At 42.8% G+C, this 243,793-nt stretch overlaps 2 protein-coding genes and 1 pseudogene across 4 annotated transcripts; 1 reads left to right on the top strand and 2 right to left on the bottom strand.

Moving 5' to 3' along the window:
- The first annotated feature begins 256 nt into the window (after window positions 1-256).
- wdr45b (WD repeat domain 45B) lies at window positions 257-53,825 on the top strand. 2 transcript variants are annotated; one of them, XM_078225428.1, is made up of 10 exons: window positions 257-488; window positions 18,953-19,048; window positions 20,160-20,261; window positions 22,735-22,822; window positions 25,891-25,985; window positions 33,976-34,166; window positions 36,346-36,431; window positions 45,044-45,145; window positions 46,890-47,011; window positions 51,585-53,825. In XM_078225428.1, exons 1-10 carry the CDS (start codon window positions 422-424, stop codon window positions 51,689-51,691), a joined length of 1,056 nt encoding a protein of 351 aa, XP_078081554.1. In that variant the 5' UTR covers window positions 257-421; the 3' UTR covers window positions 51,692-53,825. The 2 variants fall into 2 exon arrangements, with proteins under 2 accessions (XP_078081554.1, XP_078081555.1); XM_078225429.1 differs by having other exon boundaries at window positions 336-488; window positions 18,953-19,027.
- Window positions 53,826-54,556: 731 nt separating this feature from the next.
- On the bottom strand, window positions 54,557-160,780 carry foxk2b (forkhead box K2b). 2 transcript variants are annotated; one of them, XR_013499154.1, is made up of 10 exons: window positions 159,037-160,780; window positions 105,014-105,208; window positions 103,070-103,223; window positions 99,944-100,090; window positions 99,610-99,803; window positions 87,428-87,603; window positions 77,094-77,378; window positions 76,271-76,480; window positions 71,916-72,530; window positions 54,557-54,752 (listed from the first exon to the last, which is right to left on the bottom strand). XR_013499154.1 is itself a non-coding variant. In XM_078225423.1 (9 exons), the coding sequence occupies exons 1-9, from the start codon at window positions 159,504-159,506 to the stop codon at window positions 72,334-72,336; spliced, it is 2,028 nt and encodes a 675-aa protein (XP_078081549.1). In that variant the 5' UTR covers window positions 159,507-160,780; the 3' UTR covers window positions 71,130-72,333. The 2 variants fall into 2 exon arrangements, 1 of the variants encoding a protein (XP_078081549.1); XM_078225423.1 differs by lacking the exon at window positions 54,557-54,752 and having other exon boundaries at window positions 71,130-72,530.
- LOC144502193 (U2 spliceosomal RNA) lies at window positions 90,789-90,990 on the bottom strand (annotated as a pseudogene).
- Window positions 160,781-243,793: the final 83,013 nt, after the last annotated feature.

Raw genomic sequence — 243,793 nt, 5'->3', positions numbered from 1 at the left:
TTCCTCCGGGTGCTCTGGTTTCCTCCCACAGTTCGAAAAACATGCTGGTTAGGTGCATTGGCCAGTCTAAATTCTCCCTCAGTGTTACCCGAACAGGCGCCAGAGTGCGGCGACTAGGGGATTTTCACAGTAACTTCATCGCAGTGTCAATGTAAGCCTTACTTGTGACATTAATAAGTAAACTTTAACCATTCTGTTGAACCAAATCCAATTAGGCTACACCTTTAAAGTCAGATGAGTGTGAGTTCCAAGCTGCAGTTACTAGTGAGTGAGAGAGTGTCCTTTAAAGAGAGCGAGTAGCTCGGTGCTCTATTAGGTGTCCTGGAGGGTCGGTGTGTGGCTTGTTGTCCTGGATGAGTGGCTGGCACCGGAAGTGAGCGGCAGCTCGCTCGCTTGGAGGGAGGGAGAGGCGGGGACGGCGATGGATCTGCTGCCGGCCAACCCGCACGGCAATGGCCTGCTGTACGCCGGCTTCAACCAGGATCACGGTGAGTGCCCGGCCCGGGACCGCGGGCAGGCCGAGGCCCAGTGCCATGGCGGCTCTTGCTGAAGTTGGGGCGAGGGGGAGGATGTTTATGTTGTTTTGTTAGGGGGAGGGGGGGGGGGGGAGGAGAGTGACGGTTGTTGTTGGGGGAAGATGAGGGTTGTTGGTGGGGGGGAGAGGGAGGGTTGATGTTGGTGGGGGGGAGAGGGAGGGTTGTTGTTGTTGGTGGAGGGAGGGTGGTTGTTGTTGGTGGGGGGGGATGGAGGGTTGTTGTTGGTGGGGGGGTGGAGGGAGGGTGGTTGTTGTTGGTGGGGGGGGGTGGAGGGAGGGTGGTTGTTGTTGGGGGGGGGGGTGGAGGGAGGGTGGTTGTTGTTGGTGGGGGGGGTGGAGGGAGGGTTGTTGTTGTTGGTGGGGGGGGGTGGAGGGAGGGTTGTTGTTGTTGGTGGGGGGGGGTGGAGGGAGGGTTGTTGTTGTTGGTGGGGGGGGGTGGAGGGAGGGTTGTTGTTGTTGGTGGGGGGGGGTGGAGGGAGGGTTGTTGTTGGTGGGGGGGGGTGGAGGGAGGGTTGTTGTTGGTGGGGGGGGGTGGAGGGAGGGTTGTTGTTGTTGGTGGGGGGGTGGAGGGAGGGTTGTTGTTGTTGGTGGGGGGGGGTGGAGGGAGGGTTGTTGTTGTTGGTGGGGGGGGTGGAGGGAGGGTTGGTGGGGGGGGGTGGAGGGAGGGTTGTTGTTGTTGGGGGGGGGGTGGAGGGAGGGAGGGTGGTTGTTGTTGGGGGGGGGGGTGGAGGGAGGGAGGGTGGTTGTTGGTGGGGGGGGGTGGAGGGAGGGAGGGTGGTTGTTGGTGGGGGGGGGGTGGAGGGAGGGAGGGTGGTTGTTGGTGGGGGGGGTGGAGGGAGGGTGGTTGTTGGTGGGGGGGGGTGGAGGGAGGGTGGTTGTTGGTGGGGGTGGGGTGGAGGGAGGGAGGGTGGTTGTTGGTGGGGGGGGTGGAGGGAGGGTGGTTGTTGTTGGGGGGGGTGGGGGGGGTGGAGGGAGGGTGGTTGTTGTTGTTGGTGGGGGGGGGGGGTGGAGGGAGTGAGGTTGTTGTTGTTGTTGTTGGGGGGGGGGGGGGGTGGAGGGAGTGAGGGTTGGGGTTGGCACCAGTGTGGCTAACTGGGCAGTCGGGGGCTGATGTTTGAGTTGAGTGGGAGTAGAGACCAAATGCTCGGCTCAGTCCGAGACCCCAAGGCTCCTGTTGTGCGAAGGGGAGGTGACTTATCCAGTGACTCTGTCCTGTCTCCCAACAGCAGGTATGACTAAGGCCCATGTCCAAGACGCACACTGCTTTCTCGGAGTGCTGCTGACCATGAGGAAGCATTGATGTTTGGCAGGCTGGCACAGTGGTTCGCACTGCTGCCTTGTAGTGCTAGGGACCTGAGTTCAATTCTGGCCTCGGGTCACTGTTTGTGTGGATGTTTGCGTGTTCTCCCTGTGTCTGTGTGGGTTTTCTCCGGGTGCTCCGGTTTTCTCCCACAGTCCAAAGATGTGTGGTTTAAGTTGATTAGCCATGCTAAATTGACCCCAGTGTCAGGGGATTAGCAGGGTAAAGATATTGGGTTACGGGAATAGGGCTTGGGTGGGATTGTGGTTGGTGCAGATTCAATAGGCTTAATAGCCTCCTTCTGCACTGTAGGGATTCTATGACATACTGTCCTGTTTTTAAGGGTTGTCCTTGCCTTTGACTGTTCCATGTCCCTTGTTTTTGGTGTGGAGATGCCGGTGTTGGACTGGGGTCAGCACGGTAAGAAGTCTCACTTTAACCTGGTGTTGTGAGACTTCTTACCTTGTTTTTGGGACAGTCTGGGAGAGACTGACTCTGGGAGTCTTTAGGGTGTGCTTGAGTGATCAGAGTGCATGAGTTGGCCAGCAGAGAGATAATGATGTTGCGATTCAATACGATTAATTGTTGGTTGTTGTTGTTGAATTAAACAACCGCCAGCCCCTACTCTTGCGGTAATCAGCACTCCCAAAAAACCAGTCCCATGGTCAAAGTATCCCTCATTTTATTTCCAATGAATTGGTCACCCTGGTGGTTTGGTAAGCTTGAGCGAGGTGAGGAGAGTTTCAACATGAAGGGTGACAAGGGTTCTAAAATCAACTGGGACTTGCAACTTTATCTGGCGATGAAGAATTTCTTGCAGGAGTGGTCTTTGGAATTCTCTGCCTCCAAAAGCATTGGATACTTGGTCATTGGATATGCACGGTGGCACAGTGGTTAGCACTGCTGCCTCATGGCTCCAGGGGCCTGGGTTTGATTCCTGGCTTGGTTCACTGTCTCTGTGGAGTCTGCACGTTCTCCCCGTGTCTGCGTGGGTTTCTTCCGGGTGCTTCGGTTTCCTCCCACAGTCTGAAAAAAGACATGCTGGTTAGGTGCATTGGCCATGCTAAATTCTCCCTCAGTGTACCCAAACAGGCACCGGAGTGTGGTGACTAGGGGATTTTCACAGTAACTTCATTGCAGTGTTAATGTCAGCCTACTTGTGACACTAATACATTTTTTATATTCAAGGCTGAGCTAGACAGGTTTTCGATCTACAAATGAGCCAAGGGTTATGAGCAGCTGGCAGGAAAGTGGAGTTGAAGTCACAGTTGTCTCTCAAGCTGCCAAATGGTCTACTCTTGTCCTTATTTCTTATCCACGGTCATGACATTATCATCTCTGCTGGCCAATTCACTGTTCTGCAGTCCAACTAGAGTCACTCAGACTCTGCCTGGAGACTCCCAGGGTCAGCCTCCCAGCGTCAGCCTCCCACAGGCTATCCTAGAATGAATGGTCAAAATGTGTTCCTTAAGGGACAGGGGACAATAGTCAAAATGAGGAACAGTTCCCTGAAATACATGACAGCTGGTTACCGTGCTGACTTTGCCCCCCCATTCCCTGCATATTGATGGATGTGGCTTTAAAAAGCAATGTGATATCTAGTATCAGGTAGGGTGGCCTTCCTTGTGCGAATACCACCCCTCCATGAATGCAATGCTTGTCTTCTGTGCTCAGCAAGAAGTACTTAACATCTTGATGGTCAGTTGGGTTTCTCCAGAGGTTGTGTGGCCGGAGACGGCTTGCTGCAATTCACGAAATGCTGAAAGTAAAGTTTATGATCGATAAGTAAGGATTGGAAGTGCCTTTGTAAAACTGAGATAAATCAAATGGGTAATGTTTAAAATCAGAAATAAGTAAGGTGCAAGCTTGGTGGGCCGAAGGGGCTGTTCCTGAGCTATTTTTTAAAAAAAAAATCACACTCCTGTCAAATATATTTCCATCGACTCTTTTACCCCATCCTCCACCCCTGTTCTGTGTAATTATTTGGATTGTAGAATTACAAATATAAATAAATAAGAATAGTAGTAAACATGAACCATTTTTGGAATTGGAAAAATAATTAAAACTAATGCAGTACTTGCAGAACCAGCTGACCATGTATTATTTGAAATATCCATATTAGAGGCTGAACAGCCGAGCAACAGAAATTAAATTTTTTGACCAGGTATAATGACTTTGCTTTAATTCAGTCAGTGCTTTTACCAGTGTGAGTGACCTAGGCTTCCCGCATGTTACCAGCCAGTCGTAGCAGAACTTGGCACAAATATTTCCTTTGGCTCACAGTTGCTTTTTATTAGATTAGGCTTCTGTGCGGTATCTTAGATTTTTTTCAATGTGCAATATAAATACAGGTTGTTTGAAAATCTGTTTACCTTTCCCTCCTACATTACAACAGTGACTACACTTGTAGGAACCTTGGAATATTCTGAGGTTTGAAAAGGGACTGTAATAAATATAGCTCTGACTTTTCTTTAACTGCTGTGTGGCCTCTTAGTTGGAATGCAAATTCACTGGTCAGTCTTGTCACCTTTTATCACAGTAGTTTAGCTTTTTTCTTTAGTGTTTTATGCGATGTGTAGAAGCCAGCAATTGAAAAAAAATTCACTCATGGGATGTGAATGTCGCTGGCAAGACGAGCATTTATTGCCCATCCGTAATTACCCTCGAGAAGGTGGTGGTGAGGTGCTTTCTTGGACTGCCGCAGTCCACGTGCTGTAGGAACACCCAGTGTTGAAAGAGGGAATTCCAGGATTTTGAACCAGTGACAGTGAAGGAACTGCAATATTTTTTCAAGTCAGGATATCATAGAATCCCTACAGTACAGTAAGATGCCATTCAACCCATTAAGTCCACACTGACTTGCCGCTAGAGAATCTTACCCAGGCCTTATCCCTGTATTTGCCACAATCCTCCTAACCTACAAATCTTGGGACACTAAGGGCCAATCCACCTAACCTGCACATCTTTGGACTGTGGGAGGAAACTGGAGCACCCAAAGAAAACCCACATAGGCACGGGAAGAATGTGCGAACTCCACACTGTCGCCCAAGGCTGGAATTCAACTGGGGTCCCTGGCATTGTGAGTCAGCAGTGCTAACCACTGTGCCACCGTGCCATGAGTGAATTGGAGGGGAATTTTAAGGTTCCCATGTGTCTGCTGCCGTTGTCCTCTAGAATGGTCATAGGTTTGGAAGGTGCTGCCGAAAGAGACTTGATGAGTTTCTGTACATCTTGTAGATAATATAAACTGCTGCCACTGTGCATCGGTGGTGGAGAGAGTGGATGGGATACAAATCAAAGGATTCCTTTGTCCAGGTTGGTGATCAGTTTCTTGTGGTGTTAGAGCTGCATCCATCCAGGCAAGTGGAGAATATTCCATTAGATTCCTGACTTGTAGATTGTGGACAGGTTTTGGAGAGGCAGGAGGTGAATTATTAGCCTCAGGATTCCAAACCTCTGACCTGTGCTTATAGCCACTGTGTTTATGTGGCAAGTCCAGTTCACTTTCTGGTCAGTGTAACCCTCAGGATGTTAATGGGGGATTCAGTGATGGTAATGCCATTGAATTTCAATGGACAATGGTTCGATTCTCCCTTGTTGCATATTGACAGTGCCTGGCACTTGTCATATGTTTGCCCAAGCCTGGATGTTGTCCAGGTCTTGCTGCATTTGGACATGGACTGTTTTCAGTATTTGAGGAGTCTTGAATGATGCTGAACATTGCGAAACCAATAGCGAACATTGTGAAATCAATTGCGAACATACCCACATCTGTCCTTACTGAAGGAATGTTATTGATGAATCAGCTGAAGATGGTGGGCCGAGGGCACTCCCTGAGGAACTCCTGCAGTAATGTCCTGGAACTGAGATGATTGACCTTCCACAACCATCTTACTTTGTGCTAGGTATGATTCCAACCAATGGAGAAATGTGGTTGAGTACAATTCTGCATGGTGGCCAAGATGCTTCACGGTTGCCCAGTCTTGATCAGTTCATAGCCAACCCTATTAAGCTTGGTGGTAGTACCACACAATATAATGGAGGCTATCATAAATGTGCAGACTGGCTACCTCTCCCCAAAGACTCTGTGGTGGTCACGCCTACCGATACTGTCATGCACAAGTGCATCTGCAGCAAGCAGGTTGGTGAGGATGAGGTCAAATATGTTGTTCCCTCACCACTTGCTGCAGACCCAGTTTGGCAACTATGTTCTTTTGGACTCGGCCAGTTTGGCCTGTACTGGTACATCTGAGCCACTCTTGGACATTCAAGTGCTCCAATCCAGAGTACATTGTTCGCCCTTACCACCCTTTGCTTCTTTCAAGTGGTGTTCAATTTGGAAAAGTGCTGATTCATCAGGAGGTGGTTCCTTGCCCATGTTTGACCTAATGCATGAGACTTCATCAGGTACAGTCTCGATGTTGAGAACTCAGGACAACTCCCTTCTGACTGTGTAAGGAAGCTATGATATGGAGATGCCGGCGTTGGACTGGGGTAAGCACAGTAAGGAGTCTCTCAACACCAGGTTAAAGTCCAACAGGTTTATTTGGCAGCACAAGCTTTTGGAGTGCTGCTCCTTCATCAGGTGAGTGAGGACTTGTGTTCACAGGGCATATACAGACGCAAACTCAATTTACAAGATAATGACCCTCTCTCCACCCACATTGTACCTTTAAGACTTGATTACCTGGAAAGACTTGCATTCCAACCATTATTTTGTAAATTGAGTTTGTGTCTGTATATGCCCTGTTTGTGAACAGAACTCTCACTCACCTGATGGAGTGAGACTCCGAAAGCTTGTACTGCCAAATAAACCTGTTGGACTTTAACCTGGTGTTGTAAGACTTCTTGCTGTATAAGGAAGGGCAAGTGACAGAAGTGTTAGTGAGGGATCACTTTGGGACCAGTGACCAAAATCCTATTAGTTTTAAGGTGACTATGGAGAATGATAGGTCTGGCCCAAAAGTTGAAATTCTAACTTGGGGCAAGGCTAATTTTGATGGTATCAGGCAGGAACTTTCAACAGTTAATTGGGAGTCTGTGGGAAGGCAAAGGGATGTCTGGTAAGTGGGAGGCTTTCAAAAGTGTTAACCAGGGTAAACACATTCCTCTTAGAGTGAAGGGCAAGGCTGGTAGAAGTAGAGAACCCTGGATGACTCAGGATATTGAGGCCCTGGTCAAGAAGAAGGAGGCACATGACATGCATAAGCAGCTGGCATCGAGTGAATCCCTTGAAGAGTGTAGAGGGTATAGGAGTAGAGTTGAGAGAAATTAGGAGGGCAGAAAGGGACACGAGATTGCATTCTCCTTTGCCTTATCTGCCAAAACAAAGAGCTTCTACAAATACATAAAGGGCAAAAGAGTATCTAGGGAGCGAGTAGGGCCCCTTAAGGATCAACAAGATCATCTATGTGCGGATCCACAAAAGATGGGCGAGATCCTAAAATACTTCTCATCAGAATTTACTGTTGAGAAAAGCATGGATGTTAGGGAACTTGGGGAAATAAATAGTGATGTCTTGAGGAGTGTACATATTACAGAGAAGGTGGTGCATCAAGGTAGATAAATCCCCGGGACTTGATGAAGTGTATCCCAGGACATTGTGGGAGGCTAGGGAGGAAATTGTGGGTCCCCCAGCAGAAATATTTGAATCATTGATAGTCACAGGTGAGGTGCCTGAAGATTGGAAGGTGGCAAATGTTGTGCCTTTGTTTAAAAAGGGCTGCAGGGAAAAGCCTGGGAACTACAGGCCAGTGATTCTCACATCTGTGGTGGGTAAGTTGTTGGAAGATATTTTGAGAGAGGATCTGCAGGCATTTAGAGATGCAAGGACTGATTAGGGACAGTCAGCATGGCTTTGTGAGTGGAAAATCATGTCTCACAAATTTGATTGAGTTTTTTAAAGGGGTAACCAAGAGGGTAGATGAGGGCAGTGCAGTTGATGTTGTCTACATGGACTTTAGCAAGGCCTTTGACAAGGTACCGCATGGTAGGTTGTTGCATAAGGTTAAATCTCACGGGATCCAAGGTGAGGTATCTAAATGGACACAAAATTGGCTTGATGACAGAAGCCAGAGGGTGTTGTAGAGGGTTGTTTTTCAAACTGGAGGCCTGTGACCAGCGGTGTGCCTCGGGGATCAGTGCTGGGTCCACTGTTTATTTGTCATTTCTGTTGATGATTTGGATGAGAATATAGGAGGCATGGTCAGTAAGTTTGCAGATGACACCAAGATTGGTGGCATAGTGGACAGTGAAGATGGTTATCTTGGATTGCAATGGGATTTTGATCAATTGGGCCAGTGGGCTGACGAATGGTAGATGGCGTTTGATTTGGATAAATGCAACGTAATGCATTTTGGTAGATTGAACCAGGGCAGGACTTACTCAGTTAATGATAGGGCGTTGGGGAGAGTTACAGAGCAAAGAGATCTCAGGGTACAGGTTCATAGCTCCTTGAAAGTGGAGTCACAGGTAGACAGAATGGTGAAGAAGGCATTCAACATGCTTGGTTTCATTGGCCAGAACATTGAATACAGGAGTTTGGGATGTCTTGTTGAAGTTGTACAAGACATTGGTAAGGCCACACTTGGAATACTGTGTGCAGTTCTGGTCACCCTATTATAAAAGGATATTATTAAACTAGAAAGAGTGCAGAAAAGATTTACTAGGATGCTACTGGGACTTGATGGTTTGAGTTATAAGGAGAGGCTGGATAGACTAGGACTTTTTTCTCTGGAGCGTAGAAGGCTGAGGGATGATCTTATAGAAGTCTATGAAATAATGAGGGGCATAGACCAACTAAAAAGTCAATATTTTTTCCCAAAGATAGGGGAGTCTAAAACTAGAGGGCATAGGTTTAAGGAGAGAGGGGAGAGATATAAAAGTATCCAGAGGGGCAATTTTTTTCAGAAGCTTGACAAATCTGAGAGTTAGCTCTCCCAAATCTGGCGCAAGCTACCAGATGTTAGTAAGAATAACTTTTGCAGGGTTGGCGGTGCTGAATTTCCCATTGACATTTCTGGTGCCTTTGATGCCAGGTGGTCTGTCCAGTTTCATTCTTTTTAGGCTTTTAAGCGGTGAGATACAACTGAGACCATTGTTGCCCATCAAGAATTGAACAGAGTGGTTTGCTCAACTATTTCAGAGGATAATTGAGGATCAGTGGTATTGCTGTGGGTCTGAAGTTAGGCTAGACCAGGTAAGGATGACAGATTTCTTTACCTAAAGAACATTAATGAACCAGTTTGGTTTTTACAACAATTGATAGTTTTCATGATCATTATTATTGAGACCACCTTGATCTATTAATTGAATCTAACTTCCACCAGCTTTGTGGTTGGATTTGAACCCATGCCCACAGCACATTACCTTGGACCTACTGGATTACTAGTCCATAGTCCAGTGACAATACCACTGCGTTACTGTCTCCCTATTTTGAATGATTAAACCTAAGTAATCTAAGACAGCTGGTTTCAAATCAAATTCATGTCCCATTCACTCTTTCAAAGGAAATGGCATGACACCAATTCAAACTGAGCATCAGGAAGAGAACTTCCTTTAAGTAATTTAAAAGTGCTGTTTGGATCTTGGATTTGCTATCATAGTTTATAGTCTCCACTCCCTGAAGGTATCCATTGTAATCTTTGTATAGAAATTTCTTGTGTTCATCTGCTTGTCTTTAAGGCACCACCATGTTTTCCAATTTATTGTTAATTCAGCTAATTTATTCTATTATCACAGGAGATATTTGTATGCAAAATGTCGTTTTAAGTTGCTTGCTTTTTTGACTTGCAGACTGCTCCATCCCAGCATTGTGTGTCATTGCCACATTCCAATGATATCACAAATGAGCAATGCTGTTTGAGTGTTCCTATTCTCAGTGCCACGTGTTAAGTGAGATGTGTACAAAAAAAACAAGTTGTGGGGCTGTTTTTAAACAACAACAGTTCAGAAATATCGTGTTTTGTAGCAACAGGCAATTAATACACCAGTAACAATGTTCTGACAAGATTTTGGATTGACATAGATTCAATTTCCACTTGCAATGCATGCCAATATTTTTTATTACCATTAATGATGTCAGTACCTGTACAGAAAGCAGCTCACAGGTAGTTGAAGTCTGTCCTTAAAAAAGAAAAATTGGTGGGTTGTAGACCAGTGTTTTTTTTTGCTGCAGAGTTGAATCCAGTACAAATGTAAAACAAAACTACTTAATCTGACCATTTTATTATTATTTGCTTCCAATAAAGTGGGAGGAGCAACAACTTGACATTGCTAAAGACTTGCACCATTGTCATATGTTATGATGCATACAACTGTTTACATGTGAAGGTTCTAAGAAATAACAGAGTTATGCCACTCATTGCTGTACCTTAATTTGCACCAGCTCTCCGATGGGCTTACCGAAACTAATTTTAAAACAATTGTACTTGGATCATTAGTTTGCTGATTTTATTCTCTGTTCCCAAACCAATGTCACATGGATGAAAAATAGTGGTCTACGTGATCTTGTAACAGTGTAATGAAAGGACACCTTCTCACACTGCATTTAAATAAATTACTAAAACCTGTTTACTGAGTGAAGCAGTCGTTAATAAGGGAAATCAATTTATTGTTTGCAAAGAAAGCAGTTTATCCATCGCTGAGATTCTTGTAGATGATTGATCTGCTTAAATTGCTGCAATTATCATCCATGCCATGTCTCCGAAATAAAATCTACATTGTTCAACTCATTTTGAACATTTTACAATAAATTACCAATCAATTTGTCATTTTAAAATTAAACTACACTTGACTTAATTGTAACTGACTGACTGGCATCTATAAACAGGTTTTAAGTTAAAGATGAGGGTCGGGTAAGCAAGAAGGAGAGGTGGAAATAAAGAGGCAACATGATGGAAATGTAGATTTTTTTTTAACATGTGCAACAATGACCACTCAAAAGGAAATAAACCAATCTAAAACTTTTACAGTTGGTAAATCCTAAAACTAAGACTCTGTACTGAGGATATTGATGCATGCAATTTACAACAAAAAAACTTGTATATGAAATCCATTGTTTTTGAGAGAGCGAGTACCATTTTACCAACTTGAACAGCGTGCAGTCCAAGGAAACCAAAGGTTGAGAAAATTAAAATTCTAATCATGTAAGCAGCCCTGTAAAAGGAATGCAAGTGTGGAAAGACAACAGGCAACCCATCTAAAGGAATCTTTGAATCACTATTCCAGTGAGCAACAATATTCAGTATCTGGGGAGGTTCTCCATATTGGCCACTTGCGTGTGTCTGTCAGAGGTGACAGATTGGTAACTGAATATCACAACCAGAGAAACAAATACATTACTTGCAAGAGTTTATCATGGTTGGAAAATGCCAGGGATTTATGACCAATCACTCCCTGCAAAGATTCTGACACAATAACTGAGAACAATTGATAACTAATTACTGGGTTATGCAGTATATTTTTTTCAGAAGTTTTGGTGTTATATTTAAAAATTTTTTTTATTAACTTGTAAATTTTTCAAAAACACTTCTTTTGATCAATCGGAATTGTAAAGTATTATTTGTTGATGGAGGAATGAAAAGTACAATGGTCTGATCTGTTCATTGTGCAGTCCAGTCCTCTGCTATGCTCACCAATGCATATTTTGACTAATTTTTCCTCAGTGTAGATTTTCCATGGGAAATTCATGTTTTCACACCTCTTCGTTGCCTTGCCTCTCCCTATCTCTGGAACACCCTGCACTTTTACAACCCTCCTAAATGTCTGTATGTTCCTCCAATTCTGGACTCTTGCACATCCTAAATTTTCACTGCTCCCCTGTAGGCAGCTGTGTCTTTTGTTGCTTGGGCTAGAGGCTCTGAAATTTCTTCCTTAAACCTTTCCACCTCTCTCCTTGAAGACATTCCTTTAAACCTACCTTTGACAAAACGTTTAGTCACCTGTCCTGATATCTCATGATGCGGCTCATTAATTTCTTTACCCTCTTTTGAAAGGCCTTGAGAAACTTTGCTACGTTAAAGGTGCTTTATAAAATGAAGTTAATTTGAAGCGCTTCAGTAGCATTAATACAGCATACATATTTTCTCTGGTTGGGAAATTTATTATAACCAGAGGTAGACCACTTTGTAGTCAAATCAGGAGGCACTTTTTCACCCGGGTGAATTCTTGCCCAAATCCTTGTAGATGTAACAATTGAAATTTTTTGGACTGATCGTTTTTATTAGATAAATATATAAAAGGGTAAGAATCAAACGTGAATAAGAGTTGAGAAGATGATCTGGAACTTTCTGCCCGTAAGGGTGGTAGAGACAGTATCCCTCATCATATTTAAAACATGGAAGTGTTGTAACCTACAGGGCTACAGACCAAGAGCTGTAAATTGGAATTAGACTCGTGATGGGCAACCGAGGCTAGTGAGTGGGCTGCATTAGTGGCCCTGCTTCATCTCAGTGGGTCACAAGATTTAGCTGGATATATTGCGGTCGGAGACAGTTCATTGGGAAGTGAAACACTCTCAACTTTGCTCAGAGAAACTGGACAGAGCAAGGTAGTTGCAAAGACACAGGCTTCCGAAGAAACAAGATACAATCCAGATAACCAGTAAATTAGGACAGAAAGAATGAGTTATGAGAACAGAGACCAAGGTATTGTTTAGAAGAATTCAAGAAAGAGTAAACAAAGGGTTCTGAGTTTAAAAAGACAACTGCAGTAATCAGATTTAATGTGGGACTCCGGACTTCAGAGAATCATCAAGAGTTTGATGCCATTTTAATCAGAGTCTGCGAGTTAAAGCAATTGTGAACAGTTTGTACAGCAGTCTTTCGAGCCCAGGGTTCCATTTTAGGATCTTCCCGTCCAATTATAACATCAACTGGGATCGTAATACCGATAGCAAAAAAACTACTCGGACGGAAATCAGCAGAATGTGACAACCCTGTGAATGGCCAAGTCAGTCAAATATCTCATGGGTCACACTCCGAACTCTGGGTTGCTTTTGGCCCAGGGCTGCAGGTTGCCCATCACTGGATGAGACTACTGATCTTTCCTGCCCTGGTACGTTGGACCAAATGGCTGCCTCCTTCAAATTTTCTGTTTTGGAGATCAGCAATAATCTGAACAGTAGAACTCATGGGACCTACTATTTCTATATTCCCAAGTGACGGGAACCGTGTCATGCCTGAACAATAGAGTCTTGAGTGATTTCCACAGGTGGTCCTCACAAATAAGCATCCAGCAACAACCTCATGTATTAATCTCTTTACATAATGTAAGTGCCAATTTCATGATTATTTAAAACTGTATATTTAGTGGTATTGTATTTGCTTCCATCTTCCAATTGCATTCTGTAATATATATTCTTGAACTATTACATTGTTAGTTGTTCGAGTACTTTTATGGAATACTAAGATGGAGAGCTCGATCATGTATTAAACACAAATTGATGCAGTTCCCTATGGCACTCACTTTTGTGAGGTTATTTGAGGTTTTTTTGTTTCAACTGTATGACTAATTGGGCTGATTTACTAAGTACAGGAAGTATTCTGTGATTGCTAGCCACATAAGCTAAATTAAAATCCCTAGCATACATTAAGCTAGTCAGCAAAATAGCTGTGAAATGATTGTGCATGACAGATACTGCCTGGGGAAAATGATAAACTGCAAGCAATGTGGTAACTGTTTTTGGAAATTCCTGCTTATTAAAGGAAGATGATTCAGACACTTGTAGTCGGAAGGTCTTTTCACAGTTGAGCTTTCTTTCAAAGCTTCGCAAGAGATTAGCATACAAAATTTAAAACCCTAACCTTTGTCGAAGATCTTGCTGTTTCCTTTGCAGAGCCCTCGAGTTTGTTGAATTAGCAAGGGACTATTTGGACAACTTGACTGTAGGAACCCATTATGCAGTGTTGCTTGGCATCTTTGAGAGTTGGTAGTCAGTTTACTAGCTTGGAAATGGCTCATGCAGACCTAAAGCAGCAGGTTACTTGTATCCTTCCATTCATGTTCACTAGAGCTGGAAAGAATAGCATTTTTTAATTTGAAAAAACATGGGAGAGAAAGGGAAGAATTACTTATCCTTTAGCAAACTTGTTAAGATTTAACTGAAGAATTTTTTTAAGATCCGCAGTATAATGATATTCTGATGGAGTGTTGATGCTGGTTTCAGAGTGGCCCAGTTTCATTTCATGAGTTTGTCTTAATCTATGTGAGTCACTGACTTGTCATACTACACTAAACAAACAAGACAACACTGTTTTGAGTGCTGGCATTGATCTAATATATTCATAGAATCCCTGCAGTACAGAAAGAGGCCATTTGGCCCATCGATCTGCACTGACCACAATCCCATCCAGGCCCTATCCCCATAACCCCATACATTTACCCTAGCTAGCCACCCCCGACACTAAGGGACAATTTAGCACGGGCAATTTAGCACGGCCAATCCACCTAACCCGCACATCTTTTGGACTGTGGGAGGAAACCGGAACACCCGGAGGAAACCCATGCAGACACGGGAAGAATGTGTAAACTCCACACAGACAGTGATCCAAGCTGGGAATCGAACTTGGGTCCCTGGCGCTGTGAGGCAGCAGTGCTGCCGTGCCACCCTATTCTTGGGGTGTAGGTCTTGTTGCCAAGACCAGCATGTCAATTTGTGCATGGTGATTGTGGGCTGCCTTCTGCACTTGTTCCTACAATGCTGTTGGGTAGGAGTTTCAGGATTTTGACCCACTGGGAAGAAATAGCCATATACTTCCGAGTTAGGATCATATATTACTTAGAAAGGAACTTGGAGGTGACAGTGGATAAAGGCAAATTACTGCGGATGCTGGGATCTGAAACCAAAAGAGAAAACACTGGAAAGTCTCAGCAGGTCTGGCAGCATCTGTAAGGAGAGAAAAGAGCTGATGTTTTGAGTCTAGATGACCCTTTGTCAAAGCTTTGACAAAGGGTCATCTGGACTCCATGTCAGCTCTTTTCTTTCCTTAGCGATGCTGCCAGACCTGCTGAGATTTTCCAGCGTTTTCTCTTTTGGTTTTGGAGGTGACAGTGCTCCAATGCACCTGCTACCCTTTTTCTAGGTGGTGGAGACTGTGGATTTAGGGCATACTGCCAAGGAAATCGTGGTGAATTGCTGTAATGCATCTGTAGCAAGTGCACACTGGAGGCATCATGCATAGATGGTGAAGGGGTTAGATTTCCCATTGCATTTCATTTACTGAAAAGAGTTGAAGTACACAAGCATGAACCGTGCAAATAGTACGATTCATGCACAACAGTATATCTTTTTTCAGTTTATTAATCCATCCACATCTAGATTCCCAATTAGTCATGTCTGGCTAATTTTCATTTTGCTCTGTTAAAGATACCATATATCATCATCATCATAGAAACCCTACAGTACAGAAAGAGGCCATTCGGCCCATCGAGTGTGCACCGACCATAATCCCACCCAGGCCCTACTCTCATATCCCTACATATTTGCCCACTAATCCCTCTAACCTACGCATCTCAGGACACTAAGGGCAATTTTCAGCATGGCCAATCAACCTAACCCGCACATCTTTGGACTGTGGGAGGAAACCGGAGCACCCGGAGGAAACCCACGCAAACTCCACACAGACAGTGACCCAAGCCGGGAATCGAACCCAGGTCCCTGGAGCTGTGAAGCAGCAGTGCTAACCACTGTGCTACCGTACAAGTTGCTGGTTATCAGCTTGTGACTAACATATTGAACACCACTAATACATCATCCATTACCAAGTCCCACCATTTGTTCAAATTAAATTCACATTGTGCCATATGGTGATTGCTGTTTTCTGACTTGTATATTGGCAAAACTTTAGATATATTCCACATTTTTGCCTACTTATGTGGAGCTGTATCAGTTCCTTGATTGCAGTGGAAAATAATTTTGTGAAATATTTAACATTTGGTATATTTTGGTAGATTCTGTATTTTGTTGAACAAATTATATTTAAGAGAACTGGCTGTGTGATCGGGCTGTTAACTTAATTGCATGCAACTTGAGGGGTGAGCAGTGTATTTCACTATTTGATTCACTGATGAAACAAATCTGCGGTCTGTGCATTGGGTATAGGTAGAAAGTGAACACGTCAACCAGATGTTCATATGTTGGTGCTATAGGAATCAGTGTCTCAAGCATGCCTAAGTCCTGTTGATTTTGCCGAAGTAAAGTATCTGTAGTTAGTTCCATTAATAGGACTGGAGTAAGCCATTCAGCCCCTAGGTGCCGGATGATTGGAGGGTGGCTCATGTTGTTCCGTTGTTTAAAAAAGGTTCCAAAAGAAATCCGGGAAATTATCGGCCAGTAAGTTTGACGTCGGTGGTGGGCAAGTTATTGGAAGGTGTGATAAGGGATAGGATCTACAAATATTTGGATAGACAGGGACTTATTAGGGAGAGTCAACATGGCTTTGTGCGTGGTAGGTCATGTTTGACCAATCTATTAGAGTTTTTCGAGGAGGTTACCAGGAAAGTGGATGAAGGGAAGGCGGTGGATGTTGTCTACCTGGATTTCAGCAAGGCCTTTGACAAGGTCCCTCATGGGAGGTTAGTTAGGAAGGTTCAGTCGCTAGGTGTACATGGGGAGGTAGTAAATTGGATAAGACACTGGCTCAATGGAAGAAGCCAGAGAGTGGTTGTGGAGGATTGCTTCTCTGAGTGGAGGCCTGTGACTAGTGGTGTGCCGCAGGGATCGGTGTTGGGTCCATTGTTGTTTGTCATCTATATCAATGATCTGGATGATAATGTGGTAAATTGGATCAGCAAGTTCGCTGATGATACAAAGATTGGAGGTGTAGTGGACAGTGAGGAAGGTTTTCAAAGCTTGCAGAGGGATTTGGACCAACTAGAAAAATGGGCTGAAAAATGGCAAATGGAATTTAACGCAGACAAGTGTGAGATATTGCACTTTGGAAGGACAAACCAAAGAAGAACGTACAGGGTAAATGGTAGGACTCTGAAGAGTGCAGTTGAACAGAGGGATCTGGGAATACAGGTACAGAATTCCCTAAAAGTGACGTCACAGGTGGATAGGGTCGTAAAGAGTGCCTTTGGTACATTGGCCTTTATAAATCGGAGTATCGAGTATAAAAGTTGGAGTGTTATGGTAAGGTTATATAAGGCATTGGTGAGGCCGAATTTGGAGTATTGTGTACAGTTTTGGTCACCTAGTTACAGGAAGGATGTAAATAAGATTGAAAGAGTGCAGAGAAGGTTCACAAGGATGTTGCCGGGACTTGAGAAGCTGAGTTACAGAGAGAGATTGAATAGGTTGGGACTTTATTCCCTGGAGCGTAGAAGATTGAGGGGAGATTTGATAGAGGTGTATAAGATTTTGATGGGGAGAGATAGAGTGAATGCAAGCAGGCTTTTTCCGCTGAGGCTAGGGGAGAAAAAAACCAGAGGGCATGGGTTAAGGGTGAAAGGAGAAAAGTTTAAAGGGAATATTAGGGGGGGGGGCTTCTTCACGCAGAGAGTGGTGGGAGTGTGGAATGAGCTTCCGGATAAAGTGGTAAATGCAGGGTCACTTTGCCACCCTCGGTGCTTCCTCCAACTGGTCTTCAACTTGGAGTATTGATTCATCAGCTGAGTGGGGGGCAGGGGTGGTGGTATTTGGTAATTGGCAGGAGATTTCTGTGCCCATGCTTGACCTGGTGCCATGAGACTTCATCGAGTCTGGAGTTGATGTTGAGGTCTCCGAGGGGAATTTTCATCCTGATTGTACACCACTGTGTCACCACCCCTGCTAGACGCACCCGAGAATGGCGATGTTGGTGTCTGCTACATTGTAAGGTATTAATCTGAGTATGACTGTGTTGGGCTGTTGCTTGACTAGTTGTGAGAGAGCGCTCTTTAAATTTGGCACAGGATTTTGTAAGGAGGACTTTGCAGTGTTAAGAGAGCTGGGTTTGCCATTTCATTTCTGGTGCCTAGGTCAATGCTAGGTGGTCCACCTGGTTTCATTTTGCGGACTTCATAGCAGTTGGATACAACTGAGTGGCTTGCTAGGCCGACATTGCTTTGTGTCTGAACTCGCATGTAGGTCAGACTGTGTACGGTCAGCAGATTTCCTTCCCTGAAGGACATTAGTGAAGAGAAGATGGATTTTTATGGCAATCAACAATGATCATCGCTAGATTTTGAATTCCAGATTTTTTTATTGAATTCAAATTCTGCCATCTGCTAGTCCAGCGACAATACCGTTGCATCATTGCCTCCCCTATCTCAATTAGATCCACTTAATCTTGTATATTCAAGTGAGCAAATGTTGATGCAACATGACCCATAAGTTCACCTTACCTCCACACAAGGTGAGTGCCTTTGGTTGAGTGGTCGGATTCTTGCCTTTGAGTTAAACGTGTGATTTAAATCCCGCTACAAATGATCTGACTCTGAAATCTAGGTTGCTGTCCAGTGGGACTCCCTTGTTTGGTGGGCTGAGATCTCCGGTTTACGTTGTATGAACGTAATGCTGCTGGTTGTGGTCATTGAGGAAGTCTCAGAATGCTAATTAGCTTGAGAATTAAAGATGTAAAAAAAAATTAAGATAGCTCAGTACCAGTTTTGAAGGTTAATGATGCAATCTCCTAACAAGCATAACCTACCTCAGATTAATATTCTGAGACCAGTGCTAATCTAAGTCTAGTGTCTGAAGAGACGTGGAGGTTGTACCAACTTGTTGCCCTGGATATTCTTATCTTCACTGGCAACTTTGTGGAGAGTTCTGTGGCTACTGTATGCTAAGATGAGAGAACATTTCAGTTGTACAAGAATGCTACCCTTAAAACATCTTCAGCGTTTTACCTTTAATTCTAGATTCCTCCTGTAGGTTGTCATAAGTGATTAAGGTCTCTATTTTGTGATGTGTGCAAGGCTGTAGGTTATTTAGTGATGATTTCAGGAAGGCTGTTTAACCCATCTCTCTAACTCTTTCCAAAGTGCGTGTTGACCATTTTGTTTTCACCAATGAGGTGAAACATCACCCTTGTGGCTTGGCTTCAAAATTGAGCAAGGTTTTTAAATGAAAAAAAAATCATTCTCCACGTTGGGGGTTGCATGAAGATTCTCAATACTTTGTTTCTTGACTTCAGGTTGTTTTGCATGTGGAATGGAAAATGGATTCCGTGTCTATAACACTGATCCACTGAAGGAGAAGGAAAAACAAGGTGAGGCGTATCGCCAGTCAGGTAATGCAGATTTGTGATTACTATTGCTTTTACATCAATTGCAATAAGATAATTCTGTTTTAAATATGAATTTGACTATTGATTTCTGTTTCCAGGGTCTAAATTATAAGTGTTCAACGTTAGGTTTTTAAAAATACTGAGCTGATAAATTTTGTGGAACATTTTAGCAAGAGGAGCATTTGGAAAATACATTTTCAAGCTGAGGGACAATCTTGTCTCAGGTGTTTTGAGAGGCTTCTTTGAACAACAGCACTGGCAAATGTATTTGTCTCAGCCAGTTCCACTTTTTTTTTTGTCCCCTCCTTGGTCAAGTTTTCAACAACCTTGTGTAGGCCAACTATGAAATTTTCTTGCTGGTGGAGCAGTGATGCAGTAGTACATTACTCCATTGTTAGGTACCTTGTTTTCAAGACCTATTAAACCAAGCTCTGCCAACAGTCATAAATCATGCTCTGGTACAATTTGAAGAGAAGCACAATGATGCTCTCTTGTCTGTCCGCATGCACCCTTTTTTACTAATTGACATGTCAGCTTGGTGGATTAAAAGAACAATGGTATTTGCCTTTTCGTTTTATGTGAAGCATTTGAGTATTATCAAAGGTTCTTTGGAACTTGTATATAGATACATTTTGAGTTCCTTCTGGTGTAAAATGATGGTGGTGTGCTATAGTTCACTAAGCCCGAGTTGCTATGGCGACCTATTATAGTTTTGGACTGTCTATAGTGCTGGTCGAGGCTTCAATCACATGGCTGACCAGGAAACACTCCCACTCTTGCCACCGGTCACTTGGTGTGTGTTGAAAGTGGGGGAAAAAAATCCTGGGGTGGGACTCCAATCCAGAGCTTCTGGTTTAGAGGCAGTGACACTACCCAGTACATCACATGACCTCCATTTAGTACAGGATAAGTAGGTGTAAACATTATAGTTCCAAGGCCAGAGATTTCTGTTCCAAGTGCAATAAACCAGTGAGCAAAAACATGGTAGATCTTTGGCATAGCAAGGTTGCATTGTATTTCTTGATTTATCTTGTGCTGTACCCACTTGTCACTGTTTCAGTAAGTCTGAGCATCATCCTACATTGAACAATTATGAATTTGTTTTCTTTTACAGAATTTATGGAAGGCGGAGTTGGTCATGTTGAAATGCTTTTTCGATGTAATTACTTAGCTTTGGTTGGAGGTGGTAAAAAACCCAAGTATCCTCCCAATAAAGGTATAGCCTGGTCAGTGGAAATGTGATATTATTGGGATTAACCCTTTTGAGGACAATGTCATTTACCATCTGTGACATGTTGAAAAAATATTAGAAGGGTGGTTCGTAACTTCAATTAAAATGCAACTCCATATGAGTATAATAATGTAGTGGTTATCCACCTGGACTGGGTGCAACCATGGCAAGATGTAAAACTAACATTCTGTAACCAGAAAGAATTACCTTAAAAGCTGCTAGATTTACATTAAAACCTAAGTTTCATTATTTCCCTCCTTCGAGGACTAATCCCTTTTGCCTTTTGTTCTGGAATACTTATGCAATTTGCCAATCTGCTGGGACCTTCACAAAATTTAGGAATTTTGGAAAATTACAATTATATTCACTGTCTCTGCAGACACACCTTTTAATTTGCTGGCATTCAGGCCATTAGTCCTGATGACTTGCCAGCTTTTAGTCCCATTAATGATGATGCATTCTTGTAGAGTCTTTTTTTTGGCAGTGAGTGCAATATATCTTTTTAAAAATTATTAAATATCTCTTTAAATGCCTGTCACAGTTTCTCTACTGTCTTAGCCTTTAACCTACCTTCCCTATCCACTTTCGCTAACTCTGTCTTTATATGCTCTTGTGATTTCCATTACTTAATTTAGTGTCTCTAGTTTCAGAACCACACTTCTCACCCTCAAACTGAATGTGAAGTTCTACCATGTCATGGTCACTCTTAACTAGAGTAATCTTTGCCATGAGGTTATTAATCCTGTCTCATTACGTATTACCAGGGGTAAAGTAGCCTGTTCCCTAGTTGCCCTTGATTTTTTTAAAATAGTGAGTGAGGGGCAACATTTTCCAATCTTAAGAAGTGTAGTTCCTGAATTGAAAGAACTTTATAATGAGGACATCAGCAGTGTCTTAACCTATTTAAGTCTAGGTGTGGAAATTTTCTTCTTCTGGAGATTTGTCACTCCAGTGCCAATCTTTTTATTTATGATTGTCATTTTGCCTTATGATTGTCATTTTGCCTATGTTAATTTGGTTGAGACTCTGCCCATGATTCAGTATTCGTCTCTTTGGGATTTCCTGTTTGTTGACATCTTAAATGCAACCATTTAAATTATTCACATTGCTGCCTTTACTTACTCCGCTTACTACTCCAAGAATTTTCTTAGTGTAATGTTGCAAAGCTTTGGAGAAGGGCATGTGCGGAAAACCCAAGTCAGAACCTATAATGTTGAAATCTTTTGTCGTCAAATACTTGTCGCATCTCTAAATTTAAAAAAAATACTGCGTCCACTTACAGGTGTGACTTGTGCCACTTTATGGCAAAGAATATCAATGACTCTAAATTTTTAATTAATGGGAACTATCTGAGATTCTAACTGTGAACTTGAGGTGTTGCTTCGTTGATGAAATTGGTAATTGCTTTTGGTCTTTGGGGAAACAACTGGAATTATCTCCTGATAAAATGGTAAATAAGAAAGATTGCAGTGTTTTTTCTCTTTTTTAAAAAAGATTTTTGGTTTGTAAACTTCAGAAATTGCCAGCTAACTTGTGCTAGTCTCACCAAAAGCCGCACAAGTGACAAACACAAATTAACCTCCCAGAATCTGTGTTAGCATTGAATGGCTACCTAGCTTGGTTGCATCTGTCCTAATCTGCCATCTAATATTTTATACCCTTGGTTAGATTTATCATTGCCAGTTTAATATTTACTATTTCATGTTGTAAATTAGGATAAGCTGAGAAATTCTGAAGGAAAATGAGCATGAAGCAAACAGAGCAAGCAACCAAGTATTTCCTTAATTTATCTGATTGACGGATTGTGAATAAACAGAACAAGGACTGAAAAAATAATGTAAATTGTTTCTCATTCCAACGAAGAGGGGAAGAAAATTGAATTTCGGGAAAAGTTTTTTAGAAAATTCACATTTTAAAAACATCCAACAATCAAAACTCGGAATGACATTCCCATACCTGTAAAGATTATTTTTTCATATCAAGTGTTCCTTTGCAATAATGTACAATTAGCATGTTAAAATAATCTCATGGCTAGTCCAGGTTTAATTAAAGCAAAATGCTGCTGATAGTGAAAATCTGAAGTTAAGATAAAAGCAGGAAATGCTGGGAACACTCAGCAGATTTGGCAATAGCCGTGGAGAGAAAAACCACGTTAATATTTCAGGAAGTTGCATCTCTCATTTCAAGTACAATGGCAGGCAAAGGGAAAGAACAAACTTGAGGGAAGGCCTGTGATAAGGTGAATGGTTGTGTGAGTAAATAACAAAAAGGATAATGTTGCAAGAGAAAATGGGACAAGTAAAGAAATAAGATCAATCTAGAGTTTATTGATGGTCTGCAATTACATTTCTTCTGTGGCCCTGAAGAAAGGAAGGATAATTATTTTATGAACTCATATTTTGGAACTGACTTGATTTCATATTGAGAAGGAATGATGAAATGCTGTGATATTTTACAGTAATGATATGGGATGATTTAAAGAAGAAGACTGTTATTGAAATTGAATTTTCTACTGAAGTCAAAGCGGTTAAACTACGGAGAGACAGGTAACCTTTGGAAGTTTAATTACCTCCTTGAAATTTAACTTTTCTACTTTATTTTCCCATACCTACTGCAAATTTAAATTTCATTGATTAGTTGAATATTAAAGACACTGATTCATTTCCAGTCAGCATTTTGCATTTTTCTTAACTAGATCACAAGATAATTGCGGTCAGGAAAGCCATTAATCTTCATCTCATTTCATGGTCTTAGACGCTGACGTTTTTCATTATGGTTTATGCATTCCCAATATTTAGAATGGCGCAGTAGTTAGCAATGCTGCCTCACGGTGCCAGGAACCCGGGTTCAATTCTGGACTCTGGTCACTGTCTGTATGGAGTTTGCACATTCTCACTGTCTGCGTGGGTTTCCTCCCATACTCCAAAGATGTGTGGGTTAGGTTGATTGACCAAGCTAAAATTGCTCCTTGGTTTCAGGGAGACTAGCAGTGTAAATACATGGGGTTAAGGGGATAGGGCCTGGGTGGGATTGCTGTTGGTGCAGGCTTGATGGTCCAATTGGCTGCCGCCTCCACTGTAGGGATTCTGTATTTACCCTAAATCTTAACTAGACTTGCTTCTAGAACTTGGTGAAATGCCTTTCGGAAATTTGGATATATTACTCCATGGGATTTCCGTAGTAATCCTGAGCTATCACTATTTGAGAAACCAAAAGAGTGATAGTCATACAGTGCAGAAAAGGCCCTTTGGTTCATTTGTCTGCCCCAACAATATCTACCACTGAAGGCATGCTAATCCTATTTTCCTGCCCTTGTCCCATGTCCTGGAATATTCTGATATTTCAAAGGTTGGTAACACACAATCTTTCAATTTTCTACATTCTGTTCACTTGTTACATAGGTTATTATTGTACAAACAAAATAACTTAATTGAAAACCTTTTTTATGTATAGAATTACATGGAATGTGCAGGACAGGAATGGACCATTTGGCCCAATTGGTCGGTGTTGTTGTTTATAGTCAACATAAGTCTTCTCCCACTCCTCCTCTTCAAACTCTATTGGAATATCCCAATTCCTTTCCTCCTTGTCCTTTCCAGCTTCCCCTTAAATAATTTAGGCTATTTGCCTCAACTGTTCCTTATATTAGCAGGTTCCACACTCTGGGGAATGGTGTTTTCCCAAATTCCTTAAATCCATCATGGCCCTTCACTTTGGCACCCCTACAAATGGAAACAACTCTACAGCTACCCCCTCAAACTCACTCATAGTTTTAGACCCAGTCACTCTTGAGTCTTCTTGAGTGTAGAGCAAGGAGCACCAGCTTGTTTAATCTTTACTGTTGGGTATAGCATCTCCGTTCTGGCACCATGCTTTTCAGTTTTGTTTTGTATCTCCTCTGGTACCTCTACATTCCCTTCCTAATAAGATGACCAGAATTTATGCTTCCAATTGTAACCTAACCAAGGTTTTCTACAAACTTCACATTATTTCTCTGCTTTTCAACCCTATCTTAATATGCAAAATAACCATAATGTTTTGTTTTTGTAGCTTTATTAACATTGGTAACTGCTTTTAGTAATTTGTGTATCTGTAACCCTAGAACCCATTGTTCCTATAGACTTTAAGGAGCCACTTGCTGTTTGGAAAATGTATTTCCCATCAAAAATGCTGTTGCCTATACTGAGATTCATTTACTAATTGTGCACCCATTCTTGAAATTTATCAATGTCTCTTCAATTTTGTGGCCATCTTTTTTGCAGCTATAACCTCTAATCTTTTTTAGCTATATCAGGAGTTAACTGGTCAATAAATATCAGAAAGGGCCATCTGTCACAGCTTACCCTCTGGTTTCAGCTTTTATGCCGTTTGGCCATTCACACCTTTTATTCTCTCCATGGACTGCCATTTTCCCTTGTTTTTGTGGCTGTGACTCATCTTTCATTCCCTCACTCCGCAGTATAACTATCTCCCACTTTCTATGCCTTTTAGCTTTGACAAAGGGTCATCTGGGTTTGAAACGTCAGCTCTTTTCTCTCCTTAGAGATGCCGCCAGACCTGCTGGGATTTTCCAGCATTTTCTCTCTTGGTTTCAGATTCCAGCATCTGCAGTAATTTGCTTTTATCCACTGCAAGTATAGTTGAAAGTTTTGAAGTTCATTTATTAGTGTCACAAATAAGCATACATTAACACTGCAATGAAGTTACTGTGAAAATCCCCTAGTCACCACACTTTGGCACCTGTTCAGGTACACTGAGGAAGAATTTAGCATGGCCAATGCACCTGACCAGCACGTCTTTTGGACTGTGGGAGGAAACCGGAGCACTCGGAGGAAACCCACGCAGACACCGGGAGAACGTACAGACTCCATATAGACAGTGACCCAAGCCGGGAGTCAAAACCATCTGAGGCAGCAGTGCTAACCACTGTGCCACCCCTATAGGGCTAATTCTCGGATTATGACAGCAGTTAAATATTTTGCATCAGTCATGCCTCCTGTGGATCATGTTAATGTTTCAACTGCAGTGTACTTGGGTTGAATAAGATTTTTTGAAGTAAGTGTGTTAAGAAAAATGGAGTTAAGGCAGAATAATGGAGTGAGAAGATCAACTGTGATCATAATTGAATGGTAGAGAAGGTTTAACACTATTCAAATAGAGGAAATCTCACAATAGGTGGGAATTTGAGTTTGAATGATATGCATCCAAGGGGACCAAAATGGAAAGGTGTTGAGTCTTTTTCCATAATTTCAATAGCTCAGTGCAGTATGGGATAATCTCTTAGATGGAGGTTGATTTGAACTTCCAATTTTCAAAAAGGGGACAAATCAGTGTCCGAAGACCACAGGCACATCAACCTGACATCCATCATTGGGAAGATGCTGGAAGTGGTCCTAAGAGAAATTAATTGTAAGAGACATTGTAAGCCGATCACTGGGAAACAGAAGGATCCATAGGAGATCCTCAACACACGAAAGGGTGTTTTTTATGTACCTGTGGAAGAAGTTAATTAATCAATTGAATGTAATAGAATTGACATTGTTTACCTGGACTTTAAAGAAGCCTTTAAGTACGATTGAATGTTTTTCCTGTCCTGCTATTTTTTTTGTTACAGAATTGTAGTAGTTCTGGATTCCATGATTAAAGTCTTCACATTCACTCACAATCCTCATCAGCTGCATGTATTTGAGACCTGCTACAACCCCAAAGGCAAGTTAGTTTTTATCAGAGAATTCGGAGCCAGAGTATTTTCATAGTATTCACATCTTTCATCATTGTGCTCTAAATTTAGTTTATTTCTATGGGTAACCATAGTAGTGAAAAATTAAACACCTGTCCTTGTTTGGTTAGATAGATATTCCTATGGTGGGTTTGCAGGTGACATCAAATTGGATGTGGTGGTCAGTGATATTAGTCACTGAAAATTCCAAGGGATCGAAAAAGATTATCGCAGTAGCAAAATTGAATCAAAGATCAATATAAAGTTATGAGAAAGGATAGAAAATAAAAATGTGGAGTAAATATTTAATACACTTTGGACAATAGCACCTTAGAGAACTGGGTTTCCTGGTATATAGGTGAAATCAGTTTAATGTTTGAAAACAGTTAAAGCAAATAAAACGGCACAATAAACTGACTTGTGAATTTGAAGCTGTTTACAGCCTTGGTGAAATCTGCAATACTTCCGTTTTGTTTCTCCTTTTTATTATATATGGAATCCTTAGAAATTTTGAGGGACCCTAATGTTTAAAAATGAGAGGGCTGATTTATAAAAGATTATTGATCCTGGACTTTACACTCAAATAAGTAAAGAACAACTCGATGGAGGCCGTGTTACAATTTCCAGGATTCAAGGATGAGGGCATGCAAAATAAAAACTTTTTTAGTCAAGATTTTTATACTATAAAATTGTTGTTGGTAAATAGGATTCCAGTTTGAAAACCACAATATGGAACTTGACGTGATCTTTGGAAGGGTAGGCTAGATTACAGCTCAGGGCATTACTTATGTGAGTTTCTAAGTCTGGCTTTGATGCATGAGGTGAAGGGCCATTGGACCAAAAAATGGAGCTAGACTGTTGCTTTGGACCTCAAAAGGTACAGAAAACTGGACATGGAGTACTGATTCAAGGAAACCTAAATGGAGAGAGGAATTGAAGACAAAAATATCAGTTAGTTTCAGCAAGTATTTTTTCTCTTTATTTTTATGCAACTCATTTATTATATGTTGTCATTTGCCGCTTTGATAGTGTAAAAGTTCTGAGGGTCGTAAGTCTCTGGAACTCTTCCTGAAAAGGCACCTCCTTGTTAAAAATTTTATCAGGGGCAGGTAAGAATGTGAGGGTGAGGTTGAAGTTGTAAGCAGATCAGCCATGACCATGTTGAATGGTGGAGGAGGCTCAAGAGTGAGTGGCCTCCTCCTGTTCCTAATTCATGTGTTTGTAACACTTGCATTTTTAATTGTATCGTGAACAATGATTTTAATGTGTTTAGGGGAGCTAATAGATCGATAAGTGTAACTTCTTTTCACCACTTGCTTAGCATTGTAAAAAGATAATACGTACAGTGATTTTATCCTGTACACCCTCCATGCATAAGACATTGTATGGGTGGTTTACAGGGGCGAGCAGCTGCATGCACAGAGGCCACAGAGGTGCTATAGCGTATGTGTGTACGTATATAGACACACCACAAACCACTTGATAGTCTTAAATTATCCAAATGCGGCCACAATATTGGTTTGTGGGAGTTTGATAGCTTCCACCTAATAGGAAATTTGCTGTGTATTTTCATTTTAATTCCCACAGTCTTTCAACAATACAGACTTCAGTAATTTGGATTTTTAACCAGATTAAAATCATCTGCAAAGGGAGTGATTCTATGAAATTAGTGCTAATATATGGAAAAACTCTGAACTAATTAAAATACTGTACTCTGAAATTCGTGTTAATTGGCTCTTGGCAATACACTTGATGATGATTATTGTGAAATGTGTAAAGATAGAGCATTTCACAAGGATGTTACTAGTTAATGATTGACTGTAGTCCTCGATGCACAGACTATTTTTCTATTTCCGTATTTACAATGTGAGGCTGTTGTAAAACAGGTGCCACCTGATGACTGTTGTCATCAAATTAACTGTCCACCAATTGCAGCACTTGAACCTGCTATTATATGCTTTTTAAAAAAACTCGCCACAGCATTTATCCTAATTACAAAAATCATAAGAATCCTACCATGCAGGAGGAGTCTGCACTGACCACAATCCCACCCAGATCCTATCCCCGTAACCCCACATATTTACCCTAGCTCGTCTCCCTGATACTAAGGGGCAATTTAGCATGGTCAATCCACCTAACCAGCACATCTTTGGACTGTGGGAAGAAGCCAGAGCACCTGGAGGAAACCCACGCAGACACGGGGAGAATGTGCAAACTTCATGCAGACAGTGACCCAAGCTGGGAATCAAACCCGGATCTGTGAGGCACAGTGCTAACCACTGTGCTACCGTGCTGCCCCTGCTTTTTACCCGATTGTGGTTGGCAATGATTTTGGTCCTGGTACTAGCATGTGTACTGTATCCCAGCTGAGCCAGATCGTGATATCCTTTGCAATTATTCCATCATTGCATAGGTAAGGCAGGCTTGGCATGTTTTTGGACTGTAACCCCAGCTGTTTTCCCTCCAGACATTCAATTCTTTTTAATCTTGCTTGTTCTGTTATGCGAAGGTGGGACGTTGTATTCACAGCATCCTCAGGCTATGTTTGGCCCATTGACTCTGCATCAACTCTGAGCATTTCACTCAGGCCTTCTCCCCATAACCCCACATTTTACTGTCATTGCGCTAGTAATCCAGGGGTCCAGGTTGATGCTCTGGGGAAACTCTGGTCCAAATTCCATTGTGGCAACTGGTGGAATTTAAGTCAAATTAGGAATTATGAAGCTAGTGTCAGTAAATCATCAATGTCTGCTGTCCTTGCCTGGTCTGGCCTACGTGTGACTCCTGTTTCTCTCGCTCCCCCCCCCCCCCACCACCAAGGCAGTTGACTCGTATTTGCCCCTCTGGAATGGCCAAGTGAGACACTCAGCTTAAGGGGCAATTGGGGATGGGAATAAATGCCACCCACATTCAATGGAAGAAAAATATAACAAAATAGCATTATTTTTGTTGCATTTTTGATTTCTGATTAAGAACAAAAAAGTACAGCACATGTCAGGCATTTTGGCCCTCCAGGCCTGTGCGGACCGTAATGCCCTAACTAATCTTAAATAAAAACCATCTGCCCTTATTCGTTCCGTAACAGGCTATTCTCTCCCTATTCATGTACCCACCTACATGCCTCTTAAATGCCTGCTTCCACCATTTCCTCTGGCAGCGTGTTCCAGGCACCCACCACACTCTGCGTGAAAAACTTCCCCTGCACATTTCCCTTAAACTTTCCCCCTCTCATCTTGAACCGATGCCCCTTGTAATTGACACTTCCAACCTTGGAAAAGGCCTCTGACTATTCACCCTGCCTATGCCTTGCATACTGTTGTAGACCTCTATCAGGTCTCACCTCGGCCTCCGTCTTTCCAGTGAAAACAATCCTACTTTATTCAACCTCTCCTCATAGTCAACACCTTCGAAACCAGGCAACATCCTGAACAACCTTCTTTGCACTCTCTCCAAAGCTTCCACGTCCTTCTGGGAGTGTGGTGACCAGAACTGCACGCAGTACTCCAAATGCGGCCTAACCAAGGTTTTATTTGGCTGCAGCATTATTTCCCAACTCTAGTACTGTGTCCCAGCTGATGAAGGCAAGCATGCCATATGCCACCTTAATCACCTTGGCCACCTGTGTTGCCACTTTTGGGGAACTGTGGACCTGAACACCCAGATGCCTCTATGTTAATGTTCCTAAGGGTTCTGCCATTTACAGTATAATTCACACCTAAATTTGATCCTCCAAAATGCATCACCTTGCATTTGTCCGGATTAAACTCCATCTTCCACTTCTGTGCCCAAGACTATAATCTATCTATATCCTGTTGTATCCTCTGACAATCCCCGCATTATCAGCAACTTCAACATCTTTGTCATTCACAAACTTAGTTCACTAATCAGACCACCCACATTTTCCTACATATCCATCTATCTATCTATATATATTAATCTTACAAATAAGAGGTCCCATCACTGATCCCTGCAGAACACCGCTAGCTCCAGATCTCCATTCTGAAAACACCCTTCCACCGCTACTCTTTCTTGTATAACCAAGCCAGTTCTGAATCTATCTATCTAGCTAGCCCACCCCGAATCCCATATAGTTTTTGTACCAGTCTGCCATGTGGGACCTTGTCAAACGCCTTACTAAATTCCTTATAAACTACATCCACAGCCCAATCCTCATCAGTTATTGTCGTCACCTCTTCAAAAAGTTCAATCAAGTCGGTGAAACATGTCCTTCCCTGTACAAAACCATGCTGCCTGTCACTAACCAGTCCATTTTCTTCCAAATTTGAATATATCCTGTCCCTCTAAAAGCTTCCCCACCACTGATGTCAGGCTTGCCAGCCTATAATTTCCTGTATTATCCCTGCTTCCTTTCTTAAACAAGGGAACATCATTGGCTATTCTCCAATCCTCTGGAACGTTGCCTGTGGTCAAAGAGGACATGAAGATATCTGTTAAGGCCCCAGCTATTTCTCCCCTTGTCTCCTGCAGTAACCTGGGATAGATTCCATCTGGCCCTGGGGACTTGTCTACCTTAATTACAGGAAAATAAATTGTTTTTAAACATCATTTAAACTGGAGCATAATAAAAATGTATTTAGAGTCTCTTTAGATATTTAATACACTTAAGAATTTGACTAGAGTTTAACTATTTGCACAAAAGGAAAGGTCACTTCCTGTGCAAACTGATGCGCCAAAAGTGTCATGTCATTCATGTGCCTGACAGAAAGTTTAAAATGAAGATTTAATTACTTTACCTGTAGCTTGAATCTTGTGACTTTTTCAAATGAAGTTAATGGAACTTCTAGAAGCATTAGATTAAAAAAGACTCTATTGTGCATTAATATATGACCCCTGAGATTAGAGGTCTGCTAGTGATTTAAAACACTTCGACCAATTTTAGTGGAATTCTTTCAAAAGATTATTGAAGTGTTGCATAAGATTGAGGGAATTAATGTTATCCATTTGGATTTTGGGAAGCATATGTCTATGGTGTGGAGTATTGACCACATGAATGTTCTGCTGGAAGCTAGATAGCAAGGTGGTAGTATCTGGGGGGATGCAAGAGCAGTAGTTGCATGTTAGTAGAACTCCATAAAGGTTGGAGCCAATGTTGCTTGAGATTTTAAAAAATGATTTGAGGATGGAATATAGTTCCGCACGTTTATAGATAGAACCACTTGTAGGTGACACAGTGGCTAGCACTGCAGTCTCACAATGTCAGGGACACGGGTTCAATTCAGGCCTTGGGTCACTGCCTGTGTGGAATTTGCACATTCTCCCTGTGTCTGCGTGGGTTTCCTCCGGGTGCTGCAGTTTCCTCCCACTCTCCAAAGATGTGCGGGATAGGTTGATTGACCATGCTAAATTGCCCCTTAGTATCAGGGAGATTAGCAGGGTAACTATGTGGGGCTATAAGCATAGGGCCTGGATGGGATGGCTGTCGCTGCAGGCTCGATGGGCTGAATGGCCTCCTTCTGCACTGTAGGGATTCTATGAAAATGAATACTGAGGCCATTGATGAGCATGCCTTAATCCAAATGGATCTTTAAAGACTATGTAAATAAATAGAGGCACGACCCAAGAAAATTCAATATGGGTAAATGCTCTTTTCAGCATGTATTCTATTTCCTAATGTCTTGATGTGTGTGTACTGTGTTTATAGTTCAAGCTAAATTTATTCTACCCAGGGGAAACCAGGTTTCTTTTAAAGATCTTGGCAAAAATAAATAACACACAGTAACCTTATTTAACTCTGAACAGAAAGTTCTGGAAGATCTCAGCAGGTCTAACAGTACCGTGGGGGGAGAATTGAGTCTAGATGTCCCTTTGTCAGAGCTTTCCTCGGACAGGGGTCCGCTACCCACCACCCCCCCCCCCCCCCCCCCCCGGCGCCTAATCAGTAGATCCTTTCACCTACCTTCAGTATTCCCCCTCCACCTGGACCCCCCCCCCCCACACCTGCTTTTGATCTTTTCATCGAGAACTCAGTGACATTGGCCATCTCAATTTCTACGTTCCTCTTAACCACTATAATTTGTCTCCTTCCTAACTTGATGCACTTTATTCTCTTGGATCCAACCCTTCATCAAACCTGCCGACAAGGACGGTGCTGTTATTGTCTGGCTTTCAGACCTCTACCTTGCAGAAGCTGAGCACCAACCCTCAGACGCTTCCTCCTACCTCCCCTTGGACCACGACCCGACCACCGAGCATCAAGCCACCATTTCCGGGACTGTCAATAACCTCACTCCTCCGGAGATCTCCCTTCCACAGCCTCCAACCTCATAGTCCCCCAACCCCAGACAGCCCACTTCTACTTCCTTTTCCAAAATCCACAGACAGGATTGCCCTGGTAGGTCCATCGTGTCAGCCTGTTCCTGCCCCACAACTCATTTCCTCCCCTCTTGAGTCCATTCTCTCTCCTCTTGTCCAGTCCCTTCCCACCGACATCCATGATTCCTCTGATGCCCTACGCCATATCAACGACTCCCAGTTTCCGGGCCCAAACTGCCTCCTCTTCAACATGGATGTCCAATTCTTCTACACTGCCATTCCCCACCAGGATAGCCTCACAGCTCTTTGATTCTTCCTCAAACAGAGGTCTGAGCAATCCCCATCCACCACCACTCCTTCGTCTGGCTGAACTAGTTCTCTCGCTCAATAATTTGTCCTTTAACCCATTTCACTTCCTCCAAATAAAAGGAGTGGCTATGGGCACGTGCATGGGTCCCAGTTATGCCTGTTTCATTATGGGTTATGTGGAGATTCCCTGTTCCAGTCCTCCTCTGGACCCCTCCCACAACTCCTTTATCAGTACATCGACGACTATTTCGGTGCTGTTTCATGCTCTTGTCTGGACCTGGAAAAATATATCAATTTTGCTTCCAATTTCCACCCTTCTATCACCTTCACATGGTCCATCTCTGACACGTCTCTTCCCTTCCTTGACTTCTGTCTCTATTTCTGGTGATGAACTATCCACTAGTATCCATTGCAAGCCCACTGACTCCCTTAACTACCTTGACCACAGTTCTTCACGCCTCACATCCTGTAAGGACTCCATCCCATTCTTTCAGTTCCTTCACCTCCGCCGCATCTGTTCTGATGATGCCACTTTCCAAAGTAGTGCTGCCAATATGTCTTCCGTCTTCCTCAATCGTGGTTGACGGGACTCTCTACTGCGTTCAACCCATCCCCTAGGCCACTGCTCTCACCCCCTCCCCTTCCTCTCAGAACCAGGGTAATGTCCCCTTTGTCCTCACTTTTCACCCCACCAGTCTCCGCATTCAAAGGATCATCCTTCGCCATTTCCGCCAACGCCAGCAAGATGCCATGACTCAACTCATCTTCCCCTCACCCCTGTCGGCAATCCACAGGGACCGTTCTCTCCGGGACATCCTGGTCCACTCCTCCGTCACACCCAACACCTCACCCCTGCCCATGGCACCTTCCGATGCAATCATAGAAGGTGCAACACCTGCCCCTTTACCACCTTTCTGCTCACTATCCCAGGTCCTAAACACCCCTTTCAGGTGGAGCAGTGCTTCACATGCACCTCCTTTAATCTGGTCTGTTGCATTCACTGCTCCCAATGTGGTCGACTCTACACCGGAGAGGCCAAATGCAGACTGGGTGACCGCTTTGCTGAGCACCTTCGGTCTGTCCGCAAGCAAGACCCAGACCTTCCTGTCACTTGCCACTTCAACACACCATCCTGTTGTCCTGTCCACATGCTGGTCCTTGGCCTTTTGCAATGTTGTAACGAACCCCAACACAAATTGGAGGAACAGGACATACCGCTCTGACAAAGGGTCATCTAAACCCGAAACATTGGCTCTATTCTCTCCTCACGGATGCTGTCAGACCTGCTGAGATTTTCCAGCCTTTTCTGGTTTTTGTTTCAGATTCCAGCATCTGCAATATTTTGCTTCAAACTTATTTAACTATTGTTTTGCCTTATCTCCTCTGCCTTTCTTCCAGGATTGTGTGTTCTTTGTCCAAACAGCAACAATTCCCTTCTAGCATTTCCAGGAACACATACTGGACGTGTGCAAATAGTGGACCTTGCCAGCACAGAAAAGCCTCCAGTAGACATACCTGCACATGAAGGAGTTCTGAGCTGTATTGCTTTAAACCTTCAGGGGACACGTATCGCCACTGCTTCAGAAAAGGTAAGTTTTTATAAAAATGGATTCAAAAACTGAAAATGCTGGAAAATCTCAGCAGGTCTGTCAGCATTTGTGGACCAAGTCTGATTGACCCTTTGTCAGAGCTAAGGAAAACTAGAAATAGGATGAGATGATACTGTTATTTGGGGGTCGGGGAGGGGGGGGGTAGGTGGGTGGAGTGAAGCAATATGGGGCTGGATAGAAGGCCAGTGATAAGTGGAGGCTTGGGCGAGATCTCCCCCCTAGCCGCCTCCTATTGCTGGTCCTCTATCCAGCCCCTACTGCTTCAGCTCTTTCCACCCCCTCTTCAACGGTATGAATCTCATCCTATTTCCAGTTCTCTTTAGCTTTGAAGTCCTTCAGACTTGAAACAGTTCTCTCCACAGATGCGATCAGACCTGCTGAGATTTTCCAGCATTTTTATAGAATCATAGAATCCCTACTGTGCAGAAGGAGGCCATTCAGCCCATCAAGCCTGCACTGACAATCCCATCTAGGCTCTATCCCCATAACTCCATGTATTTACCCTGTTAATCCGCCTGACACCAAGGGTCAATTTAGCATGGTCAATCCAATTAACCCACACACCTTTGGACTGTGGGAGGAAACCGAGGGAAACCCATGCAGATGAGGAGAACATGTAAACTCCACACAGTCACCTGAGGCTGGAATTGAACGTGGGGCTCTGGTGCTGTGAGGCAGTGCTAACCACTGTGCTGCCCATTTTCTGCTTTTGTTTCAGATTCCAGCATCCGTTGTAATTTGCTTTTACCTTAAAAATGCTTCATGTGGACAATAATGAATGTAATGTCTTGAAAGTGAAGCTCTTTTTATCTGCACCAAACCCCATTGTTCTGTTCTCCAGGCAACTAAGCAAAAGGTTATTGATCAGTAGCGTGACATTTCAATTTAATCCTCCTTGTACTGGGGCTAAAGTAATGGTTCCAAAGATCTTATCATTTAGCAGTTTAATGAAGTTCAGAAACAGAGTCATTATTTTACAGATTGAAAGTATTTCAAATTGACTTTTTAAACCTAGTACTTAGGATTGATTTTTCAAAATTTGATCTGTCTTCTCTGTGCGCCCCCACCTGAAACGCTAGATATTAAAACTATTGAAATACTCTGCCAGTTAAACATGGGGTCAAGCATGATTGACCTGATGTAAATCGACTCTCTCATCTCTGTACTCTCCCCCCACTCCCCTCACTAATTTGCTGATTTGTGGACCGTTGCTTGGTTTTCTACAGCATTCTTCCTTTTTCTTTCTCTTTTTCTCCTCATGCCAGAAAGGATGGTTTCACATTTTTGAGAAAACACAAAGCTACACCCCAGTATTGATCCAAACAGATAATAGCATATTGTGTTGGTACACCAGTTTGCTGTATCTTCCTGGGAAGGATAATGAAATGCCTGGATTTTAGGCACATTCTATATTTGGGAAGCTGAGTGTTCCCACCAGGAACAAAGTGTGCTTTCATTCAGAGTGGAAGAAACCAGGAGAAAAATGTGTTGATGCTGGAAATCTGAAACAAAATAAAGTGCTAGAAATGCCCAGCAGGTCAGATGCTTGGTAAAGAACTCATTATGGGTACAGAAAGTGGAAAATATTACCAATCAGCGGTATTTCAAAAGGAAGGGACATTGACATCACACCTCCCCAAATATAATTAACTCAACAGTCCTTAATTGGATTGCAGGAGATAGATATATAGAAAATGTGATATTACCATGAAAAGTAAGTAGCAAGCAACCAAGGAAATGAATCAGTGAAATATGAATAGCTGAAAATGAGGAAATTAAGTGGGTGGACAGGGAAGCTTGAAATTGATGGTAGAAAAAAAGTATGTTCATACCCAAGAGTGCAAATTGCCAATACGGTTATGTGTTAGCCATCTTGTGAAAGTTTAGAATATAATTATACAGATTTGCTTATCTGCACTATTGTAATTCAACAATGAAATGAAACGTCCCTTACTTTAAAATCTTGGTTAAAAACTTGCCCCCATTGTTATCTAAGTATACATAATGTCAAGATAATTTATAGAAGAATCTGCATCAATTGACAGACGGCCATGACTGGGTTTGTCAGAAGCTGTAAATTTAATATTAAACCTGCATTCGAGACATTTTAAAAATAATAAATTGAATATATCTAGAGAAATTCTGCTATTTTGTACAGGGAACTTTGATCCGAGTTTTTGACACTACCACCGGACAGCTCATCCAAGAGTTGCGAAGAGGATCGCAAGCAGCAAACATTTATTGGTATGTTTAAAACTCTACGTCTTGTCTCAGCATCAGTTAACTTGAATTGATTTGATTTATTATTGTCACATGCATTAGTATACAGTGAAAAGTATTGTTTCTTGCGTGCTATATAGACAAAGCATACCATTCATAGAGAAGGAAAGGAGAGGGTGCAGAATGTAATGTTACAGTCATAGCTAGAGTGTAGAGAAAGATCAACTTAATGTGAGGTAGATCCGTTCAAAAGTCTGATGGCAGCAGGGAAGAAGCTGTTGTTCAGTCGATTGGTACGTCATCTCAGACTTTTGTATCTTTTTCCCGAAGGAAGAAGGTGGAAGAGAGAATGTCCGGAGTGCGTGGGGTCCTTAATTATGCTGGCTGCTTTTCCGAGGCAGCGGGAAGTGTAGACAGAGTCAGTGGATTGGAGGCTGGTTTGCGTGATGGATTGGGCTACATTCACAACCTGTTGTAGTTCCTTGCAGTCTTGGGCAGAGCAGGAGCCATACCAAGCTGTGATACAACCAGAAAGAATGCTTTCTATGGTGCATCTTTGACGGGTTGAAGCATAATTTTTGTCCTTTGAAAACACTGTTTTTGAATTTCAAAATTAGTGCCTCAGTTTGTATTTAAATAGATGTTGTGCCATTGTTCAGATTGATCATAAGAAAATGTTTCCGTAAGATTCTTTCCGAATTGCTTTCACTTGAAGTGACTCAAAACCAGATGCATCATTGATTGAAGTGTACCAGGAAAGTCGCAGAAACAGTCAAACGTTTATTCTATATTTATAAACTGATACAGAAAATAAAGTTTAATCTGATTTATTTGTGGAGCAGATTGTTAGTCCTAAAAAATGTTGTTTTCATTCATTTAGAGCGTGCACTTTCCGTACATTTTTCTAAATCTGGCCAGTTGAATGCACACTCTCAGACTGGGCCCATTTGAATTTTGAAAGGGCAGGTTAGAGTGGTCAATTAGTCATATAATCCCTACAGTGCAGAAGGAGTCGATTTGAGTCTGCACTGACCATAATTCCTTCTTGAAAACATATAATGTTTTGGCCTCAAGTGCTTTGTGTCAGTCCTATAAGGTTTACCCCATATCCTTAGACTATGACCCCTGGTTTTGGACACCCTCACTGTTGGGAGCTTCCTTTCTGCATCTACCCTGTCTAGTCCTGTTAGAATTTTATGGGTCTCAATGAGATCTCTTCCCTGCCCTCCCCACCCCCCCCGTTCATTCTTCTAAACTCCTGCAAATATAATCCTAACCGACTCGATCTCACCTCGTATGTCAGTCCCGCCAACCCAGAAATCAGTCTGGTAAACCTTCGCTGCTCTCCCTATAGCAAGGTCATCCTTTCTCGGATAAGGAGACTAAAACTGCTCACAACATTCCAGGTGTGACCTTGCCAACGCCCTGTATAACTGCAGCAAAACATCTCTGCTCCGGTACTCGAATCCTCTCGTTATGAAGGCCAGCATAAAAACATGTAAAGCATACAAGGCTAGTGGTGAGGCAGACAATTTAACTGAAGTCATTATTTATAAAGCCACTAGAATTGGCTCCTATAAAGCTGCCTGAAGCAATGGGAAAAATTATTTATTGATTTTGTTGGGCCACTTCTCCCATCTTTGGGATATAAACATGTCATGTTTGTGTTGTTGGACCTGTTTAGTCCCCACAAAAAACTGTTTTTGAAAATGCATTGTCAGTGCTATTACTGAGATCATTATTGTAGCTGGTGCACCCAAGATCCTGCGCTCTGATCAAGGTGGAGCCTCTGTCTTCATTTGAATGAGCATGCGGCTTTGTAATCCCCGTTGCAATTTACCCTTTCTAACATACACTGGCAAATTGATTCAGTTTTCAGAGAGGAGTCCAGTGCTTTGCAGAATGGCATTTCTGATTCCTTCATTTGGTGCGCGAGCTCCCATGGTGAAATAGGGTACAACCATCTTTGAAAACCTCTTTGACATAGATTGCTCTGAATTTGAAAATGACATCTAATCACAATATTGAACAACCTTGTTTTAAGCCAACACATACAAAGAACAATACAGCACAGGAACAGGCCCTTCGGCCCTCCAAGCCCGTGCCGCTCCCTGGTCCAAACTAGACCATTCTTTTGTGTCCCTCCATTCCCACTCCGTTCATATGGCTATCTAGATAAGTCTTAAACGTTCCCAGTGTGTCCGCCTCCACCACCTTGCCCGGCAGCACATTCCAGGCCCCCACCACCCTCTGTGTAAAATATGTCCGCCTGATATCTGTGTTTAAACCCCCCCCCCCCACCTTGAACCTATGACCCCTCGTGAACGTCACCACCGACCTGGGGAAAAGCTTCCCACCGTTCACCCTATCTATGCTGTTCATAATTTTATACACCTCCTATTAAGTCTCCCCTCATCCTCCGTCTTTCCAGGGAGAACAACCCCAGTTTACCCAATCTCTCCTCATAACTAAGCCCCTCCATACCAGGCAACATCCTGGTAAACCTCCTCTGTACTCTCTCCAAAGCCTCCACGTCCTTCTGGTAGTGTGGCGACCAGAACTGGACGCAGTATTCCAAATGTGGCCGAACCAACGTTCTATACATCTGCAACATCAGACCCCAACTTTTATACTCTATGCCCCGTCCTATAAAGGCAAGCATGCCATATGCCTTCTTCACCACCTTCTCCACCTGTGACGTCACCTTCAAGGATCTGTGGACTTGCACACCCAGGTCCCTCTGCGTATCTACACCCTTTATGGTTCTGCCATTTATCGTATAGCTCCTCCCTACATTATTTCTACCAAAATGCATCACTTCGCATTTATCAGGATTGAACTCCATCTGCCATTTCTTTGCCCAAATTTCCAGCCTATCTATATCCTTCTGTAGCTTCTGACAATGCTCCTCACTGTCTGCAAGTCCTGCCAATTTTGTGTCGTCCGCAAACTTACTGATCACCCCAGTTACACCTTCTTCCAGATCGTTTATATAAATCACAAACAGCAGAGGTCCCAATACAGAGCCCTGCGGAACACCACTAGTCACAGGCCTCCAGCTGGAAAAAGACCCTTCCACTACCACCCTCTGTCTTCTGTGACCAAGCCAGTTCTCCACCCATCGAGCCACTTCCCCCTTGATCCCATGAGATCCAACCTTTTTCACCAGCCTACCATGAGGGACTTTGTCAAACGCTTTACTAAAGTCCATATAGACGACATCCACGGCCCTTCCCTCGTCAACCATTCTGGTCACTTCTTCAAAAAACTCCACCAGGTTAGTGAGGCATGACCTCCCTCACAAAACCATGCTGACTATCGTTAATGAGTTTATTCCTTTCTAAATGCACATGCATCCTATCTCTAAGAATCTTCTCCAACAACTTCCCCACCACGGATGTCAAGCTCACCGGCCTATAATTTCCCGGCTTATCCTTCCTACCCTTCTTAAATAACGGGACCACATTAGCTATCCTCCAATCCTCTGGGACCTCACCTGTGTCCAGTGACGAGACAAAGATTTGCATCAGAGGCCCAGCGATTTCATCTCTCGTCTCCCTGAGCAGCCTGGGATAGATTCCATCAGGCCCTGGGGATTTGTTAGCCTTTGTATTCTCTAACAAACCTAACACTTCCTCCCTTGTAATGGAGATTTTCTCCAACGGTTCAACACTCCCCTCCAAGACACTCCCAGTCAACACATCCTTCTCCTTTGTGAATACCGACGCAAAGTATTCATTTAGGATCTCCCCTACTTCTTTGAGCTCCAAGCATAATTCCCCACTTTTGTCCCTGAGAGGTCCGATTGTTTTTTCCCTGACAACCCTTTTGTTCCTAACGTATGAATAAAATGCCTTGGGATTCTCCTTAATCCTGTCTGCCAAGGACATTTCGTGACCCCTTTTTGCCCTTCTAATTCCCCGTTTGAGTTCTTTCCTACTTTCTTTGTACTCCTCCACTGCTCCCTCCGTTTTTAGCTGCCTGGACCTAACGTACGCCTCTCTTTTCTTTTTGACCAGTCCCTCAATTTCCCTGGCTATCCACGGTTCTCGAATCCTACTCTTCCTATCCTTTTTACAGGCACATGCCTGTCCTGTAGCCCTAACAACTGTTCCTTAAAAGACTCCCACATGGCAGATGTGGATTTACCCTCAAACAGCCTCTCCCAATCAAGAGCTGCCAATTTCTGCCTAATCCCACTAAAATTAGCCTTCCCCCAATCCAACACCTTGCCCTTGGGACACCACTCATCCTTTTCCACCACTATCCTAAAGCTAACAGAATTGTGGTCACTATTTGCCACATGTTCCCCTACTGAAACTTTGAAGACCTGACCGGGCTCGTTCCCCAGTACTAGGTCCAGTATAGCCCCCTCTCTAGTCGGGCTATCTACATATTGTTCCAAAGAACCCTCCTGTACGCATTTTACAAATTCCTCCCCATTCAGAGTCCCAGCTCTCAGCGATTTCCAGTCTATACCAGGGAAATTGAAGTCTCCCACTACAACAACCCTATTTTTCCTGCACCTATCCAGTATCTCCTGACATATCCATTCTTCCACTTCCCTTGGGCTGTTGGGGGGCCTGTAGTATACCCCCAACATAGTGACTGCGCCCTTCCTGTTTCTAAGCTCCACCCAGAGTGACTCGTTACACGACCCCTCTGAATTGTCCTCCCTCTGCACCGCTGTAATATGCTCTCCAACTAATACTGCTACTCCCCCACCTCTTTTGGCCCCTCCTCTGTCTCGCCTAAAACACTTGTACCCTGAAATATTCAGCTGCCAGTCCTGTCCCTCTTTCAACCAAGTCTCTGTCACTGCAACCACATCCAAATTCCTCGTGAGCATTAAGGCCCTAAGTTCGTCTGTCTTACCTGCTACGCTCCTTGCATTGAAGTATAAGCACTCCAGACCTCCAGGCCCAGTGAGGTCATCCTCCCCCAGAGTGCTCCTCTTCTTCGCCAGCCTTGTCCCAGCCCCAAGCTCGTCCCCAGCCTCTACACTTGTAGACCTAATATTTTGATCCCCACCCACCCGAACTGCACTCGCATAACTCCCAGCCAGGATATTCGTGCCCTTCCAACTTAGTTGTGACGCGTCCTCCTTGTACAGGTGCCATCCTCTCCTGAAAACTTCCCATTGATCCAGGAATATGAAGCCCTCCCTCCTGGACCAGTCCTTTAGCCAAGCATTCAATTGTACTAACTCCCTATTCTTAGCCTCACTGGCACGAGGCATTGGGAGCAGCCCAGAGATGGCCACCCTGGAGGCCCTACTTTTTAGTCTATTTCCCAACTCCCTGAATTGCTCTCGTAGGATCCCCCTGCTCTTCCTATCTACGTCATTTGCACCAATGTGTACAATGACATCCATTTCTTTATCTTCCCCTTTTTAAGATGCCTCCTATCTGCTTGGAGACATCCATTACCCCAGCACAAGGTAGGCAGACTACCATCCTGGAGTCCCGTTTGCACCCACAGAATCGCCTGTTCATCTTCTGCCACTGCACCTCATCCAAATCCTCCGCCTTATTGTCCAGGTCCAACTATCAATTGCTAATCTGCCTAACAAGCTTCATTGTGCCCTTGAAACCTTTTACACGCTACCTTTCTAAATTGTGGGTGGCACAGTGGTTACCACTGCTGCCCTCGTATGAGGGGAGAACTAGCAAAGTTTGATTGGATAAATAGATTAAAAGGTATGGTGGTAAATAAGTGTGGGAACCATTCAACAAAAATACATTCCACTGTCGGACAAAAGCGAATGAGATAGAGCCATCCATGGCTTACCAAGGAAGGTAAGAGTAGTATTAGATTAAAATAAGAGCCTTCTAATGTTGCAAAGAATAGCCTCCAGTCTAAAGATTGGGATGTTTTAAATTGGGAAACCAGCAGAGGGCCACAAAATGTTGGTAGGAGGACAAGATAAGCCATGGAATCTAGGCATGTGGGATCAGGTGGAAAAGTGGAGGCGAAGCTGGAGATCAGCCAAGATCATAATGAATGGCAGAGTAGGCATGATGGGCTGAGTGGCCTCCTCCGATCTCTTGGGGCCATAAGGATGGGCAGAGCCCAGAGCTTAATGACTTCCGAGTCAGTGTGATACCTATTGCAGAAGTGAAGGGTAATCATTTGATAACCTTTTACATTTAGATGTTTGTTGAAACAGCAGTCAGCAGAATTATAACATTTAATCCATGTGTTTTCAGCTAATTAAGGTAGAGCCACAAATAAATATATACTGAGAGCTCTGATTAGCTATGGACGGCACAGTGGTTAGCACTGCTGCCTCACAGCGCCAGGGGCCCGGGTTTGATTCCCGGCTTGGGTCACTGTCTGTGTGGAGTTTGCACATTCTCCCCGTGTCTGCGTGGGTTTCCACCCACAGTCTGAAAGACGTGCTGGTTAGGTGCATTGGCCATGCTGAATTCTCCCTCTGTGTACCTGAACAAGCACCAGAATATGGCGACTAGGGGATTTTCACAATAACTTCATTGCAGTGTTAATGTAAGCCTACTTGTGACTAATAAACTTTAGCTTTTTAGATTTGCTTAAGAGACTTTTGGCTGTCAGAGCAAGGTTATTTTGATTCTCCCCTGAAGTGGGACAGGGACACCTCACGAGTATCATCATCTGCTACTCGATTTAAGACATCCTACCTTAATAATTGGATTTCCTGCTTATCTAATTACAAGATTCTACTGTAACTATTTAAATTTAAAAGTTAGATTGTCTACTAGAAATAAGATTATATTGTGTTGACTGTCAATGTTACTGTTGTCAGTCTTGCTAGCTTTAAATTGCATGTTGATTCTTTTCTAAACAACATGGAGATGTATTATTTGTCTCATGGTCTTTTGTATGACTAACCCGTGAACCATATCTCCATACAGTCTGAAAAAGAACATTATAGAGCTAGAAAAGCCTCTGATCTCTCCACTTCTGCAGGAAACTACATAGTGCAAGATGTTTATGTACAAGACGTTTAGCACCCTTGGACCATTCTTGAGAATCTTTTCTGCACCCTCTCTGATGCCTTCACATCCTTCCCAGAATGTAGTGGCCAGAATTACACCATTCCAGTTGAGGCCAAACCAGGGTTTTATAGATGTTCAATATAATCTACTAACTTTTGTTCTTTCAGCCCTTATTTATGAGCCGGTCTCTCTGCTTGCCATCTACAGTGCTTCATGCACATATAATTCCAGGTTCCTGCGCTCCGAATCTTTAGTTTATAATGCTTGTCTTCATTTTTCCAGCAGAAAATGTGTCACTTCACAATTGTCTGCATTAAATTTAGTCTGCCATTTGTCCACTCATTCCACCAGACTCTGTCCTCTTCATATCTATGCATCAAAGTTATGAAAAGATAAGTTTGACCTTCCAGTTTCTATCATTAATTTGCACAATTATAAAATCTGTACAGCTGTAAGACTTGGTCAGCTATCTTGTATAGCAACTTGATCATTGGTGTCCCCTGTAATACAGCTCACAACAATCCACCATTGAAATGTCTGTCAGCTGTCACTGACTCGTTTGGCCTAATTCAAAACCGGTGATTGCCTGCTTCCTTTACTGGGTAATGTATTTAGTGGTGGATTTCCGACAACAGTCCAAAAAAGTTCCTCGTGACCAAAGGTCAAGTTCATTCACGTTGAAGCAGTGCTCAATCAAGGGCCACGAATGTGATTTTCTGCTGTGTATCTTCTGGGGCAGGCTACCTCATTGTGGTTGGGAAAGTTTGATACTGCATCAACCACATAGCTTCAATGTAACTGGGCAGAGCATGCTGATGACATTTTGGGACATTCATCCCTAATGTTGTCACATTGCATTTGATCAGAACTGCAGCATAATATTGCAGAACATCTTAGCGAATGATCACTTAGTTTAAAAAAAAATAAAAGCAGTTGAATAACGTTTTGACACTCCATGTACTCTGAGACAGAGACTAGTCAGATACTTGTGTGGCTCAGTTTACAGGAGAACTGAACAATATTTAATCAGTAGTCTGATTTATTATGGATGTAACGTTGAAAATTAGTGGATGTTCAGAAACTCTGGCGGGGATAACAAAGCACAGTTGCCACCTTAGTGGAAAGCTGAAGCAACCTATGAGAAATGAGTCTCTCAATTGGCTTGAGCTTCAGATTTCATAGACCAGCGAGCAGTGTATTGAATAAATTGTTTGTCATGTTGTATGACTTATTTTTCTGTCATCTAAACAGTTGCAGAGCTTATTTGTTTAGTCTTTGACCTAAATAGCTTACACTAGAAAACTGAATCTAGATCGCAAGAAAAACACTAGAAATGATACCAACTAACTCTGCTTGAGTTTGCATCCTGCCATCTACTGGCATGACCTGAAAAGGCAGCATTTTTTTTGTTGTTGTTCCATTCCTGCTCTTATTGTTTTTACATTCAGTGCAAGTTGTTTTATAGCAACTGAAACAGAATAGTTAGGGTAGACTGGTTTTTCCCCCAGAGGCAGATTAGTTGGAGGAATTAAATCGCCTTTCTCCTTTTGGAATTGTGGAACTAGATAGTTCTAGATAAAACTAAAAATAATTTAAAAATATTATCTGTTGAGATTCCCTTCTCTTGCAACTAATGGATTTTTATTTTTTGCCTTGCAGCATTAATTTTAATCAAGATGCATCTTTAATCTGTGTGTCGAGTGATCATGGGACGGTTCACATTTTTGCTGCTGAGGACCCTAAAAGGAATAAACAATCCAGGTGATTGACGTGTGGAGGTTTAAACTGGTTGCAGAATGTCTTAACTTGAATTACTAATCAACATTAATTTTAGCAGTTATTACAAACTGCCTCTGGTGCTGTTTTGGTTAGACTGAACTACCAGACAATTCAGTTCATTTTGAGCAAAAACAAACATTGAGTTTACAAACTGATGTGAGGAGAAGTTTATTCTGAAATGCAAACAAATGAAAACTTTGTACTTGATAACCTTGGTGCTGTAATTTAAGATTCTGAGGATGAAAGGGGGACGTATCAGGAGAGATTAAACACTTTGGGCTTGTACTCGCTGGAAACGAGAAGGATGAGGGGAGATCTGAAGGGATTGATAAAGTAAATGTAGACCAAATGTTTCCTCTTGTGGGGCAATCTAGAACAAGAGGTCACAGGTATAGGTTGAGAGGTGATAGATTTAAAACTGAGATGAGGAGGAACATCTACCCGCAGAGGGTGGTAAATTTGTGGAACTCGCTGCCCCATATCGCGGTGGAGTCTGAATCATTGGTTTCAAGAAGACGATAGACATATTTCTAATAAGGAAAAGACAGACATGGGGAACAGGTGGGGAGGTGGATTTGAGATCAGGGAGAAATCAGCCATGATCTGATTGAATGGCGGAGCAGGCTCAAAGGGCTGAATTTGCTGAATTCTGCGCCTAATTCCTAGGAACATTAAAATTTTTCAGAAAATTCTGAATTTGTGCTCTTGGGAGTAGGCCATACAACCTTTTTCTCCCATGCAATAGATATTTGATCTGTATTTAAGGCAAGTGCATTGGCCATGCAAAATACTTCTCCCTCAGTGCACCCGAACAGGCATCGGAGTGTGGCAATGAGGGGATTTTCACAGTAACTTCATAGCAGTGTTAATCTTAGCCTACTTGTGACACTAATAAACTAGGAACTTAAACCTTCAGCTGAATTTACCAATTTTTTTTCATATTCGTTGAGATCCTTTCCTAAATCAAAATCTATTGCTCTCCATCTCAAATTTCAATTCACTAAGGATCGTAAAACCCAGTTATCTGAAATGACCAGATTATTACTGCCTTTTGTGTGACAAAAGTGCTTCCTGATTTCACCCATAAAGTGGCCGAGCTTTAGATTTTTTCTGTTATTCTGGACACTCCCACCAAACAAAAGACTTTTTGGTGAAATATTGCTGTCCCACCTGCCACTGGAATTGTAGTGGGTGGGACACTGACCATGCAAAGGTCCGTTGACAGGTGGGATTTTCCAGTCCGACCGTGCTCACCCCAAGACTGGAAAATCCCGCCCTTTGAGTCCACCCTATTTTACCTCCTTGATTACATCCATTCCATTACCTTCTAACTCCAGGCAAATACAAGCCAGCTTTATGCAACATGTCCATTTGATTCTTAAGCACTGGCATAATTTGAGTCTGCACTACACTGCTCCTTAGCCAATATACCTTTACTAAAGTTTGATGCTTAAAGTGGGGCAGTACTCCAGATGAGGACTGACAACTGAAACCTTGCTTCCTCACTTTTGAATTGCAATCCCTTTGAGATGAGGCCTTTTTGAGTAACTTTTTATACCTGTGTAGGAGTGCTACACAGGTACCAAAATTGCAGATTACTAGCCCAGTGTTGCATGCGTGTTTACAAGCTCTAGATCTGAAGTACTTTTCTAAAGAGATGCTGCTTTAGTTTCTCATGGGTGAATTTATAGATGATGAGCTAATTTTTCTTCAATTCTAATTGCAGTTTAGCATCCGCGAGCTTCCTTCCAAAATACTTCAGCTCTAAGTGGAGTTTCTCCAAGTTTCAGGTTCCTTCTGGTTCGCCTTGTATCTGTGCCTTCGGAACTGAACCAAACGCTGTTGTGGGTAAGCCCTGCTCTTTTGCATCCGAGTGACAATTATGTAAATACTAACAGAGGCCCACAAAACACTTGTGGTGTTAGTATCTTCATTGCACAGTACTTTAAATATGTGATTTCTGGTTATTAGTTCACTAAAAACTTTAGCAGAATCAAAACTACTCACTCTGGGAGGGGGAAGGAAGCAAAATGAAGTTCTGTTCCTATGTTTAAAAACTGGTCTGGGATTTCAAATACAAATTTTGCCAAATGCTAGAATGTGAAGTCTAATTGGAGACTGTTTTCTCTTGAGTTGCAAAGGCAGATTTAAACTGATGGGCTCAATATTATTCTAGGAATAAATACCCTCTTTTCTTGAAATCTGCCTGTTATAATTTCAATATCTATCATCAAAGTAAGCAGCTTCATAACTACCCAACTTGTTCCATGACAGTCCGTGTTTACAATTCCCAATTCATAGCAAGACTATAACTGCTTCTTCCTTGAGTCTAAGCCTGTGCAGCGGGATATCCATTGGGAGTTAGACTATAGAAATACCAGAGGGCATGAGACGCCGGAGTGTGGCGACTAGAGCATTTTCACAGTAACTTCATTGCAGTGTTAATGTAAACCTACTTATGACACTAATAAACTTAAACAAACTTATCTATAAAGTCAGGCTGATGTATTTTTTAAATTCACCTAGCCAGTTTTTCTAAAACCTTTTTATTCAGATGTAGGGAATCTTCATTTTTAGCATAAAGAATAACTTTTGAATGAGCGAATAGGAAATCGACACAGTTGGACTCTTCAGAAAAACCTATTTTCCGGTATCTCTATCGAATCTCCCAATTTACCATCCCCTGGTTTGAGAAACTAATCTGCAAACACGTTTTTTCTTGTGATTCTTTCATGTTTTCTTTAAGTTTGAATTTTTGAAATTGTTTGATATTTAAACCAGGCAGCTTGACCCTGATTGGTTTGAGCATGGGCTGGTTGGGTTACCTTGTCCATTGCAAACAGTAGCTGAGACATGCTGATACCGATTGCCAGTTTTTGGGACATATAGCCCACATGCCGAGCAGCACATTGGCAGTGTCCAACAATAGATGTGATTCTGCGATTGGGCAACATGTGTTAAATATTCCTCAGTGTGCTAAGAATTATACTGACAGCCATTTTAAGATTTTGATTTGATTTTATTATTTTCATTGTATTAGTTTACAGTGAAAAGTATTGTTTCTTGTGCACTATACAGACAAAGCATACCGTTCATAGAGAAGGAAAGGAGAGTGGAGAATGTAGTGTTACAGTCATTAAGAGATTGAATTAAAGCATTGTTAGAGTTAGAATGAAGTTTTAGAAGCATAGAGCGAGAATAAAAGATAGAATTAGAGGGTATGCTGGGCACAGCTTGCAAGAAGTAGTCACGCTCCGGCGCCATCTTGGATCAGTTGGGTCCGTGATGTGGTGCATTTATGTGTACTGGAAGCTGTATACACATATTTAAAAAAAATACACAAGGTTCTGTTCTTCGCAGACAAAATAAGCGGACAGCCATTTGCTGGTTCATCCCCCAGGGCAATGCCTTGACCAATCAGGGTCAAGCTGTTGGGTTTAAATAGGAAACCATGCTTGGCAGTTATCTGTCAGTCACCAACAGCTGATGTATTCTTCATGGCAATGCCTCTATCAATCAGGGTCCACTTGTCTTCTCATACTGTATAAAAAGTTGTTTGCCCCTTGTACTGTTTGTTCATGGGATGTGGGCTGGTACCCATTTGATACACATCCCTAATTGCCCTTCAGCTGAGGGCATTTGAGAATCAACCACATTGTTGTGCGTCTGGAGTCGCATGTACTCCAGACCAGATAAGAGCAGCAGACTTCCTTCCATAAAGGACATTAGTGAACCAGGTGGGTTTTTACGACGATCGACAATGGTTCCACGGTCACTTAGACTTAATTCCAGATTTTTAATGAATTCAAATTTCGTATCAAGCAGCATGCAAAGTGTCCTGTTGACTACAAACGAAAACCTTCAATATGTTTTTTTCCTGAAATATTCTTTCACCAGAGTTCAATGGAATTAAAACAATCAGACAAATGAAGCAGGCAGAATGTGCTTCCTCACTGTGTTAACTCAACATTATTATAATTACGTAGCTCTTGTGGTTTTTTCCGACCTGGTTAATGCTCTGTAACTACAAAGCTGAGTAGAAAAATCTTTATTAAGAGCTTCCATTTGACTAGGAAGGCTTCAGGTCAATCCACATCCAACAACCTGCTTTGAAAACCCTGCTCACATTTTAACAACTGACAAATTCCACGTCAGTTGAGGGAATCCACAATTTAAAAACAAAATGTCATTCCCCCTATCTCTCGATGGTACCAGAACCTTTTTAAAAAAAAAAGTCTAGGATCAAGAGCTGTATCACTGCCAACAGCTCTAACTTGGACCATACCCTATTTACTTCATTGAAATCATCCATTAACTTTTGAGCTGTATTGTTTACAGAGTAATTGACAAAAACATTATCTTTGCCCAACTTCAGTGGCAAAGGTTTCAAAAAAAGAGACCCAAAAAAGGGAAAATTATCCCTCAGTCTGAATTGCAATCATTTACCACACTTGTTTTCAGTCCTGTAGCCACTTTTTAAAAATCTAAGCTTATGCTGATCCTCTTACTGCAGGCCTCAATTCTGTTAACCAGCCTTTCATGTGATTTAATCTGTGATCCTTGCTCTGTGGGAATACTTTGGTGTTTGATGAGAATGTTGACCCAGTGACATTTTTCAGTGCTGGGCTAACAGTTGGCTGAATGGATGATAAAACGTTTCATTGCAACATTAAGATACCATTTGTACTGAGTGGAACAATGTTTGCCAGGCACTGCTCACTAAACAAACTGACAGATGTACTACTTAAACTGACCCATTGAGACAGTCTGGACAGATTGAAAACTGTTAGAGATTGAAATATGTATGCATGTGGATAATACGCATTTTGTTACAATTCCTGTGTCTTGCTCTGCCTCATGCTTCCTATTACTACAAAAACGTAGGAATTCAACTAAGAAATTACACTTAATCAAGAAACTGAATCAAATCACTCTGCTTAAATACAAATCTCTTAGCTGTCATTTTATTGCAGTAACTGAATTTTTTAAAGTTGAAAATAGTAGCATCGTTTTAAAGTGGTTAGCACTGCTGCCTCACAGCACCAGGGAGCCAGGTTCAATTCCAGCCTCTGATCACTGTCTGTGTGGAGTTTGTTTGCTCATTCTCCCTGTGTCTGCATGAGTTTCCTCTGGGTACTCCAGTTTCCTCCCACAGCCCAAAGATGTGCGGGTTAGGTTGATTGGCAATGCTAAATTGACCCTAGTGTCGGGGACTAGCAGGGTAAATATGTGGGGTTATGGGAATAGGGCCTGGGTGGGATTGTGGTTGGTGCAGAATCGATGGGCCAAATGGCCTCCTCCTGCACTAGGAATTCTATGATTTTGGAATCTATTTCAATGAATGTTCATGATTTTCAGTAGTTTAAAAAAAAACTGCCCGAGGGAAAACGGATGAATGGATTAGAGCACCTCTATTTTACTTGTTTATGCTGAAGACCAGTTTGCATAGAGGTGTTTTCTAAGTGTGAAGCACGCGTTCCTTTGCACTGCAATATTGGAATTTGTTTTTGATTTTTTAAAACCAGCTGGTGAATGTATTTTAGTATTTGTCTTTTTATAACAAGAGACCTATATTGATATAGCACTTTTCCCAACCAGCTCAAAGCACTTTACAGCCAATGAAATACATTTTTGTAGTGTAGACAACATAGCAGACAACTTTAGCACATCAATCTCCCACAAATCAGTAATGTGTTAATGAAATATTGAAGAATAAATACTGGCCAGGGCACCAGGGATAATGCCCCTGTCTCACTGAAATAGTGCCATGATATGTTCACCTGAATGGACAGATGGGGCTTCAATTTATATGTTGTGCGGGAGACAGCATCTCCAACAGTGCAGCACTATCACAGTACTGCACTGGAGTGCAACTTTGATTTTTGTGCTCATGTCCTGGCATGGTACTTGAACCCACAGTTTTGAAACAGACATTTTCTACCATCTGAGTCACGGCTGATGCTCTTAAGGTAGTTTCACATTTTAAACATTATCAAGCAATACACAAATTCTACAACAAGTGCATGGAAAACACATTTACTTTATCATTATTCATATCTACACATTGTTTCTATCCTGTGTCTAGCATGATTTTTCTTTTGAAGTTTGAAGCTGAGTTTATTGCTTTTAACACTTGGAAAATGTGTTGCATTGATCACCATGAGGCACTTCAACTATTCAAGGTTTGCATACTAGAAAAGTTACAATTTCACGTCAGAAGTGTCTTTGAAAGTCATGCATCTATTGTTTAATTCTAACTAAACATGTAATGTAGCAGTATTAACCAACCAAATGATTTCCTATTTCATTATTGTTCTTTGAGATTATTTTAACCTTTAACAGTTTTGTGACATGAAATTAATTAAACAAACTAATTGTCTTTCGGAATAACGTTCAGTAATCTGGGTCTGTTTTGTTGCAGCGATTTGTGCAGATGGCAGCTACTACAAATTTTTATTCAACACCAAAGGTGAATGCACCCGGGATGTCTATGCCCAGTTCCTGGAAATGACAGATGATAAGATATGACTGTAAAGGATACGAATGCAAATAATTATTTTTCAAACAGATCTGCCTGTTGCTGGGGTTTAGTCTGCCAGCCTAAAAGAGGAAAAAGTGTTACGTGACTAAACAGTGATAAAATGAGGAGCATAATGAACCTCTAGCGATGGACCATTGGACGGACAACATACAGATGTCTCCGTTTATTATTTTTGCCATTTTCCAATTCTGTTCTGGAATGTTTTGGGTTTGGGGGAAGAATCTACTTTTTATTAAAATGAATTGCAACATTTAACCTTTGTGACCACAAGGAAGTAACCAATCCTTCAAACCGCTCCTCTTTCGTAAAAGAACTCTTGAACTAATTGTGCCTGTTTAAACTTGTTTCTGTGTGAATGGATGTTTACAGTAGACATTTTGAAGCGGCAGGTTTTTTCCTTAACGTTTGGTTTGCTTGCTGGCAAAGCAAATTATCATTGCCTAATGTGAGCAATTACTTGTCAAATACGCAAGCCCAAAGGATGGTACGGTCACCACATCTAGGTTTCATTCTAACTATATATTGTGGCCTGTGAATGTGAAAAGCTTAAATGGACATCAGATTGCACAAGGCTGTTAACTTCAGGTCAGCTCATGGAGTTAAGTGCACAGTAAATTCTTTTTCCACTTTGGGATTCACGAGTACAGAAAGTTATAAACTGGTGTTTGCTTAAAACAAGATGCCCAATTTGTTAGCATAGGCTTTGTGCTAAATGTATGTACAGTACAAAACTCATTTCTAGTTACAAAATACTGTTTTTAATGTAGTCTGCACATTAAGTCTAACTTGTATATTGGTGATCCTTCTTTCAAAGGAAAGGTGAGATTTATTGGCGTCTGATGGTGATTCTGACATTTGTACTTTTCTGTATCTGGTGTGCATAAGTGAATAAATTGGCATCCAGGTTGAGAACTTTGCGTAAATTAAATTTAAAAAAAACTGCGAAGGGAACAAATCATTGTGTTTTTGCAGAATAAACTAACTCCAACCTCTACATAAAATCTAGTGGCTTAAAACAAAGTTTGTATTGGTTGTATTCAATCTTCACTTTCAAAGGGTAAGCAATCTTAATATATTTGTTCCCTTAATTTTGGTAAATTGGACAACTTCAGGTTAAAAATTAAACTTGTGTAATAGTGTAACATCATCACACCAGAAGTGCAAACTCTTTTGTAAAAAAAAAATCCTCCCAGTGACCTGGTTTAACATCCAGTTTGGGTTTTGATTAAAGTCTAGCCAGTAAGCCAAAACTTCCTTTGCAAATATTTTCTTAAGCAGACCGAGTGTCTGACTAGAAACTAGCTCATTAAATGCATACCATTTTATTAAATACTTCTGCCTTTTTTTTATTAATGGTATCTTGTAGGAATGGATCACTTTGAATGGTTACTACCCCACAGGGTTTGCCCTGGAGATTGTCAGAGCAGACTTAAGTGAAAACTGATTTTCTTTCAAGTGTTAATACTCTATTTATTTATCCAGACTAATGTAGATTTATTAAGAATTTTCTGTTGGCATGTACAGAGATACAGTATGTGGGAGTGGTCCAATAACGTGTGCTATATTTTTGACAGAAAAGGCACACAAATGTAACTGACATTAATCAGCAAAGTTACACTCCTTTCCTGCTTTTATTGGAATTTAAAATCTGTGCAGCACTGTACCTCAAACGTAATACAGTTTGAAATTGTAATTAATAGGACAACTGCATGCAGGCATATTGAAAAACTCAGCTCGAGGTTTCCACAGGAAAACTTCCAATAAGCTTCAGGAAATTTACAGTTGAAACAGCATTGGGTTAAGCTGTCACATATAGTTAACAGTTTTACACTGTAGCTTTTATTATAGAAATGTTAAACAGGGCACTTCCCAGCTCCTGTAATTGTACAGTTATTGAACAATCTAATGAGTTAAGATAACTTTCATAATGCACCTTCCTTTACTAATAACCAGTGTTTTGAGCACTCAATGTTCATTCACTTCTGGGTTCTGCAGTGTAAATTAAAATCAAGTAAAAAATGGTGTACATACAAGTGTGCCTGTGTAAATTGTTAATTAGAAAAACTCAGTTGTGTCCACTTTTTACTAAAAATGTTTGATTGTATTAAATTTTTTCACTAACTTGTTTGACCCATGTCATTTTTTTTTGTATTTTATCTGTTTCCCTGCACTAATAAAAAGTCGTAAATAGTAACTTTGAACAGTTGTTAATTTGTACTATTGGGGAAAATGCAACATTAATTCTCAAGTACAATTGGTGAAAAGTATAATCCAGTTGCACTTAATGTCACCGTAGTAAATGATTTAGTAGTTTAGCAATTTCATTTATTATTTTAATTTGGTGATCATGCAAGCCAGGCTGTAAAAAGGAGAGGAGCCAAGCTGATGCTAAAAACAATTGATGGGGGGGATGGATATGGTGATGATGGGAGGGAAGGGGAGGCTTTGAGCAGAGGGAGGGGGAATACTATGGCTTTATTCTTAGTAAATAACTGGAATTTCACATTCCATCTAATTTAAAGTAAGAATTACTGATCTGTACTGAGATTGTAACACTGGTGAATCTATACTTTGGTGTCCAAGACTGAATAACTTCAGATCGGTGCACCTGGAAGACATGTAGCCGAAAGATGGACCACTAACAGTCTATCTTCACACTACTGCTGTGGATCACTTTGATAAATGAGTGACGCAAGTTTGGCTTATAATGGTAAGCCGAACTTGCATCACTCATTTATCAATGTTTGAAGCCTCAAGAAATCTTTCCAAAAATGGGGTGTCTTGTTTGCAGAGTATAAAATGTGAACTGCTGATGGTGAAACGTGACAAAAAAACATCACCGATAATTCAAATTAAATCAATGACCATTTTATTGAATGAATCAATTCTACAAGCATACTGTACCTTTAAACAGCATCAATGTTCTAGAATAATCATTCGTTGTCTTCAAATTCCAATGTAAAGAGTTCATCAAGTTCATTCTCATTTGCTTTGGCTATTGGCATCGTTGTGGTTATGATCCTGTTCCAGACAGGGACCAATAACTTCCTGTTTAAAGACAAAGTTTGAGATTCAAGGCACTTGCGAAGAGAAACTCAAAAATAAACTACGAGAAATATAAAACAATTTACAATATTTTATGCTCCAACATGCAGGAATAAAATGGAGGTACATGTGAATTAACAGGCAAACCCTAGTCAAAGTCACTGCACATTCTACACTAAATGGTAGATGCAACCAACAGATTCCACGGATTCCTTTGTGGAATTATCTACCACTGTCAGTAGTGCCGAGTCAACCAATCTTGTTGGAACTGTTTCCCTCATGAGGAGTTCCAATCTTCACTTAAGATCTTACCTGGAATTCTCTGTCAATGCAGTTCAGATGCCCTCAGTGCCACACTCCCAGTGTTTCGATCTCATTTCCCAGTACTAAAGTGCAACTTAAGCTTTTCAGCTGTGCTGAGCAGAAAGCTACTGTTCCAAAAGGTGCCTTTGCCCCTATGGTGTGCAGCATGAAGTCAATGTTCTGCTGCCTCCTTAGATTTTCAGGGTTCTCCGGTTACTTAAAGGATGCCAATCACAGCTCTTTTCTTGCTTGAATCCTTTCTCTGCTCTCTTCTGGAGCAACTTATGTACAGAATTCCAACACATGATCCTCAAAGATGAATATTGGAAACCCTTGAGAGATGGAGCTTCAGTGAGATTGGTTGATTTGAGCATTACCAATGCCTGGCTGGTTTGTTCAGTAATCCATGGACTCTACCTTGGTCACATCTGTTATTTGTGTAATGTGTGTTCAACAACAATTGGCTTGTTAATTCGCATACACCTCATACTTACCCTAAAGGTTAAAGTATAAGGTATGTATTGTGAATTGTTTTCTTCTGACCTTGCACAGTAAAGCTTATTTTTATTTGTTTGAAACCCATGGAATCTTGTGTGCCCCCACCCTCTCTCTGGAACCCTTCTCAATTGTGATGATCTGGTCCTTGTGCCATTTTCTTTTTGTGCAGGCACACTGGATCCATTCTCAGCCCGGAGAACTTCAAAATGTCAGATTGCACATGTTCCGTCCAGCTTTGCTATACGTTCTCAACAAGGAACGTCAAATCTCATAGCAGCATAAAACAGATTGATATTTTGCTTTCAGAATCATCACTCCACTACATCCATACCATTGGATATTCTGCATTGTTTCGATGATCAATGACAGTGTATTGTTATGATCCTGTGCCAGATCTTCAAGTTTCTGGTTAGATCCTGCTGAGGACTAATAAACTTTGTCTGCTTTAAACAAAACATTGAGACACAAGATTCCATGGGTGTCAAACAAATAAAAGTAAGCTTTACTATGCAAGGTCAGAAAGATAAAACAATTCACAATACCTACCTTATACTTTAACCTTTCAGGTAAGTATGAGATGTATGCCAATAAGCCAATTGTGGTTGAACACACCTCATTACACAAATAACAGATGTGACCAAGGCAGAGTCAATGGATTTCTGAACAAACCAGCCAGGCATTGGTAATGCTCAAGTCAACCAATCTCACTGAAGCTCCATCTCTCAAGGGTTTTCAATTTTCATCTTTGAGGATCGTATGTTGGAATTCTGTCCAAAAGGTCACTCCAACTGGGATGGTTTCAATGACAGCCCACTTTGCAGTATTTAAATCTCATCTCCAGGCTTTCCCTTCTCTTGGATTCCCAAGTATACATTCAAACCCCAACTCAAGCACAACTTCAGAGCTATGGCTGCGCCAAACAAATCCTGCAGCTCCAGTTGGGTGCATTTTCTCAACGGCAAGCAGCACTGATTCAACCTTCAGCTCTTTCTCTAATTGGAGCCTGTTTCTTGGCTCTTTCTTTTCCCCTTCACTGGACCTGTCCTTGTCTCTTACCTGGAAATTCCTTTTGAGACCGCTCTACTCTCTTAGGGGTTGCTTGGGATACTTGCTGGCTAAGGCATTCTGCTTCCGCTCACCTGGGTTTTCAAGCTGTTTTTATCATCTACCCTGCATAATGGACCTATTCTTGGCCCGTTCTCTACAGCCCAGCTATGACTGTAACACTACATTCTGCACCCTCTCCTTTCCTTCTTTATGTACAGTATGCTTTGTCTGTATAGCGCGCAAGAAACAATACTTTTCATTGTAAATCAATACATGTGACAATAAGTCAAATGAAAGAGCTTACACTGCCAAACTGAGCATGGACAGAATGTCTGAGGTTGGAAGTTGAAGTTCCTGACCTCCATGCTCAACCAGTATAGCTTTCATAATAATAGCATCCCAGATTTGATGACAAACTACACAAATCAAGTGGTGAAAGTTCTTTCTTCACCAACCATCTACCTTTTGCATTTGGATGAACATGATCCTTGAATGGCTTGTCGAGGCACACATCCAAAGGTTGAATTACAGACGTTAGACCTCCTGGTATAACTGCATGTTTTTTTTTAATTCACAGGGACCTCTTGATTTCATTGGTTATGTAGGATCTGAACATGTCTCACACTAATAATCAGCATTGTTTATGTAGGCCACAAGTTATCGACTCATAACTTCACTCCATCCTCATCCATCCAATGGTTGCCATAAACAAAATCTTCTGCAGGAAGCTTAATTTTTTTGATATACATTTGAAAAATGACCAAGACTTCATTTGGTTCCATTGTCTATGCAAGTTAGTACCATCATGAATCTTACCCTCATGTCCTGTGGTTTTCACTAGAAATGGTATTGAACCTTTCCACTCCAGTTTGGTTGCTGGACACAAAGTGAATGGGCATATTATCTACACTGACGTGATGTAATGGGTACTTGTGTTTTTGCTGCTGTCCAATCCACTAGAAACTGTATATTTAGGCATCAAGATCTTCTGGCTGTTGGAGCGATCTTGGTTTTCTGCCACACAACCAGACATTTTTGTTCCACAAAACAGCTACACCAATTAGCTGTTGCTCTGAATTCTTTCCTGGACTTGGGGGTTTCATTTGGCCTATTAACTGCATGTACTCATTGCATTTCGGGTGATAATGTAATCATTCTGACAGTTGAGGACCCATTCCCATACGTTTCTCAAGCTCACACACCAGTTCCCATTTTGATGAGGCATTTGGTCTTGGGCATCTTCAGGGTGAATTCCTTGAAACCAAGCTTATATTTCATCCTTTTTGCTGGAGGGTCCATTTATGTTCATTTGCCATGTGTGGTTCGCTGTGTGGCCATGACTTAAACTCCTATGCATTTCCTTGGCAACACTGCCAAGGAAATGTATTGCTTGCATGATGCCGAGTACCAACTTGTAGGTAGTAAAACATGCATCTGTGAGGTGGAAAATTGAGGCTGACTCGTAATGCACATGTGGTATTTCCTAGTGGAAAAGTTGCAGGGATGGGGGGGGGGCTCAACTTATACACTAAGTACAGACTTAAACATGAATTTTGGCATGGCGAAATTGTGTCTGATACACCTCGATCCACACTATCTTAATGACGGAGATTCAAAAGTGAGCAGTGGAAACAACGAAAACCAACATTCACAAATTCTTCCGGATCTCTACATGCTGAGTTTACCAGTAGGTTGTAGTTTAACACAAGTTTGCAAAAAAGAATAAGTATTCAGTCTACAACTAAGTTTTGGTGTAAATCGCAGAGGAACGCAATGTCTTAACTTACATGCCTTTGTCAATATCAATTTAACTATGGATCATTATTTGGAATGGGCCTGGTCTGTACATGATGGTTTAGATGGACTCCAGGTAATTTTTTCTGTATGTTTAAGGTATTGTATCCAAAGGGATTATGTTGCATCAAGTCAAACAAATATAAGCCTTACCACAAAGAGAATTGTTGTGGTGCAGAAAGAGGCCATTTGGCCCATCATGTCTGCACCAGATTGCTAAACGACCATCACGACTTAGTGCTATTCCCATGATTATTCCCTGTACCCCTGCACATAATGTCTTCTTGAATGTCTCGATTGAACCTACCTCCACCACACTTCCCGGCTGAGCATTCCAGACCCGAACCACTCACTGGGAGAGAAAGGTTTTTCTCGCATCACATTAGCTTCTTTTGCAAATGACTAAATCTGTGCCCTCTTGTTCTTAATGTTTTTATGAGTGGGAACACTTTCTCCCTATCTACTCTTTCCAGTTCCCTCATGATTTTGAACATCTAACCTCCTTAGTCTTCTTCTTCTTTACTAGCAGAACAGTCCCAACCTCTCCAATCTATCTTCATAACTGAAGTTTCTCATTCCTGGAACGATTCTTGTAATTCTTGGGCGGCACGGTGGCACAGTGGCTAGCACTGCTGCCTCACAGCGCCAGGGACCCGAGTTCAATTCCCGGCTTGGGTCACTGTCTATGTGGAGTTTGCACGTTCTCCCAGTGTCTGTGTGGGTTTCCTCCGGGTGCTCTAGTTTCCTCCCACAGTCTGAAAGATGTGCTGGTTAGGTGTATTGACCCGAACAGGCACCAGAGTGTGGCGACTAGGGGAATTTCACAGTAACTTCATTGCAGTGTTGTGACTAATAAATAAACTTTTTACTTTGTAAACCTCTTCTGCACTCTTTCCAATGTGTTCACTTCCTCCCTATAGTGTGGTGCCCAGAACTGTGCACAATATTTCAGCTGAGGTCTAGTGTCTTGCTGTGTTCTATACAATATGCTTTATGAACTGCTCTCTCCACCTGCCATCTTCAATGATCTATGCACGTATACAACCAGCTCACACTGCTCCTGCACCCCTTCAAGAATTTTATCCCTTATTTTATATTGCCTCTTCATATTCTTCATACCAAAATGCATCATTACTCAACTTGGAATGGCAGCCTAGATTAAGAACCCTCGCCATATTCAAAAGGTGCACTTACGCACATTTAATACAGAAATGAAGCAACTTCTAGTTTAATAAAAGACTAAACTTTTACTGCATGAGTAGTTAACAGAGTTGTATGCCATTTCATTCTGTGCCCCAAATTTGCATCAACTATTAACATTATCACAGCAAGAAAAATTACTTTGCACAAATCACAAAGCTGATATAAATTAGCATGCAAAACTTACTAAAATGGTAACAAAAAACTTCCTTGCTGTCTATAATCAAAATCTTGCAATATCAGTGGGTGAAAAAAGTACAATATCATCAAAACTGCTTGCAAAGTGGGAGTATTTCAATTCCTCTTTCCTGCTCCAACAGGGCAGTGTTCCCCTTCTACATTCCCGCCAAAGTTATGACAACCAACTTACTTAAAGTTAACCATATGAATAATGGGGGGAGCTCTTATGTTAACAACTAGGATACCTTTACATTTTTGTCAAAGACTTTATGTTGCAATGCACAAGCAGTTAGTCATTGGTTGTCTGAAAGGTGGATGCGCCAGAGGTTCAAAAGCAAGAGAGTTTGTGCCTACTTTTGAGATGACAGTAGTCATCATTGTTGACAGTGAATACACGAGATGAAATGAGAAAAAAAAATGCCTTGATTGTATCTATTTTCATTTTGTAGATGCTCCTGAATTGTAACTGTACAAGCTGTGTCATTTCTGAGACCTGTTTAAGATACTAAACCAGCAAATGCTGGCTCAACTTGACAATGTAAGCTGGGTGGACAAACTTTTGGCACTGCATTAACGCATTGTGAAAGTGCTGTTCTTCAAAGTGAAGCAGAACCCTGTGTGCCTCTTTATTTAAGGATTAAGAACTCATCACAATTTGAAGAGCAGGAAATTCACCCATAGCCAATTAAACTTCAAAATACAAATTAATTCCTGTTTTTGATTTAATATTTAATGACTTAAATATCTGAAGTACACAGTCCAAAAGATGTGCTGGTTAGATGCATTAACCGTGCTAAGTTCTCCCTTGTGTACCTAAGCAGGCGCCGGAGTGTGGCGACTAGGGGATTTTCACAGTAACTTCGTTGCAGTGTTAATATAAGCCTACTTGTGACACTAATAAATAAAAATAAAAATGTTTTAATGCAGTCAGTACATGTAGAACTACAAAGGTTAGTGATTTGGACAACGTGTCTACAAATGCTGACTCACCTTTGAGAATGATTGACAGACCATCCATCCTCTGTCCAACTCAATGCTTGTTTTAAAAAAAGCAAATCATATTTTAAAAACTTGGCAATGTAAAAATGTCTAAAACGCAACAATAACTCATGCATTTTAACTATCAGAGTTTAGATTTACCTGGAAAAGTTTATAATTTGTTTGGGAAACCAATGCTAATATACAATCAATAAAAACATCCAGTCCCTTGAAACTCCTCCACCATCTAATAAGAGCATGTTTGATCCTCAACCTCAATCCCGCTTTCTGGCCCAATCTGCCATATCCCTCAATTCCCTTAGTCTGTTGATCTCTGCCTTGAACATGTACAGCAACTGAACATCCACAGACCTCTGGGGTAGAGAATTGCAAAGATTCACAGCCAGGAGAGAAAAAGCTCATCTGTCTGAAATGGACATCTCCTTATCCTGAGATTAAGATTCTGACTATTGGGCTCTCCAGCCAGGTAAAACAACCTCTATCCCTGTTGAGGTCTCACAGAATATTTTATGTTCCAATTAGATTGCCTCTCACTTTTTTAAAACCCAGAGACTATAGGCATTCTACTCAATCTCTCTTTGTAGCAACAACCCTCAACACAGGAATTGACTTACTCAATTTTGTTGCACATTTTACCTTAAGCACAGGGGCCAAAATTGTGCTCGAGGGTTGATCTCTGAAAAGCCTTATATAATTGCAGCAAGACTTCATTACTCTCATACTCTAAACCCCTTGCAATAAAACTAACATACTATTTGCCTTCCTAGTTGCTTGCTGTAGTTGCATGTTCACTTAGCAGTCCGGAACTTCTGGTCTCCAGGTTGTAAGAAACTGGACAAACAACCCAAGGTGTGCTTATGGTTCCCACGGAAGCCTGGAAACAATGACTCTGGGAATTTCCCAGGATGCTTGAACTTTCAACGGGCAATTTCCCTGCTCCCTTTGACACTTGGCTCAAGAGGCCTTTTCAGAGGGTCTGAGACTTTGGACAATTCTGACTTACTTACTTGAAGTTAACCAGGAAATCCTTGTCTAGGGCTACTATAGAACTGATAATCCCCCTGCACATATCCTCCCATCCACTAACACACAAACCATTCACTTATGTACTGACACCCAAAGAAACTTGGGGACCTTTAAGCACTCACCAGAATATGGCAGCTGGTACCATAAAAAGGGGATACTGCTTCTATGCATTCTCTTCACTGCTCTCAGGATTTCTGCACTAAGGGAGTTCCTCTGCATTATGTATGGGAAGTAGTAGCCTTTTCAACATTTTCAGTTAAGTGGGTAGATTTCCATTTGATCAGCGTTGGACACATGGGTTGACTGGTTGGAAATTTTGGGCCTGTGTTTTTGTACAAAGACACCGAAATCCCTCTGAAAACCAACACGCAAGTTTCTCACCATTAAAAAGGAAGTCCTATTTTTCTATTCTTACCAATATGCCCTCCAATTTTTTGTTTGCTGGGGAGGGGGAGGGGGGGGAATATGCAGGGGATTTCTTTAAGTCCATGGTCCCTTTGAATATATTTTGGGTTGTTTCCACAGAAAACATTGCTTTCCAAAAAAGGGAACTCCTTCACATTATACTCCATCTGCCAACTTTTTGCTTCAATTAACCTGTCTATATCTCTCTCCTCTTTATAGTAGTACTTCCTTTAAGTCGTCATTAATATAAATATAATATAAATAGTTGAAGCTCCTGAACTAATTCAACAGCCTCATCAGTAAATGACCATTTTATTCCTATTGTTTTCTTCTCTTTAACCAATTCTCTAATATATTATCCCAACCCTACAAACCCCCTTTTTTGCAACAACCATTTGTGTAGTATAGTAAGTCTCACAACACCAGGTTAAAGTCCAACAGGTTTATTTGGAAATCTGTTGGACTTTAACCTGGTGTTGAGACTTTTCACTGTGCCAGTCCAACGCCGGCATCTCCACATCATTTGTGTGGTATGTTATTGAATACTTTTTGAAAGTCCAAATGAGATTACATCCACTGGTTCCCCAATATCTACTCTTCTTTAATATCTCCAAAAAAATTCCAATTGATATCAAATACTATTTCCCTTTCATTTAATCAAACTGACTCTTGTCTATGATTTTCTAAGTGCCCTGTTTTCACCCTTTACTAACGGATTGATCATTTTTCCAATGAGAAATGTCAGGCTAACTGACTTGTGGTTTCTCACTTTCTCTCCTATTTTGAATCAATCCCTTTGCTCTGATTCACAAGAACCTGACCCCATATCAACATGCCAGACAAGGCTCGGTTTTTCTAATTAATGCAAACAAACTATAACCACAGAGTTTGGGAGATAGCTTTATGTAAAGGATAACACTTGAATTATTTCACCACATACAGGAACATGTCCTCTGCAAGTAGTTAATTTTGCTTTCATCCCTTGCCGCTCACCCCAAGCCTGGAAGTAGAGTTGAAGAAAGCTGGTAATAATTGTTCAGTTACTTGAACTGAACCAACAAGAGCCTAATCTTGAGTAAGCAAGAACGCAGGTTATTTCTGCCAATGTTCTTCTGTCTAGGATTGCTTGTAGTTATCGGGGGAACTTCCTGGGAGTGTTCTAGTGTCTGTGGTGGGTTACTTGCGGTCATTCATTCTGTCCTCAAAGCATACTCTTTACTTCTAGTTTCTGCTTTTGGACTTGCGGAAATGGGACAGTCACAAAAACAACCATCATGCTGTCTGCAAAACCTAACAGTACTTGATATAAAATCTATGCTAGAGATTCCACAAGTCTTTGATTGAAAAACCACACACAAGAGTTTGTTCTATGAATTGATCACCTCATCTCAATACCCTCATCAAAATGTTTAAACCTAAATTGAGAGATTTCCTTTAAACATTATAAAACTGCTGAGAAGGCAAGTGCAAGTAATACAAGTGAAAATAACGACTAATTACCCTGGAGGTAATCCAGTGTCTTCACACTCCAAGTTAAGGCTCAAAACTATTACAGAGAGTTTTGCCTATTATTCTATTCCTTATGCTCACACCATGAAGATTGATGCAATTATGTTCACATATGCCTCACTCAGCAGGGTAGTGAATCTTGGAATTCTCTACTCAAGGGGGGCTGTGGAGGCTCAGTTATCGAGTAGAGATCAACAATCTTTAGATATTAAAGATATCAAGGGACACAGAGATAGTACATGAAAATGGCATTGCGGTAGATGAGCAGCCATGATTTAATTGAATGGCGCAGCAGGTTCAAGGGACCAAATGACTGACTCTGATTTCCGATGTTAGTCTTTGCAATTTGATGTAAACCTGGTGAATGTTTACAAGGTTTCAAACTTGTGCTTTAGCAATTCAAATTATGAGGGAAGGAATCACTCATGCCAGGGTAGTTATTACAAACAGCAACAATGGGAGAACAAGAGTTTTTTTATTTTGCAGTGATTATCTGTCATTTAATTGTGACAGCCCTGGGAAATATTTGGATCAGCATTTTACAAGTACGTTGCAGATGTTTTACTCTTTATGGGATTAGATCTAAATTCATACACATCAGAAAGTTCACTAACTTGTGGTGCTCAGTTAAAGTTCCCTTTGAAGGTTATTATTAGTCATTAGTCAACTTATTTCAAATGAATTCATGACCAAGTTAAAATAAAATGCAAATACGTTAACCAATGGGTTTCCAGATAAACACCCAAGTGTGAAATATATTTAACCACCTGCAAGTATCCATAACCTCGAGCAAGATTCGGTTTTGTAACCCTCTGAAACAAGATTAAGTTCAATTGCTCATATTGGTGTTTTATTTCAAACAAAGACACCTACAATTATTTTAAAAGTGAATATACCAGTTACCTTGTTCTTCATTTGACTGGAGTCAAATTATTGTAAATGTACATTGTACAACACTGGTCTCCTGTCACAACAAAATAAATAAATCATGGTGGTTTAAAATGCCTGTTCTGTCCCACTGCTAAAGTGGCAAAGAGCACAAATTTGGCATCTTCTGTATACATTTATACCATTCAAAAATATTTTTCCTACATTTACTTTTGAGCTAAAATTATAACTTTCCAAAAACAATTGAAGTGAAACTACTTTTGGCTTTGCAAGAGGAAGTGGGCTAATCAGAACTACTTCTTCTTTGGATGGAACCCAATGGGAGTTATAATGGATAATTAAAATTTATGTTCAGTTGAAAATGGAAGAACATTCTACTGAATGGCCACATAATCCCAAAGTTAAAAACCTGCATCTGGTTAGTAATCTGCATTTGAGATTGCTTTGTTCCAGTGTTCAGAAAAGAAGACAGTGAATCAGTATTTCTTGCAGGAATCTCCTTCAATTAATAGCACAAACTTAAATGTTGGACTGACTATTCCCATTGACACGAATGTTGTGTATAAAATATCTATTTCTAGGTGGAAACTCACCAGTATTAATAAGTCCACAATACTGAGCTCTCACTAGTGAATGTAGTTTTCTTCCTTTACATTCAGTAAAATGCAAACATTACATTTTTGGTGAGACCATGTTCAAGAATGTCTGTGCTGAGCAATTAATATCCACAACAAGCAATCAACAGGTCAGGAACAATTTGGGTTATATGTAAAGTAAAATTTCCTCCACCTCCCTCCCCAAGTGTCTTTAACATCAACATGGAATTACATTCCTCTATTTCAAAATTAATATTTTCTATTTTCCTATGCAAACTTTTTGTGGCAAATTATAAGTCACCCTGAGCTTGTATCCTCCATGAGTGGCATTAAAATGGCACTGTTGGGCCTTTACAACAATCTGTGCCTGCTGCAAATCCAGACAGATGAAAGGTATCCATGAAAGGAAATGTGTAATCTGCAGCCACTGCTGAGTAGTAGCTGTAATGAGAATTGTTCAAGGTTACTCATCCCTTCCTGGAGGAAAAAGAGCATGGCTTAGCATCTTGCTTCTCAGATGAAATCTAAACATTCATTTATCTTTAATTTCCTACAAAAATATTAAGACAGTGTGCCTAGCTGCCCCACTCCACACACTACTCCCCTTTGATTTACCTCAATAACCAGCACAATGCTTTGACAGTCACCATTTCTGTCATGTTCAAAGGTCTGGTCAGCAGTTGCTTAGACACAGTAAAACATCAGAAGCATTTTCACTGTCTGGGTTCCAGATACAACCAAAGCATTATTTGCGTGAGTCAAACAGATGCTCAAAAAACATTCAAGGCATTAAAATGCTTTAATCTTGGAGACATGGGTTAAAGTCCTGCCAGATGGGATAAAGGCTTACTTTGTTGGCTTTGAGGGTCATTTATGAAGTGCCCACATGAAACACACACTTCTGTAAAGTACAATTGTGCAGAAGTAGTTCCAGTGAACTTCTTTCCAGTTCTTCAAAGCTTTTTGGAAATCCATATTGGTAGTAAGAAGGCCGGAGAATTAAGCATTTTAAGTCTTTGAAAATTTAAAAACCCATATCAATAACTGCTACTGCAGATTTAACAAAGATTAAATAAACTTACCTTATTCAGATTTAGTGATGCACCTTCTCCATAACTTCAAAACAGCATTTGCCACCGCAGCATGAACATCAACTCCCCTACCCCCTCCTTACCATTTCCCATACAAGTGATCCCTATAACCTCCAGAAATACGAGTAGCACAGTATATTACACCATGAGCATGTAATGGAGCACTGGGTTGAAAACTTAAAACTTGAGAACTTAACCAAAATGCATTTACTTCCCAACTTCTGCAGTGTTAAGGGATGCAATAAGCAGAATGTTAGGCACCTTACCACAAAAGAAAAATCTAGGCCATTGCTGGCCTATTCCTACTCATCTGTTGACTAGGTGGCACAGTGGTTAGCACTGCTGCCTCACAGCTCCAGGGCCCTGGGTTTGATTCCCGGCTTGGGTCATTTTGTGGAGTTTGCACGTTCCCCTCTGTATCTGCGTGGGTTTCCTCCCACAGTCCAAAGATGTGCGGGTTAGGTTGATTGGCCATGCTAAATTGCCCCTTAGTGTCCTGGGGTGTGTAGGTTAGAGGATTAGCGGGGTAAACATGTGGAGTTACGGGGATAGGGCTTGAGTGAGATTGTTGTCGGTGCAGACTCGATGGCCAAATGGCTTCCTTCTTCACTATAGGGTTTCGATGATTGAAGAATAGGACTGCAGATGTCTGAAAAAGGTTTGCGCAAACTCCCTCTTACCTTCCTGCATCACCAAAATATATAACTTGTTATGGCATAGTACATTAATTTACAGGGGGAGAAATGAAGGAAGAGACTAAAGGATAACATTCCAATCCCAAGGAAAGTGAATTGAACTTTGGAAATATACAAGGTGCTAACCATAATATCCTATCTCCACCTGCAGAAGGCCAAACTTCAGATCTATATTCACACAGCTACAAAGTTCTTTTAATTTAACTTTATAATCTGGCAGATGTGGCTGTCAATTTTTAAAAATCTGTACCCTGCAGTAAAAGGGAAACAAGCTTCGAGTGCAACAGAAAAGTCCAGCTCAGCCACCTGCCCGCTAAAATATTAAACTACTCGCTAATACGTATTAAACATTTTCCCCATGCTTCCCATAAAGCTATGTGGAATTCGAAACATTATTAATTTCAGCTAATATTTTGCTGTCCAATCAAATTGTTGTTCCTATTAGTGACAACCCTTAAACAAGCCTGCAGCAGCGGACGCCTTCCCCACAGATTCTGATATTGCAGAGAGAATAGAGCCGAAGCTTCAAGTCTAGATGACCCGGCAGAGCTAAGAGCAAAGAGAATCAGCAGAGATTTGTACTATTGGGATGGTGGTGGTGGAGGGGGTGTGGAATTGGACAAAGGGAATGTAAATGAGGATACAGAAGGCTGGGAAGATACTAGGAGTGTCCATAAAGTGATCAGAATGTGAGAATGTGGAGGAGGTGGGGGGGGAGGGACAGGTACAGATTGTTAAAGGATTGCTTGGGGGGCGGAAGGAAGGAGAGCTGGAATGGAGAAGTGGAAAAAAGTGAAAAAAAGGATAATAACATGGCTAAGTGAGATGAAATGAAATGGAATAAGTGGAAATGGGGTGAAGGTGGAGGAGAGAGTTCATCCTCTGAAGTTGTTGAACTCAATGTTCAATCCGGAAGGCTGTGAAGTGTCCAATCGGAAGAGGAGGTGCCGTTCCTCCAGTTTGCGTTGGGGTTCGCTAGAACGTTGCAAAAGGCCAAGGACGGACATGTGGACAGGAGATGTGTATGGACATTCCACACCCCCTCCTCCTCTTCCCCCAACCCAATAGTCGGTAAATCCCTGCTGGTTCCCTTTGCGCTTAGCTCTGATGAAGGGTCATCTAGAAATGTTGGCTCTATCCTCCCCCACAGATGCTGTCAGACCCGCCGAGATTTCCCAGCATTTTCTGTTTTTCAGATTCCAGCATCTGCAGTATTGTGTTATTTTACAAAAAGAAACATTGCCGTCCTCCTATAGTACAGAATGCATCTGCACACAGTCGCCTGCAGGTAAGAAACTTGATTATGCTCCCCAACATATAAAAGATTAAACTGAAAATTGATGACTGCCCCTTCCACCAGAATATCGCAAGCCACACCGATCATCCCAATACGTTGTAGCTTCCTTGCTTCTTGGACAACTTTTAAAGGTCCAGTTGCAGTGCAAAGAGAGCAAACTTTTCATTTTGTTCTAAAAAGTAAAGCAGGTTACAAGGTCATACTCAACATTAACACACACAGTAAAGGTTGTGATGTTAAGACAAACAAATGAAGTTCAGGTCTAGCTGATCAATGGTATTCAGCCAAGCTTGATGCAGCTTTAAAAGTGAGCTTGGATACAACATTAAATCCAGTTGTATTAATCTTCCAAATTTACCAGAAGGAAACAAAGATATTAGTGGTCAAACTCGCTGCTTTCACATCCTGCTGTTCAGCTCAGATTTTCTGAATTCCTTCAGCTTCAATCCTCACCTGGAGAAATACATCACTTCAGCAAAGGAACAGCACATGGGAATTATGCCAATTTGAATGCTAGCAAAGTTATCTATTGCTGTACCCTTTTTCAATAGTCAGCCTCCTGCTGGCTGTCCTATTGAGATTCACAAAGAGTTAAAATATCCTCAAAATCCAGTCATGGACAGCTGCTGCTTTAGACTAGTATAGTGAGGGGTGGTGGTGGGGAGAGAGGGAGGGGAAGGTCCTTCTTCAGATGAAAGGTTGACATTCCTAGAGCACCTTTCCACATCCTTCTCAAGCAAACATCGCCAACGCGCTTCATACATAAATAATTACTTAATAGTGCAGTGACTTGTACAAAGAAACATCGAACAATGTAATGGCTGCTGAAGAGCTGTACTATCTTTCGAGATTAAGTGATTTGGCATATTCAATATTGTGAATACCAATGGGATGATCTATAAAGCTTATCTAAGTAATTTGGTGTTAGACATTTTCAACAAATTCAAAAGTTAAAGCATCTTCATTCGGACACAATTATCTTGAATTTAATAAGATTCACTATTTCACATATAGTTTAAAATATGAAAAAATTATTAGCCAGTAAATACATGGGTTAAATCTTCACCTCTTGAACAATCCTTTTACTTTATATACATCTACCTATCTTTCCAGTTTTGCTTCTTCCAAGATTCATGGGCCCTTGCACTCCCCAACAGTTGGCAGACCAACCATTCTTGATCTTGTTTCTGATGCTACATGGACAACAAGCAGAATGGTGGCTTAATGACTTACTTTTCTCACCCATTTTTTACAGCAAAGGATTCAGATCTTGCCTGAACTAGCAATTCAAGTGATCGTGATTATGGCAGCAAACTCCAATTATCCCACCAGCATCAGATTGTTCTATTTTAACTTTGGTTACATTTCAATCTTCGTTTGTTCCTATTTACGGCCTTAATACCACAAATGTGATTTTGAAATAGCTTCCATGTCTGCAGCCTTTGACAGGGTTAGCTACATCATCCTCCTCCAGTGCCTCCCCACTTTTGTCCAGTTGGGCAGGACTCCACTCATCCATTCTAATCTGTCTATAGGCAGAGTATCACTTGCAATGACAACTCTTCCTGCACCCACGCCATTATATGTGGTGTCCTACAAGGATCTATCCTCAGTTCCTTCCTATTCCTCATCTATACACTGCCCCAAGGTGACGCCATCTGAAAACACAGCATTAGTTCTCACTTGTACACTGATGATGCCCGGCTCTACCTCACCACCAGCTCTGGTAACTCTTGCATGCTGATTAATTATTTGACTGCCTGTCTGACATCCAGTACAGAAATCTCCTCCAATTAAATACTGGGAAGACCAAAGCTGTTGCTTTGGTGCCCACTACAAACTCAGTTCCCAAATAATTTCATCTCTCTTCCTAGCAACTCAGACACTATTTTCAGCCCTAGTGTCATATTGGACTCCAAAATGGGCTTCCAACTGCATATTCATGCCATCACTAAATCAGTTCACTTCCACGAAAATAACAATGCTTGACTCTGCTCCCGCCTCAACTCATTTGCTGAAACCTCATCCCTGCCCTTTTCCCCTCCAGATTTGACTATTCCAATATCCTTCTAGCTGGTCTCCCCCATTCTACTGAACTTGAAATCATCCAAGACTTTGCTGTCCATGTCCTTACTTTCACGAAATCCAGTTCAGCCACCTGCCTGGTAAGCTGCATTGGGTTGGTTCCTGGTCAAGCAACGCCTCAATTTTAAAATTCCATCCTTGTTTCCAAATCCCTCCAGAATCACATCCCTTTCTCTATAATCTCCTTCAGTTCTACAATCCTGAGATATTTGCACTCATCTAATTCAGGCTACTTCAGTATTTGACATTGCTTCATAATTTCAGCTCCCCAGGCCCTTATTTCTTGATTTTCCTCTCTAAAATGCTCAGCCCCTCTTTCCCCCTTGATCCTCCTTAAAATCCATCACTTTGACTAAGCTTTTGGCCATCTGCTCCAATATCACCACAGGTAGCTCATTTTGCTTTCCAATGTACCTGTGAAGCATCTTAGTTTGTTTTATTACACTAAAGACATAAATACAAGTTAATGTGTAAACCGCTGAGGATTATAACAAACATATTATGCCACTTCATTGGTATCAAACAGAAAAGGTTTTTCTTTGGTTATCCATGTGAGCCATGAATCTAGACAGGCTATTCAACCCTGGGACGTCACAGGTAAGTCCATTGGATAACAATATTGATTGGGGAAACTGGTTGATGAAATCACCTAATTCAGCTGACCTAGAACTGAGCATGGGACCCGACTTGTCTATGCAGCTCAGCTACCCTGTGAATAAAAGCCACTAAACTGTTGGAAGTGGAGAAAAATGGACTTCGTAGATACGTAAATACCATGAAATATATTTTGTGTCCATTCATATTTTGAATATTCGTAACCCCGACTACATAGACATCATAATTAAACAAGGTTTTTATTCCGCAGTTTGATTTTTAGCAACAGTTACCAGGTCCCAATAGCCCAGAACAGATATGCACTTTTTTTTTCTCCTCCTCTTAAATAAACAGTTTGCAGCAATGTGTTTTTCTTCTTTTCATTTGAAATATAGCCTGCAAAACCAAGCCAGGAATAGCCAATGTCAACACAAAGTAACAAATAAGCAAAGAAAGCAAATAAGCAGTAGGTAAGTGCAGCGCTGGTCAAATTAATAGCTGTTCATTTAGGTCAGGTAACGGCTCAGTTACATTGGCTTCTTGCCCAAAACATGCAAACCCGAAGCATTTGATCACTACACATTAATAAAAATTGATTAAATTCATCAGGAATCTGTTAAAATATGAAAATCTGCAGGTGTAAAGTAGATTTATCTGGATTTAAACAGACTGAAGTAAACTTTTAACCACTCCATTGGTTATTTAAAAAAACATAACTACATTCATTTTCACTGAACATAAAATTAAATTTACGTACGAAAACAGTTGTGATTCCAAAGCTTCTGAAATATAAAATGGAGTGATCTGAAATGATAGTAACCCCATTTTCATCTGCAGAAATGAAATACACCCAGAAATATCCTAATTCCACATATGAACAAAATACTGCATATTTACTAACAACTGCATTAGGTAGGTCATTAAAGGCTAGCTGCCAGATGTAGGAAATGGGTCCACACCTTTGTTTCCTTTATGTAATATACAATCTTTTGTAACTGGTGTACAGTAAGCACTTGCCATGCTGCCGTCACACTGGTCTGCTCAAGTCTGTAAGTATCTGATGGAGAACGTCAGATGTGCGTGGCTAGCTGTGGCCCTTCCCGTCTCTCCCTTTCCCAGTGAGCACTGAGGTAGTTGAGCAGGAGGAACAGCCTCTTGTGAGGGGAGTCACTTATTAAATTTGTTCAGTTTCTTTTAATTTATTCCTGTGTTTTAAGGCTTCCTGTTTCTCAGTGCTACAATTTACAGTCACTCTTACAGGTCCCCTAAACCCATAACGAGTCAACACATTCTGAAGTTCTAGATGTTAAGTTAGACTTGTCCATTTGGCACCTTGCATTTGATAGAAATTAAGCATCTTTTCCCATTCCCCAGTCTTTAGTTTTGGCTGTTGTGCACACTTGCAGCCACAGCTGGGGTTTCCACTTTGACAGCAACAAGTATACTTTCTCCATCTTCCGTTTTGATACGTTTAATCTCTGGCTGCTCTCCTTGGTCTCCATTTTGGCGTTTTGTGGGAAGGGATGCTGATGCGGAGGCATGGGTTGCCAACATGTGTAATGGGCTTGCAGCAGCTGCAGGAAACAGAACAGAATGTTTATAGGCCTCTTTAACGAGTCAATTCCTCTTAGGTTTGCCTTGATAGTTCCCCACAATTATTAAAAGGGTCCTTTTAAATACTTGAGTGGAAAAGTTCTAATTTAATTTGATGCCCATATTCAGTTAAATACATTTTCATTGGAGGACAATTTACAATAGTAATGTTCTTCAATGATTCACACACTGTTAGGCAATCAAGAGACAGATGTCGCCACTATTTACCAATTTCAGAAGAAATACCTTTTACCTAAAAAAAAGGGACTGGATTTTGGAGTTATAACAATAAAAGGACTAACCAAGTTTTGGAGTTTGTCAACTTCATTGTCAAACTTACGAAATATTTTACAATAACAGAAAAGAGCAGATAAAATTCTGCAACCACTTTGATAACTGCAGTCACTAAGTCATGATAGCTTCAGATGCAAGACATCATGAAATCTCTTCAACTGAACCAGGTAGTCGTCTTGTACCTTTGACTGCCACGGGTGATTAGATTGGCAGTATGTAGATGAGAAACAGCTGGCTCGAAGGATAGATGCTTGGTCATGCGAGGGGAAATGGTGCCAAGTCGAGACGACAAGCCATTTGTCGGTGATTTCTGCCATCTGATATTAAGAAATGTCTGAGCATATTGGATGCAGCAAAAGCTATGGGTCTCAACAACATCCCAGTTTTAGTGCTAAGGATGTTCTTGAGAAGTATCCATGCCTCTAGCCAAAGTATTTCAGTGCACTGGCACCTACCTGACAAGGTGGAAAATTGCTCAGCTGTCTCCTCACCACAAAAGGAAAAACAAATGAGGAGTCTATCAACTGCAAAGCGATGAAGGTATTACAAATATGCTGCATTTGGCTTGTCATCAAAATCCTGAATGTAGGTAAGTAATTGTAACTTTAGTTGGAGAAAGTCAAAAAGTATGGGAGAGAAACCTCAGAAGAAATATTTTTTTCAAATGCCTTGACACTTGAGACAAAAGTAAAAGAGAAGGTTGAGGAATGCTTACACATGTCTTTGCCCAACATCCAAAAAAGTAGTCAAAATGGGATAGAACAAAATGTGGGAGGCAATATTACCCAGTGCCAACTGGCACCTCATCTACACAGTAAGAAGTCTCACAACACCAGGTTAAAGTCCAACAGGTTTATTTGGTAGCAAATACCATAAGCTTTCGGAGCACTGCTCCTTCGTCAGATGGAGTGGAAATGTGCTCTCAAACAGTGCAAACAGACAAAATCAAGTTGCAGAATACTGATTAGAAGGCGAATCCTACAGCCAGCCAGGTCTTAAAGGTACAGACAATGTGGGTGGAGGGAACATTAAACACAGGTTAAAGAGATGTGTATTGTCTCCAGACAGAACAGCTAGTGAGATTCTGCAAGCCCAGGAGGCAAGCTGTGGGGGTTACTGATAATGTGACATAAATCCAACATCCCGGTTTAGGCCGTCCTCATGTGTGCGGAACTTGGCTATCAGTTTCTGCTCAGCGACTCTGCGCTGTCGTGTGTCGCGAAGGCCGCCTTGGAGAACGCTTACCTGAAGATTCAAGGCTGAATGCCCGTGACTGCTGAAGTGCTCCCCCACAGGAAGAGAACAGTCTTGCCTGGTGATTGTCGAGCGGTGTTCATTCATCCGTTGTCGTAGCGTCTGCATGGTTTCCCCAATGTACCATGCCTCGGGACATCCTTTCCTTTCAGGTAAGTGTTCTCCAAGGCGGCCTTCACGACACACGACAGCTCAGAGTCGCTGAGCAGAAACTGATAGCCAAGTTCCACACACATGAGGACGGCCTAAACCGGGATGTTGGATCTATGTCACATTATCAGTAACCCCCACAGCTTGCCTCCTGGGCTTGCAGAATCTCACTAGCTGTTCTGTCTGGAGACAATACACATCTCTTTAACCTGTGTTTGTAATGTTCCCTCCACCCACATTGTCTGTACCTTTAAGACCTGGCTGGCTGTAGGATTCACATTCTAATCAGTATTCTGCAACTTGATTTTGTCTGTTTGCACTGTTTGAGAGCACATTTCCACTCCATCTGACGAAGGAGCAGTGCTCCGAAAGCTTATGGTATTTGCTACCAAATAAACCTGTTGGACTTTAACCTGGTGTTGTGAGACTTCTTACTGTGTTCACCCCAGTCCAACGGCGGCATCTCCACATCATGACCTCATCTACACACAGGTAAACTGAATGTATCAATACAAAAATCTGCAATTGTTCATTCTTAGTCGACAGTCTTTGAACAACAAATAATGGAGATAAGTGATATGTTTGTTGTATTGTCATTGACATGTCAGTGCATTCTGCCACAAGATCTTTAAGTCATCATTAATATCTAGCCTTTTATGAATTCACAAAGTGAGGTGTTTTTAAAAAATATCTACTGCTCTACAAATATTTTGATGAAGTGTGCACAATTATGACATTTTATTGGTTTATATTTTGTGACAGAACACCTCTCCCTATAATTAACCCAAGGTGAAGTGGTTAAACCAAACCTCTTCAGTCTGATACATGCATGGCTTTTGTCCAGCAAATCTAATCACCAGGTTACTTTGCTTTGTTATGCTACATTAAACTCGGATTTTTTTATGTACTAAGTGAGCTCTATTTAATTTTTTTCATTTCCATAAAAAAATCCCCCTACAAGAGATTTAACGCTGCAGTCCTGTTCATCTGATTGAAGACAAATCATTCACATCTGTCTCATCATCTGGTGGAAGTTAAATAGTAGATAATGCAAGCATACTGTAACTATTAGGCCAGTACTCAGTGGACAAAGCTCAGAGTTGAACAAAATAATTTAGTGTCAATGGTGATCAACACATGCAACTAATATCTGTTGATGTCTTTTAACCGGGTATTCAATTCCCCTGGGAGATGTTTTCAAAACAGGTTTGTCTTGGGTCAGGGACAGCACGTATCTCTGAATCAAAAGCTATTGCATATACCTAGGCTTCAGTGTTGTACAGAGGAAGTACTGCGCCATTCCACCGTGCCAGTTTTCAGAGGAGATGTTAAACCAAGGCCCCATCTCACCTCTCAGATAGATGTAAAAGATCCTATGGCAATGTTTGAAAAGGGAGTTCATTCTGAGCCCATTTCTCTCTCAACCAACAAGAGATTATCTGGTAAATTATCCCATTACTGTTTGTGGGCGCATGCTGTGTGTTTTATAACTAACTATGCCTGAAAAACAATAAAGGGAAACAGATAGGGATAAATATTTCCGCCACTTCAGGACTCTAGAAAGAGGGGACATGGTCTTGCCAACGCCGGCATCTCCACATCATGACTAAAAATTAGAGCCAGACCTTTCAGGAATTACATTAAGAAACATTTCTACACATAAAGAGTGGTAGAAGTTTGGAGCTCTCTTCTGTAAATGGCAATTGATGGAAGAACAATTGTAGATTTTAATTCCAGGATTGATAGATTTTTATCATCCAAAGCACTTAAGGGCTTTGCAACAAGGATGGGTTAACGGAGTTATAAGTTGCAGATCAGCCATGATTTAATTGAATGGTAGATCAGATTCAAGAGACGAAATGTCATGCTACTATTCCTAAGTTATTACATCAGCTGGTGAATACCTTGGGACATCCTAAGGTGTGAAATGCCCTAAAACCTCAACTGTTGGTCTGTACTTATATTCAATATTTAAAGAAACATGGTTAATAGTCAAACTTACAAAAGCACAAAAATATATTACCAGTGTTAGCTTGTCCTTGTGTTGCTGAAGAGATGGGCACCACATGCGTTCCATTCTGTGCAACTGGTTTAAGGGGTAACTGGTGCTGGCCCAAAGGAGCCTGTTGTAGTATAGTAACTGTCTGTATGGGTGTACCCTGTGAAGTCTGAATGAAGCGACTAGCAGTGCCTATTGAAGCTGGTGCAATTGCAGGAATAGGCTCCACTTTGACTGTCAAACAGAAGAGAAGAAAAAGTGTCACACATCAAACTGCATCACTTAGTTCAAAATTGCACTTAACATCTCATTGATTATAAAACGGTCTCCTCATTTCTTTTCCAATAGAATATTAGAAACTAATTGCATTCCTTGATATGTTTTGCTTTTTGTCCTCTTCTTTCTTGAAAAAATATTTAAGAAACATGCAAACATTTTTGTAATAAACCACAGAAATGCAAATGTTAATCTACGCAGGTTCCAGTTTTATTATTATTTGGGCGGGAACATCCAGAATGCAAATATAAGAAAACGTTTTACTACAACTCAAATATTTTCACTACGGGGATTATTGCACGAGATGAAATGTTACACATTTAAGTTTTGAAATGTGCAGCTTTCAAAATTTAATGTAACCTTCTACCCTGCATTCAATACCAATTTTATCCTTCTTCGATATCTTGTCCCAAATCCAACTGATAGTACTTTTGCATGTAGGTTTGATTAGTTTGACCAGCAGAATGAGGGGATGAAACATCATATTTGGCAATGATCTTGCCTGAATACACAGCAATAATTTGGCACATTAGATCAAGGTGCAGCGTTTGAAAATCCTAACTCCTGTTACCTTTCACTTCTTTATGTTCTCCATTTTCTGGCCGTTCCATTTTAGCCTGGCTGACCATAGCCTGTGTCACAACCGCCTGGTTTGCTACAGTGTAGCTGTTTGCTGCCAGATTAGCCATAGTAACAGCTACAGTGGGTATCTGATGAACCACATGAACAGTTTGCAACATGGATTGCTGGGACGTTGGTGTAACAGGTGTGGCCACAGTATACGCGACAGGTTTGATGGACTGTGAAATTTGCCGTTGGACGGCAATTAAAACTGGCTGAGTGGACAGAGGTGATCCTGAGAATAAGAAAGAAAATTGGAAAGCAATTAACCTTCCTGTACGTGTCTACTACTAAAGTTGTAAACATGACAAAAATATATTCATGGATGACACTCCACCTCCCCATTACTACAAAAAGAATTCAAAGTTTTCAACAATTACATGACAAGTTTGAAAATGAACCATCTAGAAGAAATCATATCCTCACTCTATAAAACATTAGATTTGGCTAAAAGTACTCGCAAATAGACTTATGCTAATTTTCTTATAGAAGCCACTTTTGAAGTGGTCCTCAATTACATTGGCTTAAGCTCACTTGTTAGACTACTCAACACTTATTTAATGATCAAAGCTGCATTATTGACATTATCCTCAAACCAGTTCATAACGGAACCTTATTCAGTGTCTTTATAATATTCACGTGGAGCCTGCATGTTGAAAGCTCTGTTATTGCTTAGACAGAGGGGAGACATGTTTAGTCAAATGTGCTTATTTATAATAGGCTCTTTTAAAAAACTCAAATACACTGAGGAAATACCTGAATTATATCACTGTCAAGAATGCATTGAGAAACTTCGATGTGGAATAGAAAAAAGACAAAGTAAATCCTCATCAGATTTCATTTTCCCCAACTGTACCAATGTGAACCATGGCACAGAGCACATTGCAAACAGAGTGGGAAGTTGAGAAACTTGAGTGGAATTGGAATTATCTAGCAAGTTTGTGATTAGTTCACACAGAAATTTAATCTTAATATTTAAAATTTAACTGTCAACTGATTCATAATTTTTAAAGTTAAAAGCCAACCAGATGTAAGCAGCTGCCTGAATGAGGGCAATTACTGAGAACTGAAGAGTTGACTGAACAGTTGTAACCTGCGTATGGCTCAATCGACATATAAAAGTAGAGGGTCTAAGGCACAAGAGTGCAACATTAACTGAATGCATTGTGTAGTGGGGAAGCTAGCATGCACTTTCAGCAGGTAATTACGAAGGGAAATTGAATTCCCTTTATTTCAAAGGGAATTAAGTATATAAATAGGAAAGTCATGCTATAACTAGACAAGACACTAGTTAGAGCACACCTGTAATACCGTGAACAGTTTTGGTCCCCTTATCTAAGAAAAGATGTAGACATTGGGGGTAGTCCAGAAAGGGTTCACTAGGTTGACCTGGATAAGGAGGGATTTTCTTATGTGGTGAGGTTAGGAAGATTGAGCCTGTACACATTGGAGTTTAGAAGGAGAGGTGGCCTTATTGAGACATACAGGATTCTCAGGGAGCTTGACAGGGCAAATGCTGAGAGGTTGTTTCCCCTTGCAGGAGAGTCTAGGACCAGAGGGCATAATCTCAGAGATGAGGAAGAATTTCTTCTCTCAGAGGATACTGAATCTGTGGAATTCTTTACTGCAGAGGCTGTTGTTAAGTATATTCAAAGCTGAGACAGACAGATTTTTAATCAGTAACGGAATGAAGGGTTATGGGGATAAGGCGAGAAAATGGAGCTGAAGATTATATCAGATCAGTCATGATCTTATTGAATGGGGGAGCAGACTCAATGGGCCAATTGGCCTATTTCTGCTCATCATTATGGAGGTATGAGGAGTGACTTGGCTGAAGTAGATTGGAAAACTAGATTAAAAGATAAGAAGGCTGATAAACACTTAAAAGAAACAATAGTGAATGTACATTCTCAAGGATTAAATTTCACCACAAAAAAATTGGTATAGTGATGGCTAACAGGTAGTTTTAGTTTAAAAGCAGTCGACAATGTTGCCAAAAAAGTTAGTAAACCTGAGGATTGCAAAGGTTTTAAAAATTAGCAAAGGGTGACCAAGAAATTGATAAACAAGGAGGAAAGAGTAAACTAGCAAGAAATATGAAAACAAATTGCAAGAACTTTTACAAATTTACACAAAAAGAGATTAGCAAAAATGAATGTGGCCCCCTTAAGAGGCAGAAACAGGAGAAATAAAGGAAATGGCAGGGACACTGAACAAATATTTTGCGCAGATCTTCACATTGGAGGACACAAGGAATATACCAGAAATTCTGGTGAACCGAGGGGCTAACAAGAATTTTAAAGTAATTAATATTAAAGGAAAAGTACGGAGGAAAAAAAGCATCAAATCCGGTGGACCCAATAGTTTACATCGTTGGCTACAGAGATGATGGATGCACAGCTTTTGAACTTCCAGCATTCCCTAGAACAGCTGTGAATGGAAGGTAGCAAATATAACCCTGCCATTCAAGAAAAGGAATGAGAAAATATGAGAGGCTAGTTAGCCTGACTCATTAGTAGTAAGGAAAGTGCTAGAAACTTTTCCTAAGGATATGGTAACAGAGCACTCGTTGATAAGTGTGTTAGTTTATTGAGGATGCAAACGAGTAGAGCAATTAAGAAGAATCAAGTGAATGTATTATATTTGGATTTAAACACAATAATTAGACAGAGTCATTCAACACAGTTTTATGAAAGGAAATACCGGTTGATAAATGTATTAGTTTCTTGATGATGCAACTAGTAGGGCAGTTAAGAAGGATAGAGTGAATGTAATATATTTGGATTTTTATAAGATATTCGATAAGATGCTACACGAGGTTCTTACACAAGGTTAGGGCTCATGAGACTGAAAGTATATTAGCACAGATTGGGAATCAATTACAGAACAGAAAACAGTATAGGAATAAATGGATCATTTTCAGAACAGGAAAAAAACCCAGATCAGGCAATATATTAGCGCAGATTGGGAATTGATTATAGAACAGAAAACAAAGACCTAATGGATCATTTTTAGGATGGCAGGGTGAAGTGCCACAAGGATCAGCTATTTACAATCTATATCAATGACATAGATGAGGGGACTGAGTGTAATATATACAAAAGCAAAATATTGTGGATGCTGGAAATCTAAAATAAAAACAGGAGAGGCTGTAAATATCCAGCAGGTAAAACAGGGTTTTATTTTGGGTTGATAATCTTTTGCGTTTTTCTAGCATTTTCTGTGTTTCTAATATATACAAGTTTGCTGATGATTCAAAGCGAGCTGGGAAAGTAAGCTGCGAGGGGAATACAAAGGTGTTGTCAAGGGACATTGACTGTTTGTGATCAGACAATAATGTGGGAAGTGTGAAATTATCCATTTTGAGGGGAAGGGAAAAGGCAGATTTTTTTTTTTAAAAGTGAGGGACTTGCAAAAGATGGTATTCAAAGGGATTTGGGGGGGGTTCTTGTACATCAACCACAGAAAATTAACAAGCAGGAACTAAAAAAAGTTAAGGTGATAGTATAGTAGGCTTTATAGGAAATAGAAAGAGTAGGCCATTCAGTCCCTCAATCCTGTTCAGCCATTCAACTAGATCATTGCTGATCTTCTACCTCAATACGATTTTCCCATACTATCCCCATATCCAAATACTTATTGCAAGGTAATTGGAATATAATAATGTTATTGCAATTATATAGGTGTATAACTATTATAAAATTATGATTATGTAATTAAAAAAAGTTTGGTCTTCTTACCCAAGGAAGAATATACTTGTGAGGCTGTGCAATGAGCATTTATTATGTTGGTTTCTGGGATGAGAGGACTATCCTATGAGGAAAGACTGAATAGAGTTTGCCCATCTGCTCTGGAGTTTAGAATAATGAAATGTGACTATGAGAGCTCGACAAGATAAGATCCTGAAAGACTGCTTTCTCTAATTGGACAGTCTAGCACTAGGAGTCATAGTCTCAGAATAAGGTCATTTAAGAGAGATGAAATCTCTTAACTCAGAGGGGGAGGTGTGGCTGTGGAATCTTTAAAGTTCTCCACCACAGAGTACTATTGATGCTCAGTGAATTAATAAGTTCAAGAGTGACATTGACAAACTTTTGAGTACTAAAGGAATTTGGGGTGCAAGATGGTGGTGGAATGCCATTGTCACTGCACTAGTGATCCAGAGGCCCTAGTTAATGCTCTGGGTACATGGGTTCAAATCCCAAAGGTGGAATTTAAATTCAATGAACAAAATCCGAAATTGAAAACTAGTCTCAGTAATAGCAATCATAAAAGCCAATCAGGTTCATTAATGCCCTTTGGCCTACACGTGTGACTCCAGAACCACAATATATGGTTGACCCTTAAAGGCCCTCAGAGATGGCCTAGCAAGCCAATGGCAATTAGGCATGGGTAATAATGGCAACATCGCATGAAAGGATAAAAGAAAAAGGAATGCGAGGGTGGAAAAGTGCAGTTGATGTAGAAGTTCAGCCATGATCTTACTAAATGATGGAGCAGATTTGATAGGACACAAGGCCCACTCCTGCACCTATTTCTTATATCTCACCAATCAATGAATCAATTTGATCATACTTAGTTCCACCAAATTGAGTATCTCCCAGAATTGAACATATTGGCCAGAATGTAAGATGAGCTATCTTTTTCCATTACAGTTTGATCAGGCTTTGATGGCTTTTAAGTTAACTGCATCTCTCCAACTTTATCATAGAATCCCTACAGTGCAAAAGGGGGCAATTCGGCCCATTGAGTCTGCACCGACCACAATCCCACCCAGGCCCTACTCCCGTAACCCCATATGTTTACCCTGCTAATCCCCTTACACTATGGTCAATTTAGCAATGGCCAATCCACCTAACCCGCACATCTTTGGAAGTCCAAAGAGGAAACCGGAGCACCCGGAGGAAACCCACGCTTAGGAAGATGATCATGCTAAAATCAAAGGTGAACGTGAGATCCGCCCAAAGTAAAAGGGACAACAACATCTGTCCGAGTGAATTTAATTCTGCAAACCATTATCAAATAATCAACTATATTTCAAGGCATTTTAGACTGTACATTAGCTCAATAATAGTATGGAAATGTAGCAGCATTGTGCAGTGCTGACTTGCCCATCTATTATCAACAAAGTATTTATATAAAATGTAATAATTTTTCATCAATAGCCCCCCAAAAGTGATTATTTATGGAGTACGATAGCAACTTCAGAAAAAGTATGACAAAGAGTGTGATAAAGAGTACCCCTAACTAACCCCTCTATGCCATCCTCAAAATGGCAGAAGAAGCTATAGACCCATAGGCTTCTGGAGCCAGGTTTCCTCAAAAGCTACAGAACAGGGAGGTGTGGACAATCACTTATCAAGGAGAGGGGTATAGTAGATTAGGAGTGATGAAAGGATATCTTGACTCAATCTTTCCTCAATACCTCAATACCTAAATTTGCTGTGGTGTCATTTTGAACACTTTTTTCTCTTATGTTCATGACATTTAGACCAGAGGTTTTCAAACTGGGGTTCATGGTAGGATCCCACAGTAACTGTGAATATCATTTACCATAAATATAGTGTCTAGAAAATGCTGCACTCTCTTTTTTGGTAAGTAAACTTATCGCCATTTTGTTTATGCTGCTGTTTAGCTAATAGAACTCAAGTTCTGGAATGGCAGGATTCTTTCCCTTTGGGCAGCTTAACCCACAGAGAAGTATGAAAACCACGGATCTGAATCACTTGTGGCCACGCTCCACTTTTGAAATAGTGGAGTGGTCAGTTAGTACTATTTCCGCAACTTGCACACTGTGAATACTGACAATTATTGCAGGTTAAGCTTTGTTGAAATATTTTCTAACTGATCTAACTTAGCCTTGCTCACCTTTTTCTGCGTGGGTGATTAATATATTATCCTTCCTCTAACAAAGGCCTTGTATGCTTTCCACTCTGTACCAAGAGAGGAGGTGCATTTTTCATTAATTGTGAAATACTTTTTCATAAACTCTATATATTTGGTGTTTTATATAACGGCACACTGATGTGTCATTAATAAATTCCAGGGTTTGCCAAGATTACTGAAAATTTGACCACTTTTAAAGATTGCTTACCAAGTAAGGTACAGTCATCATTCATTCAATAAATTTCCCAACTAACTACTGGCATTTAAAACATTCTAAATATCTAATGATTTACAATCAAACATCTGTTCCTATGAGAGTATGCTATCCTTATTCAATTCCCCATTCTTACACATTATCTATAATTATCCATAAAGACTCAAAGTATTTAGCCCCATCAGAAAAATAAATATCTACATACTCAATGCATCAGTTAGGATGGGTTCTGGCCCAAGCCAGATACCCCTCACACCAACAAAAACGTAAACATACAGAACACCCCATACTATTTACTAATATTTAACCATGTACTGGAATCTACGGTGATCAAATGTTGCAAGTTGGAGAAATGTCCAGAGATCCACCAAGGACCAATTAAACACTAGTCTCCACAAATGACTAATGGCAGCAACGCCACATAAATTAAGCCCCCTATTAAGCCTCATATTTACCTACAGATCAAGTAAAACCCAAGTGATGTTCAAGGTGATCCCACTTTTAAAAAATTAATTCAGGGAATGTGGGTGTTGTTAGTTAGGCAGGCCAGCATTTATTGCCCATCCCAGTTGTTCTCGAGGTGCTGCTTAGCTGCCTTCTTGTAGGTGCACCCAGAGTACTGTTTGGGAGGGAGTTCCAGGATTTTGACTCGGCGACAGTGAAGGAACAGTGACATATTTCCTAGTCAGGGTGATGAGTGACTTGCAGGGGAATTTCCAGGAGGCGGTGTTCTCATGTGTCTGCTGCCCTTGTCCTTCTATATGGTAACAATCATGAGTGTAGAAGTTGCTGCCTAAGGAGCTTTGATGGTGAGTTCCTGCAGCGCATTTGTGGATGGTACACATTGCTGCCACTGTGCGTCAGTAGAGGAGGGAGTAAATGTTGGTGGATGGGGCGCCAATCAAGCAGACTTTGTCCTGGATGTTGTTGAGCTTCTTGAGTGCTGTTAGAGATGCACTCATCCAAGCAAGTGGAGAGTATTCCACTGCACTCTTGACTTATGTCTTGTAAATAGTGGACAAGCTTTGGGGAGCCAGGTTACTTGCCACAGGATTCCTAACATCTGACCTGCACGATGGCTAGTCCAATTCAGTGTAGTGGGGGATTCAGCAATGATAATGTCATCAAATGTCAAGTGGCGATGGTTAAATTCTCTCTTATTTGTGATGTTGTTTGTGATTGCCTGGCACTTGTGTGGCGCGAATGTTGCTTGCCACTTGTCAGCTCAAGCCTGGATATTGTCTGGGTCTCACTGAATTTGGACATGGGCTACTTCAGTTTGAGGATTGTGCAATCATCAGTGATGAACAGCCCCACTTCTGACCTTATGATAGAAGGAAGATCACTGATGAAGCAGCTGAAGGCAATTGTGCTTGGACAAATATAAAGTCCAAATGCAAAGTTGTGCTGGTAGAAAACCAGGGAGCATTCAATAAAGCCATTCACCATTTAACATGTGCCTCAAAAGCAAGTCCAATTAATTATTTCTTCAGTAACAGTGAATAAACATGTAGGAATACTGATCAGATGACAACATAATGACTACCCCAACAAATTAAATGTCCACAGGAAGAGAAAGTAGCCATTGCAAAGAACTTTATGATAGGGGAGCCCTCCTACCTGTTAAGCATAAAGACTCAATTACCTGAATTGCATTCAGAATAAGACAAGTAAAAGTCACCCCATATTATGTCAGCCATTATCTCATTGAATGGCAGAACTCTCGAGGGCTGAATGCTCCTGTTCCTGATTCCAAATGCCAAGAATTATTTCATCTGACTCCCTGCCTTGCGTCTCTCGAGTCGTCTTCATAAGTGCATACGGACACAAAAAATAGTTGTCCATACAACCCTCAAAAGCCTGCTCCAACAAAACCAGGGTTGATCGTCAACATCAACTCCACCAATCCACCTTATGCCCAAATCCCTCAATTCCTTTACTGCACTGCTCCTTAAGACGTTTCTCCCAGTGTAACCTCAAAGTGAAAACTTGGGTGTCCAAGAAGGGAGTAAGGTCAAGCGTAATTGTAAGTGTTAAATTTTTGTAGCCAATTTTGCAGCAGGTATCAGGCCTCAGGGATCTGTCCAATAGACCATCCCACCATTGGAAAAATTTTAACGGGACCTCACAGCTTAGACAGCACTCTATCTAAGCTCCACATCTGCCAATCGTGCCTCGGAGCTGGACCTCAAAATCTTGGCTGACAACCACACTGGGGACACAACCCACAGCTTGGGAAGCCCTGCCTTGGTGCCCAGAAATCTATCAATCTCAGTCTTCAATATATGCTCATCAATTGAGCAGGTACAGCCCCCCAGGATAGAAAATTCCCAAGATTCAAACTCTCAGTGAAGAAATTCCTTATCTCCATCTTACATGGCTAACCCCTTATCCTGAGACTGTGACCCCAAGTTATAGACTCTCCAGTCAGGGAGAAAGAGCCTTTCAGCATCTACCTTGTCAAGGTTCCCGATGAATTTTATATTTTTTTAAAACAAGATTGCCTCTGCTAAACTTGAGCATATAGGCCCTTTCTACTCAGTCTTAGCTCACATGTCCTCTCATCTTATGAGATAGTTCTGACTTAAATAACTTGTTTGGAATGATATGACCACTTGAGACTTAGCATTTCACAAGCCTGAAGCTTGTGGCTGAATGATCTGTCAACTGGAGTAGACTTCTAGCATGACAGTTATGAATGACAACTTCCTCTACTAAGGGCTTCGTGCTTTGTTGATTTCAACAGACTTCAGTGACTGCAGAAGAGCACATACTTCCAACACTAATTGTGGAACAGTGGCCTATTTTTCTTCGGAATTATGCTATAAGATTCAGGGTACGATTATGTACCCAATTTTACGTACTTGATTAATATATATTTTTAGAATTTTTTTTCTGCAGATCCTTAAAATGAACATAATTTCATCTCAAAATAGATCTCCCTCATGAAATATTGATTTCTTATTGATTGATTTTGTAAGCACACCAAAAAGAGAATTATTTCAAGTGGAAGGGATGGGAACATTTAGGTTCTAAATTTTTTTAAGTTTCTGGATTGTTTTACAGTTACAGGATAAAGATGTACTGAATTTCCCACCATTATTCCTGGGGGTTAGAATACAAACTGTGCAGTCTCTCCCTCAGTTATTGTAAGATATCCTGGATATGACAGATGTGATATATCTTCCTTAAAACTTTGAATTTAAAGTTGTCCGGACTCAAAGGGTAACAGAACTTAAGCATATATGCGCCGCCGCGGCCGGGGCGGGGGGGGGGGGTGTTTGGTCGTGGTGGTAGGAGAGAGGGGGAAGATTTGGTACACAAGTTTTAGATACTGGAATCAAATTTCAATGCAACTGTATCATTGAAATGCAGATTTGACACTTTCTGATAATGAAAGAACTAGCTGTTCTGTCTGGAGACAATACACATCTCTTTAACATGTTTTTAATGTTCCCTCCACCCACATTATCTGTACCTTTAAGACCTGGCTGGCTGTAGAGATTTGCATTCTAATTAGTATTCTGTAACTTGATTTCTGTGTTTCTGTGCACTGTTGGAGAACAGATATCCACTCCATCTGACGAAGGGGCAGCGCTCCGAAAGCTTATGGTATTTGCTACCAAATAAACCTGTTGGACTTTAACCTGGTGTTGTGAGACTTCTTACAATGAAAGAATTGACAGTGTTGAAGGAGGAGGTTAATTCCATCTTTCCTGTCGAATACTGGATTTGAAGCGAGTAACAAACATTTAGTTTTCATCTGTAGGGCATTTGTTTAGCATAATGAATGTGGAACCATGATTTAACAAGATTAATATACCTCTGTTACAACATTGTTAACCCGCTATCAAAATAAGCAAGCTTTTTTGTAATCAGAAATGCAGATTTGAACACTTGTTTTTAATTTATTCTATGAAAAAAGTTTAGTTATTTTCGATTGCAGCTTGTGTCAGTCAGTTTGAATGTCTAGGAGTTAAATAAATGCAACAAGTCAGATGCAAGTTACAACCAAAACCAGAATTAAAGGCTGATTCACGTCCACTTTGGAAACAGGAAAATTCAGTTTCGTAACTGGGTTAAGAATTGAAAGATTTCTACTACGTAAAAGTAATATCCCCTCCTTACTAAAGGCTTAATTACTAATGCATCGGCTTACAAATTTGGATATGCATAGCACTCACCTGGTGCACTCTGAGCATATCTTGCCTCTTGTATTACTGCTAACTTAGGTTGCACAGTGCTAGATTCGTGATCTGTGGGGACTGGAGAACCTTCCCTGGACAGGCTCTCTGGAGTTTGTACACCGCTGGAGTGGGAGGAAAACACACCAGGATGGCTTGGAGAGGCTGGTGCACTTCTGTGGCAGAAGGTGAAAATAGCAATATGAGCATCACTTCAGTAAATACTAAGAAGGCCTTACAACAGGCTGGCAGGTTAAATAGTGACCAGTAAATTTAACTTCATGACAACATAAAGCTGAAAGATCCTGAAAATACTAACACACACATTAATCAATTAGAACTCCAAATCAAATATTATCTCAAACATTTGCTGTGTTCAAAAGGCAGTCAAAAGTCACACCCTTAACAAACTCAATCTACTTCAAACTTGGCACAACGATAACACGTTGATTTTCAACACGAGGGCATGCAAGTCATTTATAAGTGTATGTAATCTGGATACGTGCTACATACAGAATGCATCCAAGTCACATTTCGATGAATCGTCTTGATGTAAACAGCAGTACATGTTTACTACTGCAAGCTGTACATTACTATAGTTCAAAGAAAAACAAGACAGACTTGCATTTATTTACATAGCGTTACTCACAACCACCAGCTGTCTCAAAGCACAATGCAGTTTATTAAATACTTTCTGAAGCGTAGTCACTGTTTTAAAGCAGAAAAGTGGCAGTCAATTAGTGCACAGCAAGCTCTTACAAACAGCGATGCAATAATGACCAATTAATTTTTCCTTATGATGTTATTCGAGGGATAGATATTGGACAGGACACTGGGCTAACTCCCCTACTCTTTGTAACAATACCACAAAATCTTTTGCATCCAGAGGGGGTAGATGGGGCCTTGGTTCAATATCAGTAGATCCACTGGTGGTTGTATTCCAAAATTCTTTGGACTCTGGACTGGTTCCCACAGATTGGAAGATAGCTTAAAGTAAGCCTGCTATTCAAAAAGGAAGATAGAGAGAAAACAGGGAGCCACAGACTAGTGAGCCTATCGTCAGTACTGGGGAAATTGTTAAGAGTCCATTATCAAGGATTTCATTTGGAAAGCAGTGGTATAATCAGACAAAGTCAGCATGGATTTACAAAAGGGAAATCATGCTTGATGAATCTATTGGAATTCTTTGAGAATGTAACTAGTAGAGTTGACCAAGGAGAACCGGTGGATGTGGTTTAGTTAGACTTTCAGAAGGCTTTTGAGAAGGTCTCTCATACCAGATTACTATGTAAAGTTAAAGCACATGGGATTGCAGGTAGTGTCTTGAGATACATAGAAAGCTGGTTAGCAGACAGGAAGCAAAGAATTGGCATAAATGGTTCATTTTTTTTGATTGGCAGTACTATTGCCGGAGCGTTATCAGGGCCCAGTGCCTCCAACCGTTTCTTGATATCATGTGGAGTGAACTGAATTGGCTGGAGACTGGCATCTGAGATGCTGGAGACCACTAGAGGAGGCAGAGATGGATCATCCACTCCGCACCTCTGGCTGAAGATTGCTACGAATGCTCAACTGCCTTATCTGTTTTACTGCAATTGTATAGGGCATTGGTGATGCCACACCTGGAGTATTGCGTGCAATTTTGGTGTCCTTGCTATAGAGGGAGTGTAGTGAAGGTTTACCAGGCTGATTCCTGGGATGGCAGGTCTGTCATATGAGAAGAGACTAAGTGGGTCAGGATTATATTCACTGGAGTTTAGAAGAGTCAGAGGGGATCGCATAGAAACTTTACAAAATTCTAACAGGATTAGACACAGTAGATTCAAAATGAATGTTCCCGATGGTGTGTCCAGAACTAGGGGTCATAGTTTAAGGGGTAAACCTTAAAGGGGTAAGCCAAAACGTTGTGTGATTTCAAAAAGAAATTGGATATAGCTCTTTGGGCTAAAGGGATGAGAGTGGGGCAGGGGGAGGGGGAGGCGGGATCTGGATACTGAATTCAATGATCAGCCATGGTCAAAATGAATGATGGAGCAGGTTCGAAGGTCTGAGCGGCCTACTCCTACTCCTCTATTTTCTATGTTTCTATCTCATCCGAAAGATCTTCCGATAGTGCAGCACTCCCTCAAAACTGCACTTTGCCAGCCTTGATTTTTGTGCTTAGATCCAGCAGTGGGTCTTCACCTCCGAACCTTGTGAGTCACAGGCAGTCATGGTGGAACAGTTAGAACCTTTTCTTTACTCTATACATGATTTTCAGGAGTGTTTTTCATTAATTTTTGACATGGAGAAGAAGTGAATACAAAAAAATTGCTCTCGAAAAGTTTCAGCAGCTATTAACTATGCACTTATGCATATTGCCTGTGAACCCGCAAGTTGAGCTTCACTGCGAACTATTTGAGAAATAAAATATATTATTCATTAAATGATTCTGCTTAATTCATTTGGTACCACTTGTGTATCAAATGGAGTTCCACATCCACTCCAATAGTCGAGTCTAATCTAAGCTAACAATTCCAATGTAGCAGCAAGATAGCTGCAATTCTTCAGATGAGATGTTAAACTGAGCCCTCACATGCCTGCTTTAAGTGACCTTACATATTTTACAGAATTATTCCTGTGCAACATGAAAAGCCAGTTTGTGCTGTTAATTAAATGTAACAACTCAAAAGAATAGAAGGTTTTCTTGGTTTCATCACCAATATTTCTCTCGCAAACATCTTACCAAAAACTGTCTTTATAAAGAGACATTGGGATCTTGTGCAGTCACTGGATTTTCAATTAATTGAACGTGAAGGTCTTTGCCATGAGGCACAAGATTTCCTTGGGCCGTTTATATTTAAACCTTCTGGCAAGGGGCATGGCAAATTCTAGAGCTCAACCCTCCAGTACTGTTGCCAGAATATTGCCAGGGTCCCATAGCCTTTGCCTTCAGCTTTTTCTTGATATCATGAGAAAAGTGAATCGAACTGGCTGAAGACTGGCATTTATGATGCTGGGGTCCTACTTAAGGGGCAGAGATGGATCAGCCATTCGGCACTGGGGACAGAAAATTGTTGCAAATGCATCAGCCTCATCTTTTGCACAGATATCCTAGGTTTCTCCATAGTCAAAGACGGGGATATTTGTGGAGCCTCTTCCTCCAGTGAGTTGTTTAATTGTCCACCACCATTCATGACTGGATGTGGCAGGACTGCTGAGCTTAGGTCTGATTCATTGGTTGTGTAAATTTTTTTAAAAATACTTTCCCAATTCAATCAAATCAAGTCCAATTCAGAGTCTCAACAAGTTGAGACATTTCCGATCCAGGCTGGCAAGACAGGGCAAGCGACCATTTACCCTGTCCTGGGCCTGATCTACATGAGCCAAGCTGATTGGAGGAGGGAAAGCAATTCCTCCTCCAAGACTTGAGCTCATTTGCATCTTAGCCAAAAGGCCGAGATACTGCTTTTAAAAATTGCTTCATATGAAACATATGAAGCTTCAATGTAACCTAACGACCTCAACCAAGTGCAGCATCCGCATAACTACACTTGATCTTAGCCAAAAGGCCGAGAAGCGATACACATTGGTTGTGTAAATTTTTTTTTTAAAATTTCAAAAATATACTTTATTCACAAAAAAAAACCTTTCAAATAAGACATTTCAAATGACAGATCCAATAGTTACAAACAGTCCAATTAATGAATCATTTTTACCCTACAGTACAGTGCTTATTTACAAAAAAACATTACATTCATTACATTTCATTACTTAAAACTATGTACATGCATCTTCCGAGTTTACTGTGTGCCGTTATTTTTCAGATTGGCACACAGTTTCGCAGGCCGAGGGTATTCTGCAGTTACCCAGCCCTCGGTCTGCCTCGGTTGAGACGCTTTACACGGTGGCCTTTCCCCATTGTGCCTTTGCGGCGGCTGCCCCAAGCTTGAGCGCGTCCCTGAGCACGTAGTCCTAGACCTTGGAATGTGCCAGTCTGCAACACTCGGCCGAGGACAATTCTTTCAGCTGGAAGATCAGCAAGTTTCGGGCGGACCAAAGCGTGTCCTTCACCGAGTTGATGACCCTCCAGCAGCAGTTGATATTTGTCTCGGTGTGCGTCCCCGGAAACAGCCCGTAGAGCACAGAGTCCTGCGTCACCGAGCTGCTCGGGACGAACCGCGACAAATACCACTGCATCTCACTCCAGACCTTCTTTGCAAAGGCACATTCCACAAGGAGGTGTGCGACCGTCTCATCAGCCCCGCAGCCGCTTCGAGGGCAGCGTGCGGTGAGGTTGAGCCCTCGGGCGTGCATACCGGGTCAAGTCTGCTCTGGGGTCAGTGATCCATCCTGATCAAACCTGTGCTGTACCCGGCAGGAAGATCTCTGATAGCCTCGCGCTACTCAGGGATACGATCGCCTACGTGCAGGACAGGCAGGTGGACACCTGCCTCATCAGTCTAGACCAGGAGAAGGCATTTGACAGAATATCGCACAGCTACATACATGATGGATGTGCTCTCCAAAATGGGCTTTGGGGAGGGAATCCGCAATTGGATCCAACTGCTCTACACAGACATCAGTAGCGCAGTTTCAATCAATGGGTGGGAATCAGATGTGTTTCAAATCAGGTCTGGAGTCAGGCAGGGCTGCCCTCTCTCCTCCGTCCTTTTTGTGTGTTGCATTGGACCCTTTGCCGAGGCCCTCAGAAGCGACCCAGGTATCAAAGGGGTTACAATCCCAGGCAGCGGAGGGACGCAAGTCAAAGCCTCCCTCTACATGGATGACGTGGCTGCCTTCTGCTCGGACCCCTCGTCTGTACGCAGGCTTCTTCGAGTCTGTGAGCAGTTCGAGCTGGCCTCGGGGGCCAAAGTCAACCAGGGTAAGAGTGAGGCCATGTTCTTTGGGAACTGGCCTGACACATCCTTTGTCCCCTTCACCATCAAGGCAGACTACCTCAAGGTGCTAGGGATATGGTTTGGAGTGGCAGGGGCATGCACCAAAAACTGGGAGGAGCGCATCACCAAAGCCAGACAAAAATTGGGATTGTGGGAGCAACGCTCCCTCTCCATCACTGGGAAGAACCTTGTGATCCGATGCGAGGTTCTGTACGTGTTGTTGTACGTGACGCAGGTGTGGCCTCTCCCCAAGTCCTGCGCAGCAGCAGTGACCCGGGCCATCTTCAAGTTCATCTGGAGATCAAAGATGGATCGTGTCTGGAGGGAGGCGATGCACAAATCTCCAGAGAACGGAGGGAAAAACGTTCCCAACGTCACCCTCATCCTGATGGCCACCTTTGTGTGTGGCTGCATCAAGCTGTGTGTAGATCCTCGGTACAGTAACAGCAAGTGCCACTATTTTTTGAGGTTCTACCTGTCCCAAGTGTTGCGGAGGATGGGTCTGGCCACATTGCCGCGGAAAGCTCCAAGCAGTTGGACCATACCGCAGCACCTGTCCTTCGTGGAGAAATTCTTCCGGAAACACACCTTTGACCACATGGCTATCAAGCAGTGGTCAGCACGTAATGTCCTTGAGGCCCTGAGAGAAAAGGAGACGGCAGATCCTGTCGGATGGTTCCCTGAGCGGACGGTCAATGTCATTTGGCAGAATGCCTCATCACCAGAACTCACAAACAAGCACCAAGACCTGTCTTGGCTGGAGGTGAGAAGGGCACTCCCCGTCAGATCCTTTATGCACATTGGTTGTGTAAATTTTTTTTAAAAAATACTTTTCCAATTCAATCAAATCAAATCCAATTCAGAGTCTCAACAAGTTGAGACATTTCCGATCCAGGCTGACAAGACAGGGCAAGCGACCAAACCACCCTGTCCTGGGCCCGATCTACATGAGCCAAGCTGATTGGAGAAGGGGGAGGTTCCTCCTCCAAGACTTGGGCTCATTTGCATCTTAGCCAAAAGGCCGAGATGCCGCTTTTAAAAATTGCTTCATATGAACTTAAATTTATTACTTGCTGTTTGGCATGTAAGTAGCCGTATGTTGTTGCTTCACCTGTTTGAGGCTTCATTTTTATGTATGCCTGGTGTTGCTTCTGACATGCCCTCCTGCACTCTTCAATGAAGCAGGGTTGATCCCCTGGCTTGATGGTAATGGTAAAGGAGGGATATGCTGGGCCATGAGGTCATAGATTGAGGTCGAGTACAATTCTGCTGCTGTTAATGGCCCACAGTGCCTCATGGATGCCCAGTCTGGAGTTGCTAGATCTGTTTGAAATCTATCCTATTTAGCATGGTGATAGCACCACACAACACAGTGGAGGGTATCCTCAACGTGAAGACGGGAAACTTTGTCTCCACAAGGACTGTGCTGTGGTCACTCCTTCCAATACTGTCATGGACAGATCCATCTGAAGCAGGCAGGTTAGTGAGGATGAGATCAAGTTCGATTTTTTCCTACTTGTTAGTACCCCCATCACCTTCTGCAGCCCCAGTCTAGCCGATACGTTCTTTGCAGACCGGCCAGATCAGTCCGTGGTGGTGCTATCGAGCCACTCTTGGAGATGGACATTGAAGTCCCCCACCCAGTGTACATTTTCTGACCTTGCCACCCTCAGTGCTTCCTCATTTAACATGGAGGAGTATTGATTCATCAGCTTGAAGATGGCAGGGGGGTTAATGGGGATGTGGTAATCAGCAGAAAGTTTCCTTGCCCATGTTTGACCTGATACCATGAGACTTCATGGGGCGACATAACAATGTGACAGGCTCCAAGGGCAACTCCCTCCTGACTATACACCACTGTTGTGTCTGTGGTGGTGGTGTCTGGGACATTACCTATAAAGTATGATTGTGTATGACTATGTCAGGCTGTTGCTCAGCTAGTCTGAGAGACAGCTCTCTCAATTTTGGCATAGGCACCCAGATGTTAACAAGGACGGCTTTGCAGTGTAGACAGGACTGTGTTTTCCATTGTCGTTTCTGGTGCCTTGGTCGATGTCGTTTGATCCGCCTGGTTTCATTCCTTTTTATTAACACTGTAGCAGTTTGATATAACTGAGTGACTTGCTGGGCCATGTCAGAGGGCATTTTAGAGACAACCACATTGCTGAGGGTCTGAAATCACATGTTGACCAGACCAAGTGAGGACAGCAGATTTCCTTCCCTGAAGGACATTAGTGAACCAAATGGATGTATTTTTTGAAATGACAATCGATTTTTTAACTCCAGAATTTGTATTGAATTCAAAATCCACCATCTCCCATGATGGGATTCGTACCCGGGTCCCCAGAGTATTACCCTGGGTTTCTAGATTACTAGACAAGCGACAACACAACTCTGCCGCCGCCTTCCAACTACTCTACCATTCCTCCTGGTCCTGCATGATATGACATTGGAAAAGGCTCAGTTTGTGTAAACTGACTCAATTTTAAAACCATTATCATGTCATGCCCGCCGCTTAAAATAAGTTCACCTATAGCCCCTGCAAACTACTTCTTACCCTGCAATTGTCACTTATCTGACATCTCCCCATATCCACACCTGTCTCTCTTGCAATTCCCTATCGAATTCTCCCCAGTTGATTTTTCATCTCTGCCACTGCGGAACCATTTTTAGTGCTTTAAGATCTCCTTATTCCTGCCAGGAAATACTTCCCGCTCAATAATCTTTTTTGACCAATCCATGTAGTTCATTGAGTAACAATGATGAGCTTTCACACACCATTTCTTATCCAATCAACGCTTTCAGCAATGTGTACGCAAGTCAAACACAGTATTGATTAATTAGATTACTGGACCACATACAAGATTATATAAATCTGCAGTTTGGCCACCATTTTCTCTACAGAATTTTCTTCCGTCCAGGTGATCACCGTGATACATTACCTCGTTACATTTGCCTCCAACCTCATCCTGTTATTCCAGCTTGTAAAGAACCAAATTATAAAAGGTTAAAGTAGAACGAGTGGTACCATGACTCACAAAAATATCAGGCGAGGCAAATATCAAGGGCGGCATGGTGGCACTGTGGTTAGCAATGCTACCTCATCGCCAGGGACCCAGGTTTGATTCTGACCTTGGGTGACTGTGTGGAGTTTGCACATTCTTCCCATGTCTGGGTGGGTTTCCTCCCACAATCCAAAGATGTGTAGGTTAGGGGGAATTAGCCATGATAAATGCACGGGATTACGGGGATAGGGCTGAGTGGGATGCTCTTTCAGACAGTTAGTGCAGACTCGATGAGCTGATTGGCCTCTTTCTGCACTGCAGGTATTCTATAATTCAATGGTTGATTGAGGCCTGTCCAGATGAGTCATGGGAAAACAAATTCTGAGTTGGTCAAATTCTTGAAAAAGCAAACTGACATCATACACTGGCAAATGCACAATGAGTCTTCAAAACAGCTCCAGAGGAACACTGATGTTATAAATAATTTTAAAAACGTACACTTTTTAAAAAAACACTGGCTATGTAAATATGAGAGAGGCGTTTTGATCAACAAATTGCCACTTATTCTGTGAACAGGACAAAGGACATGAAGTGGTATCCTGCGTTGTACCGACACTGTCACTTCAGTGAGTTCAGACATAGCCAAAGGCAATAATCTATTAGGATTTTCCCCAAAGGGATCTGTCAAGCAGTTTCCGTTAATGAAAAGAAAACACTGCAGATGCTTGAAATCGGAAATAAAAACAAAAAGAACTGGAAAAAAGCAGCAGGTCTGGCAGCATCTATGGAAGTCATGATGTGGAGGTGCCGGCGTTGGACTGGGGTAAACACAGTAAGAAGTCTAACAGCACCAGGTTAAAGTCCAACAGGTTTATTTGGTAGCAAATGCCACTAGCTTTCGGAGCGTGCTGCTCCTTTGTCAGGTGGAGTGGGAGATGTGCTCACAAACAGGGCATACAGGGACACAAACTCAATTTACAGAATAATGATTGGAATGCTAATCAAGCTAATCAATGCTAATCAAGTCTTAAAGGTACAGACAATGAGTGGAGAGAGCATTAAGCACAGGTTAAAGAGATGTGTATTGTCTCCAGACAGGACAGCTAGTGAGATTTTGCAAGTCCAGGCAAGTTGTGGGGGTTACAGATGGTGTGGCATGAACCCAATATCCCGGTTGAGGCCGTCCTCATGTGTGCGGAACTTAGCTATGAGTTTCTGCTCAGCGACCTGCGGTGTCATGAAGGCCGCCTTGGAGAACGCTTACCCGAAGATCAGAGGCTGAATGCCCGTGACCGCTGAAGTGTTCCCCAACAGGAAGAGAACACTCTTGCCTGGTGATTGTCGAGCAGTGTTCATTCATCTGTTGTCGTAGCGTCTGCATGGTTTTCCCAATGTACCATGCCTCGGGACATCCTTTCCTGCAGCGTATCGGGTAGACAACGTTGGCCGAGTTGCAAGAGTATGTATCGTATACCTGGTGGATGGTGTTCTCACGTGAGATGATGGCATCCGTGTCGATGAGAGGTTGCTGTGGCAGGGTTGTGTGGTGTTGTGGTCACTGTTCTCCTGAAGGCTGGGTAGCTTGCTGCGGACAATGGTCTGTTTGAGGTTGTGCAGCTGTTTGAAGGCAAGTGGGGGCGTGGGAATGGCCTTGGCGAGATGTTCGTCTTCATCGATGACATGTTAAAGGCTCCGGAGGAGATGTCGTAGCTTCTCCGCTCCAGGGAAGTACTGGACGACGAAGGGTACTCTGTCCACTGGTGTCCCGTGTTTGTCTTCTGAGGAGGTCAGTGCAGTTTTTCGCTGTGGCACGTTGGAACTGTCGATCGATGAGTCGAGCGCCATATCCTGTTCTTATGAGGGCATCTTTCAACGTCTGGAGGCGTCTGTTGCGATCCTCCTCATCCGAGCAGATCCTGTGTATACGGAGGGCTTGTCCATAGAGGATGGCTTCTTTAACGTGTTTAGGATGGAAGCTGGAGAAGTGGAGCATCACGAGGTTATCCTTGGGCTTGCAGTACAGTGGGGTACTGAGGTGACCGTCCTTAATACACATCTCTTTAACCTGTCCTTAATGCTCTCTCCACTCACATTGTCTGTACCTTTAAGATTTGATTAGCTGTATTAGTATTGATTAGCTTGATTAGCATTCCAATCATTATTCTGTAAATTGAGTTTGTGTCTCTGTATGCCCTGTGAGCACATCTCCCACTCCACCTGACAAAGGAGCAGCGCTCCAAAAGCTAGTGGCATTTGCTACCAAATAAACCTGTTGGACTTTAACCTGGTGTTGTTAGACTTCTTACAGCATCTATGGAGGCAGGAACGGAGTTAACTTTGAGTCAAATATGATTCTTCAGAACCTATGGTTAACTATTTTAACCAGACGCAATAGGTACAGTAAAAATCAATGCAGGATATTCCTTTGTGAAGGATGAAACACCACATCATTTGAAAGGAGGCTGTGAGACAGAGATTCTTAAGGGAGATTTTCATGCCTTGCTTTGATCAGCAACTTTCTCCTCCTGGTGAAACATACGAGACAGTTCAACACATGCAATGGAGTCCAGCACAGGCAGTTTTTAGATGATTTTGTCTATCGGCTGCACATAATGCCAGGACAAACACTACCTCCAGCAACATCCTGCCCACTTTGCCACCATCCAGTATGTGCCCAATCCTGGTTGCCTTCAGCAGCAAGGCCTCTTTTCTCTTTCAGCCATGTGTCCTTTAAGCTGATCATATGCAATATGGAGATTGTTGAGAAGTTTCTCAGGTGGAAGATGACTTTTTTTGTACCAAGCTACACTCTTTGGGGAGGAATGTCCCAGAATCCCCAGAAAACAATTTGGTGCTTTTATTTGGTGCACAAAATATTTTTTTTTACAATTTTATAAGACTTGGTCTCAACAGCGAGAATATTGGGGTTAGTTAGGTAGTACTTCGCTTTGATTTATCGTGTCTATGGATCAAAATCCAAATGTTTAATTCAAAAGTAACAATACACAAAAATCTTTCCGTCATAACATACTAAAATCGGATTGGAAACCAATTGCCCCACAATTTGCTTAAATCAATGTTAAAAATGAATAATCAAAATCTCATTTGTTTTGTACACTTTACATGTTCGACAGCGGTCATCTTAACATTTCTTAATTGTTCACAGTTCCCTCATCTGTGTCTACATTTATTGCCAATGACGTCAACAGACAAATGCTTAACCCATTAGTATGACACTCCACACTCCGCTATTTCAATGGAGTTGTTAGCCATAGTTAAAATCTAGACAAGAAACACTACATTTTACACAATATCTCTCTGCTTTTACTGGATTGTCAGTATGCTATCTTTATATTTTTCTGATTTTCCATCCCGTTTTCTCTGCTTTTTCAAATTGAAGGATAGAAGCCGGTTCCATTAAACGTATGTCACATATGTTTCTTACAATAGCATTAGCAACAAACTTTACACAATGAATCATGTCATAACTATGACTATGACAGGTGAGGCCACTTCTGGCCATCATTAACCGGTACTACAGTTCTGTACGGGCATTTTCTCCCACCAATGCACCCCCATCCTCTGCTCTCCCTGCTCAGTTTTCTCAGTGAATAATTGCTGAATGGACATTCTTTCTTTAGTTTCTCTAGCATTCCAGCAGATGGCACTCCAGAGAATTTTCCGGACCACAGTTAAGTGGATGGCCTCTTCATGCAATCCATAATGCAATTTAATAGTGCTTTATATTTAGAAAGACAGCAGCTGTGCAACACCAACTGAATACTCTCATTGCATCGTTCCTAAATTTAGAAATTGTAGATATACAACTTTTGCAACATCGCTGTTACTGCATAGAAATGTCATGCACAACCTTTTTAAATATTAGTCTTCCAACTGCATATTTTGCACTTTCCCTTAACAAAACTCTCAATATGGGTTCAATTTTTTGGGTTGTTTTAGAGAATCCCACTAGTGCATGAAGCCAAATTACAAAATATATTTCCCAGTCTGTGTTTGTCCAATTATAATCAAGAATCAGTTGCAATACTAACAGTAACCCTTAAAATGCAGGGTTTCTGTGCAACAGTGTTTAACTCGGTAAGCTATGCTGATCAAGAAATGAAAATTTCGATACAATATACTCTTACTAGGTAAAATACTGAAATTATAATGAATGAATTTATCCAAAACCTGAATAAATTACTATGCCACCAATGGAATGCATTAAATTCAATAAAGTTATTTAAGTGGTCAAAGATTATATTTAGTGCTGTACATGATTCCACAGTTTGTCTACCTGGAAGAAAGAGGTCCCATGGGAGTTCTGAAGCAGGGCACGCCCCGTGGCCTTCTTTTCCTGAAGGCCTGCTCTGTTAGTTTGCTTTCAGAAGCAGGGTCTATCCTCCAGAATGAGCCTTTCCCTGGCTCCTCTTGGGAACGAGGAACCTTAATGAAGTAGCGATTCAGGGAAAGATTATGTCGGATAGAATTCTGCAGGGAGAAAGAGAGGGGATAAAATATTCTGCAAACCAGACGCATTGTGTTCATCTGAAAGGCATAAATAATTTTCAAACTACACAGGAAATCATGCATCACACTTTTCAGTACCTGCAAAATCTATGCTTGTTTACCTGCCAGCCTTTGTCTGCTGTCCTGTAATATGGGTAGTTCTTTGTGATGTGCGTGTAGATTCCACTCAATGTAAGCTGTTTATCTGGTGCTGTTGTGATGGCTTGAACTATTAACTGTGCATAGGAGTAAGGTGGTTTGGCATCATCCTGTCAAAAGAATATTATGTTAATTCTCAAAAATACAAAAAATATATTTAAGAGTTTATTCAGCTCTTAAAGTCTTAATTTTTCTTAAAAACAAAATTGGCATTGCACATTGCTTAGATCAGAAATTTTCACTTTTCTACACATCCAAAACCCATCCACCAAAACAACTTCCTTCTGACTGATCCATTATGTTGTGTGCTGCTTCCAAGCTCCATATTCATAATCATGCAATGAAAAAAAAGGTCACTAATGGTTTTAATTAATTTAATATGGTTGTTAAAAAACAGATGGTTCTAATGCACGTATTGCTGCAGCTCTTTTATAGTTTTCAGTATGGCTTTATAAATAGAAGTTTAAGATTTGCTTTAGTCGAATGTTTTTTGAAATTAAGAATTCATTATTTTAGTGGATTTCCCTATTTTTCCTAGCTGAGAGTTATAAATAACTTGAGTTTGGGAACCCTGCGAAAAGCCAAAAGCATGCAGATGTGCCTTATATAACGGAAAACAAATTGGAACTCTTAGATGGGCATTAAAAATTAATGCAATGGGGCTGCATTGGTCATGGCATACTATTTGGGTAGAGCAAACAAAACTTTATACTGCACCCAGTCTATGCTATATCTAACCAGCAATGCTCAATACAAACATACATTCACCAACAGGGAATTGAAAATATGTCTGCTTCTTTTAACAAGCTGCCTTTTCAAAAAAAAAGTATTTAAGACTTTTAAAATTGTGATAAAAAGGTTTCCCGTTATTTTGCATCTTCTTTAAAACTAAATTTTTTTTAAAAATCTAGGCCAGGATTTTTCAGACCCCACCAATTAGCTTGAAGTCAATGGCTATTTGCGTTACTCGCTGGTCATGCCATTGGGAAACCCAGTCCAAAAGCGTTAAGGGCTGGAAAATTCCAGCCTTAGTGTTGGTTCCTTATTGCATACTTCTGACTTTGTACAGTTTAATTCTGAAGGCAATTTGTGGTATATTTGCAAGAAATAGCACAATAATCAACTTTAGTTGGTAGAGATTAAAATAGTTTTGATACTGTGAATACAGAGAATGTTGTAGAACCAATTTTTATAAACACTACAACTTAGTCAAAATACATGAGATTTTCAAGTTATAAAGTGCAGTATTCCTTTTGTTACATGGAATAGCAAGAAGCTAATCTGTCTTCCCTTCAGGTAGGCATAAAAGGTAATATGGTAACACTCAAAGGGGGGCTGCAAAGTTCTCTTGCCCATTACTTATCGCAACCAAAAATCATGAAAATAGATCCCTGGTTATTTGTTTCACCATTGTTAGTGGAATCTTGCCCTGCAAAATTTGTTGCCAAATCTTTCGCCATCACAACAGAGATTAAACCCGAGAAGTACTTGAATGGCCAAAAGTGTTTTGGGATGTCATGGGGGTACAAAAGGGATCAAATAAACAGAAATTCTTTCTTGATAGGAAAGAGGAGCGTTTTGGACAAGTGAGATCCATGAACACTGTTATTTTTTCTAGTGTCTGGTGTAGAATACCCACCACAAATATCCAAATAGCTCATCTATCTACCCTCAAATCCAAGAAATTACAGAGGACATAAAAAAAGTGGGGGTACAGAGGTAGAATAAATATATGAAAGTGTGTGCAAGAAAAAGAGAACGCTCACAAGAGAGTATATGCATGAGAGAGAGAGAGTTTGAGTCAGAGCAAGCAGAATTTTGCACCCTCTCCAGTGATGGCAGGGGACGTTTAAATCAGGTTGGAAGATGGCAGATGAAGAACACGCCCACTTTTTCATCTTCAGCCTGATTAAGTCAGTGGTGGGAAGGCCTGCAGAAGGCCTTCTGCCTCCACTGCCAATTGTGGCCCTTATGTAGTCAATTAATGTCACTTAAGGTCGTCAATCCAACACCGCTGGGAGGGTTCACTATGTAGGGAGCACAACAAGCAAACCACATTGGGTTGTTTCTGGGCTTCTGGATGATGGGGAGCCCCTTGTTCAAAAGCACTGCCATGCCTGAACGGGAAGCATGGGATGGGAATGTGGCTTGAGCCATACCCTTGCCCTAGGCTGCCAACTCCTCTCCCTGAGAACTTCTTTCCCGCACCCACCCTATCACTCACCTTTGGCCTTGGCCCACTGACAATCCTATGCCCTGCGTGGTGTCATACCAGCAGCAGCCACAGCCTGTACAATGGTGCTATTTGTTTATTAGTGCAGCCACCTTCTAATTGACCAACATCTCTCGGTAGGCGGAACTTCCACCTTAGCATCCTTAATCCCAGGGAAGTCCTGCTGTTGGCCTTGTCAGGAGCCTGAGTGGAACAGGATGCAGCCGGCCTTTCCACAAAGAGGAAACACAGGGCTTTGGTTGGCTCTCCAGCTGACAGCCGAGAATCTGGTCACTACCACAAGATTACACTATTTTGTGCAGGTGTGAGAGAGAGAGAGAGAGAGAGAGAACACGAGTGAGTGAGTGAGAGCAAGTGAGTGAGAGCAAGTATGAGTGAGAGCACGAGTACGAGTGAGAGGTGAGAGCGAGCGCGAGTGCGCAAGTGAGAAAGAAAGTGCAAGCAAGCGTGAGAGAGAGAGGGAGTGAGAGTGCGCAAGAGAGGCTGGAGAAGAGAAGAACTTCAAATATTCTTCAGCAAAACCATTAAGGAAATACTTCTTTGGTGGCAGTACAGTGAAGGTTCACTAAGTTAGATGTTTCACCACTGAATAATTTAAGGCAGCAATAGGCAAATATCTGAGACTCTCAGGGAATTACGAAATAAGGGTTTCGGTAGGACAGATGGCTACTCTCTACCATTTAATCAAAAATTCACATCTATATTCACATGTAAAACAAAGCATGAAGGGTGTTCATGTAGGGTCTATCTGCTGATGAACAAAATTATATATATCAGCCAACTCTGATTATTTACTTTTCTCCTTATTATAGGTCAAACAGATTTTAAAAGCAATTACTTCATTTTGGGTACTAACTTTTGGGCTGTCTCCATCTGATGTTTCCTTGTCATTCTCTGAATTGTTCTGTGTATGGTCAGACATTATTTGCAGGTCAGGATGAAGTCCACGACTTATCCGGTAACCAGAAGAACCTGCACCCCTTGGGCTGGAGGGACAGGAGTTTGCAGCACTGTGAATAAAACCAAACAAACAGTTTCGGTGAGTCAAATGTTGCAGCAAAAAAAATAATAGAAAAATCAGTTACAAAATGAATTTTTAATAAAGTTAAATTTTTATCTATAGTGCACTCACTTTGAAAATAACGGATTAAATATGCTGAGAGGAGAACAGTCTAAGATGAGGTCAATAGCATAGATGCCATGGAGAAAAAGAAGCTTTAAGAGGGGGTAAGGAGGTGACCAAAAGCTTGGTAGCAATAATTTGACATAGAAAAGCAGCAGACAAGGAATTTAGATGAAAGGTAGGAGGTTGAGGTGACTGAATGGTGAAAAAGTATCTGAGGAGTAATGGAGAATCCTGACAAGTAGAACTTGACAATGAGAACCACGTTGTTGCTGTGTTATGGGCAGGGCACAACGTAAAACCTACAGCCTGGTAAAGAGGTTTCAAAAAAAAGGGGAAGGAATCATCATCTGTAAGCTAGGTTCTCCCAGGTTTCAGGACATGAATTCATGTTTAGCCCAATGTGGTCATGGATAGAGAATCCTCAAGTGAGAATCTTAGGGTGATATTAAATGAACTAGCCATTGATGAACAGAGACACCTTGGGGAGAGGTAGGAGATGAAAGAGGAGGTGGTTAATTCCTGACAAATGAGTTGGGTGGGATGGTGGCTATTCGTGGGGGATGAGGCCACTGGTACTCTGAAAGCCAGTAGCTTGTGCCACGATACGAGTAGCAAAGATGGAGCAGAGGAAAGCCATGGGCTTGTTGATATAGGAGGAGAGTCAACAACAATTTATATAGCATCTTTAAATAAGGTACTTCACTGGAGCATTACAAAACAAAGCATAGCACTGAACTACATATGAAGATATTAGGTCAGATTGACAGAAGATTGCTCAAAGAGATAAGGACTGTCTTAAAGAAACAATGCAAGATAGAGAGGTGCATGGAGTGGATTCTAGAGCTTGGGAGCCTCATCAACCAAGGAGTGGCCACAATTAGTGGAACAGTCAAAAAAAAATCAGGCTTTTCAAAAGGTTTGTATTAGATGGATGAAAATATTGGAGGATTATGGAACTTGAAGAGAATACAGAGATACGGAAAAACAAGGCAATGGAAAAATTTGAAAACAAGAATGACAATTTAAAAACCAAGACATTGCTTAATAAGGCACTAATGTAGGTCAGCAAGCGGAAAGATTAAAGATGAACAGGACTTGGTGAAAGTTAAGACACAGGCAGCAGAGTTCTGGATGGCCCCAGGCTTATGAAGGTATGTGAGACACCATCCAAGGTTGTGCTGGAATAGCCGGGTCTAGAGGTAACAGAGAGATGAACGAACAGGTGAGCCGAGATAGGCAAAGATGGGCAATACTCCGGAACTGCAAATAGGCAGCCTTCATGATGGCGTGAAGTTAATCTTGGGGTTAAATATGACATCAAGGTTATCAAACTGGTTTAATCTAGACTGTCAGATGTTCAGAAGCTGCGAGAGAGAGATCCGAGGAATCCAATTTCTGAGAAGATGGTCACGAAAAGGCCAAGGTTAGCAATGCTGCATTTTACCATTCCCCGACCGTTAACTTATCACACGGTAAACATGCTGTTGCTGATCACCTGCATCTCACTCCGCTCCTTGGAACTCCCTCCTGCAAACCTTCATCTTCAAAATCTGAAAGCCATACTTTTCAATTAAGGTTTCAGCAACCTTGTCTAACTTGGTCTTCAATTTATACTGTAATAAATTAGTATAACAGCAGAATTTGGAGCATGGAAAAAGCTATCCAGCATCTTACCTAATTGTTCCAGTAGGAGAAGGGAGGGGACTGATCAGATCAGCTATGTTGTCTGGAATGTTTATCTTCAGAGGGGAGATTTGTGGTTGGACTGGCCTCACTGGAGATTCTGGAGCCTCTTGTTTTTCTTTCTTTTCACTGCACAGTGCGGTAAATGAGATCTTAATGTTTGTGCTGGGAAACCTGAAGGTACATCTGGAAAAGACAAATACAATTTTCAGTTGGCCTATTGTTTTTTGGCTTTAAGGTTGCCTTTTCCATTTATAAATTTTATTTTCATATCTTATCATATCACAGGTACAATAAACAGTCATTTCTGAAGGTGCCTAATCTTTAGATTACAAGAGTACAAGATTTGCTTTCTTTGTCTCTGTCAGCGTTCCGTCTCAACATCAAGACATTGTGACTATAACCACGATGGAGCTTTTATGGACAAGTTATCACCATATCAAATGATTGTTTGCAAGCTCCTCCTCCCTTTCATTATCAATGCTGTTGTACTTCATTCCTCCCAAATCTGTAAGATGAGTGCATGGTATTTTGATGTGAAGCTTTGAAAACTTCATCTCTGAATACCAATCGGAGTTGCAGGCTTTGTTGTTCTTCATCTGTTTGGTTACTTGTTGCAGCTCTCCCATCAATGACGGTACACCCATGGATTTGACCAGAGTACAGGAGAGAATCAGCTGCTGCTGTAGATTCCTGGTTGAGGAGTTGTTGAACAAGTTATTTCCAATATTTGCAACCCTTAATGCATGCAAACTACAAACTACAGGTGGTAGTTTCACAAAGTAGACTTTAAAATTTATGAGAATGTTTGGAGAAACTGCCTTTATGGACCCAAGTAGTCTGATGCTTTATTTTGCACAAGTTCTAATCTCAATCTCTTGGATAGTTAATACAACAGCTGGTGCTGCAAAAGTTAGGCAACACTACGTTCACGGTTCAACAAACTAGCAGGGTTTCAACTTTAAAACTGACCTGCAATATTATTTTATGAAAAGTAAACGCTCAAAAGATCAATTTGCTTTTATTCCACAGAAGAAAAATAGCAAGTAGAAATTCAACAACAGCATAACAATGTTATTAGTCTACACTGCTGCATTTCATAATAAGGGAAATGTTAAAATGAAACACATTTAAGAGTCAAAATATGAGAGTCAACAAATGGATTTCACACACATTCCCTTTGTAGGCACCATAAACATTAAGTGCCACTTTCAATTGCAAAGGACTATTTATAGATGATACTGTGAATAAACAGTCTCACTGAGCATTCCCCAGCAGGGCTATGTACAATGTACGGACTGTAACATAAACAACATCAAGTAATCACACCCATGTTGTTGGCTGGCCCTATCCCCCATGTTGATCAGCTGGTGCTGTTTTCCATGGTTGCTTGGCATTCTGCCCAAAGTGCGGAATTAACTCTGAGGTTGTGTTTAAGCATTTCAATTCAGACAGATACCAAGAGCCAAATAGTACTATCTGTGGATCAAAATCACAGAACACAGCCACACTTGCAATGTAGGAGTTTTATTAAAACTGCTGCTACCTTTATCATAGTCACATTCTAAAATCAACACCTCCTGTACCAATATTTTAATAGAACTCAACTTCTTAAAAACAAAAATCATGAAATTGTTGAATTGACAGCTTGAATTTTGAAATACCAAAAACATTTTAAGAATGTTGTTTAAGAGGAGCAAACCGTTGAAAAGCATCTTTTGAATAAAATCACTTGACCACAAATTCAGATTCTGAATTCATGACATACAGAAGACGAACGAAATCACACTTCACCAGCATTTGGGCACAATTAAACAAATTAAAATTTAGTTGCAGGATTTTTAAAAAAGAAAAAGGTGAGGTTATGCCAATTTAGATGGCCAGTTCTGTATTTTTGTCATAAACTTTACTACCTCCTCTTTCATGTTCTGTTTGCACCAGCATATACTCTTCCCACCACCATCTTTTAGCTAAAAGGAATAATAGTTTGTAATTTTTGGATTGATTGTTACATGTATTAGTATGCAGTGAAAAGAATTGTATCTTGCGTGCTATATGGACAAAGCATACCGTACATAGAGAAGGAGAGAGTGCAGAATGTGTTACAGCACCTTTAATAGAATAAAGCATTCCTTGGCGCTTCACAGGAGTGTTAACAAACAAAATTTAACACCATGCAATGCAAGGTAATTTTAAGATAGATGACTAAACGCTTGGTCAAAGAGATATATTTTAAGAACAGTTGTAAAGATACATAGAGAGGTTTAGAAAGCAATTCTGGAGTCGCCAAAGGAGGAGTGATTCACGTATGGTAAACAAGGCCCAAATTGGAGCAGTGCAGAGGCCAGGGAGGTTTTGTAGGGGTACAGATGTTAGAGGTGAAACCTTGGTGATAGAGCAGACATGCAATTAGAAACTCATCTGGGACTCAGACATGAAACCAAGAATGCAATCCATCTGTTTTGGCCTCAGGGAAAGTGGTAGAGCTTGTGTGGAAGGGTCTGAACACAATGACCTTCACCCTGATAGGTTGCATTGGCGGGAAAGCAGCTTCAAATAGGAAACCTGCCCACATGCTGCAGAGTTTAAACTCCATGCTATTGAGAGGAAAATTAAGAGTTCTTAATATTTTTTGCAATATCATTCTCATATTGTCGTATACTGGGAAACAAGATTGTGTGCAAGAATATAGATGTGACTGGTTTGATTCAACTGGAGATAGACTGCAAAGGTCAAAGCAACAATATGGGAGGTGTGAAGACAAGTGGTTGAAATGGTAATGAACAAGGGGCCAGCTAATCACCTTAACCAGTAATTTGCATTAGGCAGATATGAGAAGTGATTTTAAAATTGGCTGTTGGATTTCAAAGGAAACATTTACAATTGGGAGATCGTAAATGAGAGGCGCAAAATATTATGTTTACTTTATAACTATAGTAGTCATAAAGTAATTTTTAAAAGTCTGATCAATTCTGGGAATATGAACTTGTAAAGGACGGTAGAAACAATGCAATGGAAGATCAAAGGGAAAGAAATTTTAAAAGTGAGACTGAAAGCTGTTGTGTGGCTGTGAGATCTCGCCAGTGCGTGCTGAAACCAGACCCGAAGCCAGTTTTGTCACCGCCCAAAGAGGGGAAAAGCCTGTATAAATTTTCCCCTAAAGCAGCAGAGTATTATGTGGTAATATTGCTGGAATTTTCTATAGATTATAAATTATGAGAAATGTTGCCATCAAAAGAAGGTTTAGCTTTGAGTTTATTTAAGCCAGAATATTTTAGGAAATATTTGCAGAAGTACGGTTAACTATGTAATGGCGTTCTCGTGCTTCAAATGTTTAACTTTAATATTTAAAATCATCACAAGTAGTCTGAGAATTATTTACCTTGACTTCATAATATACAAATTGCAAACCATTGTGGCAGCTTGTTTCAAGTTTCCCTTTAGGATTTGGGCAACCTGGCACTTACCATTTGTATGTACATTTCCTTCTGTCAGGATCCCCACCTGGAAGTTAGCCTGATTTACGACTTGGCTTTCAGTCAGGTTTGAAGTACTCAGTGCAGATACAATGCCAGGTAGAGAGTTGCTCTTGGGAAAATGGATATCAGCATTTATTAATTTGACCACCAGTGTCATTCAAGGATTTCTATATTTATGCATCGAAGCTCGGATTGTGCAGCAAAAGGTATAATTTCATGGGATGAGAGCATTTCTGGCAAGTCCAGCATTTGTTGTCCATCTCTAAATGCCCTCGAGAAAATGGTAGGGAGCACCTGCAGGCTCTGTGGTGTAGGTGCATCTACAGTTTTGACCCCTGTGACAACATGATGTATTGCCTTGGGAGGGCTACTTGTAGATAGTGTTTCCCAGGCATCTGCTGCCCCAAGTGGTTGATGTCATAAGATAAAGACATGTTTTCAAAGGAAGCTTGACAAATTGCTATAGTGCACGTGGTATGCCAATGCTGGAGAGAGTGAATGTTTAAGGTGGTGGAGGGGTGCCAATCAATTAGGCTGATCCAGTTAATTTTCCAGTCAGTGAAAACTCACAGGATTTTGATGATCTAGATACACCAATAGTAATGCTGTTAAGCATCATGGGGCAATAGTTAGAATCTCCCATTGCAGATTATTGTCTGGCTTATGTGATGCTGGTGTCACTTGCTACTTATCACCCAAGCCTGAAGTATACTGTGAGCAAACTGAAAATTCAACTGTCGTACAACAAGCACCAATAACTATAACCATGACCTGAAACGTTGTTCAGCATTATACAAGTTTAGAGCAGCCTGAGGATTCACATTTCACTGCTTACTGATTTTTAAGCAAACTTCATTGTTGAACTGTGCAATGCGTCAGAGGACTGACGAGTTGCATCAGGAAGTAGGAATGGCAATTTAATCTCCAAATGTCAAATCTTGGCTGCATTATCGTAAAGAGACAAGAAGCAAAAGCCAGGTACAGAAAGCAAAATAAAAATAAAAATGGCACTCAGCTTTCAGTGTACAGGAAGGGTGTGGTGAGTAATTTACTACTTTGCCTTCAGCTATTTCTTGTGCCTGAAGAAGAGTATTTTAAAAATCTATTAGAATAAAATAATTAGGCACTGTTGCCATGATGAAATATGTGTGGGCTTTTCCAACACAAGCTTCATAAAGGAATAGGTTCTTAAAGCCCAAGGGTGGCGGATGGAGAGAAGAGGAGATCAAGCTGGGTCATTTAAGTTCCCCCAACCACAGGATGGTTTTGTCACAAATTCTGTTGTGGTTTCTACTAATGGTGCGCTGCTTCCCAAAGAGCCATGACCTGACCACATAAAAACATTTCTAACATAGTTTTCAAGACACTCCAAGCATTCATGCACATTCAGCATTGAACTGGTAATAGTTTATTTCAGTGGACCTTATGAAGGATTATATGACCAGCGGTCATAGAGACCTCTCAGGACCTGCTGGTCTTCCTTTGTATGATAAGAATCTTCAACTGCTGGATAGTACAAGTCACAATGTAGCAAGCAAACTGTGCGCTACCACATCTGGTGCTGAATGAAGCAATTTATTTTAACCTATTACTGTACTGCCAGCCAATGTATATAACAGATGCATTGCAACACAGAAGGAATGCAGAGAAGGAAAAAGGATGCGAGGGAGAGAGAGCAAAGGATATAGAGAAATAGACAATAATGAGATGGAGAGAAATAACTACCATTTACATGACACCTTTCACAGCTTTACATTATAAAGCACTTTGCAACCAAAGTACTTTTGAAGTGTAGTCATTTTCATAATGTGGGAAAATTGTGCATAGTAAAGCCCCAAAAAGCAATGAAATAACCAGATGAATTGCTATAGTTGTTGGCTTATTGATAAATGTTAACTCCCCAGCTCTTCAAACTGTGTAATTAGTCCATCTGAAGGTGCAGAAGGAGTCAATGCTCCCTTTAAGTTGTGTGGGACATGCAGTAATCCAAAAGTCTCCATGCAGGCTGCGTACAACATTTGGCCCTTTTGAGTTACCATGCCACAAAATAATTAGAAGGCACAATGGACGAAGACATGATTTTGCATCTTATCCAAAAGGCAGCATTTCTGAAAATGCAGCACTTCCTCAATACTACACTGAAGTGCCAGCCTAGATTACATGTTCAATTTTCTGGATTGGGACTTGAACCCTCAATTTTCTGACTCAAATGAGAATGCTATAACTGAGTCAGGGCTGACACTTAATAAGATGGTATGAAACTACACCACTAAAATGACAAGGATAGAAAGTGCTGTTCTTTCCCCCAAAATTATACTGAGATTATATACAGTGCATCACTTCATAAAAAGTCCAATGAATAAGCATGAACAAGTTTGAACTTAAATGAACTTGGATGTTGGGTGGGGAAGGTGCCTTCTCTTACTGTCTTAACAAATCTGAGAATATTGAAACAAACTCCGACTGCCGAAAGCAAAAACATCTGCGCTGCATTCCAAAATCTCAACTTCAGCAGTAACTATTTCATCGCTAAACTCGAGGTTAAAACATAACTAGTTATAACTCACCAAATTCTGGCTGATAAATTAAGACCTGCTGAGTCATTCACAAAGCAAGCATAACTTTGAAGCCCATAAAGATTGCAGCAGTAAATTCTTAATGTGCAAGGGAGTGTTGTGCTGTTGGAGGTGCTGTTTTAGGGATGAGATGTTAAATCAAAGCCTCACTTGATATCTTCATTCTCAGTTGGATGTAGAAGATCCTATAACACTATTTTGGTGAATCGAAGAGTGAATAGAGGCGTTATCCCTCATGTCTTGGCCAATATTTATCCTTCAATCAACACCACAAAAAACAGTATTTGGTCATTATTACATTGATGCTTGTAGGAACTTGCTGTGCACAAATTGGCTTCCATGTTTCTTACAACCACGAATACACTTCAGAAGTATTTTATTGACTGTAAAGCATTTTACTACTACTTGTTGTGAACGGTGTTATATAAATGCAAGTCTTTCTTCCTTTAAACTATTTGAAATAATTAAAACCCCTTCTAACTAAGAATGGATGAACAGTTCATGGAATCACAGTGCAGAGGAGGCCCTTCAGCCCATCCCGTCTGCACCGACACGCAAGAAACTCCTGAACTCCCACTTAATCCCATCTACCAGCATTTGGCCCATAGCCTTGAATGTTATGACATGCCAAGAGCTCATCCAGGTACTTTTTAAAAAGGATGTGAGGCAACTTGCCTCTACCACCCTCCCAGCTGTATCAAACTTGATCAATTTGTTTTTTTAAAAAAGGCTCTGAGAGCCTAATGTTAAATGCTTTCCTGACTATGACTTAGTGCTAAATCTGCTGTGTGTTGAGGTTCAGTGAAAAATTAAAATTGTGCATATTAACTGATTGACATACTGCTATGCAACTTTTATTTTTAAACTCACCATAAGAATTCAAAACATACTAATGCACAATATTCAATATGGACAAGTACATAGCAAAATTAAAATTGTATTAAACAAATTCAACACCATTCATTTTCTATGGATACCAAGGAGTTACTCACAAACTGTAATTACATTGATACGTCAATGGCTCATCACTGAACTCAAACGTGAAGCTGTTAAGCACATTTCGTGGTGTTTGTTATTTCAATACATAATCCATGTTATTAACTTAATGTATTCTAGGAAGTGAAATTGTTATTCATGACATTCTCCATGGATGGATTGCCAACAGTGTATAAAGCGAGATGACATGCATTGTTGGGTTAGAGGCTCAGAAGTCTGAGCAATCTACTGAAAAATGTTCCAATTGTCTGCTAGTATTTTGCACTTGTTAGATGTTAAATCTTAACCGTTTCTTTGCACAGCAATGTGTGAAAATATTTCCCCTCATTGGAAATGCCACAAAATTGCTATCAGACCCAAGACTGCAAACTGACTGTAGATCCAGTCTCTGAAGAGAAAGACTAACTATATCGCTTGATTTAATTTTACTGATGCCAAGTGACTGATGAGGTTACTCAGGCATACTAGGTGGACCAGGTCCACTAAATTAGTTTTGACAAAGAAAAGCACTTATTGCTATTAATAATGCAACGGTTATATCAATAGGAAGGACGAAGAGGTAAAATGAAACGCTGTTCAACCTGCTATGTATTGATTTGTTGTCACATATATTAATATACAGTGAAAAGTATTGTTTCTTGCGTGCTATACAGACAAAGCATACTGCACAGAGGAAGAACGGAGAAAATGCAGAATGTAGTGTTAGTCATAGCTAGGGTGCAGAGAAAGATTATTGTCAGTATATTCTACATTTAGGAGAGGGGAGTGGAATGGCAGATTAGACAACAGTTGCCATCAAGTTTACAAATATCAAAAGATTCTGGCAGGACCCATTTTGCATAATACTGAAGGTTCTAGACTGTAGTTTATTTATTAGTGTCATAAGTAGGCTTACATTAACACTGCAATGAAGTTACTGTGAAAATCCCTAAAATGTTACCTAAAAAATAACTGAGTGCCATTAAGATAAAAGAAAAATGCACTACTACGTACTTCTCCAATTTAAGCAACCAAGTATATTCAGGGGAAGCAAAAAATGATTTATACAAAACTTTCCCACACCCATGTGGCATGACAAAAAGCTTCACAACCCAAAGCTTAATTTTCAAGTGTAGTCATTTATTGTGAGTATAAACATAGCAGCCAATCTAGATTCAGCAAGATGGGATAAATGATTAATCATGATGGCTGGGATAATGGAAGATCTCCTTCCTCTTGGAGTAGTGCCTTGATCAGGCAGATAAAACCTAGGTTTTACATCTCAAGAAAGATTACACAATACGTCACTCAGTCTTCGGCATTAATGTAGCAATCTAACTTGCATAGAAGTTCTAGAATGAGGCAGGGCCTCTCAACCCAGAGTCAGAGCCCAGAGTGTTGGGAAAAAGAAACAGGAAATGCCACTTAGATGAGTGGGCAGCTCCTCAATTTCAGTTTAGAGCAGGTAATAGCATTCTTTTCAGACTCAAAAATTTATAAATCTCAGACTAGAGTTTCAACATATAATCTAGACTCAGACTTGCGGAGATGCTATTATTAGATGAGGTAGTGACTGTGCCAGTGGTTCAGATGGACATTGCAGATTTGTATTACCACTCAAAGAGCTTAGAGTTCTCATCATGCACGGCCAACATTCTTCTCAACAATCAAGGCCTCTTTCATGTAGTGAGTTTAGACTTACAGCTCCCTTACTAAATTTGTGCGTAACCTCGGTTGACAAGAGCACTGCAGAACATAGCAAGTGTTGCATTGTTCATTGCCAAATGAACAATGAAATGCTACATGTTTATGGATTCAGTGACAACTGTTCACTTAACGAGGCATTTCTGAAAAGTGAGAGGAAAATAAATCAAAATCTCTCTCTACATACTGGCAAAAGTATCACAGAAATTTTTAACATGAACTAAGCCTATTAGGAGGTGACTTTGATTATTACAAATGCTCTCAATTTGCAATGTAGAACGGCAAACAAGCTAATTTTGTGATTTTTGCTCTCATCCATAGCTACAAACAATATTAGATGCTTTGGATGCATTCTCCTAAGAACATAAACAGTAAGAGCGAGAGTAGACTAAATTGCCCATCAAGTCTGCTCCATCTTCCAATACGATCAAGATTGCTCTTCAGCTTCATTGCAGCCTTGAATATATTTACTGATAGAGCATCCACAGCCCTGTGGGATAGAGAATCCCACAGATTCACAGTACTTTTTAAATGAGGAAATTTCTTCTCATCTCAGTCTCCTTATCCTGAGACTGTGCTCTAGCTTCGCCAGCCCAGGTGTAACAAATCTGCAGCATCCACCCTGTTCAGCCCCTTCAGAATGTTTCAATGAGATGACCTCTGATTCTCCTGAACTCCAGATAATTATAGATCCAAATTACTCAACCTCTCATTATAGACAACCCTCTTATCCCAGGAACCAATCTAGTGAAACTTTGCTTTATCTCCTCCAATGATTATATTTGACATGGCAATGCTTTTTAGTGATATCCCGAGTCTACAGGAATCACCATCAAAACCAGTGGGACACTAGGATTTTTATTCTTGACACTAATACTCAATACAAACTGGTTCAATTGTAAACTGGACCAACTGGATAAATAAACCACAGGTTTTTATTAAATATTTATAAATCTCCAATCAAGTTGGAGTTTTAAAGTTAAAATTCTTAAAGATAATGATGGAAACTGGTTTTGTAATTGTAAATGTTCATAATTTGTCAAGAGAATTACTCAGTTTTATACTGGAATAACAGCTGCCAGAATAAAACCCACACTCGCAACTGACATTTTAAAGGCAAACAAGTAAGGCTATCTCAGCCTTTAGAGTTTTGGCCTAATTTCCCCTCTGTGCATGTAATCTATATTTGGAAAATCTCTGCAGTTCGCCACCAAATACACTAAATATCCTTGTAATTAAAGGGATTCATTGCCTTGGACTCTCATTTATTTCTATTAGTTATCTATCATATCATTCTTAAAATTGAGCGCTTATAAAATAAACAGTGGTAAAATTTCCACAGGGGAGCATACCTTGTTTACATTCACAATTTAACTCCCTGTCAATTCTAATATGGAACAATTGAAACTTAAGGTTTGAAGAACTGCAACCAGTCTCCCGAATACAGATACGATTCGCATTAGTTTTCTAATACTACGTTTCAGTTCTAAATGTAATTTCAAAATAACAATTCCGTGATTATGAAAATATTTTACCCCAAAACTCCTACTTGCCCCGTTCTTAATAAAATTATCCAGTAAAATTAGGTTATGCTGGGGTATTCAGACTGATGGCCAACTTTCTTCACTTATGACACTTGACCCAGATTCTTGGGTAATGTACAGATGTGATTGATTTACAACTGTATCCAGTACTATATTTCTATTAATAATGTATGCTATTTTGAGACTTTCTACCCAGAATAATTTGAATTTCTTAAAGGAACCAATGCTTGCACTCTTATTTGCAATCATAAGCATACAAATAGGCACTCAAAACATAACCATATTGGAAATGGAAAATTTACACTAGAGTAGGAGCTTGCAAGCAACCGTCTATTCAGCCATACAGGTTCAACTCAAATATGTTTAAGCTGTCTGTGCTTTTCAAGCCACAAGTTTAAAATTGGCGTACTACATTAATGAGTGTTTGTCTGAGGTTAAGGTAGAGTGGAGATCTTGTGATCTACAACAATGTATACAGAACCAAAAGTCTAAAAAGTGAATGATCCAGAGCATTATAGCTGCTTTTATTATTGGATATCCACTGCAGATGGATCCTCAGTGGTATCAGTTCCTGATCTTTAGATCCTGCATAACTGCAACAGCTATAGTAAAATGTCAAATTCTCTAAACCCAGCTGCTGGGAAGACCTAATATTAAAGTAGATTTATGCTCAAATTAGTCTGAGGTTCAATCTCTAATACGTGCTGAATCAGCAGAACTCAACTGGGACTGCAGTAAAAATACTACTGTTTGAGCCAGTACCCTGGAGGTCAAGGTGAAAATAACCAGGATTACAAGGAAATGAGGTGGTGGCATTGAGGTTAACATAGAATACACACCAGCAACAGGTCATTCAATCCAACCAACCAGTACATGGTACTTAGATGCAAGTCGCCTTTCAATCCACATGCCTCACTTCGACCTTTCTCACATACTCATCTAGTTTAATTTTGAAAGCACCCTGGCTATTTGCCTCAACAATTTGACTTCCTGTCACATTCTAATCACTCGAGTAAAGAAATGTTATTTCCCAATTGCATTCATCAGTAATTACTTTCTATATTATTTATGGCTCCTAATTTTGGACTGTCCTAAAAAAAGGAGTCAAAAGGTTAAAGGGACAGACAGGAAAGTGAAATTGAGACCACAGCCATAATCTTGTCAAACAGCAGAGGTGGTATGAAGGGCTGAATGTCCTGCTCCTCCTCCCAAGTCCTCTCCAGCTTTACCGATCCAATCCATTCATAAATTTTAAAAACCTCTCAGACCAGCCCAAAATTTTGTCATTTCTACAGAAACAAAAAGACCCAGCTTGTTAAATCCTTCCCAATGGCTGCAATCTCTTCATTCTTGTAAATTGTTTTGGCACCGCCTCTGCTAGTGCCTTGTCCTTTTTTCAGAGTAAGGTAATTACGAGGGTTCATTCATGGTGCACAGCTTTGTTATTGAGCATCTATTACTGCAAATTGGGCTGTGAATTTCCAACTCAAGTTTGTCATTAACAATAAACAATCAAACTACACTCTGCTTTCTAATTGCGTGGTGGTCGGGGAGATGTGAAGAGAAAAGGGGCCAGAAACGAAATAAACTCCAAAATATTCATAACAGAAGGAACAAAAAGTAGTGTTAAAACCATACATACAGATCAGTAAACTAAAATTTAAAGCCCTTTTATGTACTCCAAACTCCTATTCCAAACGCAGTCATCTCCACCATAAGGATATAAACATTTTCCCCTTGAAAATGGTAAATGCAGGAGTGTCGCTTTCGTTCAAACAAATCTATGAACATACAAATTAGAAGTAGGCTATTTGGTCCCTTTTATAGGGACGAATAATCTTAAACTTAAGAAGTTCCAAAACTTTGCAGTCCATGAACTTTTAAAGTGCAGTCACTGTTGTCTGACATTTAAGCTAAAATGCAACCTTGTCAAGCATCTTCACAAATCAGCAAATTCTGATTGCATCAATTACAGAGCACACCCAGAATGGATCCTTGAGCAACTCTGTTACAAACAGCTAGGAAATGATGCACAAGCTAGGAAATTTGAATTCCCAGCTCGCAATGAAATTTCTCAGTTTTATGCAGCTCTAGCTATTTAGGCTAGCTCGATGTTGCAGCTGCCACTGTTTGTACTGCAACGGCACTGGGCCATTTCAAGTAAGGGATTTTTCCAAAAGAGCCTGGCAGGGAAAGGGGCCCCTCCCCAAGGATCACCAAATTGATGATAAAGTTGTCTTCTGTAGGGGATACACTTCGAAGGGGAAAAAAAAGCTCCCATGACTATCCTACTCCTTCAAAGCCCACCATGAACAACAGTTTTTGTCTAAAGAAGCTCTCTCTTGTGCCTCCTGGAACAAACACAAAAGAGATTGAAAGCACCAATCAATAGGAAGCTTATAAAGCTCACGTCACATCTGTTGTTTAAAAACCAGACATTAATTCATTAAAGCTGCTCGTGTAATGCCTTTGGAATTTGAGTCTTCTCAGTCTCCAAGTACAAAGACAAAACTCCTATGGAAATACAGCTTTCTTGCCTTTTGTTTCACTGACAAAAAGACAACTACATGACATGCTTAGGAGTCCTAAATTTTTCTCTAACTAGTCACATACAACAAAAATAAAAAAACTATTAAAATGCAATGTAATCACCATAAATTCTCACATACTGACTACATGGCCTGCATGCAAAATATCCAAGCTTTAACAGTGTAACTCTCACTTTAGCAACTTCAAAGGACTGAAAATACATGTGCAATTTTGGCTTGTACTATTTTTCTAGTGCCCCCCCGCTGTGTGACAAAATCTCAACAAATAATACTTTGATTCAAACCCTTCTGTTTCCCAGGACATTAGTAAAGATTTATAATTACATCACACCATGTTGCTTGAATATATGCTAATTTACGTTGCGTAATTTTTCACCAATAGTTACAGTCAAACTCATTCAAAAGTCTGCATTTGCCTCAATGATTAAGCATGCATTTATCAAGTGGATCTTTTCTCCCCAAACTCCCCAAGTTAGCTGTGCTACCGACAAAAGGATCAACTGTAGCAGAAAATCAGAGGAACAATGAAATATTAGAGATACGGTATGTACTTTGCTCCTCTGTTCTGGAAAATAACATCCCTCCAGCTTAGCGCAATAATTTCCACCCTCATTTGGTTTGCGGAAACTAATTCTTCCGAGGAGCACAAAGAACAGCAGTGTCTGCAAGAAAAACAGCACGTTATGAATGACAGGATATGTTGACAAAAGCTTGGCCAAGAGAATGTAATACTTCTGTTCTCAAATGTACGGTAATAATGATGAGGTCTTGCATTATCACAAATAAGGATTGCTTTTAATTGTACGTATATAACCTCACATTACTTAGAATCATAGAAGCTTATAGCTCAGGATGCGGCCATTCAGTCCATTGTTTCCATGCTGGCTCTTCAAAAGAGCAACCCAATTATTCCCATTATTTTGCATAGGTCTACAAATCTTTCTCCTTCAAATATTATCAAATTCTCCTTTCAAAGCTAATGAATTTGCTTCTAATGCTCTTTCAGCCAGTGAATCCCAGGTCAGCATAAGTATCTGGTCTCCTCTCTGGTGCTTTGGCCAATTATAATAATTCTGTATCCTCTGGTTACTGAATCGTGTGCCAGTGGGAACAGTTTCTCTTTATTTATCAAATCAAAACCCCTCAATTTTAAGGTTATTAAAAAATAACCTTTATTCTCTTCCTAAATCTTCTTTCCTATAGTTATAGCTTCTCCAAATAAATGAAGCCACTCATCCCTAATATAATTCAAGCAAATCACCACACCCTTTCCAAGGATTTGACATTCTCTCAACAAAGGTACCCAGAATTGAATTGGATAACCTTCTTCTTTGGCAGTCCCAATTGATCAAGATCCCGCTGCAACTGGAGATAACCTTCCTCACTGTCCACCATACCACCAATCTTGGTGTCATCTGCAAACTTACTAACCATGCCCCCTATATTCTCATCCAAATCATTAATATAAATGACAAATAACAGTGGGCCCAGCAGTGGTGCCGAAGCCCAGGCCATGGAGTTTGGAGATGCGTTTCGTGAGAATAATAGTGTTGAAGGTTGAGCTGTAGTCAATGAATAGGAATCTGACATAGGTGTCCTTGTTATCTAGGTGTTTCAGGGTTGAGTGCAGGGCCAGGGAAATGGCATCGGCTGTGGACCTGTTGCGGCGGTAGGCAAACGGTAGTGGATCAGGTAGTCCGGGAGGCTGGAATTGATTCGTGCCATGACTAACCTTTCGAAGCACTTCATAATGATGGATGTCAGAGCCACCGGCCGATAGTCATTAAGGCACGCTGCTTGGTTTTTCTTAGGTACCAGGATGATGGTCGTCTTCTTGAAGCAGATAGGTATCTCAGATTGTTGTAAAGGGAGGTTGAAGATGTCTGTGAATACCTCCACCAGCTGATCTGCGCAGGATCTGAGTACACATCCGGGCCAGTTGCTTTCCGTGGGTTGACCTTCAAGAAAGCTGCTCTGACATTTGCAATGGTGACTGCAGATACAGGTTCATCTGGGGCTTCCAGGGTGGAGGGCATGCTCTCGCTGACCTCTTGCTCAAAACGGGTGTAGAATGCATTGAGCTCATCAGGGAGGGGTGCATTGGAGCTGGCGATTTTACATGCTTTCATCTTGTAGCCTGTTATGTCTTGCAGAGCTTGCCATAGTTGGCGGCGGTCAGTGTGGCTAGCCTGGGACTTTAGCTTGCAAACATACACAAGTACCATCTGCATACTGAAACTCCAACTCAGAGGTTGGATTGAAGGCAGTGTAAACTGAACAATTTTCCGTCTGTTCTGTAGATTATCTCCATGCTTGAACATAATTTACTAGAGGTGAGGAGCATCATCATAGTGAGGAAAATGGAGAAGATAGTTGACAACTTTGCTTGACTCCATTTTTCACTGAGATAGGGTTTGTGGTGTACATCACAGCTTGCATGTCATCGTGGGGTAGGTGGAGGATGGTGACAATATTCTGAAGACAGCCAAATTCAAGAATACTCCAGAAGCCTTTGCAGTTGACAGTTAAAGGTTTCCACAAGGTTGAAAAAGCCATCTACAGCAAGTAGGGCTGTTCCTTGTGCTTCTGTTGCATTTGCTACACAGCGAAGAATAGCCCAAACTGGACAATATGCTCGCTGTAGCCAAAGCAGTGATTTATAAAGGTTTGGCATAACCTTCATTCTTTTGCACTCCAAACAAAGCTTACAACTAATTGATTTTAAATGTTGAAAGTTTCCACCAAATTCAACTTTTAAACTGTGTTTTTCTGGAAAGACATTAAATCGTGTCTGTGTGGGTTTCCTCTGGGCGCTCTGGTTTTCTCCCACACTCCAAAGATGTGCAGGTTAGGTTCATTGGCCACATGAATTGTCCGTAAGTGTCAGGGGGATTAGTAGGGTAAATACATGGGGTTACGGAGATAGGGCCTGGGTGGGATTGCTGTTGTTGCAGACTTGATGGACCGAATGGCCACCTTCTGCACTGTAGAGATTCTCTGAGGTGGGTTGGCCACACTAAATTGTCCCTTAGTGTCCAAAACGTGTGGTTTGGGTGGATTGGCCATGGCACGGGGTAGCAGGGATGGGGCACACCTGGGTGGGATGCTCTTTCACAGAGTCAGTGAGAATTCGGTGGGCCAAATGGCCTCTTTCTGCACTGTAAGGATTCTATGAAAAAGCGGTCTCCTTTAATGGCTGAGATAGACCAGTAAAAATTCAGTTCAAGTTTTAGACAACTCATGCAGTTATTCAAATGGAAGAACTTCAGTTTTCAGTCTGTTGCACCAGCAAGAACTTGCATTTATATAGCAACTTTAATGTAGTAAAATATCCCAAGATGTTTCAGAAGTTTGTCAAACAAAAATTTGATATTGCACCATAGGAGATATTAAGAAAGTTGACCAAAGGTTTTATCAGAGGAAGGCAAGGTGGAGGGAGTAGGGGAAGAAATTCTAGAGCTTAGGGCCAATGCAGCTGAAGTCACAGCTGCAAATAGTGGTGTGATGCAATTCAAAGACGCGCAAGAGGCCAGGAGAGCAGAAATCTTGAAAAGTTGTCGGGAAGCAGGCAATTGGAGATGGATATGGATGAAGCCACAGAGGGATCAGAAGACAAGGTGGAGAATTTTAAATCAAAGAACCAAGAGTCAATGCAAGTCAGTGAGCACAGGGGCTATAAGTGAATCGGATTTGTGCAAAGTTAAGATATGGACAGCAGGGCTCAGGTTTAGCAGTCAGGAGATTGTTGGAATGGTCAAGTCTAAAGGCAACAAAAACATGAATGAGTTTCAGCAGAGAAGAATGAGGCAGGGGCTGTGATGGGTGACAGTCCAGCGGTAGAAAAGTCGCTGGTCTTGGTGACAGATCGGATATGGTGACAAGACGTAGCGTAGGATCAAGTAGAACACTGGTTGTAAAAGGTCTGGTTTAGCCTCAGACAGTGACCAGGGATAGGAGTTGGTGACCAAGGATCAGAATTTGTGGCAGGTAATTAATATGGCAATATTCAGTTGGAGGAAGTTTTTGTTCCTTTAACACCAGATATTGGACAAGCAGCACATAGAATCAGAGCCACTGGACTGGTTAAGAAAGATGGTGTTGAAGTAGAGCTCGGTATCGTCAAGAGTACGTGTTGAACCTAATGTCATGATTTCAGATGCTTATGTTGAGAGGCAGCACGTGGCTGAGAAGTAGGGAGACGAACGATGGATCTTTAGGGAACTCCAAAGGTAATTTTGCAGGAACATGTACATAAGCCCCCACACTATAATTTTCTTGCTGTGACTGGATAACTAGGAATGGAATCAGGCAAGAATCTGTGTATCAAGAAAAAAAAAGTGCATTCTCAATTTTGGGAAAGAAACAATGAGTCAATATTAAATCAATGTTGCGATACATATTGATGTGGATGCATACATTCAATTATAACAAATTCCTCATTGTAAATAATGAAAAGGAGTAATTAGAACAATGAAACTCTACAACATCTGCAAACTTAGAAAACACAATGTTTTTAAAAGATGAAAGATTTTAATTAAAACACCAAAAAATACAAATAGGCAAGTTATTGTCACATTGCTGTTGGACAAACAGTACAAAATGCATGTGACCACCAGTTGAACAAGCAATACAAAGACTTAAACGTAATCATTTTCAATACCACGCATGTTGTTACCAAATTCTAAACATTACATCTTCATGTTGTTACTTCTGCCCTATAATAGGAAAAAATAATAAGCTGTCAACCAAACCCAAGTATGAAGACCACAGGAGGCAGTATAAAAGGGAATGTACTGACTGCATTACATTCTCTTTGAACAAAACCCTGACGCTGTTAAATACAATATAAATGTATAAATGTAATATAGGTCTAAAAATCCTCATTTTGGTTGTCATTACCAAACATGAGCAAAACTAAAGAACACAAGCATTTTGACAGTTGAATTAGCATGTGATTAACTTACCATGTGACAGCACTGTAATTACTAAAGTATATTTACAAAGACTATTTAGTCATCATTGACTAATATGACTATTACTACAATGGCAGCCTTGCAAAGAATATTAACAACAGCACACCCTGATGCAGGCTAAAAAAAAATGAACAAATGGAATGACTTGTTAGTTTGTAAATCCGGAATATAAATGCCATTACATCCTTAATGTTGAAAACATTAATTGTAATTTTCTTTTTCAATTATTTGCCATTTAAAGAAACCTTCTTTCAGCTCCCCATTATTCAAATTGTTTTCTTTTGTTTATTTGCATTCATGAGGATTGAGGAAAGGGCTTATCCCTCAATGTGATTGCTCCCTCTTACAGGTATGCCTCCCTTTGACATCTCCCCAAACAATTCAGCAGAGATCAGAAAGTCAGGAGAAAAGCTGTGACTTGTTTTAAATATTAAGTATTTAAAAAAAGCAGCTGCCACATGCAAAATACAAAATACATTGTCCTGTGTAAACACTGGTATACTTTAGTGATATGGAGTTAGGAGCCATAGTAAAATACTGTTAACAGTTTCAACGGGCCAAAGTCTGTTTCAGATCATTTCCATTTTAAAAACCATCTGTTAGTCTGACAATTGGGAAATAAACCATTCTGTAATCTTTATCTGGTTGAAAATGCTTTGTTTTGAAAGGACAGTAATAGGACTAGAGGGGTGGAGGTTGGACAGAGTGGAGAATTCTGAACCCAGTTCACAGGATGGAGTTGAATTTCAGAGAACTAAATGGTCTATAATTTGGAATAAATCTGTAAAACCAGAAATGCTGCTTTTACACAACTTCTGAACCACTGGTCACTGCAACTTAAAGGTCAACTTACCAGAATCCACTAAGATTTGAAACAGAAATATTTTTAAAGCTCGATCTTCTCAGTTACCAACTCTACTGAATCTGTCATGCTTATATTTGGACTTGCAGTCAGTTGTTAGGATCGGTTTGTTGAGAACTGGCTGTGCTAATATGTCAGCCATGACTTGATCAACATTCTTAAAAACCCCCACATCATCTGGTCATTATCTCACTGCTCTCTGTGGAACACTTTGCAGTCAATTAAGTATTTTTGAAGTGTTACAGTTGTAATGTTGAAATCACAACAGCCAATTAACCAACGTCCTACAAACAGCAATAATCAGATAATCTGTTTTGTGACACTGGTCAAAATAGAAATATTGATCATAACGAGAAAAAACTCCTGCACTTCTTGTTCAAAATGGTGTCATGGGATCTTTTATATCCACTGAGGCAGCCAGCACTTCTGTTTAGCATCTCACCTAAAAGACATTAGCTCTTGACAGTGCAGCACATACTCAGTACACTACTGTAGTGTCAGCCTGAAAGATATGCTCATGTTTCTGCAGTGGGACTTGAACCTACAACCTGCTGACTCAGTAATAGCCCCTAATCGCCAAGCCCAGGCTGATACATTGACAGCAATATAAATACAACTTGATTTTACAGGACATTTTCTGCTTTGATCTAACAGTACAGAAGTGTACTTTACAGCAACTGTCTTAAGATTAGGTGGTTGTCTGCATTCTTGCCCATGTTTCCATTGCCATCTAGCCAAATGTGGTGGGTAGCTTTTGCAATGATTGAATTGTTTCATTTTTTTTTTCAACGTAGTCATCCCTCTACAGACATGCCATAAACAAAACATTTGTGGTAAAATATTTTAAGCCCATGTCCATTCATCACAAATGGTTTAAACAGGCTACTTGATAACGTGAAACATGAAGCATTACCATAAGATTTCGACTTTGAGAACAAAATTTAGGAACTCCTTAGTTTACGGAGGTGAAAAATCAGAGTTCTCACTTGTGTTGGAAGTGTGAAAGCAAGAACAGGGTCAGGCTCCGTAGCCCTCACCCACCCTAACGCTTGAATAGCATATTGATGCTTACTGTCAACGCTATATAGCTAATAGGTCCATAGACTCAAAGCCTGTGAAGCCATACCCCAGTAGAAATCAACAGCTATGGTAAAGGATGGAATGGGAGGCAGTAAATTGGCACACATTTTTTGGTGAAATAGTTTGATTTCTGGTCAGCAGGAAATATCATAAGCATCCTTCTACTGCTTGGCATTCTCAGTAACACAAGCACAAATAATTTTTACTACGGTCCAGTTGAGAAATCAAACTTGAAAAATAGTTATAACCTTTTTATTCATTCATTTACATTATCCGCAGATTTCCAACTCATCATAGATCTTTCTTTGCCAGTCTTATGACCAATAATTGTGTGAACTTTGAGCTACACGTTAAATTTTGTTACAAGACTTTTTTTAAAACGGTAGTTTGCACTGCATTAAATGCTTCTTAAAAGTGTGATTTATTTTTGCAGTACTCATGTTCGTGGTTAAAATGTCTGACTTGTATAAAAATCTGCATTTGATTTTTTTATTTTCTGCTGTGACTGGAAGTTAGTCCATTTTATAAACAAAGTTTTAGATATTGACAGATGTATCTGCCCAATTTGAAACCCAAAGTCACTTTGACATCTGGATGTGCATCAATACAGATGCTCCCTTCAGTATTATTCAATTTCCTCACCCTTTCCCAGAAATACAAGCTACATTTTTGTGGTATTTCTATGTCCTGTTAAATAACTGCATAAATATTAAAAGATAGGACTTACAAAGAAGAGTACACAGCTGTTCATCATTCATTCATCACATTCAAGACATTTTAGCAACCAAGCTGCCAAGTTTTGTTTGCTCAGTAATATTTGGTAAACCATAAAATCTTACAGCACAGAAGGAGGCCATTTGTCCCAAAGTGACTGCGCTGGTTTTCTGAAAGAGCAGTTGTGCTTAGTCCCACAACCCTGTTTTTTTTTTCTATTCCTGCTTGATGTGTGTTTAATGCTGCATCCAAAGCCTTGGACTTACAAAACTAAAAGCAAATCTGGCTACTTGGCTATTATAATAGACATATGAAAAGAATACAATATGTTAATTGAAATTATGCATGCCATTTTAAGCACTAAACTTCAACTTTGTAATTTTACTTGCACATTGCTCAGTTCAAATTATTGGATTATTTGTTCTAATTTAGCAGTGGGGGGGGGGGGGGAAGATATGGAATAGGGGATGGATATGACTTGAGAGAGATGGCATGGAATGGAGATTTAAGAAGGACGACTGATCAACCTAACCCTTCTAAAGATGTGCGGGTTAGGTTGATTGGCCAAGCAAAAAAAAATTGCCCTTAGTGTCCTGGGATGCGTAAATTAGAGGGATTAGTGGGTAAATATGTAGGGATATGGGGTAGGGCCTGGGTGGGATTGTGGTCGGTGCAGACTCGATGGGCCGAATGGCCTCTTTCTGTACTGTAGGGTTTCTATGATTCTATGATACTGAAATTCATTGATTTATACATGCTCTAGCCAAAGACAGGCCTGTTAGTTCATTACATCATCACGAGCTGTTCTCTTGGCAGTTTTTTTGTCAGCGGTGGTTTGCATTGCCTCTCACCCCTCAGAGGGGGCAGGTCCCATATCTAATGCCGGAATTATTCTGAATCATATGCTAGCCAACGGAGTTAACTGGCCCCGTGCTGTTGCCATAAAGATACTAATTTCACTGCAAATGATTTGCAGGTTTCTGCTAATGTTCATGTTAATTGCAATCCCATGAGAATATTTCCCCTTTTCGGATATTTTATTAGATTTAATAAAAGGGAAATGGCAGCTTTGTATAGCAGCAGCAACGAGCAGTATAAAAAGTACAAAGTACTGAATATTCTGTTTAAAATTAAATGCAAGATTGTGGGCCACATTCACACTTTTGTCCACGGTGATTTTAGAACTGTTTCTTCATTGGAAGGACAGTGCTGAATTAAGATACTAAGAGTCTTCTGCAAATAAATACAAAGAAGATTTCTGCAGTGAATCCTATATGGCATGTTTCAGTTCTTCTGATTTGCTATTTTGGTTCTATCATCAGGACATTGCAGGGGTAGGGGAGGAAGAAATAGAAGACATCTAGTTCTGTGGTGAGCTCTGAAGTTTTCATTTGTATTCCTCAGATATCCCTGGGCTGGGAAATAAAGGAGCTTTAAAAGATACATAAAGAAGTCAAGGAATTTAAACCTTTCAAGATCCAACGGAAAAATAATTTTACTCATTCTCAGCATGCAGAGCACACGGAAAGGCATCATGATGCATACACTCTAGGCTTTCAGAATTAAACCAGGGAAAGGTTCCCAATTGGCCAACAAGGCAACAGATTTCTGTCAGTCTTTGATCACACATCCTGGTTTACTGATTTTTCTTCATTATTCCTAACCGCACAAATGAAAAAGTTATTTTTCCCACAAAGCTCGAATTGTTTTTATATAGTGCTTTGGACGTTAGGACAGGAGGTCCCTTGGAGTACATCAATCTTTGCAAAGGATTCCCTGGAATACATTCATTGTGTGTGCCCCAGATAGAAAAACTTGAAAACTATTGAAAAAATATTGATGCACAGCAATCCTCTCATTATCTACAGAGTCTCTTCAAGAAAAGAAGACTGGATTAGGTTGGGTACACCAATCAGATAAACAGCATCAGCTTATATTCTGGTCAACTTTTAGCAATTAACAACAGAAACGTTGTGTGTGAGACACTCTGGGAATCGTCAACCTTGCAAAGTAAGAAATCGGGTATTCACACAACATAGTATAGCCAAGCAAGACTAATAGAAGTAAAAACAAACATATCTTGAATTTGCAGACATGCATATCATCATCATGTGGTTATACATCCCTGGTCCAAAACTTCAGATACACATTCGCTGGATTACCTGGAAGAGTCCCATCAATTCCAGGTACACGAAAAGCCTTAAGCAATAGTTACAGTACAAGTCTAACAATTAAGCTGGCTTCTTTCATCTTCATGTTCAGAGTGCTTTTTTTGTGAAATTACTTTGTTGATTGTTTAGAAGCAAATATCACTCCGCTTTCTTCCCTTACCATTCCTTTTATACATTTCACACCTTGACGTGTGGCAATCTGTTATGAAGGTATTTCGTTTCAAAAACCTCCAAGAATGTTACCTGATCTCTGGAGTGACAATAGTTTTATGAAAAATCCAAGCTTTTTAAAAAAAAATTACCTCATCGTGCTTTTAAGAATATTGCTCCATTAAGAAAATACCCTATGATGGCTGGAATTACCTTGTAATTGAACAACACAACAGAGGGATCTGGGAGCCATGGTACATGAGTCATGACGTGGAGATGCCGTAGTCGGACTGGGGTAAACACAGTAAGAAGTCTCACAACACCAGGTTAAAGTCCAACAGGTTTATTTGGTAGCAAAAGCCACTAGCTTTCGGAGCGCTGCTCCTTCGTCAGGTAAGTAGTGGGAGTTCTGTTAACAAACAGGGCATATAAAGACAAACTCAATTTATAAAATAATGGTTGGAATGAGAGTCTTTACAGGCAATCAAGTCTTAAAGGTACAGACAATGTGAGTGGAGAGAGGGTTAAGCACAGGTTAAAGAGGTGTGTATTGTCTCCAGACAGGACAGTTAGTGAGATTTTGCAAGCCCAGTCAAGTTGCGGGGGTTACAGATAGTGTGACATGAACCCAAGATCCCGGTTGAGGCCGTCCTCATGTGCGCGGAACTTGGCTATCAGTCTCTGCTCAGTGACTCTGCGTTGTCGTGTGTCATGAAGGCCACCTTGGAGAACGCTTACCCGAAGATCAGAGGCCGAATGCCCGTGACCACTGAAGTGCTCCCCAACAGGAAGAGAACACTCTTGCCTGGTGATTGTCGAGCGGTGTTCATTCATCCATTGTCACAGCGTCTGCATGGTCTCCCCAATGTACCATGCCTCGGGACATCCTTTCCTGCAGCGTATCAGGTAGACAACGTTGGCCGAGTTGCAAGAGTATGTACCTTGTACCTGGTGAATGGTGTTCTCACGTGAGATGGTGGCATCCGTGTCGATGATCCGGCACATCTTGCAGAGGTTGCTGTGGCAGGGTTGTGTGGTGTCGTGGTCACTGTTCTCCTGAAGGCTGGGTAGTTTGCTGCGGACAATGGTCTGTTTGAGGTTGTACGGTTGTTTGAAGGCAAGAAGTGGGGGTGTAGGGATGGCCTTGGCGAGATGTTCGTCTTCATCAATGACATGTTGAAGGCTCCGGAGGAGATGTCATAGCTTCTCTGTTCTGGAGAAGTACTGGACGATGAAGGGTACTCTGTCCGCTGTGTCCCGTGTTTGTCTTTTGAGGGAGGTTGGTGCAGTTTTTCGCTGTGGCGTTTTTGCTGTGACGCGCCACAGCGAAAAACCGCACCAACCTCCTCAGAAGACAAACACGGGACACGGCGGGCAGAGTACCCTTCGTCGTCCAGCACTTCCCCAGAGCGGAGAAGCTACGATATCTTCTCCGGAGCCTTCAACATGTCATTGATGAAGACGAACATCTCGCCAAGGCCATCCCCACACTTCTTGCAACTCGGCCAACGTTGTCTACCTGATACACTGCAGGAAAGGATATCCCGAGGCATCGTACATTGGGGAGACCATGCAGACGCTATGACAATGGATGAATGAACACCGCTCGACAATCACCAGGCAAGAGTGTTCTCTTCCTGTTGGGGAACACTTCAGCAGTCACGGGCATTTGATCTTCGGGTAAGTGTTCTCCAAGGCGGCCTTCACGACATATGACAACGCCGAGTCGCTGAGCAGAAACTGATAGCCAAGTTCTGCACACGAGGACGGCCTCAACCGGGATCTTGGGTCCATGGCACACTGTCTGTAACCCCACGACTTGCCTGGGCTTGCAAAATCTCACTAACTGTCCCAGCTGGAGACAATACACATCTCTTTAACCTGTGCTTAACCCTCTCTCCACTCACATTGTCTGTACCTTTAAGACTTGATTACCTGTAAAGACTCGCATTCCAACCATTATCTTGTAAATTGAGTTTGTGACTTTATATGTCCTGTTTGTGAACAGAACTCCCACTTACCTGACAAAGGAGCAGCGCTCCAAAAGCTAGTGGTTTTTGCGACCAAATAAACCTGTTGGACTTTAAGCTGGTGGACTTTAACCTGGTGTTCTGAGACTTCTTACATGAATCATGAACAATTACGATGCAGATACAGCAAGTAATTAGGAAGGTAATGGAATGTTGTTGCTTACTGCAAGGGGAATGGAATATAAAAGTGGGGTTGTTTTTGCTACAGTTTTACAAGGTATGGTGCAGTAGATGTGGTTGCACAACGTACAGTTTTGTAGACCAAATTTGAAAGCCATCTTCGCTTTTGTACAATGAGGTTTTTAAAACTAATTCCTTCCCACCTTTTTTCCAAAATTTAGGAATTATCCTTTCAAAAATTTTAAATTGAATCACTGACAGCTTTGACGGAGTGGTAGTTTTCTTATCTATCTGAGGGATAGATTCAAGCTCCAATCCTGTGATTTGAATACATAATTATGAGATGACACATTGCTGCATCAAGAGATTGCTACATTCCAGAGGGGACATCTTTCAGAAGATGTTAAACTGAGGCCCTGTTTGCCCCAAGGTGGGCTTAAAAGATTCCTTAATAGTATCTGAAGAATGGGAACTTTTACCCAGTGTCCTGACCAATATTTCTTTCTCAATCATCATCACCAAAGCAGATATGTGTTACTTGTATCCTTGCAATTTGTGGTACAGAATAGAAAAGTAGCATATTATTTAAATGGAAATTGCAGAATCTGTAGTACAGAGGGATCTGGGCGTCATGGTACATGAATCATGGGAAGTTAATATGCAGGTACAGCAAGTAATTAGGAAGATAAACGGAATGTTGCTGTTCATTGTAAGGGGAATGGAATATAAAAGTAGGGATGTTTTGCTACTGTTGTATATGGTGTAACCACATCTTGAATACTATGCAATTTTGATCTCCTTATTTAAGAAAGGATATAAATGTGTTAGAAGCAGTTCAGAGAAGGTTCACTTGATTGATACCTGGGATGTGGGGGTGGGATGTCATCTTACAAGGTTAGACAGGTAGGGCCTGTATCCATTGGAGAATGGAAGATTGAGAGGTCATCTTATTCAAATACAAGATCCTGAGGGGACTTGACTGGGTGGATGCTGAGAGGGTGTTTCCCTTGTGAGAGAGATGAGAACTCGAACAGTTTAAAAATAAGGAATCTCCTACTTAAGACAGAGGTAAGACAACATTTTTTTCTGTGTCATGAATCTTTGGAACTCTTTACCAGAGAGCGGTGGAGGCAAGGTCAATAATATTCTTAAGATAAAAGCAGACAGATTCTTGACTAACAAAGGAGTCAAAAGTTATTGAGGATAAGCGGAATGTGGAATTGAAGTCACAATCGGATCAGCAACGATTATTGAATATCAGAGCAATTTTAAGGCACCAAATGGCCTATGCCTGCTCCTAATTCATATGTTTATATGTACTGCTATGCACAAGTTTCCTCTACATAAGTGGTCTTGTGGTCATAAAATTGGCTACATAAATGCAAGTTCTTTCCTTCTAGACTTCCCACTGTTTTCTTTCCATCAACCAGCCACCTGCATCTGACACCCAGATAGCAATTTAATTCATTTGTGAAGGTCTTGTGTTACGTTGGGTAGCACCCCAGCCTCCAAGCCAGAAGCTTCAGGTTGAAGTCCCCCTCCATGACTTAACGATCATAGAAGGTCTATTCATCAACCTGTAAATCCTTCCTATGCCAGGCAATAAGAGTGGGCGTGTCTCTTGGTCAGCCATGTTTGATGCAGAGTGTCACCCCTCAAGCTATGGCCTCTGGCAGCACGTTCCAGGAAAAAAAACTAGCATTGGAAACAGACATAAGTATGCACTTTGTTTGCCTCATGCACCTTTAGTTGCAGGAAGAGAAAAGAAGATACCCACATTTAATAGTGCACAATGTTCAGTATCATTCACCATGCCACAGATACTGAAGTAGTCCATGCCTGAATGTATAAAAGCCTGGACAATGTTCAGCCTTGGAGTGAAGAGAAGCAAAATGATGGGGGTTACCAGTGTCCAGTTATGTAAATGGTGGTTACAGAGAACTATGGAAACTTTAATTAGGATGTGACTGTACAAGACATCAACTAGTCGTTTACTAGTACTTCTCCCCCTCCATTAATTTTAATTTCGATCCTCTTGCTGGTTGAATGACCACTCCTCCTGCTCCCCTCAATATTTGCTGGGTTCTTTTAAAGTTGTGATTCTTAAATGTGCATTCTTTGCTTGCAATGGGTTACCTAAACAAAGATCATGACAGTATTTTGTCACTCAAATAAGTAGTGCACTGGCATACCAATTAAAAACTGGATTGCACATCAAGTAATTACATATTCTTAAGTGATGTAACAACTTCTTGGGATATCCCAAGCAATATGCTTGATAGTGAATTGCCAATGGCAAAACATTTACCTGTGCTTTTTACAAAAAATTCTGGCTACTAAATGTACATTTCTTAATAGCAAATAGAAATCAAAATAAAGATTAGTATGGCAAGATTTTGTTAGTCAAATGGGTGAGTAGTGTCTGATCTATCGAAATTAGCTTTTTGCATTAAGTAGTTTACTCTGGCAGTCTGCTGAAAAGTGAATCACTGGGTATAAAATAAAGAATAAGGATAAAATCAACATGCAGAGTCAAAAGCACCGATTATTTGCAAAAGCAAAATATGTGGATGCTGGAAATCTGAAATAAAAAAAATGCTGGAAATCTGCAGCTGCATCTATAGGGAGAAACACAGGAGTTAATGTTTCAGGTCAATAACCTATCAGAGGTTCCCTCCATAGAGACTGTCTGACCCGCAGAGCATTTGTCAAAATTTGGCCAAAAATTTTAATTAGTGAAAACCAAGGTTGTCTGATGTTGAATTATTATAAACACAAAATATATAAAGAATGCTGTTCATAGAATTCCTACAGTGTAGAAGGAGGCCATTCAGTCCATCGAGTCTGCACCAACAACAATCCCACCCAGGCCCTAGCACCAAAACTCCATGTATTTACCCATCTAATCCTTCTGACACTATGTTAGCATGGCCAATCAGCCTAACTCGCACATCTTTGGTGTGTGGGAGGAAACCTGAGCACCCGGAGGAAACCCAAGCAGACATGGGGAGAACATGCAAACGAGGCCAGAATTGAACCCGGATCCCTGGCGATCTGAGGCAGCAGTGCCAACCACTGTGTGTGGTGTTGTAATTGATGTGCTTGGATTATCAAGAAAAGATGCTGTATTGTAAAGTTGATTCTGCACATGGAAGATCTTTCATAGCATGTGAACTTTTGACAGAACTAAAACTGCAATTGTCTCCTGTTGTAGTTAAACCCAATTCCTGAAGTGCAAAAAGTAACTAGCTGAAAATCTAATAAACTAAACTAATATAGATTTGCAGAGACTACAGTCCTCAGGCATATTTTAGCAGCAATGAATTATAATCAAATGCATTTCTATTTTTGTGAATTTAATAGTTCCATTTAGTACATTTTAGCAGATGATGAACATCTACCTTGGGGATGAAATTTCTGTTCTCAGAAATAAAAATCCATAATTTATATTTTCAATTTAGCTGAAGGCTGCCACAACAGAAGTTCACACACAAAAACTTTACAAAGGAATATGAGTAGACCATAGTGCCCTTCAAATCTGTCCTGCCAAACAGTAAGACCTGTGATTGCAACTCCACTTTCCAATATTCTTCGATTTTCAGAGTCTTGGCTATATATAATTATCCACATCCCTCTGCAGGTAGAGAATGCCAAGGATTTACAACGCTGAGTGAAAACAATTCTCATATTATACCAAATGTCTGATCCCTTATTCAAAGGCCAAGATGTCTTTTTTTTAAGTGCTGACAATTTATTAAAGTAGCGGGCTCTTATTTTTTTTTGCATGGTCAGACACCACAGTAACTTACATGCAGCCTGCGTAAGAACTTTCAGGTGCCCGCAGTCAAATAGCTTATAGGGAACATTGCTCAAGACTATGTTCCCCAGTTCTTGACAGTTCTGACAGGGGAAGCAGCCTCCCAGCTGCTTGGCAAGTCCTCCCAGAATCTAGAGTTTCAATGAGATCAACTCTCATTTGTCTAAACTCACAAGTGTTCAGGCCATTTTATTCAATCTCTCCACAGTGGATACCCTCCATTTCAGGAATTCATCTAGTGAACACCCTAGTTACATCCCCTTTTAAGGCAAATATACCCTTCCTTAGATATGGAGAACAAATTTGTACACAGTACTCCAGGTGTAGGCTCACCAAAGTCCTGCAATAAGGTTTCCTTACTCTTGTACTCCAGCCCCCTTTGCAATAAGGGTTAACATAATATTGCTTTCCTGAATATCACTTTATGTTTCATGTACAAGGAAACCCAAAATCCCTCTGAACACCAATATTTAATAGTTACTTACTATTTTAAATGATGTTTTTCTATCCCTAATATCAAAACAAATAACCTTGTAATTCCCGACATTGTATTCCATGTGCCACACTCTTACCCACTCACTGAACCTAGTTTTACCCCTTGGCAAACAAGCATAAAGTTCAGGCTTAACGGTACATACTTCTTGCTTATTCTTGAGAATCTGCGTTATTATAGATGTAGTTTTGTAAGAGAGTTACTGCCCAAATGATAGGAAACTTCTAAACGTTAAATTCTTGCACTTTATAAAGACCATCAGCTGGCTTGAGGCAGACTGCAGGAATATGACAATTAAAGGATTCATGTAAAATGGAATTTTGAATGGTTAATAAAGTCAAACTATGGACGGCACGGTGCCACAGTGGTTAGCACTGTTGCCTCACAGCGCCAGGGACCCGGGTTCAATTCCGGCCTTGGGTAACTGTGTGGAATTTGCACCTTCTCGCCGTGCGAGTGTGAGTTTCCTCCGGGTGATCTGGTTTTCTCCCACAGTCCAGGTTAGATGCATTGGCCATACTAAAGTATCCCTTAGTGTCAGGGGGGATTACGTGGTAAATACACAGGGTTATGGGGATTGGGACTATGGCAGGTAGCCGCTGCGATGGTTGAATGGCTTCCTTCTGCACTGAAGGGATTTGATGAACAAACTCAGACACACAGTTTATCAGTGCAGTCTTTTCAATGTGAACATGAAGCTATTCTGAAGCACAAGTTTTGGGTTAGTGAGGTCACATGATTCAGTAACAACAGGGTAGTCTTGTGCAATAAGTGCTCATGATAAATAGTACTGCTTGACAAAAAGTAATGCTGACAAAAAAAAAGGATAGAACCAGATTATAGTAATACAGCCTACATGTGTATATAACTTCAAATTTGTTCTGTTTGAAAGATGGAGCACATAGATGTTTAAAATACTATTCTTCAATTTAAAAACACAAACGGTGGTGTGTCATTCATTCAATGATCGAGCTAAGAAAGCAGAATACCCTAGTTGTAGCACTGAAGACATATGCTTCAGAACTAGCTGCACCTCTAGCCAAGCTATTCCGTTTTAGCTACAACACAGGCTTTTACTTCAATGGGAAAACAGCCCAAAGCAGGGCAAATGCAGTCCAACCAATAACTGCCCTCTGCGTTCAAAGGAGTTGACAACAACGCTATCAAACAGCACTAACTTACCAACACCTGCTCAATGTTCAGTTTAGGTTCTCCATCAGGACCACTGAGCTCTAAAACTCACTACAGCTTAAGAGTTCAAACATGGACAACTTTCAACTCTATGTTTGCACTTGATCTTATCTGTTCTTGCAGGGCTATATTATTAGAAAAAAAATCTAAATCAGCAGCAGGGAAGTGGTTTCAACAAACGATTTTAGTTGGGGCTCTGTACTTGTTGAATGAAACCCAGGTGAAGGCAGCAATTTTTAGCTGAGGTTCGTAACATAAAAAATTGGTGCTGGTTTACTGATATGAAAAGAGAAAGTAAAAACTCCAAGCACAACTAAATTATGCCAAAATATTTATATATTCTTGAAAATCAGATTTCAAAACTGAATTGATACCTCAAACTGTTGATCCTGTTTACTAGGACAGAAAAGGTCGATGGGGAAAATTACTAGAAGTACTGTTAACATCTAACTCACTTCAGGAAAGATCACCTAGGCAACGTACAATGGAACACTCTCAATGCTAGCTGTCAGTCATTTCAAGTATGCCATCCCTGTAGTAACACAACTCCAAAGTGTTGCATTAACCAAAAGCTTGCCAGATGCTGTAAACAATGATGAAATATAGAGTTTGTTTCTTTTTACTATCCAAATCAATCATTTCAGTATTTTGTTGTTGCAGTAAAGTAAACCAGCTTTCCTTGGCTCGATGGCAAGATTCTGAAGATGATGGACTTGAGTCCCTAGATTGGGATATTAACATAATCTAGTTCGAAACCTGAGTGCAATGATAAGGAAGTGCTACACTTTTAGTTATGCAGTTAAACCAGCGATCCAATCAGTTGATCATACAAGAACTCTGCATCAATTAGAAGAGCAGGGCAACATTTATCCTTCATCCAATATCACAAGTAGACTGGTCATTATCTCAGTTATTTGTAGGACTTCACTGCATGCAACTTATCACCAGGATGGAAAGAGTGCACGGCTTATCTAGCTGCACGACTCTACATGTCACGTTATTAGTTTAAAAGTTTAACTGGTTCATCAAAACGCCCAATGATTTATCTTCACTATTGTTAGACCCAGAATAAAATAGAAACTTTAACCAGACTTCTTTCAATAAACTCAGTATAATTGATTAACAAAACATTGAAATAAATTTCAATAAATGGTTACTACACAATTGCACTGCAGAAGTATAACTACCTATCCCTTTGAAAATTTCCCCACACATGCACACCACCCCAACCCTCCCCCCTGTCCCCCCAAACAATAGGAATCTCTACAGAGAAAAGGTGGCTAAGAATAGAGTTTATTAAAAAGGGATAAAACTCGCAGTCGATTTGGTATTCCCTCCTGTGAAGACAGATCACTAGTCTCAGTGGAGGCATGAAGGTTCTCAACAATGGAACTTCACAGTACAGGTGTATAGAGCAGCACCCTTACTTCTCATCTCAGCCTTTTGGGTTTCCAAATAAGATCACTTCCACTGAGCTGTGCATTCCCAGCTGGATCCTGATAATCACCACTTCTGACAGGGAGAAAGCAAGCTGGGCAGCTTTTCATTTTCTTATCGAGTCCCAAATGAATTTAACAAGGTTCCTCTCTAACATGTGATTTCCAGTAAATCATTCCAGTAAATTTTCCTTTAAAAAAAAAGCCCCCCCCCATTAAAATAATTGCAGTGCAAACAACTTTCTCTCATCAAGTGCCATGCTGACTAGTTAGCTGAAGTCATACCATTTCCCAGAAAAGGCATGCCTGTTGACAGTCCAAGGTGAAGTTTAAAAAAATCTAGGTCAGCTTCCAGGTGCCTAGATAATGCAATGCCTTTCAATATTTAAAAAAACATGGTCTTGAAAGTACTGAAGTAGCAAACAATTTACTGACTCAGAAGTGACTGCCAAATACCATGCAAGTCAACTTTCATGATCATGATGTGGAGATGCCGGTGTTGGATTGCGGTGGACAAGATGAGAGGTCACACGACATCAGGTTATAGTCCAACAGATTTATTTGAAATCCCAAGTTTTCGGAGCACTGCTTCTTCGTCAGGTGAAGGAGCAGCTGACGAAGCAGCAGCACTCCAAAAGCTTGTGATTTCAAATAAACCTGTTGAAGGATAACCTGGTGTCCTGTGACATCTCAACTTTCATGGTGTTACCTGTATCCTGCAAATAAAACCATTCTTCTGTAACAGGCTATTTAAAATCCAAGAGCAGCCAGGAGCTTTGAGCCCTTGACCCGACCAAGCCTCTGCCCCTCAATATTGCTGGGACCATGTACTGCATCTCTTATCACAGGCAGATTTTGGAGAGGGTATTTCACTGATTTCGATACTGCAGGACTGATATCCCTGAATGGAGAAACAATTGTCATTCAGGTCCCAACATACTAGGGTAGGTGCAGCTAACTCAGGATCAGAAAGTTCTAAATAAGAATGCCACATTAAACTTTAACCTATCTTTTCAGATTCGGATTGACTTGGTGTGCATTTTTTTGTACCGTAACTCCCTGGCTCCTCAGCGTTGCATTTGAGGGTACCCAAAAATGCACTGAGGAATCCCTCTTCGAAGATCCCACGTAAGGGTTTAGCTGGCAATTGACCAGAAGGACCAACTTCCCCTAGACAATTACGCTGGGCTGGGCACCATCCAAAGAGATTTAAATCACTAACTTTGGGTGGGTCTGACAGTTTTACCCACAAAATTACACTGAAAAAGTTAGAACGGAAAAGGCTCTTCTAACTTCAGAGTAACTTATTAACAACCCAGACCTCGACCCACAGGGGATTCTCCCACACCACACTCAACCCTCTGGGAGGAGGAGGGGGGGTGCTGTAAAACGGGATTACATTCTCCTTCGCTGCCCTCTTTTTACACTTCACTGCTTGAGAACTTGGGCTGCTTCACTGATCGAGTCTCATCCAGCCCGAGTCAGGAAGGTCAGGAGAGACAGGGGCTTTGGATTTCAAGCTAAGGTAAACTGCTATGGGGTGGCAATCCACCACCAACTGCCACTCCGAGGAAGTTAGTTTTCAGCACACACTGTATTGGTATTACTCATACTCTTTAAAAAGAATGCTCACTTTTTGCCGATGAGCTCATCTTGGAGCACAATGTGATTAAACAAGTTATTTGCAATAACATGCAAAGTTCTGCATCAACTCCCTGTGTGTCATTTAAAAGTGACTTTGTGGTGAAGGTACATGTAATGTTTTGATACAGTGGCTCTGAAGTAATGCAGTTGCAATTTCAAACTTTCTTAAATGTTATATAAATTGTATACTTTTTAATCTTTTAAGAAAACCACGTGCATTTCCTATTTCATCAGTCTTTGCAGCCAGTCCAATTCCTGTGTAAACTAGCTGCAACTGCAGAACGTAAATAATTAAACCACAGGAAAGGAAGTTGCAGTCTTTGTTCCCTTTAAAACCCACAAACAGGTCAGTTTTATGAATGACTGCAGCTCTGACCAGCAGGATTTCCTTCTTTCTCCAGACCAAACAGGGAGAAGTTTATGGATTACTTTCAAAAATAGTTCATGATTCTTCAATTAAATATGTGTCTTCATTACTCACATGTGAATCACAGGAAATTTGTGAAGTAAACTAATATAACCATAGCCTAAAAATCTACCTTTTGTTAAAAAAAAGCAATGTGTTTGGAAAGCTCAAGTGCTTAAGAGACGACTGTTGTAATTTTTCATCTGGAGTCTTGCCAGGGTATGACTGATTTTAATGCCAATGGACTATTTGGTTTTGTTTTTATTCATTCACAGATGTGTTGCTGGCGAGGAGAGTTTATTGCCCATCTCCAATTCCCCTTGAGGTGATGGTGGCGAGCTGCCATTTTGAACTATTCTGGCCCGTTATTGCTTTTTTGCTGCAGCAGTGTGCCTTACTGGGCCACTTCAGAAGGCTGAGAGTCTGGAGTTACATGTAGGCCTGATTAGGTAAAGATGACAGGTTCCCTTCTGTAAAACAGAATGAACCAGTTGGGTTTTTACTACAATCCAGCCGTTGCATGGTCACCATTACTAATACCAACTTTTTAAATCCAGCTTTATTTAAATTCCCCAACTGCCAAATTGGGATCTGAATTCACATCTCCAGATTATTAGTCCACACCTTTGTACTACTAGTGATCAAACCATCACGTGAATGCACCAAAAGTGTATATAAACACAACTGAACCAGAGCATTGTTAAACAATGCAGAGAGAGTTGAGCACCTGGCTGAAAATGCAGAACACTGCAAACAAATTATTTGCAACACCATGTAAGAGTGTAAAATTTGACTGGCAAGGACAAAAAGCTAATTGCAGCATGCCAATTGCCCAGCGAACTTAGCACAGCTAGGAAATTGAACTTGGAACCTTCTGTATGCACGGCTTAATACGACACCTCAAAGGCAATTAGGGATGGGCAATAAATGCTGGTCTAGCCAGCAACACCCACATCCCACCCACGAATGAATTTTTTAAAAAAATCAGGCAATGTATTCACCCGCCATGCCATTGGAGGTACATATTAAAACTCTATTCTTTACCTATTCAAGAATGAAATACACTATCATAAAACCGGTAATGGTAATTTTTCAGAGGGTTACCACAAATGTATAACTAAAGTACAGAAGTTTGCAAACAACTGGCAGTGAAATCTGCCAGTGCCAAAGCATTGTTGTTTAAACACAGATAGGAACATCCTGAGAGAAGTACAGAAACACAATCTGTGGCTCGGCTATGATGTTTTACATTTAACTTCTACACTTTCTAGTTGTCACCAATGTGTTGAATTAAATCGTGGTAGATATTTTTAAAACCTCTAAAAATTCAGTTGAAAAAATTAACTGCATTAAGTGCTAAAAAAATGCACCAACTAAAAGCATTCTGACTTTGATTGACGAGAATACAGTTACTCTCTTCCCTCGGGTGTGGCCTGATCTGAAGCTTGAAACACTTATCTGTTTACTGGATGTTGTGAAATCACTTCTGGGAAAACTTCACAATTCAAACTGATTTCTCTTTACTCCATTGAACGTTATATGGAGGCTTTATTTTTACAAGTGAACAAGTCTGTGTCAAAAGAATAGCTTTCAAAGCAGGAGCATGGAGTTTCAGATCACCTTACCTGCTGTTTCACTATCAGGAAAACAAGTTGATTCTGAGCTCATGGGAACAAGGTGAGCTTCAGTCGTTTAAAAACACCTGTATCCGCAGTCTTTTATAGATCTGAAAGCCTATGTTACCAGCACTCATTAAGGTGACTAAAATAATCTTAAATGTTATTACAAACTGATGGACTAATTAGACGATGTTAATTTGAACCCTTTTTTCCTCCAAAGGCATCAAAATGGCACCATCAAAATGACAGAACAATAAATCTTTAAAAGGACATAACCCATAATATATTCCTTTTAATAGTCTTATACTTAAGTTTCTCCATCATAAAATTGAAAACCTGTGTCAATTTTGGAAATACCTCCCAAGTTGACCTTAATAGAACATCTTTAACTAGTTTGTGAAAAAGTGCTAAATGTGATGCTTAGTCAGTTATCATTTCTTAGCATTTCTTTCACTATCAAATAAAACAGTGACTAGTCTAGAGAGAGCTATTTCACAGAAAAAAAGACTATAGGAGTATAAACATGCAAGATACATTGACTCCAATGGGACTGCAATATCCAATTCACACAATAATAACCAGATTTAAAAAATAAAGTGGGATCACAGCTTTCCTGAAGATGAGCCCATCAAGTGATGATGGGAATAAACCCAGTTACAAACACTGGAACCCCAGCTGAGAAAGGGGTTTCCCTAAATAAACCAGGGCGGCATGGTAGCACAGTGGTTAGCACTGCTGCTTCACAGCTCCAGGGTCCCGGGTTCGATTCCCGGCTCGGGTCACTGTCTGTGTGGAGTTTGCACATTCTCCTCGTGTCTGCGTGGGTTTCCTCCGGGTGCTCCGGTTTCCTCCCACAGTCCAAAGATGTGCGGGTTAGGTTGATTGGCCAGGTTAAAAATTGCCTCTTAGAGTCCTGGGATGTGTAGGTTAGAGGGATTAGCAGGTAAATATGTGGGGGTAGGGCCTGGGTAGGATTGTGGTCGGTGCAGACTCGATGGGCCGAATGGCCTCCTTCTGCACTGTAGGGTTTCTATGAAACCAATAAGATACAAGGGGGAACACATGACTATTGACCATGTTTGAATCACTGGGTGACATTCATGTTAACACAGTAAGAAGTTTAACAACACCAGGTTAAAGTCCAACAGGTTTATTTGGTAGCAAAAGCCACACAAGCTTTCGGAGCTCCAAGCCCCTTCTTCAGGTGAGTGGGAATTCTGTTCACAAACAGGGCATATAAAGAAACAGACTCAATTCACACTCATGTGGCAGACCACCCTACGAGTATCTTTCTCTGTAGTAAGAGGACAAGCAACTGAGACACAGAAAAGAGATGACCCAAAAAGGTGCCCTTCTTCCTCCCCTCCCTCTAAACCACCTTGCAAAACGTGGACCCTGTTTGCTAACTGTGACCACCCAGCAATTCCCCTGCCACAGACGGAGAGCTCTTCAAGGAAGTCAATCCTACATTTTGGTCTTCAGAAAGATGGTCAAATCAGCTGTCAATCATCTTTAAACCACAAGATTCATCTTGAGGCCAGCCAAGTTGGCAAACTACCAACTGCATACCGCTTTTATTTCTTTGGACTCTAATTCAATTAAACTAGTGTGCGTGTGTCCACATGTGAGAGTGAAGGAATGAGAAAGTCTGTCTAATTGGTTCTTTTATGATCATGGCGTGTGAATCGTCAAAACACCCACTGAACTGGCAAAGTGGGAAAAGAGGAGGGGGGGGGGGGCATCTGATCCTTCCTCACATAATTATAGTCATTTGAAAAATGCAGTGATAAACTCAAAGCCACAAACTAAGCATTGTAAAACAGAATACTTCATGCTTAGATTTGGATCAATAGAGTACTGGGAAACAGGGCTGTGCCAGGCGAATGTGTACCAAGACTCAGATGACAGGATGAGCTGAATTGCATTTTCCTGTTCCTACACCCTCGTGCGATTACGTGATAAATTCCATTAACAAGAATCAAGTTGCAGGCATTTCAGAGAATAGCACGAAGCCAAAAACATAAGTGAGTCAGATGGCACCATTGGAGAGAATGCACAATATTTTGGGTGCAGACTCAAATAAACTTTTTGAGTGGTCTGTGTGCGAGTTAGAATACAGGCAGCAAAGGTTGGATGAGTAGAAATATAGGGAACGTGGAGTGGAAGGTTAAAGGCCAGCCAGGAATGCAATGGAATTGCAAATCTGGGAGGTAACAATCGCACAGACCAGGGTTTTAGTAGATGAGCTGAGATAGGAGTAGACGTGGACAATGTTACAGAAGTGGAACTATTCTTCTTCTACACATGCTGCTTAATCAGCTGTTTCCAGCATTTTCAGTTTTAGATTTTCAACATTTGCAGGTTTTTAAAAAAAAACTGCAGCTTCAAGTGCTAAACCACTCAATGTTTTAATAATTCCCATATAATGATTAAGGACAAATTTTGAGACAAGATTACCAGTTGACTCACCATACATAACGTGAAGTCAATGTAATACTAGGTTATTCCATTTACTGAAAGGATCTGTTGGCAAATCAATTGAAAGTTGCAAAGTATTTCACCACACAATTATATATGGCAAGGTTAATAATGAAGTTGATATATCAACTGTTTTTAATTGAAGTCAGCAAGAATGGAAGCTGAAATTTCTTCAACTGGAGACAGTCAACAATCAATTTTGGTATAACAAATGGGATGCCTCATACGTAAAGTGTGATGCATTTTAATTTACATCCAACACTCTCCAATATTATGCATGATAGGTGACCCAGCTTTTCTATGCAAACAGGATGTGGTTCATTTGTTACAGGTCTCCTTGTTACAAAGAAAATAATTTGAGTTCCTTGAAGGCAACAGTGACTGTGCTGATACACTAACCAAAATGCATTCAGCAAGTGTGTACTGGGGAGAAAATGACTCGAGTATAATTAGTTTAACTTGTACCCAACCTCCACTCCTCTTAGACCATCAAATTGTTAGCATTGCTTAAATGCAGTACACTACATGCTTTCCTGGTCAGAAAATTGATTAACAAGATGTACTACACCAACAGTGGAAGGAGTGAGTATGTAAGGTAGAGGGTGGAGTGCTAATCAAGCGGTGTTTGGTTGTCAAGTGTCTTGTACACATGCACAGACACACACATACCGTGCAAAGATAAACATCTAATAAAAAATTAACCTTGGATCATTATAGGGAAGGATTCTTTGGAAAGAATAATATGCGAGACATTTGATATCGTACTACTGATCAGTATGGCAGTATATATGCCCAATATCTATTATGTTTTGTTATGCACTCTCAGGCATCAGCTGGACCTCTGTTAGCAAAATTGGCTACAACATTTCAAGAGCATGATGTCCGATTATGAGATTTCAGATGACAAAAGGAAAAAGGCCTTACTTCTCCACTGTAGAGATAAAGAATTGGAAGACTATCAGAGAACAATACAATATACAAAACACTGTCTTCCGATGCACTCAGCAAGAAGCAAATAAACAACTGACCATTGCACTGATTGATGCATTGGCAACCAATTATGATTTAAGAAATATTGAACAAATCAAACTGAAAATCAAAACAAATTTAAAGTTGTCCCTCTAGTTAACTACACTAAACGATACTCGAGAAAGTCAAAGCTGTCTGAACTGTTGGAATTAGAAACATTGTCATCGCTAAGAGTCCAGAGCTGTTGAAGTTGAGCCTGTCAACAGTAACTGTTGTGAAGGACCCTGTTAAGCTGTGGGACATACTGGTGAATCAATTTTATATAAGGGTGAACTTCAAAATACATGGATTGGAGCTAATGGTTTACAGGTAACAGCTGCAAGAATCAGTTGACCAGCTAGTCAGCAGGAGCCAGGATAATGGTTGAGAGCTACAATTTTTTAGAAGTCAAGTTCTCAATGAATAATGGAACTAGTCATAGCTTCAACGCCAATCAAGAAAACCTTGATGTTGACAAGCTTGGCTGACAGAAAATGGTGGCTGGACAACAACAGCTGCAAACATCGATTGTGGCTGCAATTATTGGTGCAGTAACCAGGACACAGAAACCAAGCAAAGTGCTGTCTTCTGCACCCACCATGACACTGCCCTGAGTTCCAAGACCTCTGCAAAGCACGTGGCAAAAGTGGGCATTGGGCACACCAATGCAGCGATCTGTTTCTGGAGGTGCAACCAGAGATTAAAATAAGACATGACAAAACAAATGTAACACTAGCAGCAACATGGAGTGCGCCAAAGACCAACATAAATGCAAGCATGTACAGAAGGTTAGTGACAAAGCAGACCAGGGTGAAGATTCTGAGTGGAGAAATCTTCAACCTGAAAAGTCAGCAGGCTTGCAACATGGTGTCAAATTCAGAATGGTGAGAATGAAGTCTCATAGATTTTGCTACCATCAGCATCATATGCCCGAAGGAAAGCTGCAACATGGGATCACCGCCAAAGCTGACAGAGGAGCAAACATGAACATTTTGCCATTCAGAATCCTGAACATGTATCTGGACAGTTGGGAGGCAACAAATCCTACAACTGCCAAAATAGCTGCATACAACAGGTCACTCCTCCTTTACACTGGCACATTGACATTGAAATGCAGCTATAGCAAGTCTGCACGGACATCACAAATATTCTACCCGGTGGACACAGGGTTACTCAGATATACAGAACTTGTGAGCTTACATGAAGTCACTAATTGCAGCAGAAAAATTCACACCAAGTCCATGACCTACAATAAATGTATCCAGACAAATTTGATGCTATAGGAAATTTCAGAGGTGATGTTCTACTACAGAGTTTAAGAGAAAATGTAATCTCATCAATCGACTCTCCTAGGAAGTGTAGTATACATACATGAGAAGCTTATGATTTAACTGGAAGAGTGTTAACAGTATTGCCTCTCGTATGCATTAGCGCACCAACTCTGTCACATATGTAATGAAAAAAGATGCAATCTAGATATGCTTAGGCCCAAAACAAATCTCATCTTAAAAGAGATGCCCACACAAGTTGCCGGCATTGGAAGAATTATTTCTCAAATTCAAAGGAGCAAAGTTTTTCTCTAATTTGAGCACTGAACACGGTTATTCTTCATTTGGTAGGGGGATCTCAAAAGATCACTACTTTCAGGACACTTTCAGAAGGTACTACTTTCAGAGATTACCTTTTGGTTTATTCTTGTGTCAGGATGTGTTTCTGCAGTACGTGAATAGAATTACAGAAAATGTTCCTGGGTGCGTATGCATTGCTGATGATATTGCAGTGATGGACTAAACTCACTTATGGCAGCAGCTTGAAGTGAAGGGCCCATCTTCAACATCAGGAAGGAAGCATCAGGTGAATAAGAGTCATATTGATTTTTAGGCTCCATGTATCAAGTTGCGGAATCCACCCTAACCGAAGATGTACAATATATATGCCTCTTTCCAGGAGACAGTACCTGCAGAGATGCCTCAGGTTAGTTAAGTGCCATATCTACCCAACTTCACTATAAAAGCATCATCAATTAGAGAGCTGTTAAGGAAGGAAGGTGAGATGTTCTATATGAATGGCAGGACCTTTAACACGTCTCAAGTCAATTAAGCTGGCATTTTAAAAAGAGACATGTTCTACAATATGAAGACCCAAAGAAATGAAAGTCTTAAGAGGTCACGCATCTCAGAAATGGTTAGGAGCAATTTAACGTGGCTCAAAATCTATCACCAGCCCAATCCAATTCAAAACATAGATCACAAGATACTTGCTCTTGTATTTGGTATCACAAGATTTCACATGTACCTATTTGGTAAACAGTTCATTGTGAAAACTGATCACAAAACTTGGCAAAAGCCACTGACAAGTGTACCACTCATACTGCAGTATAAAGATGTGATTGTGAAGTCTGTTAAAAACTCAGTGACAAAATGATTACTTCAAACATACTGACCAGGTTACCAAATCGAAAAAAAAAAGTGATCTGTTATACTAAAAGTAGATGGCATAGACATGGTAGAAGATGTACGTAATGTTGATCTGACGGGTTTTGGTCAACACAAGTGCAGCCAACGAAGGAGACAGTAAAAGATCCACGATGTAGAGCATTGTAGAAGGATGGTCTGATACGAGTACCAAACACCCCTAGATTTTTTGGCCATATAGAAACAAAAAAAACATTTCAAGGGGTGTGATTTTCAAATGAAAGTGGGTACTTGTACCTGAAGCTCTTAACCAGGAATTACTGTCACAGTTGCACCTGGGGCATATAGGTACACAACGGACAAGGCAAGGGAGTCTGTGTTCTGACTAGGGATCAGCAACAATTTCGAAAAGGCAGTGAGAATGTACTTGGCATACTAGAGTAGTCAACCACACCAATATACAGAACCACTACACTCTCACGAGGTCCCAAAATTGGTCCAAGGTTGCAACAGGTTTATTCATTGTCCATGACAACGATTTTCTTCTCATTCACAATTGCTTTCCAAGTTTCCAATCACAAGACAATTGAAGGGATACCTCGAGTACATCTGGGGTAGATACAATGAGTGCAATATTCAGTTTGTTTGGTACACCTGAGGAGATTGTATCAGACAATGGGCCATAGCACACTGGCTGATCTTTTTTGGGTGTTATGCGTCAAATGAGGCATAATTCGTGTAACACCCTTGCCACACAATCCCAAATCCAACCGTCTTACTGAGTGAATGGTCCATTCCATATTAATTGTGAAGCGTAAAGAAACAAGACCTCTATTACCATGTTGAATTTGAGGACAATACCTTTAGACATCAGCGGAAATCATTTGTGGGAGACAAGTTAGGATGACCATACCAAGCCATCAACTGTCCAAGTTCTCAAAAATACAGGAGAAATTTCCCAAAAAAAGGAAGACGACAATACACGGTCGACAGGCAGGTACGGAGCTGCCTAGTTTGCACGTAGGACAAAAGGGTTTGGGTCCTACATCCTAAACAGAGAATCTGGATTCCTATGGAAATATCTAAACTGTGTGCAGAGAGCCTAGATGCTACGAGGTCACAACACGGAATGGGGCGATATTAAGGTGAAAACAGAAGCAGCTGAGAGAATTGGCTAGCTGTACATCACCCAGCACTTCTGTTACACCAAAAACACCTTCCTAGATGAACTTGGAGAGTGAAATTGTGGAAGAATTATGGAATGAAAACAATCAGCACTACAATAAATCAGAATGGCAACTCACCTACAGGTCAAGATCTCCTAGGTAATGAGGAAGGCCATCTCTTCAAGAGATCTGGAAGGATTAGTAAACCACTTATATCTTTTGTGTAAATAATTCTCAACCACCTTTTGTTTATTTATCCTTTCTGTATATAATGTTTATCTTTGGGAAGGATATCGCTTTAAGAGAATATGAAAATAGTGTACACATCATTGTTGAACCAGGATGTATAGTATATGACCAGTAGGGAGTGTGTGGACTCACGAGTGTATACACTGAATCTCTGTTTGCTGAGCTCTTAACTTCTTTATATTAGTTCTAGTCTTCAAATAAATGAACACACTTAAAGTTTACCAACTCTGTGATTGATGAGTTTGCGTAAAGAAAGCAAGTAACATAACAGTAACTTTCACACTCCTAACTTCAAATTTTGTAAACACAGTTCATCTCGCAAGTGACAAACAAACCATCTGCAAAGCAACAACAACAGTCTCATTGCGACTTGCCCGAAGAACGTTTTCACTGTGACGGTGCTTAGCCACACCAGAGTGTCCTGCTACTGGCCAAGTATAAAGCCAGTGGGAAAATGCAACAGTTTTGCTCACGTTTATCACTCACTCAGCAATACCACTAGAAGGGTGCCACATGTGCACACCATAACAAAAGGGTGAGAGAATGTAGCCAACATAAAGGTGAGGTGATCCTGAATAAACTTTTGTGCTCTCTTTCGACCAGACAAGTGTGACAGTGACCATTGGCTGCTTAGGCATAGGTGCTCTTATAGATACAGGAGCATCTGTTAATGTCATGGCAGACAAAACGTTCAACAAACTTAAGGATTACCCCATTCACAGCATCTTGGACATTGGAAATATTATCACAAGAGTGACATATCATTAAGTTTTCAGGACTTTTGAAACGCCAGTCTCAAAGACATTAGAATCAGCGATATTCTATGTCATATCTAGAAAATGTGACATGTTTATCAATTTCTGCAAAGCAACAAATCTGCAGACATTGCAGTTACGGACATTGTTCCTACACATACCAACATTCGCAAATTGTATGTTGACTGCATCATTGGCATCAGCAAACTGAAAGGTGTTGCAATGCAAGCTGCATAAAGGCCCTAATGTGCTCCCAATCACACAGCAACGAGCAGCATTTCATGTCAGAAAGCAAACAGAGAAAAAAATGGCAGCATTTACTGAACCAGATTAGAATCCACATTCATGTGTGGTCACCAAACTGAGAAATGGGGATGAGCCTACCCCATGGGTCTCACCCATACAGGTCATCGAGAAACATGAGAGAACCAGATTAGAATTCACATTGATATGCAGTCACCAAATCATGCAATACAGGGAGAAAGACACTTGACACCGTCAATCGATGTTATGATAGAGAAAGTGAATGGTGCTAAACACTTCACTTAACTGGATCTCAATGCAGGCTACCATCAAAATCAAGCTTGCAGAAGGATTGTGGCATCTTACAGAATTCTCCACACACAACAGACTTTTTCAAATAAGAGGCTCAACTTTGGATTCAATTCATCAGCTGAAGTATTTTGACACATGACTGTCTACCCTTCAAGGAGTTGAAGGCAAGCTGAACAGGGAAGAAATTCTCATCTACAGTTGCACTGACTGTAAACTCACGACAACCTGCAATATCTTAGAGAATGCTACCTTAACTTGAAGCACCTGTTCAATGAAGGCAGAATTTAATTCTTCAGTCATGTGCTCAGCAGTGAATGAGTATCACTCAATCCACAGAAAGCTGGAGCCATTGCTGCACTGTAGGGATTCTATGCTATGATTCCAAACATTGTGGATCCAAACATGTGCAAGTCCACAGTCTGTTTGGACGCAACGGGTACTGTAGTCACTACATTCCTGACCTTTATGATATCTTCCTCCCCACTGCACAAAGGAGACCATCAAATGGGAGTGACTACTTTGCACAAAACAAACTGCATACATGATCAAATGACAGTTGTCTGCCTATTGTACAAATACCTATTTTACAATTGAGAAAACCCCCTCAGCTAGTCATGGATTAGGTTGGCTTAGGTGCAACTCAGAGACAAGACAGGTAATAATACATCAGTCATTGTGATGGCAAGCAGTTCCCCAACACATGCATGGCAACATTCTTCGCAGAGACAGAAGCGCTCTTAATCACATTTCATCCCTACTTGTATGGTAGTGTGTTAAAGTGATAATTGATCACTAGCATATTTGTTCAACAATCCACATAACAAATCAGCAGACCACCTACTCAATGTTGGATACTTTTTTTCATTCATGGGATGTGGGCATCGCTGGCTAGGTCAGCACTTATTGTCCATCCTTAATTCCCCTGAGGAAGATGGCGACATACAGCCTTCTCGAACCGCTGCTGTTCAAGTGGTGTAGGAACACCCACAGTACTATTACAAAGGGAGTTCTAGGATTTTGACCAAAAGTGAAGAAATGGTGATATATAATCCCAAATCAGGATGGTGCATGACTTGAAAGGAAACTTGCAGGTGACAGGGTTCCTATGCATCTCTTGTCTGTCCTACTAGCTGGTGGCGTTGGAGGTTTGGCAGGTGCTGCTGAAGGATGCTTGGTGAGTTGCTGTAGCGCATCTTGTAGATGGTACACACTGCTGCCTTTGTGTGTCAGTGGTGATGAGTGTGAATGTTGAAAGTGGTGGATGGGGTGCCAATCAAGTGGGTTGCTTTGCCCTCAATGGCATATCGACCTTCTTGAAGATGTTGGAGCTGCACTTATCAGGCAAGTGGCCAGCATTCCATCATACTCCTGTGCCTTGTAGATGGACAAGCTTTGGGAAGTCAGGGGCATAGTTACTCTCTGCAGAATTTCCAGCCTGCTTTTTAACCACAGTATTTACATGGCTGGTCCAATTCAGTTTCTGGTCAATAGTAACACCCAGGATATTGACAGAGCAAATTCAGCAATGGTAATGCCATTGAATGTCACAAGGAGATGGTTAGAATTGCTCTTGTTGCAGAAGGTCACTGCCTGGCATTTGTGTAGCATAACCAGGTCTTGCTGCATCTGGACATGGACTGCTCCAGTATCTGAGAGTTGCATATGGTGAGCAAACATCTCCACTTCTGATGGAGGGAAGATCATTGATGAAACAGCTGAAGATTGTCAGACCGAGGAGACTCAAACCACACGATTTCTGCATTGAGTACTAGCCAGGCAAGTTTACCTCAGTAAACTATCTTACGCAACAGCCGTTGACTAGTAGGGCTGTGAGAATAAAAGGTTTGCCAACATTATCTTGGCAAGCATAAATGTGGTGCCAAAGTCACTAGAATTCGCTGACACAAAGCAACAACAAAAAAAAAGAGGCTTAGAAACTATATATAAAGGCAATGGAATCACGAAGTTGAAATACGTGATAGAAAGAGCACCTACAGACACAATCATTCACGCACAAGGTCTTCACAATGTTCAAAATGAGATCACCACCATTACAACCACATCTGGTTTTGTGTTACATGGCAACTGTATTGTCACTCCATACTCATTGAGAGAACGTATTGTGGATGTTGTAGCACAAGATGACCAGAGAATTGTTAAAACCAAACAACTCCTTAGGGAAGGAGGTATGGCTCCCAGGGATCCACCACGTGGAGCAGCATGAAATCCATGTTTGCCACAATATCAAATCTTTGTGATCCTCTCAAGATATCCGAACTACCTCCAGGACCAGAAGTTAACGCTGATTTCCCAGACTTGTTGCTATTGTTGAATACAGCAGATTCATAGTCATGGAAATAGTTATGTCTACTTCAACTAAAGCAGTCATCTCAAAGCTTGGCCAGATTCTTCTCTTTATTCAAGAGTGACAACATATCCCCAGTCAACACCGATGAGTTCAGTAAATTTGCAAACTACTGGATTTCACTCATTGATAAATCACACCCCATTGGCCAAGTGCTAATGGAAAAGTCAAGAACCCTAAATAATACCTTGAAAAAAGTAACAAATACCGCTACTGTTTAATTGGTTATACTCAAAAGTATACAGCTACTGTTAAGAAAATCATGGAAGTAAGAGTTGTATTGCTTTCTTCTCGATTACAGAGCAACTTCTTACTCGACTACTGGCAAGTCTCCAGATACACGAGTTTGCACATCCAATGCACACACATCTTCCTGAACCAACCCAGAGCTAATCATCAACATGTATGTAAACACAATCGAGAACAGAAGAATCAAATGAAAATAAATGCAGAGCGAAACATGAAAGTTAGAGCTAAAGCTCTAACAGGCTTGTGAAACTTGAAGGTCATGTTGGAATGCAAGCCACCCCCATGATATCCAGCCATTTGTTGTGACCAACAATCACCCCAAAGCAAGGCTCTCAAATTGTAACATGAAACACGCCATTCTTCACAGCACCGAAAACATGATTCGTAAGCATTACATCAGATTCTGACGTTGATGTCTCAGAGGAACGAGTTAAATGGGACCTCACCTGGTGTCAGACAGATCTTGCTGCGTAAAGGTTTGACTGCTTCAACACCTGAAGAGCTGTAAATTGACTTAAACAGTGAACATCACCAATTCTGACCTATGACAGAGGGAAAGCCACTGAAGAAGCTGCTGATGAGGTTGGGCCAATGACACTTCCCTGCAAAACACCTGCAGCAATGTCCTGGGATTGAGGTGATTGCCTCCAACAACCAAAACCATCTTTCTTTGTGCTAGGTCTGACTCTAACCAATGGAGAGTTCCGCTATCATTTCCACTGACTTCAGTTTTACTAAAACACAATGCTGCTGTCATGTCATGGTTAATTACTCTCATCTCAGCTCTTGAATTCTGCTCTTATGACCTTGTTTGGTCAAGGCTGTAATGAGGTCTTGATTGGAGTGGTTCTGGCAGAAAGCAAATAGAACATTGCTGAGCGGGTTATTGGTGAGTAACTGCAGCATGTTGGCACTGCTGACGATATCTTCAATTTTTTGCTGATGGTTGACAGTAGACTCATGGGATGATTGGATTTGCCACCTTTTGTATGATCAAGACATACCTTGGCAATTTTTCATTGTCGGGTGGATGCCAAACTGTTCCAGGACAACAAAAATATTGACTAGAGGCCAGATGGTTCTGGAGTAAAAGGTTAAGCACTACAGTCTGGATGTAGTCAGGGCCCAAAAGCTTTGCTGCATCCAGTGCCCTCAGCCATTTGACATTATGTGGAATAATTTAAATTGACGGAATACCAGCATCTGTGGTGGTGTCAACCTCAGGAGCAAATCTAGTTTGTTTATCCACTCAGCATTTTTGGCTGAAAGTAATCACAAATTATAAGTCTTGTCTTTTGCACTAAACGTTCCACACTCTGCCATTATTGAGGATGGGATGTTCTAAGACCTGCCTCTTATTTTTTTAAATTGCCCACCAACACTTGTGACTGAACGAGGCGGAAATGCAGAGCTTTAACTATTCTTTGCTTGCGAGTTCACTTAAATCAGTCTATATAACATGGTACTATATTACTCCTGCTTAGTATGCATTTAGCCTTGTGTTGCAGCTTCAACTGGTTGGCACTTGTGCTGCTCCTGGCATGCTTTCCCACACTTTAACTGGACCAAGTTTGGTCCCTGGCTTGATAATAAAATGGGGGATATGTCATGTCATGAAGTTGTTGATTGTAATGAATATAATTCTCGTGTTGTTGATGGCCTACGGTGTCTCAAGGATGCACACTTTCAAGCTGCTGGACCTATTCTGCATCTAGCAAGGTGGTAGTGCCATGGAGTGTGTTCTCGGATGATGATGTGACTTTGTTTCCACAAGATGTGGGAGGTCGCTCCTACCAATGCTGTCATGGACAGATGCATCTGCAACAGATAGGCTGATGAGGATGAGGTCGAGGAGGGGTTTTAATGTTGTATTGTTTCTTTCACACTCACGTGCTTCAGGACTTGGCTAGTTTTATCAGAAGTGGTGCTAATGAGTCACTAGATGATTCCACCCAGAATATATTCCGTAGCCTTGATGCTTCGTCCAAGTGGTGTTCAACAAGGAGAATTACTGACATCTCAGTTGAGGGTGTAAAATGGGAATCAACAGGAGAATTCCTTACCCCTGTTTAACCTGATGCCATGAGATTCCATGGGGTCCAGATTCAATGTTGAAAAGCTCCATGGCCTCTCCCTTCCAACTGATACCACTTTGCTGCCTCCTCGGATGGCTTTGTCCTGCTGGTGGAACAGGACATCCCAAGAGTGGTGATGAAAAGGCAAAGACGTCAGCTAAACATATCATTCCATGAGTATGACTGTTGCTTGACTAGGTTTGTGGAACAGCACTTCCAATTTTGGCACAAGTCCGAAGATATTGAGGGGAGCTTTTCAGGGTTGACTGTGCCTTTGTGTCCAGATCCATTACCTAGGTCAATATTAGCTGTGCATCCAACTAGTTTTCTTAGTTTTTATAGTGGTTTTGATATAACCAAGTGGTTTGCAAGGCTATTTCAAAGGGTGGTTTAGAATCAACCACATTCCCGAGGGTCTGGAGTCTCACATAGGTCAAACGAGATAAGGACAGTAGATGTTTTTCCCTAATGGACATTCGTGAACCAAAAGGATTTTTACAAGAATTCAGAAGTTTCATGATCCCCTTCACTGATACCAGCATTAGCAAATCAATTAACCGAATTAAAAATTCAACACACCAAAAGTGTTCTGGATATAAAAGTTGAGTTCAAGTTTAAGCCTTATACGTAGAGTTATTAATTTACTGTGATAACATTACCTACCATTAAATTCCGATAATATACTTGGTGTAAGCAAATGCTTACAAACCATCTTTAATTAGGTCGTAGTTCTAAATTAACTATGTACTAAAAATAAAGATACTCAATATACTGCACAGATTTACAGGTTAACCCTGTTCTCCCATTCTTGCATGGGAGACGGGGGAAAGAGAATGAAGAGGCTGCAAAACTACACGCTTAGCAGAAATAGTATATAAATATACATAAATAAATAAAGCATTCCCGTTACCTATGCCTGAATCACCACGTTGAATGTGGGTGGGCTGAGCATATTGCTGCTGCATTTTTCCAGTCACCTGCTGCCTGACCCCATTTCCCAGACAGTGCGTGATAAAGTGACTGATGCTATAATCTCACCAGTACATGGCTCCAGTGCCAAGCAATACAAATGCCTGCTGGGTCACATATTTGGCTTCAGTCTGTGAGACAGTTTACTCTACTGCAGCGCCAAAAGACAATATCATAAAATTCACTTACAAATATAAAGCTGTTTTTCTGGACTTCATTATTCAGCAGTTACACCCGCAGATTCATCTCGGAGTTAAATCCTCACAAAGGTTATTTTAGCATTATTAGTGTGGATTTGATCAGAGGGGCAATGTAACCAGCTGCTTTACAGAAATAAATGACAATGATCAATTAAATTACATTCCAAAAGACCATTCACAACTTGTATAATCACCAAGTTGGTAAAGAATTCAGGAAATTGACATGAACAAACATACCAAGCACACAGTTAGGAAAAGACAAGTTGCTCCATCATGTCTGTTTCAAACCATGCTACATCCTCTCCCCACCCAACATTGAAGCCATGTAATCTCTTTTTTTGGGAGGATGGAAAAGAGAAAATAAACTTCTTACTCTAGAAAACCTCCTCTCGAACACCTCAATCCAGATCACCTGGGTCAAGCTATTTATTAAAACACTTATCTTCTGTAAGATGTACTCTTTGCCCCAGTCAAGAAGCAGTTAGCTGCCAAAATCACATCAAAGTGACCTTAATACAATCCGCTACATTAATAAGACAATTTCTCAATCTTTTATCTTGCATATTTTAAACCAACAGTTTAACAGAAGATATTAATTAAGTGCACATCTGGCTTCCAAGACTATTCTCCCCTCAACCTTTGTGCAGCCTTTGGCATCAAGACCTCAACATCCTTCTCCACTGTCACCTAGCTTGGCAGGACTACTGTCACCTGATTCCATTCTTATTGATCTGGCATTGTCAGAGAGAATTAGCTTCTCTTCCTGCTCCTGCGCCATTATCACTGGTATTCCCCCAAGGATCTATACTTGGCTTTCTCCTATTTCTCACCGACGTGCTGCCCCTTGACAACACTGCCTGACATCATGTTAGTTTCCACCAGAATGCTGTTGACACTTTGGTCTTTATTGCAAGAGGATTGGCGTACAAGAGCAAATAAGTCTTGCTGCAATTGTACAGGGCTTTGGTGAGACCAGGGAAGACACTAGGGTTGCTTGTTTCACCTCGTTGGGGAATCGAGAACATGGGGATACAGCCTCAGGATAAGGGGCAGATCATTTAGAACGGAAATGTACAGAAATGTCACAGAGGGTTGTGAATTTTTGAATTCTATATACCACAGGGTTGCAGGTGTTCCATTGTTGCATATATTGAGGCTGAGATAGTTCAACTTTTGGTCTCTTGGAATCAAGAGGTAAGGGAAGGAGGCAGCAAAGTGGAGCTCAAACTGAAGATCAGCTCTGGTTGTGGTGAATGGGGAAGCTGGCTTAATGGGCTTATGCTCTATCACTGCTCCTATTTACATTCTTATTCAGCTCTATGTGACTGGCACGTCTCTTCATCCATCCACTGTTAGAGTGCTTGCCTAATATCTAGTACTGAACAAGCAAAACAAATTCCTGCACAAAAAAGACCAAAGTAATTCTCTTAGGTTGCCAGCACAACCTACATCACGTGGCGACTCATTGCAGCCATCAACCTAACTACTATCAGAAGCTGAACCAAATTGTTTCAAACCTAAGGGCCAACACTGACCCCAAGGTGACCTTCCGGCCACTATTCTGCACCATCACTCAAGACCGTCCATTGTTACCTCCGTAACACCACCTGACTCCACCCTTGCCTCAGATTATCTGCTGTCCTCACCCATGCTTTTGTTATCTCTAGACTTTGCTAGTCCAACTCACCCCAAGCTGGCCTCCAACATTCAACCCTCCATATACATATAATGACTTGAACCCAATACCGTTCACTCATCTTCCCCGTCAATGACCCACATTGGCTTCCAGTTAGCAATGCTAAAATTCTCAACCTTGCCTTCATGTCCTTCCATGGTGTTGCCACTCCCTAACCCTGTCATCTCTTCAGCTGGAGAACCCTCCAAGATGCTGGTGTTCCTTAAATTTTAATCATGGCACCAATGGCAGCAGTTCTTTCAGCCACCAAGATCTTGCGCATTGGAATTCTCTGGTTGAACCTGTCTTGCCTGCCTCCTTTAAAACTTTCCACTTTGGCTTGGTGTGAGATTTTCTGAAATAATGCTTCCGTGATGTGCAATGGGACTTTTTTTTCTGCAGTAAAGACGATATATAAATACAGGCTGTTGTAAAAACGAATGCTTTCTCTAACTTTTGATAGGGCAACTACATTGAAAATTCTCTGGTCAGCCTCACAGAAACACCAAATATTCAGTGTAGCCATGGACAAACTGGCCTCAATTCAGGACTTAGCTCCATGTGGAAAAGTGGATTGCTTCCAGATGAAATGAAAACATGTACCAAGTCAACGTTTTAAAAATTGTAGTTTAAAAACACTCCAGAATTTAAAGTTTCAATGTTAATCGTTATGATGATGATACTTTTCAGACAATCAAAAAAATTCCACAAGCAGATAATCCAAATTCTCCATATACACTGACTGAGAAATCTACTAACACTTGATTACACTACGCAAGTATAATATAAAGCTTCAAACTGTTTTGTTGGTGTCCACTCTTTTAACCAGCAATGTGATTTGATTTATTGTCACATGTATTATCATACAGTGAAAAGTATTGTTTCTTGCGCGCTATACAGACAAAACATACCGTTCATAGAGAAGGAAACGAGAGAGTGCAGTCATAGCTAGGGTGTAGAGAAAGATCAAAATGCAAGATAAGTCTATTCAAAAGTCTGACAGCAGCAGGGAAGAAGCTGTTCTTGAGTCGGTTGGTACATGATCTCAGGATGTGGAAATGCTGAGTTAAAGTACCAAGTACAAATCAAAACTTTTATAAATCCATTCCAGAACTCTTAGCCTATCTGATAGATAAACTTGGCTCTTTTTGTCAAAATGTACAAGGGTTCATCCTCTTCCCAAAATGTTCATATACTACCAGGCTCACTATGCATTTCCACCACGTTTACATCCTGTTTACAGAATTTAAAAGGTTGTGTGACCATTGTAAACAAACATTCTTAAAATCTAAACATACTCAATGTTACTAAGCACTTTCAATGTTAATGTTGCCCAGTGCAACGTTTTTATATACATACAGCGCCTTGCAATAATAAACCCGCCTGCAGGGGTGATTTCAATTATGCCAGACTGATCAAGAAAATGGGACATGAATTATTGCAGGTGTTTATAAAGTGAAAGTGATTTGTGTACACAAGCACACATATTTAACAAACAAAAGAAAGTCGATCAAAATCATTTGTAGGATTTCACATGGGTACTAAGTAATAATTGAGGAAAGCCACTAAACAAAAAAACGGGCACTAAATACATACACTCCTTTTTCTCTCCCCCTCCCAACCCCATCCCCCATACCTGTCATACATACAAACACCTTCACTGCAGATCTACTGTGATCTAAGCTGATAACGTGGCATGGTTAGCATACCCAAAGTCTCCACGTCTAAAAAAGGGGTCATTGCCAAAATTAAAACTCTTCAAAAAACACACACACACAAAATGAAATCACAAGCTTTCGGAGTATTGCTTCTTGGTCAGGTGAAGGAGCAGCTTTGCGATTTCAAATAAACCTTTTGTGGACTATAACCTGGTGTGGTGTGACCTCTCTCATCTTATCCACCCCAGTCCAACACTAGCACCTCCATATGAGGGAAAATGAAGGGAGGGGGCAAGATATTAGTCAGAATGACAACACGTGTTTGTACTGCAAGGGTGTTGGATAGACACACACACACATGCGGTTTACAGACAGGGTTAATTTTGTTTTAAGATTATATAAAATAGTTAAACAGGGGTGACTGGCAAGCAGCACTGTTAAAATGTGTAGACGGTGTGTGTTTTAGACAGTGTGTGTGTGTGATCACACGTGTATTGCAGGAAGATGGCTGAATGAAGGTTGTTGAATCAAGGTTAATGCTGATGTTTTATTGATCGCTCTGTGGGTGGGTGGGAAAAGGGTCGCTCTATGTGAGGGGGGGGGGGGGACACAGTCTTGGGGGTATATTGTGTGGGGGGAGAGGGGTATTTATTTGATTTACTCACACTCTGGGCAGCTGCAGAGGCGGCGCCCCTCTCCGCTGGAAGACGCCGTCCACGAACACCCCGTTCTTGCCCAGACATTTCAGGTAGAAGCCGATGGCCGGGCTAGGCGAGGCGGCGGCGCTGGCGCTGTCCCCGCCGCGGAGGATCTCCAGGTGGCGGCGGGAGATGAAGCTCGAGTGGCCCATGTTGACGTCCACCGGGCCCTGGCTGGAGTTGCGGCCGATGGTCACGCTGCGCTTCTTCATGAGGAACTCGAAGTCGCGGCCCTCCAGGCGGGCCAGCGCCTCTGAGCCGCCGGGCTGCTGCTGGAGGAGGCCAGGGGCCGAGCCGCCGCCGTTCAGCTCCTCCTCGGGCTCCCAGTGAACCTGGAGCCGGGACGGGCTGCACGGAGCCGACTTGAGGGCCAAGAGGGCCCGGGCCCCGCAGTCGGTGCTGTTGTTATTGATGGCACTCGGATCCGCCGCGGCCATCTTATAGAGATGTATTCGGGGTTTATAATTTTATATTCTCTCTCTCTTCCCCCCCTCTTTGAACCGGGAATAAATTACACGGGTGTTTTTTTTAATTCCACAACAGCAGCGGCGGCGGCGGCGCCGGGAGAGGGGGGGAGGGGAGAGGGAAAAAGGGGGAGGAGCCCAACAACGCAACCCAACTTGACGCCGCAGAGAAAAAAACGTCAGCCGTTACTGTGACTGACGGGCCCACCGACCAATCGGCGCCCGGACTGCGAGGGTCCTCTCCAATGGCCGTCCGGTGGAGGCGGGTCTTTTGCAGCCGCCCAGCAGGTTAGGTTGAGGCGCGCCAGGGAGAGAGAGAGAGAGTCGGGGCTGCGGAAAGGAGGAGGGGCGAGGAAAATCCCGGCGCTGGATTATGACCGGAGCGGGACTGCGGCACTTGGGGCGAATTAGCTAGCGCAGCCCCAGGGAGGAGAGTTACAACCCGCAGAACATAACCGTTTAAAGTTTTATTTATTAGTGTCAGAAGTAGGTTTACATTAACACTGCAATGAAGTTACTGTGATAATCCCTTAGTTGCCACACTCCGGCGCCTGTTTGGGTACACTGAGGGAGAATTTAGCATGGTCAATGCACCTAACCAGCACGTCTTTTTTCGGACTGTGGGAGGAAACCAGAGCACCCGGAAGAAACCCAAGCAGACTCGGGGAGAATGTGCAGACTCCCGCACAGACACTGACCTAAGTCGGGTATCGAAGCTGCGAGGCAGCAGTGTTAACCACTGTGACACCACCCCAAAGGCGGGGAATTAGCACAGCCAGGGAGGACAAGAATAGTCCTCAGAACGCAAGGAGGGTATCCAGCCCTATCCTGTTCTGCATCAGCGTCTGGAGACAGCGTCTGCATCAGCGTCTGGAGTCCAAAGATATGCGGGTTAGGTTGATTAGCCAGGTTAAAAATTGTCCCTGAGATGTGTAGTTAGAGGGATTAGCGGGTAAATATGTGGGGGTAGGGCCTGGGTGGGATTGTGGTCGGTGCAGACTCGATGGGCCGAATGGCCTCCTTCTGCACTGTAGGGTTTCTAATACACATCTCTTTAACCTGTGTTGAATGCTCCCTCCACCCACATTGTCTGTGCATTTAAGACCTGGCTGGCTGTAGAGATTTGCATTCTAATCAGTATTCTGTAATTTGATTTCTGTGCCCTGTTTGAGAACAGAGACCACTCCATCTGACGAAGGAGCATTGCTCCGAAAGCTTATGGTATTTGCTACCAAATAAACCTGTTGGACTTTAACCTGGTGTTGTGAGACTTCTTACTGTGCTTACCCCAGTCCAACGCCGGCATCTCCACATCATCACTGCATCAGCTCCCCATGCATGAGGAATCCTCTTAGTGCCATTTACCCCTCCTCCCCATAGCATTGGCCTATTATCGCTAGGCTATTAATCTAGAAACCATGGTGGCGTAGTAGTTAGCAATGCTGCCTCACAGGGACCCGGGTTCAATTTCCGTCTTAGGTGACTGTGTGGAATCTGCACATTCCCCCCTTGTCTGCGTGGGTTTACTCTGGGAGCTCTGGTTTCATCCCATAGTCCGAAAAATGTGCTGATTAGGTGTATTGACTATACTAAATTTGTCCTCAGTGTATCCGAACAGATGCGGAGTGTGGCGACTAGGGATTTTCACAGTAACTTCATTGCAATGTTAATGTAAGCCTATTTGTGACACTAATTAATAATTTAAAAAATTGTTCTGGGGACCAAATCCCGCCATGGTAGCTGGTGGAATTTGAATTCAATAAAAAATATCTGGAATTAAGAATCTACTGATGACCATGAAACCATTGTCGGTTGTCGGAGACAATACATCTGGTTCATGAACGTCCTTTAGGGAAGGAAATTATTAAAATCCCTACGGCCATTCAGCCCATCGAGTCTGCACCGACCACAATCCCACCCAGGCCCTATTCCCATAACCCCACATATTTACCCTGCTAATCCCCCTGACACTAGAGTCAATTTAGAATGGCCAATCCACTTAACCCGCACATGTTTGGACTGTGGGAGGAAACCGGAGCACCCGGAGGAAACCCACGCAGACACTGGGAGAATGTGCAAACTCCACACAGACAGTGACCCAAGGCTGGAATTGTACCCGGGTCCCTGGCACTGAGACAGCAGTGCTAACCACTGTGCCACCATGTCGCCCCTTCTGCCATCCTTACCTGGTCTGGACTACATGTGACTCCAGAACCACAGCAATGTGGTTGACTCTTAACAGCCCTCAGGCAACTAGGGATGGGCAATAAATGCTGGACAACTAGCGATGCCCATGTCTCACAAATGAATAACATAAAAACCTGATTCCCTCATGAATGCTTCAGTTGAATCTGCCTCCACCAGAATCTCAGGCAGTCACTCTTGATCCTAACCCAGTCAGTCCGTGAAAAAAAGTTTTTTTTTCGCTTGTCGCTTTTGTCAATTATCTTAAATCTGTGCCTTCTTGCTTTGGACGTACAACATTTGGATGCATCCCTCCCCAAACTGTGGAGTCAGAACAATTTCATTCCACATCGAGTTGGAGTTTGTGTTGGCATCAGGGTTTTGAGCTGTTTCTGAAACATACTGCCAGGCACCACTCTTTCTTGCTTTTTAGTAAATAATTTTATATCTCAGGCAGGGTGCACTGAATGAATATAAAAAGCATTGGGGGGTTTATAGTAGTCGTGATGTGGAGATGGCGGCATTGGACTGGGATAAACACAGTAAGTGTTTTAACAACACCAGGTTAAAGTCCAACAGGTTTATTTGGTAGCAAATGCCATTTGCTACCAAATAAACCTGTTGGACTTTAACCTAGTGTTGTTAAAACTCTTACTGGGTTTATAGTAGTTCAGAGGAGGCAGGGGTATATTGGTGATGTCATTGCACTAATAACCCAGGCTAACACTGTAGATACATGGGTTCAAATCTCACAGCTTGTGGGAACTAAATGCAATTAATTGATAAATCTGGAATTGGAAGCTAGACTTATGAATGATGACCATGAAACTATCATCAATTATTGTAAAACCCAACTGGTTCACTAAATATCCTTTTAGGGAAGAAAATCTACCACCCTTGCCTGGTCTGGTCTACATGTGATTCCACACCCACAGTGATTTGGTTAACTAGTTGTCTGAGGTGGCCCAACAAACCACTCAGTTCAAAGACAATTAGAACAAAGAACAATACAGCACAGGAACAGGCCCTTCGGCCCTCCAAGCCCGTGCCGCTCCCTGGTCCAAACTAGACCATTCTTTTGTATCCCTCCATTCCCACTCCGTTCATATGGCTATCTAGATAAGTCTTAAATGTTCCCAGTGTGTCCGCCTCCACCACCTTGCCTGGCAGCGCATTCCAGGCCCCCACCACCCTCTGTGTAAAATATGTCCTTCTGATATCTGTGTTAAACCTCCCCCCACCTCACCTTGAACCTATGACCCCTCGTGAACGTCACCACCGATCTGGGAAAAAGCTTTCCACCATTTACCCTATCTATGCCTTTCATAATTTTATACACCTCTATTAAGTCTCCCCTCATCCTCCGTCTTTCCAGGGAGAACAACCCCAGTTTACCCAATCTCTCCTCATAACTAAGCCCCTCCATACCAGGCAACATCCTGGTAAACCTCCTCTGTACTCTCTCCAAAGCCTCCACGTCCTTCTGGTAGTGTGGCGACCAGAACTGGACGCAGTATTCCAAATGCGGCCGAACCAACGTTCTATACATCTGCAACATCAGACCCCAACTTTTATACTCTATGCCCCGTCCTATAAAGGCAAGCATGCCATATGCCTTCTTCACCACCTTCTCCACCTGTGACGTCACCTTCAAGGATCTGTGGACTTGCACACCCAGGTCCCTCTGCGTATCTACACCCTTTATGGTTCTGCCATTTATCGTATAGCTCCTCCCTACATTATTTCTACCAAAATGCATCACTTCGCATTTATCAGGATTGATCTCCATCTGCCATTTCTTTGCCCAAATTTCCAGCCTATCTATATCCTTCTGTAGCCTCTGACAATGCTCCTCACTATCTGCAAGTCCTGCCAATTTTGTGTCGTCCGCAAACTTACTGATCACCCCAGTTACACCTTCTTCCAGATCGTTTATATAAATCACAAACAGTCCCAATACAGAGCCCTGCGGAACACCACTAGTCACAGGCCTCCAGCCGGAAAAAGACCCTTCCACTACCACCCTCTGTCTTCTATGACCAAGCCAGTTCTCCACCCATCTAGCCACCTCCCCCTTTATCCCATGAGATCCAACCTTTTGCACCAGCCTACCATGAGGGACTTTGTCAAACGCTTTACTAAAGTCCATATAGACGACATCCATGGCCCTTCCCTCATCAACCATTCTAGTCACTTCTTCAAAAAACTCCACCAGGTTAGTGAGGCATGACCTCCCTCTCACAAAACCATGCTGACTATCGTTAATGAGTTTATTCCTTTCTAAATTAGTGATAGTCAACAAATGCTGGCCTTGCCAGTGATGCCCACATACTATGAAAGAATAAATTAAATTGAACAATCAATCAGTCCACTTTTTCTCTAGTAGCAGGGGCAAAATCAGCCTTTATATTCACGGTGGCACAGTGGTTAGCACTGCTTCCTCACAGTGCCAGGGACCCGGGTTCAATTTCGGCCTCAAGTTACTGTCTGTGTGGAGTTTGCATATTCTCCCTGTGTCTGTGTGGGTTTCCTCCAACAGTCCAAAGATGTGCGGGTTAGGTTGATTGGCCATGCTAAATTAACCCTAGTGTCAGGGGGATTAGCATGGTAAATATGAGGGGCTACAGGAATAGGGCCTGGTGGGATTGTGGTCAGTGCAGACTCGATGGGATGAATGGCCTCTTTCAGGACTGTAGGGATTCTATGATTTATAGCACTGAAGGTATTGAAGTCAGGAAAGAAGCACAGTAGATGCAGGAGGGATGTTTCCCCTTGCTTGGGGATCTAGGAGCAGGGAAAGCAGTCTCAGAACAAGGCACAGGCCATTTAGGAATGACATGAGGAGGAATTTCTTCACTCACAGGTTCGTGAATCTTTGTAATTCTTTACCCCAGAGGGCTGTGGAGGCTCGAATGAGTATGTTCAAATCAGAGGTTGATAAATGTCTAGATATTAAACACAGTGTGGGAAAATGACATTGAGGTAGAGAACAACCATGACCTGACTGAATGGCCAAGCAGGCTTGAGGGAGCCGAACGGCCTACTCCTGTTCCTATTTCCTATGAAAGATGCAGGTGAGCTTGGGATGGTGGCTGTGAGCCCCTCTCCCCATTGCAATGCTGCTCATCTGAGAGTTAAAATGAGAGTAGGATAAAGGCAAAATAATGCGGATGCTTGAATCTGACACAAAACAGAAAATGCTGGAAAATCTAGTGTCAGGGAGATTAGCAAGGTAAATATGTGGGGTTACGGGGATAGGGCCTGAGTGGGATTGTTGTTGGTGCAGGCTCGATGGCCGTATGGCCTCCTTATGCACTTATTCTATGAGAATAGAGCCAACATTTCCAGTCAAGGTCTTGACTTGAAACTAACTCAAAACTAAAGTTTCAAGTTTAAAAGCTAAAGTTTTGAGTCAGCTTGACAGAGGTCATCTGGACTCGAAACGTCAGCTCTTTTCTCTCCTTGCAGATGCTGCCCGACCTGCTGAGATTTTCCAGCATTTTCTCTTTTGGTTTCAGATTTCAGCACCCGCAGTAATTTGCTTTTACCCTGACTCGAAACATTGGCTCTATTCTCTCTCCACAGATGCATTCAGAGCTGCTGAGATTTTCCAGCATTTCTGTTTTTGTTATAATGAATCTATGGGATGTAGAAGCGCAGGGATCCAGTCCGGGTTTTGCGGCCACCAGGCGGCTTTGCTTGCCCCAAGGAGCCGCTAAATGGGGAGAGAAATGCAAACAAACCCCTAACTCAACCCCTCTTCCTCTCCCCCTCCAGCCGCTCTGGACAGCCGGGCAGGGGAGAGAGGAGGAAGGGGTGTTCCTGGGGGTTTGGGCTGGGTGGCCCTCTCTAATTCCTCTGCCCCTCCCCGGGTGCACACAGACATGTGCTCTGCTCTGGCCCTTCCCCAGACGGGAGGGGAGTGTTTGTAAACACTGAGCAGCAGCAAGGGAGGGGCAGACAGGCACCTAGAAGGCGGCACACTCCACACTGCACAGCCAATAGAGCCTCACTCTATCACCAGATCCACCACTGATCAGGCACTTGACAAACTTCTGCAATTAAAAAAAGTTTAAAGTTTATTTATTAGTGTCATAAAAACACCCTTGCATTGAAACTCTTTATCGGCACACCTTCTTATTTGTTTAGTTTATTTATTAGTGTCACAAGTAGGCTTACATTAACACTGCAATGAAGTTACTGTGAAAATCCCCTACTCTGGCACCTGTTCGGGAACATTGAGGGAGAATTTAGCATGGCCAATGCACCTAACCAGCACATCTTAGGACTGTGGGAGGAAACCGGAGCACCTGGAGGAAACCCACGCAGACACGGGGAGAGTGTGCAGACTCCACACAGACAATGACCCAAGCCAGGATACAAACCCGGGTCCCTGGCGCTGTGAGGCAGCGGTGCTAATCACCCTGCCACCATGCTGCCTACCCTTGTTGGATATATTTACAGTGCCACAGGGATTGCCACAGCACGGAAGGAGGCCCTTTAGCCCATCGTGTCTGCGCCGGCTCTCCGAATGAGCATTGCATGTGGTCCATTCTCCCCCTGCCTTTTCCCCATAACCCTGCGCGTTCTTCCTTCTCAGATAATAATCCAATTCCCTTTTGAAAGCCTTGATTGAATCTGCTTCCACCACACTCTCAGCGTATTTCACATCGTAGCCACGTGAAAACATTTCTCCTCATGTCTCCATTGCTTCTTTTGCCAATATCCTTAAATCTGCCCCTGGTTCTATACCCTTCCACTGATTCTCCCAAACTACTCTGTGTGGACCCCTCATGATTTTGAATATGCCCATAAAATCTCGTCTCAACCTTCTCCAAGGAAAATAGGTTACAACTTCTCCAATCTTATATGTGTAACTGAAGTTCCTCATCCCTGGAGTCATTCTCATGAATCTTTTATGCCCCCACTCTCATGCCTTCATATCTTTCCTAAAGTGTGGCACCTAGATCTTGACACAACATACCAGCTGAGGCCAGACCAGTGGTTTATATTTAAGTTTAACTTAACTCCCTTAAGACTGAGATAGACAGATTTCTAGTCTCTCAGAAGATTATGGGGAGTAAGCAGGAAGGTGAAGATGAAGCCCAAGTTCAGCCATAACCACATTGAATGGCGGAGCAGGTTTGTTGGGCTGCTTAGTCTACTCATGTTCTTATTTTTACTTGTTTATTTTGCTTTCTCTTAAATGCATCTGTGCTACTCACTACTACTTGTTGTCAGAAGTTTCACTTTCCAATCAGCCTCTGGTAAAGAGGTTTCTTCCAACTGCCCAACGACATACTTTGATATGTACTGACTATCATATATTTATGACTATTGTACCTGGCAGAATCTGTGGAGAGAAGAAGTTAACATTTCAGGTCAAGACCTTTCATCAGAACTGTTTTTATATCAGATTCCAGCTTCCTCAGCATTTTGCTTTTACATTGATCGCCTCTTGTTTATTTGTTCATGGGATGTGGGCATCGCTGGCTGGGCAAGTATTTAGTGCCCATCCCTAATTACCCTTGGAGTGAGTCGCTTGCTAGGCCATTTCAGAGGGTGTTTTAAAAGTGCTGGAGTATCTTGCTTCACGGTGACCACAGTTGGATACAGCATTCATGTGGTCTGACCAGAGCACTATTTAACAACCTGATCTTACCAATATTCTACTGCTTTAGTTAGATGAACCATCCTAGTAACTATATTGATTGATGTTGCACATTGGTTCAACATGCTTAGTGTTGACACTGCCAAAAATCTCCGTCAGCTTTATCCTTGGCTATTCCAACACCATTCATAGAAGTATGTACGTGGTCTACTTTTCATTCCCAGGTTAAGTACTGCACTTGGACTTTGGATTAAATTTCATCCGCCATCATTGCACCCAGCTGCATACTTTGTCCAAGCCACTCTGTAACTCCTGAGCTGCCTCCTTTAATTCAAATGCAACCTCCTTTATATAATTTGCAAATCTGATCATTTTGTACTGAGGTTCTATGTCCAGGTCACCTGTGAAAATTAGAAATGGTAGTGGTCCCAGCATCAAGCCCTGAGGTACCACTTCACGGCACAACTGATGTTCAAACCCACCCTCTCACCACCAGCCCACCCACCTCCACCCCCACACCTCAACTCCTACATTACTTTTCTAAACAGGATTTGTTACTTTCTGCTCTTGAGCTAGTTTCCAAGTTCATTCCCAGGATTTGCTCTGTGTCCTCACAGCTTTATTAAAGCTCTGCTGAAGTCAAAACACATCAGGTTGTCACTTCCTGATGACAAGGTCGATCAGGCAATATTTTTCAATATATGTAAGTATCTTTCTCAGCCTTTCCTGGCAGCATGTGTGATTATTTGCGTTACTGGATTGCAAAGCAAAGGAAAGTTACTTAAAGTCACGAAAACTCTATTATATGTTCAAGTCGCCACAAATGAATAATTATTATTTACAAAATGGGTTCAAAGTGTGGCCTGGCGAACAACAAAGCTGGTAATGTATTAACAATGTACTGTAACATCAGAGGACTGGAAATTTGGGGGCAAGTTGACCCATGCACACTTGAATGCAGGTCACTGATTGTAAAGTGACTTTGAAAGAGAAAAAAAGTTACTCAAATGGGTCTCTGGGCAATGCATACCATTTTTCATTAAATACCTATTTAATTGCATGGTGTAATAGTGGTTAGCAATGCTGCCTCACAGCACCAGGGACCTGGGTTCGATTCCCGGCTTGGGTCACTGTCTGTGTGGAGTTTGCATGTTCTCTCTGTGTCTGTGTCTGCATGGGTTTTCTCTGGATGCTCCGGTTTCCTCCCACAGTCCGAAAAATGTGCTGGTTAAATGCATTGGCCATGTTAAATTCTCTCCCTCAGTGTACACAAACGGGCGCCGGAGTGTGGTGACTAGGGGATTTTCACAGTAACTGCATTGCACTATTAATGTAAGCCTACTAGTGACACCAATAAATAAACTTTAACTTAAATAATATAACTTCTCAACCCAATAATCGAGCTAGTAATTAAAATTATTTTTCAAGAATTTTTCCTTTAAGAAATATTAACATTTATTGTTCGTCCATTAGTTGTCGCCATGGCCTTAGTGGGTCAGTTGACTTTCTTTTACTTCTCTGACTTTCTTCAAAGCTCCATCAGTCCACATCTTGATGTTATCCATCCATCCGATATTTCTTCTTCCTCTTCTATTTTTCCCTCAATTTCTCCTTCAATCTGTGTAGGGCAAGGCTGTTGGATCTTTGTTTCCAAGGGCCATACTTGGCTGTCTTTCTCTCTTTAACTACTTAATTTGATTTCCTGAACTGCTCCTCTTTGCCTAACCCACTGTGTCTTTCTGTCCAACCAGGCAATTCTGAGCATCCACCATCATTGCCCACATTTCAAAAGCTGTTATTTTCCTCTCCTCCTATTTGTTCAGAGTCCAACACTCATATCATTGAGTGCAACACCCCACAGTGACTGTACTGGACGTGTTTTCACGATGAAGCTTTTAGACTGCCAGATGCTACTTAACTCATTGGTCATGCCTTCTGCCATAGTTAATCTAACCTGGCTTTCATTCTTGCATGTAATTTTGGTGTTTATCATCGAGGCAAGGGACCTTGATGATTGGACGTTGTTTCCCAACCCCCTCCCCCACCCCGTTAACTGGCCTCGACCGCCTCCCTCCATGGTGATCACCGGCCTCACCAACCTTCCTCCCCCCACCCCCCTTACACCTCCACTGTTCACCGGCCTTTCCGACCCCACCCCACCCTCACCAATCAGCGGCCTACCCGACCCCCCACCTCCTGAGCCAGCCCCATTCACCAGTCCCTCATGGCCAGCCCCGATCACTCCCCCACCATGGCCAGCCCCGATCTCTCCCCCACCATGGCCAGCCCTGATCTCCCCAACACGCCCCCAATGTGCTGCCTTGATCACCTCCTCCTTCCCAACCCCACCAATCCCATTGCAGAGTACGCAGCGGCTCCCTCCTTCAACACCACCGATCGACCCCCTAGTACATGTGTGCACGTGTGGACTTTGCATGTCCCTTTGTGGGTTCTGTGTTTTTAATCATAGAGAATGCACACTCCAAGTGGTTGGAGGTGCTACGTTTGGGCTCCATGACTACTCAGGATATGATTGAAAAATTGCAATAATTGTACACATGGAATACCGGAAGTCATGGTTTCTAATCATGTCATGGCTTTCATGAGCGGTGATTTCCAGAACCTAGTGCTCTCCAATGGTCTCCAACATGTCCAGACTGCACCTTATCACCTGTCATCAAATGGACCAGATTGAGCCTGTTCTTCCCAAACTTGGCGGGGAGGGTAGAGTTCCAACAGGAAAACTTAAAAAGCAACTTCCATTCCATGAAGACAGAGAAAAATTTTGCAACAGATGATTTGGTTTGTGCAAGGAACTTTGGGGATGGTCCCAGGTGGGTGTCTGGGATCATTATGGAGAAAACAGGATCAATATCTTACAAGGCCGACCACTGACTTCGTGTTGGCCCCTCTGGATAGTGAAGGTACGGACTCAGAGATGGAGGCTGAAGAAGTGGACCTCCAGGCTGAAATGGAACCTGAGGAGGAACCTGCTTCGGTAACCCTGCAATGCTTCTTTTGGAAGAGAAGGTTCACCCATTTCTTTTACCCCATCTGACCCATCCCCTCCTTCAATAGATCTTCATCCAAGCACCAAGCAATGAAAACGACCTCCTTGAAATTTGCGGTGTTGGAAGAGATGCTGACCTAATGGGGGAGGGGTGTTATGACAACCGTAAAAGTCACTGGGGATCATCAGTAAATCTCCCCGTGGGCTTCGGGGAGTACCAGCTGCCTTATTGAGGAAGCGGAGGCTCACCAATGGGAAGCAGCAGCTGGGGTTTTAAGGCCGTAACTTTACCTGGACCGGAAGTGTAGGTCCTGAGGTGAAGACTACCTGACTGTAAATTCCGGGAACGACCTTTTGCTTTGATGCATAATAAAGGGTGTTGGTGACGGGAAACGGGTGTGTGGCTAAATTACTACATATACTTAAATATTTTCTTTACAAAATTTGAATATTTTAGGTGTGTTGGCATATATGAGAAGTGTAGTTCTTGGGGTAATATGTTCCAATGAAAGCATCAGCTCTAGTAAGATGGCCATCACAAGAATTATTTAATGCACAAACATTGCTGTGAGAAATAAGATAATTGTTTAACTGTGCTTAATAAATGTTTGCATATATAGCATTCACATTAATGGCATACATAATGGTCTTGCAGTTTAGTAGTAGATTTTGCAGCCTTTCCCTATTTTGCATTGGCAACAGAAGCTGATCATTTGTAATATATTCTTCTGATAGCAATGCACTTTTTGCAGTCTGAGGAGATTTAGCAGGTCTATTGGCCTTATTTATTTATCTTGAGATCTGGAGACAAGTAAAGGGTTCAATGTTTAAAATGTCCCTCTTCCCTGTATATGTGGGTGGAATCAAAGTCACTTCCTCCCATAACACAGTCTATTTTTCTCACAGTTGTCATTTTTCGGCAAGAACCTGCTTACTGGTGCTCAGTAAGGCCTCCTGACCTTACTGCAACCTTGGTCCAAACATGAACGAAAGAGCTGAATTCAAGAGGTGCAGTGAGAATGACTGTCATCAGGGCAGCATTTGACTGAATGAGGCATCAAGGAACCCCAGCAAAACTGAAGCAAAGGGCAGCACAGTGGCACAGTGATTGACACTGCTGCTTCACAGTGCCACGGACCCGGGTTCAATTCCGGCCTTGGGTCACCGTCTGTGCGGAGTCTGCACGTTCTCCCCGTGTCTGCATGGGTTTCTTCCGGGTGCTCCGGTTTCCTCCCACTGTCCAAAGATGTGCGGGTTGGGTGGATTGGCCATGCTAAATAATCGTGGCATCAGGGGATTAGCAGGATAAATATGAGGGGCTATGGGAATTGGGCCTGGGTGGGATTGTGGTTGTGCATATTTGATGGGCCGAATGGCCTCCTTCTGCTTCTGTAGGGATTCTCTGAGTCTATGAATAAAGGGGACAGCTCTCCACTCTCCAACTAGCACAAAGGTTGTTGAAGATCAATCATCTCAGTCCCAGAACGACACTGCAGGAATTCCTCTGGGTAGTGTCCTCGACCCGACCACCTTCAGCTGCTTCATCAATGACTTTCCCTCCATCATAAGGTCTGAAATAGGGATGTTCGCTGATGATTACACAATGTTCAGTGCCGTTCACAACTCCTCAGATACTGAACCAGTCTGTGCCCAAATACAGCAAGATCTGGATAACTTTCATGCTTGAGCTGATAAATTGTAAGTAACATTTGCACCACACAAGCGCCAGGCAATGACCATTTCCAACAGCAGCGAATCCAACCATCTTCCCTTAACATTCAGTGGCACTGCCATTGCTGAATCCCCCACTATCAATATCCTGGGGTTTACTATTCACCAGAAACTGAACTGAACCAGCCATATGGATACTATGACTACAAGAGCAGGTCTGATGTTGGGAATTCTGCAGCCAGCAACTCACTTCTTGACTCCCCAAAGCCTGTCAATCATTAACAAGGCACAAACCAGAAATGTGATGGAATACTCTCCATGTGCTTGGATGGATGCAGCTCTAACAACTCTCAAGAAGCTTGACACCATCCAGAACAAAGCATCCCGCTTGATTGGCATCCCGTCCACCACCTTAAACATCCATCCCCTCCACCACTAACTCAGCGGCAGCATTGTGTATTATCTACAAGATGCACTGCAGCAAATAGCCAAGGATCCTTTGACAGCACCTTCCAAAGCTGTGATATTGCCCAACTAGAATGACAAGGACAGCAGATGCATAGGAACACCACCCCTCCAAGCCACACACCATCCTGACTTGGAACTATACTGGTATTCCTTCACTGTTGCTGGATGAAAATCCTGGAACTCCCTTCCTAACAGCACAGGATGTACCTGCAGCAGATTAAGAAGGCAGCTCACCACCACCTTCTCAAGGGCAATTAGGGATGGGCTATAAATGCTGGCCTAGCCAGTGATGCCCACATCCCATGAGAGAATTTTAAAAGCTGATGTTTGGACAGCAGATTCACTGATCATTGACATTGACCATGTTGAACGTTATGATTTGTTAAACAAGGTCCTTAAACTGCACAAGATGCCGGATAATTGTTTTCTTGATATGATAACTGAAAAACCTCTGCATAACTCTATTTCAGCTGTTCAAGGATTCCCTCATCATTTACATTTTTTTATTCATTCATGAAACATGGGCGTCGCTGGCTGGCCAGTATTTATTGCCCATCCCTAATTGCCTTTGGAGGGCAGTTGAGAGTCAACTGCATTGCTGTGGCTCTGGAGTCACTTGTAGGCCAGACCAGGTAAGGACAGCAGATTTCCTTCCCTAAAGGACATTAGTGAACCAGATGGGTTTTTCTGACAATCAACAATGGTTTCATGGTCATTGGTAGATTTTTAATTCCAGATTCTTGTTTCTATTGAATTCACATTCCACCATCTGCCGTGGCGGGATTCGAACCCGAGTCATCTGGTCGTTATTTTGGGCACGATTTAAATGCAATCCTTTCCTTTAAATTCTGAATAAGTAACAAATAATTGATCATATGTGTTGAATGGTGATTCTCCTTTTGCCGTGGCGGGATTTAAACATTGTTCTGCTGTCTCAAGCCACCTCTTTTAGAATGTCTGAATCTTCCAAACTCGATACTTTGAAACTCAGCATGAGTCAGTGAATAGGTGTCGTCGAAATGCTGCAGCTATCAACAAAACTGTGACACCCCTTGTCCCCAGTTACAGACTTTCAAGCCATACACTGGTCATTTATTCAATCATAATATATTCCACAGATGTTTGGCCTTGGAGCAAAAATCAATAGAAAAATCATTTCCTTCCAGTTTCTTCTTCTTTCAGCTTCTCCAATTTTATTTGAGGTTGCCACAGGCTAGTTATAATAGAATCCCTATAGTGCAGAAGGAGGCCATTGAACCTGCACCGACAACAATCCCACCCAGGCCGTATCCCCGTAACCCCACGTATTTACCCTGCTAATTACCCTGACACTAAGGGCTCGATTTTACCATTAAGTTGCACCCGTTTTTGGGCGTGAAAACTCGGTAAAGTCAGGCGTGAATTAATGCGCTGCACGCCCAACTTTACCGTCACTTCCCCATTTGCCACTAGGTTCGCCAATCTGGAATCGGCGCAAATGTCCAACTTGCAACACTGACCTCAGTCTTGCGGTGCTGCTGGGTCCTAGTGCACTCAGCACTCTTCCAGCAGAAGGATGTGCACAAAGCCCTTGCAAAATGCACTGCTGCAGCCTCTTAACTTTTTGGGGAACATGTAGCTGGGGGAATTGGGGGTGCTGTGATTTTGGGGAGCATGTGGCTGGGGGAATTGGAGGGAATGGACAGTGACTGTTGATGGGCTCGGGGCAAGCAGCATTCCTTAACCGCTACATGTGTTCTGCTCCATCTCCAACTACCCCCCTCACCCCCTTTCAGATGAGATAGCTTTTGCGATGCAACCGATCGATCTTGTGTTGTTTTGGTTGCTGCTGGAGCTGAGGAGGAGGAATTGGAGGAAGAATTGTGGGCACAGGAGGTCCAGGCCTTACCACTTGCAGGAGTAGAGGGAGATGACAACCAGAGGCAGGAGATGGCCGCCATTTGCCCAGAGGTGGGTGCAGGAGAAGGAGGGAGCAGAGACCCTGGTAGTTCCGTGCACGATTGTCATTTGAACAGATGTCGGACACCGTGTGCCGCTGACATCTCCGCCTCCGAAAGGAGACAGTGCAACACCTGTGCCACCTGTTGGAGGACTTGGCACCTAGGGGCGGGGGGGGGGGGGGGGGGCACCCACTCTTGGTGGCTGTCAAATTGACGGCCGCTCTGAACTTTTCTGTGACTGGCTCCTTCCAGACCCCTAGTGGAGATGTATGTGGCATTTCCCAGTCAACTGTGCACACCTGTATCAAGCAGGTCACAGAAGCCCTGTATGCCCAGGCAGGGCAGTACATCAAATTTAACCTGGATCAGGCCCAGCAGGAAGCCCGGGCTACAAGATTCACAGCCATTGTGGGGATGCCTAATGTACAGGGGGCCTGCACCTGCACCTACATCGTCCTTAAGGCCCCCCTACAGAATCCATGAAGATTCATCAACAGAAAGGGGTTCCACTCCCTGAATGTTCAACTAATGTGTGACCCTAATATGAACATTATGCATGTCTGCGCAAGACACCCAGGCAGCGTGCATGACAGCTTCACTGTCAGGGGCTCTGACATCCCGGAGGCATTTGAGGAGGAGTCCAGGTTGCGAGGTTGGCTCCTGGGTGATATGGGTTATCTGCTTCGGACATGGCTGATGACGCCTATATGGAGGATTGTGACTGAGGCGGAGACCCGCTATAATGAGGCCCATGTAGCCACCTGCACGATAGTGGAGAGGTGTATTGGGCTCCTCAAAATGCGATTCCGGTGCCTGGACCGCTCTGGCGGGCCCTCCAATACAGCCCAGTGATCTCTTCCTGCATTGTGATCACGTGCTGTGCCTTGCACAACCTGGCTCTACAGAGAGGTGACCTATTGGAGGAGGAGGAGGAGGATGTGGAGGCTGACCAGCCGGGTGTTGCTGGGGAGGAGGATGACCAGCAGGAGGAGGAGGAAGAGGAGGAGGAGAAAGAAGAGGAAGAGCACGCCTTGGAACACCATCCGGGCGCTGAAGGGCTGGCATTAAATGAGGCATGCAAGGGCGGCTAGGGAGGCCCTGATCACCAGGCGGTTCAGTTGCTAGAGGCTTGTGTAAAGTAAAGTAAAGTTTATTTATTAGTCACAAGCAAGGCTTACATTAACACTGCAATGAAGTTACTGTGAAATTCCCCTAGTCGCCACAGTCTGGCGTCTGTTCGGGTCAATGCACCTAACTAGCATGTCTTTCAGAATGTGGGAGGAAACCGGAGCACCCGGAGGAAACCCACGCAGACATGGGGAGAACATGCAAACTCTGCATAGACAGTGACCCAAGCCAGGAATCGAACCTAGGTCCCTGGCGCTGTGAAGCAGCAATGCTAACCACTGTGCTACCATGCCGCCCCCACCACTGTGTCTGTGGGTTGCACCCCTCCCCCCCCATCCCAAAATTCCTCCTATCTCTTGCAACATTGTCACACCAGAGTAGTGGGCCTGGGTACGCTGTGTTAGTGAGTTTTTTGGCAGGCAGGAGGGTGATGATGACTTGCTAAGCACCATTATGATAATGCCCTGGCGCAAACTTGTTTGACTCCTACCTGAGCTCCGCATGCACGCTGGCATCTGGGCCCATGTATGTGTAGTGGGTAAGGGATCTGAAACCCCCATACAGGGCCCTTGGGGTGAGTGGGGTGGGGATGAGGTGGGAATCGCTCTTGGGTTCTGGAGAACCAATGGTTTCCTTTTCTCAGTGACACAGCATTGAGGAGCCTCCCCAACTGACATCAACATGAAGCATCACTCCGGTGATCATCAATGGAAGAGGATTCCTATTCGAGACAAATCTGAGATAAATTAGTCACCTGGGTGGTGAAAAAACAGTTAATAATTGCAACCAAGGTGTTTAAATAATACGTTCTAACATAAAAACTTGTGATCAGAAAATGTTAAGGTGCTTAAATATCTATCTAACTAGTGCAGCCTTCACTCGTGCCATCTCAGCGCAACTACAACATCCTACCCTTACATGGCCCACCACTACGTCTCAGTGACTCCTCAGAATATACATCGGAGGTGGAGTGGGCCAGATGCCTACCTGCCCCTTTGCCTGTAATGCTCGTCGCGGGAGTCCTCTGGAGGCCCTGGACCTTGAGGGCTCTGGCCGGCTTCCAGGTGCCTGGGACGTTTCCATGACACCCTTTTCATCCTGCTGCCCCTGAGATACCCCGTTGTCAGGAAGGGGAGAGTTAGAAGGTGCAGCCACAGCCACAGTCTCCTGGCTGGAAGGCCCCGGCATGGGCTCGAGCCCTTCCTCCTCGCTTGGGGTTCCTGTGGGTCCCTGGGTCACTCCATGGGACGGTGGTGCTTCGGCAGTGAATTCCAGAATTCCGGTGTCACCTGGCCCTGCCAGTCCTGGAGAACCACCTGTGTCCCACCCATGGTGGTCGAGCCCTCTGCGATGGCCACCTGAGTCGGGGGCTACTTGTCAATGGCCGTAGCAAGTACGCTCTGAGACTGGGCCACGCTCTGGTTGACTATTCCATTGCAGCTGCAGCCCTGAATTCTGTCCCGCGATCGTCTGGGTGACGGGGGGTGGGGGGTTAAGGGTGTCAGTAATGTTGTGTGGGGGTGGGGCAATGTCTGTGGGGGCTAGGGGGAGGCATTATCTGGCTGGGAGGGATGTGGCAGGGGAGCGTTATTCTATCTTTTTTTTTGCGCGTGCGCAGTTGGAGGCACTGATCGGAGCTGCAGAGTTTCGGGCGTGTTAAGCCTCGCCCACAGGCTTGTGCAGCGCGATTCAGAATCGCTGATATTTTTTCAGGCAGAGTGCGTATGGGGGCGCCTGAGAACAGGTCTAAAAGTCGGACTTGAAACACTTCCAGTTTCAAGTCCGCCCAGCACTTGGAATCAAAATGGTAAAATAGGGCCCTAAGGCTCAATTTAACATGGCCACTCAACGTAAGCTGCACATCTTTGGACTGTGGGAGGAAACTGGAGCACCCAGAGGAAACCCACACTGACAGTGACCAAGGCTGGAATTGAACCTGGGTCCCTGGTGCTGTGTGGCAGCAGTGCTAACCACTGTGCCACCGTGTCGCCTGTTGAAGTCCCTTTTCCTTCTCCTCCTGTCTGGCACCCGTTTATTTTCCAATCCAAGTCTCTCACCTGTTGGCTTATGTCCTGCAGTCACTATATTTTTGCAATTTTATATTATTACATTTTACTTCTGCTTTGCTTTTGCTTTAAGTCTGTGTTGAATATTTAAATTTGTTTTGTATTGAATCTTACCATGATTTAAACCTAGATGTGATCGTGCTTTGATTATTGATCATACATATAATTAGTTGTATTGATAATTGTAGATTTTCCCCAAAATTTCTTGCACATAATATTATCATAGCTGCTGTTTTGACTGAACATCATAGTCACCAGTAAAAAAAAGTTATGTCTGGAATTTTCCATCCATTATCGCTGGCGGCATCCTCTGGTCCTGCTGACGACAAACTCCTGCCAGAGGTTTCCCGGCGGTGGGAGGGTGCATAGGACAGGAAACCCCGTTGAGAATGGTGGGTTGCCTCTGCTGCTGCAAAACACGCCGCGGGGTGCAGAAAATCACATCCTATATATTTTTTCCCCATTGCTTTAAAAAGAGGAGGTGTTCTTACTACATTGACCCCAGTGATCCTTGGATTGCAAGGCAGGACAATGAGTGGCCTTACATGGTGCCTTCTCCGACTGTGGTTACCTGGAGATGAAGTTTGATTGATGGACGGAACACTTGATAGATGGCAGATGGAAAGACACAATCAAAAGATGTGTAAACAACTTGGATATTGTGAAGTCTGCATGGCCTTGCAGTGCCTCTGAGGAGAATTGATAAGGACTGCAACTTGTTTTGGGAATGTCTGAACCAGACCATTCAGGCTGGAATTGAGCCAGCATCTTTCTTAAAGGGATGCTACTTTCAGAATTCAGGGCTGCAGCTGCAATGGAATAGTCAACCACTGAAGATAGAGGAAGATGCATTGGAGTGTCTGGCTGAAGAGTCCACCCCCTAAGGTTACTCAGAAGACATAATAATGTATGTACCAAAGGGAATTTTTCAACAATTTATTGTCCTGTTGTGGTACTGGATACTATGATCAAAATGAATGGCGGAGAAGGCTCGAAGGGCTGAATGGCCTTCTCCTGCTCCTATTTTTTACGTTTTCTAGGTTTCTATGGACAGGCTGAGTTGCGGTTCTCCATTTTGGGGAGCTGTTGTCTGTCTTTCTTCTTTTCCTTTATATTTAGAGTGCTTTCTCCTTTCAATAAAGTTATCCTTTTGTCTTTTTACTTTTTAAAATACATTATCAATTATAGTTGGCATATCATTATTATTATCATTATTCAATAAAATGGCTGTTTTAACACATTACTTGGCAATGTCACTCACTTCCGTTACGTCTAGAGTACAGCTCCGAACCTGAGTGATACTCCAAAGGAACTCTGAGGCTCCCTTACACATCTTTCCATCTGGTATCAGGCTTTCTTAATCTCCTTCTTCCTGCGGTCCCATCTCTATCACCCACCTCTGTAACAGGTGACCAGGCCATTTCATTCTCTTCCTGGCTACTTTCTTCATTGCTCTCACAATCTACACTGACCCCCTGATGTGCTGGCACCTGCTTTTACCCTTTCTTATTAATCCAGACACCCATCACAGCATCCACATCTCATTAGTATCCACTCGTTGCTCCTCTCTCTTGATGTTGCCCAAGTTTCTGCGTTATGTAACATGGCTTGTCTCACAAGTGTCTCATAGATTCTTCCTTGCAGTTTCTGCGATACATTTCTATTACACAACACCCCAGTGCACTCCTTCAGGAGGTCTTGTGGTGAACTGGGTATTGTCCCTGCCTCTAAATCAGAAGCTCTGTGTTCAAATCCAACTCTAGGAGGAGGGAGTGGGGAGTATCTGTCGGCTGGATGGCTGGTGTGGATGAGATTAATGGCACAGCAAAGGGCAAGAGGTTTGATCCCTGTTTTGGCAGGTTTGGGACCTGCCTCCTCACCTTACCCATGGTGGAGACACTGTGGATTGAATCTGTCCTTGGCCAGAGAACTGAAGAAGAAAGGGTGGGCATGGTGGCACAGTGGTTAGCACTGCTGCCTTACGGTGCAACGGACCCAAGTTCAATTCTGGCCTTGAGGAGTGACTGTCTGTGTGGAGTTTGCACGTTCTGTCTCTGTGGATTTCCTCCAGGTGCTCCGGTTTCCTCCAGAGTCCAGAAATGTGCAGGTTAGGTGGATTGGACGTGCTAAATTGCCCCTTGGTGTCCCAAGATGTGTAGGTTAGGGGGATTAGTGGGGTAAAGGTGGGGATTATGGGAATAGAGCGGGGGTGGGCCTGGGTAAGATGTTCTGTCAGCGAATCAGTATGGACTCGATGGGCCGAATGGCCTTCTTCTGCGCTATGGCGATTCTATGATTCTATGAAAGCACTCCTTTCAACTACAGCTACAAATTACATTCATTAATTTAATTCCAGCAATTTACCTAATGATTAGTATTCAGCTGTTCAGATTCTGCACCCAATCAAATTATTATGAATTATATGAATTTAACTATTTATGAAACACCCTGGTTCAGATATTGCTGAATAAATAATGATGCGTTTGCAATGCACGTTTTCCTGATCCTTAATGACAGAGCAGTGCTAATCAGTCAGCAAATTGTCGTGAGGAAAATACATCCTATGAATTGCAAATTGCCACAGCCTGTTGACCAACTTGAGCCGTTCTGCCAGTCACTTTGAAAGTCACCTCCCCATGACTTTCACGTGGGTGCTGAAATTGGATGTTAAATTGGTCTTTAAATTTGCCGCAGGAAGTAAGTCTATCTCGTAATGATCAGAATAAGCATCCTTTAAATGATGAGGTAATTGTTACTGACTGACAATCACTCTTGTCCAGAAAGTAAACAATTATAAGTGTGACGTTTTACTCTGTGGTGTAAGTTGATAGTTTCAGGCAATTTAAAAAATGTCAAAATCCTGCTTTTCCTTTTTCTTTTTCTCTTTCTTAGTCCTATTGTTCTTTCTCTCTACCTAATTTGACATTGAATTTACCCAATCCATCTCAACCCTTCCTCAGTTTGGTTCTCAATCCTGAAATGCCACATGGATTAAGGAGATACCCTGTCCTGTGTCCATCACTTTTCCAGTAAGTCCGGTTGTTCTCACCACATCACTATCAGCTCACAATTCCAGTAACTTTGTGGGCTAAAAAACTAAAAAAACCCAAATGTGCAATTTGAAGTCTAACAGGAAACCTCTTCCTGCAAAATTTGGCCTAATAACTTTATCTCAAGCAACTGAAATACAAATTGGCCCAGATTTTCCAGACTCGCCATGGCGGGACATTTTGGTAGTGGATGTGGCTCGCCATTGGCCACTGGTGGGATCTTCCAGTTGAGCCAAAGTCAATGAGCATTTCCGTTGATCGCGGCCACGCCATGGGGGGAACTTGCCATGGGGGGAGCCGCATTTGGTGGGGCCAGAAGATCCTCTCGGAGAGGAGGGCTGGAAAATCCCACCCAAAATTGTAATATATTGTTTGTGGTTCAACCTCTAAACCTTAAAAAAAAACTCAATTTGTGACCTCCTTACTATCTTCAATTATTTGCATGTGCAAGTTAATAAGATCAGAAATAGGTAATCAATAATTTTCTAGTGAGGTTCTTCAAGGATCGCTGCCCTCCGGAGGTTAAAATCATCTTGTTTATGTGCCAATAATGTTGTTTGAAGGTGAGGAAGAACAATCTGACAGATTTTGTAATTTTTCAATTTGATCTGATATTTGTTGAAGCCCGAGACACAAGGTTAGCGCTTAAAGCAGTAAACACATTGATTCAATTAAGCAACTGGATATTTTTTTCTTTGAGATTATAGAAATGTTCTGTTGTGACAACATCCTGTCTAAAACTTTCCAAAGCACGTTTTAATATTGCTGCTAATGGTTGGTTACTGCGTCTGTGGTTCAATTTTAACCATGTTCATAGATAAATTCTTTTAGGAAGAGGACTTGAAACGCATTAAGAATGTATACTGTGTCACAGAGATACTGAATAAATTATTAATTCAGTCAAATCAAACAAAATAACATCTGGGTCCAAGAGCAATTCCTTTGAGGCTGAAGAAGTTGATCTGGCTTAATTTTTATTCGTGTCGAAATAACCCTTTATTCGAAAGGAAAGAGAGCATCAAAATGTCATAAACTGAAGCCAAAAAAGCAGAAACGGAAGTGGAATCAACTGGCTTTCTTCCATCCTTGGAAGTTCTCTGCTTTTCTGTCTCTCTCCCAACTTTAAAAAAAACTCCTCAAAGCCTACCTCTTGGACCTAGGGTTTAGTTACATTCTGTAACCTTCCTCTTGCTACGGTGTAATATCCAATCTATGAAGCTCTTTTGCATATTATTCAGGCATAAATGTAAACTGTTGTTGTTGCATTGATGACAAGGGACTAAAAAAAGGGAGAAAATCAGAAACTTCGGGTGGATAAAGAACTGGAAATTGATTTCCAACTTTGAAATCACTTGCAAGCTACAAAAAAAGACCCATGATCTGAATTTAGACCACATACCACTTTTTTGTTTCGCTTGTCTTGTACTATAGATTGAAAACTTTATCAGCTGATAAGTATTTTAGCAAAAAAAAATTGAACACTGCACCACTTGTTGTTTAACAGTGTGTACTGTTAAACAACAGTATAAACAGGCAGTTTAATGACTCCTATTTATTCATTATAGCTCAGGCTTCAACACTACTATTCCAACAAAACTCATCTCCAAACTCTGTGGCATAAAGGCTCTGCTCCTCCCTCTGCGACCGGATCTGGGACTTCCTAACCCACAGACTGCAATCAGTAAGAATAGGTAATGACATCTCCTCCACGATTATCCTCAACACTGGTGCCCCGCAAGGCTGTATTCCTCAGCCCCTTACTATGCTCCTTATACACCTCTTACTGTGTGACCAAATTCCCTTCCAACTTGATTTTCAAGTTTGCTGATGACACCACCGTAGTGGGTCTGATCTCAAACAATGATGAGATGGAATACAGGAATGAGATAGAGAATCTGGTGAACGGGTGTGGCAACAATAATGTCTCTCCCTCAATGTCAGTTAAATGAAGGACACAGTCATCGACTTCAGGAAATGTCATGGAGCACATTCTCCTGTCTACATCAATGGTGAGGAAGTGGAAATGGTTGAGAGCTTCAAGTGTCTAGGTTTCCAGATTACCAACAACCTGTCCCGGTCCCTCCAGACTGACGCTATAGTGAAGAAAGCCCACTAACACCTCTACTTTCTCAGGAGGCTAAGGAAATTCGGCATGTTCGCTATGACTCTCACCAATCTTTACAGATGCACCATCGAAAGCATCCTTTCCGGTTGTATCACAACTTGGTATGGTTCCTGCTCTGACCAAGACCACAAGAAACTACAAAGGGTTGTGAACGTAGTCCAGTCCAGCAAGCAAACCAGCCTCCCGTCCATTGACTCCATCTGCACTTCCCGCTGCCTCGGAAAAGCAGCCAGCATAATCAAGGACCCCGGGCATTCTGTCTTCCATCTTCTCCCATCGGGAAAAAGATACAAAAATCTGAGGTCACGTGACAACCGACTCAAGAACAGCTTCTTCCCTGCTGCCATCAGACTTTTGAATGGACCTACCATATATTAAACTGATCTTTCTCTGCACCCTAGCTATGACTGTAACACAATGGGTGGGATTTTCTGGCCTTGCTCGCCCCGAAACTAGAAAATCCTGCCCGAGGTTTGTGGACCTTTCCATGGTCCGCCCCTCGCCCGCTCGGATTCCTGTGACGGGTGGGATGGTAAAATTCGCCTCTATATTTTGCACCCTCTCCTTTCCTTCTCCCCTATGTACTTTATGAACGGTATGTTCTGTCTGAATAGCGTGCAAGGAACAATACTTTTCACTGTATCCCAATGCATGTGACAATAATAAATAAAATAAAATAAAATCTTTCACTCATCTAAACCTGCCACAACCTCATAACTGCATAATGTTAACTAAAAAGCTTTTGCTTTTTAAAATATGCATATCAGAAGAAGAGCAGGAAATGAGTTAAAGAGCTTCAAGATTTAAAAAAAAATGCATTTTCTTTCTTGGGATGAGGGCATCACCAACATTTGTTATCCATCTCTAATTGCCCTTGAACTGAGTGACTTGCTAGGTCATTCCAGAGGGCAGTTAAGAGTCAGCTGCATTACTGAAGGTCAGTAGTCACATGTAAGCCAGACCAGGTAAGGATGGCAGATTTCCTTGACTAAAGGGCATTAGTGAACCAGATGTTTTTTTTTACAACAACCAATCGATGATAGTTTCATGGTCACGATTACTGAGACTAGCTTTATATTCCAAATTTTATTTTAAATAATTGAATTTAAATCTCCCCAGCTGCTGTTTGCAGGGTTTGAACCCATATCCCCAACACTCACACCTCTAGATACACATTCACCTCCAAGTCCATTGTAAGCAAGACTAATTAACTCATTGAGCTAATATCCTTTGCAAGCAATGCTCTTATAGAAAATAATGTCTGTTTAAAAAGAGCTGCTTGTGCCATATTACCTGTGTCCAAATTTTAATTTCCACATATGCAAGTTCAATTGTAGCATCAAAACCATGACGCTGGTTGAGTTCATATAACAGCAGAGCCATCCAGGTCTTTGAATAAGTATAACATTTGGCAGAGCTTTTAACACTTGGCCATTGGTGAAACCAACTTAGGTTCGTAGAATCCCTACAGTGCAAGGAGACCATTTGGCCCTTTAAGTCTGAATAACAACGGAATAACTTATCCAGGCCCTCCTTCTATTCCTGTAACTCCACTCATTTACCATGGCTAATCCAACTAGTCTACACATTTTGGAATACAATTTTACAGTGGACAACCTGCATACCTTTGGATTGAAACATAGAAACTCGGACCAGGCCATTTACCCCTTCGAGCCTGCTCCATCACGATCATGGCTGACTATCCAACTTAATAGCCTAGTGCTGCTTTCTTCCCATAACCTTTGATCCCTTTGTCCCAAGTGCTATATCCAACCGCCTCTTGAATACATTCAATATTTTGGCATCAACTACTTCCAATTGTGGGAGAAAACCAGAGCATCTGAAGGCAACCCACACAGACAATCATAGAATCCCTACAGTATAGGAGGTCATCCAGCCCATCGAGCCTGCACCGACAACTATCCCATACTACCCTGTAACCCCACATATTTACCCTGCTAATCCCCCCGAAATTAGGGTCAATTTAGCATGGCCAATCAACCTAACCCGCACAACTTTGGACAGTGGGAGGAAACCGGAGCAAACCCACGCAGACATGGGGAGAATGTGCAAACTCCACACAGACAGTGACCCAAGCTGGGAATTGAACCCTGGTCCCTAGCGCTGTGAGACAGCAGTGCTAACCACTGTGCCACTGTGCTGCCATGTTGCTTAATGGAGATATTTAAAAGTGGAACCTGATCTTACTTCCTAATGGAGTTTGGGAGGCACGTGAAAGACAAAAGAAGGTGAATAGGCTTTCAAATTATTAAATTTGAGAATAGGTTAGATTCTGTCTAATTAGATTGGATTAAATGGAAAATAGATGACACTAAAATTAAAATATAAAAATAGCATAAGGGAGGGAGTATAATGGAAACAAGGGATGACACAATTAACTAAATTATTTTTATCAGATATTATGTGTTGTGTCCATTTTGAAACTTAGGATTAATATTACAGTAATAAGCTCAGTCCTTATATCTGGTAAGAAGTTTAACAACACCAGGTTAAAGTCCAACAGGTTTATTTGGTAGCAAAAGCCACACAAGCTTTCGAGGCTCTGAGCCCCTTCTTCAGGTGAGTGGGAATTCTGTTCACAAACAGAACTTATAAAGACACAGACTCAATTTACATGAATAATGGTTGGAATGCGAATACTTACAACTAATCCAGTCTTTAAGAAACAAAACAATGGTTGGAATGCGAATACTTACAACTAATCCAGTCTTTAAGAAACAAAACAATGGGAGTGGAGAGAGCATCAAGACAGGCTAAAAAGATGTGTATTGTCTCCAGACAAGACAGCCAGTGAAACTCTGCAGGTCCACGCAACTGTGGGAGTTACAAATAGTGTGACATAAACCCAATATCCCGGTTGAGGCCGTCCTTGTGTGTGCGGAACTTGGCTATCAGTTTCTGCTCAGCAACTCTGCGCTGTCGTGTGTCGCGAAGGCCGCCTTGGAGAACACTTACCCGAATATCAGAGGCCGAATGCCCGTGACCGCTGAAGTGCTCCCCAACAGGAAGAGAACAGTCTTGCCTGGTGATTGTCGAGCGGTGTACATTCATCCGTTGTCGCAGGAGACAATACACATCTTTTTAGCCTGTCTTGATGCTCTCTCCACTCCCATTGTTTTGTTTCTTAAAGACTGGATTAGTTGTAAGTATTCGCATTCCAACCATTATTCATGTAAATTGAGTCTGTGTCTTTATAAGTTCTGTTTGTGAACAGAATTCCCACTCACCTGAAGAAGGGGCTCAGAGCCTCGAAAGCTTGTGTGGCTTTTGCTACCAAATAAACCTGTTGGACTTTAACCTGGTGTTGTTAAACTTCTTACTGTGTTTACCCCAATCCAACGCCGGCATCTCCACATCATCCTTATATCTGAGCAGCTTTATCACTAGTTGAATGTGGACAGATTACAACCTTGACTTTGGGATGAAAAAGGGCACATGTGAGCGCCCCCTAGTGTGGTACTTCAATTTGTTATGTGTTGTACAGCACTGTCAACACTGGTTCAAAAGCTGTTGTGTGGAAAGACAAAAATGGATGTCCGTTTACCAATAGGACAACAATGTTTCTACTTTTGTATTTTTTAATTTGAGTTATTTCAGCTGTTTTATTGTTAGGTCCTATCTTGTTATTCATTTTAATTTTTTGTTATCTGTATTTGACTTATTTTTGATATTTGCTATTTAGTGCACATTATTCCTGGTCAGTATGTTTGTGTATTACCCCTTTAGGTGCCTGGCACAACCAGTTAGTAATAATGCAACTCAGGTATGAGAAATGTGATAACTGCTGTAACATTAACCCTCAATTTCAAAATGCACACTTAGCGCAACATTGGCGCGATTTTCTGGCCCCACACACTCATGGACAAATCGCGCTAGCACAGCACAGTTAGCACCAGCAGAGCTTTAACACTTTAACCTAAAGTTGGTGAGGCCAACTTAGGTTCATAGAATCTCTACGGTGCATAAGGAGGACATTCAGCCCATCAAGTCTGACCAACTCTCTGACAGAGCATCTTCCTCAGGCCCTCTTCCTATCTCTGCAAACCCATACATTTCCCATGGCCAATCCATCTAACCTACACATCTTTGGACACTAAGGAGCAATTTACCATGGCCAATCCACCTAACCTGCACATCTTTGGACACTAAGGAGCAATTTAACATGGCCAATCTTGTCCCACTGGAGCAAGCTGAGAGGGAGTGATTGGAGGCAGCAGTGCTGGTGAGAGATTGATTGAATTGTTTATTTATTTAATTAGTCAGCTAGTGTGTGTTTTTTTTTGGCCTTTACTTTTGTAGTAGTATTTTAAGTTTAAAGTGAAAACTGGAAGTGGGCTGCTAAGGAGTCTGGGAAGGGTTTTTTGAGCGCGCGAAGTACAAAAGGTAGGCTGCAGTATACAGCGGGCAGCATCGGGAGCGGGCAGTGGAGTGTGTGGGAAGCAGAGTGTGAGCTATAAGGACTTTGGCTCACAGGGCTTAGGCAGAAAGGGCGAGCAGGGGTGAGTTTAATTCATTTTTGCTGTTTCTACCTGGTACTGGCAAGATATCTAGAGGGGATGGGTGTGCAGGCAGTGCTATGTTCCTCTTGCACTATGTTTGAGGTGAGGGACGACGACAGTGTCCCTGCTGATTACATCTGTGGGAAGTGCACCCATCTGCAGCTCCTCCAAAACCGTGTTAGGGAACTGGAGCTGGAGTTGGATGAACTTAGGATCATTAGGGACGCAGAGGTGGCCATAGACAGAAGCTTTAGGAATACAGTTGCTCCGAGGAATGAAAACAGATGGGTGACGGTGAGAGGGGCTGGGAGGAAGCAGTCCGTGCAGGGATCCCCGGTGGTCGTTCCCCTCAGCAACAAGTATTCCGCTTTGGATACGGTTGAGGGGGATGACATACCAGTGGTGAGCCGCAGTGAGAGGATCTCCAGCACTGTGTCCGTCTCTGTGGCTCGGGAGGGTAAGGGGCAGAGCGGGAGGGGAATAGTTATTGGGGACTCGTTAGTTAGAGGGATAGATAGGAGGTTCTGTGGCAGCAAAAGAGACTCACGGATGGTATGTTGCCTACCGGATGCCAAGGTCTGTGACGTCTCAGACCGTGTTTTCCGGATTCTGAAGGGGGAGGGGAAACAGTCACAAGTCGTGGTACACATTGGTACCAATGACATGGGTAAGAGAAGGGACGGGGATTTAAAGCAGGAATTTCTGGAGCTGAGCTGGAAGCTGAGAGCCAAGACAAAACATGTGGTCATCTCTGGTACGTTGCCGGTGCCACGTGATAGCGAGTTGAGGAACAGGGAGAGAGTGCTGCTAAACATGTGGTTGCAGGGATGGTGTAGGAGATACGTGGATAATTGGAACACATTCTGGGGAAGGTGGGACCTGTACAAACAGGACGGGGTGCACCTGAACCAGAGGGGCACCAATATCCTAGGAGGGAAATTTGTTACGGCTCTTCAGGGGGGTTTAAACTAATTTGTCAGGGGAGTGGGAAAAGGAGTTGTAGTCCAGAAGTCAGCGAGGGTGGTGAGGTATTGGGGAAGGTATCTGGGTCAAGGGTGGGTACCGGTAGACAGGAAGGTGGGTTGAAGTGTGTCTACTTCAATGCAAGGAGCATCCGGAACAAGGTAGATGAACTTGGGGCGTGGATTGGTACTTGGGACTACGATGTTGTGGCCATTATGGAGACGTGGGTAGAACAAGGACAGGAATGGTTGTTGGACGTTCCGGGGTATAGATGTTTCACTAAGTGTAGGGAAGCTGGTAAAAGAGGTGGAGGAGTGGCATTGTTAATCAAGGATAGTTTAACGGCTGCGGAAAGGCACTTCGAGGGGGATCTGCACACTGAGGTAATATGGGCTGAGGTTAGAAATAGGAAAGGAACGGTCACGTTGTTAGGAGTTTACTATAGGCCCCCAAATAGTAATAGAGATGTGGAGGAAGAAATTGCTAAGCAGATTATGGATATGTGTGGGGGTCACAGGGTAGTTGTCATGGGGGACTTTAACTTTCCAAATATTGATTGGAACCTTTGTAGGTCAAATAGTTCGGATGGGGCAGTTTTTGTGCAGTGTGTGCAGGAGGGTTTCCTGACACAATATGTGGATAGGCCGACAAGAGGTGAGGCCACATTGGATTTGGTACTGGGAAATGAACCGGGCCAAGTGTTAGATTTGGTTGTGGGAGAGAACTTTGGAGATAGTGACCACAATTCGGTGTCTTTTGTTATTGCAATGGAGAGGGATAGGGCCGTACGGCAGGGCAAGGTTTACAATTGGGGGAGAGGTAATTATGATGTGATTAGGCAAGAATTAGGGGGCATAAGTTGGGAACAGAAACTGTCAGAGAAAGGAACTAATGAAAAGTGGAACTTTTTTAAGGAACAAATACTGGCTGTCCTTGATAGGTATGTCCCTGTCAGGCAGGGAGGAAATGGCCGAGTGAGGGAACCATGGTTCACGAAAGAGGTGGAATGTCTTGTGAAAAGGAAGAGGGAAGCTTATGTAGGGATGAGGAAACAAGGTTCAGATGGCTCGATTGAGGGTTACAAGTTAGCAAGGAATGAGCTGAAAAAGGGGCTTAGGAGAGCTAGGAGGGGACACGAGAAGTCCTTGGCGGGTCGGATCAAGGAAAAGCCCAAGGCTTTTTACTCTTATGTGAGGAATAAAAGAATGACCAGGGTGAGGTTAGGGCCGGTCAAGGACAGTGGTGGGAACTTGTGTATGGAGTCAGTAGAGATAGGCGAGGTGATGAATGAATACTTTTCTTTAGTGTTCACCAAGGAGAGGGGCCATGTTTTTGAGGAAGAGAAGGTGTTACAGGCTAATAGGCTGGAGGAAATAGATGTTCGGAGGGAGGATATCCTGGCAGTTTTGAATAAACTGAAGGTCGATAAGTCCCCTGGGCCTGATAAAATGTATCCTAGGATTCTTTGGGAGGCAAAGGATGAGATTGCAGAGCCTTTGGCTTTGATCTTTGGGTCCTCGCTGAACACGGGGATGGTGCCAGAGGACTGGAGAATGGCGAATGTTGTTCCTCTGTTTAAGAAAGAGAATAGAAATGACCCTGGTAATTATAGACCGGATAGTCTTACTTCGGTGGTTGGTAAATTGATGGAAAAGGTCCTTAGAGATGGGATTTACGACCATTTAGAAAGATGCGGATTAATCCGGGATAGTCAGCACGGATTCGTGAAGGGCAAGTCGTGCCTCACAAATTTGATTGAATTTTTTGAGGAGGTAACTAAGTGTGTTGATGAAGGTAGGGCAGTTGATGTCATATACATGGATTTTAGTAAGGCGTTTGATAAGGTCCCCCATGGTCGGCTTATGATGAAAGTGAGGAAGTGTGGGATAGAGGGAAAGTTGGCCGATTGGATAGGTAACTGGCTGTCTGATCGAAGACAGAGGGTGGTGGTGGATGGAAAATTTTCAGATTGGAGGCAGGTTGCTAGCGCAGTGCTGCAGGGATCAGTGCTTGGTCCTCTGCTCTTTGTGATTTTTATTAATGACTTAGAGGAGGGGGCTGAAGGGTGGATCAGTAAATTTGCTGATGACACCAAGATTGGTGGAGTAGTGGATGAGGTGGAGGGCTGTTGTAGGCTGCAAAGAGACATAGATAGGATGCAAAGCTGGGCTGAAAAATGGCAAATGGAGTTTAACCCTGATAAATGTGAGGTGATTCATTTTGGTAGGACTAATTTAAATGTGGATTACAGGGTCAAAGGTAGGGTTCTGAAGACTGTGGAGGAACAGAGAGGTCTTGGGGTCCATATCCACAGATCTCTAAAGGTTGCCACTCAAGTGGATAGAGCTGTGAAGAAGGCCTATAGTGTGTTAGCTTTTATTAACAGGGGGTTGGAGTTTAAGAGCCGTGGGGTTATGCTACAACTGTACAGGACCTTGGTGAGACCACATTTGGAATATTGTGTGCAGTTCTGGTCACCTCACTATAAGAAGGATGTGGAAGCGCTGGAAAGAGTGCAGAGGAGATTTACCAGGATGCTGCCTGGTTTGGAGTGTCGGTCTTATGAGGAAAGGTTGAGGGAGCTAGGGCTGTTCTCTCTGGAGCGGAGGAGGCTGAGGGGAGACTTAATGGAGGTTTATAAAATGATGAAGGGGATAGATAGAGTGAACGTTCAAAGACTATTTCCTCAGGTGGATGGAGCTATTACAAGGGGGCATAACTATAGGGTTCATGGTGGGAGATACAGGAAGGATATCAGAGGTAGGTTCTTTACGCAGAGAGTGGTTGGGGTGTGGAATGGACTGCCTGCAGTGATAGTGGAGTCAGACACTTTAGGAACATTTAAGCGGTTATTGGATAGGCACATGGAGCACACCAGGATGATAGGGAGTGGGATAGATTGATCTTGGTTTCAGATAAAGCTCGGCACAACATCGTGGGCTGAAGGGCCTGTTCTGTGCTGTACTGTTCCATGTTCTATGTTCAAATCTGCCTATCTTTGGACTGTGAGAGGAAACCTGAGCACCCGGAGGAAACCCACATGCCCTGTTGTTATCTGGTTCATGCCCTTTGCTTTACTCCAAGTGAGGGCGTGAACCAGATTAGCATATTTAAATCATCATTTAAATATGCATGGTTGGTTCGGAACAGGATTTTGTCAGATAATTGGTATTGATACCAGTGAGTGAGTGTGTGTGTGTGTGTGGGATTTGGCAGGGGGTGGCTAATGTCAGTGAGTAGGGGGGGGGTTTCTGGAAATCGCGTCCCCTTTAAAGGGCACCCTGATCTCCAGGGAGCCAACCTTGCCAACATCTTTAAGTTCCCAGTCCAAACCCATAGAATCCTACAGTGCAGAAGGAGGCCATTCAGCCCATCGAGGCTGTACTGACCACATTCCCAGCCAGGCCCTGTCCCCATAACCCTATGTATTTACCCTAATTAGTCCCCCTGACACTAAGGGGCAATTTAACATGGCCAATCAACCTGACCCACATGCCTTTGGACTGTGGGAGGAAACCGAAGCACCCAGAGGAAACCCATGCAGACATGGGGAGAATGTGAAAACTCCACACAGACAGTGACCCAAGCCGGGAATCGAACCCAGGTCCCTGGTGCTGTGAGGCAGCAGTGCTAACCATCGAGCCACTGTGCGGCCCATATAAATTCGAAGTGTGGGTGAATTCAGTGAGAACCTGCCAAAGCTCAAAAAAAAATTCTAAGTGTGGGTGAATTGCAATTGTGAATTGCACCAAACTCACCAGTGGGAATCTCACTGGTTTTCCCACCAGGGACAACACTTAGGAATCGTTTGGGAGAATTCCGCCCAATATCTTCCGCGAAGGTAAATACAGGTCCTTTAATCCTGCCACCCCTTGTTTTCTTCATCCTCTCTCCTCTCACTAACTTATTTAGTATTTATCTTTTAGCGTTATTTAGTTGCCAAGGATGTGAATGCATCGGAGAGAGTGCAGAGTGGAGAGAGGCAAATGTGAAGTTGTTCATTTTGGAAGGGAGAATTTAAGTGCAGAAAGCTGCAACAGGGAGGGATTTTATGGTATTTGTGCATGAAACACAGAAAGCTAGCACACAGGTGCAGCAGGTAATCAGGAAGGCTATAGGGATGTTGGCCCTTATTTTAAGGGGGGTGGAGTATAAAAGCAGGGAAGTCTTGCTGCAACTGTACAAAGTACTGGTGGGACCACATCTGGAGTATTGTGAGCAGCTTTGGTCCCCTTATTTAAGGAAAGGTTGGAGGCAATTCAGAGAACGTTCACTGGGATGATCTCCGGTATGGAGGGATTGTCCTATGAGGAAATGTTAAATGGGAATTTAGAAGAATGAGAGGTGATCTCATTGAAACATATAGGATTTTTAAGGGGCTTGATAGGGTAAATGCTGAGAGGATGTTTCCCCTCATGGGAGAGTCTAGGACCAGAGGACACAGTCTCAGAATAAAGGGACGCCAATTTAAGATTGAGATGAGGAGAATTTCTTCTCCCAAAAGGTTGTGAGAGAGACTGGATAGGCTGAGTTTGTTTTCCTTGGAGCAGAGGAGACTGAGGGTGGATCTGATAGAGGAATACAAAAGTTATGAGAGGCAAGACAGGGTAGATCATAAGAATCCTTTTCCCATGGCAGAGTTGTCTAAGACCAGAGGGCATAGGTTTAAGGTGTGGAGTCACTGGTTTAAAGGGGATCTGAGGAAACATTTTTTCATCCAGAGGATGGTGGAAATATGGAACCTGCTGCCTGAGAGGGTGAATCATAGAATCTTTACAGTGCAGAAGGGGTCCATTCAGCCCATCGAGCCTGCACCGACAACAATCCCACCCAGGCCCTACTCCTGCATTTACCCTGCTAATCCCCCTGACACTGAGGGGCAATTTAGCATGGCCAATCAATCTAACCTGCACACCTTTGGAGTGTGGGAGGAAACCAGAGCACCCGGAGGAAACCCACACAGATACAGGGAGAATGTGCCATCTTCAGACAGACAGTGACCCGAGGCTGGAATTGAACCTGGGTCCTTGGCACTGTGAGGCAGCAGTGCTAACCACTGTGCTACCGTGTCGCCCCCGGGTGGTGAAGGCAAGTACACTCGCAACATTTAAGAAGCATCTGACAAGCACATAAATTGCCAAGGCATAGTAGGCTATGGTCCAAGTGCTGGTAAATAGGATTAGTATAGAGTGGTATTTAATGGGTGACAGCGACATGGTGGGCCATAGGGCCTGTTTCTGTGCTGTACGACTATGTGGCTTTATGAGCTGTGCGGTCAGAGTCCATGTGTACATTTAAGGCTGAGATAGATTTTTGATCTGTAGGGGAATGAAGGGTTATGGGGAAAGGATAGGAAAGCGGACGTGAAAGATGTCGGATCAGCCATGATCCTATTGAATGGTGGAGCAGGCTCGAGGGGCTGAACGGCCTTACTCCTGTTCCTATTTATTATAGTCTGATAGTCTTGTTAGCAAGGGCCTTTGGAGTACTAATCCAGTAACATTACCACTACACTTTTTTCAGCTGGAATCTAGAACATTGGTGTTTAATAGAAATCTAATACAATGATCCTGATTTCTAGCCACAGCTTTGTGGTCACTTGGTGAGAATATTCACATTAAATGAAATGTGGTGGCCCAAATATAATATTAGTTTTTGACTCAGTGCTATACGATATTAATGAATTCTCCATTAGGCCCCTAGATGGAGCTTCTCCCCTTTCTTATTAATTAAAAATAGTTCTCAGTTGCTCGATCAGTTCAGCAGCATTTGAAACAAAAGACTGCCATGACCTCAGGATTGGTCAAAACACCTTACAACCAATTAAGAGCTTTTGAAGTGTAGCCTTGAGCTGCAGCAGCCAACTTGCACACAGCAAGCCTCCACAAATAATACCGTGACGATAATCAGATCATCTGTTTTCATGATGTGGATTGAAGAATAAATATTTTCCAAGATGCAGAGATAACTCCTTTGCTCTTAGTGCTGCCATGGGATCATTTACTTTCACCTGAGATGTTGAGTGGGCATTGATTTAATGTCTTATCTAGATATTGGATGGGAATTCTTTGCTCCCCTGCCAATAGCGGAGGTGGCTCACCATGGCAGGATCTTCGGGTTCTATGGCATTTTGCTTGGCTTGTCCATTCAACTGCCAGGGAACCTGCCGCCGAGGAGAGGGGAGTCCCCTTCAGTCGGACTGTCGGCAGGAATGGCTGGAAAATCCCACCTAATATTTCCAACTTAAAAAAAAAAAATTTTACTCCATCCTTAAAGTTACAAAGCCAATGCTCAGACTGGACAGGGAAAATCAGCTCGGTCTGGCTCCTGCTCTGACCAGGACCACAAGAAACTACAAAAGATTGCGAATGTAGCCCAGTCCACCACGCAAACCAGCCTCTCATCCATTGACTCTGTCTACACCTCCTGCTGCCTTGGAAAAGCAGCCAGCATAATCAAGGATCCCACGCACCCCGGACATTCTCTCTTCCACCTTCTTCCATCGGGTTAAAGATACAGAAGTCTGAAAAAACGTAGCAACCAGCTCAAGAACTGCTTCTTCCCTGCTGCCATCAAACTTTTGAATGGTCCTACCCTAAATTAAGCTGATCTCTCTCTACACCCTAGCTATGACTGTAACACCATATTCCGCACCCTCTCCTTTCCTCCTCCCCTATGTATTTTATGAGCAGTATGTTTTAATGTGTCTGCTACCCTTTGTCACTCTTGTTGGGCAATATCACAGCTTTGGAAGGTCCTGTCAAAGGAGCCTTGGCTTTTTGCTGCAGAGCTGCCACTGTGTCAGTGGTGGAGGAAGTGAATGTTTGAGCTGGTGACTGGGGTGCCAATCAGGCAGGCAGCTTTGTCCTGGATGGTGTCAAGCTGCTTGAGTATTGGTGGAGCTGCACCCATCAACAAATTGGACAATATTCCATCATATTCCTGACTTGTAAGTTTTATACCTGATAATCAAATCCATTCTTTTAGACTGAATTTGTAATTATAATGTTATGGCTGGTATTTGATTAATCAACTTTTTTGATTATGAGCAACATGTTAATCTTTTTCCAATCCGCCAATATCTCTCAGTGTCTAGTGATTTGGTTATGATTATGGTCAATGCTTCACAATGCCTTGTCTCCTTGATCTCTCTCTCTCTCTGTGATAAATACCATCTATTCTTGGCAAACCTAGAAATCCATATACTATTGAACATAGTGCATGGGCTTACCATCCACAAAACGTACTCCTCCTCATTACAGCTTGTGATCACACTTTTCTGTCAGTATATGTTGTAATGAATTGCTATGTCAAGATCACTCAATTTTGGTGTCACTCGTCATAGTGTAGTTACAGTCTGCAACCACAAGATGGTTCTCTGGGATAAATCTCTCTCTGAACTCCATTGCCACACTGTGTATTAATCAAAATTATATTTATCCACTGACCATGCCAATGCCACAATAAAAATACACAGGACTATACTAGTTCATCAAATATTTCCAGCTGGAGATATTGTAACCTAGAATCTATCTGAACCCGAAACAGCATTTACATTCTGCTGATACTTGAAAGATGCATTAGGCATCGCCAACCAACACCGCCCCCCCCCCCCCCCCCCCCCCCCACCCCCAGCCTCTGCCCTGCCTCTCTCTTCGTTGGTGGATCCTACCCAATGCATATGGAAGCACTGCTGGCCCTGAAGACAGGTGAAAGATAATGCTGGGGGGTTGGGTGGTTGGAGGGGGGCAGGGAGTGGGGGGTGGGGAGGGGGGGTGGGATGTGGAGGTGGTGTGGGGTGGAAGTGGGGGCTGCTTGGGTTCGAATGGAGGTCACTGAATGGATGACAGCAGTCCTGACCATTTTTGTAGACCAATCAAGCTGCTTCTGACTTAACATAGGTGTGCAAAATAGCCTTCGGGGGCATTTTCTGAGCCACTTCTTTAAGGATAATCTGATGGGCTTCTCAATGCCCTGCGGCAATGGCCGCACACATCTGCCCATTGATACTTGAACATTGCAGCAGAGCCATGCAACCAATCTAGCATGGTGATTTAACAGTGGTGATGGTAATGTCTCTGGGCCAGTGATCCAGGCTAATGCTCTGGGGATATGGGTTCAAATCCAACCATGGCAGCTGGTGGAATATAGATTGAATTATTTTTTAAAAAAGAACCTGGAATTTAACTCAGTCTCAGTAATGGTGATCATGAAACTGTCATTGATTGTCATAAAACCCATCTAGTTCACTAATGTCCTTCAGGGAAGGAAATCTGCCGTCCTTACCTGGTCTGGCCTACACGTGACTCTAGATCCACAGTTTGATTTGATTTGATTTATTATTGTCACATGTATTAGTATACAGTGAAAAGTATTGTTTCTTGCATGCTATACAGAAAAAGCATATTGTACATAGAGAAGGAAATGAGAGAGTGCAGAATGTAGTGTTACAGACATAGCTAGGATGTAGAGAAAGATCAACTTAATACGAGGTAGGTCCATTCAAAAGTCTAATGGCAGCAGGGAAGAAGCTGCTTTTGAGTCGGTTGGTATGTGGCCTCAGACCTTTATATCTTTTCCCCGACGCTCAGACCTAACCAGATGGAGGTGGAAAGGAAGCAGGGACTCTACACCATTTTGCAACATCAAATGCCCTCTGTCTCCAAACTCACCCCCTGGGAGATGCTAAATTCTGCCTGTTATCCTACATTTAAAAGAATTTTACAAAGCAGTCCTCAGAAAAAAGTCCTCCGACTTTTGTATCTTTTGCCTGATGGAAGAAAGTGGAAGAGAGTATGTCCCGGGTGGGTGAGGTCCTTGATTATGCTGGCTGCTTTTCCGAAACAGCAGGAAGTGTGGATAGTGTCAATGGGTGGGAGGCTGGTTTGAGTGATGGTCTGGGTTTCGATTTCAACCCCTTTGTAGTTCATTGTGGTCTTGGACAGAGCAGGAGCCATACCAAGCTGTGATACAATCGGGAAGAATTCTTTCTATGTAAAGTAGTAAAGCAGTAAAGTAGTTGATTCTTAAATCCCCTCTTGTTGTAGCGTGGGCCCTTTAAGGGGGTGATACCTGAGGGTCACATGATTGGGCCAGACCCACTGGAGTGTCGAGGCAGGAAGCTGAGCTAATCGAGTGCAAGGTTCCATACCTCGACATGGGGAGGATCCTCAGTTGGAGCCCGGGAGGAGCGTTGTATAGTCACATTGTTAACTCTTTCAGACTCTTTGTTATAAATAAGGCAATAAAGCCTTTGTTACTTTGAGCCACATTGAGTCACTCTCAGTTTATTACACCTCTATAGCCAAGTATGGCTCTCCGTTCAAGGGCAAGTGGGGATTTTCCAGCGAAGCCTACATCTGGTGAAACAATTAAAAAAATAAAATATTTTAATAAGGCTTCAACCTGTTTTGGATGGGAGCACTTGTCAATTTTGAGGCACTGGAAAATCAAGTCAGATAGCCAATGGGCTACCTAGTGTTTGTTTTTTGGCTCAGGCTTTCTTGCTGACCTCTGCGGTCCCAAGGCAAGTGTTCAGGATAACTCATCATGACTACTGCAGCTGCAGTTTTAGCCTCGAAGCTTGAGATATATTGTGAGAAAGTTCAGAGTAAAATGTAGTCAATGTTGTTTAACCTCGAGAACGGGCTGCCTGTTTTCTCTGCAAAGACTTCAAAATTCTGTTGGCTTTTAACATTTAGTAAAGTGACATTCGACACTTGCTCCTCAACATTTGGATAATGGGAATGCATTATTACTTTAGGCAATCTACTCTAGAAAGCATCTTCATATTAAGGGACTTGAACTAAGTAATGGGCACTTTACTGATCATACGCAGGATAAGTATCAAAAGTTCATATTCAAAGAGAGAAATGAAGACATCAGATACACGATACAATGCTGACTGAGGAATACATTGAAAGAATGGGTGAGATTTTCTCGGAAATTGACAAAGGCCAATGGAAGGCACTCTAGCTGCCCCTTTATCCCCAGGAGTAGACCAGCGAATCTCAGGCACCCACAGGGAGTAGGATGGTCCACAATTGCATCTAGGATGTGACAGACGCAATTTTCGTGACAGCATATGGAGGAAGACCTGGACTGAGTGCCCTGTCTTTCCCTGGGACATGAATCCAATTTTCAGGTCAGAATTACAGGAACACAGCTCATTAGAATGGTCCACAGCCCTGGGTCATGCACTCAGATGATTTTTTGATTTGATTTGATTTAATTTATTATTGTCACATGTATTAACATACAGTGAAAAGTATTGTTTCTTGCACGCTATACAGACAAAGCATACCGTTCATTGAGAAGGAAACGAGAGAATGCAGAATGTCGTGTTACAGTTATAGCTAGGGTGTACAGAAAGAGCAACTTAATGCAGGGTAGATCCATTCAAAAGTCTGATGGCAGCAGAGAAGAGGCTGTTCTTGTATCAGTTGGCACATGACCTCAGACTTTTGTATATTTTTCCCAACGGAAGAAGGTGGAAGAGAGAATGTCCAGGTTGCGTTGGGTCCTTAATTATGCTGGCTGCTTTGCCGAGGCAGCGGGAAGTGTAGACAGAGTCAATGGATAGGAGGTTGGTTTGCGTGATGGATTGGGCTACATTCACAACCTTTTTCTAGTTTCTTGTGGTCTTGGGCTGAGCAGGAGCCATGCCAAGATGTGATACAACCAGAAAGAATGCTTTCTGGTGCATCTGTGAATGTTGGTGAGAATCGTAGCTGACATGCCAAATTTTGGGCGTGTCCCACCATCCAAATCCCCTTTTTCTGTGATTGTTTCAATTCCAGCTCCACAGGTTGAGGAGGATGGCATTGCCACACTGCAGGACCCCAAAATCAGGCTAGGGCCCCCCAGGTCTTGGTGCTCCAGAGGAGCCCGCTGAGATCATCATGGACAACAGGGCATGGCTGATAGTCAACTGCCTCCATCTCCGCTGTGGTTGCTGGGGATGCACCAAAACATAGCGGCAGAGTTGGAACGTTTAAGAAGCTCTAGTTACACAGCATGGGTATGAGTATTAAACACTTGTATGTAACATTCAGCACTGTAAAAATCCCTCACCGACTGTAGCCTTTCTATGGTTCTTTATTCTAATGAGCTGTGTTCCTGTAATTCTGACCTGAAAATTGGATTCATGTCCCAGGGAAAGACAGGGCACTCAGTCCAGGTCTTCCTCCATATGCTGTCACGAAAATTGCGTCTGTCACATCCTAGATGCAATTGTAGAGGCTTGAAAAATCCCACAGAGGTCGCCTGTGGAGTTCTGAAAAGGGCCATTTGCGTAAAAATTGTGCGGCGATGTAACTTTCAGCAACACTGGCAGTGGATGCCCTCCTATTCCCAGTGGTGCCAACTCTCGCAGAAGGTGGCAGATGTGACCAACCTGCTCCCTGGACATGCGTAGAATTTGGTGACACCATTCCTCGGATTTCTGAGGCTACGTAAGGCACTTTCTTAAGAAACATAAAGATTTAACAGTTAGCATTCATCTCCTAAGGACCACTCTTTTTCCATTCATCATCTGAAGCTGCCTCTCAAAGCTCACTGTCTCATGTCCTGGTCACACATTGATGTCCAGTTCTTACTTCGCACTCAGCTTCGGCAAGACCCCATACAACTTGGCCCACACCACATGACTTATTGGCCACAGATTTAGCCACTCTACTGAACTTTTTTCTCAGGCATTGGCCAAAGCTTCACTCCAAAGCTTTGCACTCAACCTGGTCTATGAGGGGGCACTTGTCAATATGTTCCTTAGCACACAGCCAAGGATTGGGAGCGCTCTCCTTGGGCACAGCCAAGGATTGGGAGCGCTCTCCTTGGGCACAGCCAACTCTCAAAGGGGATTTAGTTGCTTGCTCATTTGGCCAATGATACAGGTGTACCCTGGCAATCATTCATTTCAGAAGTCTGTGGACTAAGGGTTAAATGCTGAGCAGCAATCAGTGGCAATCACACAGATAAGTGGTGCTTGAGTGGGCATAATTGTGTGACTAGTTTGATTGCAGGCATGTCAATTGAGTTGCAGCCAAATGGTCTCAGCTGCAATAGCGTAATGGTCACTGGTATGTCTTTCCATTATGCTTGTCCTTGTTAACATCCCACCTCCAGAAGCACCCCCGCAGATTTGAGTGGAACCGTCAGTCTGTGATGAACTCCCACCCACCCACTGCATTGCCCAGGCTTTCCTTCCGTCTGTGAGGCCTCTCGAAGATGGCATCCTCAGGTTTGGAGCTTTTCATCATTCACCAACAATCAACCACCCCCCCACCACCCACTTCCCCCCGGTAGCCAGAATGATGTGCTTGACAAACTGAGCAAGAGAACTTCGTTCACTTCAGCCAGGAGGGAGAATCTTGATGTTTTCTTGTGTGAGACCGGGCAACCTGACTAAAAATGAACAGGTCTACCATAAAGAGAGAGGTGACTTTAAACACCATCCTTGTTGGCACGGTGGCACAGTGGTTAGTACTGCTGCATCACAGCGTCAGGGCCCCAGGTTCAATTCCTGGCTTGGGTCACTGTCTGAGTGGAGTCTGCACGTTCTTCCCGTGTCTGTGTGGGTTTCCTCCGGGTGCTGTGGTTTCCACCCACAGTCTGAAAGACGTGCATTGGCCATGCTAAATTCTCCCTCAGTGTTACCCGAACAGGCTCCGGAGTGTGGCGACTAGGGGATTTTCACAGTAACTTCATTGCAGTGTTAATGTAAGCCTACTTGTGACACTAGTAAATAAACTTTAAACATCAAGAGAGATTTAGATATAAAGCTGCTGAAACGAAAGACGAGTATCATCCACCTTCTCTGCCAGACCCTTCACAAAAGCACAAGAAAAATAAAATTGCTTTCCTACTTCCAATAAGCCTAACTGGCTATTTAGAGTTTCTGAAAAAGCTTTTAACATCGATTAGGTAATTTACTGCATGTTCCTTTGACTTCACAGAAAAGGGAAAGACTGGATGCTTTTAACTGATTTGTGTGCTGTGAAGTAGCAGAAACCTTTCATCGATTCCCACAGACATCCCCCAGGAAATTGCATATCTTATTGTCTCATCTAAGACGCAGTTCACTTTACTCTTAAAGCAAATGCCAAAATATCATAAGAATTGAAGCATTTTATTTCTTAAAAACCAACATTTGCAGTTGCTGCATTAGCTGGGCTACTAACCTTCAAATGTTGAAACTACAGTTGGTTACCTGTTGTCATTAGATGTCTGTCTCCACATCATAAAACAATTTTGAAATATGTAGCAACGCTTCAACACTTTGGGCATGATTTTCCAGCTGCACTCGCCCCAAAACCAGAAAATCCCACTCGAGGTCAATGGATCTTTGCATGGTCTACCCCTCCGCCCTCTATGATTCCTGTGGTGGACGGGATGGGAAAATTCCCCCCCCCTTTACGTTAGCCCCATTAACTTGCCTTTTTAAACACAAATGGAACAATAGCGACAAGAATGATGTCCTCTTATTGCCCAACAAAATAACTAGGCTGAAATGTGTACCCAGAATGAAGTGGAACCATCAGCATGAAGTCTGTGTTAAATAATTATTGAGAGAAATGAGCTACATGGATGTCTTTTCAAAACATATTGTAATGATGTACTTTCACAGACTTCATCAGAAGCACAATAGGTGTTTATTAATAAGAAAAACTGCATAGCAGTGCTGCAGCCTGCACGCCTTCCCTAATCTTCTACTTCTCTACTGTCCAAGAGAGGACTCTACCCCATGGGGTGATTACCCTCTCTGCACCCCAATTGGTCCCCCAAGCTAGATGACACTTACTCTGCTGTGTTGCCCTCAAAGGGTCAATCACCACAAATCACCACACACAACTCAATTTATGATTTTGTCCGGAATTCTCTGATGTCAGCGAGAACAGAGAAATTGGCACTCAACTAAATCTCTGTTCACTGCAGCGGGACCGGGGAATTCCAGCTGCGGGTGGGGTCAGTGAATTCTGGCCTTAGTTTTTAAGAGACCAGTTTAATTCATTATAAAAACTATCTTATATCCTGGTTAGTCATTGAACAAAATATAAATCTAAAGGTAATAAATTTAAATGAGAAAATCCAAATGCACCACACCATGATTTTTTTTCCCTTCAATATTTCATGCTCATTCTATTATGGATGCCTCTGCAGACATGCTTCAGCCATTGGCGAAGAAGATTCAATTTATGGTGGAACAGACACTTCATGAAATACAGCCACATATAATGTCAAATAAAGGTTAGCAATGTATGATACAAGATTAGTTATTATTTGCTGCACTCCCGTGACAAAATAGCATGACAATAATTTGTTAGAAATGTATTTTATAGAGAATGTAATCGAAAGCATTGTATGCTCCTAAAATTAAAACTTCCAGAAGGAATTAATGTTGTATTTTGCAATAGAGGTAATGACCCTTGCAGATACTGAATTCTCCGAGTTTCCCTAGAGATTCCCTGTTGTCTGTAAATGGACATTAGTTAAAGGAATAAACAATTTTCCATCCTGGTTTGAGATTTGGTATTATTCAGAGCACAAAGACTGAGTGTGTGTTCTCTGGCAGGTAATCTCATGCAAGATTATAGGGAAGCATTGCGCATTGATGTATTGCTTCCAAGCTGTTTAAATGAGTTCAGTTAATAATCCTTAATGAATTGATGCCTGTCAAAGAGGCAGCCTAGCTCCAAAATAGCGACCAGGAATCAGATTCATTATTGATTTTGCAATTGAAATACCCCCTGAATTTGTATGCACAGAATCTAAATTTAGGCTGAAATCTGATTTATATTTAATCTGATTATATCGGGCTGTTTGAATTAATCCGAGTTGAGGGTAGTCCATCAAAATCTGAAATTGTCCTTTTCAATTCAGAAATGAGACAAATCATTTGAAAGAGAAATTTACAGCAAGCATGAATAATTTAATTTGAAGAAAGATAGTGGAGTGCACAAGATATCCAGACTGCAAACAAATGCAGATACAACAACATGTAACCATCAGCACTTTGGAAGCTTAATCTCACAGTAAATGAGATTGATTGGAAAGAGGTTGAGGAATGTTAGCTGCCTTGCAATCACTCCTGTTTTGTTTTATTCATTCATTGGACATGGGCGTCGGCTGGCTAGCACTTATTGCCCATCCCAAGTTGCCCTTGAGAATCATCGAGTCATAGAGTCATAGAGGTTTACAGATGGAAACAGGCCCTTTGGCCCAACTTGTTCATGCTGTCCTTTTTTTAAAAACCCTACAGTACAGAAAGAGGCCATTCGGCCCATCGAGTCTGCACCAACCACAATCCCACCCAGGCCCTACCCCCATATCCCTACATATTTACCCACTAATCCCTCTAACCTACGCATCTCAGGACACTAAGGAGCAATTTTAGCATGGCCAATCAACCTAACCCGCACATCTTTGGACTGTGGGAGGAAACCGGAGCACCCAGAGGAAACCCACGCAGGCACGAGGAGAATGTGCAAACTTCACACAGACAGTGACCCAAGCCGGGAATCGAACCCAGGTCCCTGGAGCTGTGAAGCAGCAGTGCTAACCCACTGTGCTACCGTACTGAAGCTAGTCCCAAATGCTTTTTAAAAGACAAAATTGTACCCGCCTCTACTACTACCCCTGGCAGCTTGTTCCAGACACTCACCACCGACTATGTTAAACAATTGCCCCTCTGGACACTTTTGTACCTCTCCCCTCTCACCTTAAACCTATGCCCTCTAGTTTTAGACTCCCCTACCTTTGGGAAAATATATTGACTATCTAGCTGATCTATGCCCCTCATTATTTTATAGACCTCTATAAGATCACCCTTCAGCCTTCTATGCTCCAGAGAAAAAAGTCCCAGTCTATCCAGCCTCTCCTTAGAACTCAAACCATCAAGTCCCGGTAGCATCTAGTAAATCTCTTCTGCACTCTTTCTAGTTTAATAATATCCTTTCTATAATAGGGTGAACAGAACTGTACACAGTATTCCAAGTGTGGCCTTACCAATGTCTTGTACAACTTCAACAAGATATCCCAACTCCTGTACTCAATGTTCTGACCAATGAAACCAAGCATGCTGAATGCCTTCTTCACCACTCTGTCCACCTGTGACTCCACTTTCAAGGAGCCATGAACATGTACCCCGAGATCTCTTTGTTCTGTAGCTCTCTCCAACGCCCCACCATTAACTGAGTAAGTCCTGCCCTGGTTCAATCTACCAAAATGCATCACCTTGCATTAATCTAAATTAAACTCCACCTGTCATTCGTCAGCCCACTGGCCCAGGTGGTGGTGAGAAGGTGGTGGTGAGCTGCTTTCTTGAAATGCTGCAGTCCACGTGCTGTGGGTTGACCCACAATGCCATGAGGGAGGGAATTCCAGGATCTTGACCCAGCGACTGCGAAGGAACGGCGACATATTTCCAAGTCAGGATGGTGAGTGGCTTGGACGGGAATTTGCAAGTGGTGGTGTTCCCATTTATCTGCTGCCCTTGTCTTTCTCAATGTTGGAGGTCGAGGATTTGGAGAATGCTGTCAAAGGAATGTTCAGGGAAAATGTAAAGTTTTATTTTCTTGAGTAAAATTGCCTCTCATGAAAATGGTAAGATCACATGGTCTATTATTCTTGCATTCACTTTTTACTTGTATCAGTGGTATTTGTTTCCTGTGTTATCCATTCTTCTTGTTGATGTATGTGAAGCTCTGGGGCTTCTTATCCTTCCTATTGCTCCCTGGTACTTTTTCCAATTGCTATTCTTCAGATGGGAACATGACTGGGAAGTGAAGGTCAGAGGCCAATCGGCTGTGGAAGGCTGGCAGCCTCACCCTCCCATGCAGGATACTTGACAGTTATGAAATTCTGCATAGAACTTGAATATTGCTGAAAAGAGAGACAAGTTGCTGAAGCTTTCCACCTTGCACTCATCAGAACCAATGCAAGAATAGCAAATTTCAAACTATCACAACAAATCATCCTGCAGGAGAAGAGGCTGCTGATTGGTTGGCAAATCAACTCTGATTGGCTGAGGCATTGCCATGGAAAAAGAATTGGGAAACAGTAGGCTCCCCAAGCTGCCGGGCAATTTTTAAAAAGTGCAAGGTTTGAACATATTCCTCTTGTTTGCAGAGAACGTGTTTGATTGCTTGCTTCTTGCAAGCCTACATGAGCCATGTTACGAGCTCGGTTGATTATCTTAAATTGGTTGTTAGTGTAGCTACTAACACACTCAGGATTGTTCAGAAATTTCCCCTCCTTAACCCAGGGGAATGCCCTAAGTGCTGCCCTGGTTGGGATATGTCAACTCTGTACAGATTGGACATCAAAATTGACATTCGGTTGAGTTGGATTTTTCTGTTACTTGTTAAACTGAAGCTAACTGGGAAGGAAGATGAAAACACACATTTTAAAAAAATGCTCATTGCTACAAGTTGAAATAAGGCGTGATGGTGAGCGCTGCAGGCATCTGAGCTGAATTGGCCACATCCACAAATATCACCAATCATATCCGTAGACTCCAGCTTACCAACTGGGAACTGTCTTGATCAGCTGTGGATCAGCAGGAAACTATGCCATTCGCTACAAGGTCACCTGCAGTCAGCCTGTGCTGTAGGGTTAGCACTCTCAGTGCCAGCCAAGGGCATTAGCACCCTCATCTCTTTTGCCTTTGCCTTCTTCTCGATAGGCTTAGACATCAAAGTTAACCCTGAGCCCTAAACATATAACAGTGGATGAACAATTCATCATGCATTACACAGGAGTGTAATAAGATTACCCAGTGCATTGTCAAAAGTGAATGGGAATCCTTGGTGATGAGCAGTGGGTTATTGCTCCCCCCCACTCTCTCCCCTGAGATTCAACAATTGACTCAGAGTTACCTCCAAAGCTCAACAAGTACATTATCTGAGAAATTTTTAATTGTACTTCAGCTTGCAAATGTCGGGAAGAGGAATGCAGGCGGTTTTGAGGTGCTGTCTGCTGTGACCTTCTGGAAGGATCGTCACCAGCTCATGTTACAATGGTGTATCCAAAAGAAACATTCCAATGAAAAAAAGAAAACAACATTTGCATTCATATCGGATCTCAGGATGTCCCAAAGTGCTTAACAAGCGACAAAGTATTTCTGAGGTGTAATGTAAGAAATAAACCCTCCGTACTCACAAGCCTGGATTCCCATGAAGCCTCCAGAGCTACTGTACCTACAGTGAGGTGGGATTACTGCTCCCTGGCCAGAGAAACCTTCATCTGCTGAAATTCTCTTGATCTGTGTGGTGGACCTCAGTTGTGCCTTTGTCCTATATGGACCACCGTTGTGTGTGTTTGTCATACCTGGACACATCCCCTTCCAGTTTGGTTCCTCCCCTCAGCACCTAGTATAAAGGTGGCTGTCTCCTCCCCCTTGTTCAGTCCAGGTCGGTTAATTGTTGGGATCTGCTCCTGATTCTGTTGTGAATAAAAGCCTACACTTATATTGGCATATCGGTAGTCTTTCGCCTTATTGATAGCGCATCAATCTGATCTAAAGATGTGTTGATTGGCCATGCTCAATTGCCCCTCAGTGTCAGGGGGATTAGTAGGGCAAATACATCGGGTTACAGGGATAAGGCCTGGGAGGATTGTTGTTGGTGCAGGCTCAATGGGCCAAATGGCCTCTTTCTGCATTGCAGGGATTCTATGATTCTACATGAAGTGTCAGTTTTAGAGCAATTAGGATGCTTGCCTTAGAAAGTTAAAGCAGGTGCTCGCTCTGGTGTTAAAGAGTCAGCTTAATGAAGTGGCAGTGCGAAAACTTTAGCTTTCAACCCTCAGATGCCATAGATGCACTGTCTCAAGATTTCCTCAGGACATAAATGCCATTTGCTGTCTGGTAATCCACCTGGCTGCAGGAAGAAGTGGAGACTCCAGTTCCATGGGTATTGCCCCTTTTTCTGCTCTATCTCTACCTGAACATGACATCCTAACATCAAAGCCAGAAGAATTGTCACTCCTAAATCATGGATTCATAGAAGTTCCACAGTACAGAAGGAGGCCAATCAGCTCATCAAGTTTGCACCGACTCTGTGACTGAGTACTTTACCCAAGCCTTCTCCCACGCCCTCTCCCTGTAACCCCACACATTTACCATGGCTAATCCATCTAATCTACACATCTTGGGACACTAAGGGGCAATTTAGCATTGCCAATCCACCTAACCCCACACATCTTCAGAGTGTAGGAGGAAACTGAAGCATCCGGAGGAAAACCATGCAGACACAGGGTAAACAGTCACCCAAGGCCAGAATTGAACCTAGGTCTCTGGCGCTGTGAGGCAGCAGTGGTAACCATTGTACCACTGTGCTGTCCATTGTATAAGGAGTACCATGTTGCTCCAACGTGTAAGATGTTTATGTGATGCCTTGTGTATATGCCTCTTTGGGAATGGGTTAGGACATAAAACTGCAATGGGTTTGGAGAAGGTTCCCAGCTTCACCTTCACTTACTTCCTTAATATTTCTTTCAGCCAGGGTGACTTCTGCCAAGGGAGTCTGAATGGACCTTCACTTCACCTCTATTTCTTTGTATTATGTTTCATGTTGTCGTCGATGTGGAGAGAAATGTGTCAAAGGAGCGCACATGCATCATGACGGACCATCCATGATTCTATTAAATGACCATCCATCATGCCGCTTTGACATGTCACAGTGCTTTTTGATCGAGGGAGAACTTACATTTATTTAATCTTTCACCACCTCATCCCATTTCAAAGCACTTTAGAGCCAATTAATTACTATTTTCTTGAGTCACCGCGGTGAGCGACACTTTTATGAGTGAAATTCTTTGAAAAATGTGACTATCACGCCTTTTAATCATAACTGATGGCTGCAATGCAGTTCCCATTCCCCATTGGTATGCGTGGGTTAGCAATGAAAGATTTGAGAATGTGCATGGCTTGTATAACACCTGGGCATTCACTTCATGAGGCAGTATCTTAAAGTAGTGTGAGTGCTCTTTGCGCCATCATTTTCCTAAGATTCCCGCCTCCATATTTATCATGCCAACCACTAGGTTTGCCCAATATTTTCTGATGCCCAAAAGCTATTGGAAAAGCTGGAAGTTGTACCTAAGTGTAAATTAGTCAGGCTCTATAAATGACACCCCTCGTCCCCACACACCCCCAGTATTTAATTTTGAAATCCTTCTACCTTTTCATCATAGGAAGAAATCATAGAATCCCTACAGTGCAGAAGGAGGCCATTCGGCCCATTGAGTCTGCACCGACAATAATCCCACCTAGATCCTATCCCAGTACCCCACATATTTATCCCGCTAATCCCTCTAACCTAAGCATTCCGGGACACTAAGGGTCAATTTAGCATGGTCAATACACCTAACCCGCACATCTTTGGACAGTGGGAGGAAGCTGGAGCACCTGGAGGAAACCCACGCAGACACGGGGAGAACATGCTGACTCCGCACAGACAGAGACCCAAGCTGGGACTCGAGCCCAGGCCCCTGGAGCTGTGAGGCAGCAGTGCTAACCACTGTGCCACCGTGCTGCCCCAATAACACTCATAACTTTCCTCCGCCTCCTCACAATTATCTATCAGGTTCGCTCGTAGGTTAGCCCGAGGAACATGACAGTCAAATTCAAATGGCACTGAGTCCTTTTTATTCCATATGAATGGATTTCAAGATCTCTTACGGAAAGGGGAATTCAGAAAACAAATGTGATTTTCCTCCCGTAAAGATAATAATATTGGGTGGAATTCTCCCATCCTGCCCGCCATTGGAATTCTAGTGGGCAGGGATTGGACCATGTAAAGGTCCATTGAAGTTGGGCAGGAATCTTCGGCTTTCAGGTAAGTGTGGCAGGAGAATCCCGCCCTACATGAATAGACTCACACTACATTCAGCCTAGTTGTTTCTGAGTGGTTTACTAAGGTTTACTGTTCAAGTCCACGTTTCAGGAAAACAGCTGGACCTTCTTAACATCACATAGTTTGTGACTTAGCTGAGAAATGGAACAGATGGTTCCCTCATTCTTTGGTATAATTCCAATAATGTTCTCTGCTTCTCTGCGTTTTCCATCAACAGTGTTTGAGGCAGAGGGCTGCATAGTTCACAACTCCTTGTTAAAAATAAGAATTATTATTGTCTTAACTATCAACAATACAGCGTTGGAATTTTGTTTCAGTTACATGTACCAAACTCAGGAACACCAATGATATGGAATTTTTTAAAAAATCATTCATGGGATGAGGGCATCGCTGGCTGGGCCAACATTTATTGTCCATCCCTAATTGCTCTTCAACTGTGTGACTTGCCCCCCTTCTTACTGCCGGCACCCACCCCTTAAGGCTGGGTGACCTTTAGACCTCCCTTCCCCTGGCCTCTCATCGGAGACCTTGATTGCCCTCTTCACAATCCCGCAAGACTTTGCCTACCCTGGACCTCTGACACTTATCTTGGTCCCTAGCTCTAGGGATTAGTCAGTTTGGTAAAGTTTCTCTTCTGTCCGCTGCAGCACTGCAGGGATTCGAGAGTTGCTGGCTAGTCAGTTAACTGGCAACTCTCTAAGGTGGGAATTCCTTCCGAGTCAGGGGTGGAAATTCCACCTGCAGCAAGTTAGTGCTCATGGGACTGTGGGGCAGTCGTAGTCGACAGTGTTCCCCGCTGACTCGTTGGATGGCGGGAGGCAAACCCTCGCGCTCTGAAAAATTCAGGCCTGTGACTGAACCAGATTCACAACTTTAGTGTTTGACCCTGAGCTATCCTTCCAACCATACATCCATCACTAAGCCCAGATAACTCCACCTCTGTAAAATCAGCTGATTCAGCCCCTTTTAGCTCATCTGCTGTTAAAAAGTCCTAACTGATTTATTTGTTACCTCTAGACTTGGTTTTTTTCAATGTGTCCCTGGCTAATGTCCCATCTTCCATTTCGTTAGGCTTGAGATCATTAAAAACTCAGTTGGTTGTGTCCTAACTAGCACCAAGTCCTGTTCACTCATGGCCCTTGTGTAGCCCTCCAATGTACACTGGCTCCCAGTTCAGGGATGTCTGGAATTTAAAATTCTCATCCTTGTTTTCAGATCCCTGTATGCCTTTGCCCCTCCATATCTTTGTAACATCCTCCAACCTAAAACCTCTAAGGTACAAATGTGAGGTAATGCATTTTGGAAGGTCTAATACAAATAGGGAATATACAGTAAATGGCAGAACCCTTAAGAGTATTGATAGGCAAAGGGATCTGGATGTACAGGTACACAGGTCACTGAAAGTGGCAATGCAGGTGGAGAAGGTAGTCAAGAAGGCATACAGCATCCTTGCCTTCATCGGCCAGGGCATTGAGTTTAAAAATTGGCAAGTCATGTTGCAGCTTTATAGAACCTTAGTTAGGCTACATTTGGAATATAGTGTTCAATTCTGGTCGCCGCACTACCAGAAGGATGTGGAGGCTTTGGAGAGGGCACAGAAAAGATTTACCAGGATGTTGCCTGGTATGGAGGGCATTAGCTATGAGGAGAGGTTGGAGAAACTTGGTTTGTTCTCACTGGAGCGACGGAGGTTGAGGGGAGACCTGATAGAAATCTACAAGATTATGAGAGGCATGGACAGAGTGGATAATCAGAAGCTTTTTCCCAGGGTGGAAGAGTCAATTACTAGGGGGCATAGGTTTAAGGTACGAGGAGCAAGGTTTAAAGGAGATGTACGAGGCAGATTTTTTACACAGAGAGTGGTGGGTGCCTGGAACTCATTGCCGGGGGAGGTAGTGGAAGTGGATACGGTAGTGACTTTTAAGGGGTGTCTTGACAAATACATGAAGAGGATGGGAATAGAGGGATATGGTCCCCGTAAGGGTAGGGGTTTTTAGATAAGTCGGGCAGCATGGTCGGTGCAGGCTTGGAGGCCGAAGGGCTTGTTCCTATGCTATAATTTTCTTTGTTCTTTGTTCTTTGTATCTGCTTAGCTCTAATTCTGGCCTCTTGTGCATCTCCGATTTTAATGACTCCACCATTGGTGACTGTGTCACTAGCTACCAAAGCCCCAGGTCTTCACATAATCACTGAATACTCCAGTGCAGAAGAGGACCTTTGGCCCATTGAGTCTGTACCGACACATAAAAGGCCCTGACCTGCCCATCTAATCCCACTTGCCTGCACTTGGCCCATAGCTTTGCCTTTCTTCTCTTTTGAACTTTCCCTTCACCCTATCTGTAACTATAACTGATCTGCAACACTATATTCTGCACCTTAGAACATAGAACATAGAACAGTACAGCACAGAACAGGCCCTTCGGCCCACGATGTTGTGCCAAGCTTTATCTGAAACCAAGATCAAGCTTTCCCACTCCCTATCATCTTGGTGTGCTCCATGTGCCTATCCAATAACCGCTTAAATGTTCCTAAAGTGTCCGACACCACTATCACTGCAGGCAGTCCATTCCACACCCCAACCACTCTCTGCGTAAAGAACCTACCTCTGATATCCTTCCTATATCTCCCACCACGAACCCTATAGTTATGCCTCCTTGTAATAGCTCCATCCACCCGAGGAAATAGTCTTTGAACATTCACTCTATCTATCCCCTTCATCATTTTATAAACCTCTATTAAGTCTCCCCTCAGCCTCCTCCGCTCCAGAGAGAACAGCCCTAGCTCCCTCAACCTTTCCTCATAAGACCTACCCTCCAAACCAGGCAGCATCCTAGTAAATCTCCTCTGCACTCTTTCCAGCGCTTCCACATCCTTCTTATAGTGAGATGACCAGAACTGCACACAATATTCCAAATGTGGTCTCACCAAGGTCCTGTACAGTTGCAGCATAACCCCACGGCTCTTAAAGTCCAACCCCCTGTTAATAAAAGCTAACACACTATAGGCCTTCTTCACAGCTCTAACCACTTGAGTGGCAACCTTTAGAGATCTGTGGATATGGATCCCAAGATCTCTCTGTTCTTCCACAGTCTTCAGAACCCTACCTTTGACCCTGTAATCCACATTTAAAATAGTCCTACCAAAATGAATCACCTCACATTTATCAGGGTTAAACTCCATTTGCCATTTTTCGGCCCAGCTTTGCATCCTATCTATGTCTCTTTGCAGCCTACAACAGCCCTCCACCTCATCCACTACTCCACCAATCTTGGTGTCATCAGCAAATTTACTGATCCACCCTTCAGCCCCCTCCTCTAAGTCATTAATAAAAATCACAAAGAGCAGAGGACCAAGCACTGATCCCTGTGGCACTCCGCTAGCAACCTGCCTCCAATCCGAAAATTTTCCATCGACCACCACTCTCTGTCTTCGATCAGACAGCCAGTTACCTATCCAATCGGCCAACTTTCCCTCTATCCCACACCTCCTCACTTTCATCATAAGCCGACCACGGGGGGCCTTATCAAATGCCTTACTAAAATCCATGTATATGACATCAACTGCCCTACCTTCATCAACACACTTAGTTACCTCCTCAAAAAATTCTATCAACCTTCTCTTTTCCTTCTCCACTATGTGATCTATGAATGGTATTTTTTGTCTATAGTGCGCAAGGAACAATGTTTTCACTGTATCCCAATACATGTGACAATAATAAATCAAATCAAATCAAAATCAAATCCTTCTCTAAACTTCTCTGCCTTTCCACATCTCCTTTTACCTCCAATACTCACTGCTTAAAATCTAACTCTTTGATCAAACTTTTGATCAACTTCCCAAATATCTCCTTATGTGGCTCAATGCCAGATTTTGTTTGGAAATGCTCCTACAAAGTACCTTGTACATTTTACTGTGTTAAAAGTGCTGGATAAACACAAGTTGCTAACAATAGACCCTCTCCTCAGTTTCTTCCCTGCCACCATCAGTCTTTTGAATGGACCTACCTTCCCTTGTAGTCTGATTGCACCCGACCTCAGCACTCTACTCAGCTTCCACCTCACCAACCTGCCACTCTGCCCCCTTGCCCACTTAGGTCACCCAAAACACCCTCTTATCCACAACACCCTCTTACCCACTTCTCTTCGTAGCCTTTCAAAAGAAGCTTGGGACATTTAAGCTCTTTACTCACCAGAATACAGAAGCTGGTGCTGTAAGAAGGGGATGTGGCATTCCCTTTGCTAAAGACACCGAGGTTCCCTGTGCTGAAGATGTTTGGAAGGATTCTCCATCGGAAGATTGTCCAGGAAAATTGGAGGAAGGTAAGTAGGTATGTTTTGTTCTGACCGACCCTGATCAGAAGATTTGGACCAATGTCTAAGCAGTGGCCATACAGAGAAAAAAACAATATTGCTCCACTTTTCCTCTGAGGAGAGATGTAAACATTGTTCATCTTTCAATTTTGTCCCTCTCTACAAATTATAAAAGTTTAAAGTTTGTTTATTAATGTCACAAGTAGGCTTACATTAACACTGCAATGAAGTTACTGTGAAAATGAAGACCTTTATAAATCCCTTGTCATGTATACTATTCAAGATAATTCAAAATGGCAAAGTTATTGTAAACAAAATCCCAGAAATGAGGTAATTATTGATAAAACACAGTACTAAATGTGATGTGATGTGATTAGATGTGGGCACAATGGCACAGTGGTTAGCATTGCTGCCTTACAGCGCCAGAGACCCAGGTTCAATTCATGCCTCGGGTCACTGTCTGTGTGGAGTTTGCACGTTCTCCCCGTGTCTGTGTGGGTTTCCACCGGGTTCTTTGGTTTCCTGCCACAGTCCAAAGATGTGTGGGTTAGGTTGATTGACCATGCTAAATTGATCCTAGTGTCAGGGGATTAGCAGGGTAAATACATGGGATTATGGGGATAGGGCCTGGGTGGGATTGTGGTCGGTGCAGACACAATGGGCCGAATGGCCTCCTTCTACATTGTAGGATTCTATGATTCTACAAAATATCAAAAACAAGGGAAAGCATGAAACTCTTAATATCTCATCATGTGATTTGCCTGCAAACAAAATATTGGCATCTTTTTAGATTAATGTAATTGTGGAGATTCTTAATTCTACAATCAATGTAATCAAAATAATGTTTAGCCGCCATTTAATGATTAACTTTTGTTAAACACGTCATGTTTGGACTGATCTGATAATCATGAGTCATGATGAATGTTATTCAAGGGATGCAAATCAAATTTCATGTCTCGCCATAAAATGCTCCATTTGTACTGTATGCTAGATGAGTATTTCCAATTGCGTCAATTTTAAATGCCAGCTATACTAATGTGTAATTTCTGTACTGGCTCTGATTATGTGAATCATTATTTCTCACAGTATTTTCCATTTCTGATGATGTGATCCCCATGAAATTTGCTGTGAGGCAGCAAAAAGTACATTGTGGAAATTGTATTCAGTATCACATCAGTGGGTTTTTGTCCATTAATGAGGCTTGTGTTTGACTACACAATAGTCAGCAAAATGATATGGTAAGAAACTTCTAGAAAGATCTTTGAAAATAGAATCAGAGTTTGGTGGAGCATTTTGTTTAAAATGATTAGTAAAGCAATAATATTGGGGAGAGTTTTCCCGTCCCACCCGCCATGGGAATCGTAGTGGGCGGGGGTTGGGGGGTGGTGTGATGGTGTGGACCATGCAAAGTCTGGTGACTTCGGGTGGAATTTCTGGTTTTGGGATGAGCGTGGCTGCAAAATCCCGCCCATTAACAATCAATAGACAATGTTGGCATCACGACTTGTTTAAGGACTGAGTTTGGGAAAATGTTCTGACCAAAATAATGGTTAGTTTCCTATTCCATTGGTATGTTTCCAAAGAAATGGCAGAAGTCAATTGATATCTGAAGGCACCATCATTTTTGTTAATCTCTTTATTATATCAATATTCCACTTGATATTGCAAAGTAAATGACATTCCACATTGGGATGACCAAGGACAGAGGTGTATGACTGAGTCGAGATAACAATTTTCATCAATCATATTGCAGTTGGAGAGTTTACACTACTTATAGTGCTGGATAAAAACTTGGATTAGATTTGAGAGCTTTCAAAGTGTTTAATTAGATCTGACTTTACTGACAGGTGTGAACTGATGAGGAGTTGTTAGCTGAGATTGTTGGATTATTTCACATGAAACCATGTCCTGCTGGGGTGAAAATTTATAGACTTGCTTATTTTAATAATTTAAGTTTGAAATTATAAGGGGCTAATTTACTGCATTTATGAGATTTAAAATTGATTGCAGTGAGGATACATAAAAACTAGTTACTAATAAAGGCAGGATTTTCTGCTTTGATGTAATAGAGGTAAGATCCTAAAAGAGAGCGCTTTGCATTTGCTTTATATTCATTTAGTTTGCTAGTATTGGGCTACTTTGCAGAAGTTAGACAAGTATTGTACTTCCACCACCCCTCATGAGGGAGTGGATAGAAAATGGCTGTGACATTCCTTGAATGTTTCTTATAGCCTAATGTAAATCTGACATTGATCGTTCAGTGTAATATCATGCTTATAACTTTAAAATGTTCCTTCCAGAAACAACTCCAGCAACCCTGCATATGAAGAACACTCTGCTTTTCCTATAAGATGATGTAAAATGGGTGAAGTATCACCATCATTTGTGGCCATTGCGATATGCTGCTGATGTTAGGGTGTTATTATATCTCCCTCCCTCACATTCAGCAAATAGGCCTGAAAGTGGCAGAGATGAATATGAAGCCTGTAGCTCAGCAGGATTCACAGCAGGGGAACTGCTATAACCATGACTAATGAATTAGTCTTATATTCTAAGACTAGAATTCTTAGAATTCTTAGGTGTCGGTAAGGAAGTCCTAGTAGAAGCAGTGTAGATGGGGCCAAATTTTCAGATGCTCCAGAGCTCTTTTGCTCTGATGTTGCTAGGTAGATGGTAAAATGATAGGCTGAGACTTTGCAGTACAGCAAGGCAATATTATCGGTTCCACAAACCAGTGGTCCATGTCACATGGCATGGTGGTACAGTGGTTAGCACTGTTGCCTCACAGCACCAGGTACTCGGGTTCAATTCCAGCCTCTGGTCACTGTCTGTGTGGAGTTTGCACGTTCTTGTTGTGTCTGCGTGAGTTTCCTTTGGATGCTCTGGTTTCCTCCCACAGTCCAAAGATGTGCGGGTTAGGTTGACTGGCCATGCAAAATTGCCCCTTAGTGTCAGCGGGACTAGCAGGGTATATACATAGGGTTACAGGGATAGGGCCTGGGTGGGATTGTTGTCGGTGCAATCTCAATGGACTGAATGGCCTCCTACTGCACTGTAGGGATTCTCTGATTCCATGACTCCTACCTCTTCATACTATCTTGGACAAGGGTGCTTATCCCTTGCCTGGGTTTCCGAGATTGTTAAATGTCTCAACCATTAGTTATTGAAAGGAAAGTTATGAGGCCCTTTGACTTTGCGGATGAGCAGTCTCCAGTTGGCCAGCCTGGGTTATGAAATGCAGATGTCCAGCTCTCTTTGAATTTGGTCTGTGCATCCCATAGGATCTTCAGGGAGTGTTTAAATGCAGTTCCTCCTTATTAACAGTGCACAGTTCGGGCGAGTCACATGCCTGGGGACTCCATACCAGTTTCTCGTGGTGGTTCTTTCAGTGCACTAAGTGTGGGACGCTTGTGATCTGATTTGCACCTAAGATACTGGCATGAATCACACCGGTTTCCTCACCAGAAATAACACGTCATCTTGGCCCATGTTTCCTTTGTGATTCTCACACACACATCTCAAGAATGGTTCCTTCAGGCAGATTTATAACCCCTTCTTGTTCATGATTGGCTCAAAGTTTGGTGGGGTCATTTCATCAGGAACATCACTTGTTACTGCCTCGTGGTGTTTATGTCAAGAACGCACCACTCCATCCTGTTGATCCTACAGCAATGCAGGACTTGACCTTGGTTACCAGCTGCTCTTGTTGGACAGATAATGTTCTTTTATCTTCCTGTTTCCCAGATTGTACTTTAACATGGTTAAGCCATTGTTAAAGTTCTTCCCATCATTCTCGATGTTTGAAACAGATTTATCCCTCACAGTTAACGAAGAATTGCCTACTCTCGAAAAAAGGAAGTATTACTTGTATGCACGGATGCAAATATGGCATAGAAATTAAATCAATAAGAACAAACATCCACCAGCAAATAGCCTGAAAGTTCTGGGATGTCATTGTTAACTGTAAACAGATACATTTTGTAACAGAGGAAATCGAGAAGGGACTGTTCAAAATGGATTAAGCCAAATGTATAAGCAATTGGAGAATAGGAAGTAAACCGATTAACCAGTTTTTTTTATTTTAGTAGTGTCACAAGTAGGCTTACATTAACACTGTAATGAAGTTATTGTGAAAATCCCCTAGTTGCCACACTCCATCGCCTGCTTGGGTACACTGAGGGAGAATTTAGCACGGCCAAAGAACTATAGTACAAGGAACCAAAAACAACACAGTTAAAGTAAATATCAGAGATTTGGATACTTTGCTGTAAAAAAAATCAAAGGTTTTGAAGTTGCAGTCAAAAATGATAGCCCCTCAAAATATGCTTAAAATATATATTATTGGTTTTCACAAAGCAAGTAAACTGTGTTAATCAGACAAGCTAGAGACAAACCACTGAACTGAGGAGTTTGGATGTTTTGGATAATTGGCTGTGTTAAATGATGACTAGTGATGATGGAGTGTTAGTGAGGGGCGATTATGGATACACTTTCCAATGACCATGAGCTTGAGAGTCTCAGAGCCTCTGCAAATGCTGGATGTACCAGTTCAGAAGTGATACCAGATTTCCATTGCAGGCTTTTATTGAGACTCAGGAAGCTGACAATGATGCAGTGTTCCGCTTTATTAAAAACCAAGACATCAGTAGTTCAGGGCAACATAAAAGCACTTAGGCTCCAAATTGGCTATGAAAATAATCTTCTTGCCTTCAAATCGGCAATATAAAACTATCATCAATTGTCATTAAAAAAATGCCCGATTCACGAATGTCCTTTAGGGAAGGAAATCTGCTATCCTCATCTGGTCTGGCCTAGATATGCCATCAGTCCCACCGCACTATCATTGACTCTTAATTGCCCTGTGCAAAACCCTAGTCATGGCAGAGGAAGGAGAGCAGGTTCCAACAACCAACACAGCTGAGGAGGCGTCTTGATCTGATCTGGCTGAGTCTGGACGAGCTAATTCATGTGAAAATGAGAAACAATGGAGGAAGATTGCACGCCGATGTTCAGCATTTAAACATGATTGTGGGAAGAAGAAACTGTTACAACTGTAGAAATTGATGAGGAAATGTACAAGGAGAGATACAAATCCACCAAGAGAAATATCCCAGTGCTGTTTGTTTGTGGTGATGGTGTTGTTCTTGGAATCATAGAATCCCTACAATACAGAAGGAGGCCATTTGGCCCATCGAGTCTGTACCGACTCCTCTGCTAAGAGTTGCTTCAACCCAACCAAACTGAACATTTTGGACGAAACTTCAACTTGTGGTTATATTTTTCAGTTGATGGAGAGAATCCTCTGGTATTACTTTGATAAAATTCACCTCAATATTTTGATGTAAAAGGCTCATGCCTGTTTAATTTTAAAAGGAGTGTTTAAATTGAGCTCTTGTGAGAAATAAATAAAGTATTTTCATTTGTTTTAATAAAGATTGATCTTCAAATTCTAAAAAGAAAACCCAGCAAGCCGCTCAATGCAACGACATTTCTGGATGGACAGCAAATGCTGGACTTGCCAACGATGCCCACATTCCATGCAAGAATAAAGTAAAACATGAGGATATGTAATAGGTGTTCCATTTTGCATTGTGTCTTTTATGTGGGAGACGATGGCCTAGTGGTATTGTCGTTAGACTATTAATCCAGAAACTCAGTTGATGTTCTGGGGACCTGGGTTCGAATCCCACCACGGCTGATGGTAGAATTTGAATTCAATTAAAAGAAATCTGGAATTAAGAATCTACTGATGACCATGAAACGATTGTTGGAAAAACCTGTTTTTGAATTGGGGTGGAAGGGTTTTGTGTCTTTCAAATTTTGATATCATTTGGGGCGGCATGGTAGCACAGTGGTTAGCACTGCTGCTTCACAGCTCCAGGGTCCCGGGTTCGATTCCCGGCTCGGGTCACTGTCTGTGTGGAGTTTGCACATTCCCTTGTGTCTGCGTGGGTTTCCTCCGGGTGCTCCGGTTTCCTCCCACAGTCCAAAGATGTGCGGGTTAGGTTGATTGGCCAGATTTTAAAAATTGCCCCTTAGAGTCCTGGGATGTGTAGGTTAGAGGGATTAGCGGGTAAAATATGTGGGGGTAGGGCCTGGGTGGGATTGTGGTCGGTGCAGACTCGATGGGCCGAATGGCCTCCTTCTGCACTGTATGATTTCTATGATTTCTATGATTCTATGATTTATATTGGCTTATCAGACATAGGCGAGGTCCTTGCCAGAACTTTACTGCCTTGCCTGCCGGAGGCTTGTAAGATCCTGTCCGAGGCCAACAGAGAATGCACTCTGCGAGCTGCGCTCACCCCGATTCAGGGGCGGGCGAGGCGGTAAAATTCCAGTCCCAGACTCTAATTTTTTATTGCTAATGAACCATTTTTAAAATTGTGGCTGACCATTAAAAATTGCATGGTCACAACATTAAATGAAACTAGAGGTCAGAGAACCAGCCCGCTGCTCTACGACCAATTGGAGAATGAGTTAGCAGAGTTAACTCCAAGAATTCCGACCGAAATGCTCCATATGACTTCCGTATAATTCCGGAAAGCAGCTGACAGGGAGAGTATAGTAAAGAATGAGTAATACATGCGGAAAGTTAGCTTAACAATTTTAGATTACCGGATCTGTATTGGAATGAAAGAAGCCACAAATCTGTTTTGTGAGAAGCTTCAAAATGAAATCCATTACTGCTTCAAACGGTTTGGCAATTAGTACGATTCCTCCTACTGTTGCTGCCAATCAACAAGGATGAAATTCAGCTGGAAACATTGGCTGTCCTGAAGCGTCATGTCAATATTCCCTTCACATTCGCTCCATGAATGAGAATTATCTATTGTTGAGTGGCATCTATCAATTGTCCTATGTGGTTGCAAAAAAAATGAAGGGAAACTTGCCCCAGCAATACATAGAATTAGACAGAATAAAGGGCACATAGAAGTGTCAAGATTGAAGAGGCCAGAGTCAGTTTGTGTCCATGTGCAGCAAGATCTGGACAACATTCAGAATTGGGCTGATAAGAGACGAGTACATTCATGCCGTATGTGTGCCAGGCAATGCAGACCATCACCAACAAGAGAAAATCGAACCAATTCCCCATGACATTCAATAGCATTACCATTGCTGAATACCCCACTGTCAACATCCTGGGGAGTGGTAACCATTCACCACAAACTGAACTGAACTAATGATGCACATCAATTTAGACACGAGGCTCGAAGCTCAGTAAATGAAGGCTTTTATTTACTATTAATGAAGCTATCAGAACTTATCATAGATCATAGAAACCCTACAGTGCAGAAGGAGGCCATTCGGCCCATCGAGTCTGCACCGACCACAATCCCACCCAGGCCCTACCCCCACACATTTACCCGCTAATCCCTCTAACCTACGCATCTCAGGACTCTAAGGGACAATTTTTGACCTGGCCAATCAACCTAACCCGCACATCTTTGGACTGTGGGAGGAAACCGGAGCACCCGGAGGAAACTCACGCAGACACGAGGAGAATGTGCAAACTCCACACAGACAGTGACCCAAGCTGGGAATCGAACCCGGGACCCTGGAGCTGTGAAGCAGCAGTGCTAACCACTGTGCTACCGTGCCGCCCTATGTACACTATCCCTGACTGAAGGGGTCCCGGCCAGAGCAGGGACTCTTATACCTCTCCCAGGAGGCGGAGCCCGACTGGGATATGCCACAACAGTAACACACAAAGGTGTAACAACCCCACCCTAACCCAACAGCAACAATAGCACAATCCAACAGTAACATATGTACATCCTTGTAGTCCTGGCCAGCCCCTGGCTCAGCACTATCCAGTGGGAACCAACGATGGTTCACCACATTCACCCCTCCTTTGAAAACAAAGGCCGGCGGGGTACAAAAACCAGAATAAAATGTCAGCAGTCTATAAGTTCAGACGGTCAGGGGGACCGCACCGTCATTGTGACCTCCTCAATACGAGCGGTGACACCGGAGTAGGCACTTGCGGTGGCGTTCGCCCCAAAACGGTGTCCAGCTGTTCTTCCACGGACTCACAGGCCGGTTGACCCTGAGGTGACGGTAGTCCAGGGGATCCTGACACGCCCTGCGGTGGCGACCATCTTCTGGGCTCAGGCAAGCTGTACATGGGAGTAAAATGGTTAAGCAATGGTCCCGATGCTGCCCGCGCCGTGTCTGGGGAAGAAATGAGAGATAATGGGTTTGTTACTGGGGGTATGGGAGCGACAGGGGTTGCTACGTCCCCTGCTGGCGCCAGATCTCGGATCGAGACCGTGTCCTCTCGCCCGTCAGGGTATGCCACATAGGCATACTGAGGGTTGGCGTGGAGGAGATGGACCTGTTCGACCAAGGGGTCGGACTTGCGGGCCCTTACATGTCGCTGCAGGAGGACGGGTCCTGGGTACGTCAACCAAGCCGGTAAAGATATCCCCGAGGAAGACTTCCGAGGGAATGAGAACATCCTCTCGTGGGGAGTAGCATTGGTTGCCGTACACAGGAGGGAGCGAATAGAGTGAAGTGCATCAGGGAGGACCTCTTGCCAACGGGAGACTGGAAGACCTTTGGATTTCAACGCCAGTAAGACAGCCTTCCAGACTGTAGCATTCTCTCGTTCCACCTGTCCATTACCCCTAGGGTTGTAACTCGTGGTCCTACTAGAGGCAAACCCGTATGAGAGCAGGAATTGCCTCAAGTCATCGCTCATGAACGACGAGTCCCTGTCGCTATGGATGTAGCTGGGGTACCCGAACAGGGTAAAAAGATCACGGAATGCCTTGATCACCGTGGCAGCGGATGTATCCGAGCAGGGAACAACAAAAGGGAACCGGGAGTACTCATCGATGATGTTTAGAAAGTACACGTTCCGATCTGTTGAGGGAAGGGGGCCCTTAAAATCAACACTCAGTCTCTCGAAGGGACGAGTGGCCTTGACCAAATGTGCCCGGTCAGGTCGGTAAAAGTGCGGTTTGCATTCCGCGCAAATCCGACAGCTCCTTGTTACCGACCTGACGTCCTCCACCGAGTAAGGCAGGTTGCGGGCTTTTACAAAGTGGTAGAGCCGAGTGACCCCAGGATGGCACAGATCATTATGGAGGGCGTTCAAACGATCCTCCTGAATACTAGCGCATGTTTCACGCGAGAGGGCATCCGAGGGCTCATTGAGTTTCCCTGGACGATACATGATATCGTAGTTATAGGTGGAGAGTTCAATTCTCCACCGCAAGATCTTGTCATTCTTGATCTTGCCCCTCTGTGTGTTGTTAAACATGAACGCCACGGACCGCTGGTCCGTGATCAGGGTGAACCGTTTTCCCGCCAAGTAATGGCGCCAGTGTCTGACGGCCTCCACAATGGCCTGGGCCTCCTTTTCCACCGCTGAATGCCGAATTTCGGGGCCTTGGAGGGTGCGGGAAAAAAATGCGACGGGCCTGCCCGCCTGGTTAAGTGTGGCGGCCAGGGCGAAATCAGATGCATCGCTTTCCACCTGAAAGGGGATGGACTTGTCTACCGCGTGCATCGTAGCTTTCGCGATGTCGTCTTTCAAATTCTTGAAGGCCAATTGAGCCTCTGGCGTTAGGGGAAAAGTCGTGGACTTAATAAGCGGACGGGCTTTGTCCGCGTAGTTGGGAACCCACTGCGCATAATAGGAGAAGAAGCCGAGGCATCTTCTCAGTGCTTTTGCACTAGCAGGCAAGGGAAGTTCAGCAAGGGGGCGCATACGGTCTGGATCAGGGCCAATGACCCCGTTTTCCACCACGTATCCTAGGATGGCTAAACGGCGCGTATGGAACACACACTTCTCCCTGTTGTAGGTTAAGTTCAGGCGAGATGCAGTGCGTAAGAAGTTCAGGAGGTTTGTGTCATGGTCCCGCTGGTCATGGCCGCAGATGGTGACATTATCCAGGTACGGGAAGGTAGCCCACAGCCCGTTCTGGTCCACCATTCGGTCCATAGCACGCTGGAAGACCGAGACCCCATTGGTGACACCAAAGGGAACCCTGAGAAAATGATACAAGCGACCATCCGCCTCAAAAGCCGTGTATTGTCGGTCCTCTGGGCGAATGGGGAGTTGGTGGTAGGCGGACTTGAGGTCTATGGTGGAGAACACCCGGTACTGCGCAATCCGATTGACCATATCAGATATGCGCGGGAGAGGATACGCATCCAGCTGCGTATATCGGTTAATGGTCTGACTGTAGTCAATGACCATCCGGGGTTTGTTCCCGCTCTTGACCACCACAACCTGTGCTCTCCACGGACTAACACTGGGTTGTATGATCCCTTCTTTGAGGAGCCGCTGAACCTCAGATCTAATGAAGATCCGATCCTCAGTGCTGTAACGCCTACTTTTAGTTGCGATGGGCTTGCAGCCTGGTACCAGATTCTGAAATAAGGAGGGTGTGGTGATCTTTAGCGTCGAGAGGTTGCAGGCAGGGCGCGTTGGGCAATTTGGAGGCTGCTGCTGTTTTCCCACTGCCAGTGAAGGGAGTGGCCCACCGTACTGTAGGATTACACTCCTCAAATGGACCATGAAGTTTAGTCCGAGAAGTATTGGCGCGCAAAGATACGGCAACACAAGGAGCTTGAAGCGCTCGTAAACTGTGCCTTGTACTTTCAAGGTTACCACGCAACTCCCTAGCACGGCAACAGACCGGGACCTTGATGCCATAGAGATTGTCTGTTTGGCAGGTTGAATCTGGAGTCCACACCTCTTCACAGTGTCTGGGTGGATAAAGCTCTCAGTGCTCCCGCTGTCAAACAGACAATAAAGCACATGATTGTTTACCTGGATATTCATCATTGAACGATCGAGTCTATGAGGCTTGGCCTGGTCCAGGATGATCGACGCCACCGTTGGTTCATGAACGCCACTGCAGGCAGCTGAAATCGATGCGGAGGACCCCTGCTGGTCGTTCGTGGTCAGTGTCGACCAATATGGCTGCCCCCATGAATCGCACGTGGGTGAGGGCGCCGAACTCAGCGACCCCTGGTGGTCATACTCCTCCGACTCCGTCGACCGTAATGGCGTCGTCCTGGACTCGCACGTGGACGAACCCCGCGACGACTTCGACGATGATGATGATGATCCAAGCTCCGAAGAATCGCAGGCCGCACTGCCGTTCCTGGGTTTCGATCGGCACACCTTTGCATAATGCCCTTTTTTACCGCATGCGGTGCACAAAACCACTTTAGCGGGACACTTTTGTCGGGTATGTTTTGCTCCTCCACAGAAATAGCACCGTGGGCCGCACGGGGCTGCAGCCGTCGTTTGGCCCGAATGGGAGCACGGCATTACACAGCATTTCGAACCCGAGGGGCGAGGAGGGATTTGCGACTGCTCCTGCCACGTTGTCTCCACGTGGTCCTCTGGATATAAGACTAAGCTCTTTGAAGCCGACTCGAGCATCTCTGCTAACTCGATGGCCTGGGTAAGATTAAGGTTACCCTTTTCCAACAGTTTGATACGGATGTACGACGATCCGACCCCGGCCACAAACGCATCTCGGGCGAGGTCGTACATGCTCTGCTCAGCCGACACAGCTTTGCAGTCACAGCCCCTGGCTAGCTGTAAGAGCTCATTGGCATAGTCCTCCATCGTTTCGCCCGACTGCCGTCGTCGAGTGGCTATGAGGTAACGAGCGTGTATCTCGTTAGGTGGTTTTGTATAGCGCTTCTTTAGAAGCTCGAGGGCCTTAGGGTAATTAGTGGCTGCACGGATCGCGAGGTAGACTGTGCCGCTTACCCTCGCATGGAGGACCCGGAGTCTGTCATCATCTGTAGTGACTGCTGCGGAGGCTGCCAGGTAATCTTCGAAACACTTCAGCCAGTGGTCGAAGGTGTTAGAAGCGCCCACCGCACGTGGATCTAGCGTCAGACATTCTGGCTTGCGAATTTGCTCCATACTCTCTCTTCTTTTTTTTCTCCGTCGAGAATTTAATAATAGTAAATAAAATTGATGCACATCAATTTAGACACGAGGCTCGAAGCTCAGTAAATGAAGGCTTTTATTTACTATTAATGAAGCTATCAGAACTTATATACACGATCCCAGACTGAAGGGGTCCCGGCCAGAGAAGGGACTCTTATACCTCTCCCAGGAGGCGGAGCCCGACTGGGATATGCCACAACAGTATCATACAAAGGTGTAACAACCCCACCCTAACCCAACAGCAACAATAGCACAATCCAACAGTAACATATGTACATCCTTGTAGTCCTGGCCAGCCCCTGGCTCAGCACTATCCAGTGGGAACCAACGATGGTTCACCACAACTAACCATCTAAATATTGCAGCTACAAGAGCAGGCCAGAGTCTGGGAATTCTGTGGAAAGTAACCCATCTCCTGACTCCCCAAAGTCTGTCACTACCTACAAAGCACAAGGTAGGATTAATGGAATACTCTGCACATGCCTAGATGAGTGCCACTCCAGCAACACTCAAGATGTTCAACACTATACTGGACAAAGCAGCCCGCTTGATTGGCACCCTATCCACCACTTTCAACATTCACCAGCTCCACCACTGATGCACAGTGGCAGCCTTGTGTACCATCTACTACAGTCACTCGTCAAAGCTCCTCCGACAGCACCTTCCAAACTCATGACTTTTACCATCTGGAAGGACTAAGGCAGCAGACAAATGGGAGCACCACCACCTAGAAGTTCCCTTTCCAGCCATTCACCATCCTAAAATGGAACTATTTTGCTGTTCCTTCACTGTAGCTGGGTCAAAGTCCTTGGAACCTCTTTCTTAACAGCACTATAGGTGTACCTACAACACCACTGCAGCAAGAAGGCAGCTCATCACCACTTTCTCAAGGGTGATTGGGGATGGTTAATAACTGCTGGCCTAACCAGTGATGCTGACATTCTGTGAAAGAATAAATAACAATTCAAGGCTTCATTTAAACAGATCAGATGATCTTTCAGCCCACATGGGTGCCTCTATGCAGTCTAGAAAAAAATCACCTTGATTTTATTCCAAAACCTGAGTGCTATTATTGGATACGTGGTGCTTTGATGTATGGTTTCATTGCCTTGCTGTTAGCATTTGAAAGCTTGTACATACCACTTACACTTTGAACATTTTTCTATGGATTTTTTTCAAAGCGAAGCATCTGAAAGGCCTGTTTTGAAACTGCCACGATAATGGCAAAGTTCTGTCAAAGTACGTGGCTCATGATCAGCTGAGCCATGAGCTCCTCACGACCCTTGAAAGATTTTATTTCAAGCAATTCAACAGTTCCTGCACAGCCTCTATTGCCATGAACACTCACAGAGCTGGTCTGGAAATAATCAAAGTTCTGTACAATCAGTTGCTGGGTGGAAGGCAACACGTGTAGCAACAGAATTGACTAGTGATTTTGCCCTATTCCATCCGACAAGCACGTTCAGTGCTGGAAATCACTGCGAGAAATCATGGTTGGAATTTTCATAGTCTTGTGGAGGGGGTGACTAAAAAACAAGTGGAAGAGGTAGATTTTAAGGAGTGTCCTAAAGGAGGAAAGAAGAGAGAGACAGAGAGATTTAGGAGAGGGAATTCCAGAGCTTAGTGTACAAACAGTGCAAGACACAGCTGCCTATGATGGTGTGAAAGATATGGGGGATGCAGTGGAATGAGGAGGGCTCTGGCATTCTCTGCAAGGCTGATGGAGGATACAGCGATAGGAAGGCGAGAAACAATGGCAGAATTTGAACACAAGGATTCGAATTTTAAAATCAATTAGATAATGGCTAATCTGTATCTCAAATCTTGTTTTTTTAAATTTCTGGAACAAGTGGGGAAACGTTCTGACAAGTTAAGACTGAGCAACATAGGACGCAAATAACTAACCAGAAATAGTGCATGAATGCTTACTATTTTGATGGAAGCTGTTAATTTATTTTTAACTTTACCTTGTAAAGCTCTGTTCAAGAAAAAGAACAACATTGTGTTCTTTAGAATGATCCAGGACACTGGGACTGCCCTCACCCGCTTTCGGTCTCATCTATCAAGGTCTTAACTGGAGAATCACCTGCAGTGGCTTTTGTTCACAGCCCCCACATCATTGCTTCTGGATGCCCGCAGTGATCGATACCTGGCTTCCTCCTATTTCTCACCTCCATGTTGTGCCTCAATGACATTCTGTGCAAACACAACATCAGCTTTCACATTTTAAAAAATTTATTCATTCATGGGATGTGGCCATCGCTGGATAGACCAGCGTTTATTGCCTATCAATAATTTCCCTTGAGGAGACGGCGCTGAGCCACTTTCCGAACACTGCAGTCTACGTGATGTAGGAACAGGCACAGTGCTGTTGGGGAGGGAGTTCCAGGATTTTGAAGGAACGTGTATGCAGACAACACCCAGCCATGTCTCAACACATCTGTTTTGACTCCATCGCTGCCTTCGTGTTGTCTGACTGCTTGTCTGATATCCAGTTTTGGATAAGCTGAAATTAATCCAATTAAATGTCAGGAAATTTGTAGCCATCACCTGAGATACCTGCCAATCCCGAGTAACCAACTTAATTCCTCTATTTTGCACTGTTCCAGGTGCAGTCAGGCTGTTTGCAGCACCAACATCACGGCCAGAATTCTCCAACCTTGTCTGCGGCTGGGATTCTCCAGCCCCGCTGCAGTGAATGGGGATTTGGTTGAGTGCCAAATTTTCCGTTCTAACTGACAGTGGTGGCGGAGAGCATGAGACCGAAGAATTCCAGCCCACATTTAATCCTGAATTTCGCCCCGATTCTGGGGCGGGCGAGATGGTAAAATTTTGGCCCACATTTACTCCATCCTATAGGGCCAACTGTTTCCACCTCGGAATTATTGGCCTGCCTTAGCTCATGTTGTTATTACCTCCAGTCCTGACCATGTACAGCTCTCCTGACCAGCTCTCACCTGCCACACTTGTTAAACTTGAGCTCACCCCAAACTTTGCTGCCCATATCCTAAGAACATAAGAACTCATCAGAACAAAGGATCGTAGGAAATAAGAGCAGGAGTAGGCCATTTGGCCCATTGAGCCTGTTGTGACATTCAATAAGATCTTAGCTGATCTAATTTTGGCCTTAATTCCACTTTACTGATGGCAAGCATGCTCTCCTTCCAATAGCGGCATGGTGGCACAGTGGTTAGCACTGCTGCTTCACAGCTTCAGGGATCTGGGTTTGATTCCCAGCTTGGGTCACTGTCTGTGTGGAGTTTGCATGTTCTCCCCGCGTCGGCATGGATTTCCTCCGGGTGCTCCGGTTTCCTCCAACAGTCCAAAGATATGTGGATTAGGTTGAGTGGCCATGCTAAATTGCCCCTTAGTCTCCCAGGATGCATAGGTTAGAGGGATTAATGGGGTAAATATGTGGGTTTATGGGGATAGGGCCTGGTTGGAATTGTTGTCAGTGCAGACTCCTTGGGCCGAATGGCCTCCTTCTGCACTGTAGAGTTTCTATGATTCTATGATAACTCGACTCCCTCTCATCAAATCCTGTTCACCAAACATCCTCTGTGTTTGTTGACCAGTTCAGGAACACCTTGATCTTAAAATTCTCATCCTTGTGTTCAAATCCTTGGTTTGTGTCCTCCAGGGTTCTGTCAGAACAAGAAGCCTGATAGGCTCCAGCCTCATGATGTAGCCCTGCTCTACACTGGAATTAAAGAAGAAAGTTTACTAAAGGCTTGGTTGCCAGCAGTTTCCTTACTGATTGGCCAATCTGACGCAATGTCCTGTCTAGTTCCCTGGAATAACCTCTTTTAGGAACACCGGAACAGTAACAGACTATTTAACCCCTTAAGACTGCTCTTCCATTCAAGGAGATGTGTAATTTTTTTTATTCATCCATGGGACATGGGCATTGCTGGCTGGCCAACATTTATTGCCCATCCCTAGTTGCCCTTGAACTGAGTGGCTTGTTAAGCCATTTCAGAGGGCAATTGAGAGTCAACCACATTGCTGTGGCTCTGGAACCACATGTAGGCCAGACGGGGTAAGGACGGCAGATTTCCTTCCCTAAAGGAACATTAGTGAACCAGATGGGTTTTTCCGACAATCGACAGTGGGTTTCATGATCATCTGTAGATTCTTAATTCCATATTTTTATTCAATTCACATTCCACCATCTGCCATGGCGTGATTCGAACCTGGGTACCCAGAACGTTAGTTGAGTTTCTGAATTAATAGTCTCGTGATAATTCCACTAGACCGTCGCCTCCCCATAAACTCCCCATTGTGACTGGCAGACAGACTCCTCAGAATGCTATCTCCATACTACGTATGTGAAATTTGAATGTGCCCACCCGTTTCAGGCAGGTAATCCCCAGAATGCCTCAAAAAAATTGGTCAGTAAGTACAAAGAGGGCAGAGATCACACACAGCTTCATGGATGTCCATCCTTATTTCCTCTACCTTAAACTGACACACATGAGATGGCAGGCAGAGGAAAATTGGCTCCTTTAAGATTAGGTCAGATGATCCAACAAACAGTCATGTTATCTAACATTCTCTTTATACATATTTGTATATCGTTAGTCAGTTATCATCCAGGTGCGCCGATGGCTGCCTCCCGCATCTTTACTATTTGGCTCCTTTGTTGAAATGTGCTGTTTATATCGTCAAGTCAAATCTGCATCACTGCGTTATTGAATTATAGATGAGCTCGAAGACTTAGAAAAATATCCGCTCGACAGGTTGACTGCAAAGGAATGGACGCGGTATGTTTTATTCAGATCTGGCCTGTTTCAGCAGGCTAATACCGCAGACAGGAACAGTTACTGATAGAAAGTGGCAGGCTGAATTTTGCAAATAGCACAACTAATGGTCCAGTTTGTAGCTCACTTAACATGACTTTGCCCGCACCGTATGGTGGAAAATGTACCCAGAACAGATTGGTGATACAAAGTGGAAGGCCATATGGAGAAACTTAAAAGAATTATGTAGGAATATTTTTCAGATCCTGTAATAAGTCCTCGGAGGTGGAAGTCCCTTCACCAAAATCCCTTGATTTACAAGTCTGACCACAACATACAGAGCACTTTCAGTTAGCAGTCTACACTAGGAGGCCCAGAGGACCTGACACTCCTGGTTAAACACAAAGCAAGGGGCTTCCTGACTGGCCCATCACTTTGGCCCTTAATCAGGGAGTTCATATTCTAACAGGCCCACCTCAATTGACTGATTAAAGTCATTACAGATACTCCTTAGGACAGTTCTCAATGCCTTGTTTACTGATTGTAGTAAATTTGAAGACAACTCAATGTGCAATAATTGATTTATTAACAACAACATCTGTACAAATAAGGATCTGACAGAACTGCAAAACACGTCAACTCTCCTTTCCTCCCTGGCTCCAATTGAGGTTCATCTCCGTCCCAGGTCACATGCCCGTGGTCCCGATTGGCTCGCTTCCCACCCGGCCTCTCCATAGGATCTGGCCCGATTGATGCACATCAATTTAGACACGAGGCTTGAAGCTCAGTAAATGAAGGCTTTTATTTACTATTAATGAAGCTACTAGAACTTATGTACACTATCCCAGACTGAAGGGGTCCCGGCCAGAGCAGGGACTCTTATACCTCTCCCAGGAGGTGGAGCCCGACTGGGATGTGCCACAACACTATCATACAAAGGTGTAACAACCCCACCCTAACCCAACAGCAATAATAGCACAATCCAACAGTAACATATGTACATCCTTGTAGTCCTGGCCAGCCCCTGGCTCAGCACTATCCAGTGGGAACCAAAGATGGTTCACCACATTCACCCCTCCTTTGAAAACAAAGACCAGTGGGGTACAAAAACCAGAATAAAATGTCAGCAGTCTATAAGTTCAGACGGTCAGGGGGACCGCACCGTCGTTGTGACCTCCTCAATACCGGCGGTGACACCGGAGTAGGCACTTGCGGTGGCGTTCTCCCCAAAACGGCGTCCAGCTGTTCTTCCACGGACTCACAGACCGGTTGACCCTGAGGTGACAGTAGTCCAGGGGATCCTGACACGCCCTGCGGTGGCGACCATCTTCTGGGCTCAGGCAAGCTGTACATGGGAGTAAAATGGTTAAGCAATGGTCCCGATGCTGCCCGCGCCGTGTCCGGCGAAGAAATGAGAGATAATGGGTTTGTTACTGGGGGTATGGGAGTGACAGGGGTTGCTACGTCCCCTGCTGGCGCCAGGTCTCGGATCGAGACCGTGTCTTCTCGCCCGTCAGGGTATGCCACATAGGCATACTGAGGGTTGGTGTGGAGGAGATGGACCTGTTCGACCAAGGGGTCGGACTTACGGGCCCTTACATGTCGCCGCAGGAGGACGGGTCCTGAGTACGTCAACCAAGACGGTAAAGAGATCCCCGAGGAAGACTTCCGAGGGAATGAGAACATCCTCTCGTGGGGAGTAGCATTGGTTGCCGTACACAGGAGGGAGCGAATAGAGTGGAGCGCATCAGGGAGCACCTCTTGCCAACGGGAGACTGGAAGACCTTTGGACTTCAATGCCAGTAAGACAGTCTTCCAGACTGTAGCATTCTCGCGTTCCACCTGTCCATTACCCCTAGGGTTGTAACTCGTGGTCCTACTAGAGGCAATCCCGTATGAGAGCAGGAATTGCCTCAAGTCATCGCTTATGAACGACGAGCCCCTGTTGCTATGGATGTAGCTGGGGTACCCGAACAGGGTAAAAAGATCACGGAATGCCTTGATCACCGTGGCAGCGGATGTATCCGAGCAGGGAACAACAAAAGGGAACCGGGAGTACTCATCGATGATGTTTAGAAAGTACACGTTCCAATCTGTTGAGGGAAGGGGGCCCTTAAAATCAACACTCAGTCTCTCGAAGAGACGAGTGGGCTTGACCAAATGTGCCCGGTCAGGTCGGTAAAAGTGCGGTTTGCATTCCGCGCAAATCCGACAGCTCCTTGTTACCGACCTGACATCCTCCACCGAGTAAGGCAGGTTGCGGGCTTTTACAAAGTGGTAGAGCCGAGTGACCCCAGGATGGCACAGATCATTATGGAGGGCGTTCAAACGATCCTCCTGAATACTAGCGCATGTTTCACGCGAGAGGGCATCCGAGGGCTCATTGAGTTTCCCTGGACGATACATGATATCGTAGTTATAGGTGGAGAGTTCAATTCTCCACCGCAAGATCTTGTCATTCTTGATCTTGCCCCTCTGCGTGTTGTTAAACATGAACGCCACGGACCGCTGGTCCGTGATCAGGGTGAACCGTTTTCCCGCCAAGTAATGGCGCCAGTGCCTGACGGCCTCCACAATGGCCTGGGCCTCCTTTTCCACCGCTGAATGTCGAATTTCGGGGCCTTGGAGGGTGCGGGAAAAAAATGCGACGGGCCTGCCCGTCTGGTTAAGTGTGGTGGCCAGGGCGAAATCAGATGCATCGCTTTCCACCTGAAAGGGGATGGACTCGTCTACCACGTGCATCGTAGCTTTCGCGATGTCGTCTTTCAATTTCTCGAAGGCCAATTGGGCCTCTGACATTAGGGGAAAAGTCGTGGACTTAATAAGCGGACGGGCTTTGTCCGCGTAGTTGGGAACCCACTGCGCATAATAATAGAAGAAGCCGAGGCATCTTCTCAGTGCTTTTGCACTAGCAGGCAAGGGAAGTTCAGCAAGGGGGCGCATACGGTCTGGATCAGGGCCAATGACCCCGTTTTCCACCACGTATCCTAGGATGGCTAAACGGCGCGTACGAAACACACACTTCTCCCTGTTGTAGGTCAAGTTCAGGCGAGATGCAGTGCGTAAGAAGTTCAGGAGGTTTGTGTCGTGGTCCTGCTGGACATGGCCGCAGATGGTGACATTATCCAGGTACGGGAAGGTAGCCCGCAGCCCGTTCTGGTTCACCATTCGGTCCATAGCACGATGGAAGACCGAGACCCCATTGGTGACACCAAAGGGAACCCTAAGAAAATGATACAAGCGACCATCCGCCTCAAAAGCCGTGTATTGTCGGTCCTCTGGGCGAATGGGGAGTTGGTGGTAGGCGGACTTGAGGTCTATGGTGGAGAACACCCGGTACTGTGCAATCCGATTGACCATATCAGATATGCGCGGGAGAGGATACGCATCCAGCTGCGTATATCGGTTAATGGTCTGACTGTAATCAATGACCATCCGGGGTTTGTTCCCGCTCTTGACCACAACAACCTGTGCCCTCCACGGACTAACACTGGGCTGTATGATCCCTTCTTTGAGGAGTCGCTGAACCTCAGATCTAATGAAGATCCGATCCTCAGTGCTGTAACGCCTACTTTTAGTCGTGATGGGCTTGCAGCCTGGTACCAGATTCTGAAACAAGGAGGGAGTGGTGATCTTTAGCGTCGAGAGGTTGCAGGTGGGGCGCGTTGGGCAATTTGGAGGCTGCTGCTGTTTTCCCACTGCCAGTGAAGGGAGTGGCCCACCGTACTGTAGGATTACACTCCTCCAGTGGACCATGAAGTTTAGTCCGAGAAGTATTGGCGCGCAAAGATACGGCAACACAAGGAGCTTGAAGCGCTCGTAAACTGTGCCTTGTACTTTCAAGGTTACCACACAACTCCCTAGCACAGCAACAGACCGGAACCTTGATGCCATAGAGATTGTCTGTTTGGCAGGTTGAATCTGGAGTCCACACCTCTTCACAGTGTCTGGGTGGATAAAGCTCTCAGTGCTCCCGCTGTCAAACAGACAATAAAGCACATGATTGTTTACCTGGATATTCATCATTGAACAATCGAGTCTATGAGGCTTGGCCTGGTCCAGGATGATCGACGCCACCGTTGGTTCATGAACGCCACTGCAGGCAGCTGAAATCGATGCGGAGGACCCCTGCTGGTCGTTCGTGGTCAGTGTCGACCAATATGGCTGCCCCCATGAATTGCACATGGGTGAGGGCGCCAAACTCCGCGACCCCTGGTGGTCATACTCCTCCGACTCCGTCGACCGTAATGGCATTGTCCTGGCCTCGCACGTGGACGAACCCCGCGATGACTTCGACGATGATGATCCAAGCTCCGAAGAATCACAGGCCGCACTGCCGTTCCTGGGTTTCGATCTGCACACCTTTGCATAATGACCTTTTCTACCGCATGCGGTGCACAATACAGCTTTAGCGGGACACTTTTGCCGGGTATGTTTTGCTCCTCCACAGAAGTAGCACCGCGGGCCGCACGGGGCTGCAGCTGTCGTCTGGCCCAAATGGGAGCACGGCATTACACAGCATTTCGAACCCGAGGGGCGAGGAGGGATTTGCGACTGCTCCTGCCACGTTGTCTCCACGTGGTCCTCTGGATATAAGACTAAGCTCTTTGAAGCCGACTCGAGCATCTCTGCTAACTCGATGGCCTGGGTAAGATTGAGATTACCCTTCTTCAACAGTTTATGTCGAATGTACGACGATCCGACCCCAGCCACAAATGCATCTCGGGCGAGGTCGTACATGCTCTGCTCAGCCGACACAGCTTTGCAGTCACAGCCCCTGGCTAGCTGTAAGAGCTCATTGGCATAGTCCTCCATCGTTTCGCCCGACAGCCGTCGTCGAGTGTCTAGGAGGTAACGAGCGTGTATCTCGTTAGGTGGTTTTGTATAGTGCTTCTTTAGAAGCTCGAGGGCCTTAGGGTAATTAGTGGCCGCACGGATCGCGAGGTAGACTGTGTCGCTTACCCTCGCATGGAGGACCCGGAGTCTGCCATCATCTGTAGTGACCGCTGCGGAGGCTGCCAGGTAATCTTCGAAACACTTCAGCCAGTGGTCGAAGGTGTTAGAAGCGCCCACCGCACGTGGATCTAGCGTCAGACGTTCTGGCTTTAGGATTTGCTCCATACTCTCTTCTTTTTTTTTCTCCGTCGAGAGTTTAATAATAGTAAATAAAATTGATGCACATCAATTTAGACACGAGGCTCGAAGCTCAGTAAATGAAGGCTTTTATTTACTATTAATGAAGCTACTAGAACTTATGTACACTATCCCAGACTGAAGGGGTCCCGGCCAGAGCAGGGACTCTTATACCTCTCCCAGGAGGCGGAGCCCGACTGGGATGTGCCACAACAGTAACATACACAGGTGTAACAACCCCACCCTAACCCCAACAGCAACAATAGCACAATCCAACAGTAACATATGTACATCCTTGTAGTCCTGGCCAGCCCTTGGCTCAGCACTATCCAGTGGGAACCAACGATGGTTCACCACACCGATCACATGACCCTCAAAGAATCGCCCCCTTAAAGGGGCTACCTTAGCACACTGAACGAGAAGTGACTAATAATCTGAGTCTGGTATAGAGGTTTCCCAAGCTTCTTGTGGGAGGAAGAAAGAGATGAATAGCTGGCGCATCCAGAGGTGCCACAGATGCCTCTGGTTATTGACCTGGAAGCCATGGAGGGCCAGAGCTCCCTCAGTCAGGCAAGATTCACCTGGGTGCAGGTCTTCCCTGTGGCACAAGTTGAGGCTGCTATCACAAGCCCTTCTCACCTTTAGGATCTCTTTGATAAAACACATTCCACGCTACTGCCATTTTGGCTCTGTTCACTAAAGTCACATCAGCTTCAACTGGTAGCAATGAGGTAATAAGGTCTACAGGAGAATTATAACTTCGACAACACACATGGCTTCATTCCAAATATGCACATCAACTTGATATTGGTATAATGTTAACCACCAAAGTGACAACCATGGTGTAGCTACACTTGTTTCTGGGTTCTCTTAAGGGAACCTCTATGTGGTGCCGACTGGAGCAGTTATAAACAGACGTTCTATGCTTCAGTGAATGAGCTGCCTGTGGCGTTGCAGTGAGTTGCAGTGTCCATGAGGGCCCTCATCACAAATCACCTCACATTCACGGTGGTAATTTCAGTCATGGGGACGGTAAGCTGCATTTGTTTTTCTGTCAGAAGGGCCGAGTGGGCAGCTGCTGGCCGGCACGGGGGTGGGGAGTGGTACTTGAACAAAGACTCCATTGTCATATCCACTGCCTCCCTCTGCCCTTTTAGGGCCTACCTACACATCACTACTAATTAATAAGAACATAACCTAAGAAATAGGAGCAGGAGTAGGCCATCTAGCCCCTCGAGCCTGCCCCGCCATTCAATAAGATCATGGCTGATCTGATAGTGGTTTAGTTCCACTTACCCGCCCGCTCCCCATAGCCCTTAATTCCCTTATTGATCAGAAATCTATCTACCTGTGACTTAAACATATTTAACGAGGTAGCCTCCACTGCTTCAATGGGCAGAGAATTCCAGAGATTCACTACCCTCTGAGAGAAGAAGTTCCTCCTCAACTCTGCCCTAAACTGACTCCCTCTTATTTTGAGGCTGTGTCCTCTAGTTCTTGTTTCCTTTCTAAGTGGAAAGAATCTCTCTGCCTCTACCCTGTCTAGCCCCTTCATTATCTTACATGTCTCTATAAGATCTCCCCTCAGTCTTCTAAACTCCAACGAGTACAGGCCCAATCTACTCAATCTCTCCTCATAAGCTAACCCCCTCATCTCTGGTATCAACCTGGTGAACTTTCTCTGTACTCCCTCCAAGGCCAATACATCCTTCTGCAAATAAGGGGACAAAAATTGCACACAGTACTCTAGTTGTGGCCTCACTAGTACCTTGTACAATTGCAGCAAGACCTCCCTGCTTTTATACTCCATCCCCTTCGCGAAAAAGGCCAACATTCCATTTGCCTTCTTGATCACCTGCTGCACCTGCAAACTGAGTTTTTGCGATTCATGCACAAGAACCCCCAGGTCCCTCTGCACAGTAGCATGTTGTAATTTTTCACCATTTAAATAATAGTCAATTTTACTATTATTCCTTCCAAAGTGGACAACCTCACACTTGTCAACGTTATACTCCATCTGCCAGATCCTCGCCCACTCATTTAGCCTATCCAAATCTCTCTGCAGACTTTCCGCATCCTCCACGCAATTTGCTTTCCCACTCATCTTTGTGTCATCCGCAAACTTTGTTACACTACACTCGGTCCCCTCCTCCAGATCGTCTCTGTATATGGTAAACAGTTGAGGCCCCAGCACCGATCCCTGCGGCACGCCACTAGTCACCAACTGCCAACCAGAAAAGCACCCATTTATCCCAGCTCTCTGCTTCCTGTTAGATAGCCAATCCTCAATCCACGCTAACACTTTACCCCCAACTCCGTGTACCCTAATCTTCTGCAGCAACCTTTTGTGAGGCACCTTATCAAACGCCTTCTGGAAATCCAAAAACACCACATCCACCGGTTCCCCCCTGTCAACTGCACTCGTTACATCTTCATAAAAATCCAGTAAATTCGTCAAACACGACTTTCCCTTCATGAATCCATGCTGCGTCTGCTTGATCAAACCATTTTTTTCCAGGTGTCCTGCTATTTCTTCTTTAATGATGGATTCCAGCAATTTCCCAACTACGGACGTTAAGCTAATTAAGAGTAGGTAAGCCCCTGATTGTCCATATATATGATCAGTGATCCCAATCACTGTGGAGCTGAAGGTTACAGACATACTGTGGAGGCCATTTGATTGGTTCATATGACTCTCCCTGATGGTAGCAAGTGTTTGAATGGAGGCCGCTATGCGCTTTAGTGCCTTAGGCTTGGTCATATTCCTGATATAGAAGGACATCTCCATCTTCTGCCCAAGGGTGGCATTGTGGTTAGTTAGCACTGGTGCCTCACAGTGCCAGGGAATTGGGTTCAATTCCGGCCTCGGGTCACTGTCTGTGTGGAGTTTGCTTGTTCCCCTTGTGTCTACGTAGGTTTCCTCTGGGTGCTCCGGTTTCCTCCCACATCTTTGTTCAGATTAGGTGGATTGGCCATGATAAATTGATCCTTAGTGCCCCAAGGTGTGTAGGTTAGGGGGACTAGCAGGGTAAATGAGTTAAGGGAATGGGGTGGGGGGTGTGGGGCCTGGCTAAGATCTTTGTTACTCTACACTCGGTCCCCTCCTCCAGATCGTCTCTGTATATGGTAAACAGTTGAGGCCCCTCAAATCTCCCTTTGCTGTTTAAGTCTGCACCCACTCTGTCATCTCTGTGGAACTGTGTGTGCCTAGAACTGCCCTTGTCTTCCAATGGGGACTCCCCCCCCTCCACCCATCCATCCATTCCTCCATCAGCTGTTCATGCTCATATGTGATATTCCCCTCATTTGGTGCTGCCCCTTCCCCCTTCTATCAGCGAATGAGCATCCACCAATGAGTGTCTATCAGCACCAGTGGAGAGTGTGCTGGACTCGTGTGACCGTACATTTTCAGAGTGCTGATCTTCATCTGAGTGCTGCTCTGCCTCCTTATGTGGCTCTGCCACTGTCTCTGCAGGAGAGAAAAGAGCATAGTTATTGTGAAGCTGGCTGATCTATTTGGGTGCCTCCTGTTGTTAGAAAACTGTGAATTTTTAGAAATAAGTAAATAAGGCTCAGAAATAAGGGCGGCACGGTGGCACAGTGGTTAGCACTGCTGCCTCACAGCGCCAGGGACCCGGGTTCCATTCCGGCCTCGAGTCACTGTCAGTGTGGAGTTTGCACGTTCTCCCCGTGTTTGCATGGGTTTCTTCCGGGTGCTCCGATTTCCTCCCACAGTCCAAAGATGTGTGGGTTAGGTGGATTGGCCACGCTAAATTGCCTCTTAATGTCCCAAGGTGTGTAGGTTAGGGGGATTAGCGGGGTAAATGCTTGGGGTTATGGGGGACAGGTCTGGGTGTGATTTCCCCTTAGTGTCAGGGGGACTGCGTGGGGTTAGAAGGATAGGACTTGGGTGAGATTGTTGTCGGTGCAGACTCGATGGGACGAATGGCCTCCTTCTGCACTGTAGGGATTCTATGAAATAAGCGGGGTGATCTCATCCGATTGGATGGTTAAACTTTCATTCGCAAAAGCAACATATTGCAGATGCTGGAAATTTGAAATGAAAACAAAAATTGCTGAAAATACTCTGCAGACCAGTCAGCGTCTGTGGAGAGAATTAGAATTAATGCTTAAGGGCGAGATAACCTTTCGTCTCTGTTTGCCTCCACAGATGCTGCTTGACCTGCTGAGTATTCCGAGAATGTTTTGTTGTTGCCGTCATCAACTCTCTGTAACACCCCAGCTCACCCTCAGTGCCTCCTGTCACCCTGCCAACCTCTAGAGATTCCTCTTCCATTAGTGTCCGGAAGTGGGGAGACGATGGCCCAGTGGTATTATCGCTAGACTATTAATCCAGAAACTCAGCTAATGTTCTGAGGATCTGGGTTTGAATCCCAGATGGTGGAATTTAAATTCAATAAAATAATATCTGGAATTAAGAATCTACTGATGACCATGAAACCATTATCAATTGTCAGAAAAGCCCATCTGGTTCACTAATGTCTTTTAGGAAAGGAAATCTGCCATCCTTACCTGGTCTGAACTACATGTGACTCCAGAGGCACAGCAATGTAGTTGACTCTCAAGTGCCCACTCCTGCAAGGTGAATAACAAGGGGGTGATTTCTATAAAGGATTCCTCATAAGGCTCTGATATATTTGACAAAGGTCACACTCAAAATTGCAACGACCGTTTATCAGTGCTTCAGACTGACGAGGAATGGATCTGATCATAGAATCATAGAGTCCTTACAGTGCAGAAGGAGGCCATTCAGCACATCGAACCTGCACTGGCAACAATCCCACCGAGGCCCTATTTCCGTAACCCCACGTAGTCACCCTGCTAATCTCCCTGACACTAAGGGGCAATTTAGCATGGCCAATCCACCTAACCTGCACACCTTTGCACGGTGGGAGAAAACTGGTGCACTCGGAGAAAACCCACACAGACACGGGGAGGACATGCAAACTCCACACAGACAGTCACGCGAGGCCGGAATTGAATCCGGGTCCCTACCGCTGTGAGGCAGTAGTGCTAACCACTGTGCCACCGTACCACCCTGGGCACTGGTCGCTGCCATGAGTGAGACTTTCAGCTGTTCCATCCAGAGGATTGCTGAGGATGGGACAGATACGTGGGTGCCATTTGAGGACCTTGTCAGATCTCAGAATGTCACTGAGCCAGTGTATTCATATCCCTCTGATGAGACTCCAGTTACTGATCTGCTACCTTGGTGCTGAAGCCTTGCCTGCTTGGTCATTCTGGTTGACCTCCTCCTGCTCTTGAGGGCAGTGTGCTTGAAGTGGGGTGTAGCCCTTCCTTACCTCAGTCTACTGTCTTGTGCACCAGTAGCACTCTCAAAGCAGCCACAGTGCAGACTGGCGGCTACATTTTAAAAGATGTCTGCTGATGCCTCCTCCAGAACCTGCCCACCATTCCTAATTACTCAGTGCTCATTGAGGTGGGCTCTTAATTGACTGCCCCCCACACCCCCCGCCCCCCGACAAGGCTGAGTCAACAGGTGTGCAGCTGCAGCGAGTGGTCCCAACCCCCAATATTCTCAAAGACCAGAAAATTCTACCTGTAGAGGTTATAGGAACCATCCAAAGAGAGAGCGAGGAGACAAAGTTGGCAAATGTGCATTAAGAGGGAGAGAGGAGTAATGAGACAGAGATACGCAAATGACAGGAAAATAAGCTATGTCAGAAGCAGTGTGAGAAAGAATGGAAGACAGCAAAACAGGAGGAATGAAAGAGAATTAATTAGGGATTGCGAGAACAGCAGAGAGAATAAACATTGAAAAGTGACAGAAAGTGCTGGAAAGACTCAGCAGGTTCTATTAAGGTGCCATTAAGCGTGTTTTTCTCTGCCGGTTTGTGCCAGGCCTGCTGAGTATTTCCGGCATTTTCCTTTTGTTTTCAATTTCAGATTTCCAACATCTACAGCATTTTGCTTTTGTCTTCAGAAGTGGCAACTCAATAACATCAGAGTGCAAATCTCATTCAGGGAGACCGATGGAATGTGGGAAAACATAGGTGTGATCATTTGAGGTTGGGAATAAAGGGTAGGAGGTGTTTACTCTGCATTATCCGTGAGTATTTGAGACCAATGCTGAGTACATAAGTGAAGAAATACATTATCACATTCTCCACCCTTACCCTATTCCACTTTGATTACAAAAATCCATCGGCCTATCTTCAACACATCATTCTGCTTTAATAAAACAAAAATACATCTCGGTTAGTCCATGTACACAGAACAACATTGCCAGTAAGGAAACTATTTCCTTTAGCCCAGGTCAGTAATACTATGTCCAGAAGATACATTCTGGAGCAAAACTGAAAAGTCCAGTTTTCCCTTTATTGACCATTGTGAGATTCATCATTTGTCCATGTTTGCCCTCTCTTTGCCCTTGAATCACCGCACCTTGATTTTCAACAACGTCTTGTTCTCCTATGATTAGACCTTGCAAGATCAGATTCTCTGTAAGTCCTCTTTCTTCTTTATCATGGATTGTTTACATGTGTAGCGTTGACGTGTAGAAGCTCACGCACATGCTCCAGTCTTGGCAATAGTGTGGACTTTTTTTAAGAGGAGAACATTGGGCGGAATTTTACAGCCCCATCGTGGTGGGCGGCGGGGGTGGGGTGGGGGGGGGCGGTGGGGGGGTGGGGGTGGGGGGGCGAGACTGGAAAATGCTGTGAGTCGTTCAAAACTCCATTGACATTGGCAGGACTGGAAGGTCCCACTGGTGGGAGGGGCTTTAAAATTCCACCTATTGGAATGAAACAAACTGGTGGCACAGTGGTTAGCACTGATGCGTCACAGTGCCAGGGATTCGGGTTCTCTGCGTGTGTTTCCTCCCGGTGCTCCTATTTCCTTCCATACTCCAAAGATGTGCAAGTTAGGTGAATCAGCCATGGTAAATGTAGAGTGGGGAAGAGGGCCTGAGTAAGATATTCTGTCAGAGGATTGGTGCACTCAATGGGCCGAATGGCCTCCTTCTGCACTGTAGGCATTCTATGAAACTCATACTCATTTTGAGAATAACCACAAATCCTGACTGGAACTTCTTTTCCGAAGAAGGCATTTTTCAATGATGCCTGCAATACCCTCTAGCACATTGCATAATCCTTTGCCCTTGCTGATCCTTTTTCCTCCTCACTGGCTGAGTGCTCTAAGGGTAAATATGGTGTTGCTCCACTGCAACTATCCACTGAGCAAAGTGTCTGAAGTCATATTGGTTGAAAGACAGACCCCCTGACTTGCCAAGACTATTCTCCCAGCTTGTGCCCATATTATGTAACTATGGCTATTAGGAGATATAGGCCAACAATGATTAGTATGTGTTTCTAAATCAGATGCAGGCTCACCCCAGATCTTTGGGCCCCAATGTTTAAATGGAAGTGGGGTATGTTTGGGGTAGGCCGAAAACAGCCAAAGAACTGCGAGTCTTTTTGAAAATCCAAATAGCTTACATCTACCATATCAACCTTATCCTTCCTTTCTGTTACAATAAGGTTGTGCAAGACTGACATTCCCTTTTTGAAATCAATGCTGGCTATTCTTTATTAGCTGTTCAGTTCTAAATGTTTTTCAACTACATCATTAAATAGTTTTATACATAAGTTAATGAAACACGTAATTTTTCTGTAAACCCGTCAGTGCATTTGTCAGCTGCATCTTTATGTTGAATTTGGAATTATGCTGTGATTTATGCAAGTTTTGCCTTAATTATAGAGCTGTTATTTTCTGGGGATATCCTGGGTCAGTAGTTTTGCATGTGGGTGAGGTACTGTAATAGAATTTCCGACACCAAGCACCCAGAGGCGCAGTAAAGATAATCACTTTTAATTGTCCTTAATTGTTATTACAACCTACACTACATTGACAATGGCAGAAAACAACTGGGATATAATTTTTCATAAATGTTTAATGTTGTTTAAAATTATAAACAAAAAAGCTTTTGGTTATCCCATATGAAATCAGATTAAATATTAATAGCAGCATGTTACTTTATTTTAGATTGGTGCAGTGTGCCTTTTTGTTACACTTAGTTCTCAGTTGTCCCTCATAGGGTTATTTGAATTTTGCTGTATTTTACAGATGGGCCCGATCTGTTGTATATTTTCAGTGAGTCAGACCAGGTGGAGGTCTGGTGGCATAGTGGTAGTGCCACTACCTCTGGAGCAGAAACTCTGGGTTCAAATCCCACTCTGGGGCTGGAATTACCTGGCTGCTTATGCTGGCGGGATTTTCCAGACCTGCCGATGGTACACCCCTGCCATGAGTTTCCCGGTGACTGGGGCTGGTGCATTCAAAGGGAATCCCAATTAACAACGGCAAGACCAGAAGACCTAGCCAATGGCAGGCTACCTCTGCCACCATTAAACACATGGTGGGGTGGGGGCATGGGCCCGAAAATCCCAACCCACGTCTTGATGGTCATAGAAGGTGTATTCATAATGTGGCCAAACAGGTTGATTATCAGCCTGTAAAAAAAAAGAATTATTCTGATACTTCTGAAGGCAGGCACTAAGACTGGGAGAGTTTGCATGCTG

Source organism: Mustelus asterias, chromosome 12 (assembly GCF_964213995.1).
Source record: "Mustelus asterias chromosome 12, sMusAst1.hap1.1, whole genome shotgun sequence".
Taxonomy (NCBI): Eukaryota; Metazoa; Chordata; class Chondrichthyes; order Carcharhiniformes; family Triakidae; genus Mustelus; species Mustelus asterias.
Note: the sequence above shows the minus strand (reverse complement) of the source record. Positions and strands in the feature narration are given on the sequence as shown.

Coding starts and splice junctions, on each gene's coding strand:
- foxk2b (XM_078225423.1), bottom strand. CDS start 159,506: ATGGCCGCGGCGGATCCGAGTGCCATCAATAACAACAGCACCGACTGC. Junction 76,481..77,093: donor AGAACATAAAGAAGTGAAAG/GTAACAGGAGTT, acceptor TCTGTTTGACAG/TCAAAGTGGAGCCTATTCCT. Junction 72,531..76,270: donor ACAAGGACAAGCTAACACTG/GTAATATATTTT, acceptor TGTTTCCTGCAG/CTGCTGCAAGCCCATTACAC.
- wdr45b (XM_078225428.1), top strand. CDS start 422: ATGGATCTGCTGCCGGCCAACCCGCACGGCAATGGCCTGCTGTACGCC. Junction 34,167..36,345: donor TCGCCACTGCTTCAGAAAAG/GTAAGTTTTTAT, acceptor TATTTTGTACAG/GGAACTTTGATCCGAGTTTT. Junction 45,146..46,889: donor AAAAGGAATAAACAATCCAG/GTGATTGACGTG, acceptor TTCTAATTGCAG/TTTAGCATCCGCGAGCTTCC.